The 283,484-nt window shown below is 44.6% G+C and overlaps 3 protein-coding genes across 4 annotated transcripts; 2 read left to right on the top strand and 1 right to left on the bottom strand.

Annotated features, from left to right (window-relative positions):
- Positions 1–32,335: 32,335 nt before the first annotated feature.
- PSMA7 (proteasome 20S subunit alpha 7) lies at positions 32,336–98,551 on the bottom strand. Its single transcript, XM_078651590.1, has 7 exons — positions 98,314–98,551; positions 68,083–68,209; positions 45,036–45,160; positions 44,136–44,258; positions 43,511–43,630; positions 42,180–42,242; positions 32,336–32,555 (listed from the first exon to the last, which is right to left on the bottom strand). The coding sequence occupies exons 1-7, from the start codon at positions 98,407–98,409 to the stop codon at positions 32,463–32,465; spliced, it is 747 nt and encodes a 248-aa protein (XP_078507716.1). The 5' UTR covers positions 98,410–98,551; the 3' UTR covers positions 32,336–32,462.
- A 635-nt stretch (positions 98,552–99,186) lies between these two features.
- SS18L1 (SS18L1 subunit of BAF chromatin remodeling complex) lies at positions 99,187–169,252 on the top strand. The gene is made up of 11 exons (XM_078652949.1): positions 99,187–99,593; positions 113,574–113,650; positions 132,526–132,610; positions 135,972–136,116; positions 139,937–140,134; positions 144,026–144,190; positions 144,899–145,000; positions 147,317–147,409; positions 154,073–154,195; positions 159,108–159,235; positions 168,764–169,252. Exons 1-11 carry the CDS (start codon positions 99,525–99,527, stop codon positions 169,250–169,252), a joined length of 1,674 nt encoding a protein of 557 aa, XP_078509075.1. The 5' UTR covers positions 99,187–99,524.
- A 26,409-nt stretch (positions 169,253–195,661) lies between these two features.
- On the top strand, positions 195,662–247,052 carry MTG2 (mitochondrial ribosome associated GTPase 2). 2 transcript variants are annotated; one of them, XM_078651592.1, is made up of 7 exons: positions 195,662–195,807; positions 201,518–201,734; positions 212,183–212,330; positions 216,733–216,848; positions 216,938–217,156; positions 221,948–222,086; positions 246,224–247,052. In XM_078651592.1, exons 2-7 carry the CDS (start codon positions 201,528–201,530, stop codon positions 246,616–246,618), a joined length of 1,224 nt encoding a protein of 407 aa, XP_078507718.1. In that variant the 5' UTR covers positions 195,662–195,807; positions 201,518–201,527; the 3' UTR covers positions 246,619–247,052. The 2 variants fall into 2 exon arrangements, with proteins under 2 accessions (XP_078507718.1, XP_078507717.1); XM_078651591.1 differs by having other exon boundaries at positions 195,741–195,871.
- Positions 247,053–283,484: the final 36,432 nt, after the last annotated feature.

Below are 283,484 nucleotides of genomic sequence, written 5' to 3' on the forward strand. Positions count from 1 at the left end.
CTAAGTCTGCAGCATGAGGCAGTAGAGTGGGGGATAATGGTGGGGAGGGATTGGCGGGCTGTTTTTAGCATCCCCGGTACAATGGGTACATGGGCAAAGCATGGGTTCAGAGGTGCATCATGGGGCACTGGGACACACACAAAAGCACAGAAAAGAGACACAACAGCCTGAATCTAATGATCCTTACCTGGAATGTCAGTGGGCTTGGCTACACACTGAAGAGAGGGATGGTGGCTAGATATCTCAAGAAACAAGACCAAGACCTGATACTCCTACAAGAGACCCACCCATGAGGCATGCTGAGTGAGTAGGAGCACTGAGGGAAAGGGTAAACAAAAGCATAGCGGAGGAGAAGGCCTGCAGTGCGAACAAGGCATATAAGTGGAGGGAACAGAGAGAAGAGAGCAATAGGTAAATCTAAGGATGCAACAGGGAGTCGGTAGATAAATCGAGACATGAACAGAAAGAGAGGCAGAGTTGTATAGAACCGCAGAACAAGAGAGACAAAGTCAGGTCAATAATGACAGTGAGGTCTACAGATTGCAGTAGAGTGTAGGGAATCACGTCTTCAGTCCCTGTGAGGTGTGACCAGGGAACAGCTGAGGGTGTAGGCGAGCAGACAGAAAGTTGGCAAAGGTGGGCAGAGTACAAGTGAAATAGGACACCTGGTAAAAGGGTGTACGGTCAAAGCACGGGGATGTGAAGGTCTCATGAGAAAGGTAGGTGCATTTGAAAGGATGTCACAAGTAAAAGTAGGCACGCGTGAAAGGAGGACACAAATTCAAGGGGTGCAGGTGTAATGTCTATTGAAATGGGAGCGTATGTAAAATAGGAAGAGGTACACGATGTAGAGCTGGAGGGGAAAAAGTTGAAGGACAGCCCGGGCAAAACAATCATTGTGCACGTGGTCAGATTTCAAAGGGGTGTTGGGGGCAGGCATGCACTGTTGTGGGAGGGGTGAGGGGATGTGAAGAAGGGCACGGGAGATTAAGAGAGGCATGGCTGGCGCCGAAAAATCAAGTGGCCATGAATGTTTCATACGTATTACAAAAAGAGAGACAGGGAGAGTATGGGGACACTCTTGTTCCCCGGTCAGTATTTCATAAACAAAAGAAGAGTGTCCATGTAGAGAGGACTGAGCCAATCACAGGAGCATCAGAACACCCTCACTGGGATGTTAAAGAAGGCCCTCACTCACCACCTAGTGATGACATGCTTCATCATCGGGCCCCACCAAAGAGACCGAATGTCTCTTTGGTGTGCTACAACGCCAGAATTACTGCGGAGCGGGATGGTGAGTAGAGGGCGTGTTGCGTGCAAAATTATACTAGTGAGTGATGGAGGATAAAAAATGTCAGTAGTGTATCAAAGAAAAACTTTATTAAATGATCACTAAAGACAATGAAGTTAAAAATATGTGAGGGACCAGTCCACTTTAATTGAGTGGTGGGTTCCTACAATGTTGTCGACATGTTTCTTGCCATTGAAACGGTGTTAATTTACCCGGCAATTCTTCAGGACTGGGTGTGTGATAAACCCCGGCGGTATGGGCACGCTAAGGCCCACCCTAACCTAGGGACGTGAAAGTGAAAAAAATTTAAATCAAATGGTGTCAAAAAGTGCAAAAAAATTAGGAATAGAGACTTATCCCTACGGGGTCCAGTCTGAGGGCGACGTAGGTGGACCACGGGTGCCGAGCGTCGAGGGCGGTGTGCCGAATACGCTTCCACCCCCCTCCTGAGACCCATGGTGTTTATTCATAACACCCAGAAAGTGCAGAAACGATCAGTAGAAGCCTCCTAAACCAGGAGTAATTAGGGATAAGTCTCTATTCCTAATTTTTTTGCACTTTTTGACACCATTTGATTTAATTTTTTTTCACTTTCACGTCCCTAGGTTAGGGTGGGCCTTAGCGTGCCCATACCGCCGGGGTTTATCACACACCCAGTCCTGAAGAATTGCCGGGTAAATTAACACCGTTTCAATGGCAAGAAACATGTCGACAACATTGTAGGAACCCACCACTCAATTAAAGTGGACTGGTCCCTCACATATTTTTAACTTCATTGTCTTTAGTGATCATTTAATAAAGTTTTTCTTTGATACACTACTGACATTTTTTATCCTCCATCACTCACTAGTATAATTTTGCACGCAACACGCCCTCTACTCACCATCCCGCTCCGCAGTAATTCTGGCGTTGTAGCACACCAAAGAGACATTCGGTCTCTTTGGTGGGGCCCGATGATGAAGCATGTCATTACTAGGTGGTGAGTGAGGGCCTTCTTTAACATCCCAGTGAGGGTGTTCTGATGCTCCTGTGATTGGCTCAGTCCTCTCTACATGGACACTCTTCTTTTGTTCATGAATGTTTCATAGCAAGAACATGAGCAGAGACAGGCCAACCGAAAAAAAAGAGTACACTTGGAGTTTAGAAAATATCATGAAGCGTAAAAGCACATGTAACAGGGGCAGTCCTCATGGGAGGATACAAAGGTCTAAAAAAGGAGGGACTACTAAGCCTATTGACAAATCACAAGCGGCCATTTACAAACAACAGTAAGAGGAAGCCAATTGAAAAGATGGGCAGTTCTTAAAGCCTATATCCAGGACCAGCATGCCTCGCAGAGAAGCGCATGCGCTGCCCAGGCTCGACCTAAAAATAGGACCTTCTAGACATATGGGGTCCCAGAGGACTGCTCCCATTTGAGGAACTCTAATGACAATACAAGCTGACTGAGGTGGTTCCGCTACCTACAGCTTAAACATGCGCTGAATGGATATAGGCCCCTCCTCCCCTCCTAGACTTGATTGAAGACAAATTGCCCTTGAAGAGGCAGTGCTGAGCAATATCCCAAATATATAGGGCACTGATCATCAACACCAATGACACCTTGCTGAACCTTTTTTTTTTTTTTTTTAGATTTCAAAAACGTTTATTGAAAAATTGCAAAGACAGGTTACATACTTGCACCAAATTGAAGGTACCATATACTTGTACACAATAGAAGATGACAAGGTTGACCCAGTATATAAAGCATTTAATGGCGACAGCATGGCACATATTTTGTCAGGAACAACAGGATAGAAAACATTAAGTGATGGGAGGCACCAGAGCAGTGGGGTGAGGAACAGGCCCAAGCGAAGGGAGTGGGGAAAGGGGGAGAGCCGATCACGGATCAGCAACGGCGGCCGCAGCGGGCACAGTGCTGGCAAGGAGCGCAGGAGAGGGCGCAGGGCTCGGGGCAGGGGGTGTGAGCAAGGAGATATGACACCAAGGGTCCCCATATGTCGCGTGGGAGATATCTGACAGGCATAAGGTCCCAGAATTCAGACAATAAAGTCTGGCAGCACGAGGCGTCCTCGAGCCATTGAGCGAACTAGGGTGCAGGTTTGCGACCCCAGCACATGGAAACCCTACATCGCGTGAGGACCAGCAGCATGGTAATCAGGCAACAGGAAGCATCAGGGCAGAATTTAACAATGCCTAAGAGGCAGAGTGGGGGATCAGGCTGAACCAGCAAGGAGGTGATCTCTGAAATAGCAGCACAGACCTCACGCCAATAGTCGGAGACCTTGAAGCATAGCCAGGCGAGGTGGGTGAAGTCCGCCGCAGGAGCAGAGCAGCGCAGGCATCTATCACTGGTGATGAGCTCCAACTTATGCAATTGAACGGGAGTGCGGTAAAGCCTGTGAAATTATTTAAAATGCATAAGATAGTTGGGAGACAAATGCTTAGACTGGTTACAGCAATAAAGCCAGTCGGCTTGGGAGATGTCAATACCAAGGTCCACTCCCCATGCCACACGCGCATGGTCAGTGGAAATGGAGGTAGCCGCCAGCGAGAGGTCATAGAGCACGGGTACTCAAAGTACGGCCCGCGGGCTGCCACCAGTCTGGCAAGCCTTCCTTGGCGGCCCGCGGACCTTGCAGACATCGTACCTGTGTTTTAAAAAAAAAATGTAAACAGTGCTAGCAAACATTGACGGTTAAAGCAGCCCGGACTCTGAGAGACTATGCTCTGTGGGGGCCGGGGGATTCCCGTGATTGTCAGAGTGGAGATGCAGGGGCGCTAAGAAGTGAAATACAAAAAAGGCCTCATTAACATGTAAATGGTCTTTTCAAGACCTGTGAAGTACTAGAGTGCGGACAGACAGACAGACAGACAGACAGACAGACAGACAGACAGACACACACACACACGACAGAGGATGACAGAGGGAAGGAGAGGGAGAGGGAGACAGGGGGAGGGAGGGAGACAGAGGTTGACAGAGGGACGAGACAGAGGGTGACAGAGGGAGGGAGAGGAAGGGAGACAGGGAGGGAGAGAGAGACAGAGAGAAAGGGAGGTAGACAGAGAGAGAGGGGGCGGAGACAGAGAGGCAGTCAGGGGGAGACAGAGGGAGGGAGAGGGTGACAGAGGGTGACAGAGGGAGGGAGAGGAAGGGAGACAGGCAGAGACAGAGTGAGGGAAGCAGAGAGGGAGGGAGAGGGAGGGAGAGGGAGACAGAGAAGGAGGGAGACAGAGGGAGGGAGACAGAGGGAGGGAGACAGAGGGAGGGAGAGAGCGAGGGAGGAGGGTGACAGAGGAGGGAGGGAGACAGAGAAGTTAGGGAGACAGAGGGAGACCGAGAGAGGGAGACCGAGAGAGGGAGACAGAGAGAGGGAGAGAGCGAGGGAGGGAGAGAGGGAGAGAGAGAGAGGGAAGAGGGTGACAGAGGAGGGAGGGAGACAGAGAAGTTAGGGAGACAGAGGGAGACCGAGAGAGGGAGACAGAGAGAGGGAGACAGAGAGAGGGCGACAGAGGGAGGGAGACAGACAGAGGGAGACAGCGAGGGAGAGAGAGCAAAGGAGAGACAGAGAGATGTGTGTTCGCCAGGTCTGGTGGGTCAGTGGACGAAGGCGTCTGCCTCAGGGACCTGTGTTCAACCTCACGGTCACAACTTTTTTTTGCTTTAGTCCCACCCCCTCCCCATCTGACTCCGCCACACGGGTGTGGCCCTCGGCCACAACCCACACTGTAAATTTGGCCCCGAGAGAAAGTTTGTGAGTACCCATGCCATAGAGCCTGGTCACCAACTTCCGAGGAGAAGTGGACGAATACAGGAAATCAAGAGCAGCCATCGAGGGAGGAGGCTGGGGAACAAGGGATGCAGCTCCCTGTAGATCGCCCGAAGCTGATAGAAAAGTAAAGTGTCCATAGGACCGGAATCGTCTCCAAGCGAAAAGAAAGTGTTCCATGGGTAGAGATCTGCTAGCGTGTTCAACCCTGAGCAGGAGGCATGTTTGACCATACCAGAGGGCTGAAGAGAGGGGAACGCCTGATGTCGAAGGATAGGCATCATATTTGCTGAAAGCATGGGAGCACTGGAAAAACGGTAGAGTCCCTCCCAGGCCCAGCGCAGGGTACTCCTTGATGAACCTCAAATACAAACGGGAGTCCGATCTTGGAGCCCTGGAGGATAGAGATTGGGGGAGGCCTGCAGTACCCCATGGAGGCAGCAATTAGAGTGGGCTTCGACTACTACAACTTAAAATATTCCATAGGGACTACTTAACTAGAACCAGTCCGCATAAAATGGGGAGAATAGCCACTGCTACTGCTTTACAGGGATGACAAGTTTGAGGGTCCCTGTTACACACCCACTGGAGTTGCCGAAGATCCAGGGGTTCTGGGCAAGGGTTCAGCAGCAGATATCCAGAGCCCTTGGAGAGTCACTAAAGCTTACTCCACAGTTAATTACTATGGGAATCTGAAGTGATCAAACCCTTTCCAAGCACGCCCTACTATTCTGTTTTCTTGCTTTAATAGTGGAAAATAGAGATGTTATTCGGCTGTGGGGCAGTGGAAATCTTCCGGGGTTGGCCAGCTAGGCACAAAACATGACCTGGTGCATGCATGTCGATCTACTGGGCTCGGGCTGCCCCCAAAAGCACTCCAAAATATCGGGCCCACGTGAAGAATTTGGTGCAACTTTCTGAGGACATATTCAATGCCAGGGGGTGTGCTGTACACCGCATGAGTAGTATAAGACATGGGCAGTCGATGCATCGCTCAGGGCCCGGCCCTGGGCCCCTATGCCCAACAATGAATTGGACTAGTGTGATATAAATGTATACTGTCTTTATATGAATGTGTTAATGTGCGCCCTACATGGAGAATGCCATGTTCTTGTATTATGGATTATCATTATAGTTTGAAAATAAATAAAGAAATAAATAAAGATTTTAAAAATAAATCACTGTAATCTGTCTGTTTTGCTCCAGACTACTCTCATCCATGTGTGCAAGTTTCTTTTGGTTATCACAATCCACACCATCCGAATTTTACACACCACCATGGCTATAGCTGGTCCTGCTCTTAAATGCATGCCATTTTTTTCTTGGGTCATCTGATCCTCCCTCAACCCACTGTTAGTTTCTCCCTAGGATCTTTCTTAAATCCACCCTTTGCCTACAATACTGCATTGCTCAATAACCTTCTCTTTTAGTAGATTTTCTTACAATCTATGTGCTTACATCATTCTTCGCCTTTTCAACAAACACTGAAGCTAAAGTAAAATTCAGACATTGATCCTTCACGATCAATTAATCTAAGACTAGGTTTCTCTGTCCCTAATAAGCTCTGCTCCCTATCCCCTCAAATTCTTCCGATCTTCTCCCCTCCACCTGACTTTATTCCTCACCCATCAGTAAAGAATATTAGCATGCGGTTCACCCCCTCCACGAAACTCTATTCATTCACCCAATCTACTGCCTTGGATCGTACTTCAGAAAGATTTGTCAGCACCCACCTTTACTAGATACCAAATCACTCTTTACCCTTGTAATATGAAAACGAGAGAACTGGAAGTCTAGTAGTGCGACTCTCCCAGTTTTCCTTCCTGCTTAACCAGGTAATAATTTTTGCAAATAAGTTTTACTTCACAGCCTCCACAAACAAATGCATCTACAACTCCATCTCTGGCCCGTCAACCCCTTGGTGTTCAGCTAATTGAGGCCCATTCCAAACAACTTGCTTCTTTTCAATCTCTACTCTGGAAGGGGCTTTTTCCATGCATCTTGCACAGCCTGGTTGTGTGAAACCGGGAGAAAGTCACAAGTTCAGGCTGAACGCGATGGAGCGTGGGTTGGATACAAGGACCAGGTTAGTCCCGCTGAAAAGTTACCTTCTTAGTCCAGTGCAGAGTTCCATTCGTGGTGGAGAGGGCCTCAAGAAGCAGGGAAGTGTTACAGTTATTGATGTAGTGCAAAGAGCATGCCTAGCTTTGTGGACGGTTGTTGCTGTAGCTCGGCGATCCTATTGTCATTGTGAATGGTCAGGCTGGAGCCTCGTGGTGCAGCTCCCTGCAAACAATCGATGCTATAGCACTATAGGTCGGGTTAACTGAACTTTGTATTGGTGGCAGTGTGACCAAACAGGCCCATTTGCAGCTGCGAAGAGCCCAACTTTCATTCAGCTGCACTGTGGCCACACCAAGAGTCCAGGAACTGAGGGGCACCACCTGGGGTCAGGGCAAACTCCAGCTGGATCTGGGTGCCAGTTCAGGTGATTGGGAGCCTGTTCTGTCCTTGTGACTGAGTAGGAGGTGAACTGAAAGGAATGTAGCTTCCAGTGAGAAGTTTGGGATGTTACACCATCCCACCCTCCCAAAATATGGTGAATATTTGGGTACAGGTGCTTTAAGACCAGTGTAGTGAAGTGACTGTTGCATTTCACGTGGGATTTGTACATGCCCACTATGACAAAAACACACACAAACATTCTATCTCTCGTCTCTGTTTTGAAGGCCTTAAAAAATGTTGGTTAGTTTGAAAATTATTGTTTCAAGTACCCCTAACAATTGGCTCTCTCTCTTTTCACTGCTCATTAAACTCTCCTAATGCCCTGCTTCTCATATAATGCATTTTAACAAGATATGCCAGAGTGATTAATGGGAAATGTGAAGCTCCCTCCTCCCCTTAATCTTACTGACCAAGCTACACCCCTGCCAGAAGACTTACCCTTGGAGTCACTCTGGGAGTCCCCAGTTCAGGTCCAATCCCTCTGGCTCAGGCAGGAGGACAGCAGTCCAGCAGAGCAGCAGTCCAGCATAGTGGCAGTCCTTTTAGTAGCACAGCAGCCCTTCCTGGAGTCTCCAGAAGTGTACTGAAGAGTTGGCGTCTGAGGTCAAATATTTATACAAGGTCCCTCCTTTTGAGTGGGAAAAGCTTCTAAAGGTTTCCCTGTGAAGTGCACAGGTTTCCTACCTCTCCTACCCTGGCTCTGAACTAACTATAGGGGAGATGCAGGCCTGTACGTGGAGGCAGGACACCGCCTTTTCAAGTGTAAGTAGAGTTGTGCCCATTCTCCCCCCCCCCCTTCCAGTGATGGTCCATCCAGGCACACCTAAGTTCTCGATTGTGTGTGTGGCTGTCTAGGAGAGATAAACAAAGCCCAACTGTCAACTATTCCCAGCCATGTGACCCAGAGACGTGCTGCAGTCACTAGTTGGCTAAAGAAGAAAATGCCAACTTTCTAAAAGTGCCATTTTCAAAATTGTAATTGAAAACCTGACTTTACCATAAAAGAAGATTTGTCATGAGAATTACAAAGACACCAAACATGTACTGGTTACCTGTTCCGATTTGGAAGCTACAGCTTGTTAACTTACTGTAATAAGGTAACTCCAATGTTTTTGATGGGAGAGGGGGGCCTTGTAGTAGTGAAAAATTAATTTACATGTTTTCCCCTACCAGGACCACATTTGTTCTTCATTCAATTCTTTATGAAAGAATTGATTAAAGAACACATTTATAATTTCAGGAGACTGGATTGACTTCACTTGGGAAAACAACTGAACAACTATGAATTATTTATAATGAGAATGTTGCTAAAAGTGTTGTACATTACTCAACAGTGAGATGAATATATGTGTTGATAGTATTTGAAGGGTGTGGGGCTATTTTGTGTGTGTAATTTCTTGAGATATTAAGGGAATTGCCTCCTTTTTTCTCGTTTAGGGAACATAGGGGATTGTGTTCCAAGCCACTTGCACCTTCACCGTGTTGAGCATTACGTTTTGGGATGTTGGGACTGATGCAGGTACTAAAACTTTGATCCTCATTCCTGTTGTTGTATAAAGAAATACTACCAGGCTTCCCAGCTTAGAATAATTTTCGAATGGTCATCACGCAAGACTCTTCTATCCCTCCACTATCCTTCTTAATCCATATAACAGACTAACGTCTTTCGCTCAAATTACTTTCATATTTTTCTATACTAATTTACCACTAATCCTTTATAGGTTCCTGGAGTAGCGTGCTACTCACTAATAAAAAATACTTTAACACCCTATCAGGGTAGCAAGCACTATATAAATGCAAACCTTTTCCCTCTTCCAACCTTCCACATTTCTTTCTCAATCCAAATAACTGACTAACATATCCACTACTCAAATTACTTTCAGATTTCACTATACTAATTCACCAAAAATCCTTTATGGGTTCCGGAGAAGTGTGCTACTCGTCGAAAAGCGCTTAGACGCTTCGTATGGGATAGTGAGCGCTTTATAAATGCGAATACAATACCCTGGGAACCTAAGCACACTAGGCCTTCAGTTTGTTGCTGCTCTGAGGTCCTCTCACCATCGTTAGAAATTTGGGATCATACCAAGCAACAGTATAGATTGACCACATTTCCCTCCTCTTACTCACCCTTGAAGGGAAATCTGCATTTTACACCAGGGAATGTGAAGGGAAAACACTAGTTGGTTGAGAGGGGGTGCAGGATACAGCAAGACTTATTCCAGGAGGGCCTTATCAAAGCGTTTAATTAGTGTAACCAAGAATATAAGGTACAAAAATCTGAGTGAATGCCAATTTTTCAGATACGCCATTGGGCCTTGTTCCCCAAGAACAAAATGGTGGCGACTCATCCACCAACAAACTGGGAAATCTCTTTATGACCTATTCTGGCCTCAAAGGTCTAACTTCAAATATTTATAGCTTCTTGGCAGATGTAGGCCCCGATATTGAATGGCCATATATGAAACAATAAAAGCTCCTCTTTGGCTCCACGGTAGCGATAACACAATCGCAAACATCTTGATCTGATAGCTCCTCCATTTGTAAAAGTCTACAGGACCTGTATCGATGTACAAATGTATGATGTCCGGATATGTTACTTCAGTCAAATCGAAGCAGATGTTTAATATGAGGGATAGTCTTTGCTGGAATCAATTTCACCACGAGGAATACGCTCTGCATCTTTGGTGGCCATGCCCTAAATTGAAAACCTTCTGGAAGGAGATCCTTAGCCACATCAAGGGCATGGTGAGAGGGAGAGGTGTGGCGCCGCGGCCAGGGCGACTGACGCTGGAATCTGGGGATCAGGGTTCGATCCCCGGCTCCGGCGGCAGGTTAGCCCAGCACCATGCGACTCTGGGCAATAGCTCGCTTAATCTTCCCGACGGCCCCCAGCGCCTAGAGACCCTTACGGGTGATTGTGCGCTTTACAAATGTGGATTATTATGGTGGGTTACCCCTAACAGCCAGACCACAACACTGTTATCCATGACCTACAACCACCAGAAATGACATACATCGAAAACAGACAGGAGATCAATAACTAACATGCTCTTGGCTGCGGAACAACTCTTGGAAGTCTATGGTCATCCTAAAAAATCAAGAAGAGGTGGGTATGCACTGGGAATTGCCGGCCATGGAAATATTGACATGGGGATTTCACAAGAAGAAACAGGATTATAGGACAGCCAGTGGCAGCCTGTGGTGTACTCCTTAACAATCAAGGGTTTCATTTAATACGGCTTGCCAGTGATAATTGTTGTGTTTCAAAAAATCTTTTTTCGCATCCATGATAGCAAACAGGGAAACAAGGATTCATCATCATTTTTTGTACAGATATATGTGTGATGGTTTATATATATTGAATTTTGTGTGTATATATTTTGTGTATGGTCCCCTTTAACAAATATATATATATATATATATATATAACTGTTCTGGTGTTGGTCTTTGAGTAAGAAAAATTGTTTGGACATAAAAATCCATGTGGAGGATTAATTTAATTTTCCTTCAAAATTAAGAGATTCTCAGATCTATTTTGCAGCATCATTTGTTTGTACTTCCAGTGTTTCTTTGCCCAGATGCGGGCGGAGTATTAGGGCAAACCCCCTTTTTTTGCATAGGCCATGGAAACATTGACATGGGGACTTCACAAGAAGAAACATAATTATGAAAGCCAGTGACAGCCTCTGGTGGACTACTTAAATTCTGCAGACTGTACACTTGAAATGCTGACCTGCCTGAGTACTCTTTAGGAAGGGGGCCAAGGTATTTTTTCTTTTAGCTTCTACTTTATTCAAGTAATTCACCATTGAAACTTAAGTATTTAGTTTAAGTAATTTGTTGGTTACATTTATTGAGCTCCTTGAACTCCAAAAATTAATTACATCTTGTTGGAAAACAAAGACACCACTATTAAGAATCTTTTAAAACTGGAACACCAAAGAGGGGAATTACTAGACTGTGCCTATAGGAAAAACTGCAGCAGTATTTTAGGATTTTCAGACCTGTCGTACCTCATACTCTGCGGGGTCAGCAGGGCGAGTCACTTGTGGGAGCTGGCAGAACAAGGATAGACATAAATGAAAGATCTTTATAAAGTTCTGGTCAATGGGAGAAGTGGGTAGGATATACACAGATTAAGAGTGCATATCCTGGATTTTAATCTAGGTACTACAGGTAAGAAGCATTCCCTTCATCCTAGGATAAATTAAAGTATCAAGTTAAATAAAACCACCTTCGGAGAAATGAGATCAGAAACAGTCTGTGAAATTTAAAAAAATTCAAAAAAGATTTTTTTTTTATTGTTCGCAACAACTGGTCATATCTTAACACATGCACAATTATCTGTATTGTGTAGATCCAAGGAGAAAACAATTTATTTTTAACAACAGTTTTGAAAATGTCCTCCAGCCGTTAGATTCTGCACAACTGCACTTTAATTATCGCTGCTAAATATAAGTCTTTGCACAATTGTACTTCAATTATCGATTGGCACATACACTTTTAATCATTGCTGCTAACTTTTCAGTATAAAGTTGTATATGAGTTCTATCGGCAAAAAATAATGCTCTTAATGGATTGTGTTTTATTCTTGACTTTGTCCGGGTATGAATAGCTGCCGGCCAGTAGTATATTGTTTTGTAGGATTTCGTTTTGATAGCATTTCTTATCTGTGACAGGCCTGTGAAACGCTCCGATTCACAGTGCACTGCTGATGCACTTAAGAGTGCGCGTTCAGTAGTGTGTGAACTCGAGTTTCCCTACTTTATTTTTCCTTGCAATATTATGTAGCGCGAAACTCGACAACATGGCATGAGCACAATTTACATTACAGAAGAACACATTCATTTGTGGTAGGCACGGGGAGACAAAGCGATTTGCCTGGAATCACAGGATGTTGAGCTGATGCCAAAATTCGAACGTAGCTTCCCAGCTCTAAAGTTCGCAATTCTAGAACTTGTGGCAGGAGGTGTGTCTAAAAGTGTATGTCGGTGCTGGCCATCAATGAGAGAGACCTGCGCATTTTTCAAATCGGTGGTGAAAAAAATATGAGTATGTTGCTGGAGATGTGGGCCGCCGTGCCACCAATGTACTTACCGGGGAGGGTAAATACCCATTATTCCGCAACTTTCTTTCCGCATACCATCACTCCGCATACTTTCATTACGAAAGTACCATGAAGCCGCAATGCCATTATAACGCATGGCATTACATTTTATATGGTTTACCACGCATACATTTACAACGAAATTCGTTGTAAATGCATGAATGGTAAAAGCATGTTTTTTTTTAATGTTTGGATAAGGTAAGTATGGGTATAGGGATATATGTTTTGGGGTACTGAGGTATATGTTTTGGTATTTTAAGGGTTCAGATATAGTTTTGGTTATGGGGTACAGGGGTAGTTTTAGGGTTTAGGGATAGGTATGGGTTTTGGGGTACAGGAGTATTTTTAGGGTTCAGGGCTAGGTTTGAGTTTTGGGGTATAGGGGTATTTTTAGGGTTCAGGGGTAGGTTTGGGTTTTGGAGTACAGGGGTATTTTAGGATTCAGAGGTTGGTTTGGGTTTTGGGGTACAGGGTTATTTTTATGGTTCAGGGCTAGGTTTGGGTTTTGGGCTACAGGGGTATTTTTAGGGTTCAGGGGTAGGTTTGGGTTTTGGGGTACAGGGGTATTTTAAGGGTTCATGGCTAGGTTTGGGTTTTGGGGCACAGGGGTATTTTGGGGTTCAGGGATAGGTTTGGGTTTTGGGGTGCAGGGGTATTTTTAGGGTTCAGGGCTAGGTTTGGGTTTGGGGGTACAGGGGTATCTTTAGGGTTTAGGGATAGGTTTGGGTTTTGGGGTACAGGGTATATTTATAGGGTTAAGATGGGTTAGTGTTTAAGGGTGTTGGGGTATTTTAAGGAGTACGGGTGGGTTATGATTATGGGGTGCAGGGGTATTTAAAGGGAGCAGGGTGGACACCAGGAGCTGGAATGTACAGAACCTGGGAAGAAAAAACAATGAAATATTGGGCACAACGCTCGCTTTTTTTCCCCGTAATCCCGCGCCCCGCACACGCCCCCAGCACACGCCCACAGCACAAGTTATGAGACATGGTATGAAGGGCGGAACATACCACACGCCGCCAGCGTTTGTCACACCCCAGCACACGCCCACAGCACAACGCAGACACGCCCACAAGGGACTACTTTGCTGGCACGGATCTTTTACCTTTTAAATGTATATGGTGGGCGTCTGCATAGCCTATGTCCTTCTGCTGCAACTGCCCTTTCCAATGCTGTATTGGGTGTTGTGATTGATGCTGTGGTTCCTGAGATTACCCGCCTCAAAGGTTTGGGCTCTCTCTTTATTATATTAGTATAGATTGTAATGATTTTTATTAATCAACAAATAAAGTATTACTTACTCAGTATGTGAAATGGACAATTACCACGCAAACAAGTTAGAGAGGGAAGATCGACCCAACGGGATCTGCTGTAGAGTCAGTCTGTACAATAGTTCTTTGCTAAAGTATGAACTAATGTGTATGTAGCCCTGCAAGCATGTGGGATTGGTTATGACTGCTTGCCCTGTGATGGAAAGGGTATCTGCACGGCTATGGAACTTTCAGCCAAAGTAGCCTGATTTGGGAAGAAGACAAGCAAACAAGACTTTTTATTAAGGAAAACAAAACTGAAATTACTTTTGAACAGGAAGAAAATTTGTTGCCGTAGAAGGGGAAACAGCCGTTACATCGCAACTCTTACAACGCACTTCTATTACAACGCAACTTTTACAACGCTGGATCCATTACATCGCATGCCTTTACAACGCATGACATTACATAGCAGATGCTATTACAACGCATGCCATTACAACGTAAGTATAGGTAAGTATTTAATTTTATTTTATATTTTATTTAACATTATTTAATTAATTTAATTAATATTAAAAATAAATAAATATATTAATTTATGTTTTTTAATTAATTTAGGTTTCAGGGTTGGGTTTGGGTTTTGGGTTACAGGGGTATTTTTAGGTTTCAGGGTTGGGTTTGGGTTTTGGGGTACAGGGGTATTTTTAGGTTTCAGGGTTGGGTTTGGGTTACAGGGGTATTTTTAGGTTTTAGGGTTGGGTTTGGGTTTTGGGGTACAGGGGTATTTTTAGGTTTCAGGGCTGGGTTTGGGTTTTGGGGTACAGGGGTATTTTTAGGTTTCAGGGTTGGGTTTGGGTTTTGGGGTACAGGGGTATTTTTAGGTTTCAGGGTTGGGTTTGGGTTTTGGGGTACAGGGGTATTTTTAGGTTTCAGGGTTGGGTTTGGGTTTTGGGGTACAGGGGTATTTTTAGGTTTCAGGGTTGGGTTTGGGTTTTGGGGTACAGGGGTATTTTTAGGTTTGGGGTACAGGGGTATTTTTAGGTTTCAGGGTTGGGTTTGGGTTTTGGGGTACAGGGGTATTTTTAGGTTTCAGGGTTGGGTTTGGGTTTTGGGGTACAGGGGTATTTTTAGGTTTCAGGGTTGGGTTTGGGTTTTGGGGTACAGGGGTATTTTTAGGTTTCAGGGTTGGGTTTGGGTTTTGGGGTACAGGGGTATTTTTAGGTTTCAGGGCTGGGTTTGGGTTTTGGGGTACAGGGGTATTTTTAGGTTTCAGGGCTGGGTTTGGGTTTGGGGTACAGGGGTATGTTTAGGTTTCAGGGTTGGGTTTTGGGGTACAGGGGTATTTTTAGGTTTCAGGGTTGGGTTTGGGTTTTGGGGTACAGGGGTATTTTTAGGTTTCAGGGTTGGGTTTGGGTTTTGGGGTACAGGGGTATTTTTAGGTTTCAGGGCTGGGTTTGGGTTTTTGGGTACAGGGGTATTTTTAGGTTTCAGGGCTGGGTTTGGGTTTTGGGGTACAGGGGTATTTTTAGGTTTCAGGGTTGGGTTTGGGTTTTGGGGTACAGGGGTATTTTTAGGTTTCAGGGCTGGGTTTGGGTTTTGGGGTACAGGGTTTTTTTTAGGGTTTACTTTTAAAATACAATCTTTTATTTTAATTAAAAAATTAATTTTAATAATTTTATTATTTATTAAAAGTAGTTCTTTATTATTAAAAGTTCTTTTAAAAATAAACTTAAAGTAATATATGTACTAAATAATAATTATTTTTTTTTAATTTATTTATTAAATTAAATCTAAATTACTTACATTTAAAAAAATAATAATATACTTACCTTACATTGTAATGGCATGCGTTGTAATAGCATCTGCTATGTAATGTCATGCGTTGTAAAGGCATGCGATGTAATGGATCCTGTGTTGTAAAAAATGCGTTGTAACGGAATGCGTTGTAATATCTCGCGTTGTAACGTCATACATCCCCGTAGAACATAGTATCTGGTTCTTTGGTGTGTAAAGCTTCAAGGTCATTCACTATCCTAGTCAAAATCATAGGTACCAGGAAAGGAATGCCAGTTTACATAATAATTATTGGATATCTACATCATACATCGGCCTAAACTAGGTACATTTATTTTTATTAACTTGTTTACTACCAGGGAAGGTCTTTTGATTGTAGGAAATAATGTTTACATTCCTTCTAAAAAATCTTCTATCATCAGGATAGTGCAAAAAGAGGTCTTTAGCAAACTAGGGAAAATAAGGTATGTCATCTTGGAAGTTCTCATCTGCTTTGGCAGACAGCAGAGGCTTAGACGTGAAGGCGGGGGGTGGAGATCATGTAGGAACTTTGGCTTCTCTTCATGTTCATTCAATAATCTGGTAGTTTAAGGCGGCTGTATTGTAGGCACTCTGGAGTCCGGCACTGAAGCTCAATGCTGGGTTGGAATCAAGGATCTTGTCTGACATCCTGGAGAGGAGGCCTGGCCTGCACAGAAGCCACCTGTAATGTTTGAATTGGCAGATGGAGCAGGTCCTGGTATCACCACCAAGGAGTTTAGCCGGGAGCAAGGAGGAGTAACTTTGTGGGATAGTAACAGAGTTTGAAAATCACACATTCTGTTAGAGGGATTGGAGGAAAGCTGTGTGTAAATGTCTTCACCTGTCACTCAAAAAGGCATTGCTCGGAGAGGCTCTGGGTACCCAATGCAAAGTTTAGGCATTTGATCTTTATTCTTGGAACACATACATTGAAGTTTGCAGGATTGGAAGTCAGAAGGTATCTCAACATTTAGCCTCCACTTGTACTGTTTGAAGGAGGTGTCTGCGGAGCTTGTCAGCCTTTGAATTCTGTAGGCCTGGAAAGTGAACTGCAGTAATAATCATCTTCACCAGTGAGCAATGCTAGAATGTGTTTACCAGGAGACCCCTTTGCATTTCCTTCCCCCCATCATTTGCCAATGCTATTCATCATAGAGGTGGTCTTTTTACAGAATGGAGTTATGGCAAGAAAGGACCTAAAAGTTAGACAAACCACCCCCAGTTCCTATTTGCATTTAATATTTCTGCAGACTCAAACCACATACCAGTCAAGAGGTAAACCTTGTGGGAACCCCATCTATGTAGCTATGCAGCAATGAAAAATGGTTTGGTTCAAGAGCTTTTCCAGCAAGTGCATCTGAGACCAGGATGCTTAAGCCTGAAAAGAGGTCTTGTTATAGCAGTAGGTTTGTCCCAGTCATTTGATTTTTGGTACCATTGAAATTCCAGGCTTTCCTGAAGGAGCAACACTTTAGGGCCAGGAAAATGTGAAGGCTACGAAGTCTAAAATAGACGAGACTTATCAGACTGTTGGGCGGGGAGATTCCTTGAATGCCTTGGTTAGTTGTGGGATTGATTGGTCTGTATTGACTTGTAGAATTGTTGGAAATATCCTTCCAAGTATGAACAAACAGCTGAAGGGAGGTATTTTGAGGCCAAAGTGATGCACTCTGCTGGTAAACACCTGATTTGATTTAGCATCTCTTAAAGTAACTTTCTTGTACAAATTGTGATATGAAGAAGGTGCCTGGCAATCAATGACACACTCCCAATAATGACAATCTGTGTAGAGACAAAATACTGAATTTCTCGTTTGGCTCATTTATTTGCAGAATGCAACAATATTCCCATTTAGTGCTTTTCTTGGGGCTAGGCAGTTGTAGTAGATGCCCCCTTACCTTCCCCGAGTCAGACCTATCAATTCTGTGAATCTAGCCAAAAGCAGAAGAGTACTGGTACAGTCAAAGGCAAGGATAAAGTCAACAACTGATTGGGTTTGAAGCTTGGTCCGGACGGTTACTTTGTAATGATGTAGTGTTCTTTAATTGGAGTAGGAGTGGAGCAGTTTTGGTGTTGTGTAGTTCCTAGGAATCCCCCACCACCTGCGCGTTTCGGATGACCTAAAATGAGGGCTTGGTGTCTAAACGACTCTGGACACCCCCACAGGATGTCAGCCGTTAGACCCGCTAGCTCTACAGTGCCACTACCACCCTCCTGAATTCTACAGTGCTGTAGGTAGTTTCTGGCAACCACTGAACATGACAACCCTGATCCCTCAGGGATCGTGGAAAACAGTACAGTACTTTATGCTCAGTCACTCATGCTCCCTTATTCTCAGATAATAGAGAGGATGGCAGTTAGGACGTTTCAATCAGTATTTATTGCTCAAGCGCCAGTCTTGTGTAAAACATATGTGCTGCGACAATCAAGAGACAGAAGCATACGAATGATATGGGAAGTACCAATATAGTAAATAGTAGATACATTTCTTCCATAGTGGTAATAAAATGAGCATAAGCAGTTCAGATAAAAATAGCAGCACTTGCATATTCCTAAAATGCACAATCTAAAATAATTTGCCTAAATGTACCTCGCCTAGACCTGTGCATGTAGCATGCATATGTGTAGGTATCTGTAGCCAAGAAATCCCTAGGGATGAACCAGCCCCCTCACCTGATGATTGAGAACGAAGGAGCCTGTCTCGAGGATGACATCCCGCAAGGGATATCAGACCGCTGCTTGTTGAAAATTCAGCTTGCAAGACCTTCGTCTCAGCATAGAAGGAATTATCCTCTCATTTGTCGGGGGAGTCAGGGTCTTTTATACTACAGTGGTCACTATTCATTATTGGGCCAATTTGAGTTTCATTTGTATTTGGAGGTTTTTCATCTTCTGCATGTGTAATTTGTACTCCGTTATTTGATACTACTGCATTTTGCGCAGGGGAGTCTTGAAAAGTTATTAGTCTTTCCATCTGAAATTCCTGTATAGTGGCTTGAGGAGATTGGCGGCTACTCAGGATTCCACATGGCCTGCTGTTGAGAATCGGCCACATAGTGTGGTTTGATCAGATCAATGAAGACAAATCTTTTTTTCTTTTTTGCCAGCAAGAGGCGGAAGATGTACTGTTCCTTGAACCGCCAGGAAAGGTACAGCTGTTTTGTAAGATGGCCCAAACTCCTTCTTGTCCACGATTTGTTCTCTGACCAGGTCCCCAACTTTCGGGACCAAGGCAGGTTTTGCTGGAACCAGTTTCACTTCCCCAGTGGCAGTGCATTTTACTTGGACGTTGCTTTGTAGTGCCCGGAATTCATGGAGTTCCTGTAAAACAGCCAAAAGATCATTCAATTCAAATGGTTTTACATCCGCTACTGTGCTGGCAGAATCGAGATCCGGTACCCACATTCCTGTCCCAAACAGGATCTCATAGGGAGCACGTCCTCCCAAGGACATTCTTGGCATATTATTCAGTGCCCGCTGGAACCCAGATAGGTGATTGACTCAAGTACCGCCCGCACCTAATACCCTTGCTGTTAAGGATTGCTTTAGGTCTCGGTTTTTCCACTCCACCACCAAATTTCCCTCAGGATGGTAGTGCGAGGAGTACCGCAAGGCCCCGCCCATACCTTTCATGGCTTCCTTCCAAGCCTGAGAGCTAAACGCAGGGCCACGGTCAGAATGTAATGTGCCAATTGCATATGTTCCGATGAAGACTCGCAGTTTGAGCATCTGACGAGCACTGAGGCCAGACCCATAGAAATCTAGAGCATGAATTCACTGCCACCAAGATGTACTTTTAATCATGTCTGAATTTAAGGGGCCGCAGTGATCCAAATAGACACATGCGAGAGGTCTGTCTGAAATGAGTAATAGTGTTTGTGGTGGCCGTGCTACGGTGATACCTTTCATCTGCTGGCAGATGTCGCACTTTAAGACAGAAGCCTTCATTTGTTTAGACAAACCTGGCCACCTATATGGTCTCTTCAATAATGACATTGTAGCTGTGACTCCTGCGTGTGCAGAGGCCAGACCTTCATGTGCAGCTAGTATTAAACCTAATCTGCGATCCATGTTTGATATAACTCTATCCCTCCCTCATGGCATTTGAGCATACGCTGTGTTTTGGGCATCAAGTTTATAGGAATATTTGAGTGGAAAGCCCTTCGGATTAGCAGAGCCGGTCTTTGAGGCGTTGACAGCTATCAGTATGTCTCCGTCTAACCTCGTGCTAGAAAGCACTGTCGCCTTGGCGGCTTCATCAGCCAGCAAGGTGTGACTAACTTGAGCCCGTGGCAGGCATGCTTTCAGCTTTGCCACTTGCTCCCATAACAATTTACGTTTAATTGTGCAACCCTTGGAATCTCGAAAACGCTTTCGCGTTTGGAATGCTCGCTTTGGTAACAGCTTCTAAAGTTGGTACCGGGATAATAACAATAATGCGTTTCCCCTGTGCTAGTGCTCTCTCTCTCTCTCTCACTGCAGCAGTTTGTAATGTGGTCAATATTTTTTCTGTTGCCGCAAATTGCATTTCAGCATTTGTGTATAAATATTATTGGTATGTAATTGGGACTGTCTCACCTTCATTGTAAGTGAGGTAGGTATATCCTGATAAACCAGGGACCACTCAGGTCACCTGGTTTGTGGTATTCACACATTTGTGCAAATGTTTAGATGCTATCAGGTCAGCCTGAACTGAACAGAGGGCATCTGTATGTTGTTGTGCCCACTGATGTGGTGTGAAATCAGGTCCGATTAAGTCATAGAAAGGTTTTACTTTTTCTGCGTAATCTAGAATGTATGTTCTGCCAAAAAATGTAAATCCTAAAATGGATTACAAACTTTTTTGATTCTTCAGAGGTTGGAACAGCTCACACTTTTCTAAAATGTTGGCTGCCAGGCACTTGCCTTCACTTGACAGCTTGTATCCCAAAAATAGGACATTGAGATGGGCAATCTCCGATTTCTCAAAATTAAATTTGTAGCCCAAATTGGTGAATCCAACAATTATGTTGTTCACATTTTACAAGTGTTCAAGTAATTCATCGTCCGTCAGATAGATGTCATCTACATAGGACACTGCCTCCTCATCGCATATTTGTAATATTTCTGACACTCTTTCCGTGAATAGCCCCTGGCTGCTCTTATACCCTTGAGGCAAACAACAAAAATTTCGCTGAATGCATAAAATGCTGTCAGATCTGGTTTCTGGAGCTATATTTTGGCAGCAAAATCCATTCGAGATGTCTAATGTAGTTTTGTATTTTTTCCGCACAATGTTATTCATTAATGCAGCACTGTGTGCATTCTGAACTGCAAATGTTCGTGTGCATGTGTTTAAATGTTGGTAATCTAAAACTAGACGATATGTATGGTCAGGTTTCATTACGGGAAACAAAGGATTGTTCATTGGGGCGGTGCAAGTCTCAATCACACCTTGGTATTTAAGTTGGTCTAAAATTTCTTCGACCTGTTTCTTTGCATCGTTCTTAATAGGGTGCTGTCTCTGTGGATTTGGAGTAGATTTTAATGGAATTTCGTGGTGTGTAGATTTCACGTCCCACCCTACATCGTTTTGGTAGAATGCCGGAGCAAGTGCTAGTGCCCACTCCAGCGCGTATGAATGTTTTAAAGATACTGGAACGAGTTCGGAGAAAGCAGGCAAAATGACACTTTCCCCTTTTGGATACCATCACAAACTCAGGCGGCCTATCTCTTTCTGATAATAGTAGGTCATATCCAAATGTCAAATTCTCCCGAAAGAGACCCTTAATTTTTCTTGAGATGTCCCCCTCTATTTGTAGTGTAATTTCGTATGGTCTATGCGGGACACTCACTCTGGTATCAGGTGTTTCCACCATGATTTGTTCATTCAATACTGCAGTCACCAGAAAATCCTTCAGGTTCCGGCAAGCTATTGTTACTTCTGCCGCGCTGTCTAGCATCATCAGAGCCCATTCCCTGTTCAGAAGCAGAGTCCTCAGTAACCTGGGCATGTCTAATTTTTAAGCCAGCTACTTTCTTCTTTTTGAATTGAGGTTTTGCTTTAGGTTGCTCTTCCTGTTTGATAATATAATCTGAAGTACAATGCGTTTCCCTTTTTGTTTTCGGTTGATCTTCCTGTTTTTGTTCTGATTGCCTGTCCCTCTAAATTTTTTGATGAACCCTGAAAGGAACATGTATGAGTGTCCTGATACCTATCAGGTTTCCTAATGTTATCACGATTCTTAATTTTGTACCTCTTTTTAGAGGACTCTTATTGGGGAGACCCACCCTTTGATCGTGAATTCTTTTCTGAATTCTTTTTAGAATTTGTTTTCCATTTCTTTTTAGAAGAAGTCGGCGGCTGCTTTGAGTTGTCTTTGTCAGGACTACCAACCATCTGTGGCTTCCCTGCTTTGGTTCCCAAATTATCTCTACCTAATGTAGCATAGGTTTAATTGATAATTCATGGTAATTCTTGCTTCCTATTGATAGGAGCGGTTTCCCTTATGTGGCTGTGTGTGCCACGGCTGCTCCCTCCCCCTTAATGCTGCTCAGCATGATTGCAGAGACTAGGGCAACATTTCCCATTAGTTTCATCCCAAAGTCCAGGGTAGGTCCTGCCCCGTACTCGTTCTGAATCTGTTTCAATAGATCAGTAACAACCGCTACGGAAGGGGTACCTGTACTCTGACATAAAATGCAGCAAAGATTGTTCCCCAAGTGGTACAATCGTCATTCGCAGGAACCATCCCCCATGAGCAAGCAAATTATTAGCCTTCTGTGTTTTCCTGTGGACCCGTAAAGGGAAATACTGCTTCCAGCTGTGCATTTTTTTGTGCAATCTAGAATGGAATTTGCTCCAGTTTGGAAGGAATTGTCCCCATTACTGATTTCAGTGTCTGTGGGTTAATGGTGGGTGTGGTCTGATGTGGACCAGCTGGAGCATTTCTTGCAGGTTGGATTGTTAATGTTCGCGTGACGAACTGAACAATGTGTCTGTGTAAAATGAGCAGCAAAAGGAGCCTCTGTTTAATAGGGACTGAAGCGCCCCCATGGATTTCACCACGTGTCTTTCTTCATCTTTTCTAAGGCCTCATCTACTTGAGGACCGAAAAGATGTTCCTTGTCAAAAGGAGTATTTAAAATAGACTACTGGCCCTCAGATTTAAAACCTGAAATTCTAAGCCAAGCATGTCGCGTATGAGAATGCTGGTAGGAACTCCTCTTGCTGCAGTGTCAGCAGCATCTAGAGCACATCTAATAGAAGAATTAGATATGAGTTTGCCTTCTCAAACTAACACTTGTGCTTTCATTTTGAGCTCTTCTGGGAGGTATTGAAGTAGGCCTTCCACCTCGTCCAGGGTGCCCCATTATACCTAGCGCATAAGCCCTGCGTGTTGGCAATGCGCCAGTGGTTAGCGGCTTGAGCGCCACCCTTTCACGACATGCGTCAATCAATTTAGAATCTGTCCGGGGGGATGAGCATCTGCAGAGGTCAGTGAGTTTTCTCTTATGAGCATTAGAGACTACCTGTGAGTCTAAGGGTAGCTGTCCTTTAACCGCATGCGTGCGGAATTCCACCCGTACGCTGGGTTTTGCGAAACTGCACTTTACGTGACGAGCTGGGCTCGTCATGAGCGTGCGAGGAGGCTACGCCATGACGAGCCCAGCTCGTCATGAGCGTCGAAGGGGTTAATACAAATAGGATCAGATGGTGGGGTTTGTATTTTTTGTCAACCCTGGGTGTTAAAATGCGGGCACGAACAGGGTCCTTACATTTCTCATCTGCATTTCTCCTCATGCCTTTTAACATGGGTAGACTCTGACTAGTCCTATGCGAGGACCCTAGTGTCTCAAATTAAAAGTCTTCATGTAAAGACTCTTTATACAATGTAACTCCATGGTAAGCTGCTACTCGTGAAATCAACTCTTGATAAGGTACATTATCACCTGGAAGTGATGGCTTTGCAGGGTATAAATCTGGATCATTATCTATGGGTGGATCAATATTATAGTCATCCCATGGATCTACTAGCAAATTACCATTGTCACCGTCATCATCATCCTCCAGTAAATCAGGCTGTGTATGAGGAGTCCCCAGAGGTGTGATGCTTAGTGGATCTGAGTCTGCCAGTTGAGGTAATGGTGAAGATGGTGGAGGTGTAGAGGATGGCAAAGTAGGGTGAATAGGACATACAGCCATGTCCTACTCCTTGAGAGGAATCTTGTAACCAATGTCCTCTGAGCCAACTTTCCTTTTGGAAGGTGTTTTAGCTCAAATGTGTCCAGTTTCTGAACTGATGTATAGCTTCTTCTGTTTTGGGTCTAATCTTTCTTTCATAACGTCCAAAATGGGTACTGAGGGCTTTGGAAGATCTTCTTTCGATTTCAGCGCCAAATGTTACAGTGCCGTACCGGACTGGTCTTTCGAAGAGGAAGGTTTCGGTTCCGAACCAGACTCGTCTTTCAGAGCGGAAGGTTTCGGATCTGAAGACCATCTTTCTCAAGTTGATCCAGAGCCGGAAGGCTCGACTGTTTGTTTTGGTGCCGGGCTCGAGGACGGGATATCAGAAACATCACCTCAGTGCCGACCAAGGCCGGAAGGAGGAGGTGTGCAGAAGCCTTATGTTTGGTGGAAGAGATTTTATGAGGTAAATGGGCTTTAGTACTCACAGCACCTTGTTCCAGTGGAATGTCCTCTGACTCCAATTCGATTTCCTGCTCGGAATTAGATTCTGTGATAGAGAAGGCCCCCTCTTTTTCTGCTCCTGTTGCATCTTCCTGTTCGGATTCTTCTCCGAAGATATCGGAACGACCGACAAGTCTCACATTCTTCTTCCTTGTGCTCTGGTAAGAGGCACAAGTTGCAGACTTTATGTAGGTCAGTGAGAGGGTACTTTGAGTGGAACCGAGGACAGAACTGAAATGGAGTCAGTTCCATCGGCAGAAGGCTGGACCGACGCTGCTAGGCCCGAAGGCCGCCCACGATGTTTTCGACCGAGGATGGATACGCAGAGAATAGGGAAACGTGTACGGGAACAATGCCGTCGAAGATACAGTGGATTGTGCACCGAGGGGAACCTGAAGGACGGTTTTGAACCAGAGCGCAGCAATATGCAAAAAAAAACAACTTGTAAATATCCCAACACTAGATGGGAGGGGTATGCAAAGCATGTGTATCTACAGCACACATGCCTTGAACATATCATTATCCCAAGGCTACTTGACCATCACAATAAAGACGTGTTAAAGACAGCTGTCTTGAGATTAAAAGAGACATTCATTTCAGAAAAATAAGCTAATCACAAAACATATTTCAGTCAAAGAAAATTGCATTGACTGATGCTGCAGACCATGATGGGCAAGGGTGGCTTCTAGAGTGGATAAAACAGCAATTTTCACAATAGTTACAGCCTAGTGTACAATCACCTCCGCATTATTTTTCAGTGTGTTTTAATAAAAATGTACTGTACTACGACTGATTTGGATGAACTGATCGCATTAAAAAAGATTAATAAAGAGCCAGAAAATGTAGGAGGGGATACATAATCAAATCCAGACTGTCTTGATCTGGATGGGAAGCCCCACAATAGCCCTTTACCTAATATTATGGAAAACTGAATCCTAGACACCTCCAAGGCTACACAGACAAGTCTCAGCACAGGGATCTATGGGACGATTCAGCTGCAGGCATGGGATTGAGTCTGCGCTTGTGAATGCTATAGGCTCACTGTTGAAGTGGTAGACACAGAAGACCTATGATTGCTCATGTTTCTGGCTCTGCTGTATTTGATACAACGGATAGCAGGCTTTTAGTCTACATCCACAGATCTACGGCAGGATTAGCAGGATCATGGCTTTTAGTCTTACTTGGAGCTAAAAAGCAGCCTCGAAATCAGGCCCGTTGTCTCTGAATAAATTGACATTGCATGTGGTGTACCCCAGTATGCTCTATTATTGCTACGTATTTTATAGGTCATTATTCAGCCGTTGTCTAATGGAAATCATCTGGTACAGCCTTAAATGTTGATCCAGTCTTAAAGGCACTCAGATTTTAGTCAAGGATTTTAAAGTACTTTTGGACTTACGTTGACAATACTTAATCAGATGCCCAAGAGGTGCTCCAATCTAATTGAGACACAACAGAAGAAATTGTTTTTTTGGTCAACTGTTGAATCAGGATGTTACTACCCATCTCCACACTATTTCTGATCACACTAGCAAGCAACACAAGCAATCTTGACCTGCATAGATAAAAACCATAAAGTAACAGCACAGAACAGCCCGTCAGTCATAACCACAGAGACATTAATACCCAATGCTGTTGGTTTTAGGGCAAACAAATTAATTTAATTTTGGGAAATTATAGACCAAATCCAAATTATCCACAAAACCCCAGTAGCCTCTTCATTTCTTTCAGACTTTATTCTTAATCATTAAAAAGTTATTTTTTTTCTAAATGTAGGATTTACCCACAGTTCAGGTGTTTGCACTGCTTAAGTAAGAATGAGTCAATGGGGATTCAGGGTTAATCTGGGGCCAAAGACATTTTCTTATTTCAAATCCATCTAAGGTCTATTTTTAACATTACTCTACTCGGACTAGAAACTTTCGCACTGAACTACTGCAATGCTTTCGACCCATGCATTTCTAGATTGACTGCTTAAGTAAAGAAAAGCTCAGAACACTGCCGTCCATCTAGCACTGGAAAATTAACCATGTTTTTCTCCGGTGGAGGCTAGGGACTTTAAACTAATATGCATTTATTCACACATTTTGCACTAAATTGCACTCTGCTAACTCCTCCTCCTGGACAAAGTTCTTATCACTTTCTCTGAGAGGAGTTTGGTTCTTACCTGCTTCTCAGAGAGGAGTTTGAAGTCTGCCAATAGCAATCTGGAAGCTTGCACTCTTTACACAATTACCACTATGAGGGTGGCCGAGAGGGGAAGGTGCTTGGAGTCCTGCGGTTATTACCTCCAGAACATTTTACCGGAATCATCGTGGTACAAAGAAAACTTTAGACAATCCAAATTGGACTTCAAAAACAATGTTTCCAGTTGCTCTGGAGACCATTTGATGAACATCATCATCTTCAGACAGCCTAGCCTACCTGCTATAATTATGTGTAACCATTTCTATATTTGGAGTATCAGACATGTGTTGTATCCCTTGTGAACAGTTTTATTCGTAGTAAATTGTTCCCTGAATAGGAAGTGAGTAAATCTCAATAAAGGCTCCTTTACCATATGTTGTCAGTATTCCAGGCAGCAGTACGTTGTTCTTGTGTATTTTCGGCAACAACAACTAATGCTGGGAAGAGGAGACATCAGTCTCTTCCACCATACGTTCATTTTATTCAAACCTGTTCCATCACTCACAGAGGACATAATGACAAGACATTCTTCACTAAGACAAAAGAGATGCCCTTTGTGTATTATCCTAAAAATGACTCGTCAAAATTCAGTTGTCTAAAGCATAGTAAGGTATGGATTTAATTGGTTCGTCTTATTTTTTCTTCCTTCTTTGTTACCCGATAAGCAGAGATTAATATTAGGAGTTTTTCTAATCACACATTATTAATCCTCTTGCCTCAAAAACTGTGCTAGACTAACTACAGTTACTATTTAATTGAGCAGCTGAGTTACATTATAAATATTAAGCATGCAATGATGTTAAAAATGCTAAGACACATGTACAAAAGATAAACACTTCACTCCTATTTTAAGATAAGGATGAGTGAATACTTGACTGTGGGTCTATAACTTGAGATCCTGAACCCCTAAAAATATGTACTACAGTTACTATTTAATTGAGCAGCTGAGTTACATTATAAAAATTAAGCATGCAATGATGTTAAAAATGCTAAGACACAGGTACAAACGATAAACACTTCACTCCTATTTTAAGACAAGGATGAGTGAATACTTGACTGTGGGTCTATAACTTGAGATCCTGAACCCCTAAAAATATGTTTGCAATTTGTTTTTTTTTCTTCTTTTAACTTGATAATTATATGAAAATTATTTTATACAAAGTCCCTGGCAGTTCGGGCTGGACTGTTCCCATGGGGCGCATGGTCAAGACGTGCATATGGCTGGGTCCAAACTGGAATGGCTTAATGAGCAAAAAAACTATGGATTTAGGCCTAGATCTTTGTACTAGGGTGAATGTATGACATTGTTCTGCATTCTGTCCAACAATGTTTAGGTCTTGCCTACACAGCGGGCAAGCGCTGCTTAGGAGGGACCTCTTGAAATCGCTCAAGGCTTTTGTGGAAACTCGTGCATGTTCTGCACTGTTTCCAATGGGCCCTCGTGCATGTGTGGCGTTTGCCTTGCGGGAGCGAGCAGCGGCACCATCTGTAAGCAATTATCGCGCTCGCTCCCGTAAGGTAACCGCTGTAGATGTACTTTCACTTCCGCGGCCGCGCTAGTCTTTCAGTGCTTTTTTTTCTTGTTTTCTAGAGACCATTCCAAGGATCCGGTGTGCTTTTCTGGATGTGTGCAGCGTGCGGGACGATAGGGCATTATTAACTGCATGAAGTTCATGAAAGTAAACAGGCTGTTGTCGTCCACCGTGACACGAAAAAGCCCTCCGCTTCATCCACAAAATGAGATCCGGGACGCGGTGACAAGAAGCTGTGGCGACATTCATCTGCACGGTGAGACACGCAGCTGTAGGTATGTCCGTTCAATTGCAGTTGGCTAATTTTTGCATTTTTTAAGCAAGCACATAAATGTATCGTATCATATTATTGTCAGAGCTGGTGTTAGCAACTTTGTAGCTGTGGTAGAGTTTTGCTTTCCATAGAAAGGGCTGTTTTGCTTTCCTAATAGTAACTTCAATTTGTCAAAGTTTTCGTATGTCAGCATTTGCGCAGATTCATCATGGATAGCAAATATTAAGCTGGGGGGGTGGGGGGGAAGAGTAAAAAAAAAAAAAAAAAAAAAAAAAAAAAAAGAAGCAGCTACCTTATCACCTCACGTAGGAATTTGTGTTCTCCGCTACAGTAAAGAACTGCTGAAATTAATTATATCAAACTTGGTATGGAACTAGAGGTTTTGTGATATTTGCACTTTGAAATTTGGTATTTGCAATTTTTATCAGTCAAATCAGAATAATTTGGAGCGATTTTATTGATACGTTTAAACTATTTTTTCCTCCATCTGAAATGTGCATAATTAGCACAAATTTGGTGCAGAGGAATCCATTTGTGTGGAGAGATGAGACATGAGTCCATTATGGCACCCCGGCAGTTTTTACTTCTACAATAGATGCAGAGCAATGCGGTCCTTGAGGAATGCTCCCCCTTGCTGCACCCCTCACCCTGAGCTGAAAGAGACACCTAACCACCTCCTGATGCTTCAACCGAATATGTTAAAGATGTATGATAAAACACACATTTTTCTAAACCGATCTATTCTCTCAATGCCACAAAATCTCGAAATGCTCAGTACAGGGCCCACTCATTCAGCAGGGCGCGCTTTAGATTTAGAACTTAGCTCGCAGCCTTGTCTACTATCAAACAAGCATTGGCATAGCCAATAAGTCTTGCCTTTGGGACCTTATAAGTGTTTAGCCATGCAACGGTTGTTGTTGCACCAAGGATATTGTGCTGCATAACTAAATACTTATAAGGTCCCAAAAGCGAGACACATTCGCTATGCCAATGCTTGTTCTTTTTGCATTTGTCACCCCGAGTGGGACGGGTCTTCCAAGACGTGTGTCCCGTGCTCTCCATGCCACTGGACTCAAGCTATCCTGGCTGAAGAGGGGCGAAACCCTGAAACTGGTCCTAGGATGCTGGTTTCCAGTCCAGGGAGGGCCTGGCCTGGCAGTTCGGGCTGGACTGTTCCCATTGGGCGCAGGGTCAAGACTGATATGCATATGGCTGGGTCCAAACTGGAATGGCATGGTGAGCAAAAAAAAAAGCGATGGATTTCGGCCCAGATCTCTTTACTAGGGTGAATATATGTCATTGTTATGCATTCTGTCCATTAATTGTTCTTTTTGCAGTTTTCACCCCGAGTGGGACAGGTATGCCCTGATGAGGGTCCCGTGCTCTCAATGCCACTAGAGTAAAGCTATCGTGGTTGAAGAGGGGTAAAACCCCGAAACTGGTCCTAGGATGCTGGTTTCCAGTCCAGGGAGGGCCTGGCCTGGCAGTTCGAGCTGGACTGTTCCCATATACGGGGGTGAATGTATGACATTGTTCTGCATTCTGTCCATCAATTGTTCTTTTTTCACTGGGTACTAGAGGGAGCAGGCCTTCAGGTCAGACAACAGGTCCAGTCCTCTTATAATCTTCCACAGGCCCAAGCAGTGTTCTAAAGTGTGTGCCTGGAGATGCCATATTAATGCCTGGCAGTAGATAGTGGGTGGGAATGACTCAGACACGACCTAAACAATGGGGTAAATGATACCAGGGCCAGAGCAACCCACTTTGAGCATTTTCAAGATGGCGAAAATCTTCTGCTACATACAATGTGGGCTTTGAGTGCTGGGGGTGTGAGTAGTGCATATGGAAATGCTAGTGCCCTCACATCGAAAAGCCAAAATCCAGTTTGAGGCTGCCACTGTACTCACAATCAACCCAGAGACAGAAGTCTGGTAGGACAAACGCATAATCATTCAGAAACCAGGTTGTGGATCCACAAGAACTGTCTTGGCATTCTGTTTTGTCCCCTTTAAAGTTAGCCCCAAGTCTTGTATGTGAACCCAGCTGACTTGTAAAGTAAGATTTAACACTGTAGAGTCCAAAATTATACCCAAAGGCCAAATCCTGCATAGTCAGAGTTGTCGTCTCTGCCCATTCAGGGCATTCTATAGTTTGCTCTTGGGAGGCATTTCACTCCTATTCACAACTAATTGCTGTCTGGGAGCAACGTGAGAGCTAATGCAAATTAGCCTAAAAAACTTCAGCCAGAGAAAAGGTAACTTTCTAAAAGTTACTTTTCCTGAATAGTCATAAAACAAATCTGATTTCAACACCGAATTGTATTTTAAATAACTATTAAGATTGGCTAATTATTTTTTTCTAGCTGGTCCCATACACAAAACACAGTAATAGAATTTTAATCTTAACGCTGGAACAGCGAAGCCAGACAGTGAAAATAGCTTTTGGGTGAAGGGCACTGTAAAGACATGTTAACATTACATTTTACATGACTTAACTTCAATACCATGCACCCTGCTTTGTGGGCTAGAGTTTCGACCCATAGGGGTGATTTATCAATATTTAAAAAGGGAGGATTTTATCGGTCAAAAGGGGTTATTTTGACAGTACAAACTGCAGTTTATACATTGCTACAATGGTAGGCTTTAAGCCAAGTTTGCATTGCCATTGCAGTGCATGGCACAATAGGTGCTGCAGTGCACTAGTGCTATTAAACTTCCAGGCGCTGGGTATATTTTGTACCATATATTAGAGACTTCTATGCAAATTAAATATACCAATTAGGATTATGCCAATTTGACCATGTTAAAAGGGGAAACACAGGCACTTGAGCACTGGTTAGCACATGTAAAGTGCACAGTTTTAAAACTAGCAAAAATGTATGGTTCAGCAAAAGGCAAAAAATATGGGGTGACCACACAGATTTTATTAAATCTTGAAAATATGATTGTCGTGTCTTACGGCTCGAGTGCTCCGATTCATGATGAAAGCAGGTTTGGGGGTTCTACTGGTTTAGTCCATCAGGTTTTTTGCCACAGGTTGGTTTAGACCTTGGTGCCAGAGGGTCTAAAAAACATTTCCAGACTATGTTCTTGAAAGAAATCCATAAAAGTCTTAATAAAAGGCAAAACAACTATTAGAAATCAACAAGAGCCCTGATCTGTCGCTACTGGAACCATGTCCATATTGGTAACCTGTTACTTACATTGTTACCTTGGTTGCAGGGAAGCTGGCGACCGTCTCCTTGGCTGTCCGTCATCAGCATGCCTTTGCTTCGCTAATGCCCACAGTTGAAAGGAGAATTAAAAATGCACACATACATATATATATTCCCCTGGACACGTTGGTTGGATGGGATATCCTAATGACTTTCTAAAATTGTAAGGTCATTGTGGAAATACAGAGAGAGAGTTATATTTCCAAAGGCTTAAAAAGAGGAAATAGTTACTTTCAGGACAGAGTCCTCCTCAATAGAATCAAAGTCAAATCTAAAGCAGAAAGCTCTCAACTAGAAAGACAAGTCATAAAATATATCCTCCGAGATGAAAAACGAGCAATGTTTGAAAAAATGACAGTGTTAATATTTTTCTGATGGAAGTGGAGGAAAAAATGGACATGTGGCACTGGTTGATCCTACAGTTATACAGAAATATAAAGCAATCTGAAGTCACAACATTGTAAACCGGGACCACTGCTCCGATTTTTTTCCTATTCCCAAAGAGGGAGAGGAGACAGTAACTCTCCTAATGTATTTTCCATCATTATATCACATGGAATCAAAGAGGTGAAAGACACGATCATCTCCATACTCCTGCAGAAGAATGTGCACTAATGGAACTGGTGGTACCTGGTCTGTACACTTTATAGAAAGTAATGTAATCAACTGTGCAGCCACAGACAATTGAGCAGTGAATTAGCAGACCATTAGACAACTGAAAAAAAATGCTAGGTTTATTTAGCACAATCAAATTGACAGAATCTTGGTTACGCCCTACACCTGGTATATTCCAATCACACGTGATAATAGACTCCAATAAAAACCACACAGAAAGAAGTTCAATCATGTTCCTTTCTTCTGTTTCTTCTTTTCATTCTCTTCCTTCTCTTTTTCGATTTCAGCAACATACTTCTCAATTTCTTCAGGGTTTAAAATCTAGTGAAGAAAAGTGGCACCCCGTCAAAAGCAGGATTTGCAAGAAATATACAGAATTCGTCCTTTTCCACAATCAAAATACATGCTTACATCAATATCTAATACACATTCATGTACAATTTGTTAAAGTCAAAATTCATGCAGCTCTTCATGATAAAAAGGATATGACAAAAGAAGAGAATCTTTGATAGTATTGGTAAACAGATTTTTGAATCTGAATGATGAGGAGTTATTGTTGATAAGTTTGGTTTATTTCCTTAAGATAAATATATAAGTTGGCTTGTTGTAAGGATTTTTGAGTGGAAATATTTCCCCACACAAGCCGTTTGGCTTCTCCGAGAGTTGAAGTTGTTAATTAAATCATGTGTTAATAAAACTCATTTTCTATGCCATCAGGGCTGGACATTTTACCATTGCTCATGTCCTGGACAGCTAATTGAATTATTTGTAATCTCAACTTGTCCGTGATAACTGCTAGGTAAATTATTATTCCCTAAATACTGCAATTATTTATATAGCAACAAACAAGATATTTATATAACAGTGCAGTATTTATAAAAAACAGTCTTGCATATGGGATTCTCACAAATTAATTTGCATGCCCAGCTCCTCCTTACTGCCCCAAATAAGAGTTTGTCTTTTCATATATAGTGGAAGACTAACATTTACCAACCTTTTGCAATATTTATACATTTGATACTTCACACTACGACTTTATATAATAGAAGGTAGCCTGCTATATGTGCAAAAAAACCTGGTTCCTTATTACAGGAGGCTTGTGACATCTCTAGTCACCTGTAATAAAGAAAGGGCATAGCTGCTCAACTTTATTAATTGGTTACAGTTAACTTCTGATGTTAAAATGCCTGCTGCCAGCAGCCACAGTGAACAGTGAGTAACAGAGCATAATTAAAGTTACAGTTTAAACAAGGAAAACTGGCTTTTCCTTATTCTGTTAAGTTTTTCAAAAAAGGAAAAAATTGATTAGAATAACGAAGATTTTAAAGCAATATGGTAATTTGTTTCCATGCAATAGGTTATTATCTGCATGTTCTAAACAATCTGAGCCACAGCATGTTAACCTGCATTACATTAAACGAATACCAATATCTTTTTCAAAAATTACAAATTGCTTTTTGGTGTGTTTAATTTCACAACACAAATAGGTTTTTCTTCAGATCTGGAATAAATGTGAAACAGACAAGCCACCAAGGATTTAACTGTTTTTTGGGAAGGGTGATGGTGTGACCCATGTATTAAAAAGGTTTTGCAAGTCTCCTCTGAGCTCTATGGTGCTATAAAAGCTCTACCTTCGGCCTTGTTCCTCTATATGGTCATGGAACCCCTTGATGACTTGCAGTATTCTTATAAACTACATTTAGTTAAAGAGATCATATTTTAACCTGTTAATTAGAATGCCTTTGCTTAACATGTTGCTACTGTTACTTCAGGTTGGCTGAATGCCTATTAAATCGAAGATTGATCTTGATATAGCCTGTGAACGTTTTAACTCCTGGATCCATTAATATTGCACACTTACAGTTTTGTGTCTTACATTGATCTTAATGCACAGTTGAAACCAAAACGTATATACATTGTTTTAAAACATCCCATGCAGCAAAGATATCAATTAAGCCTTTATTCACTTCTAAAACATCTTTTTCTTTTATTTGAACTGCGGAAGGAAAAGTTACTTAAATGTAATTCTAGTTCTCCAACATGGTACGGCTTTGAATTCATAAACACTGGAATTTCTGAGCCAGTGTGCAGGTTTGTAAATATGGCTTTGGAGAAAAACAATTCCTCAAAAAATTCCCAAATAGAAGCATGACTTTCTATACTTTTTTTTTAATAATAAAATATTTTGCAACATAGAATACGTGTCACTGAAAAGTACTCAAAGCTTTGCGGTCGCCAAAACGTACAGCAGTGTTGGGCAGGCCAATTATTTTGAACAAGTTCCAAATAAAAAAAATCCAATTAATCAGAGTCCAACTACTATCTTACCTAAAGAGATGATAGACAAAGATGTTTATGGATTCTGAGAGGATACCTACGATTCTGGACTATAAAGCCAAGCATGTTTTCTTTAAATCATGGGATCCACTTTGATATTTATGAACACCAGAGTAGAATAGCAAGGTAATCCCTTTACTTACAATTGGGAAAACCAAAAGAAAGAAAGGAAAAATGAGAATCCTACTTCGCAAGAAGTTGTACAGGGAGGCTTGACTCACTGATGTACTTATTGCAGTGTCGGAGACAATGTGACAATGCTGGACATAGGCATGGACAAACCAAGTCGATTTGCTGCAAATCTTAACTGTGACATTTCACTTTACCTCTTGTGGAACACCACTGGTTTTCCAGAAAGGTTCCGTCAATCTCAAGTTATGCAGGGCACTGTCCACATGCTACCAGTTGAGTTGAAGATGCCAAACGAGTTTGTGATATCATTTGCTAATTACGGTCTTATCATATGGGGCTTTTGACAATCTAGATACGAAGAGACCTCTTTCCTGCGGTTGTCAGATTTGAAAAAATGTTGGTAATGAGATGGTCCAATTAATATGGAAGCTCAAGATGACTTTCAGAGAGAATGAAGGTTAAGTTATTAAGGATCCGTTACTATGCTGTAACCAAAGGGCGCAAAAAGTTTAGATTCCAATATCCCCTCTAGTGGCTGTAATGGCTATTTAAAAGCACAAATTTCCAGGACGTTGCCTGGCCTGGCCAGCCAAGATGGTGGACGTCTCTGTGTAAGCTCCCACTGCCCCCATACCCCAATGGCCTAAATCCTGGTTGCTGGCAAGAAGCTGTGGCCTCAGTTGGAGAGGACACATGGTGAAAGGAGCCAGATCTATACTCTGCTCTCCGAATATGCAGCAGCAGGCTCCGACCTCCCAGCGGCTTTGAGGACTTTGCCGCATGGTGATGGCGGTCTCAGAGTGAAGCCGAGCCACGTGACAGAGCCCCTCAAACAAGCCTGAAAGGGTGAGCTGGGATAATTGGAGGTCCGTTGATGGTAACCCGCCCTGGAACTTTTGCCAACACAAGAGAAGACTCAGGAGAGGACTCAACTGAAGGAACCCATGAAAGGAAGGGCCATTGCTTGGGACCTGGGGGTGCTGTGTGGAGGTGAGGCACAAACTGTCTGCTGGACATGCGGGGGCACCTCGGGAGTGTCCGATGGACTAGCCCTTGCCTCTGCCTGGTGGATATTGCGATTGCAGCTGTGGGGGCCCCGCAAGAGAACTGATCCATCTGGGTGGGGTAACACAGAGGCCTGTTGGTGGATGCTTTTGAAGAGGAAAAATCTGGAACGGGCCACCGCCGCCTTCTCTGGTCTGTGAAGGAGTGGGCCTCACTGGAGTGTGTGCCTCTCCTATATGACCCACCTTCGCTCTGGGGTACCATTTGCCACTGCTACATCCTATGACCCCTTCAAGATCCCAATGGGGATTGCCTCCTGCAGTAGTGGAAGGTACGGGGTGGCAGGGCGGAAGGGGGTGGGTTGGGAGCTGGAAAAAAAATTCACTTACCTGATCTCTCCACGTCTTGTGTCTTCCACAAAGCACCCAGGCGCCCCACAGCCAATCGCAACACTGAAATGCAGCGTTGTGATTGGTTTGGGTGCCATGGTTCGGTGCTCAGACGAGGGCTAGGGGCCTGGCCATTTTCTCCACCTAGTCTGTAATGCAGCTTGTGTGGAGAAGATGCAGTGCGCACATAAAGCTTTGGCCGGCCGTTTGCTGCACTCTAGCGTGCAGCAAACACTCCTCCAAGCTCGCCTCTGACGATACTAAATATAAAAACTTCAGTTATTATCATTTTATTCTTTATTTTACACTGTTCCGTGAGCAGTGGGGGCGATGCTCCTCAGCTTTAGCACAGGAGTCGCCACTGGCCTTCTGGAATCTCCGGCTTACCCAGTCTTCAATTTGGCCAACGCACAGGATTGGGAGCGGTGGCTTCCTTTATTCTGGTGTCTGCTCATGCCCCAAGACTGTATAATCTGGGAAGCAGACTGCACGTGCTGCCAGCTGTGCTCCCTTGGGGCTGTGGTGCGGCAGGTCTGACCACCAACTTTATTCGGTCGCCATGGGGTGAGACAAACCATCCTCCTAGCAGGCACCATCCAAGATAGACAACCTCATGGCCCTGGTATCAGAAGTATGTGGTTCTTCAGCGGATAAAGATTTGATGGCTGAACCCAAAGACACTGGGACAATCCTACAAGCCTTCCAGGTTTCCTGGACAGCCCAGGAGACCAAGATCGGAGAAGTGGGTGTTGAGGTCACTGTGCTCTGCCAACATATTCATTGCGTGGCTGACTGAGTCTCGGAGGTTGATGAGCAAATCTCAGAACTGGAGGACATAATCGGAGATCCTCAATCCATGGTCCTTCACCTGGTAACTACCTCCAAGGCACCACTGGACAGGACAGTAGACACAGAGAACAAGGTCAGAAGGAACAATCACGCTGTGGTGGGTTCCTGGAGGGATTGAAGGGCTCCGACCCGAAGGATTCTTGGAAAAATGGTTGACATCCTGGATGCCTACAGACTAATTCTCTCAACCTACTTCATGGAAGAGAGATCTCACCCATTCCTTGACCCCCAAACCACCTCCGGGTTGCCCACCATGATCCGTGATCGCAATAATGTTCAATTACAAATAGAGACTCCATTCTGAAAGGGGCCCAGGTGAAAGTGGAATTATTGTTTCAATCCACACGCATCATGATTTTCCTGGACGACATGAGCCAGGTTCAGCAATGACAACGCTGCTATGAGACAGTTAAGCAGAAGCTGAGAACCATGAAACTTCAACATATGCCTCTATACCCCACAAAACTTTAAATGATCCAGGACTCCAAATCTTACCTCTACGACTCTCCGGAGACAGCATGGGACTGGGTGACTGAGCACCATGCGTAAGTTGGGCACATGCTCCCCGGATGGGGCTCTGCCTCCTCTCAAAGATACCAGTGGGGTCGCTCACGTCGCATTGAGTGCCCGACGCTGTATTTGAACCCTCCACCCGGCCGCCCCTGTGTCGCTGGTGGTGTATGTTTGTTGCTGCCCTGTGCTTGCTCTAACCCCCAAAGCTTGGCCCATGCAACCGATTTACCTACCTGCAAACAGTGTAGCTTCGAGCACTCTTAATCTCCATTGAAACGAATTGGGTCAAACTTCGATTTTGACCTCTGCACCCGGCCGGCCCTGAGCAGCTGGTGGTGCATTTTAGGCACTCCCCGTGACCCTTGCTGACATTTGGCCCGAAGACTGGAACAGTAAGTTGTGTACTTACCTGTATGACGGCATTATTGAACGCTTTGAAAATTGCAAAATGTACTTGTCTCATTGCGCAGATCTTGGTCTTAAAATAAAACTAAAACAAAGCTTATTTTTTCTAAAATTGGTGTGGGTCTCCTTATTGAGTCGGGTGTCAGTTATTGATCATTTGTGTGCAATACATGTCTTACACTTCTCTGTGTTAGGCCCAAGGCTGCTTGTCCACACGACCACTAAGAGCACTGTAGATTTACATTGAGCCCTGTACACTTCTGGGGGAATCTTTGGCCTCTGTGCAAGGTATAACCACTTGGTGGTACATCATATATAGATCCTGCTTCCTACAGTGAGTCCTGAAATGGCTGCCAGGAATAATTTGCTCATGTTGCTGACAATTAAATTACTCTTGTGGACCCAACAAACCAGATATACTAATATTTATGTAACTTCATTTTTCAAAAACTACTGAACGGATTTACACCAAATCGCTCAACCTGCATGCCAAGGTCAAGCTTCCTGCCAACTTAAGTCTAAATTTGTTCAGCTGTTTTTGCAGTAGTACTTTTTAAAGAAGTCTATGGCAAATACATGGGGAAATATGCTTTTGGGACCCCTCCCCACAATCTACTCTGCGCCTGCTAGACAGATAACCCCAAAACTCCAGGAAGAGGCTGAAGGGAATTTGTTTTTTTTTGGAAAGTTTGGTAAAGATTTGTCAAACGGCACCAAAAAAAACGCCTTGTCTATGGAAAAGCAATCCGAACTATAACTATACAGTGGCGACTGCCACTATGTAACATATATTTTTAAAAGACAAGGTGTTGCAGCCTTTGTTTCTGGAGTTAAAAACGCTTTTTCTGGTTGCTCCAAGAGACCGGATATAAGGTGAAATAACGGCCTAGTTGCAAAGAGAGTGGGTAGAGTCTCTGTAATTACATAAACAGCCCAGTGAGGAGCTTTTAGCGGAATATTGACTTGTGCTCCGCCTCTGGCTAAGAACTCTTGAAACATGGCGATGTTGTCCCAATGATCCACTCTCGCCAGCGTACTCTATTCATTTAAAAAGGAAACTGCTAGCAATAAGTCTTGGGCACTACTGACTGATGCTGATCAACCACTCTGGAAACATGGTGGCCCGACGTTATGCACTTTATGTGGTGCTCCGAAGCAGGACTTTGTTAATCTGATCTGTATATGTCCAGTTTTAAAATTAAATAGTCTTTTACTGTTAAAAAATCCTTTTAATGCCAGGGAAATACACACTTGTAGATCTGCCATAATAAGGTGTCTTGATCCAAATGATCCGCAACTGAATTGTAAATTGGTAAAATTTCTACTTTTAAATGAGAAATTGACTTGAATTGTATTTAAATGGTATTTTATCAAAGAGAGGAATATTCTTGATGCACTGTTTAATACCGTTTTATTTACTGGTAATTGGTTTTTCTGGCGGATCATCAGCATATCTAACATGTATATAACATTACTGACAATACCGTCTTGATATGATTTTATCAAAAGCTATAAACCCTATTAACCCCTTGCGCGCTAGCGGTTTTCCCGCTGTGCGCTGACTTTTGCGGAAATTTTAATATGTATATTATATTATCCTCTACGGATTGTTGAATTGTATCGAAATTGTTATGGTTTTAATTAACTTAAACAATAAAGAATTTCATTCATTCATTTCCTTCTATAACACTCTCGCCAACGAATGATGTTGATGTTTGAGCACAGAAGGATGAGGCAGCTGGGGCCAATCCACTATCTTGAAGGGGAGTGTAAAAGGTGACTTTTCCCATCTAGGTTTCCACAGAGGAGGATAATCCTGTGGAAGAACATCTTGAGTAGATGGTGGTGAACCTGGTGCCAATGGATCTTTCTTTGATCCTCTGGGGCTGGAGTGGGCATTCCAATACTGCCAAAAGGGATGGGACACTTGCAACACTAGAGCAGGGGCTACAGTACTTTTCAAACATCTGGATATTTGCTGTTCCGAGTAAAAAGAACAGTATTTTTTCCATAACTACTTTTAAAACTATTGACAGGGTACACAGCTTAGTTTCTTTAAAAGAATTAATGCACTACTTTAGTGGCCCTCCCTGCAACTGCCCAGCTGACCTGCTGTAACTGGATCAGCCTGAGCCATGCTACTGCCCTCTGCTGGAGTGAGTCCTGATACCCAAGCAGTGCCCCCAGGACCTGGACCCTTGGCTGGTATCAGTGGTAGCTCCTCCTGAAAATAAAGGTGAAAACCCTAAAGTCTGGACTTCTTGCAACCAGGCCGGTTTGCGCCAAGACTCTGATCTGCGACTACCACCAATGCAAATCTCTTGTGAAACCTGCTCTTCGCGACAACAGCACTTGCCTGCACCAACCGGCAATGTGAAACCTGCACCTCGCTCTACAGCAACAACAGCCTGTGACGGTCACCAACATGAAGTTACAGCAACCATAGTGATTCCCTTTTGGGCCCACTTTAGTTCTTCCTTAGTTTTGCGTATTAGATGTTTTAGGCTGCTGCTGCTTTGCACAGCCACACAGTACATTTGTTTTCATAACATTATTTTAGCAATACTCTGTACATGTTTGTTACTCAGTGAGTATTCTTGGGAGTTAGTTTGCACATTTTGTACAAGTTTGCCTGGAATACATAACATGATGTTCTGTTCTCTGTGCTCAAGTCATCAATAGCACCCTAACGTTTTAGACTTAATACAGTAGCACAGCTACAGCTTTCCAGCACAATAGTCCTTATCATATAACCTATGTCTCGTCCCATTGGGCGCAGAGGAGAATTTCGGCAGAAAGACCTGTATTGGAATGACTGCCCACAGAGCCTGACATACAGCTTTGCGTAAACTGAGTTTACTCTCATAATGCAGTGTAATTAACTACATACATCAGGTACGGGTCTGTTGCCAATCCCAGAGATCACTCATATATCCCAGTGCTCACACAGTAAGTATAGGCCTAGGCAGATGGATAATGTGCCATGATTGGTATGTTTATTTTATACAACCTGATAGTAATGCTAATTACTTTGTTTAGTTACATCTGCATAGTGACCGCGGCACTTTTGCATCATAATAAACTTTAATAGTTACAATAAATGTATTGTTATCTTTCTTAGTGTCTCTTTTTTTTCTAAGGGCATGCATGAGTGAGTGTCGAAAGGTGAGGATTGGTTTCCAGGATCCCCTTGGGACTAGAGGGTCATGTTCTAGGTTGCCAAAATCATCTGCTACTCTGCGAAAGTTAGGAATTAAGGTGAGGCACTGTGAGCTAGCTAGGATTTGGGCCAACAGATACTGATGTTGTAGACTCAGTCCCTACTTTCGGACGTCCCGTAACAGATCTGCATTACCAGCAGAATACCGGAGACACGTCCTGGACTCTTTTTTTACGGTTTGTGTGTTGCATAAATACTTTACACATTGCCTCTAAGATAAGCCTGACTGCTTTTCTGCCAACTACCATAGGGTTAAGCATAGGTTATGTTGTGACTTTTGAGGTTCACCCTAACAAGGACTGTGGTTGTTGTGTGACTGAGGCTCCCACCCCGTTCAATCAATAATCCAATTTCTTACAAGGGTGCTTTTTATGTCAGCATATTTTATAGAAGTTTTAGAAAGTTTAAGGAATCCTGAAACCCCATTACTTGAGCAACCTCATTCACGAACACCCGCTCCTCTTACTGCTGAGATCTGTATTTGTCAAGTTTCAGAATTATTTTGAACTGATGTATATTTAGAGAGTTGCATAGCATTTTGAGGCAGCTGTTAAGGGGTCATTCTGGTAATATATAAAATATATACAAACATCTATGTCTATGCTGGCCCTTGCTTTCATATGTCAAACATCGAACATTAAACACGAAAATTACTTTGGCATGATCTAAAAGTGAAAATATATTTAGAACGCAATGGTGCACAGGAGAGAGAGACTGGTTGGTTTGGAGAGCAAAGTGAAGGATTCAAGATTATGCACATGTGCATGGGGAAAGAGAAGAAAATAATTGAATGGTCTTTCTATGATACATCTATGTGGACTAAAGATGTGGGTGGTTCCTTACTAGTGGTTGCTGTCTGTCACATTTTTGGTCACACAAACTTGGGCTAATATGCCACTGCAGAGATGAAACAGGAAATTTAAAAATCAATTTCAAATAATTTAGTAACATTATGTTTGCAGAAGACCATGAGATTAAATTCATGACTAATCTTTAATGCAGCATTAGCGCACCAATTTCATTTTTGCTGCACCTGTATTGAAGACTATGCAGAAGAAATATATAAGCAGGTAATAAAGACAATTCTATTTTTACCTTTAGTGGCCGATTTCGTCTCATAACTGCAAGCTCGATATTTTTGCCTCCAGATTGTACAACCTACAATCAAAGCAAACAAGACTAATTTAGTACAAGGTGCAATGTATCATTGGTATCAATATTAACACTAATTTCAGCAATTAAACCTTTCACCTAGCTCTTGAAGCTCAAGATCTCTAATCATTTGTTATCCTAGGATATCGGTCCTTCCAAAAACCCAAATGCATAGGTTTCACTCAAAAAGTGTACTTTTAGACACCAATGGCAAAAATAATGTTAGACAGCAGCTGGTCAAATACTGAGCACTATACATAGTTCTACTGAAACAACAATAAACCAGCATGACATGTCAACACTAGAGCAGAGCAATTGCCTGCAGCAGCAACACCTCATGTTAAAAGATTTGATAAAATAATACTCAAAACCCGTTTAGGTTATTTATTAGCATTTAAAACAACATACTGAGAAAGCTGTAAACTCCAGAGCCAGATGTCACTTTTAGTAGCTCCCACCAGTGCGTGATGCGCCGTTAGTGGTTCAAATTAAATACAGACAAAACTGAGCTACTACCTTTTGACCAGAAGACAATCTGAAGTGTTCCTTGCCAGCATTTACTATGAAACCACTCACTAAGTCCTCACATTGTCATCAGTAACTTTTACCTTTATTTTTTCGCCTGAAGTGGTAAATCTGTACAGGTCTCATCCAAGAAGGCAGCAGAACAATGTAATATTAAGTATTATGTCAATGCACCTTACTTGTCAAATGCAAATGATGCATTGGATGCCATGGAATAACATACCGAACCCTCTGTAGAATCACCCCTTGAATCAACGTGACCTAGGACATCTTTACACACAAAGCAGTATATAAACAGCTCTGGATAGGACCAGTTTTACAGAACTACTCATTATAAGATCTTGAAGTAAGAGCGGGGATTTGAAGGATTAAAACAATTGTGTGGAATGGAACTTCTATTTTACAAGCCATAATGCTGGTAACTTCTGCTTCAAGCACTTTATGGTGATACATCACTAGCTTCTACTGCTGGTATTGTTCTACCCAGTGTTACGTGTAAAATCAGTCTTTTACCCCTAATTTGTGGCATTGATCTGTATATATAAAATTACTCCATAAGCCACGAAAATATGTCTAAAGTCTGAGTAAACCACATATTATATAAGCAGTTTAATCATCTTTCCCCAAAAAATGTCAGCGTTCATGTTGCCAACTTTTACTACTGAACTGTTTGGAAGTTAATGGTGAATGCTTGGACCACATTTATTCTCGTAACACAAACTGTAACACAAACCACTCAATATACTCACCTCCAGAAGGGCCTTGATAACTAGTTTAATTGTTAGGTCATCTGTTTCATTAGCTTCATCTGTGTAGTTTTTTTCCAAAAATTCACGTACTGACTTGGCTCCTCTGCCAATGGCATTAGCCTGAAATAAATGACAGTGGGGGAAGTAATGTTTACTTTTCGTTTAGTGAAAATACTCCACCTTCTTTTGTTCCAAAACAAGATATGCCTCTCACTCTTGAATGGAAAGCATAATATTCATAGCTAGAAAACAGGAAATACACTCCTCATATGTCACAAGATTGGAATAAGATGCAATAACAGTTGAGATTATCTATGTTCAGTTAGTACTTTGCTACACTGAAATGACCTTGCCTCAGTTTCAAGATTTCATATGTCGTGCACTAAGTACAGGCAACAGCGTATGGTGGAATATTCCAGCCATGATTTTATGCACAATTTATCCCACGATTCTCAGACTGCCTAACTTTAGCAGGCCTAGAAAACAAATAAAACAAAGAGAAGAGAGATACACTGACTGGATTCTCCTGTCCCTGCAATTTGTCTAAAATCTCAACGTTATTTAAAACGAATTAACATGACAATTCAGTTTGAAAATTCAAATACACAAGAGTGACACCACTCACCTTCCAGGCGTGGTAAGTTCCAGATGGATCTGTCTGGTAGAGTCTCGGAGTTCCATCAAAGTCAAAGCCCACAATAAGGGCTGATATGCCAAATGGTCTGCGGCCATTACTCTGGGTGTAGCGCTGACAAACAAAACAAAAAAGGAAACTTAATGCTTGCTGGGCCCACACAGCTATACTAGTTAAACTAGAGGGGCCCAACCTAGGAATCCTTTGCGCAGATGGCACCACAAGGGAGGTTTTTTGCATTAAAGGGGTACACATCTAAATTAGAAGCAAGCAATTAATGATAACATATGAATATATTTAAATGAGTGGCTGGTGCCAGATAGGGGGATAAACAATCACAACTCAAAAACACATAAAAACATTCCTTCATGGCTCATGCACATGGAATATGTAACAACTTCCTGTGTCCCTCATGCACTGAGTTACAGCAAAGGGCAGACTAGCTATAAGCCAATGGCTGCCTACAATCTGTTTACCCCTTCAGATTGCCTGCTCTCCTCTGTGGAACATCTCTGGACAATAGCTTAAATACAAAACCTTTATATGTAATAATATTACCCACTTATTCCATTAATGGAAGAATATAGCAGTAACCCACAAAGGCAGCTTTAGGAATGATTTTACCAACACATAATAACAGAATGATTTTAAACAGCACATTCTCATTTTCAATAGTAAATATTTCTAAATCTAAAGACAGGCTTAAAATGCAGATTTAGACAGATGATGAATTACACATGGTGCCAATGTTTAGCTTAAAGACTAACTACCTTTAATGCTCTCCTTCACACAGGTTTAAAAATGTAATCTCAAGCACTAACCCCATCCCCAGTAGTTTGTCATGCACACAAATCCAACACTGACAGTGGTGGGTTATTGCTCCATTCTTACCTGCTTCAGACTGGCGATGTAACGTGTGATGTACTCCACAGTCACTGGATCTTCTACTGTCAGCCTGTGACTCTGGCACTCAACACGAGCTCGGTTTATCACTATTCTGGCATCAGCGGTGAGTCCTGAAGCAGAAACATAACCATAAGTGCCACAAATATACACATTCGAACAACCATGTACTGAGAATTTCAACGTCTTACTCTATACCCAGAGAGGTCTAGAGGTACCTTTCCTAGACCATACAAATGTGTATTTTAAAAAAAATTCCAAAACCAAATGGCCATCATTATAACCTCCAGAACTGAACTCCAGGTGGGGAGAAGGGGTGGGTTGGGTGAGCGCCACCCCCACCCCGCCATGAGATTGGACCACTATAGGAAAATGCACACCAAGAAAGTATCACACAACCTTACTATAATTATTAACAATGAAGATCAACGCAATAATTCAATTGATCTACCAAATGAGAATTCATCTTTTCCCCCCAATACCAATCACATATTGACATTGTATATACTCTTATGACATCACATGTGACAGAGCATACAGAACTTTTTTCAAATAAAAATAATGTAAGCTGTCACCCATGTGTGCATAACGGTGCAACAAAGAAATATTACTCAATGAATACGTTTTTTTACAGGCTATACATAATGAATTTCTCAGTTCATGGGTTAACACTGGTGTGGACCATTAAATGTCCTTTCATAGTTAAAAGAAACCGGGGGTATACCAGCACTGCCAGACAAAGGGAACCATATGCGGTAAGCCTTTCCCAAGGGCTTAATTGTAGGTCCTCCTTTTACCCCCGTTGACAAGTGTTTATGCGTTTCGACCCCATTAAGAATTGTAGGGCTGCCTCAGGACAGTGGGAGACTGGTGTGGCCTGTCTGAAAAGAAGTAAAGGGGGAAACCAATCAGTAACCACTGCTAGATTGTAGGAGGGTGACCACTCGGTAAGAGCTTAATAAAGGGGTGGTTTATAACTTGTTTGCTTAAGATGTAGACATTTTGCTGGATTGGGTAAATTAAATGGTTAGACATTCTCTGCACCACCCAACCATGAGACCTCGAAATCCCTTAATACGCCTCTGCACCATCATCCCCTAACATTAAAGACCCTTTACTGCACCTATACACTACACATCACTAAATCATATACTACCCATCCCTAAAGTACTTTTCCTTAAAAACGTGTTTTAATTGTAACACGTTTTAAGAGACCTCACTGTATTGGTAAACGCATTGTTAAAACTTTGTTGTAAGGCGTTTTACAACTGGATGAGTTGTAGTGGCAGAATGCCATTTAGTTACGTTCTACTCTTTGGTATGGTTACACAATAGTATAAATATTGTGAAGGCATAAGAACAGCCTTTGGTGTAAGAGCTCCGGATTGCAAAGCTAATCATGACTTGAGGGTTTCATACCTCTCCGCCCCCCCCGCGCGACTCCGCTGACGTCACAGACTCCATAATAGGCCCACGCCGGCGTTATGACATCAGTTCCGCCATTTTATCCATGCCTTCGAGGCACACGGACGGACCGACATCAGTAGATATATACACAGTACACAAATGTCAAGATAACACACAGTGTGAAACCAAGCAGAAAAGCAATTGAAATAAAACTTTTCCTTCTACAATAAAAACATATTAACATCACAGATACTCAGGTATAGAAGAGTGGACAACGGGAAGGCGGGTGGGTCAGTGAGGAATCCACAGCCAGATACTCTATCCACCAGAAAAAGCGTTACCGAAGGTAAGTAACTTGTTCTTCTGATGGATACATCTGCCAGTGGATTTCTCACCTTGTGAATAGATTCCCACAGCAGTCCCCACTCCCGGAGAAGGGTGTCCACTCTCCTGTCCTCCAGGATTTTCTAGTATAGAACGCACAAAGTGGCCTTCCCTCCTCATCGGTATCCAAGCAGTAATGCTTTGCGAAAGTGTGGAGGGAGGCCCAAGTTGCCGCTTTACAATTGTCCTCACCAGGTACACCTCTAGACAAAGCAGATGTTGAAGACTTTGCTCTAGTAGAGTGGGCTCTTATACCCTCTGAAGGTTCCTTACCAGCCAGGGCGTAGCAGATCTTGATGCACAGTATTATCCATCTCGAAAATGTGCGCTTGTGCACAGCTCTTCCTTTTCTGCAACCAGCAAATCCAACAAACAGCTGGTCATCAACTCGATAGTCTTTTGTCCTATCAAGATAAAAGTTCACCGACCTCTTAGGGTCCAGACGGTGAAGCGCTCCTCCTCCTTGGAAGGGTGAGGGGGAGGATAGAAGGTAGGAAGGGTAATAGACTATCCCAGATGGAAAGGAGTAACCACCTTAGGCAGAAAAGCAGCCCTGGTCCTAAGAACCATTCGTTCAGCCTGAATGGTCAAGAATGGGGGCTTTGAACTTAGAGCTTGAAGCTCACTCACCCTCCTTGCCGAGGTAATTGCTACTAGGAAAACCGTCTTAAAGGACAACAACCTCAAGGGACAATTATGTAAAGGTTCAAAAGGGGAACCCATTAGAAAAGTAAGCATCAGATTCAAGTCCCATTGAGGCACAATAAAAGGAGGAGGAGGAAATGTATTTGTAAGGCTCTTCAGAAATCTTAAAACAATAGGAGATTTAAATAAGGACGGCTGATCCGGCAGGCAGAGAAAAGCCGACAAAGCCGAAAGATAACCTTTCACTGTAGCCACAGCAAACCCTTGCTGCGCTAAAGAAAGAGCAAATAGTATATCTGACAAACGAACCCTCAAAGGGTCAATGGAATTCTCCCCACACCAAGCAACAAATCTAGACGATCTATAAGAGTAAATGGACTTGGTGGAATCACGCCTGGCCGATAGAATGACATCCACCACATCATGTGGGAGAGAAAAGAAATTTCTGCCCCGTTAAATCTCCAGGCATGAAGGTGTAAGGTCTGCAGGTGGGGGTGTAGAACCTGCCCCTCCATCTGAGAGAGGAGATCTGCCCTGAAAGGGAGACGGAGCGGCAGGCACGAGGAGAGGTGGAGAAGATCTGTGTACCACACCCTTCTTGGCCAATCCGGGGCGATCAAAATAACTTGGGCCCGGTCTTGGCAAATCTTCCTCAGAACACGAGGAATCAAGGTTATGGGAGGAAACGCGTAAAGGAGATGCGAGCCCCAACCCAACTGAAACGCGTAGCCCAAGGCTCCCTGCATCGGAAACTGGAGGCTGCAGAATGACGGGCAGTGAGCATTCACGCGAGTGGCGAACAGGTCCACCTGAGGAGTCCCCAGGTCCAAAAGACGTGACAAACTACCTCTGGATGAAGCCTCCACTCGTGGTCGGCTGAGAACTGCCGACTGAGACTGAATGCAAGCACGTTCAGTACTCCGGCCAGATGATTTGCCATCAGACAAATCTGATGATCCTGAACCCAGGACCAGATACGCAGAGCCTCTCTGCGGAGACACTGCAACCCTACTCCTCCCTGCTTGTTTACATACCACATCGCGGTGGTGTTGTCCGTCAGGACCTGAACCGACCGCCTGCGAAGGGAAGGGAGGAAGGCCTTGAGCGCCAGACGTATCGCACGCAATTCCAGAAAGTTGATGTGAAGCAACCTTTCCTCTGGAGACCAAAGACCCTTGATCTCCAGATCCCCCAGATGAGCACCCCACCCTAGAGTGGACGCATCCGTTACCACTGTGGCTACCGCTGGAGGAAGTTGGAAAGGCTTTCCTTGAGACAGATTGCTGCAGTTTCTCTGGAGATCCTGATGGACTCCCTGAGATCTCCGTTGTGTTGATACCACTTTCCTGCGGAGGCACCATTGGAGTGCCCTCATATGCCAGCGTGCATGGTTGACCAACAGAATGCAGGAAGCCATCAGACCGAGCAGACGAAGGACCTTCAGGAATGGAACAACCGCTCCACTGTGAAATAAAGGAATCATCTCCTGTATGTCGCAAATCCTTTGAGGTGGAGGGAATGCCGGACATACAGTAGTACTCAGTACGGCACCTATGAACAGGTTGTGCTGGGAGGGCACCAGGTGAGATTTGGGCACATTTATTGAAAAACCCAACCTGTACAACAACGGAGTTGTGATTTGCAGATGATGGAGCACTTTCTCTGGAGATTCCGCCTTGATCAGCCAATCGTCCAGATAAGGGAATACCGGAACCCCTGACCTTCTGAGATGTGCAGCCACCTCTAACACCAAACGGAAGGACCGCAAACTGGTAGTGCTGCGATCCCACAGTAAAACGGAGATACTTCCTGTGCGACTTCAGAATAGGGATGTGGAAATATGCATCCTGCAAGTCGATCGACACCATCCAGTCTTCTTCAAGCAGCGCTTGAAGAACCTGCGCAAGGGTGAGCATCTTGAACTTCTCCTGCTTCAGGCAAAGGTTCAAGATCCTGAGATCCAGGATTGTACGAAGTCTGCCATCCTTTTTGGGGATCAGGAAATACCGGGAGTAGCACCCCTGACCCCTCTCCTGCTCTGGAACCACCTCTATCGCACCCTTTCTGAACAGAGCCAGGACTTCTTCCTGCAAGAGCAGCAGGTGGTCCTCTGCACAAAAACCTTGACAAGGAGGGTAATTGGGGGGAAATTCCCGTAAGGGAAGAGCATACCCATTCTCCACGAGATTGAGAACCCAAAGATCCGATGTAATCAATTCCCAATCTCGTAGAAAATGGGTAAGCCGGTTCCCCAGTGGGCCCACATGATCCGGAATGGCGGATCTAGGGCTGCTTTGCTGTGGAGGCAGGGGGTTTGGAAGACGTAGAGGAGGAGGAGGAGGAGGCCTGACTACCCCTAGGACGAGCTCTTTGCCTGCCTCTGTATGACTTGTACAGCGTATTTTGCTGCTGCTGTTGTGGTTGTCTGTAGGTCCGAAAGGAAGACCTGCCAAAGCCTCTGAACCTCTTCCCCGCAGTACCTCTGGACTGTAGGCCCAAAGATCTCGCTGTCGCTGTGCTGTCCTTGAACCTTTCTAAAGCAGCATCAGCCTTCTTTCCAAACAATCCAGACCCATCAAAGGGAAGATCCATCAAGGCTGCTTGGACATCCGCAGAGAATTCAGAGGATTTAAGCCATGCCTCTCTTCTTGTGGCCACTGAAGAACCCATCACTCTTGCCACCGAGTCAGCAGTGTCCAGACCACTCTGAATGACCTGTCTAGCGGCAGCCTGAGTGTCAGTGATCACCTCTTGAAAATCTTTCCTATCCTCCTCAGGAAGCTTTGGAACAAGCTCTTTGACGGAATCCATCAACGCATGGATATAGCGTCCCATAAGACAAGTAGCATTAGTCAATTTAAGCGCCAAGCTTGCCGAGGAAAAGACTTTAGCAGCCTGGTCCTGCTTCTTTGATTCCTTATCCCCAGGAACCCATAGAAAAGCACCTGCAGATTTTTTCGAGCAGGCCGCCTGCACAACCAAGCTCTCCGGTAAGGGGTGTGTGGATAAAAAGTCCGGGTCACCAGGCGCCACCCTGTACCTTCTTGCAACCGCCCTTGAAACAGCAGGGTCTGTAAGCGGTCTTTTCCAAACCTCATATATAGGCTCCCCCAAAGCATCATTGAAGGGGAGCATAGGCTCGACCACAGAGGTAGGAGAATGAAGGACTTCAGTCAGTATATTAGCTTTATACTCTGCAGTAGGAAGAGTTATATTCAACAAGTCTGCAGCCTTCCTTATAACCACGTGATAAGGTGTCACATCCTTAGAAGGGGCATCAGAAACAGAGGCCAGATCCCAATCAGGAGACAGCTCAAGTCCACTAGCCTCTCTCAGATCATCGAAAAGATCCTCTGAATCCTGCAGCTCACCCTCTTCCATTTCTGCTTCACGGTACCTCTGCTCTTCCAGAAGTCTCTGTGCCTCACGCCTCGACCTCTCCTTCATGAATGAAGTCGACGGATTCGGAATCGACTCCGTCGGAGCCGGCGTCGAGCCCGAAGCCGGAGGACCAGATCGCTGAACACTAGGTCGGATCGGATTCGGCATCGGCGTAGAGGGTGTCGGCATCGAGGGTCTTGGCGTCGAAGGCTTCGGCGGCGCCGAGAAAAGCCAAGGCGGCGTCAGAGCCGGCATGAATGGCATAAAAGGCGCAGGAGCGCAAGTCTGGGGGATACCCAGATTGTATGCCAATGGACCCGTGGGACCAACTGGTGCACCAGAGGGGTACATAGCTCTTGAATACACTCCAGACATAGCATTCAGGAACTGAGTTGGGTCCTGACCTGGAGCAGGAAAAGCTGGATAAGAGCCCACAGGCTGCTCTCGAGGGAGCGGAGTCTTCTCGACTTCGACCTCTACCTCAGGCTGGTGCACCGGGGTCGGCGAACCCGCAGGCAACGGAGCCTCCTCTTCTCCTATCTTCTTCTTCTCCCTCACCCTGCTGGTCAGAAGAATGAGTCAGAGCCGGAGAAGGATTCGATAACGGCTTCGGTGAATGAACAGGCGAATTCACAGGCGAAGCCTCACCTTCGGAGACTTGACCCTCCGGAGTCGGAGTCTCCACATCCTTGTGAAGCAACTTCACCTGCGACTTCGGTCTCGAGCTTGAGTCCTTCCCAGAGTGATGGCGAGACTCATGAGATCTCTTCTTGTGCTTCTTCCTTAACGACTTCGAAGCATGCAATGAAGAAGACCTCGAGCGCGACTTCGAGCGAGACCTAGAGCGACGAGTCCGTGACCTCGATCTCTTCTTGTCCTTCCTGCTCTTTAACTGTGCAACAAGGAGTTTTGCCTCCCTCTCACGGAGAGCCTTGGGATTCATTTTCTTACAGGATGAACATTCCTCGACGTCATGGTCCAAACTCGTCTTGCCGCACTCTCCACAGGGCTTCAATCCAGTCTTCTTCGTGGACATTGACACAAAGAAGCAAAAGGACACCGAAAAGAAACAAACAGTAACAAAGTTACCAACAGCTACAGAGGATCCCTAGAAACCGTTAGCGTCGACGACACGGAAAAAAGGGAACTGATGTCATCACGCCGGCGTGGGCCTATTATGGAGTTGTTGACGTCAGCGGAGTCGCGTGCGGTGTCGTGCCTCTGTGACGTCGTCCACGTCCTCGCGAAGCTACAAAAAGAATTTCCGAATGTTGCTGACGCATGGGGATATTCACAAGGTGAGGAATCCACTGGCAGATGTATCCATCATAATGGATAAGTAGAGAAAAAACTCCCCCCTCTAATCAGATGTATATTTTCGAAATTTAGTCCGTGGGTGGTCCTTGAGGTGGGCTTAGTGGAACATGCGTGGACAAATGGTCCAAATATCTCTACGTTTAACCCTTTCAAGCTATTTTTTCAAAAACTACCTGACAGATTTACACCAAACAAAACAAAAGCACTTCTTCGAGTAAAGTCACTTCTTTCATGTCAAGTGTGGAGTAATTCTGTTTAGTAAGCTTTTCTGTATCAGAGCGCAAACATGCTTAAGGTATTTAAAACAAGAAGCATCACTTTCCCCCACCACCTTTTTTGTCCTCTCCCCGCTTCTTCCACTATAAACTGGATGTGTGGCCAGGGAAGGAACTACAGAGGTTTATGTTTACATTCTCAACACGACTAGATGAACCGTTATAATTTTCTCAGAAGATTAGAAATCAAAAGGCACATTTGATGTGCTTGCTTAGCTCCATGACAACACTAGCATGGCAACACTTTCCAAACCTTCGCCTCCAATTAAGTAATATGTAACAAACATATGTCACTGAAGTCTCGAGCAGCGATTGAAGGAGTTTCTTCCAATAAACGGACAAAAAATAATAATATTCAGAAACACATTTCATCTTGAAAAAAGATATACTCTGTGTTGCTTTTAATCTTACAATACATTCAGCACAGGAGATAAAAAAATTTGTTTTAAAAGAGGTAACCAAAAGTCTATGGGGGTATGGTGGGGTAAAGACCACATATTCAAGTCATCTGTACACAAATTGTTGTCTATTTTACCTTTTATTATCCCATATTAACTCAATTAACATGTTAGCCCAATATTCACTATACATAATCAACCTAACAATTAACTAGATCACGGGTCTGCAACCTTTTCTGTAATGAGAGCTACTTCCAATCAGTGAAAATCGTTGTGAGCTACTGAAAGTCGTAACTCGCGCATTGTTACCAGCCACACCCTCGCCCAGCTTCACTGGACTTTAAAACCTAATGTCTGTGGAGCCCGATACTATGGTTTGAACAAATCACTGTGACTAGGGGTACGATGATAGGGCTGCCATGTGCGTCAGTGAGCACATGGTCTGTAAGGATGAATGAACATGTGCATGAATGAATGGGATTTATGTGTATTGGTGACTAAGAACATGTGTCATGTATACTTGTGGCACAGGACATACCTTTCACCATATGTGGCACCATTACATGTAGCTGCGGGAAATCCTACGGCGAGTAGGAATAACCTGGAGTACACTTAAAGCACGATTGTGCTGTCTCTTGTAATACGTAGTTAATCCAAAATAATATATCAATTTTAGTTCAATCCAGTTTACGTTTATTTGAATCATTTATTTGTTCATCACCATATTCCATTCATATGATTGAATATAATCATCTTCTATTCCATTTTCATTATGGAATCTCAAACGACGTGTTACTGATCCACATAATTTTAAATTCCCCAATGCATTTCGCACTAAAGTGCGCTTCCTCAGGGGGTCTGTAATTAAGTAGAAATGACAACAGTAGGTACACTAGTATTTATCCAGGAGACGAAATGCGTTACTTACCTGTAACAGCAGTTATCCAGTATTGGTGTCTTTCATAGATTCACATGCCTGAATCATTCCCCGTCGTCGAGATGGGAGCCCCGGTAATAGAAAAGTAATGTCCTATAGACATACATAGAGAAAAATAGGCCTAAGGGCCTTGCCTTAGTAGCCTATCTATGTCCTTTTGTAAAAAGGACCAAATTTCCAAAGGTAGCCAATCAGCTACCACCTCCCTCTAGAACCTTCCTGCCAGGAGCCTCAGTCTCTCAGATTTTCGTACGCACCAAGCTAGGTAGACGTAACATATGCTCTGTAGTGAGAGATGAGTCCTTCCTGGGGAGGTGGGAGGGTTGCATGTGAATCTATGAAAGACACCAATACTGGATAACTGCTGTTACAGGTAAGTAACGCATTTCTTATCCAGTATTATGGGTGTCTTTCATAGATTCACATGCCTGAATCAGAATAGCAAGCAATACATTATGCACATATGCGATGGAATATAACAGTCTGAGATAATACAGATCATGTGACTAGATACCATCAGTAATATAAAGAGTAAAGTAAATAAATGTGCATACCATTGCAGGACGGTGGGAAGTAGGAAGGCTCATCTTACTGGAAGAGATGGCGAAGTACAGCTTGGCCCACAGCTGCATCCTGCATCAGTTCCGTGTCCAGGCAGTAGTGTCTGGTAAAGGTGTGCGGCGATTTCCAGGTGGCCGCTCTGCAGATATCCAGAATCGGTACACCAGCGAATAGTGCTGCCGATGTGGACACAGCTCTCGTGGAATGTGCTCGGACTGAGGAATGTAATGGACGTCCGGCTTTGTCATGACAAAATGTAATTGCCGCCGATATCCATCTGGAAATGGATTGTTTGGAGAGTGGCATGCCTTTTCTCGGCCTGCTGAAGGCAACGAAAAGTTGTTTGGTCTTTCTGAAAGCTTTCGTTTTGTCCAGGTAAAACTTTAGACATCTCTTAATGTCCAAAGAGTGAAGAGATCTTTCCGCCACTGTGCCCGGGTTCGGGAAGAATGAGCGAAGCACAAGCGGTTCATTGAGATGGAAGTCCGAGGGGACTTTAGGAATGAAACGGGGGTTGGTTCTTAAGATGACTCTGTCTTCTCTAAATTGTAAGAAAGGATCCTGTATCGAAAGAGCTTGCAACTCACTGACTCTTCTGGCTGATGTTAGAGCTAAGAGAAGTGCAGTTTTCCAGGAAATGTATTTGAGTTCAGCCCTATGGATAGGTTCAAATGGATGTTTCATTAATTGATTGAGTACAATATTCAGATGCCACGTTGGTGGTATTCGTCTTGGTCTAGGGAAAGATCTGTAAAGCCCTTTAAGAAACTGTTTTATCAGTCTGTTGGACCATAGTGAAGGGCCTTTTGAAGACCTGGTGAAGCGAGAGATTGCTGCCAGGTGTACCCTGATGGAAGCATGCGCAAGACCTGTTTGGGCCAGATGCAGGAGATAAGGCAGTATCTGCTCTGGAGTGATCCTGAAAGGGTGTATATTGTTGTCTTTACACCAAATACAAAATCGCTTCCATTTCAAGGAATAAGTTTTGTTCGTGCTAACTGCTCTTGCTTTAGCTAGGACTTCCTTGCACTCCTGCGGGATGCTTAGGTGACAATTCTCGGTACTCAGGAGCCAAGCCGATAATCTGAGAGATGTCAGATTTGGGTGGAGTATCTGGCCTTTGGACATCGAGAGTAGAGAAGGATGTTGAGGCAGTTGGATTGATGGACGGACTGAGAGGCGTCGGAGGTCCGCGAACCAATGTTGTCTCGGCCAGTATGGGGCCATGAGAATCAATGTGCAATGCTCCATTTTCATCTTCCGGATGACTCTGCTGATCAGGGGAAATGGCGGAAATGCGTACGCAAACACGTTGCGCCATGCGATGGAAAATGCATTTCCTAATGACCCCTGTTGGGGATGCCAACTTGCGAAGCTGTGGCATTTTTTGTTCTCCTTGGTGGCGAAGAGGTCTATTTGAGGTGTTCCCCATGCCGAGAAGATGTTGTCTAGAACTTGCTGGTTCAGTTCCCATTCGTGGGACATTGACCTCTGTCTGCTGAGAGCGTCTGCTATGACGTTGTCTTTTCCTGGGACATACTCCGCTGTTAATGCGATGTTGTTGAGCAGTAGCCAGTTCCAAATTTTTTGTGATTCGCGAGACAGCGTCAGCGAGCGTGTCCCTCCCTGCTTGTTCAAGTAGTGCATTGTGGTCGTGTTGTCTGTCCTCACTAGCACTGCAGAATTTTTGATGCGAGGGAGGAATGCCTGTAGAGAGTGAAGGACTGCACGTAGTTCTAGGAGGTTGATATGCAGAGCCTTCTCTTGCTCCGACCATCTGCCGCTGATTTGTAAGTCTTGAAGGACTGCACCCCAGCCTTCGAGAGATGCGTCCGTCGTTATGACGTGTGGAGTTTCTGGTAACAAGAACGTGAGACCTTTGGATAGGTTCTTGTGCTTCATCCACCAGCCCAGCGTCTCGGATATTTGTCGAGTGACGACTATGTGATCCTCGAAGGAATCTGTACATTGGGTCCACTGTTTGGTCAGGGCCTCCTGAAGGGGGCGCATTCTGAGCCGACAGTGAGGGATGAGTAGAATGCAGGAAGACATCATCCCTAGAAGAGATTTGAAAATCCTTACTTTGATGGTTGGTTTTGAAGATATCGCGGTAGCTAGAGTCATCAGTTTGTTTTTTCTTTCCAGAGACGGGAAAGCTTTGGAGGAAATGGTGTTTATAGTGGCCCCCAGAAATGTTATTATCCTGGTGGGTTGTAAAGTAGATTTTTCGAAGTTGAGAGTCAAACCCAGGTTCCGGAAAATGTCGAGACAGGCGTTGGAAGACAGCTGTGCGTCCGTGAGAGACGGTGCTTTCACCAGCCAGTCGTCTAGGTAGGGGAAGACCTGGTGATTTTGTTGTCTCAGGTAAGCTGCCACAGGAGCCAGGCACTTTGTAAAAATGCGAGGTGCTGATTTGAGGCCAAATGGGAGGACACAAAATTGGTAATGGAGACCTGCTACTTCGAATCGTAGGAATTTTTTGTGTCGTTTGTGTATTGGGACATGGTAATATGCATCTTGCAGGTCCAAAGATGTCATAAAGTCTCCTTCCTCCAGGGAGCCTAAGATTTCCTGTATAGTCACCATACGAAACGATTGGCTTTTCAGGAAGGCATTGAGCGCCCTGAGATCTAGAATGGGCCTCCATTTCTTCTTTTTCTGTTGGATTAAAAAGAAGCGGGAATAAAATCCCTTTCCCTTTTGAGCTGATGGGACTCGCTCTATTGCTCCCTTTTTTATCATGGAAGAGATTTCCTGCAGTAACAGACGAAGGTGTTTGTGGTGATGTTTGTGAGGAGGGGTGAATGGTGGGATGGAGTTGAATTCCAAGGTGTGACCGTGTTGAATCAATTGTAGTACCCACCGATCCGTCGTAATCATTTTCCAATTTTGGAGGAAATGTGTCAGCTTGCCACCAATTTTGAGCGGACCGGACGGTGGGGGGACTGGCTGCGGGAATTGGTCATTGTCTTCCGCCAGCCGTTTTCTTTTGCGATTTGCCCCTGAAGTTCGGTCTCCCGTAGGGGGTCTGACGACTTTGTTGTTGCTGCCGCTGTGGATATTGGGAGCGATTTTGATTATATGTGGATTTGCCTTGATAAGATCCTCTGTACGTGGATTGTCCTCGTCCTCTGTGCCCTCGAAAGGCCTGGTTCCTGAATTGTAAAGTCCCGAGAGCCCTTGCAGTATCGGTGTCTTTCTTTATCGTCTGCAAGGCTTCATCTATTTTAGCTCCAAATAGTAGTTGTCCGTCATAGGGCATATCTACAACTTTGGTTTGTACTTCCTGTCTGAAGGACGTCGCTTTGAGCCAACCTTGCCTGCGCAAAACTGCGGCGCCTGCAAGCTGTCTGAAGCCTGTCATGGCGACATCGACAGCTGAATCTATGATTTCTGATGCTGACATTTGACCTTCATGAAGGAGTGCCTGGACCTCATTTTTCAAGTCATCAGGCACGTGCGTGAGATATGGAGCAATATCCTCCCATAGTTGCCTATTGTATCTGCCCAGCAGAGCAATGGCGTTGGCCACTTTGACCGTCATGGCTGACGTTGTGGAGAAGCGTTTGCCTATGCCATCCAATTTCCTGCCCTCCTTGTCTGGTGGTGCTGAGAGTGGCGAGGATGGGTTTCTGGAGTTCTTCTGGGCGGCTTGAGTGACGACCGAATCAGGTTTTGGATGTGAATTAAAACAAGTGGGTGCCGTTGACGGAGCCCTATATTTTTTGTCCAGTCTAGGGACCACTATGGAAACAGATGCAGGTGTTTGCATGAGTTGTAGCCCCTGTTCCCAGATATGTTCTATTATGGGAATGGATCGTGCCTCCTTCCTTATGGGGTCTTTGAAGTCATACAAGAAACAATCCGTTACCTTTGTTTCCATTGCCATGTGAAATCTAGTGGCCGCTCTCTCTATTAAATTGTGGAATCCACCGATATCCACTGGTGGAGAGTCTGATGTGCTGGGTTCCGGTGTGGCCGGAGAATGAGCAACGTAATCCTCATCATCTCTGTTTTGAGAGAGGTCATCTCTAACCTCACCTTCCTCAGGAGGTTCGTCGTCATCATCAGAGGATTGTATGTTGTGAACCTGTTCAGTATCTTGAGGAATAACCAAAGGCGTTGGTCTTGCCCTTGGTGATCTTTGCTGTGTGGAAGATTCTTGAGAATTGCCATGTGATGGTGTCGCTGACGATTCTGGGAACCGCTTTTTATAGTCTGTGATCAGGAATTGAAGATCATGAACTATCTCAGCCGGCAATACGATCATTGGAGTGACTTGAGTATTTACCTGAGCCCGAACAGTTTCTTCCGTAAATATAACATCATCTCCGTCATCGTCAGTACTCTGGCATTTGACATTGAGATCTGACGGGCTAGTAGCTTGTTCGAAGTGGTCATCATCTGATTCGTCAGCTTGTAGTATGTGAGAAGGAAGCAGTGATGGAACCCTACTGGGTGATGTTAATTCGGGCGTGATAGGGAGTTTGGTGACCTTTTTTGATGGAATTAACTCCGCTTTTTTCCATGGCGTCGATGATGTCGTCGTCGACGAGGTCGTCGACGAGGTCGTCGACGGTATCGCCGTCGATCGCTTTTCAAGCGTCGAGTGTCCCTTCGCCGATGAAGCTGTCGTCGACGAGGCGGTCGTCGACGAGGCGGTCGTCGACGGAGCGGCTGTCGCCGGTGCCTTCGCCGTCGTCGATGCGGCTGTCGACGGTGTCTTCGCCGTCGTCGATGCGGTCGTCGACGGTACCTTCGCCGTCGTCGTGGACGTCGACGGCAGTTTTGTCGTCGGCGGCGTAGTAGCCGTCGACGGTGCATTTGTCGTCGGCGGTGCTCCTACCGTCGTCGGTGTCTTCGTCGACGATGCGGTGGACGTCGACTGAATTCTCGTCGACGATGTCGGTGTTTTCTGTTTTGTCGACGTCGACGGAGATGACGACGGAGTTTTGACAAACGATTGCTGTTTTTTAATAATTACAATCGACGATATTGGCTTACCCGTCGTCGACGAGTGGGTGGTCGTCGTCGTTGAAGTCAAGGCTGACGATGCCACCGTCGTCGAGATTGTCGTCGTCGATGTGGAAACATAGTTCGTTTTCCTTGAAGAGAATGTCATGGAAGTAGACGACGAGGACTGCGATGGCTTTCTGAAGGTTGCAGCATCCTTCACAGACGTGTCAGATCTTGCCTCAGAAGACTTTGAAGTAGTCTTTTTGTGAGGGACGTCTGGATGGCCAGGGGAAGCCTCCCTTGGCCTTTTTAAGGACAGTTTCGAGGAAACTGAAGCCATTTCACTGCCCTCCGAGGAGAGCACCTCAACATCTCTGGTTTTTAGTCTGTTTAACCAGAGGAGCAGTCTGCCTTCTCTATCCTTAAGTGTTTTGGTAGAGAATGTTCTACATACCCTGCAGTCCTTTACTGTGTGGTCAGGGTAGAGGCAGTAGAGGCAAGTCTCATGCTTGTCGTCGACGTGCAGTCTCTTCTTGCCACAAGAAGAACAAGCTCTGAATAGTCCTCTTTTTTGTTGTTCAGCCATAGTTGAAGTAGAATCCAAGTTTTTTTGAAGAAAAGTAAGAATTTGAAGAAACCTGAGGAGAGCTCAGGTGGGGACTCCCTAGCACAACGTGCGGTAGAAAATCTGAGAGACTGAGGCTCCTGGCAGGAAGGTTCTAGAGGGAGGTGGTAGCTGATTGGCTACCTTTGGAAATTTGGTCCTTTTTACAAAAGGACATAGATAGGCTACTAAGGCAAGGCCCTTAGGCCTATTTTTCTCTATGTATGTCTATAGGACATTACTTTTCTATTACCGGGGCTCCCATCTCGACGACGGGGAATGATTCAGGCATGTGAATCTATGAAAGACACCCATAATACTGGATAAGGTAAAGTACAGGTGAATGTGCATCATTAAAAGTGACTAGATCAAGTCTAATGGAAAGTGAATAAATCGAAAATGAAAAATAGGGAATGAAAAATAGGGGGGTGTAAATCAGAACCCGAACGGAAGTTGTAAGTGTGCCCAAAGAGAGTGTTCTCAGTGCTTAAAAAGTCTAAAAAGAACTGCAAGAAATAAAGGTCCAGAAAACGGCAGTGACTAGTTTACAAATTGAAGGTGACACGAGTTATGCGACTCGAAAGAGACACGGTGTAAACAAAACCATAAGCGTAGTTAGTAGTGGCACCATAGACTGTGATTCCCCAAGCAATTAAATCAGACCGTCGACGTGTCAAAAGCTCACGTCGTGATGTAGAACCAGACCGACGATGGAATCGACAGTGGCTTACCAGAGTAACATGAAGCTCAAAGGAACAGCGTCGGGTAATCAAGTGTTGGCGAGGACCCGGCTCCGTGATTAGCAGGAACCCGGAAGACGCCACACATGCGCAGTAGCGCATTGAAAAGGAATATCGGGAAGTAAACATAGAAAAAAGACCTACGCGGCATGCGAGTGTATAGAGATAGCCCGATGGGCTTGTGAAATGAGAGTAACATGCATCAATGAAACCAGAATATAAGCAGCCCATAATAGATTGAAAAAAGTAAACGTGAAAGAAATAAGAAAGTGGACATGGAGAAATAAAGATACATAAACGGGGATAACAATAATAATACATTTAGGACGCAGTTAAAAATGAATCAAAAAATGTTATACACGGAAATATACTAGACACAACATAAGCGGGGAACAATGAAACCATGAAAAAATGTAAGCAAACTTATAGGTACACCCCCAGTTGAAAATACTGTTTAAATGCGACTATTTACAAATTACTACCATTACACAGCTAAATGGAGGTCAATATTTACAGTGTATTCAGTTAATGGTATCAAATCCTTATTCATAAATGGCATCCAAATTCAAGGCGCTCATTGAGTCCTTTAGGCTGAACCGCCTGCAGTCTATATATCCAGTGTAGTTCTCGCTGTAGTAATCGTTTGTTGTTGTCGATATGTGGTCGTTTCTCCACTGTTTCCAAAATCAGGAAGCGTATCTGACTCGGGTTGTGTGACTGTTGAATGAAGTGTGCCGCAATATTAGATTTTAGATTTTTTGTTCGGATGTTGCTCCGGTGTTCATTTAACCTGATTTTTATTTTTCGTTCAGTTTTGCCCACATAAGGGAGACCACATGGGCATTTTATCATATAGATAACATTGTTCGTGTCGCATGTAGCATTAACTCGAAGATTAATGGCAGTTCCTTGGGTGGGGTGCGTCATGGTAGATCCAAGAATTATACTGTTGCAATGTCTGCAGTTGTGGCATGGGATAGTTCCTTTAAAAATGTTTTGTCTGATGATTGTGGGTTGCTTGATAAATTGTTGAATGGTCCTGGTGCGTTGGTAGGCAAAAATAGGAGGTGTTTCAAAAATATGATTAAATTCAGTTTCTGATTGCAGTAATGGCCAGTGTTTGCGAATAACCTCTTTTATTTGTCTTGATTTTGTGGAGTATTTGGATACAAAGACATTACGGGTCACTTGCTGTTGGACGTTCAATTTCGGTTTAAGTAACTCATCTCGGTTCTTGTGTTTTACTCTATCTTCAGCAGCCGCTGTGATATGCTCTGGATATCCACGTTGGTGGAATTTTTGAACAATTTTTGAACTGTTAGCTTTGTATAGGTCATCAGTAGAAGCAATACGCTTAGCTCTCAATAATTGTGAGTACGGAAGATGCTTTTTCAAACTTGGTTGGTGAAAACTTTTATGGTGCAAGTAATTGTTGCGATCTGTAACTTTGGTAAAAATGGAAGTGATAAATTGGTTACCGCACAATTTGACAAGTACATCCAGAAAAGCAATTTCGGTATTGTTCAGAGTGTGGGTGAATTGAATCCTGTCGTTAACAGTGTTGAGGTGGTTGATTGCAGCAAGAAATTGAGTCTCTGTGCCTTGCCAAACAAGAAAAATGTCATCAATATATCTGTAGTATGCACACATGTACGGTTGCCAAAGTGCATTATGTAATATGTGTTGCTGTTCAAATGCATACATGAAAAGATTAGCATATGCTGGAGCAGCACAGTTACCCATTGCTACTCCAGATAGTTGCAAATAGTACTGATTGTCACGTGTTTTGAAGTAGCTATGATGTAAAATGAATTGCATCAATTCCATTAAGAATACTTGAAGATCCAATGGTTTGTCCGTTTGTACTAGAGCAGTCTCAAGAGCTTCCAATCCCAAATTGTGGGGGATTGAGGTATATAGTGCGTTGACATCAATCGTACATAGGACAATTGGTCGGTCATCTGGTATTACAATCTGTTGTAATTTGTTTAAGAAATCAGTCGTATCCTGAATGAATGTACTCATACCTTTAACACTCGCTTGCAGGTGTTTGTCAATGTAAGCGCCCGTCGGGGCATGTATGGAGTTGGTTGTGCTCACAATTGGTCTGAATGGTGGTTGACTCAAATTCTTATGGATTTTAGGTACTAAATAAAAGTATGGTACCTGAGGATAATCCTTAATGAGGTATCTTTTATCTCTGTCAGTGATGGTATTGGCAGATACAGCTTTGTTAATGATCTTTGTGAGTACATCTTTGAAAGCCTGCGTAGGGTCTGATCTCAAAAGCATGTATAAATCTGGGTTGTGAAGGTGTTCATGCAGACCTTGTTGGTAATACGTAGAATCCAGAACGACAATGGCGCCGCCCTTGTCAGCTTTGCATATAGTCAGTGTTTGGTTATTGGCTAGTTGTTTGATAGCTTGTCTTTCTTTCAGCATAAGGTTACTTCGGTTGTTTGTAGGAGTATCGAACAGCGAGTGTAGATCTTGTTGTACTGCTTTCTCAAAAACGTCAAGGACCTTATGGCTGATGGGAGCCATAAAGTTACTGGAAGGGCGTAAATCCAGAAGAGTATCTTTATCTGTACTGGTGGAAGGTACACAAATGTTATCAAAAAAGTGCCTGAGTCGTAGTGTTCTCATAAACTTGTAGAATGAGATGGAAATGTCCAATTCATTAGTTTGATATGTGAGAACGAAGTTCAAACCTTTTTGTAAAACTTGTACTTGCGCTTGGTTCAAGGGACATTTAGAAATATTAACAACTAAATTCTGTGACTCCTGGTCGATTTCGCTGGTGGGGGTAGATTGTCTCTGACATTTGGACCTCCTCGATCGTCGGTTGGTTCGGGACCAACATCTAAAAAAGAATCCGCGGTAGCGGTGGCAGTTGGTTCGGTGGTGGTTTTGGAAGTAGTTGGTTGTTCAGATCTTGTCTTCTCAGTTGAAGCTTCTTGTCGTGGTCTGCCTCGTGGAGGCATTCTACGTGTAGAATCCTCTGAAGATGATGTCTCACCATCCGTCGATCTATTCGGTTGATTACGATTTTGTCTCCTGGCCGCATATATTTCGGCCCAATTATAGACCTCCCCTAACTTGTAGTCGACCGTATCATGTTTGAACTTTCTCAATTTCCTTTCGTTGATTTCTTTAATATATGTATCCAGCTTACTGTTGATGTCTTCTAAGGTAGCACTAAACTCTTCTGGAGTAATTTTTTGACTGAGTTCATGTTTAAGTTGCTTTACTTCTTTTTCTAGTTCCTCTAGGAGTTTAGAGAGTTCCTCAACGATCAAAAGAATCAAGTCAAGTGAGCATTTATTAAGTATGCCATACCATTTCTCGGTGAACCTGGGGTTATTCTTACACAAAGTTGACTTAAGAGGGATTCGCAAACCTCTGGGGATGCGCTGTACACGATGGTATCGAATAAGTGTCGAAGCATGGAGACGTTGATTAATCTCGCGTTTAGCTGTGAACAATAGTTGGCGCACATTAGCTTGTGTAGATCCTGTACTCGAAGCAATGTAATCCGGCTCCTGGATTAATGAATATATTCTGTCTGTGTCATTCGTGTCAAATTCAAAAGTATCAGCCTTATTGCTGGTGAGGCCAGCAATGTCTGCGTAAGACATGGTTCGTGGGTGCACAAGCGGTATGAACCAGAGGGAAATGTAGCAAAAACAAATATGAACCGCTGCACTCCAATGTATGTATAGTAATAAAGTTTTCGTTAGTGTTCAAATCTTATAGGTACTCCAGGTGTTCACCTCCTGGGTCGCAAGGTGCTCTGAACAATAGCTGCGGGAAATCCTACGGCGAGTAGGAATAACCTGGAGTACACTTAAAGCACGATTGTGCTGTCTCTTGTAATACGTAGTTAATCCAAAATAATATATCAATTTTAGTTCAATCCAGTTTACGTTTATTTGAATCATTTATTTGTTCATCACCATATTCCATTCATATGATTGAATATAATCATCTTCTATTCCATTTTCATTATGGAATCTCAAACGACGTGTTACTGATCCACATAATTTTAAATTCCCCAATGCATTTCGCACTAAAGTGCGCTTCCTCAGGGGGTCTGTAATTAAGTAGAAATGACAACAGTAGGTACACTAGTATTTATCCAGGAGACGGTAAAGTACAGGTGAATGTGCATCATTAAAAGTGACTAGATCAAGTCTAATGGCAAGTGAATAAATCGAAAATGAAAAATAGGGAATGAAAAATAGGGGGGTGTAAATCAGAACCCGAACGGAAGTTGTAAGTGTGCCCAAAGAGAGTGTTCTCAGTGCTTAAAAAGTCTAAAAAGAACTGCAAGAAATAAAGGTCCAGAAAACGGCAGTGACTAGTTTACAAATTGAAGGTGACACGAGTTATGCGACTCGAAAGAGACACGGTGTAAACAAAACCATAAGCGTAGTTAGTAGTGGCACCATAGACTGCGATTCCCCAAGCAATTAAATCAGACCGTCGACGTGTCAAAAGCTCACGTAGTGATGTAGAACCAGACCGACGATGGAATCGACAGTGGCTTACCAGAGTAACATGAAGCTCAAAGGAACAGCGTCGGGTAATCAAGTGTTGGCGAGGACCCGGCTCCGTGATTAGCAGGAACCCCGAAGACGCCACACATGCGCAGTAGCGCATTGAAAAGGAATATCGGGAAGTAAACATAGAAAACAGACCTACGCGGCATGCGAGTGTATAGAGATAGCCCGATGGGCTTGTGAAATGAGAGTAACATGCATCAATGAAACCAGAATATAAGCAGCCCTTAATAGATTGAAAAAAGTAAACGTGAAAGAAATAAGAAAGTGGACATGGAGAAATAAAGATACATAAACGGGGATAACAATAATAATACATTTAGGACGCAGTTAAAAGTGAATCAAAAAATGTTATACACGGAAATATACTAGACACAACATAAGCGGGGAACAATGAAACCATGAAAAAATGTAAGCAAACTTATAGGTACACCCCCAGTTGAAAATACTGTTTAAATGAGACTATTTACAAATTACTACCATTACACAGCTAAATGGAGGTCAATATTTACAGTGTATTCAGTTAATGGTATCAAATCCTTATTCATAAATGGCATCCAAATTCAAGGCTCTCATTGAGTCCTTTAGGCTGAACCGCCTGCAGTCTATATATCCAGTGTAGTTCTCGCTGTAGTAATCGTTTGTTGTTGTCGATATGTGGTTGTTTCTCCACTGTTTCCAAAATCAGGAAGCGTATCTGACTCGGGTTGTGTGACTGTTGAATGAAGTGTGCCGCAATATTAGATTTTAGATTTTTTGTTCGGATGTTGCTCCGGTGTTCATTTAACCTGATTTTTATTTTTCGTTCAGTTTTGCCCACATAAGGGAGACCACATGGGCATTTTATCATATAGATAACATTGTTCGTGTCGCATGTAGCATTAACTCGAAGATTAATGGCAGTTCCTTGGGTGGGGTGCGTCATGGTAGATCCAAGAATTATACTGTTGCAATGTCTGCAGTTGTGGCACACTTACAACTTCCGTTCGGGTTCTGATTTACACCCCCCTATTTTTCATTCCCTATTTTTCATTTTCGATTTATTCACTTTCCATTAGACTTGATCTAGTCACTTTTAATGATGCACATTCACCTGTACTTTACCGTCTCCTGGATAAATACTAGTGTACCTACTGTTGTCATTTCTACTTAATTACAGACCCCCTGAGGAAGCGCACTTTAGTGCGAAATGCATTGGGGAATTTAAAATTATGTGGATCAGTAACACGTCGTTTGAGATTCCATAATGAAAATGGAATAGAAGATGATTATATTCAATCATATGAATGGAATATGGTGATGAACAAATAAATGATTCAAATAAACGTAAACTGGATTGAACTAAAATTGATATATTATTTTGGATTAACTACGTATTACAAGAGACAGCACAATCGTGCTTTAAGTGTACTCCAGGTTATTCCTACTCGCCGTAGGATTTCCCGCAGCTATTGTTCAGAGCACCTTGCGACCCAGGAGGTGAACACCTGGAGTACCTATAAGATTTGAACACTAACGAAAACTTTGTTACTATACATACATTGGAGTGCAGCGGTTCATATTTGTTTTTACCATTACATGTAGAACACGAACATACAACCATTTTTTTTTTTTTTAAATAGGAGGAATTTAAAGTGCAGAAAATTGTTCTACAGAAATGATCATTACGAGGAACATTTTTCTGTACTTGATTGAACCTTTTTTCTGCACTGAATGGAACCTCTCTACACTGCATGGAACCTTTTTCTGCACTGGATGGAACCTTTATCTGCACTGGATTGAACATTTTTCTGCACATTAAAATTCCCCCATTAAAAAAAAAAAAAGTTGCATTTTTCAGTTATAAACATGGCAGCGTGTTACCAGCCACGGGAGAAGATGGCTGATGTGTGACACTTGGAAATGGGAGAAAATTAAACTGAAGAGTTTACTTTATGTTTATATGCATTATTAAATTCATCATTTCATTTTAATTTTCTCCAATGCCAAAGTGCCATTACAAACAGCAAACATATTACGCTCAGTGGCCTGTAGACATGGTGCCATATTTATAACAGCAAAATACAGTCATTTGTTTAAATGTGAAGAATTTAAAGTGAAGAAACATGCTTCAAAAAACATTAGGACTACATTGGCTTAATTAGAAGTAGAGGAAAACATTAAGACAACTTGTCATTGAAACATTTTTCTTCACTTAAAGCTTCCCATTGAAAAGAAAATGCCTGTATTTATTTTTCAGTTAAAAATATGCCACTGTGCCTTCCAGCCACTGGGAGCAAGATGGCTACTGTTTATAAATGTGACACTTTAAAAAGGGAGAAAATTAAAATGGAGTTAAGTGAATATTTCATTTTAATTGTCTCTCATTTAGAAGCATTCAGAAACATCCTTTTGTTCTCATGCTCCAATATTGAATTGAGAGGGACTTATTTAAGAGTTAAATACTTCAGTTCTGAAGCTCTGTAACCGACATGGGCTACAAATCCGACTGAGCAATGCTCGTTATCAGGCCCTACTGTCTGCTGCCTGATAATATAAATAAACATAGACTTTCCTTAACTTTAAAAGAAAAATGCAACACTTATTTATTGAGGTTCTTAGTTGAAATGAACTCAAGGCTGGGAGCTACTCTGAAGGTTTTGCGAGCTACTGTAGCTTGAGATCAACTGGTTGGAGATTCTTCAACAAGATGATCACAAACGTGTCACTATCACCAAAAAAGGAATTTCAAACATTACTTTAGAGGTAACCCCCAATACTGTAGTATTTACCCTGTGGACCCGAAGAAGCAAACAAACGTTAACAGAATTCAGAAAAGAATCACACCAAATGACACGGCATGGAAATATTTCATGTTCCCCACAATACCTGCAAATGCCATGCAGACGTTTTCATCCAGGGCACATATCTTCCGCACAGTCCTTTCATCCTGAAGTTTGGCCACAGACTTTTTCTCAACTCCGAGGACAACAATATCTTTTCCCCGAACTCCAACCTTAAGATAGAAAAGAAAACTTATTAGAACCACGAACAAACAGATGGACTGTCCAGTCAGAATCAGAGAAGTTTCTAGTTGAAGTAAAATGTGGAAGCACCATAGGCAGGAAACTTGAAAGTGACAAACCAACCTAAAACACTGTATGTTAAAGCACTTTCTGCTACTCTGTTACAGAGTCAACAGTCTGAATTGCACACAAACATTATGGTGAAGTTATATCTGGTTCCCAAGAACGCATTGAGCGGAGTGAGCTAATCAATCTGCTGTTGAGATTCAATCATCAACATAGCCAACTTAGCTTTGAATCTTTGAGGCCTGTAAAATAAGTAAGAGGACTCTGGATAGTAGTTTTAAAAGTATAAACAAGCATTGGCAAAGCCAATAGGTCTCGCTTTTGCGGGAGTTAGAGCTGTTGCTGTTAATGACAATGTCTTTTACTCATGTGTTAAGGAGTGGAGTGGATGCATGTAGTGTGGAATTATGTGGGTTGGATTGGAATTGTGTGGCGTGGAATAGTATGTTGTAGAGTGGGATTGTGTCTCATTGAGTGCAATTAAGTGGAATAGTATTTTGTGTTGTAGAGGGATATGTAGTGGAGTTTAATTATGTTGTGTGCTGTCGAATTTTTTGGCATGATGTGGAATTCTGTGATCTGGATTGGATGTTTGTGGTGTGTTGTCGAATTATGTGGTCTGGCATGGAAGTATGCATAGTTGAAATGAGTGGCTTGGAACTGTGTGGCGTTGAGTGAAATTGTGCGGATAGGAAGTATGTGGCATTGTGTGGAATGTATTTGTGTTGATTGCTGCTATGTGCATAGAGTGGTATTTATGTGGTTCTGAATAGAGTTTAATTATGTGGAGCTGAATCGAGTTGTGTTGAGTGGTATATGGAGTGGAATTATGTTGAGTGGTGTTGAATTCTGGCAAGGTGAGTTGTGTGGACCAGAATTGTGCAGTGTTGTAGGCACCTACATTGTCATGGAGTGGGTGCCATTTTGGCACATTATTTGAAAACTTTTATTTACATTTCCAAGATGGCTGATTGGAACTTCAGAACGATAAATAAAATATAAAAGTTTACACAATGTCATTTAACACCTTGGCTACTATGACTTTTCCCCTCCTGTGCTGATTGATTGATAATCCCATTGTTCATGACAAGCTCAGCTCGTCATAAGCACAGCTCCAGTTTGCCTCATGACGAGCTGAGCTCGTCATAAGCAGCGAAGGGGTTAAAGTGTAGCCTGGCAGTAATGCTGGGCCCTCACTGAAATAAAAACAAGAGGCATGGGGATGGAGTAGCGATAATATGCAGTAGTAGCAGAGAGTGACACTCATAAGAGGGACTGCACCGATAGGTTGACTCCACATACATATGAACCTGCTATAAATAGTGCAGCTGGTTTTAAAGCATAGGCAAAGCCAATATGTCTTGGCAATGCCCATCTGTTGTTTTGCATGGCTCAAAGTTATTAAAAATGACACTATGATGCGGTCAGCGCAGGCCACGTCATAGCTCTTTATTCGTGAGCGGTGGTTTCATCTCTAAAGTAATTAATTGGACGAGGACGAAGAGATAATAGGTAACTGGAAAGAAAATGAACTGTAATAAACCTGGTGTTAATGCCAAACATGTGTCGAGTATATTTATTTGTAAGGAACAAAACATTCTCTTTGAGCATGAAAACATGTACACTGTATCACGCAATAGGTGGCGATATAATCTATGGTAACTTAAAAAAAAAAAGTAATACTGCATAGTTGGAACTATAACATTGTTCTAAAGTGTTAAAACATTTGTAATAAAGTCCTGCGTTAGCAAGACTGATGACTATTTCACACTGAAAATATTACTGTGATCCCCACATAAGATTTACAGCACAACATCTGTCTTCGGACATCGTTTCACTGGATTTAGAAATAAGTATTCATGGAATCACACCCACTCGAATGCAAGGCTTTCATCTGCCCTTCCTTCTCTTGCCGTCCCTTGCTACGACACAGTAACTTTGGAGGACCCATATACAGGAATGCTCTCAGACTTGTCCCTGGGGTGCTCATCACCAGCTTGAGTTGCAAACATGCTCCATTATCTTTTGTATTTCAGGAATGATCAGCGCGGGGACACACTAGTCGGTGTAACCATGTGCTTTACAAGCTGCATATAAATAAATAAATAAATATTCTAGCCCTGGAACTGGAAAGACATCACTGGTATGGTATGCCTTCTTCCACCCTCCCTGACTTTCCCGGGACCATGGAATATACACGTTTATCCTAGCCTGGTCCACTGCCTGAGAACTAATGTTAAATTCCTCTTGTAATCCATTGTTGCCATCCACCTAGCACTGTAAAAGAGCCACAAAGCAATATTGGACCTCTATTGTAGTCCCCTCATTGCATCTCTGCAGCTTAAATTGCTCAATGATAGGGACCAATATCAACACCAAAATATACTTAATTCTACATAGACACATATGGAAAGGCATATACCAAACATGCATCAAAACATATACCAACACATTCTCACACAAACCCAAACACTAAGCAGCTAATAGTAATAAGGGCATTGGCAAATACGGCAGTAAAAGTAATAGCAGTAAGTAGACGTAATAGGAGTAAGCGGAGAAATGAGAGAGCAGGAGGAAATAGGCGTAAAAAGTTGTAAGTGGTAGCAAGAGTATGTCGGAATAATAAAACGTAAGTGTGGGAACAAATATGAGGTGGAAGAGGAAGAAGTAAAATTAAGAGGTTAGGGAGCACAGGAAGTATTAAACATACGAGTAGAAACTAAAATCAGCAGCAGTATCTTTATGAGTAAAAGTAAAGTGAAAGAGACAAAGATGAAGACATCAAATCCTTTCATATTCATCTAAGACTCCAGTGCTAACAAAGCCAGATATGCTTTTCATTTTATGCAGTCATCAGATGAAAAGAAAGGACCTTCCATTAAGCACTATTACAACATGCATCAGTTGGTAACTTGCGTGCAGCAGAAATAGGTACAATTTACGCGTTTTATTGGCAATTTTTGAAAACAAGTTATTACTATGCCACAGGTACAATTTTTCATTTTGTTTGTTTAAATCCATTTACTGTATTTTTTCCATTATACAATCTATTGGCACAATCAACAATACAAAACCAAAGGGGATGATGGACGGAGTGTTGAACATTGCAAGCACTCACCCCCAGTCAACTGATCAGGGTTTAATCCATCATCATTCTTTAGCTCACTCCACCACCTCAATTAAGACATGGCCTTATGCAAATCAGGCTGACCCTGTGCCTCAAGGGAACAGTCCAGCCCGAACTGCCAAGCCATGTCTTCCCTGGACCGGAAACAAGCATTCTGGGACTGGATTGGGAGTAACTGCGAACAACTGAGTGGAGGCATGGGCTAGCGGGGCACCTCTAATCAACTGAAGTGCATATTATTATGCTACAGTGGTGTTGGGGGGTTGGCTTGCGTACATCGCAGGGCATGAAGGTACGCACTCTGACTTGTTTGGTGCATTCCAATACAGGTGCAATGGATGGGTATCGCGCGGGTGACAGGTCATTTCAGGTTATGCATAGGGGACTCCACTGTTGCTCATGTGCTATTGAACCTACTTCGGACTCCGGGGCCTCCCCACTGTACAGAAGCTCCTGCAATATTGCATGCCAGTTTTCTGCAATTGGGATCTTGCGGAGGCCAAATGCGTCCTCCCTGCGCAGCGCTACGTTCTCTGCCGTGGCCCAGCCCTGCAGCAAGCATTCCCAGGCTCGCTCTGCCGGGTGTTCTGTTGAGCGCCATCTTTTTGTGATCAGCCTCTTTGCAGCAATCAACCCTAGCGCTACAAACCGGGAGGGGACTCGCAGATGCTTGTTGCTTGCATACAGGTGCAGGATGCAGGTCTCCCAGTTTAGGAGTATTGCTCGGCCCATATAGTGGCTTAGTGCAGACGTTACCGGCTCCCAATATTCCCCCAGTCTTGGGCAGCTCCACAACATGTGTAGCAGAAGTACATTTTCTTTCATTAATGGGTTGCACACAGACCAGGTCGCTGTGACGTGCTGTGCGACGAAGAAGTGCAAGAAAAGATTTCTCAATTCCACGTGAACAGTACTTCAGAACTGTTTGAATAAAGCTTAGCCGATGCCTAGGAGCCGAACAGTGATTTTTAGGTGTCTCTGGCGACCAGTAGCAGTGTGTTCAGCCCGAGGGCCACATTTAGCATGTTCTGACTTGAACTCACCATTATACTAAGTCACTGAATGTATTGACGCATGCAACAAGGGTTGTCAAAACCTGCCCCCTTTCTCTGCAGTCTCTGGCCTCGGTGGGAGGTGGATACGAAAGAGTCCGCTCTCCATCCAGCACAGCATTACCACAGAACAGCGCCAAGACCAACACAAACGGCTCCCGGTAGCTCATGTGCCCAGGTAGACATGAGGCTGTCACTGATGAGTAAGAGGTTTAGAGGAAGATTGAGGAGCTGGCAGCCTATACAGTGGTGGAGCAACAGTGCAGAGGAGTCTATAGCAACAGAGGACGGGTCTCCTCAGCTATGAAGGGGGAGGTTGGAACGTGGGAGACATGCAGCGTTTGCCAATGCTTGTGAAGCAAGTGATCAAGCACTGGCAAATGGAAAATAAAATCAAGCTAGTGCCAACTAACACGAAGGGTAGGACGGTAGAATTTGGGGGTATACTCCGGTTAAGAAGACTAAGAGGCTGTTCTTTCAGATTAGAGCACCGCAAAATCTTGACTAGATTCAATAAATGTGATAGGTGGGTTCCCTTTTTGGCTTAGCCTCATTATTTGTAAACAACCCAATATTTTAAACTATCATAGGTCTTAAAAAAAACACTTTGTGATTCAAATAATTTTCAAGGTGACCGGTTCATAAAATGCAATGCAATGCAATGTGTATGTCAAAGAATGTTACCATAGCCTGGGATGAAACGAAGAGTCTATCCATTCCTATAATATGATGTGCAAATGTGAGGTCATAATCCCTAAAGTACAGCTCCTGATCAGTACTTCAGTATTAAAGATTAAATTCAGAAACAGCGCTGAATTATTAAGAATAATTCTCTGTATCCAGTTCTGTCTTTCGCTGACTCCAATGTAAAAAAACAAAAAACAAAAAGAAACACCACACACCCACCAACCCCCCGGCAAAACTCTTAACTCTGGCAAGAAGGTCCTGGCTGCAGCAACAATGTATCTCGATTGCATGGTAATGATGCTCTGGACTAGCAGAAACGTATACTCGGACTTCAAAATTTCCCCCGCCATTTGCAAAACTTGACAGTCCCGTGGCCTAATGGGATATGTAGATACCATGAATAAATTAATTTGTCTTGCATAGCTCATCCAGCCTAACTCCAAAGGGTGCAGATAGTCCATGCACACTGCCAGCCCTTCTGGTTTCAGAAAGCCTTCATCTTACTGCAGCCAGAGTACAGGGCTAGTCAAGCGCTAAGAGGTAAGCCCAGGGGCCATGACACTGTAGCTTTGTACTCAACCATAACTTAATGTAATGCTGCATGACCAACTGACCCATCTAATCCAACCCTTATTTGGAGGCTGTGAGATGCTGTACAAATAATTTTCTCATTCCAAGCAAGCTATGTGCTTCCCAAATACGTCTATAGGATCAGATGCCAGAAATACAGACTTCCCATTCCTCGGAGACTTAAAAGTTTTGAGAAGCATGGTATTGTCAACTCAACAGGGATCTTTTGTTCCTAGTTTTTGTAACAACGAATGAGGGATATTCAAATATCAGAGTGCAGTACAATACAAATGTTAAATAAGCCCAAATGCATGTCAGATTTTTACGATATCCACATATTTGAATTTATGTAAACCAAATCGGAGGTTATTTTAAAATTTTTGTATGCATCCAGCTTTCAAAGACCTACACTCCGACAACTATGCTGTACAGAAGCAGTGGCCAATTATGCAGACTGTATTTGTTTTATTTATTTGAGAAGTTTTATATAGCGTGAACATGACCTGGAGGTATACGAGCGATTTACAGAGGACCCACAACCGAACACAAGGAGCATAAAGAGCAAATAAAAATACATAGTAACGATAAAAAATAGAGTAAGCCATATACAGTGGGAAATGTAAACAAATAGTTCTACGAATACTTGGTTTCAACTCTTACATTTTGTTACAAACAGATGCAATATGTTTAGAGCCAAGTATTAAACAAGAAACATGATGTACGTTTAAGATGTTTGAACAAATAATTAGGTAAACATAAGTAACTTAAAGAGTGGGAACCAGCCAGATACCTTTTCAGCACTTCACTGTGTTTTGGTTATGTGTGCTGTATTTGGGACAGAGGCGATACGATGCCTGCCATTCACACTGTCGGTCAGTTTCCTCCGACCAACACTGTGGAGGAAATGGGACCCACCTCTGTTCGGCGGTCCAGACCGCCTAATTATGATGCGACCGCACATGGTGTGGTTGCATTCCCACATTTCCCTATGGGAGCATGTCTTTCGGCTGTAGTACATGCTCTCACAGGGAAATGTGAGGTTGTGTTAATCCCTGCACCCTGTAGCAGGCACCTTAAGAAGCTTGATTCAGAAAAGGGGGTGGTGATGAACAGAGTGTCTGAATTAAGCAGACCACTCTTACCCAGTCCAAAGATCAGGGCTTGATCCATCACCGTTTTTTAGCTCACTGCACCATCCCAGCTCAGAACCTGGCTACAGGCAAATTAGTCTGTTCCTGTCCCAGTGCATGATGGGAACAGGGCAAACCAAACTACCAAGCCAATTCTTATACTGGGAAGGAAACAAGCTTCCGGGGACCGGTTTCTGGCATTTCAGCCGTCGTCGGCCCGGCTTGCTTGAATCCTGATGGTGCAATGAGCAAGGGACTCACATCTGAGTATACCCTTCCACGCTTATGGTGGACAAAATGATTCAGAAAAGGGGGTGGTGATGAACAGAGTGTCTGAATTAAGCAGGCCACTCTTACCCAGTCCAAAGATCAGGGCTTGATCCATCACCATTTTTTTTAGCTCACTGCACCATCCCAGCTCAGAACCTGGCTACATGCAAATTAGTCTGTTCCTGTCCCAGTGCATGATGGGAACAGGGCAAACCAAACTACCAAGCCAATTCTTATACTGGGGAGGAAACAAGCTTCCGGGGACCGGTTTCTGGCATTTCAGCCGTCGTCGGCCCGGCTTGCTTGAATACTGATGGTGCAATGAGCAAGGGACTCACATCTGAGTATACCCTTCCACGCTTATGGTGGACAAAATGATTCAGAAAACGGGGTGGTGATGAACAGAGTGTCTGAATTAAGCAGACCACACTTACCCAGTCCAAAGATCAGGGCTTGATCCATCACCGGTTTTTAGCTCACTGCACCATCCCAGCTCAGAACCTGGCTACATGCAAATTAGTCTGTTCCTGTCCCAGTGCATGATGGGAACAGGGCAAACCAAACTGCCAAGCCCCCAACCCCCCTTTTTTATATGTACCCTTTACCACACATGCCTTTACTACGTACCTCTTAGTAAAAGTATGCGTGGTAAAGGTTGTCGTTGTAACCACGCATGCGTTGTAATGCATGCGTGGTTAAGGTTTTCGTTGAAACGGCCTCGTTGTAGTGGCAGTTTCCCAGAAGAAACAGACAGGGGCAGAAGGTGAAAGGGCAAACCTGCTACACGGATAAGGGAGATGTTTTGAAAGCACAAGGACGCACAAGGACTCCCAAGGAGTGCTCCAAGACATACAAATAGCTCCAAAAACCAGGCAGTGGAAGGAGACATGTACCTGGTCCATGCTCAATGGGAGGGCCAAACGCAAGAAGAGGGCATGACGCCTGCACGCCATGACGAACGGTACCAAAACAAATGAGACACTAAAGCTTACCAATTGTAGGCTATGGACGGGCTTTAAGCCCACAGATAGAACACACCACGTCTCTTCAAGACAGCGCAGCAGAGATCTAAAAAGGCCAGTATGAGGGAAAGCGCAATGGAGGAGGTCGGGAGTAAAGAGCAACACAGCGTAGTATTTGATTGGGAACACAAGGGAGAGAACATGAAAACACATGTAGTGCCAGGACTCGAAAAATCTACTCGCCCACTCACAATTGCTAGTCAAATTTTATCAGGTCGAGCTATTTTTAGCACATACTAATCCAATCTGGTGAGTGAACTTAAGGAGGTAGAGAACAGGTGTTTTGTTCATTCAGAAAGCGAATGAGCAATAAAGATGCCATTAAATCTGGCTTATCTTCATACATTTGCTGTCTGTTCAAGGAAAGATGTCAAATGTCAGTTTGTCTTTTTACTAATTGCCACTTGGAAAATTGAGTTTATTTTTAGGTCTTGCATAGGCAGACCTTGTGCTGTCTCTTCGAGATATGCTGTATTCAGTATAGGTGCACGAAGCTCCACCCACTTTCCGCCCATCTTTTTAACTGGCTCCTGTCACTGTCTTTTGTAAATGGTGGCTTTTCATAGGTCAATAGGTTTAGCAGTCCCTCCTCAGTATTGCCCTTTCTCTTTCTGTACCCTCCCATGAGGACACCCCTTGTCGCGTGTTGTTACTCGGGCAGTCCCTCCAGAGCGGGCAAGTCAGCACACAGACCAGTGCTCAGCTAGGCTCACACAAGGAGGCTGGCTGCACACCTCTGCAGAGTTATTTATTGCCCGTGTATCCAGAGACCAGGTAATTCGATGGCACAGGTCATCTTCACATCAGCTCATGCGCACAGCTCACATGGGCCATTCCTAACACTTTCGACTCACAGGAAGGGATGTGAGCGGCTCTGTGCCGTTCTGACTTCAGCAGCCCTCCCCCCACATACTACTGCTTTATGAAATGTCTCTGAACTCGGAGGTCACAGCTTGAGTCGAGGTAAAGAGCACCCAGACGTGTTGAGAAGGAAGTGCCGCAAACACGGCTTTTACTGCGATAGTTGATTTATTGTTTACCAATCAGCGCAGTGCTCTCTTTCTGAACACTGCTGTGGAGATGGGCAGGTGTTCACCTGTAGTTCAGCTGGATTGGGACAGGCCAGACATAAATGTAAGGCTAAAGGCTTTGGTCCTGCTTTTATGCCTGGTCTGCTCCTGTGTTGCTCTCTCTGTTCTAACCCTTGCAAAACAACCCGTGTTCTGTCTCGTAGTCGTGTCCTTGCTCCGCATCCCACTCTCGGCGTTGCTCTCCCTCATGCTCTTTCTCTCCTGCCAAACACCCCCATCTCCTACTATGCCAGTCATCTTGCCTTTAGGTTGGGATGGAAACTTAAATCCTGCGCAAGCATATTAACAATGAAGATAGCTACGTGGGTTGAGCGCCGGCCAGAGTTGTAGCTATATTCTAGTGATTTGAAAACCTTAGCAGGGGAGAGAGAGTTAAAAACCTCCCAAACTGACACAGCCTTTCATCATTCCTTGATGAGTAGTCTACTAAGAGCTATTCTGTTACTGACATTACCATATTCTAATGACAAATATTTTGCTCCCCTCTGGCCTCCGCGCAAATGAAGGCCAAGTGGAGTTCGGGTTGATTGGAGCCCACTTGCACAGAACACAGCAGTAAAATAGGTCTTGAGAAATTATTGTCTAGACAGGGCTGTGTCACTGAATAAAGCCAAACCTGAAATGATGAGTTAAACAAATACACACCCCCTCTGTGCATCCATATCTAGTGTATACATACACACACACATGCATTAACTGCACAGACAGACACACATAAATAGCCCTACCCAAATGTTGCGCACGCCAACCTCAGCTACACACATCACATGCATAGACAGACAAAACACTTGGGATTTCATACCAAACCTATTGTCTTTTCAGTCATAGTGTAATGTTTGTCTCATTAGCCATGGCAATTTGAGTTCATTCGACCCAGGGCTTTTATATGTGACCACATGTTTTTTTTCCATTGTTCAGGATACTTTTCTTCTAAATCTGCCCACTGTTCATATTAGGTTGCTGCTCCGATCTCACCAGGCAGTTGTGTTTCTGTGAACCCTGAAATCACAAGAGATCCCTTTATTTGTCCACCTTAAAGATTTTTAGGTCGTGCCTAGTGCAGCACGCATGCACTGCTCTAGGAGAGAGTCTCTTTGAATCCCTCCCGACTTTCAGAAAACTCGTGCGTGTGGCTTTAGATTTTACACACATTCTATTGGCCTTGGTGCGTGGCTTTCAAAAATGAAAGCACGCAATTGGCCAAAGGCGGGTGCATGGCCCACCTCTTTGTTTACTGGTTACTCCCATGGCGTTTTGTCTGCGGGAGCGAGCAGTGACTCCTTGTTAATCTTTCTCCTGCCTTCCTTCTTCCCTTCCCACCCTCCTCACAGCTCCACGCACCTCCAGCAGCCCCTCTCGTGTTCTGCCACGCCTGCTCGGGAGGTTAGCTGTGCAAGTATGGGCCCGCCCGCTTGATTAACCTTGCGCTGAATGAAAGGCATACCTGCCCGCCCCTCCCGCAGAGCACAGCCCGAGTCTTACAAGATAAGAGTCCAGAGCGGCTGGAAGCGGATCTGATGGGAAGGGCTGACCTGGCAAGGGCACAGCAGCTCGGGAGCCTCTTCAGGAGTAGGGGCCTGTGAGAACCGACCCCGGGAGAGTTAGCAGACTGAGGGAGGAACTCGCTCCGGGCAGGGACGACGCCGGCCGCTAGGCTCCAGGGCACCCAGAAATGACTGAATGCTTCTCCGTGAGTCTCTTCCCCTAGGGACTGCAGACTCCTCTCCCCCACTTCCTCCTCCTCCCTTCTTTACCCCTGATGCTACTCCCTGCCTACTACTCCTTGAAACCCTGCAATCCTTTTTTCAAAGTTGAATAAAGCAGTGCAGACAGGGTGGGTTCTTTTGTAAGTAAGGCGGGAGAGGGGCTGCTATGATGTCAGCTTTGCTTGGAGTTCAGGACAACACACGCGTTGCTACTGGGGTCCAGATGCGAGTGACTGACTGCCCCACAGCACGTTCAGCCCAGGCTATGTGTGTGGTGAGTGAGTGGTCCCACTCTGCATAGTACTCGGCTTACTTTCACTTGCTTGCTCACTCACCTACCTCCACATAGTTGTTCATGCTCACCCACTCTCAAACACGCATTCACTCGGTCACTAACCCACTCACAGCAGGGCTCAATTACTTCCAAGCCCAATCGCTCATCCACTGGTGCACTCATTCACACGCCCAATTACTCACTAAATCGTGAACTTAACTGACATAAACCCATTACTCCCTCCCTCACTAAGCTGAAGGGTGGTCCCAAAGTCTCTAGGTGACCGACAGGAACTCCCATGTGGCGCAATGGACAGAACTGCCGATTTTGGATCTGGGGAACCAGGTTCCAGTCTCGGCTTAACATCCTGTCATTGTGGGCAAATCACTTAGATCTATCTCCCTGTGCCTACAACTTCCGTACTCTGGTAGATGTAGTGCCCAACCCTTCCTGCTTGGAACTCCTTCGACTGACCGTAACCCGGCGCTGCCTGCCCCCCACAGCCAGGGCGCATGCCCGGGCAGCAGCGAAGAGGCTGAACTGCCACCGGCAGAGGAAGCCTGTCCACAGGATGCTCTCTATCGGTCCGAGATCCGCCCGCACCACTGAGGTTAGAAAGTACAGCGTTGGGCATGCACGTGAGCATGCAGACCACGCAGTTATGTTTCAGACGTGCAGTACAGTATGATTCTGGGTTCCAAAGCCAGGACCCCATCTCACTGTGGGGCTGCAGCTGAGAGGGGTAAGTGCACTCCGTTGGCCACCTGCCATCCCAGCTGCACCGCTGTCCTGCCAAAGCGCAGACATTCCCCTTGTATCTGGAAAGAATTTAGAACAAACTCCCCCGCTAAACCAAACGCCAACAGATATCCGCGGAAAAATGCACATACATCACCACCATATGCCCCTCAAACATGTGCCACACCGCTGGCACATCCTAACCGTCCTTCTCTGCCCACACTCATCACTGCCCTGTGCTTCCCCACTCCTGGATCTCCACTCTCGCAGAAAATACATCCGGCATCTGCAGACTGGCTGAGGACTACCCCGCCCGGGCACTCTCCGGTTCACTGGACACACTTCCCAGGTGAGTCTACCACACATGCCCCCCCGATCCACTGTGCACCCAGTGTAACAGGAATGCCTCCAGTCTGCGTGCTCTTCCCGCACGCCCCCCTCCCTGCTCCGAGCCCACTGCGCTCCCAGATACCACCCTCACCCCTCCCACATCACATCTATCTGCCTGCCACCACCACTACAGGAGACACATACACAAAACAAAGCGCCTGCACCATTTACCAGCGGTCGTGTGTTTATAGAACATACAGTGTGTGTAATGCGGACCATACATACGCACATGGCAGGCTAGAGGGGCGCTCCTCTGCTATCGTCACTGCTTCCCCTATGGAGTGTTTGCTCTGACTGCTATTTTTATCTTCTCAGGGAACCTAGCAGTTCAGACACAGACACACGGGCCTTGTGAGCTGGCGATGGGGCTCTACGACCCCGCCATATCTGCCTCACCCCTCTGCTTTATTTTTACAAAACGTAGGTCAGGCGTGTTAGTCCGGTTGAGTCTGTTTAAGCAGTGGTGTTCAACTTGGGTCCAGACGGCTGGGTCCATGCCAGATTTTACGGATAATCGCTTACTGAAAATGGGTTTCATCTCGGTTTGTTGTATTGAAATGAATCTAATGTGGCTATCCTGGAAACCTGGATGAGTCCAGCCCTCCTGGTCTTTTTTGAACACCCCGAGTCAAAGCAAACAACTCCCTGTTTAGAGCCTACCGTGTCCCATATTAAGTGAGAGTCACACATGCACATCCTCTCATGTTTTCCTTGTTTTAAGCTTGGGGGAGCGTTGGGCAGGAAATCACTGTGATGACAGCATAAATTATATGTTTGATAACATAGTTCTAGTGTTGCAGATTCAAAAGCTGGCATATAGGAAAGTCATGAGATGAACTGAACTGGCCTGCCAGTGCCTCTAAGGAATGTAGTGCTGAGTAAGAGAGAGGCTCTTCCCTATCATCATACCTTTCTGTGTACATCAGCCTATCACTGGCTTTACCACTCTTCCAACTGGCATGATTAATACGGATTACATCTTAATGGCATTTCTTGAGGTGCCCCCAGCCAACTCTATCCACTTGCCCCTACAGTTATGTTTACAGGGCTTCTGTTGGCTGATGCCAGACAGGTACCCGAGCTGTCCAAACAGAGCAGTTTGAAATCAGACTCAACTTTTCATCCACTGCGGGCCCTTTGAATGGGCAATTTCAAAACATGCACTCAGTGTTGCACTAGTCTCATTTTTATTCTTAAATAGTCCCACTGGTTTTCTTGCAAATTTTCACAGTTGCACTGATATCGTGCACTTGGTGCTCCCTTTAAAAGCGGATAGTTACTCCACCACAGCCAGTGTGGATTGTGTTTTACGCAGACTCCCCATTTTCTAGGATACACCAATGCCCAGCTGGTCACAGTCACACTACTTTTTTGTTACGCTCCATCCAGCCTCTGCCCAGCAGAACGGTCACATTTTCAAAACTCCTGGGCTGAAAATGGAGAACTCTTAGGCTCTAATCCCAACTCAAAGACTGGCATTGACCAACCCTGGGCAACTCTACTTGCCACTCCAGTGTCACAAAAAAAAAAAAAGCACACCACAAGTATTGTCAGCACTTTGGTCAGTAAAATAGCAGAGAATTTGCTTAAGGCTTACTGTTGCAGACTGAGTGCTGTAATTAAGCATTTCCAATGCAATAGGTCTCGCATTTGTTAAAGTTTAATCTTTTAGCGTTAAAAATGACTTTTTTTTTTACTTTTGCTTTTTCATACCAATGTAAATGCGAGACCTATTGTTAAAAGCAAAACGACAATCATGAACATTATCTGCGCCATCTTGTCTGATGGAAGTTCCTACCTGCACATAAACTGCAGTCATTCTGACCGATCACAGCACATATTGTAGTCTGTTGGTCACCTTCGCTTCACCCTGTCATTGCTAGCATCCTTCTGACTCTCTGACCAAACCGGATATGTGTGCTGGGGGCTATAAACTATTGTCACGACAAACATCAACACCACTTGCTGCCACAAATTCGTTTTTCCTCATCTCGGTTTACAGGCAAACCCATGGATACTCCTACACAAACAGGTTCCAAATACCAAACAGACTCTTCCAAACATGGTTTATTGCACTGCACACAGCAAGACTTGTTTTTGCCAACAATGGGACCTGTTTTTATCAACAGAACGGACTCTTAGATCTGGCCGGTCTGACATGTTTTAGACCCTGAAGAAAGGTCCAGCTGCAAGATTACATTGTCTGTTTTGACCTGGGTGGGAGGAGAATTAATGTTGGGCTTGTGTAACCATGTTGATGAAACAATGTTGGGCTTGTGTGACAACCTGCCCGGGGCGGAGACTCCAAGCTTGCAACCATGATAAATGATTCAAAAACATGGTGTCAGGAGGAGGAGCTACGCGGGCGTTCAAGATGGTCGCGTGAGCAGAGAGCTCCCGGGACCCGCGCTGCCCTTTCGCAAATATCCTGATTTTCAACATGGGCTTCTGAAGACGAACTCTTGCTGTCCTCGACATCCTTTTGGAAATCGAATTTGGACGTCGGGAGCCGATTTTACACAGACTTCAACTTTCTGGGCCTGCCCCGGGCGAGGCCAGGGGGCTCTACCGATTCGTGGGCCGGAGAGTAGTTTAACAACAGCGGAGTCTCTCCCCAGTCGGCCTCATCCTCACTTTCGGTTTCGATTTCTACTCTGGGCTCCGAGTGACTGTCTTCCTCTCCGATCCACTCCGGAGGCGGCACGACTTTGACCTGCTGCTGAGTCCTGCCCTGTCTGAGCATTTTCACTCATTGCTCTGTTGGCATTACGCCTATTTTTTGCCTGAAATTCGTCTTTGTGGTCCCATCGCCATCGGCCATTTTCACCGGGTCCCGAGGGCCCCTTCGGGGCACAGCTACCAACATGGCCACTAAACCTGAGTTCGAGAAGCGCAAGACGAAGACGCCTGTCCGCGGGGGACCTACCCAGACCAATTTCATGGACCGGTATACGCAACCGAAGGGATGCCCCAGCGGAGCCGGCCGCACTCTCGACGACTCCAGGGCAGACTCGACTGCGCCAACGGAGGTTTCTCTCCAGGACCTCATGAGTGCTATCACTGGGATGGAGGCAGCGATGGGACAGCAGTACGAGGCTCACACATCCAAGATCAACACAGTGGCTGTGGATGTCACACTGATCAGAGCGGACCTGGCCAAAACCAATGAGAGGGTTAAGGCCTTGGATCTAAAGACCTCCAGCCTGATCACTGATGTGGCGGACGCGCAGACGGAGATCGGCAACTTGAGATCGTCGCATGACTCGATGGCCCGTCGACTCGATGAACATGAAAATAGGGCCCGGCGAAATAACATACGCCTTATTGGTGTACCGGAAAATCCCGAGAACTCTGCTGTCGATCTCCTAGTGGAGGACCTGGTTTTAAAATACCTCGCTCCTGCCGGACTCAGCAAATTCTTTGCTATCGAGCGGGCATATCGTTTCCCGGGCGGAAAGATTAAGCCAGGATTAAGCCAGGGCCCCCCCCCCCAGGCCGATCATTGCCAGGCTCTTCCACTTTCGAGATAGAGACGCTATCCTTCAAGCCTCCTGGGATCGTGGCCCCTTGAAGTTCGAAAATGCTACTGTGAACATTTACCCGGACTTTACTCCCCAGGTCCAACGACAGAGAATGGTTTTCCAAGGAGTGAAGAGACGGCTGCGAGACCTGGGCCTCAAGTATGCAATGTTGTTTCCGGCCCGATTGCGCGTCGAATACGAGGAGCGAACTTTCTTCTTCGATCGCCCAGATAGCGTCAGTGACTGGCTTGACTTATTGCCTAAAAGGGACGATCGAACTGGGCACCCTGGTGGCGCCGAGAGGGGCACACCGGATCAGGAGTGACATTGTGGTTCCCGACGTCCGATCTTTCCTAACTGCTTGTCGGCTGAGTTTTGCTCTTTGTTCTTTGTTACTGTATTTGTTGAGCCCGAGGGTGGCTGGGGTGTAGGGGACTCTTCCTCCTCCTGGGTTCTTTGTGTAGTTTAGTTTTGATGAAAGGCGACAGGCACACTGCAAGTTGGGGTGGCTTTTGAGTCGTACGCAGGGGTGCAGGGTGGGGGGTGTTGTAACGGGTTCTTGTTGGGGGGGGGGGGGGGGAGTGTTTGTGTATTTGTTTTTCTCACATGGCATTGTATAGTCTGCACTCATCCTGCTATTGTTGGGTCTCATGGGGGAGGGCAATGGTCCTTTCACGGGATGGGGGTAGTGAGTTGAGACTTCTGTCCTGGAATGTCAATGGATTGGGGGATAGAATTAAACGAGGGGTGGTATTGCAGTATCTTCGACGCCATTCCCCTGATATTGTCTTGCTGCAGGAAACCCACTTTATTGGCAACGCTTGCCGGGCGATGAATAGACGTGGGTATCGGTTAGTTGCTCATGCTGGGTTCACGAGGGGTGGGTATTTTGACCAGGTCCTCTTTACCCCTTGAAATTGACGGGATAACACTAGATGATAGGGGTCGGTATGCTGTGATCTCGGGGAGATGGGAGGGTAAGACGCTCTCCATAATTAACATATATGTCCCCCCAGGCATACATGCCACCACCTATGCTGACCTTGGACGGCTTCTGCTGGGGCTACCTGAAGGTTTTCTTATTCTCGGTGGGGATTTTAACTCCGTGGTTTCTGGTACCTCTGATCGCTACCCCCCAGGGACGTACCTAGATCCCAGAGGTGGCTTAGTGAGTTGCTTGAAACCTTTGGGCTTATAGATAGTTGGAGACTTCTACATCCCACACAACTGCAATACACGTTCCACTCTGGGGCCCATGGTAGTCTCTCCAGACTTGATTATTTCTTAATGCCTTCAGCGCAATCATCCTTCGTGAGGGAGATCCGTCACCTTCCTAGGGGCATCTCTGATCATTCCCCCTTGTGGCTATGTTTTGAGGCCGGAATGGGTAGTGAGGGGAGAGTGGCTCCTATAAATCCATGGTACTTGCGAAACCCCAAGATACGCTCTGAGCTTGTGAAGGCAATTGATTGTTATTTTAACGAGAATGTGGGGTCTGTTTCTTCTTCCATTTCATTGTGGGAGGCCTTTAAGACTGTTCGTGGTTATTCATTGTCCTTAATTGCTGCCGCCAAGCAGGCTAAACATGAACTGACACGCCTTAAATCTGAAATAACTGTACTTGAGAGTGACCTCGGGGGGGGGATGCCACCCGTGCTACTTTGCACTCCCTTAGTCTGAAACAGGCTGACTATCGAGCCCTGGTTACTGATGCTGCTAAAGTTATGAATAGGGAGCAGCAGGGTAGACTGTATGACGTGGGTGATAAAGCGGGTAAGCTAATTGCGTGGCTGGACAAGAAAGAAAGACTGAATCGGGTTGTGCCTGTGATTGAGAGGTCGAATGGTGATCGGGTTTCGGAGCCGATTGGGATTGTTGATTGTTTTGTGGACCATTTTCAGACGGTTTACTCCTCGGTCAGTGATAGAGATGAGTGTGACTCCCGACTGTTGTTGCGTGATATTGCATTGCCCTGCCTCTCTGAAGAGGATAGGGCCTTAATGGATGCGCCGATTTCGGTGGATGAGATTGCTGTCGCCATCCGTGCCCTTCGGTCCGGTAGGGCTATGGGCCCCAATGGTCTGCCCATTGAGCTCTATAAACTGCGACCTGACAAAATGGCGCCTTATCTGAGGGGTATGTTCCTCGAGACATTCGATTCTGGTGTCCTTCCCATTGATCAGCGTTTGGCTATCATCGTTGTAATCCACAAGGAGGGTAAACCACGTGATCGCTGTGCCTCGTATAGGCCCATTTCGCTACTTAATGCCAAACCCAAAATACTCGCTAAATTATTAGCTAATCGATTGATTAAGGTGGTTGGAGACTTGGTCCATCCGGACCAATCTGGTTTTATTCCGCATCGGAACACCGCCCTTAACCTTCGGAGACTCCATGGAGTTCGAGAGAGCCGGCCATTTTGGCCTCCCTTGATGCCACTATGGCTTTTGACACCATAGAATGGCCGTACCTCTGGGCTGCTCTTGCTAAGTTTGGGTTCGGTCCGACATTCATTGCTTGGGTGAAGCTCCTCTATGAAAAACCGCTAGCCCAGGTTGTTGTAAATGGGAGGGTTTCCAGTACTTTCTCGCTCAGGCGGGGCACCCGGCAGGGTTGCCCACTGTCCCCGTTGCTCTTTGCCCTCGCCCTGGAACCATTGGCCGAGTGGCTTCGTTGGGAGCCCTCGATGAAGGGCATTCGGTGGGCTCCCGACTTTGAGGATCGAATCTCGCTATACGCAGACGACATCCTTCTATACCTCACGTCCCCTCGGAAGTACCTCAATGTGCTTTTCGATGTTCTGACCTCCTTCGGGAAGAACTCGGGTCTCGTCATTAATTGGACCAAGTCATGCGTCTACGTTTTGGCTGGAGATCTCTCTCCGTTGCCCCGTAGATTCCCGATTCAGTTGGCTGAGACCGGTTTTAAGTATCTGGGGATTTATGTTTCGCTGGACCCCGCCGTCCGTTATGAACGTAACCTTGGAGCCCCCCTTCAGCGGCTCAAACTCGACGTTCTACGATGGCGCCGGCTGCCTCTATCACCATTGGGGCGGGCGGCTCTCTTCAAGATGTCGTCGCTCCCCAGATTCTTATATGCACTGCAGAACTTCTTTGATCCCATTCCACCTGGATATTTCCGTGAAGTGGAGGGCCTTCAGAGGCGACTAATTTGGGATGGGCATGCTCGTATTTCGTTACCCAAACTCACTCTTCCATGGTACGACGGTGGCATCGCCCTCCCGGACATTAGACGCTATTATTGGGCCTCTCAGCTGAGTGCTGTTAATCACGTGACTTATACCCCCGGTCCTACTCCTGCCTTTGCAATGGATAAACATCTCTTGCCGGGGGGGGGGGGGGGGGGGGGGGAGGGGGGGGGGGAGTTTCAATAGGGCATTATATTCTAAGGAACCATATAAGACCCTGGTTGGACCCACCAAAATTGCTGTGCGAGTATGGCGCGATGAGAGTGCTGCCATGGGATGGTGTGATAGATTATCCCGCGCAACCCCGCTGTATGACTCTGATCATTTGGGAAACTTGTGGAGGACGAAAGGTTTTGATAAATGGGACATGATCGGTATAAGTAAGGTTGATGATCTCTGGTCCAAAGGTACCGTTAAGACTTTTGAGGAGCTTAAGACTGACTATGAGCTTGACAACAAGGAATTCTTTCGGTACGTTCAGTTGCAACATGCCTTATTTTGTGCCTTCCCCACGGGGACGGAGATTCCTGAATCCTCGCCTCTTGAGGACCGTATCCTTGATGGCCACGTACCTGACAGTACCATCTCATTGATTTATAAAAAACTCAATAATAGAGTTGACCTGCTTGTACGCCTCAGGGCTTTATGGACCGCTGATGGATTGGAATTGGTCGAGGACTGGCAAATGGCCGTGTCCTCCCCTAAGGAGGTGGCCATCCCTGCCCGCCTTCGGTTCGTCCAGTTACAGATCCTTCCTCGTGTGTATGTAACTGGTCCGCGTCTGGTGCGAATGGGTCATTCACTGGATGATCTATGTAAGCGTGGCTGTGGTATGAGTGGTACCTTTCTTCATATCCTGTGGGAGTGTCCTGTAGTGGCCGCTTTCTGGTCCAGAGTGCATGCTACTATGGAAAGGGTCACCGGGGTCTCACTTCAACCGGAGGCCAGACGATGCCTTCTCAATGTTTGGGAACCTAATGATTATAACACGGCTCAGATTTTTTGGGCTACTCTTGGTAACATGGTGGCCAAAAGGGATATTGCGCAGCTGTGGGGTTCCCATAGACCGCCTACGATATCGGCTTGGAAGGAAAACATGGACTGGTGCATGTTCAGGGAAAAGACGGTGTACCTGTCCCGGGGCAGACCCAATAAAGGGAGTAGAATATGGTCCCAATGGAATGCGTATCGTGGGAATGTTTGTACTCCCCCACAAGATTTTACCCTTGATATTCCCGTATCTCCCTAGATTGCATTCCAGGCCTACATACTATACTTCTGCATACTGCATGGTCTCCTCGCTGCCCCCTCACCCTGCAACTGATGCTTTGATTATTGTATGCTTAATGTGGAACTCATCCCCCGTGACCTCACATTTCCCGACTCTGGTTTTTCTGCCATGTGAATGTGTTTATATGTTGTTTGTTTTTAATTTTCGACAAAAAACAAAATCGGACCTTCAATGATCTGCCTTCCTAACTGGTATCCCATACACGTGTACTCTATAACGCCGCCGTACCCCCGGGTTGACGGCAAGGGGGTTGTGTTCTTAAAGGAATGGAGCGAATTTGACGTGTTGTTGCGGCCGGCCCTATGGGTTGTAGGCTGGAAGATGTGTAATGTGCACCAATGTAATAAAGGTCTTTAAAAAATAAAAAATAAAACACATGGTGTCAAACCTGTATAAAAGGAAGAGCCAAAGCAGTTGCCAGCAGAACACCTCCCTGAGACAGCCTGGTGTCTGCAGTTGATGTGGTCTCCTCTTGAGAGTAATAAACCTTTTTCTTGCCTTCCAGTTTCCAACGCCTGCATCGTTATTTTGATAGCGAATCCAAAGTGAATTAAAGGTGACCCTGCGCCAGGCAGCATTGGGGGTCTTAGGAGACTCGCTGCTTTTCACACTATTGCATTGCAAATACTTCTTTACCTAGCCATGTTGCAGTGTGCAGTACCATACGTGGCCAAAAGAGGTCCATAGATGCTTCTTTACCTAGCCAAGTTGCAACATGCAGTACCATGGTACTGCACGCTGCAACATGGCTAGGTAAAGAAGCATTCGCAATTCAATTGGTCACGCATTTGTTAAAGTTAGAGCTGTTGGTGTTAAAAAGGACAATGTTTTTTACTTTTTATACCAATGGCAATTGCGCTATGCAAATATAAATACTCAACTGCAAATAAACAAAACTAAAAACATTGTCATTTTCAACACGAACAGCTCAAACTTTAACATATGCGAGACCTATTGGATTGCAAATGCCTTCTTTCTCCTACTACAGTTAGAAGTTTTTGTAAAGTGAGCTGTCTGTAGATGTCAGGTGTTTTTCTTTAACACATAACATTTAAATAAATAGCCTGACAATGAATACTACAAATATTTCGAAATATATCAGGAATTACAAAAACATGTTTTTTTAATTAAGAAGTGAGGTGCAAAGAAAGACTTACATGGGAGCAAAACTTATTTTTTTTAATTCAGAACACTTTACTTGGTGATGTGCAAATGACACATTTGCAGAAACTATTTCCAAACGTTGTTTGTACACTAAATCGTTTTATCAATAAAACTGCATGTAAGCGGGAAATTTTGTGGCCATTTCAATGTAAAATCTGCTGGCTGCAAATTACAGTGTGCTACCATTTCATGCTTTAGCTATGTATTTATTAAAAGAGATAGGTTTTAAACACGATTTGAGAAAAATTCCTGCCCCATCCCTGGTGACAATCCTATTAATTAACTAAGAGGCAAATCTGGGGCCATGTGTATCCTATATGTGGCTACATTTGCATAATATATGGAGCAAAAGTTTAGTCTATTAAATCAGACAAAATAGTTTTTTGTACAGCAGATATGCTGCACTCATATTTGAAGGTGCACTCATATGTTATAATGATGAAAATGGCAGCTCAATAAATTAAAATGTTTGCCCACAATCACATAATTTGAAACCAGTTTATGGGTCAAGAGCATTACAATTAGGTGGAGTAGATTTAAGACACTAGACATGCAGGTCTTGGAACATTTTTAAGATTTATTGAGACCAAAGTGCAAAAAGAAATCGAAAAAAATAGTTACTTAAATGTGAACAGTGGAAAGATGTGAGCCACTTAGTGGTAAGGAGGTTGTGCTCCAGGGGAGAAGTGTGGCTCAAATGGTTAGAGCGGCAGACCCAGATGCAGAGGTCTGGCCCAGGACCAGGGTTCAATACCCGCCTTGGCGGGTCTTGGGCTCAATTTTCTCGGACCTGATAATTCTCGCCTCGGTGCCTATTCTAATCATGGGTCCCACTCTGTGACTCTGGGCAATAGCTTGCTTAATCTCCACAACGGCCCCAAAAGCGCTGGGATGCCTGGTTTCACCCTGGGGGTGCCCAGGAGTGGTCACTCACAGGGAAAACCAGGAAGGGTTCCTAAGCGGTATCCGGACAGCACCGGGACACTGCCTCAGGGAAGTAACTGTGCGCTCTATAAAATACCAGTACATTTACATTTACAAAGAGAGGAAAGAAAGTCATCAGATAAGAAGAAAGCAAAATGGAGTGACAAGAAAGCCAACCAATGGAGGGGCGCTAGGTGGCGCACAACCGTGATGGCAGCACACCGGTGAGGCTCCAGCCCGGCCGAGCTACTACTCATCCTTCACCCTCATCCTGCATGGCAAATATAATTAGCTAACATCACCACAGAAAGCCTAAATCACGCTGCACCTGAAGATACCTTTTTTATGACGCTGGGCCGACGAATACTCTATATATCTAAAGCGGAAATCTGCAACGGCCTGTGCAGCTCGGCGTGGGGGTGAGGCCGCGGCCGCGCTCACTGGGGAAGACCAAGGCTGCTGGAGAGAGGTACAGAAGGGCCCGAGCTGCGGATCGTGGCATTACCGGTGGCGGCCGAACGCCGATGTGGGAGAGGTGAGCGGTGGTGCTGACAGGTGGAGCCCGGCATTTGCGACCGTGCGTAGTCACTGGAGGTGGAAAGAGCCCCATATTAATATTGCGGCTGTGAGCGCCTAATCGGCGGGACTACCTGGGGCATCTCACTTCACGATCTCTTTAGTGTACCCGCTCCGCTTCTCACTACCCACTATTGGACTAGGACTGATTTGCTTCACTCCGGCAGGAAGTTACCATGGCTCCCCTTGACCCTCTGTCATTCATAGACTGGCCTATCATGGTGATGTATAACTTTATGCTCTGTATTGCCACATGATTTGCTCGGTGACTTGCCTCCGTCCTGCCGACACAGCCCGCCTCACGGCCTGGTAGTCGGTGGGTATGAGTAAGGAGGTTGAGGGGCAGGTCATGTACCCCTGGTGTACCCCCGTAAGGGCATACCCCCAATAGTTTTGTTGAAGAGGGACTGAGTAATAGTTGACCTATGAAAGTATTTTGGGTGGGATGGGATTTTGTACCTGGCGAGTTGGGGATGCCAGTGTGGGAGGGGGGGGGGGGGACGAACCTCGAGTGTTAAAGTGCTCATCATTCACCTGCTATTGATTCTTGACGTAAGGCTGAGCGTAAAGAAAGTGTAACAGATGACAGATAATGTAACTAACGTTAAGGTAATGTCGTGGAATGTGTGGGGGCTAAATAATCAGAGGAAAAAAGGCAGGTGCTGGGCTACCTAGATAGGCACCACCTTACTGTTGCGTTATTGCAGGAAACACACTTGGGCCCTGAGCCTGCACCAATATTTGCCTTCAGGTGGGCCTCACACCGCTACTTTGGATCATATTCGTGAGGATCGCTATTTTGCTTAAGAAGTGGCTAGCATTTGTACCCGGCGGAGTGGAGACTGATGCGGGGGGGTCGGGTTTGCCTGCCCTGGGGAAGACTCCCCTCTTATGATGCAACATTTGCAAACTACTATGGACCAAACACTGATGAACCCCAGACTCACCACCGCTTATGGAAAAAGATTCAAGAAATAGGGACTACCTATGTGGTATTGGGAGGGGGGAGGGAGGGGGAAAGAGACTTTAATACAGCATTGCAACCCCGAATGGACAGGTCCCGGACATTACCGTCACACTACACGACCACACGGCAGATATTGCACGATCTCATTGCTGATAATTCTATGACTGACTCCTGGAGGCACGCGCACCCTACATCGATGGAGGGCACACACTATTCAGCTGTTCATAACTCCTGGGCTAGCCTTGACTACGTGTTTTTTTTTTTTTTCTAATCGATGGGAATGCCGAGTTGGCTGGGGAATGCGACACACCTTGCCCGCACATATTCTGACCAATCTCCTGTTGTGGTAGATATGAATATCCCTATTAAGCTGTCCCTGTATATTAACTGGCGCCTTAACGCTCTAAACTTGCAGGAGGCGGTATTCAAGGCAGAGATGGAGCAGGATATATAGGCCTTTTTCGAACGCAATGTGGACTCCGTCCCCAGCATAACCACAGCATGGGAGGCGTTCAAAGTTACAGTGAGGGGGCGGTGCATCTCCAAAGGGGGAGGTATCCTTAAAACATTATGTGCTGACCTTGCAACATTAAAAAAAGAAATTTAAGGCGCTGGAATGCGAGCTTAGCACTAACCCTGACGATCACACACTTCGAGCCAATATACGTACTGCATTGACAGAATACGAAGAGCTAGCTGATAGGGAGTGTAAACTGCGGGGTAAACCACACAAGGCAAGAATATATGGAGATGGGGGCAGACCGGGTAGAGCTCTTGCAACCGCGACTCTGCCTCTTCTAGATTCTCCAATTATGTGACAGAGATACATGACACAGGGTATCATACACTGAAACCTCCCTGAGCAACTCACTATGTTTAGAGATTTTTATAGTGACCTTTACTCTTCCAAGAAGGGCTACCCGCTTGACCTGGCGGGTTACCTGGATGACACTGCATTAGCCTGGTTGGGAGATGTCCAACGGAAATTTCTTAAACTAGATTTAGAATTAGATGACATCACCGAGGCTATTATGCAGATGAAGTCCGGACAGGCTCCCGGGTCTGACTGACTGCTGATAGAGTTTTATAAAACATACGCCTCACTTTTAGCTCCCATCTTGAAGGAAGTATTTTATTCGGCGCTGGAGGAGGGATGCCTGCCTGTAACTATGCGGGAGCATTGATCACCTCCTTGCTAAAACCAGGGACACCCCCAACGCACTGTGACTCGTATCGGCCCCTGTCGCTGCTAAATTGTGATACCAAGATACTCGCTAAGATCCTAACAACCAGACTAAATTTATTGATGCAGCTACTTGCACTGCCAGACCAGGCGGGATTTATTCCGAGCCGATCCATGTCGCACAATCTCAGAACCCTGGCTGCGGTTCTGCAGGATATTGACCTCAATTGTTCAGCAGTGGCGGTGTTCCTGGACGCTACCAAAGCGTTTGACTCCCAGGAGTGGGATTACCTGCTGGGAGTACTGAATCGCATGGGAATGCCTGCTGCCTTTCTCCAGTGGATACAACTATTGTACTCCCGACCAGTGGCATCTGTACTCCTCAATGGCATTGGATCCTGATCTTTTCCCGTTTCCAGGGGGACACGCCAGCGCTGCCCCTTATCCCCAATCTTATTCGCCTTGGCAATAGAGCCGCTGGCGCTAAATTGCGTCAGCATCATATGGATAGGGCACTGGTATACCCCTCCAGGCAACAGCTTATTTCATTATACACAGACGACATGACGCTTTATGTCAAAAAAACGCAAGACAACTCCAACCCGGTACTGCGGGAAATCACTAAATTTGGGGCCATATCAGGAATACAAATTAATTGGGCCAAGACTGCGGTTTTTCCACTTACGGATAATACCTAGCCTCATCGGTTAGATTACCCACTAGTTTGGGAATTGGAAGAGCTCAAGTACCTAGGCATACATGTTGTCAGAGATAGAGACGCATTAATGAGACTTAATTACGGTACCGCTATTGATAAAATTACGGACTCTATTACGAAGTGGCTGCGACTCTCCCTCTCCATGGCGGGAAGAATATCGCTGATCAAGATGGTGCTTTTACCAAAGTTGTTATACCTCTTCATTAATATTCCATACCATCCCGGTCCCTTTTTCCTTACCACACTTAATTCCCAACTCACTAGGCTGATATGGGGAGGAAAGCAGGCACGTCTTAATCTGCCTACTATGATGCTGCCCTACCATCGGAGAGGGTACGATGTACCTGACTTTGAATATTATCACTACTGCACGCAGGCGCACTTTGCGACGTATTGGTTCCACCCGCCGCCCTTTATGCCCCACTTAGCAGTTGAGGACGGCTACAAGGCCCCCCCGCGGCTTATGTTTTCACAGCAGTGAAGGAGCAGGAGAGGGACCCATCCACGGTAGACTGTACCGTTCTTCCGTGGCACAAAATAGCCCGTAAGCTTGAGTCCCAGATGCTGTACTCTCCTAAGATGACCTTGCTGCGCAATCCCCTGTTGTAGGTTACGTATGAGGGCATCTGCCGTAGGATGCTTGAGAAACTTACTTACTCTACTTGGGGAGACCTCTACATAGGAAGGCAATTTCGTACTAAAGAACAATTTTTCACTACTCGTCCACCAACCACAATGGATGCGTTTTTGTACACCCGACTCCGACAGAGTGTGAAAGCTGACACCCCTGCATTTCCCGAAGAACCACCTAAATTGGAGCCTCGACGCGCTTTCTTACAGACAAGCCCCCCAAACAAGCCATCTGTCTTTTGTATAAACATACACAAACTGCAGCCCCATCTCGCCCTATTAGAGCCAGGAAAGAATGGAACAAAGATCTAGACGTCCCACTGACAGATGACCAATGGGAATGCAGCTGCGGTCAGACGGTCGCTATCACTGGGAAGAGCAGATTGCGACTTATTCATTTAAAATTTTTACATAGACTGTACCATACTCCGGCCAGGCTTCACAGATTCCATCTCAGGGATGATGATAGATGCACTGGTTGTGGCGGGGAGGGTGCAGATTTCCTGCATCTGGCGTGGAGTTGCCCCCTAGTGGCCGAGTATTGGGAACAGGTGTTTAGTTGCCTCTCGGGCATGTTGGGGATACAGCTGACGCCATGTATACTGGTAGCACTATTGGGTCTATCCCACGACATCAACACAACCCACAAAAAATTCCTTGCTATGGGGCTCCTCCTGGCGAAACGGCATGTAGCATGCCGATGGGGGAGAGGGCGCGCTCCCAAATTCAAATGCTGGATACACACAATGTCTACTTGGCAGGAAAATATGAACTACTATGCAGAACAATTGCCCACTGCATCACGCCCAAAAAACATTTGGGGCCTGCTCGTCTCCTACTTGCTTGCGCAAGAGGCGGAACGCGAGGGAGAAGAGGAAATTGTAGATTTGGGAGCTTGAGACGAGACCAGGCCGTGAGTGACACATCAGCCACATAGATGGAATTGGCTAGAATAAGAATGGCATTATGTTGATGACAGGAGGGGAAATTGATGTTATTTTCTGGAAGGTGATTTATGCTGCTGTGCTGGTGGGGACGTAATGTGGGGCTGAGGGAGGAATTTAGGAGGTTTATGTGCTTCTGTGACCTGGATTATCTGCCGTTTGTATGGCGCACCGGTGTTAATTGTTTGCACTACACAACGCAATGATTTGTTCTATTACAGAATGGACTGCGATGCTAGAATGCTCGCCAACGTCAAGGACTCTCGAGGGGGGGGGTAAGTTGGTGTTTTGGATAGATTGATGCGGGAAGGTGCCAATCTCTGTAGACTATGCTGTACTTCACGAATTGCTGATTCATGATTGCACTGATGTACCGCACAATTTCTCAATAAAGGTTTTTTGAAACTAAAAAAAAAAGAAAGCCAACCAATGGTATGCAATGTGCTGGCCCTAAGCCCACTGTACGTTTTGGTATGGCCCACAAGAGATCTTTTGAAAAAATATAGCTAAATGCTGCCTTAGGCAAGACCTAGTAAACTAAGATTTTACTTTCTCAGTCTGTGGGTCTACAAAAAACAACCTGAATTTGGTATCATTTAATAAAAGTTTATTATTTTCCTTTAGAACACATTTTAACTCACCAAGAATCTGGAAAGTCTAAGATAATACCGCCAAGGTTGCAAACTTATGTCTTTAACCTTTTGAATGCTATGGGGATTTTTCCCCTGTGCTGGAAACCCATGAACCCCATTATTCATGACGAGCTGGGCTCGTCATCAGCGTAGCAGGAGGCTACTGCATGACGAGCCCAGCTCGTCATGAGCGTGGAAGGGGTTAAGGACCTATGGAACTATGTAACATTAGCGGTCGAAGTGCATTAAAACAAAGTAGGCATAAGGACGGACTAAAAAGATCAAAATATTGTGTTAGTACATATGAAATAACACACCTTAAATGAAAAATAAATGGAAGTTGAAATTACCAGTGAGAGATGCACTTTTATACATTGTGAAACGTCTATTGGTAATGTGATCACTTAAGATACCTGTATGTATAACCAGAGGGCCACAGAACTGGATTCTGGTTGGTGCAGTGGGGAATAGTGTATTTGTTGTGTTACAAGGTCCCAACCTGTGACAGGAAGCACTGTGAATATGAACGGAATTACACACAGCATAAGAAAGGCTGCCACTAAGTGCATAAAAAGATTTAGGTTTAAGATTTTAAAAGTGCTTCAAAAATATGGACCCCAGTAATATGCAGACTGCACCTGCTGCAAACATTTTATTAACTGTACTTTAAAAAGCATACACACCAAGCTCATCAGGTAACCGTACAATACTAAACACAAAGAGATGATGGACGGAGTGCTGAAACTTTTCTGACACTCACCCCTAGTCACAGATCTGGGTTGAATCCATAATCGTTCTTAAGCTCTCTTCGCCACTCCAGTTCAGACCCAGCCATATACAAACAAGTCTTGACCCTGTTCCTCATGGGAACAGTCCAGCCCTAACTGCCAAGCCAGATCTTTCCTGGACAGTAAACAAGCATCCTGGGACCGGTGTTGGGGTAACACCGCTCATCAGACAGGCTAGCTTGAATCCAGTGGCAAAGTGAACAAGGGACCCACGTCTGGGCATACCTTGCTAACTTAGGGCAAACAACGCAAACACAAGGAGATGATGGACGAACCTTACAATACCTCTCAAAATGTAAACTTTTCAAGTGACACCATCAAGTAAAGCCAATACTAGCTTTCAAGCAGTCTTTACATTTGCAAATTAACCAAATGTGCACATTTATGTTTCTTTCGGGCAGTAGACACCCTGGTAAGAAGGCTTGTTTCTTGTTACAGCACTATGAAATATTTCACATGGACTCAAAGGGCACTTTAAACGAGTCTCTACTTTATTGAGGATACTTATGATTTTGGCAGATTAGACCCCTGCTTCTGGTTACTCCTTCCGCATAGTGTTCACAGTGAATAGGCATTACGGAAACAAAACCAGCATAATCAAGACTTATTCGCTATATTCTGAACTTGCAGCCCCTGCAATACTAAAAAAACAATATCCTATTCCAGGGCAACTTACTTTAACATACAAGAGATGCCTGTAAAATAAGAGACACAAACCTATCGCTTTTTCGGTATCAATATTAAGGGGGTAAGAGACTTCTTTCAGTTCATTGGATATGTCAAATGACTAGCAACCAACGGCTTATTGTATATAATGTATACATTGGGCGCCTACTCTGTTAAAGAAAATATTTTTTTCCAGTACCTGAACATCTGTTAATAATTCTGGGATGTGGCCAACCGTACAATAAAATATGATGGTGACTGGCTAACAAGACCATCAAAAAAGTTTGCTTAGTAGGATTTTAACATATTTATTTGCAGAGTTTTATATCGCGCTGGCTAGACCCGGGGGTATCAGAGCGCTTTACATGAGGATTAGTGAGTTGCAGGATTACAAAAGTCACATCAGTTACAAGTAAAGGAATAGGAGAAAAATATGAGTTAACACAATACCATATGAATAAACTACAAAATAAAAGACCGTTAGAGCCTGTCGGATTCGCCAACAAAATGTGTAAGAGCTCTCAGCTGAGACAGGTGCGTGACAAGTAGGAGAACTGTTCAGTAGCAGACGGGGCCAACGCAATCTGTTATCCCTCACATGTCGATACACCGAGAACAGACAGTCACGAGAAGCTGGGAAAAGGGACTACTCAATTCTTGCCTAAATCCCTTTCTGTTGTTGCTAAGGTCTATATCTACAGAATTGAAAGGCGACGCTGGAGTTCCCCTCACTCATAGATCCAATGCGTTCCCACTCACCGCGGTGCTCCCCTTCTTCACGGCCTCCTGTGCGTACTCCACCTGGAACAGATGCCCGTCCGGAGAAAAGACGGTGATGGCGCGGTCATAGCTCATGGTGCCAGAGGGATGGGGTTACTCGGTGTAGGGGGGTTAGGAAGGTGCCGATGCTTCGGGGAACTTCTCGCCTCTCTCACTGTCCCAGCACCACCGCAGATCCGCACAGTCACCGCGCCGCTGAGGCCACTTCCGCCTGCACAAATTGACCCGGCACATTCTGCACATGCGCGCTTCCGCCAGAGGATGACGCAGCCGTCGCCATCTTCAAATGGAGCCTCTTGGCAGGTCTACCTGCTGAAAGGAAGGTTTCAAATCCCAGCCAGCAAAATATTTGGTACAACAAAGTAGTAAAAATGCAAAATAAATGTTAAATTTATGTGGATAAACTATTTTCTGCAAGTACATTTTTGCTTATCGTATATTCGCATATTCTAGTAAAACACAAGCGCACACACAAACACACGTGTTTCTCTCGCTCTCTCTCTATAATATATCTTTATATGTCTTTCTCTCTCTCGCTATATATATATATATATATATATATATAGAGAGAGAGAGAGAGAGAGAGAGAGAGAGAGATCTCTCTCGATATATATATATATATATATATAGAGAGAGAGAGAGAGAGAGTGAGTGTGTGGCTTCTCTTCCAAACAGGAAGTTTAAGATGGCAGTCTTACAATCGCGAACCTCGCAGCCGTCTGTAAAGACTATTCTTTTTGGTCCGTCGTTTGTGTTTACCTGTCTGGCCGCAATTCCTCGACCCGCCTACGCCGCCGCGATACCCTTCTGCCCTCACTTCCAGCGCCTCCTACGTACGCTTATGACGTAACCGTCACCTAGAGTAGGGATGCTTTTCGCTTGCGACAGTAAACCTAAGGCGGGGGTGAGGAGAACGAACCAAGACGCAGAAGGGGGAGAACGAGGCTCATGTTTCCAGCGTACTCGATGTGCTTGGAGGATTTTGTTATTCAGATCTTCCCATCCCGAAATAAATGCAGTTCCGCCTCTGTCCGGGTTTTCGAATGCGAGAACATTATCTAATATGAAATAAATAGGTTATTGCACAGACACAGAACCCCCCGTCCACGAATGGAGCCGCCGGACAGTAATAGCTGGCAGATAATAAAAGAAATCTCCTAAGATTGGAATAAATCGCTGTCTGAGGCAGGATGTCTGTGGCCTTCGCTACGGCTCGGCCCAGGGGGAAGGGTGAAGTGACCCAGCAGACCATTCAGAAGGTAATGCGCGAAACACTGCCGGGATATTATTCTACGGGGCAGGGGTGCAGTGGGTGGGAGCTGTCTGTGTGACACAAAGAATGGTGTGCAAGGAAGAGAGGTGTGCAGCCACATGAATGCAGTGATAGGAGTGCGGAGGCGTGCATAAAAACATTTGTGCAATTAAAGAAGTGTGCAAGAACATGAATGCATAAACTGGTGTACAATAATAGCTCTGAGACGTGTGTAAGAGTATGTGTGCTAATGCATGGAATGTTTTGATGTGGCAGGTGTATACCAATGAGAAAGAGACAAGTGTGCAAGCTGGAGAGTGCATCAGCAGATATGTAAATATTTGAACAGAATGAGTGGCGTGAAAGGGTATGCTGCAGCCTGAAATAGTCAGACTCAGGTGTGCTGGCGTGCGAGCACAATGATTGGTGCTTAACAGTATGAGTGCCAAATCATTTAAACGGATTTATTAACTAAACGGATTTATTAACTTAAGTGGTAAGTGCAAGAACATGAATGTAAAGCCAAGTATACCAAGATAAGTGCAAAAACGTGAGCCTAAAGGCAGTTTTTTGGGATTTGGCGTATAAGGACATGATAGGGAAAATATGTATCTAAAGAGAGGAATTCAAATGCATTATTTCAAAGGCTGGTGTCCTAAAGCATGTTTGCAAAATAACATATGTAGACACAGGTGTGCAAGAGCATCCATGTAGAACAGGCAAGTGTACAAAACGATTGCTAAGAAGTGTGTATGAAAATAGATGAACTTTTTAATGTAGAAGAATATGTACACAGACAGGAATGCACGCACAGGGTTAAAGTGAATACTTGCAAGAGCAAAGTGTAAATACTGGCTTGCAAACACTAGGGTGCAAAACATGAGTGCAAATACAAGTCTTCACAGGATCAGTGTAAGTCGCATGTAAAAACAGTAAGGCAATGGTGAGTTCAGGAAATGGTGCGAACATGGTATCCTATCAGCCTTGTTTAAAATCCATTAGCATATAATGCACGTGTAAAAAGGCGAATGGATATACATCACGTTTGGGATGGAGTACTTTTGAGCCAAACTTTAAATCAGCTCCTTAGTCTCTAGTTGGTATTGTGTTTTTTTTTTTTTTTAGAAACTTGCTGACTTGTAAAGATATAGATCAGTTTGGCCTACCTATATATGTAGATGCTGACCTGCATTTATAACTTAATTACCTAACGTCACATGCCTCACTAGTTCCCAGTGTAGTGTATTTGCTATTTATGTGAATCTCTGTGAAATCCTAGGACCGCTTGAGGTTTGATGTCAAAAAACTAAATGAATCAATAAAAAGGTTGTCTGCTGGATGTGATGAATCTGTAATACACATCAGGACATCTTGTGTCCTGTGCAGCCACCCAAGCCCCTCTCACCGCCCCAATTTATCGGACACAACAGGTTAGACAAAAAGTAAAAGAAAACTTACTTATAGGATGATGTAAAACTAACAGTGACCAAACACGCTGCTATTACAGAGCCCAGAGTTGCTCATACCTCTGATAATGTTTCTCACACTTATTGCAACACAAAAACCTATGCACAGTTCTTCCAGTGCACCTTTGCCCTACACATCTTGCAGACAGAAACAGCTCAGCCGACATACCACAAGTCTGCAGCAACACTTGAATTCACAGTACCCATCTGTGGCTCTGCTGGTGGTCTTGAGTCTTGTTCAGCAGCACCCCTTGACTTCTTCAAGTTTGGTCTCAGTTGCAATGGGACTAATGAATCTTTATTTTGCAACTATGCCTGCTATGGCAATGTTGTCAATTATGTATAACTCTGACGATGCCCCTCAACCCTGAAGCAGCACTTGGTGTTTCAGCGCTAACGCACACACACTGTTAGCTAATCGGTGGCTTATCATTATGACTGCCTCTACTCATGTAATAGCAAATTCAATAACATTGTCTGATATTTACTCAGCTGTCTGACAAATAACATCTTCAGAATATCCACTCCAGATAACATATATTATGCTCACTTTTCATAAACAGTAGTACATCTCATACCATCTGCATTTCTGAATACAGGGACTAGCAAATTACTGCATTATATAGTCTTCCAGATCAAATAAAGCATTGTAGGAATTAAAAAGGAAATCAGCATTCTTTCAAGGGGTGCATGTAACACTATGTAAAATATAAGTAGTTAGGTTGATTCTGGGCAACCCATACTACTATAAAACACGCAGCTGCACAGTGAAGTCAAATGCTAATGGTAGAAAGGGAAGGGAAGGGTGCTGGGACACGAAAAGAGCAATACATTTCTAATGACTGCCCACCTCCTATCTGTAAATTATCTACTCATCTAAGACATTTTAACAGCATTACAGTGCCCTGTACGACCAAGAAACGTCAAGCTCAATCTCATTGTAGATTGATACTTTATGCTTGTTAGTGAGCCTTATTTAGGCAGCCACACTGCTGCTGGCTCAGGCAGCGGGAAAAATAAACAACGTAATCACAGCTGTGTGGAGTGGAAGCACTATTGGTGTGGAGGAACACATCTTCTGCAAAATCAAAACGTGTACTCTTGTCTACCAACATGTGGTCCGAGCTAAACATCTCTGTACTATTAACAAAAACTATATTTTAGCTTGATGACATAAAGTCTGGCGAGTGCTGCACGGTCAAGCAAAACGTTCAAATTTGAGTGCATGATGGGGTGTTAAAAATGTGTGCCAGATGTGAGTATGAGGGCAGGTATCCAAAGGAAAGTGACTAGGAACGAATATATTTTTGTTTTGCATTTTATGGAATCAGCTCCCCGCTGATCTTTACACCATCACAACCTTTATTGGTTTAAAGAAGTACAGAAGAGCTTTTCCTTAAGAGCATAAAAATACAGTTGACTTAATTTGAATATTTTGGTACTGCTAGTTTTATTTGAAGGGGTATTATCATTGAATGATGTGTAATGTTATCGATCATGTTGGATTGTTTATGTGTATACATTTTACAATGGTACCAAGATGCTGAGATTACTCTAGGCATGTTGAATGTGTGATAAGAAATGCATTTCAATTCTGTACATTTCCGTGTGGGTCATGCTGACCAGATGGACCATCATATAACAAAGATTTATGTTAATGATTAGATGGTTGTGAGGGAGTAGCAGAAATATCTATTTACAAGCAACTTTCTGAATTTGGAGTGTTTATTTCCTCAGTATGTCAGGCACTATTCTCAGATGCCTGTGAGTGCCTCCTTTAGAACACTCCAGGGCAGTTCTTAGGTACTAGCAGGCCACATTTAGGAAGTGCCTTTTGTGAATAGACTGGACCTTTCTTCCAGACAGCCTTGTGAATAGTTGAAAGGATTCTAAGTTGAATCTGCTTCTTTTGGGGCGATAGTTCTCTCTATTGTTTGGGAAGCGGTGCTTCATAGTTCCCCTTGTTGCCTTCTCTTTACATTTTTTTCAACGATGTTGCAGCGCAAAAAACACACAAATCATATAAATCGCAATTCATTGTTTCAATAGCAATTAGTCAAAATAAATCATAAGTTCATTGTTGCCTTCTCTATTTTTCTTTACAAGTAAAAATATAAATCTACTGCCCATATTTTAATTTTCAATCAACGTGGCTAAAGTTAATTATCTTTTCCTATGCTAAAATGAAATTCACTGCCCACTTGATGTATTAATGATTGTCATCAAGCAACATAAGTCTTCTATTGGGGTTATGTCTGGCTTTGATCAAGAAAACACACTTTAATAGTCCCAAACTAGTCTAGCCTTGAACTCCCACCTCCAGAAACCAGCAAATAGTGTAAACAGGATGATAAGGTTTTCGCTAATTGGGAGAATACTATTAATTTGAAACAAAGCAGGCCTTTTGCTGGCTCAGATGTTTTGCGCTTGCCTTCAACAGAAGATACATTGTAAAGACTTGAATAAGTCACATGTACAGCATTTCGATTTATAAGAGTCTGGGCATCGGCCCCTAGCAGATGAATGTCTAGGACAGACCTCTGCTGGGCTGCCATTTCCCTGTCCAGCTGAAACATATTCCCCTAAAAACAACTTGATGAAAGGTATGCTCAAGCAATGCTTCCTCATTTAGCTAGCCAGGTACTTACTTGGTTGCCATCCCATGTGCACAGCTTCTATTGGAGAAGGCACAGCTTGATCTGGGTCTTTCAGGTTAGTGTCTGCATCATTTCTATGAACTTGTACTTTCACTGTTGCAGCAACCCTCACATTATCTTCTCTCAGCAAGGCAGCTCCTGAAACTATGAAGTGATCACCAATTACCCCCTTGGAAGTACTAGCATTGGGTAAAAAGAAAGCAGAAAGATAATGAGAACTCATCTGTAATATATAAGCACAGAGCCGAAAGTGTATATGCTGCTACAATTAGATTTTTTTATCATACTGACCACCAGCTGTGAAGCTGATTCGTGTCAGCAGCAGAATCAGACTCACGCAGCCATTTCAACTTATCAAAGATTGGACATATGCATACATTCTTCACCACTTTTCAAGTGGGTTTATAGTAAGTGCTCTGTTTTCTGGAAGCCACTCTGTCTTTCCCAGTGACACCATGGGATATGATGGATAACCTTTGGAAATTAGCCCTAACAACCTCAAACAAAAATTAGTTTTGAGTACTTTGAGGGATTGGTTACATTTGAGTTACCTTTATCACATTTTGAAAGTCAGAAGTAAGGAGCCAATAGAACCAGAGCTTGCTGAATTAAAGCATCAATACTGGGGCCAGTTGGAACTAAACTGACATAACTGGAGCTTGCAGAACTGGAAATAGCACTTAATTCGAATGGGCATAGCTACAAAGGTGAAATTATTGATTTGTATACATCCAGTTGTAACAGAGTACCAGAAGGGAATTCTGGACTGAAAAGTGGGGGAGAAGGGTAGTCACCATCTTGTTGGGCCTCATTGGTGCCTGCCAGTGATACCACTGTTGTCATAAAAGAGAGGCACTAGACCATGGGTACTCACAGACCTTTTCACAGAGGCCAAAAATACAGTCTGGCTCGTGGCAGAGGGCCACATTGATGGGCCGGCGGGGCTACTATAGTAAAAACAAAATCACCAACTTTACAAAACATTACTCGACAAAGATATATTTCAAAAGCAGTTGTAGCTATAAAGCTATAAGGAGGAGCTTTTCAAACAACTGAGTGACCTCTCAGAAAGTATGCTTTTTGACTTGGTGTATATGTGTTTAGTAGTGCTGTTGGGGCTGACCAATGCCTCCAAGGCCAAGTTTGCATTTGCAAAGGAAGGCGATGGGCATCATGACCAGTCTCAGCTGCTGCCAATATACAGCGGCGGTGGGGGGAGAATTAATATTAAAAAAAAAAAAATACGAACCTGAAACAACCGTCCGGCCACCTTGTGCCTCTGTGCTCTTCTGTTCTTCCTGCTCCCAGCATTCCCATCACAGACTCCCCATCCAATTCAGACACTGCTCTCCTTCTATGAGAGCAGTGTGGGGATTGACCCGAGGGAGCTGGATTGACACTTGCTCAGGCACAGGGAGTCTGGGCTTTTTCTCCAACCCGGCTGTAGAACACATCTGGGTTGAAGAAACCTAAATGCACATGTCTGTTTGGCCAGCCTGAGATGGCCAGCCAAAGAGACATGTGAATTTACAAGTGCCCATCACTCCTCCTCCCAGTCCTTGCCCTGTCAACAATGGATTGCCTGGCCCGCCCGCCCTAGACTCGACAGCATCGACTGCCAGTGAAAAATAAAACCATAATAAAATTATTTTATTATCATTTTATTTTTCAATCAGCCCTAAGTGGGGCGTTGCTCTTCCGCCATTACGGAGGAGCCGCCCCTGATCATGACCCACACAATCCTTTGCCTCTCATGAGCCATGGTCCGTCCCCATATTCAACAGTGGTAAGAAATAGCATTTTAGGCTGTGTATATGCTTATATAAGATTACACACTAATGACCGGTTACATTTCACCTTACATTGAAAAGGTGATGTTTGAGTTGCTTATGCCTTTTCCAAATTTACACAACTCTTTCCAACCAAAAAGCATTCAATAGCAGTGGCGGCTGGCATATACTGGGGGGGAGGACAGGGGTGAGGCAGGGCCCCCCCAAAAAATAGACTTACCTTCGTGGCTTGCTGCGCGACATCCTCCTACCTCGGTGCTTTCTTTTTTTTTTTTTTTTTTTTAAAAACCTTTATTGACATCAAAAGGAGAGACAAGTCGAGGCCTACAACCAAGCCGGCCGGCCGCAATGTGCAAAATAATCAGGAGTCACCAGGCAAATATTACATAATCAATCAATACAAAGCAGAGGCCGTACAATCGTAGAAGGGGAGAAGAGATAAGAAACCAAAGGGCTAAAACACAGGAGTAAATAAGGCTTAGTTTTATAATGTGGGGAGAAGGCATATGACAGGCTCACTTGCAATACGGAGGTATCCGGTATCCCAAACCAACCTCAACATTAATAAGGGGGCATGGGGGCAAATTATCGGGGGAACGATACAATGCATTCAAGAAATCAGGATGTGCGAGACACAATCAGCCCCTGAGCATTATCCTCGTAACATGCCCGCCACCCAAGACACTACCAAGCCAGAACAGAGGGAACGGAAAAACAATGCATCAAAACCAGCCCGTCATAGTAACCTCTGGGACACAGGAAGGGAAAAAGGGGGGGGGGGGGGAGGGACGAAGTGGGGAAGGGGAAGAGGAAGGGAAAGGAAAACGGAGAGAAGACTAAATAAACAAGAAAAAAGAATAAAAAAATACGAAAAACGAAAGGAAGAGGACACGCCAACACAGGCCCCCCGTGGCGGGAAGACAGGAGACAAAAGGAGTAGCGGCCCAAGTGGGGGTATGGCGATCAGGGAGAAAGACAGCCGAAACATAACAGGAGGAATAACGACGCCACACCCCCCACCCGAAACACACCATAGGAGGTCGGGACAGACGCGGCCTCACGAAAAAGAGATACAAAAGGGCCATAGAACCAGAAGACAAACAAAAATAGAGCCCAACCCACCCATCCCACCCTGCACCCCTGTAGAAGGCTATGGCCCACCCTTCAAACAGCGTGCCTGTCGCCCTAAACCAGAACCCGAAATATAGCGAGAAGTAAGAAAGAAGAAAGAGACAAAAAGGCAACAAAAGCGGAAAAAAGAAGACAGGAGGGAGGAGCAGAAAAACTATAATCCGAACGGGCGGCCGCAGCCCTCCGCCCAACCAGAGAAGCACAGTCAAAAACAGATCAGGACGACACCCCATCACGTGCCACAAAACATGAGGAAAAGGGGACCTCCCACCTTTCTACGAGTAGAAACAATTATGCTACTAAGTCGTATACCGGGAATCAAACAAAAGTCGTACCCTTCACCCCCAACCTTTTCGAACGATAATCCCCACCCACCACATGGCAATGTAAAACCACATACTAAATACGAAATCAGCATATAATCGAGTGGAATGGTGACTAGCATAGTTACGTGGGGGGTAGATAAATCCACAAGGGAGCAATAGTCCAAACAGAAAGTATAGATGCATCAAAGATCGCAGCACGAACAATGAAAAACAGGAGTTCAGTTGTGCCACTGGAGCGGGCGATGTGGCCCCAATTATAGACACAGGCAAAGTCATCGAAGCAGGCACCGGAAGCAGTCCACCAATAGTTTCAGGCAACAATGTCAAACAGGGTCGCAGTACAGCATCCAGGTCCCCGGGGCCCGAACCTTGAGAAGCAGGGCGCCCCAAAGTCACCGACACACTACACGATCTTCGATCAGTGGCGGAGACACTCAAGTCAATCGAGGGGGGCGAGGCACTGAAGTCTTCGAAACAAGAGGGCGACGAGAAGAAACGGCCGCCCAAAATGGCGGCAGATCGTGGCGGACCCACCGAGACGCCCAGGGCCAGGGAAGCGTGTAGGGATCTCAGGGCTTCCAGGATATCTCTGACCGTCGGCTCACGTCCATCAGATCCGCTCCCCACATCAATAGGCAACACGGGCCCGCCGCCACAGGGTGATTCTCGTTGCAGAGGGTCGGCCGCCATTTCGTGAATCAGCCCAATCGCCACTCACCAAGACCCCCGGGAATAACAGTTCGCAAATGTAGGACTTTACAAGCTCCGGGGGTCCCCGCAAGGGCGGCCTCGATGCCGAAAGGATATCCGCCCCAAATGGGTCTCCGCCAGCACCGGTGCCCCAAACAAGCGGAGTCCGGGCCCCGATGACCAGGGCCGACGGACAAAGCAGCGGAGGGGAGAGACCCCTTCACAGAATCAGGTCCCCAGGCCTCTCATCCACGTCGGCCGCGCGGCCACCAGGGCAGGCCCGGGTCAGGATCGCCGAGATCTTCGCACATCGGTTCCCAACACTGGTTCTCGCTCTCGGCCGGGGCCGAGAGCCGTCGGATCCCACCGGCCAGGTCCCGGTCCAAGTCTCGCAGAGGCCCCGATCTCTCAGAGGCCACAACTCCGGAGCCACTGCACACCGAGACCCCGGGGTCGGATGGTAAGTACAAACAAGCCGTTATGTTACCAATGCCCCAAAAATGTGTCGTCCTCGCACAGGATAAAAGACAGGATAAGCAATCAGGACGGAGGGCTGCGGGAGCCGAGCTAAAGGGCGACCATTACGGCCGCGAGCTAGGCTCCTCCCCTCGGTGCTTTCTTAAAGCTCCAGACCCAGGAAACTGAACTACCTAATCCTGGTGCTGCTCTCACAGCATGAGAGAAGCACCAGGATTGGAGGGAGCTGTAGGAGAGTAGGGTCTGCTATCCTATGGTCACCCCAAATTTTTGCTTTTTGCTTCACTGGTTTATGACTTAATGTGGCTGTGGGCCTGCTAATCAGACCCACAGCCTGCTGTTCTCTCTCTAAATTGTAACCCATGTACTTTAGGTGCATAACAAAATTGGAACTGGTTCACCTTATTGGCCCCTGTAACAGTGTACCCAGGGCATAGGTGCTTCCAAGGCCTACCAGGGGCTGCAGCATGTATTGTGCCACCCCTGGCCTGGCCTCCATATTTGACACAACTGGCTGATCACTCAGCTGGGGTAAGTCGGTGTAACCACCCCTTACTTAGGTGTAGTATGCCTATACCTAACCTAAAATGGACACATATGTTCCTATCAGCCACTCCTATGGAAGGCCTCATCAATCCTGGAGGCAGAGTGCTTGGAAATATGTGAGATGGTGCTCTGGCATGAGCTGAGCCTGTCTGCAGCTTTCGGAACCATGTCCTTTAGCTGTTTCATGATATTGCCATTCCATATACTCTTAAGTGCATTATGAACCTCGCGGTTAAATGCTATCTTAGGTTTGGCTTTATCAAAACATGTCGAGTAAGGTGTCATACGAATTGGAATACTACCCCCTCGCCAGTTCTGGCGACGGGGGTAGCATTCCACCCTTCTAGAGGGACACGACATGTACCTAGCCTGAACCCCGGTTAAAGTTAAACAGAGCCTTAGCATCCCAAAATGGATGCTGCCACCACAGACACAAGTCTGACCTCCTGCTGCTGGGAGTCCTTCCAGCGAGGGCAGCTTGGACAAAGGGTTTCCTGCCTGGGGAGGTGCTAGCCCCTATTGGGTAGGACAGGGCTGAATAGAATCAGACATGCCTGGGGCACACAAGGTGTCCCTGTGCATAGGCCAGTTCAAACCGGTGCTGGGGCTTTCCAGCCCCAGTCCTGGCGCGAAACTGGACAAAGGAAAGGGGGTGTAACCACCCCCCTTCCTGGTTCCACCCAGAGGAGGGACCTAGTAGGTGATCCGGCCCCCCAGATTCGAATAAGAGTGGGAGCTGTGTCCTGAGACTTCAGATCATCCTGAATCAACTTGAAATACAGAAGAAGACTGGACTTCGACATTCTGCTGCACAGAAGACGGAAGAGAATCTCCCTTGTGGACAAGGAGTGACCACCCTGTGAACACAGGCACCAACCAGCAACTCGACGTCTGCTTTGCCGCCGCCTCCCGCCGGAGCCCGAGCCCAGAGCCTGACAAGACCCAGACTCCCAGACTTCTCATCGCCCGATCCACAGTCCCTGCAAAGAAGGGACCCGTGGAGGCACCGAGAGACGTGGGACCGGACATCTTGGAAGACCCCAGAAAAGCTGACTGCGCAGCATCAGAGGCACCCTCGACGCTGTGCTTTGGGGTTTGAGAAGCCCCAACCTCGAGCAGCCCTTGCACCGAAGATCAGCCCCCCAGCATCTCCACGATCTGCGTGGGGCCCTTTTGCACCGTGCCACTCGACGCGCCATCCCGGCCACTTGCCACGTGGCTAGCGGCCATCTTGGCGACGAAACCTACAACTTTCACTGCGGGTCTGGTTGCTCCAGACTTGCCCTTGCTCCTGTAAAAAGGAGTACCTGCTCTGACCTTGCTGGTCCGAGTAACAAGCCTTTTTCGATTCCTGCGTGGCTTGCATTAGCCAAGGCCTGTTTGCTTCAATCAAGTTGCCGACACCGCCAACAGCGAGAAGCCTGCGTGGGACAGCTCGTGACCGACTCCTGGACGTCTTCGACCCCTCGTGTCCACGTGGCTGCAGAGAGAAGCTACACCTCGACGCCTGTTTGCACCCGACATCGCCTGGTTCCACTCTGGTTCCACGGTAGTCACTGGCTAGTGACTTTGAACATTGTCTTCTCTGCTTTCAGGTCTTCACCTCTTCAGATCCACCCTTGGATCCACCGGAACTCTTCACATCGAGCCGCCTGCAGCATCTTCTGCTCCAAGCACCATCGACCTGCGTGACGAAACCCGACACTACTTCGACCCTGTGCACCCGCTTCCTGTGGGTGAGGTAACTCAGCTCCGCCGGTGTTCCCACACTGGTACACACCTCTAGGGTCTGTGTCTAAAGTTTCATCCTTCTAGGTCACTCGGAAGGTTCCTTTTTAACTAACTTTGTAACTTTTACGCACCATTGACATTGCATTGGTAAAGCGTGCACTTTCCGCACTGCACCCGAGTCCCGCGGGCCTTTCCCGACTTCTTCACTGCTAGTCCCGAACAGCTCCAGCGATTCCCCAGGCCCTAGGCCTCTTCACTTTCCCCATAGTGGTTCTTATACCACTATTTTAGTATATGGTTTAAGTGGCCCCTAGGGCTCATCCATAATTGTGCAACTTTTGTGTATTTAAACTGTGTTTTGTTTTAACGCATTTGCTTCTGTGCTCATAAAGAGTATCAGGGTTATTTGTAGAAATAAATCTATATATATTTTCAATATATATCTGTGTGGTGTCCTTTCATTTGGTATTCAAGGGATTGTGTATGGTAAAACAGCTTGCTTCACATGCCTTTACAGGGTTTAGCCTAAGACTGCTTAGTCCATGCTACCCCTAGGATAGCTTGTCTATAAGGTTGACTTTACAACCTGCACCATAAGGGTTGCTTGGCATGGTACAAGGTGATCACTAGAACTAGTGAGCATCATATACCAGGCCAACTTCTCACAGGAGCGACCTCACTCAGCGCTCTAAAGAGCACTGGAGGCCTGTGCTTTCTCTAACCCAGCTGTGTTTGACAGCTGGCCTAGAAAAGTTTAAAATGCGCATGTCTGTCTGGCCATCCCAAGACTATCGGCCAAAGACACATACACATTTTAAAGCGTACAGCTCCCTGCTGCTGCCAGTCGGTAGCACTGGCCCGCCCCATCCTGACACTTAGTTCAGGAAGGGTTGCTGAAAAATAAAATTTAATACCATTTTATTTTTCAGCTCTGGGGCTTGTGGGGCTACACTCCGCCACTCAAATGAAGGTGCCGCCCCTGGTAATATAATATGTGTGACATTTCTAGGGTCTCAGTCTGCTCATGTGTGACATTCCATTGCCTATGTGTGACACTTCAAGGGGCACTTTATTCGCCAGGAAAACCAATCAATGAAATCAATGAAATTAGATAAATATCCAAAAACTACCCTGAACTATGCAGAGAGAAGTTCTTTAAGTTGCATTGAAACAGCTGTGCTGGCCACACCATCCTTTTAAATGACCATTACCATAGGTTTTGGGCTAAACAATTATAGCCTTATGGGGCAGGCAACAGCTCATCATCATAGCAGGCATCCATGTGCTGCCAGCATTTAAAATGGGTAAGTATCCTTTACAACGACTGCGTTACAATGCAGTCCATTACCCCACATTTTTTACTCTGCAAAATCTCTTACAACGCAGGGCTTTACAATGCAAACCATTACAACGCATTCCCCATTACAATGCCCCAGTGGAGTTAAAATGCACTGTAAAGCCCAGCATTGTAAAAGATATTGCAGAGTAAAAAATGCGGAGTAATGGCATGCGTTGTAAACGCGTGCAGAGTGTCATATTCTTTAAAATGCTGTGCAACGCAGATACAAATGTCCAGATCTACCAAAAATTCAAGGAACTTTCAAATGAGTGAGTTCGGGATATGGGTGCTGAACAAAAACCTATTGCATTTGATTTAAGAGTATGATGTTGCGTCATATAAAGAAATTAAGCCATCACATATAGTACACATTACAACTGACCTGAAGAAATACGGAAGACGAGGAAGGTACGCTTGCAAAGAAGCTAGTTTGCTGACAGCGAGCAGGCTGTAGAAGGAGCTGAGCTGCAGGCAGCGAGGGAAAAAGCAGGTTGGCCCAACTGACGCTAGGCCCCCTGCTGCAGTCCTCAATGATGATGGAGAGTGCCCTGTAAAAATCATCAGCTGTGAATGCTCAACAGTTGACTTTTGATGGGCCTTTGCTTCCTGCCAGTGCCAGGCACGTGACGTCATCGAGGCTCTCAGTAAACACAAAAGAGGGCCGATGGAGCATGGGTAGTTTTTTAAATACATAATCCTAGTTGTTGGGATAAATGTAAACTACATGAAGAAGGTTTTAATATGTCTTTTTCCTAGAGTTCTATTAACTTTAGGTCTCACTGAGTCTTCCTTCTATGATCATAATTTTAACTTCAAGCAGTTATTATTTTCATTCCATCTGCAGGAGTTAGGGGCACAAGGGGGATTCTAAGTTTGATTTGCATTTCACTTTATATGTCTGGCTTCATCCTGACTTTAACATTTTATTTTTGTAAATCACTGCCATATTGGTGACCTGGCATTGATAATAGATGTTTATTGATAGCCCATTGAATGGTGCTTTTTTATAGGCCTCAGAAGGATAAAAGCCAAGTGGGTCCTTTGGAATGTAAACCCCTGACTACCTGGTTAAACCTGGCCACTGCGGTGACTGAATTAGCTCTTTAAACTGACAGGGTAGATTGGGATTCCCATTCATGAGGGTTTAGTATTTTAAAATAGACGTTTCAAATCTGTACTCATGTGTTTCTCATTCATGAAACTATGGTTCCACATAGGTGGGTGTTTAAGCTCAACAACGGGTAGGTTTATTAGTCCAAGGTCGATGTTGCTCTTCTCAAGTGTTATTAAGTTAATCAATTAGTCAATCAGGAGGTGTTTGTATAGTGCGGCTTGTCACCCGAGAGGGTTTCCAAGCGCTGTGCTGCAGATATCAGTCAAAGAGTCAGGTCTTGACTCCCTTCCTGAAGTGGTTCAATGAGGGTGAAGTGCAGAGGTGGAGTAGGAGGGCATTCCATGACTTGGAGTGTCCTCTAGAGCGGCAGCGGTGGGTGCGTGGTATCTGAGCGAGGACGTAGTGTGCGGAGGGGAGGTTCTTGGGAGGTCGGTGGAAGAGCATGCGGTTGTTCATGTAGACAGATCCTTGGTCGTGGAGGGCTTTGTAGACTTTGGTCAGAAGCTTGAGTTGGCGTGTCTTCTGAACGGATAGCTAGTGTAGGTCCTTCAGGTGCTGGGTGATGTGGGTCCTCTTTGGCAGGTTGAGGATCATCAATAGGTGATTTGAGCCTAGCTCATATTTGACCGACCAGTGTATTTCTATTCTCAAAGAATGGTTTCTTGTCCGGAGATGTATCTTAAATTAATGTCATTTCTTTTTTTGCTTTTTGCTGTACAGATGCTGGATGAGAACCATCACTTGATACAATGCATCATGGAATACCAAAGCAAAGGCAAAACTGCAGAATGCACTCAGTAAGTAACATAAAGCTTTGAAACCAATTTTTTTTAATGAGTCATTTGTGCTTAGTGCACTTCCAAAGTTGAATAATGTTAGGACAACCTCATTATTTAAGGTAGTGAGATAAAGGATAATGTGATATTTTTTATCAGATGTACTAGCATACTCTTGCAAAAAGTGGTCAGAAATTGCACACCTACTTTTTGCGATCAGTGTTTGATTTTTGTGACGTGACCTATATAAAGTGACCTACGTACTTTTAGGTCTGTTTGCAAAATCATCAGTCTCAAGAGGTCACAGAACAACTTGCCTAATGAATATTAATTAAACCGGTCGAATTTGCAAACCCTTGTGGTTGGCCACAAACACAGGGGTGTTGGCCTGAAACATACAGCAGACCACTGCGTTTCCATTCCCAAATGGCAAATTTTGTTTACTGTTTTTTTAAAGCAGTCCATATATTTTAAAGGAATTGGCACTGCCTTAAAAAAGTAAACGTTTTCCATTAGGGAAAATATCAGTAGAAGAAGTTAGCCCTGTGCTTATTCCTTTGAGGCTGTCCACAATTCCCAAAAGGAAAAGGGTCCCAAAAGAACCCATTTGAACCATTGATACATTGCATACCGAATCACAGTTTGGATGGAACACCCCTTTTAGAAGTGTTCCACATTTTAATTTGGTAGTGGTCGTAAAAAACATTTCTGACTCAGAAGGTGTGTTTTGTACATAAGAAACCGCCTTTTTGTGAGGGAAACCCTGAGATTTGGTGATGTGCTTTGAAAATGATTAAAATGAATACCACTGAGTTTGCTAAGAGTGCTCCAAGGCAGTTCTGTTTTTGCTAGCCACAATGTAGGCTCTGTCTTTAAAAATAAATATATTATATTAAAAGGTGTAATTCTCCGACATAAGCAACTTGAGATAATAGTGAATGACACACGAGAGACCTTTTACTGAGATGCCTGGATGGATATTGCAGAATGTTTTTCTCAAAGCTCCAGACCATGCTTTGAACTTGGAGTATTACTTACTTATGGAATTTCGACCTAAAACTAATGTTTAGGAACTATATAGTAATTCACATTCCAACTGATATATCATTAAGTTAGTTAGTTAACATTTCTTATTTTAAAACATGGGTATTTTTCTTAAAATTCACTTGCATTGTAACTAATGTGTGCTATAAATTAGAAGATGTGATTTTGCCTTATTTATTATTTTATTTATTTTGAGGCTTGTAGAGCGCACAGCTACCCCCAACGGGGGTGTCCCGGCGCTAAAGACAACAGCTAGTGAGGTTCGATAAAGTCCAGGGAGATTAAGTGGGCTAGATCAGGGAGAAGAGCAAGGTCTTAAGTTTCTTTCGAAACAGTTGCTCTGATGTAAGGAATCTAAGTTCCAGTGGCAAATGATTCCAAAGTTGGGAGGTGGCCACTGAGAAGGCCCTCCCTCCCGTGCGCACAAGATGAAATCGGGGACAAAACATTAGGCGAAGATGGTTAGATCTAAGATTGCGTGTTGCTTGTGAGAGCTTCAGTCTGTGTCTCAGGTAGGCAGGGCCGCGTCCAGGGCCTTAATAGCCCTATTCAGATCAGTCAGAGAGTTAATTGAATCTTTGTGACAGCAGGTCTTTAAAGGCATCAATTTGCTCACACCATTGGAGCTGTGCTGGTGGAAGTAGGGGATAAACTGTTGCATAGCCACTACTGTATTTCTTTTTTTGGTAACATTTCATTCATGTTAAGGAGTAAAAGTAGCTACTGCTCTGCCTCATTTTAGAATTTCCTTAGGATGGTACTATAAATACTTAATGTATGATATGCCATGGCTACAATCTTTTGCAGTGACTTTTAACAAGAGACTTCCTCCCCTTTGCAACTTCAGAATAGAAACTCTGATGCTGGATGACACAGGTAGATTACTTCGACAAATCCGTTAGATGTGCTCTGGCCTTTGCAGTGACTTTAACTCATCAAAGCAACTTATTGTACTAGTCATGAGGATCGACATCTAAGGGCATTTTGGTAGTCGTTTGTTTTAGTCGCCAGTCTATCCTATGGGGAAGGAATTTGTTAATATGATGGACTCTTTTACATTACATGAGCTCCGTAGGAGTCAGAGAGTTTTGTAGGGGTGTGAGAAGTTGAACTGCATATATACTGCATATATACTTGTTGTATTCTTTGCGAAGAACTGTGGTAACATTTGTAGCTTTGTAAAGTGTTTCATTTTGCCACTTTCAAGATGTCAGTTTGTTACATATGTTCATTCGTTATAACAAAATGGTTTTACATAAGATACACATCACGAAAATGTTAGGGCCTATTCACAAAGGTTAATATACACGTGTATGTTTATTCTTGTGTATATTTACTATGATGCGTAGGTGTAACTCTATACTTTTTTTTTTGTACTAATCTCCATCTCGAAGTATACTTTTACACATGGTGTAACGTCAATGTCTCCACCCTCTATGATCAGGAGGTTGATCCTCCTAGCAATAGGATTTAGAAGTGTAAAGTTACTGTTAGCAACTACACACATAGGTGGAGATCTCTGTTGATAAAGCATAGACAAATTATTAAAGTTTATTATTCTTTAAAAATTATTAGAAATAGTATAATATAAAATATAATTGTAAATTAACTTGATATATTTATTGTTAACATAGAGCAGTATCGCCAACCAGTCAATCGCGACCTACCAATAGCTCCCAGACACCTTCAACGTCTCTTGCAGTCTTGAGTTTATTTTTAAGTAAGCACCAGTCACATTTTGTTTTCAAAATTAAGAGAAGGCTATGTTTACTTTACATTATTATCATCAGGCTACAGATAGCAGAGCCTGAAAATTAGTATGCTCAGTCAGATTTATGGGCCAGGTTGGGTCACAGAGGTGAAAAACGGAAGTATTAAAAGTATTAAAAGTCCTTGCCAACTCAATATTGGAGCCTGCGAAGAAAATGTTGTTTTCTGAATGTGTTTGAATGGTAGAAAATGATAAGTTACCTTAATGATTAACTCTTCATGTAAATATTTTGCTCCCAGTGGCCAGCAGACACACTGTGCCATATTTATAACTGAAAAATAGTCATATTTTTCAAATGGGAGAAATTTAAAGTGAAGAAAACTATTTCTATGATTTTGTAGTCTTCTTTTTCAGTGCAATTCCTTCGAAGGCGCAGGAACTGTCCAAATGGGAGGTTCTCTTTAAGTTGTCTCGGGTAAAAGCTGTCGTAAATAAGGATACAAAAGGGGATGATGGACGGAGCGTTTGAGCAAATCAAACACTCACCCCCAGTCAACTGATCTGGGTTTAATCCATCACCATTCTTTAGCCCACTCGGCCACCCCAGTTCAGACATGGCAATATGCAAATCAGTCTGACCCTGTGCCTCATGGGAACAGTCCAGCCCGAAATGCCATGCCATGTCTTCCCTGGACCGGAAACAAGCATCCTGGGAACGGTTTCGGATTCATAATCCTCATCAGCCAGGCTATCTTGAATCCAGTGGCCAAGTGAGTAAGGGACTCTTGTCTGAGCATACTCTGCCACACTTAGGGCGAACAAAGCGATACAAAAGGGGATGATGGACGGAGCGTTTGAGCAAATCAAACACTCACCCCCAGTCAACTGATCTGGGTTTAATCCATCACCATTCTTTAGCTCACTCGGCCACCCCAGTTCAGACATGGCAATATGCAAATCAGTCTGACCCTGTGCCTCATGGGAACAGTCCAGCCCGAACTGCCATGCCATGTCTTCCCTGGACCGGAAACGAGCATCCTGTGACCGGTTTCGGATTCATAATCCTCATCAGCCAGGCTATCTTGAATCCAGTGGCCAGGTGAGCAAGGGACTCACGTCTGAGCATACCCTGCCACACTTAGGGCGAACAAAGCGATACAAAAGGGGATGATGGACGGAGCGTTTGAGCAAATCAAACACTCACCCCCAGTCAACTGATCTGGGTTTAATCCATCACCATTCTTTAGTTCACCGGCCACCCCAGTTCTGACATGGCAATATGCAAATCAGTCTGACCCTGTGCCTCATGGGAACAGTCCAGCCCGAACTGCCATGCCATGTCTTCCCTGGACCGGAAACAAGCATCCTGGGACCGGTTTCGGATTCAAAATCCTCATCAGTCAGGCTATCTTGAATCCAGTGGCCAAGTGAGCAAGGGACTCACGTCTGAGCATACCCTGCCACACTTAGGGCGAACAAAGCGATACAAAAGGGGATGATGGACGGAGCGTTTGAGCAAATCAAACACTCACCCCCAGTCAACTGATCTGGGTTTAATCCATCACCATTCTTTAGCTCACTTGGCCACCCCAGTTCAGACATGGCAATATGCAAATCAGTCTGACCCTGTGCCTCATGGGAACAGTCCAGCCCGAACTGCCATGCCATGTCCTCCCTGGACCGGTAATAATACACTTTATTGTACAGTTAATAAAAACCATTACAAAAATATGCAATACTTGAATGTCTGAAAATGTACAATTAACCACAATATGCTGGCGATAAGTCTTAAGATTTGTAAAAAATTATTCTTTTAAAGAATGCCGTGACTAAAATATGGTATACTTCGTGCTATGTCTACGAGTTTGTGTTTTCTATTAAGACTTTATCATAATTCTTCTCTTTTTCTCAAAATTGATTATGAATTGGACTGCACCGCAAATAAGTTGAGGATCCACAGAACTCAGTGTTTGTATGATTGCAGACCGACAGGTGCGTGCTCCAATTTCATTAAACTTTGCCTTTAGTCTACTCCGGCGTTCCGAGTTCATGGCTGGACAGATACAGATCAGGTGAATTAGGTCTTGTTTTCTTGCTCCACATAATTCGCACCCTTTATTTTCTTGCATCCTCCATTTCGGTTGATCAAAGTTTGTCGGGAGGTTACCCAGCCTTAATTTTAGGTATCTATGTTTGATATTCGGTGAGCGGGCAAGTTGTAGATATGCTGCCGGAGCCGGGTTTTTATATGATTGTATTGTCATCTAAGCGTGTTCGCGATGACTTAGGGATGACTTATCGTTGAGTAACGAATGCCTGCTAGCCGCTTTTTTTACTGTTTGTTTGAAAAACGGTACTGGAAGCCTGGTTTCCCAGAGTGGGGCCAATTCTGTTGTTTCTAGAGAAAGTTTTAAAAATTTAGCGTACTGGGAATTCGAGTTGTTGTTAACTGCCTCCCACATGGCGCAATAAATTTCTACTTTCTGGTTCCTCCAGACGTCGTACCAAAATTTGACAAACTCGTATTGTTTTAGCAGAACTTGGGATTGCAGGCCAAATTCTAATCGTACTTGCGCAGGTGATGCATCAATTGGCAAACCAAATACACGTTTATAGATTCTTGTTTGTATTTTTTCTATTAACTGCGCACTCCTCCCGTGATGTAGTACGCTCCCGTAAGATATTGTTGGCAGTTATTTGGCTTTCATTATGTTTAGGAGCGGGTTGAACATGGGACCTCTAAGTTTGATTGCTAAGTTGTTAAAGGCGTGTAACAAGGCAATCCCCTTCTTTTCAATTGCTTTGAAATGTGTTGCAAAGTTAAGGCGTTTGTCTACTTGTATTCCCAGATACTTATAACTGTCAACCACTTCCAATTTGCTGTTCTCTATTGCAAATGCCGATGACACTTTATGGCGACGAGTTATGACCATGATCTTGGTCTTCTTACTGTTTATTACTTGTAAGTTTGATTTTGTGTATCTGGTCAGTGCTTGTAGTAGGCGTTGCAGGCCGATTTTCGTATGGCTCAGTAAAACCACGTCATCTGCGTAGGATAGGTGTGTAACACACAGGTGACCAAGCCGTGGTGGATGAGCGTTGGTCTGATCTAAATTTGATGTTAAGTCGGCCATGAATACATTAAAAAGATGAGGTGCCAACACGCAGCCTTGTTTTAGACCGTCGAAGGTGCAGACCCTTCGGGTTAGCCGCTGTCCGTTGTCGATCTTTACCTGCATCCAGGTGTCGGTGTGTAGATCGATGATTGGCGTTAAGATTGAATCTGGCAGGCCCAGCTGTTTCAGTTTGGTCCAAAGTAAATGCCTGCTGACACGATCAAAGGCCGCCTTGAAGTCCACGAAACAAGCATATAGTGTTTGGTGATGTTGTAAGCTTTTTTCCGCGATTAGACTTAAGGCCATTATGTTTGCCATCGTGCCTGTTCTGCGGCGAAACCCTGTCTGATTTACCGGTATTTTGTTGTTGGTATCAGACCATTTTGCGAGATCCGCTAGTACCAGAGATGCATAATATTTAGCTTCCGCGTCGATGAGGGCAATCAGACGATAATTGGCCGGATTTTTGCGGTCACCGCCTTTGTAAATTGGATTGATGATTGCTCCTCTCCAACTTTCTGGGAGCTGACGTGTGTTATTTACGGATCTAAACAGTTGGTTAAATTTACTGGCCCAGTAATTAGGGTCCTCCTTGTATATTGCTTGCGGAATGCCATTTGGTCCAGGCGCACTGTCTTGCCTACTCTTACTAATTATTTGTGTTATTTGAAGTTCATCGCTAATCTGCAACGATTGTTCTATACTTGCCTGTTGGGTTCTGGACGTGTTTTGCCGATCATGACACTTTCCTTTCGAAGCCGCAGTACTTGAAGTTGTTACTGACAGCTGAAAAGCGGGTCTTATTGAGAAGGTGTCGGCTATGTGTTTGGACCATGCGCTTTCGGTTATGCAGGTCATACTTATGACTTGTGACGGTCTGCTCAGGGAATTTATTTGCTGCCAAAAGGCCTGGCTATTGGATTTTTTTATGTTATACAACATTTTGGTCCAGAAATCGTTCGCTTGATTTTTTTTTCTCCGTCCAGATTAGCTTCTTGTAGAGTTTTCTTATTATTCGAACTTCTTGCCAAGCACTTGAATTGGCAGTATGGCCTTGGGCTCGTCTTGTAAGTTTCCGCAAGCGTTTTCTCAGGGTGAGTGCTGCCTTAGAAAAAGCAGTACTACTTGGTGAATTGGTGTTCTTTTTGATATTGGTATTTTTCCTGGATAACCTGTTTAGATAGTAAGTCCAGGTCTCGGAGCACAGATTTTTATCTTGGATCAAGGATTGAAGTTCGTTCTTGGCACCCGGCGCTATTTGTGGCAGGGTGGAGCTTGTCCACCTCAATCGCTTCAAATTGATTGTAGATACTTCGCCTACCATTGTTCGTGCTTGCTTGTGCCTTGGTAAAGTCAGGTTCATTTCGATGTGCTGCATTGAATGGTCACTATCTAACAAACTGATTATTTGAAAGTTTTTTATCAGTCTTAACAAGGGTAATGTGACTATCGTGTAGTCTAAGATTGTGCTTGTGCCTTGACCTGTGTAGGTTGTAGTTGGTGGTTTATCTTGCTTGCATCTACCATTTATCACCCTTAGCCCAAGATGCTCGAGATCCCACATCAATTGCCTGCCAGCTGAATCGGTCTTCTTTGCAGGTGGGATTTCCTGGGGGTCAACGCCCCACTGCTCATTTGCTATAATGATGTTATCCTCTTCTTCCGGCCAATGCAGGAGATTGGCATTGAAATCGCCTGTCAGTATGATGTCCCATCTTGGGTGTTCGAGCCGAAAGTCAGAAACGACAATATTAATGCGTTTAAAGAAATCTTTTTTAACTGCATATTTCGGGTGGGCATAAACGTTAATCAGGATAGTTGTTCGAGTTTCTCCCTGGGACTTCACATCCAATTTGATGATTTGCATATCCGCCGAGGATATGGGCAATTGAGAGGCCTTTATCTTAAGTGCGGTGGCTACATATACCGAGAGTCCCCCTTTCGCACGCCCGTAGCGTTGAGTTCGCGTCGCGTTGGCGTGGAAACATAGTCTACCAGGTACATCGATTAGCTCCGTTAACCATGTTTCCTGGAGGGCTATAATGTCATACGTGCTCCAAGTGTCTGTTTTTCTAGAGTCATTTAAAATGTCTTTTGCTCCGGCGATGTTCCAGGAGAGAAGTTTAATTGTGTCTCCCTCTAGTCTGCCTGTTACATGACTGGTTCAATCATTGTTGGAGCGCTGTATCAATCTTGGGCTGTCATAGTTGTCATTATCTGCTCCCCATGCGCCATGTAGTACGGTGTACGTGGTTTGACTTGTCCGTGTATGATCTCCTCTTTTGGTCTGCTTCCTTAAAAGGGGAGTTGGATATCCTGGTTTTGCCTCTTCTTTCAGACTGATTCCCCACTCCTCAAATTTAGTATTTTCGGCAAGAATGCTCTTGACGATTCCCTCATTCCTCCATGTAGCCAATGTGCCTTCCTTTGCTGCATTATCTCCAAGGGAGATAAATTCTATTGACAGTAGGTCGGCTGTTGTTATCCGGCTCAGGCTTGTAATTGTAGATATTAGACCTGGACCGGAAACAAGCATCCTGTGACCGGTTTCGGATTCATAATCCTCATCAGCCAGGCTATCTTGAATCCAGTGGCCAAGTGAGCAAGGGACTCACGTCTGAGCATACCCTGCCACACTTAGGGCGAACAAAGCGATACAAAAGGGGATGATGGACGGAGCGTTTGAGCAAATCAAACACTCACCCCCAGTCAACTGATCTGGGTTTAATCCATCACCATTCTTTAGCTCACTCGGCCATCCCAGTTCAGACATGGCAATATGCAAATCAGTCTGACCCTGTGCCTCATGGGAACAGTCCAGCCCGAAATGCCATGCCATGTCTTCCCTGGACCGGAAACCAGCATCCTGGGACCGGTTTCGGATTCATAATCATCATCAGCCAGGCTATCTTGAATCCAGTGGATTCAAGACAGCCTTTTGTACCGCTTTTGGCCGCCATAAGTGTGGCAGGGTATGCTCAGACGTGAGACCCTTGCTCACTTTGCCACTGGATTCAAGCAAGCCGGGCTGAAGACGGCTGGAATGCCAGAAACCGGTCCTCGGAAGCTTGTTTCCGGTCCAGGGAAGACATGGCTTGGCAGTTCGGGCTGGACTGTTCCCATGAGGCACAGGGTCAGACTGATTTGCATATAGCCATGTCTGAACTGGGGTGGCAGAGTGGGCTAAAGAACGGTGATGGATTAAACCCAGATCTTTTGACTGGGTGTGAGTGTTTGATTGATTCAGATGCTCTGTCCATCACCACCCCCTTTTGTACCGCTTTTGGCCGCCATAAGTGTGGCAGGGTATGCTCAGACGTGAGTCCCTTGCTCACTTTGCCACTGGATTCAAGCAAGCTGGGCTGAAGACGGCTGGAATGCCAGAAACCGGTCCTCGGAAGTTTGTTTCCGGTCCAGGGAAGACATGGCTTGGCAGTTCGGGCTGGACTGTTCCCATGAGGCACAGGGTCAGACTGATTTGCATATAGCCATGTCTGAACTGGGGTGGCAGAGTGGGCTAAAGAGCGGCGATGGATTAAACCCAGATCTTTTGCCTGGGTGTGAGTGTTTGATTGATTCAGATGCTTTGTCCATCACCACCCCCTTTTGTACCGTCGTAAATAAGGAGGCAGTTTTTTGCAGTCGGTTTGAAGTGGGTGCTGGTTTTTATACGCCGTTCATTGTGAAGATGTTCAAATCTAGGAAGACAAGTTGTGTCCTACTCATTGTGTATGTAAACTTCAGGAAAGGGTCTTGTAGATTCAGCTAAGTGATGAAATCGGTGGCTTCTGACTCATTTCCTTCCCAAATGAGTAGCATGTCATTATTAGCACATGCATACTAGGTGCAGCGCTTAAATAAGTTATTTATTCACTTTTTTCCATTCACCTTATTTATAGGTCACCTTTGGAGGGGTACATACAGGCGGTCCCTGTGTGGTCCTGAAGAAGAGCTTTGGGGAGGCTTGAAACATGTTGACTTATACTGGGGACTCCTAATTCATTATGGTTAAGTTTCTCTTCCCAGTATTCACCTCTGTTTTTAGATATACCAATTAGGAGCTAGAATAAAGGTACTTCGCCCACTAGTTAGGTAATTTTAATTCACTACTGCCACTCCACATCACCACACTACACATTTTTCTCACTGTGCCCCTATGTAACTCCGCAAGTCGCAGCACGCCTCAGTCCGCAGCAGATTGAGAGGACCCCTATGATGAAGCATGTCACCAAGGGGAAACCCTGGTGAGTGAGGGGACTCAAGAAAGCAACTTTTCTTTCCTGCCTGTAGACTCTCCTACTCTAATTGAGCGGAAGTCTTTCACCCATAGCTAGGATCCTTTTCCGACATTCCGGATTTTGTGCATCTATTACTGTGATAGGAGGGTGGACCTAGCTGATACCTCTACCGCCCCCTGTTTTCTTATTATGTTGCAATGGTCTTACACATTTGTCGGTGCTTGTTCTGTATTATCATGTCCCTCACTAAACACCGCCTTAAGTTTCTCTAACCCCTCCCATTTATTAGTCAGTAGCCCCCATTTATCACCCACTCCCCATTTTCCCTCCCATTTACTACTAAAACATATATCTGTGTGTGCAGAGATCTTTGCCACCACAGCAACAATCTCCACATAGAAAAGATAGGAGAGGCAGCAACAGAGGCCTCCTGACATAGATTTGTGACTTGCATTTGGTATTATGTGAGTAGTACTACTGTGGTACGGATGTATGACGTTACAACGCATACTTTTACAACGCCTACCTTTACATCGCAAGTTTTACAACACATACCATTACAACGCGTAGTGCTTTTGGGCACTGGATAGTGAATAGTTTAATTTACTATTCCAACTCCAGTCCCCGTGGATAGTAGGGAAGGTGTTGGATAGTACATTAAACCTATTCCCTATCCTAGAGCGCCCCCCAGCGCAATGCGTTGTAATGGTTTGCGTTGTAAAAGTTGCGTCGTAAAGGCACTGCGTGGTAAAAGTTGTGTTGTAAAGGATGTTTACCCTGTGGTACTAATTTACACAACACATAATGCAGTTTGTTAACCAGGCGTTAAGAGTTGTCTTCCACCACAATGCCAAAATGCTTGTAATCAGTCTGGAAAGCGTAAACTTAAAAGAGAAAATTTCAGCAAGCATTTGCCATTGTGCATGGAGTAGCTCCACAAAAGGTAAACTCATATACAAATGTTCTTCTTAGAATTTTCCGCCTGGCCGGTTTCAGTGAAAGTTATGTGACACTGCAGGAAACAAAACTTTGTCCAGGAGAAAGTGAACATGACATTGAAAACTTGAAAACCTCTCTAAAGGGGGACACTCATGAACTTTGCTGGCAATTCTTTTTCCGCATAATCCAATCCCTGTCTGCTTGCGAATATTCCAGCATGCAGATGTGCATAACCCCTTTTCTGATCTTTATTAAAGAGGTGCATTCCCCACTAGGGCCAAATGTGATACTTCCCTCAACATTCTAATGCAAATGAGCAAGAAGATGGATGATTTGTGGGTTAGCGCACTCCGTTAATAGCATATTCCACAACTTTGACCTGACTACATTGTCAAAGGCCAAGTAAAGACAACCTTCTTTGACAAGGACATATTTGGGTCGAGGTTCAGGCACTGGCTGGCAGTACTCAGTCCAGGCCTGAATCCGTATTGAACTGGAGTGAAGATGTTCTTCTCGAGAGCTCAACATTCTAGCTTGCCCAAAAGTACCCTACCCAGCCCAGAACCTTAGCCGTGGCAGCTATTAAAGATATAGGCCTGGTCCTATATCCGGCTGGAGAAGTGTGGCTCAGGGGTTAGAGGCAGCAGACCCGGAAGCTGAGATCGGTCCTGGACCAGGGTTCAATTCCCCGCCTCGGCGGGGTCTTGGGCTAAAAATTCCACGGACTCGATAATTCTCGCCCCGGTGCCTCCTCGACTCACGGGTTCACACTCTGCGACTCTGGGCAATAGCTTGCTTAATCTCCACAATGGCCCCTCGCGGCGGGATGCCTGACTTTCACCTTGTGGATACCCTGCTATCTCACAGGGGAATACCAGGAAGGGTTCCCCAAGCAAGCGCCGGGAAACCCACTGCGGGTAGCTGTGCGCTATATAAGCTCAACTACATTTACACATTACATTTATACACCGACCTGACGGCCTCGGTGAGGGTGGCAGGGGAGGTGTCGGCAGCCTTCCAGATAGGGCGTGGCACTCGGCAGGGGTGCCCCCTCTCGCCTTACCTATTCGCCTTAGCTATGGAACCGCTGGCTGCATGGGTCCGGATAGATGCACAACTGAGGGGGTTTGAGTGGCAGGCGGGACCGCCAGACATTATCGCACTGTATGCGGATGACGTTCTGTTCTTCCTCACGAACCTGAATCGGTCTGGGCCGCGGGTCCTAGACATGATGAGAATATTCAGAGAAGTTTCGGGCCTTTGCCTGAAACCGCAGAAGTCCACCCTCTGGACACAGGGTGACCACTTTGAGGTCGGGCCGTGGGCCTCGACACTACAAAGGGCGGCGGGGGGGGTCTTAAATACCTGGGAGTGTTTCTAACGACCACGCCGGCAATTGCCTGGGAGCGCAATGTGGTCCCCGTGTGGGACAAGGTGCAGCAGGAGATGAAATGCTGGTCCCGTATGCCCCTTAATATATATGGTAGATCCGCCATTTTCAAGATGGTCGCCCTTCCCCGAATGCTGTATCAACTGCAGAATCACCCATACCCAATACCACCGCAATGGTTCCGACTAGTCAACTCTGCTCTAGGCCAAATTTTGTGGGCCGGTGGGGCGTCGCGGGTAGCTCTGCGGACCTGCTTTCTGTCCACATACTGCGGGGGACTGGCGACCTCGGATATTTTATCATATTACCAAGCATCACACCTGGTAGTCCTGAACGATTGGTGGTACAGTGACAGGAAGGACCCGGCATATGCCCTAGAAAGGTACCTAATGGAACCAGACACCCTACACACGGTCTTATACTCGGCGCGGCTGCGAAAGAGATTGCCTAGGGCGACACAAGTAGTATTTCAGATATGGCGACAATCACTGCGTCGTATGGGATGGTGGGGAAAACTAACGGGGCAGACCCCACTCTGGCATAATGGGCAGCTACCGGCCCTGATGTCCCTTTGGGGATTCGGAGGCTGGGACTCGATAGGAATCTCAGCATTGGGCCATGTTCTGAAGGGCACCACACTTAAATCCTTTCAGGAACTCAGCGCGGAATTTGACATGCTCCGCACGCAATTCTTTCGATACTTACAGCTTAGGCACGCCCTTGCACCCGCGCTTGTGGGATTAGACACTCTACCCGAATTTAGCCCGATAGAGGCAAAGGTATTTATGGGGGATCTGGAAGACAAAAAGATATCCAAACTATACCAGACATTGGTGACACACTGTTCCTCAGACCTCCAGCCCCTGAGAGACCGCTGGGAGCGAGATGTGGGTGAGTTGGGGGAAGAGGACTGGCGGGAGGCGGCGAGTCCCCCAGGGGGGCAGCAATAGCTGTCCGCTTACGCCTAATACAATTCAAATACCTACACCGTGCTTATTATACCAGAGAGAGATTGTGGAGAGCTGGTCTGATTGAGTCCCCGGCGTGCTTGCGGTGTGGCCATGAACTAGGCACCCTCTTACATACAGTGTGGGAATGCAGTGGCCTGGCGAGATTTTGGACTGGTGTGTGGGACTGTCTGTCTGAAGTGCTGGGATGGGACCTTCCCCGTACGGCAAAATTGGGCCTGCTCCATGTGCTAGAAGGGGTGGGAAGCAACGCCTACAAACGGCACTTGCTGCTGCTGGGTCTTACACTAGCCAAACGAGATATGGCACAGGCCTGGAAAGATCCCAGGGCCCCCAAGGTGATTGGGTGGAAGAAAGGACTAGACTTTTGCATGGGACTGGAACGACCGGTGTTTGAGGCCAGAGGCTGCCCCACAAAACACTATAAAATATGGAAAAGATGGGCAGACTACAGGGGACTGTGCTAGAGCCACCACCACCGCCGGGAGGCGAAGAAGGGCAGTTGTAATGGGCATGTCGAGACAAGGATGCATATACGAATTTTTGTATGATTACCCAAAACAGTATCGAAGAGACATTGTGCAACAGGAGGGAGGGGAGGGTTGGGTAGTTGGGGTGTGGGGTGGAGGGTGGAAGGAATGATCCTTTTACAGTTAAATGAATCGCACACTATGATGCATTATTGTTGTCACAGCCCCTCCGGGGTTCGGAGCGCTGTGTATGTTTATCTCTGCGATCTTAATAAAAAAAAGAGTTTTGGAAAAAGAAAAAAAAAGTTATAGGCCTGTAACAGTGAGAATCACTCCTGCCCCCTTTTAGAAAATCGGGATGAGAATCGCCCTGGACCAGGATTTAGGAGGGCTGGCTAGCAACACACTTGTGAACAATCTCATCAGTAAGGGGGCCCAGAATGTCAGATTGCCCTTGAACAGATCGATGGAGATACCGTCTGGCCCAGACACCATGTTACATTGGCACCTATTTATCGCCACAGTTACAGTAAAAGTGAAATCTTCTGTACTGCCCAAACTGGTTGTTGCACTTGCACTCTCGAGAGAGGTTGGGTCATGAAAGTCATGTAGCTTGGTGGAATGACTAACCCACACTTGATTGAGGATGTTTGTATCAATTCTCGAAGAAGTACTAGTGGGAAAAAAGGTGTGTTGACTGTCCTCCAGAAAAGATCAGAGTCATAGCCAGCAAGTGCAGCTGTAAGCTGCTAATAGGCCTCCCTCCTAATCACAACTTTCCTTCCTTTATCACCTCTTTATAAAGTTTTCTACACCTTCTGAATTCACCCAAGTTTCTCAGGGAGGTTTTTTATTGCTTTGATGACACTGCTATGGGCCTGTGTGCAGGATTTATCAAACCACTTATTTAATTCTGGAACTTGACGACACTTAGGAGCCATTAAATAAACAGATACCTGCTTATAAATTTCAGCGAATGCTCCTAAAACTGAGTTAGGGACAGATTCCTGGTTCAGGCATATATCAAACTCATTCTATGTTTCCAGACGTTGGCTAAAGAGAGCATTTAGCTCCACGTCCTGCAACTTCCTCCAAGTACCCCCATTTGTGGTATAATTAAGCTGTCCGAATATTTTGTATTCTGTTGCTGACAAACCTACACTAAGGCTTATGGCCAGGGGGTTTTGATCGATCAGCAGAGTGGGCGAAACCTAAAGTCCACCCACCTTCCTCGCCCAGCTCTTTGAGAGTGCAGTAAAATCGATCACCGACCCAGTACCTCTCCCCGTATACGTTACGCGGCTGCGAGCTTCATTGTCAGCCAAATCAACAGTGAGAATCAGGTCATGAGTTTTCAACAACATGTTTAGTCTAGCATCACAGAGATTATAAGTACATTGAGAAAGATCACAAAAACCAGTGTTGTCCCCACCACTAGCCTTATCCACCGGAATGGGACACTGACTCATATTAAAGTAGATGACGAGTTGGGTGCCAGGGGGAACACTGAATAGAAAGCATTGAGATGTATATCAGTCCGGGACCACGTTTCCTTGAGACGAATAATCTGTTGGCTGTTAATTAGTGATAGCCAGGTCTTATTCACACTTTTGCCCCCAAGACCCGCAATGTTCCAGAAAAGTATATTCAGATCCAGAGTTGCCTACAGGTGGAATGACCAAGTCTTTTGAAGACCGAATGGTACCAGAAGAACTTCCAGAATGCAAGGTGGTAGCAAGAGGGTTGATCTTGGTCAGAAGTGGTTGAGAAATGATGACCGTGTTTACATTACTTCGTTCACAGCCTTATGTAGCCATAGAAGAATTATAAAAGCTCACTGATGTATCAGGCACAGCTATGGTGGTTGTTAACGTGGCATGCATGAAGGAATCTAAGCGAGCCCCTGTGAGAGGGCTAACCTCTGAATCGCATAGCAGTCAGTCAACCTCAAAGGCATCCAATCGATTAAACGTAGGTAGGGACTAAGTCCTGCTACTACCTGGCCAGGACCATGTCTAGGAGGAAAGTCTGTGAGATTGGGCTGGTAGAAGAAACCCAAAGGGACCAGCAGTATACCTTGTGGAAGACCTTGGCAGTTCGCAAGTCTATTGAAGATAAACTCCACCAATTTAAAGTTGCGAAGATTAATTATAATACAGTCGCCAATGTCATTCTTTACATTGTTCCACATCCATTGCACCCTGCGATTGACAATTATGTTTTTTAACAAAACTGGTAATGCACCCATGAATGGAACTAAGGCAATACGTTGCTTTGTTCGTTAGCTGATCGACTGTTTCAATGTGGCCTGGGCGTAGAGGGGGTAAATTTTTTTAATACAATGACTTATGGAGCACATTCCGCGGCTAGGTGTAAATATCTGAGATGGCTTGTTGCTGTTGCCACTCGATCCCACTAAAACAGAATTAACAAGCAGGGCTGTCGGGGCAGCAGGTTGTCTGCTGACGGGGTTCCGCGCTGGAGCAGCCCCTGCGGGACAGGGACCACGAGTAGTGTGGCTCACCTCAGATGGCTCCTTAGACGTGTCCTTATCCGCCCGTAGAGGTGGACACCGTATGCATAAATTAGAGTGACAGCAGCACTGGGCTGGCAAGCAGTCGGGGTTGGTCCTGGTCAGCAGATCTTTCAGGAAACTGTCAATGCTCTACAAGTTGTGAATATAAAAATGTTAATTGCACAGGGGGGACTGCAGCACTGGCTAGCAAATAATTGATCCGTAGAGTAGGCGCGCCCTCCAAGATCACATAGTCCTTTTGATAGGATGTGTGATATTTGGGGTATGCATTTTGAGAAATGCAAGATGGTGCAGCTGCAAGTGTTTGTTAAAAAAGGTAATACCACAAGCTAGTGTCTCTTTCAGAGTGTATGTCTGTATACTCCAATTGCATCTTATTTATTTTGCAATTTTCTTTAGTGCGGACAAGGGCACATTCAAGAAGTTTGATCAGTTTACTGAGGTTTCCACATTGTACTATGCGTTGTGATAAGACTGACTGCCAGAGATCTCAAAAGACGGTTTCTCTGTTAGGTGTGTGCTTAAAAAAACAATTTCTGATGGCGAAGGAGTTCCTGACTTTAGCTGCACATCATTGGAAAGTTTGGAAGAGTGTTTACTACTTTTTTGTTAGGAGAATCTCTGAAGTTTTTTTAGGCAATCCATTGGCACAGGTTCATGCCGCAAAGTAACTAATGTGAACAGGAATCTAGTGGAAAGGAGTTATAATAATGTTTTGGGTTGTGTGCAGCCCTGGAATGGACTTGCACCTTCTAGATATATTTTAGTTTTAACTGGTGTATTTTATCTGTTAATAAAGTCCTTTTGGATTTGACTGTTGTTCTGGCGTTTGGAACATGCTCTGTACCATGGCGGGGACATGCTACGGCAAAGTAAAAGGGCCGCAGCACGTGCCTGCGCCGTGCTGCACCCCCTGCATGTCCATTCATTGTGTGCCATGCACCATGTTGTGCATGGCACACGGTGCTCGGAGGTCAGTGGAGGCACTATATGTGTCCATAGGGACTCTTTCCCTAGGCCTCCAGGGGCCCAGTTTGTGGCCTCAAATACCTTTCCGACAATCTTTTTCTGTCTGTTTTCCCACCATGAAAAGGCTGTCAGAAAGGGATATTGTGATCTTGATGGCGGGGCCTGCCTTGGCACAGATGCCTTTCGTGGACGCTGCTCCGACCGCTGCCGCGTTAATAATAATAATAATCCACATTTGTAAAGCGCACAATCCCCCGTAAGGGTCTCTAGGCGCTGGGGGCAATCTCTGATCCTGGCGGAGGCGGCAGTCTGGCGTCCGAGAGCTGTGGATCCTGACGGCGGTTCCATTGCCTCTATCGTAGTCAGGCCCTTAGTTTCTAACCCACTTCATCTTTGGAGTAAGGCTTAACAGCTTGTCCTCTCTACACTACACCACTCATACACTGGTAAATGACATTATCCAAACAGGATAACCACTGACTGCTCCAGCACCCCATGTAAATACCTCACAGAGGGGCTTATGTAGGTAATTTTCATTTTGCGTTTCTCAAATTGCGATTTTTAGGGAATCGCAATTAGAGAATCGCAAAACGAAATGGAGGTAGGATTAGCGCATTTTATTGCGAATCCCACTTATTCCTTATTTAAGGAATACCTTCTCATTCAGTCCTATGGGCTAGAATTAGAGAATGGCAAATTGAGAATGCAATTTCAGGGTTGTAAGGGTGTCAATAGGACAACCTTTTGCACCCCTGAAAATTGACATGTGTGCACACGTGGCACACATACATGCCCTAAGGGCATGTATGTGACCCACATGGCCCTTTGAAAAATGCCAAAAAGTGCATTTTTCAAAATCGCAAAATACCACCAACCTGAAGTTGGTGGTATTTTGCGATTCCTTTAGCCAAAAGTCGCACAACTTGGGTGCTTCCTACATTGCATTTAAAGAATCGCAATTTGCGATTCCTTAAATGCAATAGCAAAATAAGGAATTGCAAATTTTGAGATTCCTTATTTTGCATGTTGGTTTTTGTCTGCTACGTAGTACACTGCCCTAATTGCGCTCGCAAATGCTGAAATTCTGCGAATTTCAGCATTTGCGAGCGCAATTAGGCTTCCTACATATAGCCCAGAGTATGTGTTTATGAATGCAGTAATGTGGATTGATAAGGAAACCCATTCATTTAGCATGGAGAGCCACTGTTAGCAAAAAAACTGTTTTCTATAGATAGTGTAACACAATTCTGAACCAGGAGTGGACAACATTTAACGGAAGAGCTGTGGTCTGCAGTGTTTTACGGGTAGCTGTGTGCATCCGGGGCTCATCTCATTCTAGGGAGATTTCAGCTTGTTAATCTTCATCTCAATGTAACCTTCAAATACAGATGTAAAATGATTAGTTGAGAAAGTAGTTCAGTTCCATGCCAATGCAGCAGTGATTATAAATGGACATGTTTTCTTCTTGGCCTGGTTGCCCCCAAAATTCTGTACTTAATCCTCCTTCCCCCACAGATACCAGCAACTTCTGCATCGGAACCTTGTCTATTTGGCCACCATCGCAGATTCCAACCAGAACATGCAAAGTCTGCTTCCTGCGGTGAGTACTGAGCCTCATCCAGGATTAGAGAGACCTCAGGCAGGACGGGTTCTCATCAGTGGGAAGACAAGTGGACAGGAAGGGGAAAGGGTTCCTCTGGTGCAGGAGGGGAGGCAGAGGACCAGAAATAAGGAGACATCTCATTTGAGTGAGGACAGGGGTCAAGGAGGTTGAATGTCTCACCCATGGGATGACAGTGCTTGGGAGAAGATGGGTTTGCACCTGAGAAGGACAAGGGTCCTGGGTGAATGTTCCTTCTCTTGGGAATGACAGGCTGCAGTTGGGTAGGGCTAATCATGAGCTCAAGTGGGGACTACGAAGAGAGAGGACATGCCGGTCAATCAAGAATTGGGGATAGTAAGGTGGGTAATGCTGACTAGTGGCTCCTGAACCCCTTTCAGAGGCTCTGCACCGAGGATTATTTCGCTGGTTGCATCTGTACTCAAAAAAACCTTAAATAATCCACACAGGCCCTTAGTCCACCTCTTCTTGAAATCTTGATTCAAACACAAACCTGGATTTTTATAATGTTCAATTAGTGCACATTTGACATTTTCTCCTTCACATTACTTAACAAATACCCCCACAACATGAAAGGAAAAAACGGCTTGGAAAATTGCACACCCAGTAAATACTATAACCCACTGTAATAATTTGTACGATTAGGTAGTCAGCACCTGAGATTGATTGCACATGTACTGGAATGAGCTGCCCAGTGCCTTAGCATGCTATGTGTCCTCCATTCCTTTCCAAGTTTCAATCGGTTTATTTAAGTTTTTCTATAGTGCTCGCACGCTGGAATTCATTTGCTTTTAGGTGCTTAGTCACACTAAGCATTCAATGTTGCTGCACATAATAGGGGAATTCTGGAGATGAAGACGGGTGCAATACGTAAATTGTGCAACCCATTTGTTAGCCATGAGCTGTCGAAAAGGGTTACTTTAAGTTGAGATTTACTTCTGATTTATCTACATTTTACCCTGCTGCAGAAGAGGATGTGGCCTAACGACTAGAGCGGTCGACCTCTAAGCTGGGGAACCGTGTTTGAGTCTCAGCAAGGACGGTCAACATCCTCTGATTCTGCGCAAATCACTAAATATCCCCATGCCTAACAAAATGAATGTGTCTGTCTGTAACACAATTTGTGCTCATGTAAAGCGCCCTGATACCTTCGAGTCGAGTTAGCGCTATATAAACCTACCCAAATAATAAGAAAAAACAACACCACCAGTTTCACTGGCCTCCAGCTTCTCTGTTGTGATTCCTAGATACACCATTACCCCTTTTACTTGGATTTTTGTAGTGCTTTGAAAGTTGGAGTCTCTTGAACATAACCTTCCATTGATAATCATCACATTTACATGAAGTGCTGCAAGCTTCCAGACTTTCTCTTCACTTACCTTGCCAAGGAGAGTCCTAAGTTGTGTATGTATTTCTGCTGTAACACACCTTTGCCCCTCCTTAACACTTCAGATGCACACCAGCTGGCCTAGACCCTACTGGGTGTCAGTTTTCAGTACCATGGCCTGGCTATGCTGTTGACCCACTCATCTACGGCTGAGCCTAGAGGCTTGGGGCAGGGTCAGGCTCAGACATTTGAGGTCTTCTAGTCCAAAAATCATCACCCTAGAAACCACTTCCCCATCTTACAGGAGTGAATGCTATCTCTTGCATACTCTCCCACATTTTCATATACTTCCTTACTCAGACTAAGTATCTGTATGTTTAGTGAGATGGTAGTTATGGTTAAAATAACAGTTTTTTTGCTGAAGACGAGCAGTGGAGTGAGACACACTTGCTGCCATTAATTGTATTTATTTCAATCAGTCTTTCTTAAAATAGTTTGACTTCTGTAGATCCACACTTAACTATTATTGGAATCCAGGGACCCTCACTAAATCATTACTGCAATCTGAGGACCACCACTGAGTCATTACTGGAATCCGTAGACCCCACTGAGTCATTATCGGAATCTGGGAATTCCGGCTTAAGGAATGTGGATGATTTGAACCTCAAAACAATACACAGAAATAAGCATTCATCAAACAAGTATGCAAAAATGAAATATTTAATTTAATTGACAAACAAATATAAAAAACGAAATTTTTATTTTAATGGGAAGGTTGAGGCTCTTCTAAATTCAATTGAAGCCAACAGTCTTCCATTCTATATTCAGTGAAAATTCCTACACATTTACTTAACGTTGTACAATTTTTAACCCGTGTCATGCGCCTGCAATATTGCGGAAGTGCAGCACTACCGCAAAATGGGCGGGGCCGTGTCGGCCATTGGCCGACGGCAGCACTGGGCAGGTAGTGCGGAAGGGGTTAATTTTGCTTCTTTATTTACATACACTTTGATATTCTTGTTATATTATTACATTTTCTAAACAGTTATGGATCCCCTGAATAGCCATCCGGCACCCCGAGGGGTCCCCAGAGAGCAGGTTAAGAACTACTGATTTAAATGATAATAGTGCTGACCGGGTTCCAAGGTGCGGCAAGGCGCTTTACAGAGAACATTGTAATTGCATAAATATCCCAAACATAAGGCTGTATTTTTAAAATCAGCTTACAGGCCAGTCTAGACTAAATTACACAAACTGAGATGTGATGAGAGAGTGGAAAGTTTTAACAGGTAACAAAGCCAGGCCTAAACTACACATAAAACATTTGTTTTTATTTTTAACATCACAAAAATATTTACACAACTCAGTAGTAGTAGACCTATTTATATGTCAGCCACATGGTATTGAAAGGAATCTTATGATTTTTGGTGATTGGAATCTGGGACTGTGTGCATGTAGTCAGGAACTTAGGAAATACACCTCACCTTCCTCTTGCTTTAGAGTGGACAGAACCCAGGTATGAAGTTGTAGAAAGTTTTCTTTGAATGTGTGAAATGGTGACATGAGTAACCAACTTGTTTTGATGCAGCACAGGTACAGATGGCAAACTTCATCTGCTGACTCCATGCTTTTCCATCCCCAAACTCTCCAATCCACACAAGAGCAGCTAATGGTGGTTCTAGAAGTGCTGTGCCCTGCCAGCAACCCCACAGAAAAATGCCTTGTATACAACCTCAAGAATATTTAGTGCACCACTAATGGTGAGACAGAGAATGTAAGAATCCTTGTTTGCATCATGGTTGCACTGCTGGGCAGCAAGGGGATTCAATGTAAAGAAATATCTGTCCTTCTTTTATTGTTACTGACCAGCAAACCCCTGACACTGAGCATAACGTGGGATCCATTGCAATAAAATGCCATTATTGGTTTTTTTATATAAGAGGGGAATAGAAGAGAAAACTCAATGGTGGGTTACATATTCTAATATTTTTTTTCTTCTATCGCTCTTTGTAGCCGCCAACACAAAATATGAATCTTGGACCTGGCGCGATGAACCCTAGCTCTTCGAACCAGTCCCTGAATGCACAGAGCACGCTGAGTGACGCCATTGGGACAGGCCTACCCCCCTCCGCCCTCATCCAGGGCCAGATCTCCAATGGTGAGTACTCGGGAGCATCCCTTCTCTTTGGAGCTTCCCAGCTTTCACGTTGTCCGGTCACAGAGAACAGTTACTCTTTTTACTTTGATGAATAACTCACAAACCAACACATTGTGGACCAGCTGAGTTGTGTTTAGCATTCAGGTTTAACAAGTTCTATTGACTTTTATGGGCCCATACTTTATATCCCCCTTCCAAGTTAACTCCCACAAAAGGTGGGCCTGTTCATAACATTCTGTGATCCTGTTCAAGCTTACATCATAGATCTCTGAATTTGGTGTGAGGTACTCTAGAAAATAAGAAGGAAAAGGGAAAATTATTAAAAACCAAGTGGTGTCTTGATAATTATTTGATGTCCCGCAGCCCCACTGCCATAAGGCGATTTGAGCATGATTTGACTTTATTTTTCTCAATGATTATTGCAGAAATGGCTGCTGTAGTCTAACCAAAAGATTACTCTTATCCTGTGTTGCACATAACACTTTTATTACTATCCAAAATGCTCTATTCTGTAACCAACTAATTGTTTATATCTGGCATCTGCAATGTTTTGCAAAATGCAGGCATTGTCTGTCTTGCACCCGTAGCAACCGTGATAGCAAGTCTCTGCCACACTTGGACACAATGGATACACAGCACCCAAATTAAGCCTTAGTAGAATGACCTTACACACCCAGTAAGTTGGAATCGGAAATTAGGCGTAATCACAGTTTTTCTCCCAAATTTGACGTAGGGCAAAGACCCAAAATCTGCAGTACCTGTGCCTTTGAATTGCCTTCAGCTGAACCCGATTAATCTTTTTAGCTAGGGCAGAGGGGTTAGGCTTTCTGCCATATCTTTCCTCAACTTTTTTCAAACATTCGTCTCACCAGCTCCTCACACATACCTCCCATGCAATTCAAGCCTCCCTTAACTTTCTAATTACAAATGCCCCTTTATCGTTGCCATTGAGGCAAAACTCAGTGATTTGCAGATAATTCCAGCATGGACTCTTAACATTACCTATGGAAGCTTCAGATCCCCCTTAAGCAAAATAGAGGAAAGTCAATAGAAGCTGACCTCAAAGTTCTGCAGACAAAACGCAACCAACTATATGCTATGGCAGAACTGGTGCTGCAACAATATTTAAGGATACCTATGTCTTACGGATTCAGACTTCAATTTGTAAGACTTCGTTTGGTACTGTTTCAGCAGTGGCGGCTCCTCCGCTAAGGTGGAGGAGCGTTGCCCCACTGCCAGGAGCAGCTAAGAAAGGAAAATTAAATGATAATAATGGAATGTTATTATCTTTTTATTTTTTCCTCCTGCTGCGGCAGTGCGTGAGGGGGTGGAGCTGCAGGGGAGGAGTGGTAGCCACTCCTGTGCTCAATGACTGTTTGATGAGCCCTCTCAGGCCGCCCAAAAGAGTCATGCGCACTCCCCTGTTCTCCATACAGGCTGCATTACAGCCTGCATGGAGAACATACCCATTTCTACAGCTACGACCAATCACAACGCTTCATTGGAGCGTTGTGATTGGCTTAGGGGTGGGAGCCTGGCTGCCTGCTTGAGAGAAGACGCGAAACCTGGCAGCGGAAAGTTTTTTTTTTCCCAAGCTATCCCTTAAGCCTCATCCCCCCTCCCCCCCACCAACCGCTAGCCATGCCGGCAGCCAGTGGCTGACATGGGTGAAATAGCCTAAAGGTGGAAACGCCCAGAACTGATAGTCTTGCCGCCTTTGCACCTATCACAAAGAATCACTGGCACATATTCTTTACTTTGTGTTTGTTCAGCCCTTTACCTCTGAAAAAAGATTAAGCAAACCACGTTTCCATGAAATAAACACACAAACATGCAAGGAAGCGATTGGGCATTGGTTTTAGTGAACCTTCCTGTAGATTTGCAGCTAGATTTGCCAAATTTATGGGATAAATTTGCTGAACTGACACCTAACCAGCAATATGGGAACCAGACTGCCAATGTGGCAGTAGTCCTGTGTCAGGAGCTCTCTGCCGCATCGATTAATTTACTGATCAAGCAATGCAACTGATCGAGTACTTGCACTTCTGCGATGTATCAACTGTTGCTAAGACTGTCTCCATTTGAAACATTCATGAGCGTAAGGCGCCTATGATAATACCCCTTGACTAACCAATGCAACCATTGGAAAACTATCACTTTGTGATGTATTGCCCAATTTTAACAACTACTGTACTTTACTTTTATATTAGCTGTAATAAGTTTTTTAGCAACTATAAAATGTGAATGGTTTTAATTCCCTATCAAATAAAGATTATATGTAATATATATACTTTATAAATCAGACCATTCGATTTCTGAGCTAACATGAAAAATCTCTGTACATGAATTTCCCCAAATGATCCCATGTTGTGTAATTCTGCTGATGTTCGTGGAAAGTTTCAGCCCAGTAGTGTGGAGACAATACAAAAACAAATAGAAAACTAGGCTGCTTTCGCAAACGGTGTTTTTTGCAAAATGTGTCCTTTCATCAAAAATTGACTTGAGGATTCATTTAGCAGTAAAATACAGTGCTAAAAGACAGATTTGCGTATTTTGATCTTTTTTGCAGTCTTGCTGCTTTTCTTTCTTCAGCTCAGGTAGTTTATACTGCAACACTCCACCTTTCATCTAAATTGGTTGTGAAATCAAACATTTGCAGCTACTAACTTGCCTCACCCTGGCATCTCTTGTTTGGGCAGCACTACTCAGTTCTATACGTGCACTACTCATTCCATGCATGTATAGGAACACGCTCCCTCCTATATTATTGGCTGCATGCAAAGTAATGGTGCATTGATCCACCAGAAAATGTTGAATTTCAACACTGGAAAGAAGAGTCAGAATTTGAGTACAGAAACGTTGCCACCAAGTGTGAGCTGGAGCATCCGTTCTGCCAGTGAAGTAGCGATGCATTTTACCCAGCAGCACTTATCCTGCTTCCTGGAGTTCATCTTATTGTCCTTAAACAAGTAAACCCTGGAAGGGTACAATACCAGACCGCACAGTGGTCCTTCATCCTGTAACAAATCATCCGTTTTGCTTGAATCCAGTTATCAAGTTTCAAGTAGGGAACACCAAGTGTTTGAGAGCAAAGAGCACTTATGAGACCAAACCCTGTTCTTCCTTTGAGATTCTGTTGCCCAATCGAGTGGAGCCTGGGTGCACCGGCCCCCAAGCCACCCAGGAAATGTAGGATTCAGTCAGACTCTACTTCTGCATGGCCTCTTGCTATAGTTAGATCATTTCAGAAACGCCTGGAACAGGCAACCCTGAGTTACAACCCAGAAATAAGAGGGTAGAACTGTAGAACAAACATCCCATGTGTTATGACAGTATTAATACCCAGACTTGTATGCTTAGTGCCTAGTATCTGCTGATGTTGACTGTGAGTAAGAGGTAACATAGAATTTTGCTGTGCAGGGGATTCCACCAGTCAGCTGAAAGAGCTCACAAGGGCTGGACCTGTTCCTGTGTCAATACACGCTGTCTAACAAACTTAATTACATTTACTTAAACCTATATCAGCGCGTAGACCTCATTGCATACTACGGAAAGTTGACAAGGATGTTGGGGGAGTGTTGTTCTCCATCCATAAGTGTTTGAAGGCTCTAGCAGTCACTATCTTAGGTGAATACAAGGAGCGTGGGGCCACTGCCATGCTGAAGGGTTTAGTGGTCAGTGGCAGGGTGAAGGCCTAGCAGTCATGCTCAATTTGCAGTGCTCTAGGGCTGTTCTTGGCAAGTAGCTTCCACGTTTTGTGCCTATGACAACACCTTTGCACCAATTCTTTGACTAAAGTGAGACCTCTTATTTTTTGTAGGCCCTAACCATGTCTCGATGCAGCAGTCTGGCCAGAGCACTATGCCCACAACATCCATGACTATGACAGCAGGAAGCCATGGGTCGGGTCCTGGGTACAGCCATGCGGTGCCCAGCTCACAGAACCTCTCCATGCAGGGCAGCGGCACCATCAGCAACTACGTGTCGAGGACCAATATGAACATGCCGTCCAATCCAGGTACATTTATTTATTTATAAAGTTTTATATAGCGCGAACAAGATCCCGAATGATATCAGAGCGCTTTACAATAAATTGGTAGAGGACAAAATGAAATAAACATAGTAATTGAGAAAAGGAGAAAAAAACCAATGCTAAACAGTAAACAATGGTACAATTATAAGCTATAATATTATGCAGAGGATGCAATCCTTGACTGTTAGTTGTGCCATGGAGCTAGGAACAACGAGATAGACGCCTTATAGGTGCTTCATCCCCTTACGGCAAGAATTTGCTCATTAAGAATCTTTTGGCTTCCAATTATAAGGTATAATATTATGCAGATGATCATCCACCCTAGATCTACAGTCCGGAAGGAATGGAGACGGTGTTTGGGCAGGGTGGTGGTAACATGAGCAGTGAGCCTAGAATTTGCTTTATGTAAAGAGGCCTGTATCTGTTAGGCCTCTGTGCGGGCTCACAGGATGGATGGGTTACAGTTTGTTACTGCGTTTTCACTCAGAGTTGGAGCTCCTCAGCTTCTGCTGGAGTAAGACAAAAGGTATATGTGAGCTCAATCGTATCCAACAATCCTCGTATGTTTCACAGATAGATGTAGATGTGAGAAGCAGATGAGGCAGGACATATTTCATGGTGCGTTTCTAAGGTACATGCAGTGATGCCTGGACTCCACTGCTGACAACCTCTGTATGGGATGTATGATGGTACAACGCGGTACATAACACCGCAGTACCATCACAATGCAGCTTTTACAACGCAAGTCGTTACCATGACTTGCGCTGTAGGGTGCTGGACTTAGGAATAGTATGATTTACTATTCCAACTCCAGCCTACCTACAGTAGGGAAGGTGTTGGAATAGTAAATCACACTATTCCTTAGTCTAGAGCGCCCTCCAGCGCAAGTCGTGGTAACGACTTGCGCTGTAAAATCCGCGTTGTAATGGTACTGCGGTGTTATGACCGCATCGTAATGGTTGTTTACCTCTGTATGTGGTGTAGTAAGCTCAAGTTGGATGTATTTTTGCTTGATTTTGATGTCTGGGAAAAAAATCATTGCTGAGGTGCAACGTGATAGGTTTTATATTAAAACATTGGAAAGCTGAGAGCTCCGTTGAAGACAAAGGAATTGCTTCAGGCTTATACCGGCTGGTATAAGCCAGGATCTCCAGCTTTCCAATGTTTGTCTTCATGTTTTTTCCTTTTTAATTTAGAAAAGTCTACCTTTAGTGGGTGAAATGTTCTAATAGCCTTATAGTCCTTTCGCTTAGGCCATATACCTGTCGTTAAAGACCCTACGCTTGCGACTCAGGCCTATTGGGTTCAGGGCCGTTAACAACCGGTATAGCCCTCAGCAGCAGGCTATAAGGGGATAGTATAACATGCTTTGGTGATTGTTTTGTATATTAGTAATGCTCTGTTTTTAAAATATATTTTAAGGTTATTTAACATGTATTGGAAAATGTGTATTTATAAAACAAGTAGTGCCTAATAAATAGATTCCTGAGAGTGAAAATACATGCAAGATTAATATTCTGTTCCATGAGAGGCATAGCATAAGTTTTGTTTATTCTGTTTTTGTCCAGTGTAGAGTGTGCTGCCAGAAGCTCTTGACTTTTTCGAAAGACCTTTTAGCTTGGGTACAATGTACTAAAGGAATAGCAGAGTTTAAACTATACTAAAACCACAGCAGGATTTACAACAGCCTACCAACCACCAGGGTAACTGAGAGTTTACCTAACAGCACAGAAGTGCTTACTATTTACTAACTCACCAACAGTGCACTAAACTCAAACATGATTTACAATGCACTAAACACAAATCGTGATCTACGAGGCACTAACACTACAGTACGGTTGCCAGTACACTGACACCATCACAGGGCCTACAATGGAAAAACCACAGCAGGACTTACTGTATACAAACAGCACCTTAGGCTTTCCATTATTAACATCATAGCAGTTTTTACAATATGCAGACACCCATGACAGGCTTTTACAGTTTAATCAAATCAGACTTTACAGTATTTAACACCATAGCAGAGTTTACAGTACACTAACACCATAGCAGAGTTTACAGTACACTAACACCATAGCAGAGTTTACAGAACACTAACACCATAGCAGAGTTTACAATACAATAAGACCATAGCAGAGTTTGCAGTATAATAGCACCACAGGAGGATTTACAATAAACTAACACTTACAGCAGGGTTTCCAATTGAATAACACAACAGCTGGGTTTACAGCGTACTAGAGCACATGAGTGCTTACGGTGTACCAACACCACAGCTGGGGTTTACGATAATAAAGAAACACCACATCAGGTTTTACAGTATACAATCTCCACAGCAGGGTTTACAATATACTAACACCATAACAGGGTGGACAATGCTCTTACACCACTTTAAGCATTACAATATACTAATATCATACTAGGATTACAATATAGGAAAAAAACAATGCGTTTTTTAATCTACGCCACCATAGTAAGTTTACACCAAAGTAGCTTCCACAGCAGGCTTTACAATGCACTGTCAGAATAGCAAAACCTACAGGGTACTAACTCCACAGCAAGGTTTACAATATAATAACACACCACGGGGCTTACAAGAGTCTTACACCACAGCTGGATGTGCAGTATAGCTACACCATAGTGGGATTTACACTATGCTAATGCCTTACATACTAGATAAAGCGCATGAAGCGGTTAAGCCTGGTGTTAGTTGGTGAAGATATTTTCCCAATCCCTCCATGTGCGAGAACCCAGTGCAGACTTGAGGAATGCTTAGAGGAGTGGAAATAGTCTCTCCTTTTTAACTATTTTTGCTGTTTGTGTGTTTTCTATTTCATTGCTTCCTTTTGATTGACTTTTAGTAAATAAATTCTCCCCACAACACAGTCAGTGAGCAGTCTTCAGTATGTTCTTTGTGGAATATTCCTTCTTGTCACAGTGCTATGTTGATTTAACCTATGATGGAAAAGGTTTTTTTTTTTTTAAGGTAGTGGCGACTGGCATCTATGGGAAGTGGTGGGCGGGCAAATGGGTGGTGGGTAAAAAAATAAAAACACTTCCTCGCTGCACATCTTCCTGCTATTTTTTTATTAAATGTACAGATATATTTGTTGTATGCATGTGTTGATATATAAATATTTGTGTCATGAGTGAAAGGCTTTTGTGTACCCCGAAGCTGATATTGACAAACCAACAAACTGTAAAATTCAGTTAGATTTTCATGACACCAGCAGTTATTTTGTATGAAGATATCTGACATACAATGAAATTTCGTGGGAATTATTTGCATATTTTTACTCCTTCTAAAAAACCAAAGTGATTTTGGTATTCAGTAGGTTGACAATCCAGGCTCGCTCTTGTGCTCAGAATGCTATATGCATTGGTATATACAAGGATCTGTGATTTTGAATCATTGGATTTGTACTGAACAGTATTTGTTCACCTCTGGTGATATGTTGCTTGTTAATATGTATTCACATTATCATATCTGTGTGTCACTCCTTACTTTCAAGCTAGGGACTATATATGTTTGTCTCTGCCTCTTGGTGTGTATGTTTTTTGCATGTATGTTGGCATTAGTGTGCCTTCGGGGCGAATGGGGTAGTCTGCAAATGAAACGTGTGGGCAGAGGTCTGTGTGGGTGGGTGTTGGAAGGCAACATCCGTTTATGTCCTTGTCAGTCTGTGCATGTGAAGCGTGTGCCTGGATCTGTGCTTGTACATCTACACAGTTGTGTCTGTGTAGCAGTGTGTACATGATTCTATGTACGGGTGTCAATGCCCATGCATCTGATTCAACGCAAGGGGTCTATGCATATTCACTGGAGCCTGGGTCTGCAGGATGTCCTCTATTTCAAACCTGTTATTTATCTCCACTTAGTTTCCATGATGCACCAGCCATCTTCTGCCTCTCACTACAGTGCAGCACAAGGGGGGAGCCAGCATTACCAGGGTCAGCCTGCAATCGCCATGATGAGCCAGGGCGCCCAAGGCAACAGCATGATGGGCCAGCGACCGGTGGGCCCTTACAGACCATCACAGCAAGGTATGGGCTCATTGTTGTTCTTCAAGAAACAGCACACACATAACCTGGTGAACCCTCCCCGCCCCACCCTGGTGTATGATAAAGGCAGAATAATGTTCTCCCTATTCCCCAATATTGCAAGCGGGTGTATGATGTTGCAACGCATACATTTACATTGCGGTTTTTACAACACAAGTCGTTACAACGACTTTCTTTGGAGGGTGCAGGACTTAGGAGCAGTATAATTTACTATTCCAACTGCAGTCTACGTACAGTAGGGAAGGTGTTGGATAGTAAATAATACTATTCCTTGTCCTAGAGCGCCATCCAGCGCAAGTCGTTATAACGACTTGCGTTGTAAAAACCGCGATGTAATGGCATCGCGATATAATCCCTGCATTGTAAACGATGTTTCCCATTGCAAGCATGGTCTTGTGGGCCCTTAACAATCCCTTGCAGCATAAGACTACCCTACTAGATAGAGAAACACTACTCATAGCAACCCTCCCTTCAGCACAAGAGAGAAGAAGTCCATGTGTTATCTTCAGCAAGAGACGGACCGGAGCACTTCGCTCTGTGAAGACTACACTCTTAGAGAATAAGTTGTCGCCTCTCGTCCATTCTACAGAGCAGATTCTCCGGCGTTAAGAGCCTGACTCTTGCAAAGGTGAGGCCTAATCTGTATCTTCTCAGAACTCATTACTCTGCAATTCTCTTTTCTCTTCTAAGGATCCTCACAGCAGTACATGGGGCAGGAGGAATACTACAGTGAGCAGTATGGCCATGGGCAGGGCTCCTCTGAAACCATGAACCAGCAGTACTACCCTGATGGTAATCTCTCCTCTATGCACTCTTTCATTATAGTGTCTGCCACCGGTGTTCTTAGCAGCACTGCAGTTTCCTATACAACTGTCTATGTTTTACTGTTGTAAAAATGGGGCATGAGTGTTACAAAGGATAAATCCTGTCTGGACAAAAGAGTAACTGAAGTGGAGTAGCATCAGAAAAGTTAGGACATCATCCAAAACGCAGGTCGAGAGAGCCTCAGAACAGTCTGTCAAACTCACCTACAAGTTTGATGGAGCAGGGCTAGCGTTGATGGCATGCCAGTTTAAAGTCTGCTAGGCTACTAGCCCTGTCTAACCACTGTGATCTTTCGAAAGCCCTAGCATGTCAAAAAGATTCCTGACAGTTTGCCTCAGTACTTTAGTAGCTTACGATGAGAAAAAGGGTTGCAGGTTTGATCCTTCTTACCCTGGATTTAAGGGAGCAGATAGCCAAGCAAATCAGAATCGCGTCTTGACGCAGAAGCTTCTATTTAGAATGAAAACATTGCACGAAAATTAATTTGTTTTTTAACTTCTGGTGTCTTAAGATATATACCTTTCTTCCTTTGAGTGGTGTATGATGTTAGAGTCTCAAATTTGTGCTCGCAAACTAATGCACTAAGCCTTCATTCTCCACACCAGACACGGCCCTCACGGTGCTTCCTATTGCTGCCCATCGGACTAAACACCAGCACCAGCTTGTTAGGTTGGCCTCCGGTGTGCTTCGGATATTCAGAGATGCATGAAAATGCATCTCATACGCAACAACCATGCATGCATTAAGGCGAAGGAGGCAGATACAATGTAGAGGAGGAGAAAGGGCAGGTGCGTGGTGAAGGCAACATTTGTAGTACTAAGCAGTCAGAGTCAACTGCCAGTCAGGAAGGGTGCATTCAAAACTTAAGATGAGTATCTCAAATTTCAAAAGCGTATTGATGACAGCTTTGCATTTTGAGATTTGCATTTTGAGAGATGGCGTGCCATCTCCAGCCGTACCTTGGTACATTAAAGATCTTTAACTCAGACACTGGAGTTTAATGATTCTTTTAGAAGACTTCCTTTGCATTTTCTAATGCCGGATGTTGGTCGCATTGCAGAATCTTAAAAAGTATTTTTACAATACAGTACATATGTGCTGCAGCCCTAGCCCAAATGGTGATATTTGAAGCCTTTCCTTGCACACATTTCCCAAAAATATGCTTCTGGGATTACTGTTGTAAATGGCTAGTGATTGAGATGCAGCACATTTTGGTTTCTGTCTGAAACAACATAAATCATAGTCAGCAAAAAGGTATGTTTTCTGCATATTGAGCACATATATGCAGAACTCTCCAGTTGATTGACAACACAGATCAATGAGTAGCCCTTTGTAAACCTATACTTTACTTATTGTGAGTACTTGAGTACTAAATTCAGTATGACATGACCCAAAAGCCAGGATTGGATGAAAATCTCACATCTGACACAGGATGACAAGTGATTTCGGTAGGGTACTGCTAACCAATATGTTCCAGAGTAGATTAAAATAACTCTATTGGGGTTTAAAAGGTACTAGGTTTGCACCTCAAATTGAATTTTTTGTTGCTGTCTTTTGACTTGCATGTATGGTAGATGGCACAAAGTGACATTGTGTGCGAACTGTGGGGGGCTCTGCAGAATTTTGGTCTATCTAAGAGAGTATATGTTTCTGTTTTTCTTGGATGGGAACATATTGCAAGTTTGTAACATTACATGTTGTACCTCCATATCAAGAAAAGAGTGGAGACACGCCTTGTCATTTTCCCTCAGCTGCTTTTCAGGCGATACAAAAGGGGGTGGTGATGGACGGAGCATCAGAACCAATCAAACACTCACACCCAGTCAACAGATCTGGGTTTGATTCATCACCGTTCTTTAGCCCACTCTGCCACCCCAGTTCAGACATGGCTATATACAAATTAGTCTGACCCTGTGCCTGAGTCCCTTGCTCACTTTGCCACTGGATTCAAGCAAGCCGGGCTGAAGATGGCTGTAATGCCAGAAACCGGTCCTCGGAAGCTTGTTTCCGGTCCAGGGAAGGCATGGCTTGGCAGTTCGGGCAGGACTGTTCCCATGAGGCACAGGGTCAGACTGATTTGCATATAGCCACGTTGGAACTGGGGTGGCAGAGTGGGCTAAAGACCGGTGATGGATTAAACCCAGATCTTTTGACTGGGTGTGAGTGTTTGATTGGTTCAGATGCTCCGTCCATTACCACCCCCTTTTGTACCGCTTTTCAGGCGATGGCACTGTGACCATCCTGAAGAAAGCCCTACCAATCCATTCTGCCTCCTTCTTGCAGGTCACGGAGATTACTCGTATCAGCAGTCATCCTACACAGAGCAAGGCTATGACAGGACCTTCGATGATTCCTCGCAGCATTACTATGAAGGAGGTGAGCTTGGAAGCGTTTCATCCAATTTGCCTTTGCTCTCAAACTAAAGAATCCATACTTTAAACATGATGTAAATCGTAATTTGAAACTCTTTGATGGTGGTCCTGTGGCCATAGGTTTTGATTGCCACCCATCTTGCATCGGTTCCATCTTTCTCAGAATCCTTAATTTGGATTTGTTCTGATGCTGACCTAGAAAAAAGACAGAAATTGTTAACACTATTATCAAGGCAGAGGAATGTTCATATCTGCTTGCCTCAGAGCATGGCTTGTTTTGGTGTTGAGATGTGACCTGTTCTATAGATTATCATGGGGTTCTCCCCCATGGAATCCTCATTCAACTTCATTCAGACACTCTCGGTAATGAAAGTATCAGTAACAATCTACCATAGATATAGGTTGGTTTCTGTCAATCAGTCAAATGTTTGTATTGCAGGATTTGCCCAATTCTAGGCCATCTTTGATGGAGCCATTGGCACACACCAATACCTGAGCATAAAGTTACAAAATGCCTCTTTAGCATATTTCTTAATTTGTCACATAGGAGGTTCATGAAACTCATTCATGTTATGAATTATCAGTAAGAGCTCAATGTAATAATATTTGTGCGCACTTCATTGGGATCTGAAATGTTCAATTCATTCATGAGTTTAGGGCAAACAAAAACAGTTTGAAGTAAGATTAGCAATTCTTAAAACAAAGATTTTAAAGAATATTAGATGCTAGTACATGAATATAACATAGTGATACTAACTGTAATTTCACTTTACCTTGATACTCAAATGTAATCGAACATAAGATTGTTGAAAACGAGTATAGAGCACTCAAATTGTTTTGGTGCATCATTCCTCGGAGCCAGCTCAAGTAAGTGTTCTTCAGAGTGTTGTTTCATACGTAGTGGACCTGGTGTGTCAAGAAAATAGCAAAGTTTAGGGACTTGCAAACTCACTGTATTTGCGACCTATGATCATTAGCAAAGTCGCTAAAATGTGTTGTTGGGCTTAGCCAATCGTTACGGTGCGATTTGTGAAAGTTCAACATTTGATAGATTTGTATTTATCATGAGAGTATAGTGCACTCAAAGCTTGCACACTCTTCTTTTGTTTCTTAAGGAGGGACTAGGACACCAGTGCAGATAGAGTCATATGTGGACTGGGGAATAATGTTGATATTTTCAGTGATGCATCCGTCCCTTTGAGTGGGCTGGAGTAAAAGCTCAACGCAAGCAATGGCCAAGGGTCACTTGCTCTTCCACTTTAACAGTGTACCAGCAAGATAAGCCTTCGGTCACTGTGCTCTAGGTGCTTTGGATCATGGGAGGCCTGGAGACATTTTCTAGACCTGATAGCCAGGCACGAATACAAACATCATTTGTATCCCTCTGAAGCCATGTGAGTGTCACTAAATGAGGCCCCCATTGGTGGATGCCTGTTAGAGGCAAAAAGGTTTTTCACTTAATCTAAAGCTGATTTTTATGCACACACCAGTTGTATTGCTTCTCCACCAGGTCGTAACAGTCGCTAACTCTCGGGTAGTCCCATGACAAGGAGGGGCTCTGACAGCTCTGTTCTATACAGCCAACATCACTATGCATGCAGGGACTTGCAGGGTTGCTAGGGGACAATCTAGTTATGTTGGCTGAAAAACAAGAGCTGAATGAAGGCCACCTTTGTGCCATAATTCCCTCCCCTCAGGCATCATGTTTTTTCTCCTGTTCCGTCCACTCCAGTCTCATCAGAAAGCTTAGACGCTCAAGCCACACATTTTTTTCCTTTTCTTTGAAAATGCATGCTTCCTTTTTCTGTGAGAGACACTTTGGAACCAACTGATTCCTATTTTTCATAACAGGCAGAATTAGAAGAGTTACTGCTCTTGTATCATAGCAATTCAGAATTACTTTGTTTCGGACTAATTGTATGAGACAATGGAGAGAATGGCATTTGTTCTTACCATCATTTGCAAGAAGCAAAGTATAACATTATTAAGCATATACATTAAACTTATACTAACATAAAGTGTTAACAGCATGTTGGAATGGGAAAGTCTCCTGCATGATATTCAGGTGTGTACCCCTGCTCAGATTGACCCAACTAAAGAAGAAACTAATATCCTGACTTTTGTTGGCCATGCCAACGCGTTAACCTAGTGTGTATGCTGTGGCCTACGCCTGTCCATGATAGTGTTAAAGTCCAAAACGTATTCTATGACCTGGAGGCTGCACCAGACATACTGTCATGACTGACATTAGACCACTATTCATGTTCTGGTTGATCACATTGTACCAAGTTTTGTTATTTATTAGTCCTGGCCAGACCTTTTTCCTGTGTCAGAGAGGAGTACAGTCTACTGACCCGCTTGTGAAAAGTTCCGCTTTAGTGTCTCTCCCCGGCCCTTGCACTGACATTCCATGTGCAGGCTGAATGGGTGTATGTAGGGTGAATGCTTACACATGCATGATAACCAGATTGTAGGTATAATGTAAGTATTTGGACTGCATTCTTGTGGCTGGAGGGTAGAGTCCCAGACTCTGGAGTGAGAGAGGATGGAGACAGGGCTACCCTTAGAAATGTAACTGGAGCTATTCAGCCGGGAGTGGAGAATTGTTCTTCCTGAGCAATGCAACTTGGTGGATGATAGGGGTTCAAGGTGGTTCGATATTTTCTGTTTTAAACGTGAGGACATTTGTAGGGCTTGCCTTCCTTTTTTATAATTTCTTGATAGCTGCTCTAGGAAGGCTGATGACACCCAGGTGCAGAGAGTTCACACTTCATTGTTTTGGCTACTCCTGCTTGGGTTCAGCCTCATCACTACTTGCTGTGACTCCACAACAGTTAGAAAATGACATTTGAAAGGAAATCACGCTAAACCAGTTCTTGGACCGTAGACAGTGGACAAACATTCCCCATCCTGAGAATAAGTATGAAACTGGGACTGAAATCAGCCCCCTTTGGTCCAGCCCGAAGTACATCTTGACCAAGGAAGGATGTGCTTGCTTAGTACTCTCACGGCTTTAGACATTGAAGAGTTTGCAGCATCACACACTTCTTCTACTCGCGTACTTTGTGACTTGCAAACAAATATTCCTCGTTGCCTCCTGAATTTCTTCCGGCTGGTTCACCATACTACTGGTCAGCTTCTCCCTTTCATCCATACTGTCGCATTGTGCACCCTTTTTCAGCATTTCCTGCACGAATATTTATTATGCAAAACAATTTGGTTTACTTGAACCATGCAATCCGCTATCACCTACATTTACTTTCGTCTCACATTTTCCTTGACCCCCTCACACCTTTCTTAGATTTATAGCCTTCGTTATTTTCAGGTTCTTTCACTGTTGCTCTCTGCAACTCCCATATCCTTGTTTCTCATCTACTTCACCCAACCCGAGAAGTGGACCATTCATTTAGTGAATAATATGGCTACTTTAAATTGGGTTTATTGGTGAAGAGTTTTTCTTGAGCTTGAGGATTATTTGTACAACATATGAGTTGATCCCTAATTAAGGTCTGTCAGATCCCTAAATTCATAAGCTCTCACCATGGTGCTTAGACTGGCCACCACATTTCCAACTCTTGTGTTTTCCTTTTTATTGTGCAAAGAATTTGTGTGTTTCAAGTACCACATTGATGTGAGCCCAAAGTGTTGTTCTAATATTCTCACTGAGATCATACTCATCCCTAGGTTGATATGATAACGGGTATTTCTAGAGCGCTCGTTCACCAACGGTTTCTTGGCGCTGATTGGGAAATGCGTGGACAGGTGCAGTGGGTGAGCTATTGATCGTAGGCCTGAGAGAATAGCCAAGTTTTAAGAGATTTTCTAAACATGGGATATGAATCAGTTTGACATAGCTTTAAGGTTTAGAATCGTGCACCGCTGGTAATCTTGTTTTTACTGCTTTTTACGTGCCTCCAGGGTTCGTCCCCCGTCTGGGGCGATAAGGCTATAATCCACTATGTCACAGTTTGACATAGTTCAGGAGGAAGTGAGTTCCAGAACTGAGGTGCCAAAAACGTAAATCGAAATCCGCCCAGTTTCTTCAGATTAAAAGAGTGAGGGGTCAACAGATTGGAACAGATAGGTTCCCCTTACCTGTTGCCTCAAGTCCTCTGTTCCGGACTTTCATAAATGCTTCTGCCTCCTAGCTTAAGATTAAGCAGCAAACACCCTGTTTCTTCGCTTTCCGAAAAATTCTTGCTTCCGGTGGCAACGAGATACAAGTCAAAAAGTTTCTTCCGTCGCTTCCAGGGCAATAATGGCTCACCACCGTCTGACAAAAATAAAGGTGCTATGCCATGCTAGCTGCAGCCATTGTAAATATCAGGTGTTCAGCAGGTAATTGATAATTCAAATACAACATACTAAAACAAACAAACACAATATCAAATTCAAACATTGATCTAGAATAAAAAGTTAAACAAATAGCTTTATAACACACTGCACCAACACGTCATTCCTTTTTCGCATTAAGAATCGCAGTATTGAACTACTGGGAATTATTATACCTACTTCTTTCAGTTTTGCTTTTCCTTTAAGTTGATCTTTATTTCTGGTCTTGTTAGTGTTGCCAGTATGAGCACTGACTTCTGATCTCTTCCTATATAAATGTTTCCTTATCCCCTAAGTTTCTACGCATCCAGTGCTAACCTGGATCCATCTTGACAACAGTGCTTCCCCCATATGCACAACTGATTGCTTCTAGTGTGCATAAAATGTAAAAAATGTAAATGTCTTAATTTGTAAAGCGCACAGCTACCTCCACCGGAGGTGTCCCGGCGCTGTCCGTATACCGCTTAGGAACCCTTCCTGGCTTTCCTGGGAAATGTCCACTCCTGGGCACCCCCAGGTGCAGCCAGGCATCCCAGCGCTTTTGGGGCCGTTGTGGAGACTAAGCAAGCTATTGCCCAGAGTTGCAGCGTGGGACCCATGATCAGAACAGGCACTGAGGCGAGAATATCCAGTCAGGGGAATTAATGAGCCGGAGACCCGCCGAGGCGGTAATCGAACCCTGGTCCCTGGCCAGAGCTCTGCATCAAGGTCTGCCTGCTCTAACCATTGAGCCACACTTCTCAACTCCATGAGGCCATAACTCTGTGTTGCCATTGCAAGCTAAGATGGTCAACACTATGTGATCTTGCATCCAAGTGTCATGCTGCCATGACCAAGAGAAGTCCTTTGTTTATGATATCGCCCGTTTGTTGGATGCCTGCTCATTTGCTACCCATGCACAACAGTAGCACTTGATATGTCGCAGATCGAGGGATTCTATGAAATTCATTATATGTACGCCCTCGCACAACTCTAGAACTGGTGCACATTTTACCCACTACATGAAGCACTAGTTCAAATGGGTACCTTACTATTCTGCAAGGCTTGCGGAACTATAAATTGTTGGTAATTCCAAATACTTCAAAGCATACTGGTTCATGTGTTTATGTGTGGGCGCTCATCCACTTCTGTTTGGCCTTGACAACATAAAGAGTTGGTGGTGATAAAACCTACTGTTTGTACTGGCCACTCATCACTATGTGCTGTTGCTATTGCAAATGGTTAGAGTCCAGTCGTCCTCAGGTCCAAGAATCAGTCCAAAGTCAAAAGTATTACATCAACAAAAGGTAGATACAGATGGGTTGCTTAACCAACTGTTTCCAAAGATTTTCATCTCCTTCAGCTTATATTTTAGAAGATGTGCAGGAGACAAACACATCGTACTTGGTTAAGCCTCAGGCGCTAACCTACAACATACATCATGTAGCATACTGTACAGTTTGACATTGCAAGATTTGTTTAGTTACTAAATTATTTTCAGTGTCAAGGTAAACGAAATTAGGGTACTATGTAGGAATTAATTTATTTCCTCTTCCTAACAGGTATGCATTATAAGTTAACTATACATTAAGTGGCTTTCTGGTGAATGATGTCATAATATGTCTCAACCTAAGCTGACATCATCAAACAAATCAACATTATTTTTAAAAACTTTATTTAAACTTTTATTTCCAGGGAGTTAAGAGTATCGATCCATATTAATCAATAAGACATAGAATGCGCATTTCGAAGGTGACGGAAAGCGACAGCTGGGTCCTGCAGATGATGCAAAACAAACTTTGGGGGAACAATATGGTATAAAACAAAATTGACCCCTTTCTTGCTTTACTCACTGGAGCAGGACATCTAAAGAGTGCATTTAAAGTTATTCAGGCAACAATGAACAAGTCTAGTGTGCTCTGTAGCAGCACACCTACAATATGTCTTTTGAAATACGTGCGAAAAGGCGTCCGCATCCTGTACAATTTTAACATTTTGTCTCCAGGTATGACTGTTAACCTTTCCATCACATATGGGTACAGACTTTGGACCACCAAACAAACAAATATTCTGAAATGTAATGCACTTGTTGTTGATAGTTAGGGATGCAGGACTTGGTAAAGAGAACTTTCTTTTCTTGTCACTAGATGACCCCTTTAATAATATAACTTAAAACTACTGAATGTAAATGTGTTAATAAATGCGATTATTTTATACTCTGCTTATCTGTCCCTATGTTAGGTGACTGTATTGTTAGGCCATAACTCTGCTTGTGCTTCATTGGTTGTTTATTAGCTTTTGTTTTCTGGGTGTGTCTAATGATGTTACATAACTGTTATCCATCCATCTGTTTTAGGGAATGCCCAGTACAACCAGCAACAGGCTGGATACCAGCAGGGAGGAACGGCACAGCAGCCTGCGTATTCACAGCAGCAGTACCCCAACCAGCAGAGCTACCCGGGCCAGCAGCAAGGATATGGTGAGAACACATTATTCAGCTTTGCTGATGTCTGGCCATCAGATTCTGAATCATATCAACATCACTGTGTCCAAGCAAATCCCAGGGCCCTTGTCATATAAAGATGAACCAGGGGATTCAGGAACTGAGTTCTGCTTAATCGGATATGGGAGGTTGGGAGAAGTCCACGATGTTAACAAAAAATCTTATCACACTCCCCGTTGGACTCTGCTTACGGTTGCTATCTTCCCTAAAATATTCCCCAGATTATGAGATTTGCAGCCTAGATCTTCTCAAATGTTTTGGAGACAGAAACCTATGTTATATTAATGAGAAAGGGAATGGTTGGAGGAGGGTGTCTTCATGGACTTGCAGCAGTTCTTGTTCCCATCAGTGGACAGAGGTTCTACATCTAGCTACCATCATGTGAGGGAGGTGTGCCAAGATGCAGGTTAAAACCTTTCCCATTTCTAATCGGAGGCTCCCAAATTGTAAGGCTAAATTCCTTTCAGCTTATGCTTGATGAAGAATGAGAATTTAGATACATGGTTTAGTGTGAAGAAGATCGAGTTTAAAAACTCTCTACCTTGGAACCTGAGGGTTTTAATCCAGGCGTCCCCACTTAATCAAATTGCGTTATCGTTGGCAAACCAATTTTCTCCTGCACCTTTGTCATTTTTCCGTCTACATTGTGTGTGCATAAAACCAGACTGTCCTATGTACTAAGCACCAACATAACTTGTGGTAATGTGTGGGCTCTGTGCATCTTGGGTCAGAAGTTGTGTTTCTAGATGATGTTTAGTGGTAACTTGTTTATAGATCATCTACTTGCATTTATTAAATGTATTTCCTCAAAGCCTTGTACAATATATGGTTGGTATCAATGATCAAAAAAGAAACATTTAAATGAACAACACTGTTATGCCATATAGGGATTTGCCAGTAGTTTTTCATATGCTTCTTCTAAAATCAAGTAGTGAGGGAGATATCCGTTCATTAGTCAATAACCTGTTGGAGATTTTGGTTGACAGCACACGCGTGGAAAGAAGGAAAATGGATGACCCATGAGCTAGGAGAGGGATGGACAAACGAACAAAAGAGCTGAGTAGAGCTTAAAATATAGGACAACAGAGAAATACAAAAACACAAACATGGATGAGCATGAGCATTTAAAAAAAAAAATAGAAGAAAAGTAATTGGAACCAATAGAGGCTGGGCAGTCATTGAAGCTGTTGAAGGTAGGAGAATGTACAAGATGAGTATGGGATGACGAATTGAAGAAGAACATATGTTCTGTTAGATTTAAACAAAATAAGAAAGCATTTTGGTAGTACAACAATGAGAGTTTGAAGAAGTCATTTTGAAGCTGAAAAGGTAATACAATTTTAGATCTTAGGGATGTTTTGGAAATTACAGCAGCAAGCATTAGCAACATCGCTTATTTATTCAGCATTGCCCATTGCAAACGTCAAAAAGAATTTCTGGTTCCAAACCAAACAAGTGTAAGGTAAATTAATAAGAGGGGCGAAAAATGACTCAGGACAAATAAAACTGAGACACTAATTCTAAAACAATTAGGTATTGATAAGCCATAACTATCACAGAGGAGACAATGTGACATTCTGGCTTAAAGACCATTGGTAGAAAATGTCTTAGCACCGGAAAAGGATTTGTATATTGCGCAACATGGACAAATCAATTGGTCAGAGCTGGTCTAAGGAGTTCATTTATCATTTGGTTGCCAGCTCACAAGGCCTCTTCTGTCCTGGTGAAGGACCACCCACCATATGTTGAGATCCCCAGCTGTCTTGGTTCGATCAGAATTTCTAGATGATGCACAGCCACCACATAGGCGAATAGAAATTTCTCAAAAGCGTAAATCAGCTTATGTGGCTTAAATACATATTTATGGGCAGATATAGTATTTGATGCACTGGGGCTTCTGAGGTAAAGACTCTGCTGCCCGAAACACAGCCCATCTACCAGATTTAAGGTTTCCTACTAGAGCGTCATCCCTTTTTTGCTAAAAAGGCTTACACCGACACGGTGAGGTCATTTTCAGCAAACTGTTCAGTCATTTAACTCTTCAGTAACATCTAGGGCTACTAAAGAACTACTTGAGCTGCCAAATTGTAAAAGAATGGTTTTCCAGAACACTGGGTTTGTCTAAACAACGTACTTTATTTCTGCAGCCCTGGCACAGTTACACTTCATCCAACAGAGAGTAACTGGCCACATGCACTGTTATCCCTTAGCTCCAAGGGAGAAGATTTAACATTCTACAAAGGCAACAAATGATCTCTCTCTCTCTCTCTCTCTCTCTCTCAGCAAATTCGCATTCGCAAACGCCGAAATTCTGCGAATTTCGGCGTTTGCGAATTTGCAAAATGTTATGTATTAAGGAAAACTGTTGCAAAATAAGGAATCGCAAAATTGCTATTCCTTATTTTGCAATTGCATTTAAGGAATCGCAAATTTTGCGATTCCTTAAATGCAATGTATGAAGCAAAAAAAATGCAAATTGTCATTAAGGAATCGCAAATTACCACCAACTTCAAGTTTGTGGTAATTTGCGAATTCCTTGAAAAATGCACATTTTAGCATTTTTCAAAGTGCCATGTGATGCACATACATGCCCTTAGGGCATGTATGTGTGCCACATGTGCACCCATGCTTATTTCAGGGGTGCAACAGGGTGTCCTTTGGACACCCCTGCACCCTTGAAATTATTCTCAATTTGCGATTCTCAAATTGCGAATCGCAAATTGAGAATAACTTCCCATTCATTCCTATGGGCCTCCTGGCCCATAGAAATGATTTGGAAAGTATTCCTTAATTGCGATTCACAATTTGCTAATCGCAATTAAGGAATACTAAGAATTCGCAAAAAAAAAATCGAATTTGTACATACATCACAATTTGTGATTCTGAAATAGCGATTTCTAGAAAATCTCTATTTCAGAATCGCAAATGTGTACCTTGATACATATGGCCCAATATGCCTTTATTTACAATAATCCACTCAGAAGAAAGAAAGACTACTTAGGCTCTACAGGGTTTCCAGTCTACCGCCTGCAAGCCTTCAACCTCCTGCGTGTAGATCACATTCAGATCTAAGTGGTGAGGGCTTGATTGACTAATCTACTGGCGAGAGCTGTGATATCTCACCTAGAAGATAAATATAACGTGTCTCTTACTGACCCAGTTTGTAAAGGGATGCCCAAGACTGATTCACCTATTAAGACTGTTACCTGAGGATGCTTTTTGAACCCAAGATCACTTGCTACAGACCTACCTGAAAAGGAGAGAAGATGCACATACAAGAATGTATGTACTTTAGGGCTAAGTGGCAAACATAAACTGCACTTAGAGAAAGGTTTGAAATGAGACTGTGGGTGAAAAGTAGAAAAGCACTATGGCAAATGAGCAACCTTGCCCCATGTCTTCAGGAACTTGGCAAAAAAGTGTTTATGGAAACAATCATAGTTCGCGTTGAATAATACAGTTCAGGCTCCTATTCATTTGGTAATATTCCTCTAATGGCACAACCGTGTTTATCCAAGAAATTGATGATGCCATGAAAAGAGCAAGATCGAGATGGCGAGTGCCCACAACACAGTCATAAGCCGTGGGATAATATGTTTGTGCGTGTGTATGTGGTATTTGTATAGTGCCAACCTAGCCAAAAGCAGAGTGCTGCACATGTTGCAAGATAGTCAACTACTGATTGGAGGGGTAGCTCGGTTCTGGGAGTGGATGTGGATTGTTACTTCATTGTGATGTAATGATTTTTAAAGCTGTGTCTCTTCAGCTTTTTCCTAAAATGCACCAGGCTGCAGACCTGATGAGTACGTGGACCAGCCACATCCTGGCTGCATCAAGGACTTGTTTTTTTCTTTTCTGCTCTTTGTCGTCTTGAGTTTGATTTTGTCTGGTTGTGGGTGTGCTGAGAGCTCTCAGATATGGTGAGAATGTCACCCAGCTAGGCAAAGGTGTCAGTTGTAAGGGGCTTATAGATGCTGCAGCTGATTTGATGATGGTATGGAATGGCAAGGAAAGCAGGTGGAGTTTCATCGCATTGTGGGTGATGTGCTCATATATCTTCAAGCCATAGTTGTGGTGTGCTGGTGGTAACATTCCTTATCATTCTTATCTTGTGCACCCCACTCCTCTACAGCAATGACCTCATCCTCACTTACTGTAACAGGACACACATGTGATTTTATAGATCCACATTTTTAGTACTGAACAAAATGTAATAAATGATCTTCATATATTGATATGAGGTAGTGTACGCGCCTCACTTATTACAGTTGTTTTCGAGTATTTACTTGTTTTTTTAAGGACAAGTATGTGTGTTAGGATTTAGATTCACATCCAGGTTCATTCAGTGAATAATGAGGTAATTTCACTATAAAACTATTCCATTGAGAGCACTAGTGTTGATATAGGCTGAGCAGGAACCTGTATGAGACTTTGAGATGTGGACATAGTAGCACTATTAATCAGGATTATGTATGATGTGTGGGTGGCGCGTGAGATACACAGCCTTGCGGTGCAGAAGGGCATGCAGAATAATAATTGGGAGAGAGCACACATGCACTTGTCAGGAGGACCCAAGTATGAGATAGATATAGTATACATATACCTGTGAGTGGTCAGGTGCAAATAGATAAGACCATGCACACAAGGATCCAAGGCATATGTTGGCAAAAGGGCAGCTGCTCGGGTGGTATTGTGGTGATGAGTGAGACTCTTAAGCGGTTGGAATGATGACTGAGCAATCAGGATAGTTGAGATTAGTGTGCATGCATCGTGCTCTGGAAGTGCATGCTGTCCAGCATGTGCGCACGTTTTGTAGAGTATACGAGTTGAGAAGCATGCACAAACGTGAGTGGTAAATCATTCGATTTCTGCACTGTTCTGTCTTCAGTTCCAGCACAGGGGGCTTCGTCCCAGTATTCCACCTACCAGCAGGGACAGGGACAGCAGTATGGAACCTATCGAGCTTCACAGACGGGGGCCGCAACCCAGCAACAGAGGCCGTATGGATATGAGCAGGCAAGTCTTCACAGTCCTCTGGCTGCAAATGGGATCAGGCAAGTCTTCCATGTGCTCCAAGAGCAGGTGGCACTAGGCACATTTTTATTTGTTATGAGTTCACTTGGGATCAAGCAGTGTGTGCTAATTGCACAAGTGGGTTCCAACACTTTGTGCAGTGGGAGCAGGTGGGGTTAGGCATAAGTATGTGCTCTGAGCAAAAGTCTGATTGTCTTTCTTCGGTGAGAATGAAAAAGCTTGGTGTAGATAGTCATTTCAGAAAGGCACCTGCCTGCAGTGTCAGATAACACCATCGCCTGCTCCATTAGCATAGTCAAATGCTGGAGGAAATGATCCTCAACAGGTAGGGGGAGGATACCAAACTATCTGACAGTGCCATGTGTGTCGATGCCACAAGCTGCAGGTTGGGACTATGCTCACATTGTAGTGTTACAAGTGACAGAGAGTGAGGATGGTAGTTCTCTCTCACTAGTTGTAGCACTACTGATTAATAGGTGAATTATGGTAAAACAAATAATTTCAATTAATGGGTTGTTTAATCACAAATGTTAATTATGTGATATTTGAAGTAATATGTGTTGGTATGAACAGTACATTGGTGGACTGTAGGAAAGACGTAACTGTGTTCCCAATTCTTTTTATTTTTCTGAGAAAACTGACATCAGAAATCAAGGTACTGGTATAGTTGTATCTGTATCGTCCTCCCCAGCTCGGTAGCATGTAAATTAATTACGCCACACACAGAGCTCATCATTACACAACTCATCATTGCATAACCGAGCATTTGATAGGGGCTCTAGATGAGGGTCGCACATCGGCACTGATTTTGTTAGATCTCAGTGCCGCGTTTGACACGGTCTCCCACCAGATCCTGCTGCAGAGGTTGGAGGGGCGGGTATAGCAGATTCTGCCCTGTTGTGGTTCGCCTCTTTTTTAGCAGAAAGGGCCTTCCAGGTTGCAGCCCCCCCTTTTGCCTCCAAGATCCATACCATCAAATATGGGGCACCGCAGGGCTCAGCCTTGAGCCCAACACTGTTTAACCTATATGTTCAACCGTTAGCAGTGGTGGCCAAGAGCAGAGGTCTCACAGCAGTGTCATATGCAGACAACACACAATTGGTAGGAGGACTACGTGCAGGATGCATGTAAGTTTCGGAGAATTCTTGAGGTCATCTCTGAGTGGATGACTGCCAACTGTCTACAGCTCATTGCTAACAAGTCCGAGGTACTGCTGGTCGGGCAAGACTCTGAGCTGTGGAGCGAGCGCTGGTGGCCTGCTGTGCACCCATCCCCAAACAGGTGGTGAAAAATCTGAGTGTGTGGGTGGACTCTGCCTTTAGCTTTCAGACGGAAACAAAGAAAGTAGCAGGAAAATGCTTTGGCATCCTACGGGGGCTCAAACCGTTGCTAGGGTTTTTCGACCCATCTATCAGGCAGGTTATTGTCCAGGCTTCCATCCTGTCTAGACTGGATTATGCCAATTCGCTCTACTTGGGATCCAACAAGGTGGAAATTGCAAGACTGCAAAGGGTCCAAAACGCTGTGGCGAGAACATTACTGGGACTGCCGAGGACATGCCCTAACACTAGTGCAGTTCGTCGGTTACATTGGCTGCCTGTGGTCAAACTTATAGAGTTGAAGGTCCTCTGTATGTCTTTTAAAAATTTTAAATCTCTCCTCTCCAGGCATCTTGGCCAATCATCTTACACTCTATACTTTCTCCCGTCAACTCCGGTCAATTGGTCAGCATCTGGCGATTGTTCCGTGGGAAGGAGGGTTTGTGCTGGTGGACGTTCCTTCTGTGTATTGGCAGTCAAACTTTGAAACGCACTCCCCATCGGCATTCGCAGCCTGAAAAACTACCCGGCATTCCGTAAGGCAATCAATGAGTCGTCAAGGTGCTCAAATCACTCTTCCAGATCTCATAGTGTGAGGCTGAGGAAACACAGAAGAAACCACCGCAGCAGGCACCAGTGATCTAGACGCTGATGCAGTTCTGGTGCTCTCCTGGCCCTCTGAAGTCAAGGTCTCACTCCGGATGTCTAGAGCCAACAAACCCGAGGCAGGTGCTTGAAATGTGAGGAATACCTTGTAATGGACTTTCCAGGACGGTGCGAGTTACGATGTATCCCTTACTAGGTACAACTTGCAATGAATCGGCATCGAATGGAGCATCAGATTTGCATTTCTGCCTGTGTTTGACTAGGACATGGTCTCCTGTCTGAAACGTAATGTCCTGAGCACATCAATGCTTGTCTACATAAATCTTCATTCTGGACTTGTGGGACTAAGCGGTGTGTCAAACTTTCAGAGCGTCAATTAATCTTTCAGTGGTCCACTGGGGCAGCTTGGTGCCCATGGTTCTCCTGAACATCAGGGTGGCTGGGCTTTTGCAGGTTGTAGAATGAGGGGTAGATCTGTAAGCACGAAGAGTAGAATGGCTCACTGGTTAGAGGCGGCAGACCCGAGAGCAGAGGACGGCCCGGGACCAGGGTTCGATTCCCGACGCGGCAGGTTTCTGGACCAGGGTCAGCGGACTCGATAATTCTCTCGCCTCGGTGCCCACTCTGATCAGCGATCACACTCGGCAACTCTGGGCACTAGCTTGCCTCATCTTCACTAACGGCCCCACCAGACCGCCGGGGATGCCTGGTCTCACCCTGGAGATACCCATTAAGGGACCATCTCTCAGGGAAGCCAGGAAGGGTTTCGCAGCGGTCGAAGCGCGGAGATACCCCTTCGGGAGTGATTCCAGCGCTATATAAGCACATCATTAATTAATTAATTAATTAATTAATGAAGAACTAACTCGAGCGTAAGCTCTTTTAGCGCAGCGTACTGGACAGCCTTCTTAAGAGTGCTCATAAAACATTCAACAATGCCATTAGCATGTGGCAATAGAGGTGTACTTTTCTAATGCTTGATATTCAAGTGAGTAAGAAAGTCTTTGAATTCCTGACCATTGAATGGTGGGCCATTATCGGATTTTAGAATGGACGGAACTACCTCAGGTTGCAAATATGCCTTCTAATCTTTCAATCACTCAATCATGAGTGATTGACGAGAGGTCTTCCACCAGAGGAAACCAGGAGTACTCTGCTCCAATTACCATGCAATAATGGCCATTTTCATGGGTACCAAAGAAGTTAATTGCTATTTTCTCCCAGACGTGTTTCGGAAGATCCGACATGTTTAAAGTATGTTGCGTTGTTCTGGGGGATAAACAGTTACACAAATGACAAGCCTGGAGGTCTCTCTCAACTCACTCATCAAGATGAGGGAACAAAACATGGTTTCAGAGGGGCTCGCTTTGTGGCGACAATTCCAAGACGTCCCTCATGTGCCACTTCAATGACTTGCTATTGTAGACGTTCAGGATTGCAAATTCCCGACCCTCGCAAGATAATCCCTTCTTGTATAATGGACAGTTCATCATGCACATTCTTGAATTTCTGATATTCACTGTCATTATCAAGAGGTTGAGCATGTGTTCTCCAGGATTGATGCATAATAATATCTTTGAGGATGAGCATATTCCGGTCTGCATTGGAGGCAGTAGGTATTTGCTCCAAGGACACAGCTGCAGGAGTGCTAGATCGCACAATAAACGGAGGCCACTGCCAATTTGGAAGGGGTATCCTGGCACTGCATAGACACTTCAGAGAAGTAGTTGGCAGGGTTTTGATCTTTTCCCGGTCTGTGAACAATGGGGTAGTCATACTCTTGCAGTCTCAGCCCCCACCTCTCATTGCGAGGGGACATGTTGTCCTTTGGATGGTAAGCAATGTTTAGTGATCATTAACAAGCGTAAAATATAACCCACACAGAAACACATTAAAGTGTTTGCAAGCCCACACTATAGCTGGACTTTCTTTCTCAGGTTTCTAGTTAGCTTGTGCAGTCTGTGACAAACTTTGGCTAGCATAAGCTAGCCTTCGTGCCTTTGCATGCCCACCATGTTGGGTAAGAATCGCGTCCAAGTCCACTGGGCTAGCATCCACAACAATCTCTGTATGCAATTGCGGATCAGTAGCATTTTCAAATGCATGCTTAATATTCTGGAAACTTTGATCACACTCCTGTGACCACTGAAATGAAACATACCGGTTTGTTAACTCACTCAATGGGGTGCTCCCAGTGGCAGAGTCACGGATGTACCTTGAACAGTAGCTGGCCATACCAAGAAAAGAACGCAGCATGGTTACATCTTGTGATACCTTGGTTGGACCTGAAGTAATTTCCCCTCCTGAGAAAATGTGCCCAAAGCAGATTTGTTTTGTGAAATTTGCATTTTTCAACATTCAACTTAAGACCTGCATCAGCAAGTACATGGCACACTTGTGTAAGGGCTCTACAATGTTCCTTTCGTATGGCCCCAAATACTAGTATATCAACTCAGTAAAGAAAGCATGTGTGACGGGCTGTATAAGGCAATGAATGACATCTAGGAAAAGTTCAGCAGCTGAAGACACTCGAAACTCAATATGTTGTTGTAGGAAGCTGGCTCTGTATATACTATACCAAAATGAGGTATAGTGTGCACAGCGTCCAGTGGAACCCCAAAGGCGAGCAGAGGTAAAAGTAGATAGCTCCATACTCTCTATTTGAGGTAGTGTGGGTAAACAATAAGTCTTTAGTAGAGGGTTGTGTTAAGCTTTTGTTGTACACACTCAATCAGCAAATGATGTCACGCACTAAGACTGAACTCAGACCAATTTGATTTGTGTAAAAATATTACTTAGTTATATTTTTTTTCTAGAACAAAGCAAGCCTCGCACAGGTAAGTGTACATTTTATTTTTCAAGGCAGGTTGAACCATACAAGCAAGCTGAATGAAAATGTTTTTGTTACAGGATTGTAAATCTTTTAAATACAGTGGAAATTATTGTTCGATTACTTTTGATTACTTTACAGAATACTTTATAGATGACTTTTTGTACTCAGTGTGATATGCCTAGATATCACACTAGGACATTTCCTAGCGAAAAGGTAAGTAAAGCAGTTTTTAGTTATGTACAGTTTTCAAGTTTTCATACAAGACCAACTCAACACTTAAAACAATTGTCAAGAAAAGCAGTAAATGCAATCCTATGGAAGGAAATGGAGTTATCGGTTTGAAGGTAAGTACAAAATTGTGGGAGTTGATATTCTTGGGTTAGCACCAGGGTTCCCCAGGGTCAAGGATGTACTCTTGAAATACACTCAGCTGCACTAGAGCGGTCAAGTGCAGAATGCTCAGGCCCAGTAGTATCCAATGGGCGATAGGGGGCCTCCGGTTGGTGGCTGCTCACAAGCAGGCCACTGGGTTGTGGGAGCAAAGCTCCTGGTGTTGGGTTCAGGGCAAAGGGCGATCTGAGTTAGCTCCCAAAGTACACCCGCAGTGGCGCCGGGGCGGCCGGGTGCAGGGTGCTGTTTTGGTGTCGGATGCCGTGTTGTTTTCAATGGGGATTTTTCTGGTTGCAACAAAGTCTGCAGGCTCGGGACGAAGATCTTCTGGAGGTGACCACCGGTTGGAGAGGTAATTTTGGATGCTGGGACACCGTTGGTTGAGCCACCCAAGGCCGTGGTAAGTTGGGTGCAGGGGTGTCTTTAGGCGTTGGGTTTTCTTACCAGCTTCAGTCGCGGTCGTGGGAGTCCTCCAGAAACCGATTGCAGGCGTCGTTTGGAGTGTCAAGGCAGGTCAGACATCACCAGATCTCAGGTCAGGATCGCTGGGGAGACCTCCTCGTGGTGTTGAGCCACTCAAACTCGGGTCGTAGGCGTTGGGTGTAGAGTGGTGCAGACTCAGGGTTTTTGCTGGGGTCAGAGTCTGTTTGGTGAGCAAATCTGGTGCTCACAGGAGACAAAGTCTTTTGGTTGGAAGGCAGGGTAGATCCTTCGGGTACTTGAGGCTGCTGGCTGCAGGACACACCGGGATTTGCTGGAGCAGGTTCGAGGTGGGAGGCCTGTAGGGCTGGGGCCTAGTCAGTGGGCGTCCTCCTCTTAGCTTCGGTACGGCTTCTTCCATCCTTCTACTTTTCTTCTTGGTCGGTTCTTGTCTGAGGAGGCAAGGTTCAGGGATGCCCATAAATACTAGATTTAGTGGTGTTACAGGTAAGTAAAAGGTTGGAACCAATGGGTCCCTTCCTTGGGGTGGGTACACCTCCTATTATGCCACCCTCCAGTAGGGGGGGCATATGCCTCACTCTGGTTGGCTGGGTCCCCCCATCTGCAAGGTGGCGGGGTCTGCGAGCTGTGCTTCACCTCGCCTCCCTCACCTGAGGAGTGGGGTTGGCAGAGGTAGGCGCACCTCCCTTCCTCACTTGGATTTCCTGCTGATTCTCCAGCCCAGAATCGTTTGGGACCCGTTGTTGGAAGCAGCAAAAGGCCTGGCAGCTCACAAAGATGGCAAGCCTTTGAAGCATCCCCTTCGTGGACCCTGCCCATCCTTGAAGAGTAGACTTGGCACCTCGTCCCAGGATGTGCATTGTTTCAGATCCCCGAGAGCAGCAGGCTGTCGACCTAGGGGTCCACAAACCTGTCTGGTGGTGGCATCTGGCGAGCAGCCACTCAGCCTGGACACTAGTGTTAGATCGTTTTTCAGGGGCATCTCTAAGATGCCCTCTGTGTGCATTTTTCATTAAATCCCACACTGGCATCAGTGTGGGTTTAATGTGCTGAGAAGTTTGATACCAAACTTCCCAGTTTTCAGTAATGCCATTATGATGCTGTGGAGGTCGAAATGACAAACTCCCAGCACCATATACTCTTTATAGCATTACTGTACTTACAGTGTCTAAGAATTGGCTTAGTCACTGCAGGGGTACACAGCTCATGCACCTGTACTCTCACCACTGGTATGGTGCACCCAGCTAGAGGGGTGGCTGACCTACGCCAGGGCAGTGGGTTGTAAGCATGGCGCACAGGGATGTGTGCCATGTTGACTCTTTACTTTGTTCTTCACCAAAACACACAGCCTGCAATGGCAGTGTGTGTGTGTATGTAAAGGTACAGGGCCTCTATGGGTGGCACAATAAGTGCTGCAGCCCTCAGAGGCCTTCCCTGGCCACAGTGCCCTTGGTACCTGTGATACCATTTACAAGGGACTGACCTGTGGCCAAAGCGTGCCAAGGGTTTTTTTATTTTTAATGCAGTTTGGCAGGAACCCAGGGAACACTCAGTCAAAGTACATCAGCAGTTTAGCAAAAAGTGGGGGCAGCCATGCAAAAAGAGGGTTCTTTCTTACATTTGTATCTAAACGAACAACAAGAATTAAAAAGGTAGGGATTTAACTCAATTTTCTTCCAGTTCAAGCTGCAGATATCTTTTATTCAGATCAAGGCGCGAAAAGACTTTGGCACCTTTCAACTGGGTAATCATATTGGCAATGTGCGGACCTGGGTATCGTTCTTTTTCGGTTGCTTTGTTTGCTTGATGCATGTCAACACAGGTGCGCTTAGACCCTCCACTGTTGTTTTTAGGTACCACCACTATCGGCGACACCCATTGTAGTGTAGTTCCTAAATCCCTGATAGGCTCTGTGCATTGGAATAATATGCACTATAGATTTGACATAGTACTGAGGTCAGTATGTCTCTATCGAGTACATTAAACTTAATTACCTGTGTGTGCCAGCTAACTCAGAGGTCACTAGAAACTTCTCGAATAAACAAGAAGGGATTAGTTTCTGACAACCGCGTAAACATGACAACTTTGTTTCCCTTAGAATTGGAACAATATCTTCAGAGTCGTGGAAACAATAGATTACAGTTTCACTCAGTCAATCGTGCATGCTTTGTTTCTACAGAGTTGCACAGAAATAGAGAGACGGGCGTTTCAATAAAAAGGTTTATTTAACAGTCTTATTTCTCATGCAAGAGATATGAACTGCTACAATTGTAAGACAGAATGCGAAGTATAATACGTACAGTGTTAGCAGTAATATAAAATAATTCTGCAAAAGCATGGTCTGTAGCTATGAGATATATAAAAATACATACATAAATAACACAGGCTAAAATACTCAACTGATGCTTCTAAAATAATCGTACCCCAGTGTACCTAACCTAAGTGTAGTACGAGGGAAGAAGTAGGTGCTGTTTTAGCTATAGTCTAGTTTAGTTTAGTTTTGCCAAGAGTTGCCAAAGTTTCTCTAGGTTCTAGTCTGCTCCATACCTTAGAATGAGAGAGGATGGTATCACTTTCCCGGGACTCGATCTCTAACACGCCGCAAGGGTAGTCAGAAACACTGGAGCTGGATTCTCGACAAGTATGTCAGTTGGGGACTTGACTTCCTTCGGGACTTGCTGTGCGAGCCGCATCGTGCATCGTGCAAGTAGGTAGTTGAACCGCACTGAGCCTTGCCATAGCAAGTGAAGGTATATTTATACCTTGAAGGTGTTTAGGAATGCAAGTATTGATGTACAAGTCGGGCATAAGAACGTCATGAATGAACCCCTAAGGAATAGATGTTCGTGCATAATAAATGAGTCCTTGGAGAAATCAATATTCATGCAAGGGGAAGTCCTAAAGGCTTAAGAGTCTGGTTTTCCAAGAACTCGTTGTGACAAAGAGGAACGGATGTAGTTGACCATGCCTGTATTTGGTTAGCATGAGCAATGCCTAAATAAGGGCTGGATTTCTATGCCTAAATAAGGGCAATGTGAATTGTACCTATATAAGGGCATAAATCGGGAAATCTATATAGGGAATCTAAATTGACACACAACATCATGGCATTGGATCAGTTGAGCGCTCAATTATATCATGTCTTAGTAAAGTCTCAGTTTCGTTTTCAACAGCCTTCTGTAGTTGAAATGCAATTCAACACTGTTGTTCAGCAACAGGCCGAATGTCCTCATTAATGTGGAGCTGCACTTTCATTATCGAGCTTTCCTAATCCATGGAACAATGAGGAAAACCGATTCATTATGTTGTGATGAGCATTGATTTTGTAATTCACTGAACTTAGTCCCTTGTTCGTAGCAGTGCTGAAGCTGAGCAAACATGCACTCAATGAAGTGCCTTGAAGAACATGAATTGAGGCTTGTACCTTCGTCTTTTTTTTAATTTATAGTCGTCACAAGTGAACCATGATTTTGCAATGGTGTTAAGGTTGCCCACATGTATACTTTGGTTTTCGATGGTGTGAGACGGGGCACCGAAGACAGTTCACAGTACTTTTCAGCGGGAATAATATTTATCGACGCACCACTATTTATGATACATGTTATACAGCAGCCAATTCTTTTCCGACTTGTATTCTTTCTTGCAAGATATTAGACCTACTTTTGCCCATCTTTGAGTAGTCGGCATTGACATCGCACACCCGTCTTCTTCACTGTTGCTCAACAGTGACGTCGAAGAACCTTTCAATGAGGAATTAGATGACAATCGGTCTCTTTCAGTTTCTACTTGCTTCAACTGAAGTTGCCGTTTACTCTGGTGGGCGTGACTAGAATGTTTCTGGAACCATCTGGCAGCCATCTTCTATTCACGACAAGACGCATTTTTTTCTCGCTTTGTGAACTGTTACATGGGTCTCTTTAGCACAGTGTTTACATATCTGCCCAACGGCAGGACATTTACCTTCATGTGGAAAGGGAAATCCACATCGAAGCACAGTTTCCTCTTCATCAGAGACATCACGTTGCGGCCTTCTGCCTTCTGTTTTTTCTTGCTTTTCATACTCCATGCCGATTCACTCTGGGTTCCTCCAGCCTCCATGTCAGCGACTTGATTGTCGGCAAGTTCTTCAGCTCTGCCCACCATGACCACACAATACAGACTGAGTGTTTCTCTCAGCATTTGGCATCTGAAGGAATCGGACAGGCAACCGTCTATGACTCTGAGAAGAATGGCTTCTTTGTCATTGAATTAGTTGAACTTGCATTGTTTGATGAGCATCTCAAGTCTTGCAACATATTCATTCATTGTTTCACCATCTCTCTTTCTCTCCTGACTGAAGATGTACCTTTCATAGTCAACGTTCGCATCGGATTGAACTTAACGTTCAATGCCACCTTGAAATCTTGGTAAGATAGTCTGTCCACCTTTGCTATCATTTTTTATCTCTTCTTTACTCCTTCTCCTGTTAAGTTCATAAGATATTTGATGATCTTTTTTTCATCAGTTATTTTTAGCATATCAATGAAATTATCAAAGGTTTCGCTCCAAGCAGTCCATCGAGCGCCAAGACTGCTTTTTAGCAGTAACAATTGAAGATGGTGATTTTAAGAAAATGGCAGCATCATACTTTGTGCTGTTTCCTGCAGATGCTGACAGGATTTTATGCTGTTCGAGCAGCACTTGGCCTACAGCAACTTCTGGCCCAGTGTCACTGCTGCAAGCATCAGCCCTCTGACTAGTGCTTGAACTATCATGCCCAACGAGAGGTAGTGAGGCACCCTCTTATTCTTTGACAGTGTGTAGTGGTTTGGTCTCTTGCTCTTTTTCTTCACCACTCTGTCTTCTGCATTGTACCTGTTTTTCTCCGCCTTTAGTCTTTCTTTGTGTTTATCTGCATCCCCTCACATCATTCTCGTGCATCTGGCTGTCGCCGCTTGTTGGGCTTTCTGTTCCCGGCGTTCACTGCCTTTATTATTACTGTACTATATGACTGATGACTCTGTTAAATTGTGGCGTCATGCATCTTATCTTGGTCATATTAGCAGTTTCCGACCTACAATAAATTAAACTTTCCATTGGGCCATCACTTTCTTCGAAGGTCTCGTACTGGCTTGAGTTAGTGCTTTGAGTCCACATACTCCAACTGTCGCTTCTTCACTTCAACTGAGGCGCATGTGGCACGCACAAGCAGTTTGGACCACAGTAAACTCTCTGAAAGAGGATTCTCAACTCTATCGGTTGCGGGGTTTACTTATCCCCTATTTCATGGCCAGTTGTTGCGTCCTCCCCAGCCCAGTAGCATGCAAATAAATTACGCCACACACGGAGCTCGGTATTACATTTCTTTACTCTCGAGAGTGAATTGACACGTACTGCATCATGAATTGTATTAACCACGCCCAATCACTTACGTCACTAGTCTACGGAGTCTGTTAGGGACCAGAGGGGTCCCTCAATCTATTATTTACAAGTCACTACAGTATCCATCACCCACCCACACTAAATTTAGTGTCTGAGGTGTGTGTAGAAGATAGACTTAGGACCCCAAGGGAAGTGGGTACACCGGCTTGGGCTCTAACTTTGCAGTTCTCCCCATGTTATTTGATCACATGTTGGTGGCCTTGTGATTAGTGTCATTTAAAACCTGTAAACAGTATCCTGCCCTTTATATTTTTCCTCTTCTGTCGTTGTTTTTTCCTTCGACAGGCTAAGTACTCCGGAAGTGCTCCACATTTTTTCTGTGCTGTTTATTAGCCGCGCCTAGATATACTGACAGGCGACTCACCCTAAGTGAACTCCCCAATCTCTTCTGCTAGAGGTTGGCATAGCCACTCCCCCCTACTCTTGCTTCAGAGTAATTTTACCCTGTTCTTTTGTAACTGGCCCTTCTCTCTATGTTTTGATGGCTGCCTCCTAGCAACAATAGCCTTCTGTTGGACTCTAAATTAAATCCACATCCACACCTTGGCCAGTCTGATATCTTCTAACCTTGCCAGAATGTGACTGAAGTGACTGCATTTTGGCTCACTCTTCATGCTTTTCCCTAAAGTGCCATAAACACTAGGCCTAAGGGGGCAGTGAACTATACATCATTTGAACATCCTGAGGGCACCAGCCCAAAGTAAAAACAGTGCCATGAAAATTACCCTATGCTGGGTTTGAATTCTCCTGCACAAGTTGTAGACCAAGCTTGGCACAAGCCATACTGATGCTACTTCTGAAGAAATGAGGAGTTGACCTGACTGCAAGAGGAGAGCAGTATTGCTCCTGCAAGGAAAAGCCTGCACAAGGACCAGCTGAAAAGAGAATCTGAGGCATAAACAGTCCAGAATTGCTGAGAAGCCTTTCAGGCCCTCTCAGACTACCCAAGCATCATCTGGATGATAAAACTTCAAAGAAGTCTCACAAGTGGACTGATGAGCCAGCATCATCCCCTGCTTGCCCCATACGTTTTAGGACCCGATAACACCCAGGAGGACTTACCTTCATGCCCCTAGCATAGTTCTGCTAAAAAACCCTAAACATATGTGCCTTCTTCTAATCAAACTATGCCTAGTTGGATAAAGTCCTGCACCTCCTGATGTTATGAAGCGGCTGTCAGACCGCTACCTGAGAAACTCAGGATCCACTCAATGCAGAGCAAGATCTGCCACTGCAGCTTTATCAAGACACAACTCCATTTCTGAGATGTTTAATGATGCAACCTTGAGATTCTTCCACACAAGATGGATTGTACATTGCATACAAACATTGTACGCACATGCCATTTATCTGTTTCCCACTCAGCTGCTTACAGATTCAATGCAGAGAGAAGGTGCCCCTATGGTTTTCTTGGAACAGTCCTACTTCTAACATTTGCAAGATGGTTGCATAATCCTTTGTTCATACATTCACAAAACACTACTGTTAAAATGTTCATGCTAGGACAGAAGCTCTAGATAATTTTTCTTTTAATTTTGCTTACATGACAGCGCAAATCTTACTTGCTTCTATCAATCAATCAATCAATCAGATCATTTGTATAGCGCACTACTCACCCGGAGGGTCTCAAGGCGCTGGGGTGGGGGGGGTGGGGGGGGGGGGGGGGTCCGCTACTGCTCGAACAGCCAGGTCTTGAGCTGCTTCCTGAAGGCGAGGTGGTCCTGGTCCTGAAGGCGAGGTGGTCCTGCGCAGATGCATATAGACAAAATAGAAGCATCATGGCAATGGATTACTGAGGAAAATGGACTATTAGAAGGCAAATGAGAGGGATACTGAGGGTATTATTTGAAGGGCTTATAAGGGCTTATAATCATGTTTACATGATCATGGCTTGCATGTACACCAGCCTAATGAGGCATACATATAAATGATACAACGCACAAAACAATACAGGGGAGGCCTAGTCTTGCCTGCTAAAGACAAGTTGTGTGTTGCAGTGCATGTTATGGCTTATTTCTTGCATGTATTTTGGGGGTTGGGCGTTTGAGACATTTGTACGGGAAACACAGAATCTTAAATATGATTCTGTCATTTACTGGAAACCGGTGTAGACTTTTGAGAAGTTTTTTTTCAGGCCAACATATAGTAAACTGGCTGCATTTTGAATATTCTCTTGCTAAAGTTAACCCTTCTACAGAGCCCTGATAGCCTAGGTTTGAGCTGATCAGTGACCCCACTATATTGGGGTGTTAATATGACAGCAGAAGGGAGGGTTTGTCTCAGTAGTACGATTTGGTGAAAGGAGGTTTTGCTACTACTGCTTCCACTTTATGTAGTCAGTCTCCCACAGATTTTATGCTTTTGTTTAATGAAAGTTTACCCCAAAAAAATTGAGCGGACGGGTCTAGTCTGTTCGAGTGTGTTGTGAGCTTTAGGGCCAGGTGGTCCCAAAACATTTTATTCATGCCTGAATCCAATCCAAAAGACATGTAATAATTAGTACCAACGCTAGCTTGCTGGAATGTGCAAAACACATGAGTCTACAGCAAAAAAAGGTATGAAATCGATTGTTACAGGTAAGTAACATTTTTATTATTTAGGGTGCTGCAAAAGACCACAAAACAGATGTGTTTTGGCTTGGAAAATGAATGGACTGTCCATGCTGAGAGAAACCGATAAGTCAGTGTATATTGGCTCCCATTGTCTGATACATATAGCCGGTGTCACAAGAGTGTGCAGCTTCCATTTAGTTTGTGATGCAGAGAGAGCATGTTTAGGGAGGTTAAAACAATAGTTTCAACACCAGCCAACACAAAAAAATGGCCAGCCTGGCCAGATGTCAAATTGTTTGTAATTGTTTGTTTGGAGTCACCTGATGTCACTTTGGTCCTAATGCCATTGTGTCACGCGTCATATGATGTCACTTCCTGTGGTGTAATTGATTATGATTCCTAATTATGATGCACTGAGATAACACTCCCGGGGTGATTTGTGCACGTCATAAGTTAAATTAACATAACATAGCATATGCTAATTAACATACCATGTCAATTGGCAACACTTCCTGTTTTTACTTCTGAGCAAGGTTTGGGACAATGCCAGTCCATGACGACCCTAGGGCTCAAGGAAGTATATGTATGTTAACTGTGACATCAGTACAGCCTGACCAATCTTCTGGTTCTGAGGCTGGCATAGCTGTTGGTCCATGCTCGCTGTAACACGATCAGAGCACATCTTTGGGCATTACACACCTTTCAATCATGCATACATGCAGGCTGGTGTTCTTCAGACAAGACAACAGTGGCACAAAGACATGCCTGTTTCACCAATACACTCAGCAATGTTCTTTGCCTGAATGAAGTGACACAAGATCACCGACACCCGCCTCCGTTCTCAGTGACATCCAAGTGCCTACTGTAAGTGTCGGGCGAGAGAGAAACTGCAGGCACTTCATGTTTGAATTTTTCTAAATAATGCATTAATTTCCGCAATTTTTCTAAAGGCTCTATATTACAGAAACTTGTCATTGCCCCTAAATTTTAACTATTCGGTGCAGCTGTTTCTGAGGCAATGACAACCTAAAGTTAGCAAACCTTTTCTATTAGTATTCACCTTTTAATGTAAATTTTCCCCATCCACCTTTCAAAATTTCCGAATTCCTGTGCAAATAATATACCTTTCAGCAATTTAGTCTGCTAATCATTTTATTTAGAAAGTCTGGTGAGCTTTGGCACAATTATTTATGTTTGTCCAAACGTGCCTGTGCAAAACAGTGCAAGTGTTGACTGGCATTGCACGCATCAGACAGGTCTTGCGGCTCACCATGCGTTGAACCGTCTCCACGATACCTAAGCAGCTACATTTGTACGCCAGGTTCCCTTTATACAAGCTCCTCGTCAAGGCTACTCTAGTGATGTGTTATGGTGCATGCGTTCTAGATATTGATTGTAAGCAGCCGTGCTGAGAAACGTATAGGCTTTCTGTGGTCCGAAGAAGAGAGGTTTGTAGATGGACTTTGTGCAGGATTCGTACGTTGATCTGTTCTCCTTCAAAGCGGTCTTCTGTATCTTAGTAGTTCCCCTAATGTCGTATCTTCTACTGGTGGTCACATACTGTTATAACATTCTAGTCTCTCTCTTTCTGTCTCCCTCTCCTTTGTTTTCTTGCAGGGCCAGTATGGAAACTACCAGCAATAGGGCCTCTGGGGCCACTGCCAGAATGCTGTCAATGGCAAATGTGTAGATACGTCTGTCTACAGACCCGGCTGCCTGGATTGGTCTGATTCACACTGATGTTTCGGTTACCTCTCCCTTTAGCACAATGCAGGTTCTGTACGTGAAATTCCTTCGTTTCATGCTGGATTTGGAGCCTGCCGCTTCTGGTAACCAGACAAAGCTTTAGACGGTGGATATATTTGGTGCTGTGTATAGTAGTACTGTCTGTTGATAGAAGAAGTGTGTCCCTTCCCTCACTCGCTTTTACGTCCATATGTGGTGTTGCTGTATAGCTGTTCATGGTCACTGCTGCACACGTAAGGCACGCCAGGATCTCCTTGGAAGCGGAAGACCTAGGATAGGCTTGGACTGCTCCAGACTCATAGCATGCTCTTACGGTCTTCATTCTCAGTAAAGGCACCCAGCAGGCCCCCACTCTGGTGCCTGCCAGAGTTCAGGTGGATGTACCCACCTTCTTGTGAGCAGATTCTCAGCTTGTATACTTAACAAGAAACAACGACGGAGCCAAGAAACAGCATGATCTTTTTTCTACTAACGACATATAGTCCACCTCCTTGGAAAGTACTTTTTTCGTGCGGAGTTCCCAGCAATGCTGTTTATGCACTTCAGAAAGACCTGTTCAGCCGAATGCGACTCTATATCACGAAGAGCAAGCTTCCTTTCAATCACATTGTGAAAGCATTTCTGTGTTGGTAAAGACTGTGTACATAGGGATTCTCCTTCTTCTGAGTGGTTGTGTAGAGGAAGCTTCAAGAGGGATGGGGCTGGGGACTCTGATAAGTCATGCGGACTCCAGGACATTCGCTTTCAGCTGCGGCTTTTTAGACTCTCAGATAAGTAACCAGGGATGAGCCCTGCCGGTCTCAATGAGTCACGGATTGACCAATGTTGCTTATTCGAACCCAGGCAGACTGTACTCCTAAGGTGTTCACTCTTTAGCTGGAAACCTTCTGAGTGTTGTGTGGAAAGTGGGGGATCAGCCTAAGCAAATGGTAATTGTTTGAAAGCTTTTGTTTTACTTCACCTGCAGCGTTAACTCCACCGTGATAGAGAAGTGAAGCTTTCGAAAGGTGCTGAAGGAGTTCATCGAGGAAGGGCAAGAACAACTGCTGTACATAATCGGCACAGTAAAGATAATTCCCTGCCGCTGAGGCAGCCAGGCGATCACATGCCATACATGGCTCTGAAGCTAAGGATTGTGCCTCCCTCTAACTTAGTCAGTTGTGCAGTGACTAAACTACACCAGCTGCACTCACCCAGTTATCGAGTGCCACCCCTGTGTGCAGTTGTGTGCTCATACTCCTTCGCAGTCTCCTGATCAGACCAAACCCCCATTGGCTGAGCCATTAGCCAGTTTGACTTCCACGCCTAGTGACTTTCTCTGACTCTCCTTTCATTCCATCCCCACCGCCGGCCACACAGGCTTGATGACTAGACCACACCTCTTACAAGAGGTGTGGTCTAATCCTCAACTGATCAGGTCACACCTCCTAAGCTTTGGGGTTTGGCTACACCCACTCCTTGAAATGAGTAAGGAACCGATTGGCTCAATTCACATTCCTTCAGGGAGATGAGGATTGCTTTACAGTCCCTAAAGTTCCTAAAATTGACCATGTCTTCGTCTCAAAATATTAATATCACTGCGGCTATACTTTTACCTTGGCAGAGCCTTCTCGGCTCCCAGCTCTTGTGAATCAATGGTCTTTGTGATCCAAAGCTGAGGTATTGCGTCCTATGTAGTCCTTGGTAGTCCATCAGTCTAGGTTACCCAGGCAGGTGTCACGAGGTCGCTGCATGTGGACATCGCTATAGTCATGTACTATATCGATGTCATGCAAGCTCACTTTGGCAAATTTCTATGCTGGTATTGCCTGTCTCAAGTACTATGGAGTCTGTGCTTCTCACCACCTCCATTGTCTTCTGTTATTTTGTGTTATCTTCCATTGTCCAACAATTTCCATGCTTCATTGAATTTGTGCGTGTGTGTCATTTTTCTAGTCTATCTCCCTTTCGTTTATCCTGTGTGTACACTTTTTGCTGATTTTTTATCTGTGGCGTTTGGTCTTTTTCCTGTACTTTTTATTTTTATCTCTGAGAACTTATGTGTGTTTTTATGTCTTCTGTCTATTCCTCCACCTTTCACTCTTTTATTTTGTCTTTCTGACATTCTACACCTCTTGTTTTATTTTCCTCCCTACTACCTTGTATCCTATTACTCCTCACTTTCTTTGAACAATGTTATAGACAAGACTTTATTTGTTTGGAAGAACTGTCCCTACAGTTAGCACAACTCTCAATCACTATCTGATTTTCAACCTTTATTTCTGGTTTCCACAGAGTGAAGGTTGAACCCAAAATTAACTCCTTTGAGAGGCATAAGTGAACAATAGGAGTTGATGGGATACTTGGAGTGGAGGCAGGGTGGCCCCTCTTAGGGTCTGATGTGAAGACACCAAAGCTTCCTACAGATAAGAGGTGAGGGTGGTGGTGCTGCTTCTCTTGATTGGATCAATGGTGAACATCCTGGTGTAAAGCTGAAGGCCCAGCATGGAAGGTCAGGTGAGATCACAGGAGTTCCTGTCACTCTCAGTAGTGTTATCTGGCGATTCTTTTTGTTCTGTTGGTCTGTTCGCCATTGCAACTCTATCCTTTTCAAAACCTGCAAAGGTGGCACACCTCGGAATAGATGGCAGAAAATTGATGGTACACCACCAGTGCTGCGCACGACGCGTGCACCAGCATGTTCTGTGAGACACACACATATGGAGTGCTAAATGAAGCTGGTGTTCCATCTTTGCTTTGCAAGACACTGTAGCTTCAGCATGCGGCTGTAGGACATTTGCACCACTATTGGTCTGTGAGATATATGACGTTTTTATCTGAATATTTTTTAAAGTTTATATTAAGTTATCATTTTTTATCTTGGAATGGAACGTGCGTGAAAAAAATGCTGCCTATTAGAATTTTTTTTTTTAAACGTGAATGTTGCACATCTGGTGCACTGTCACCTGTCCTGTTTGTGTGCTTGGTGGATGTCTCGTGCTGTCCCATGGGAGCACTCTGAGGCTCTGTCACTTGTCACTGTTATGTGTCAATTTTGTCCTGCTGATCGTTGTCACTATTTCCAGTCTCCATCAACCCCTTTTTTTGCTTTTAGCTCTGTTATTAATCCGGTACTAGTTTCTATGACTGTCATTCGACCAGAGTACAGTTCTTTATTTTTCAATGACATAATCCATCACAGTTTTCTCTGAGCAATGTCTGGTGTTTTTCATCTTGTATTTCCCCTTCTGTTATAGCAATGGAAGAATTAGGAAAACACCAATACACGTCATAACATACGTCATTTCTTATCTGCTGCTTACCCTCCTATATCTGTTCCTTCCTTTGCTGCTGAGCTGTCCAGTTAGTTGTGCTTTCTGGGCACAGTTGCTGCCCACAAAGAGATCACAGATAGTGTAAACCTGTGCCCATTTGACCCATCCAAGCAGGGAATGCAGGGTTAATCCATCCAACCACTGGTCAATAAAGTCCCCTGTGGATCATTTGTCAGGGGTGACCTCCACATATTCTGGGACAAAGTTTGAACCACGCCATATTTTCTCGGAATTTTCAGTGTCTGTCGATAGTCCAGTTTTGGCTCTTTAAAGGGCCGTGGATTCATCATTTACATCACTGGACTGAAAGATATAAAGTCTTTCCTCATTACATTGGAAAATCATATTTTGCGGATGACGTAAGCGTACCTGTTTGTTTCATAGATCTTACTTTCATAACCACTAACATAATAAACGCCCAGCAGGAAATATACCAACATATTTATTTCACTCCTTCTTAAGAGAGGGGCTGCCCTATGTATTCCTTGCTCAAAAACCTTGCCCCTTCTTCTAAATAATTGAAAAATAAAAGGAACTACTTTTTTTCTTCGAACATGGCTGACAGAGCCAGAATTTGGCACAGCTTTTGCGCGCGATGCCTGTCAAAGCTCTGTGTGGCCTCCCTTTGAAAACTTGACAGTTCCTTCCACTATCCTGCCTGTCATACCCTGACATGACCTATGAACAGCCTTTCCATCACAGCTCGGCTCAGCCGCTCAGCAGCCTGCCTGTCAAACCTTGGCACGACCTATGAACAACCTCTCTGTAAAAGCTCAGCAGAGCCTACCAGGGGCACGTCTCTCAAATCATGGTACGAACTATGAGCAGCCTGCCTGTCAAACCTTGGCACGACCTATGAACAACCTCTCTGTAAAAGCTCAGCAGAGCCTTCCAGTGGCACGTCTGTCAAATCATGGTATGAACTATGAGCGACTTGTCCGTAAAAGCTCAGCAGAGCCTCCCAGCTGCATGTCAAATCATGGTACGAACTATAAGCAACCTTGGCACGACCTCTGAGCGACCTGTCTGTAAAGTCTCAGAAGAGCCACCCAGGGACACGACTGTCAAATCGCAGTACGAACTATGAGCAGCCTGCCTGTCAAACCTTGGTATGGCCTATGAGCGACCTGTCCATAAAGTCTTAGAAGAGCCTCCCAGAGGCACGCCTGTCGAATAGCAGTATGAACAATGAGCAGCCTGTCGGTCAAACCTTGGTATGGCCTATAAACGACCTGTTTGTAAAAGCTCAGAGGCACGCCTGTCAGACCGCGGTACGAACTATGAGCAGCCTTGCCTGTCAAACCTTGGCAAAACCTATGAGCGACCTGTCCGTAAAGGCTCAGAAGAGCCTCACAGGGGCACGCCTGTCAAATTGCGGTACAACTATGAGCAGCCTTGCCTGTCAAACCTTGGCATGGCCTATGAGCGACCTGTCCGTAAAAGCTCAGCAGTCTCCCAGGAGCACGCCTGTCAAACCGTGGTACAAACTATGAGCAACCTGCCTGTCAAACCTTGGCACGACCCATGAACGACATGTTCGTAAAAGCTCAGCAGACTCGACCAGGGGCATGCCTGTCAAACCGTGGTATGACTTATGAGCGATCTCTCCGTAAAAGCTCAGCAGAGCCTCCCAGCGGCACGCCTGTCAGACCGTGGTACGAACTATGAGCAGCCTTGCCTGTCAAACCATGGCAAAACCTATGAGCGACCTGTCCGTAAAGGCTTCGAAGAACCTCCCAGGGGCACGCCTGTCAAACCGTGGTACAAACTATGAGCAACCTGCCAGTCAAACCTTGGCACGACCCATGAACGACCAGTTTGTAAAAGCTCAGCAGACTCGACCAACGGCACACGTGTCGATCCGCGGTACGAACTATGAGCAGCCTGCCTGTCAAACCTTGGGATGACTTATGAGCGACCTGTCCGTAAAAGCTCAGCAGAGCCTCCCAGCGGCACGCCTGTCAGACCGTGGTATGAACTATGAGCAACCTGCCTATCAACTCTCAGCAAAGCTGCTCTGCAGACTGCTTGCCAAATTATGTCAGACTGTGAGCGTCCCTGTCAAAGCTCCTCACAGCCGTGTAGCACTCGGCACGTCAAATGTTGGCAAAGCCTCTGAGCGTCCTGCCTGTCAACGTTTCTTGTCTGAATTATCGAATGGCCAACATTCTCTGTCTTTGTTTCATCTGACCCTTCCTCATCTCTCCCTTTTATGCAGGAAGGCACCAGCCTGCTTGTTGTTTGTTTTTCGTGAAATGTGATACCTGCCTCTTTGAAAGTACATCAATATTGAGTTTTATTTAATATTTATTAATGTGTGCACTTTTTAAAAGTATATGTACAGCGTACATCTTGCAAGGATGCCTGCACCTCAGTCTGTGTGATCTCTCCAAGAGATCAGAGGAGTTGCAGTTGGGTAAATAATCTTTTTAAGAGCTTTATTTGTTATTTTATTAAGTGTTGCAATTCCAGAATTCTGGCAATGTTAAGGTTACGTTGTTTCTACTTGGTGGGCCGGATCCTACCAACAACTGAATTGCATTATGAGAACATTCCCTCTCTTTTCACAGGCAGCGATTGGCTGGGAGAGAAGGTAGTTACCATTTAGCACTCCAAGGGCACCACAGAGTCTCAGCTAAATCAAGTGCAAACTCTACCCTGCAAATAATATTTGCACCAGTTTGCAGTCGAGTTTTTCGTGCACGGTTTTGCACAATTACTGGCATCATATGTGTCAGTGAGTTTAGTGCTCTGTTTTACCGCCTGTTTGTGACAGTGGTAAAGCACAGCAAAAACCCAAGTGGATCAATACTGTTGGGGCATAGCCCTTAATCTGTGCTATTGGTTAAAGGAGAGCAAAAATGAATTCACCTTCTCTAATGTTTGTATTGACTTTTAAATTATGCCCTAAATGTTGCTTGAAGGTAACATCTAATGAGATTAGACTTGTCACTTGGAGGGGCCTGTGAATTAAATGTGAATAGATTTACTCATTGTAAATTAGTGGTTTCCTGGACTAATTTTGATGTGTGCTTTTTATTATGTGGTCATGAGGGACAGAGCTTTTCCCCTGGAATGTTTTGTTTTGGAAAAAATACTGTAGATAATGTTGCAAGTGCAACAAAAAGGTGAAGGTCGAAGTGTTGTGAGTGTGTGAAGCCATGCTTAAGAAGCAGAGTGCGATTTTTCATTTGTATTGTATATTGTGATTAGAAATCTTACATTCAGTATGCCCTGAATGTTTTTTTGCAAAATGAAGACTGCTAAAAAAACCCTAATGATGAAACATACAGGTTCATATGCTTTTGCCCTTGGAACACATATTGTGGGTTCATCATTGGAACGTGTTTTGGTACCATAGACGAGGGGTGCTCTCTCAAATGTTACTCCATGTCATTGAAAGACCTGAAGGACCAATCCCTCTGGGCCTCATTCATAGGGTGAGGATCAAACCATGCACCCGCGTGTGGAGTGCAGCAATGAGGAGAAGACTGAGAAGGTGCCCCAAAATCTTGAGGGCTTCGAGAGGCCCAATGCAAAGTCTGCAAGGGGCTTTTTGTGCGACAGTGGGATTGGATCATTGAATTAAAGCTGTTTTATCTCTACTGTTTGATTGTGATTTTTGTTTATAACATGAAAAGTTGCACTGCAGTGTGTATGCAGCGTTCAAAGGGTCAGCGAACCAGACCATTCTACAACTCGTGTTTCTGGTGAAAGTAATATCTTCCTCTTTTACGTGCTTTGGTTTTTGCTGCAGGCGCCCTGGCTGCATAATACAGGGGGTAGAAGAGCTTCACCGCTGTGATGACCAGTTTTTGTTCTATGTCACTTGCATGTGTACTTTAAAGACCCTACCACTGTTGTCTCGTGAAAACGCCTTCTGCCACTTTTGTTACAGCTGACCCAACCCAGCCTTATCATCAACTCAGGAAGCTGTCAGGAAGACAACAATGTGTGAAATATCTACCTACTTAGGTGTTCTTTGACATGAGTACCATCAACCATCCAGCCCTGGGAAAACTGACAGCACACAAAAAAGAAAACTCCACACACTCCTTAAGCTGACCAAGCGCACCCTACCCAATGGCAGAATACACTAAAGAACCCAAGTGATCAATGAAGGCGCAGTGGCAGAGCTGCTCCGGAGGGCCCAACTTTGCATTGTGATTGATCTGGAAGGAAGGCCATGGTGAGGGGATGCAACCTAACTGATCCTGTTCTCTCCAGTGGGCCTGCATTGTCCCCAGCACAGCTTCACCCTCCAATATTAGCCACCATGGGGCTACTTCAAAGTTTAAATGATAGCAAATTGGACGAAACCTTTTCTCTACCCATCAGGGCGGGTACCTTACTGAGGGTGATCCCATTAACTAATTAGAGTAAGACAACCGAATGCAATGATTTGTAATTTAAATGCCCAGGAGTTGAAAAAGTGTCTGTGATGACATGGAATGCAATTGGCACACAACTCCCTAAGCCGGTACGTCCTTGGGCAATGCTCCGTAACAGAAGCTTGTCATCGGATTGGGTGGAGCTAATTTCATATCAGGCTTCATTCTGTGGAAGGAGATACGAGGGCTACACTTGGTCTTACAATGTGTGGGTTCCAGATTGTATCTTGTAGCTCTTTCTGAAATATGTGCGCTTGTGCAAGGGTCCTCACTTACAGAGTGACTGACAGAATGAATGGTCGCCGTGATAGGGTGACCGGTCTGATGAAGAGGGCGCAAGGGTCCCATTTGCCTGACTTGTATTGGGCCACATTGGTTGTGGTGCAATGATATGACTTAGAAGCAGTGGTTTAACATGAAGAGTCCCCATAGCAGGAGTGAACAAGTAGTACTGCCTCAGCATGCCTTGGAGTGAGTAAACTGCAGGAACAAGTATGACTGAGTATGACACAGAATAGTAGTGCAAGAGGTCTGCCTGATGAGCGTTCTTGGATGATTACGCTAGTGTGAAAAGAAATTGCTTGAGCAGAGCAACAGCACTCCCTTACCTGGGGATCCTGTCTGACAGGTGTGGGAGGGGAGTTATGGTGATGCATCCTGTTGAAATCCTAGACGGGGGTGGTCACCCTCTTCATCAGAAACACTGGAGGATGGGCCTCTGGTCTAACCAGCATCATGTGTAGCACGCGCGGAGTATAAATGGACCTACCATCCAAGGTGCCACCCGTGAATAACTCATCCCAAACACCAAGCTTCGCAGCCACCCAAACACCCGTCATGTCTCAGAATGTTGACTTCAAGACTTTGCTAATGGCATGCTGGGTGAATCCCAGAATCCTCTCTGGCTCCCTTTAAGGCAGGTATTTGATTCTGCAATTCACCTTCTATCCACCACCTGAAAAACCGACCACATCACACTCATTCTTCGAGAACTCTATTGGCTCTTCATCAAGGAAAATATACAATTTTAAATCTGATGCCGGTCATGGAAAGCCATCTAGCTCCTCCACCTGCCTTGCCTTTTCAGGCTTCCAAAGATTAAAAAGGCCTGAGAAGTCGAAAGACAAGGCCCCATCCCTGTGAAGCACTCCAGTTGGAGTCTGTTGCAAATTTTGACCTGCCTCATGAATACTACTGAATTCGTTTGATTTGCAAACAACTTCTAGTCTGCATTTTCTGAACCAAATCAATTTGCACCCGGTTGGTTTGTTATATTATTTACTGGCCACACAAATACTGGTCACACAATGCAACCGGGATTTTATGAGCAGTTAATATTACATCTGCCACCAAATGTTGACTACACAATAAAATCATATAATTAACTGAAGGGTCCTCAGTGACAAACATGAGGAGCAGAAAATACATGAAGGGAGAGACCACTATCGGTTTCAGAAGCATCCTAGATAAAAGGAAGCTTGCACTGCAGATCTTGGGCCTAAGGTCAAGCTTTATTCTTTCCAGCTCATGAGTCAAAACAAGACTTGAAACAAGAGTTGATGTCTTGAAAAAGCACTACGGTCCTCACAAACGCTAAGAACAAGATCTTAATATAGTGTATTGGTGTAGTATTGATATAACGTTTTCTACCCCGGTGACTATCTTGATGGTGGTGTTCTGGGTGCACCGAGAAACCTATTGCCTTATGTAGAGTTTGGCGTATGGGATATCTACCAAAAAGTGACAGCTGTTTTGTCGCCGCATCAGGCATCCCTGATATCACTGGTACTCTAAATAATGCAGACGCACATCCAACCCCTTTTGGCGGATGTCACGCTCCATCAAACACTAAAGAAGGGACATCTTCACGAGGCACGAAGTGTGTGCCTAACGGAAGGCACACAAAGTGCATTGTTGGTCAGACAATCCAATTATGTAAAGAATGGACCTCGTATAGGGACATACGTGAGTGACATGTTCACAGGTCTTTGTCGAAGATCACTTAAGGAATATGACTAACATGGGAGCACAAGCACAGCAAGACCAAAGTTGTGATTTAAAAAAGACTGTGCATTTCGTGCCCAACAGAGGAAAGTGCAGCACATCAAGAGGAAAATGCATGGTAGGTGACTTCAAAGCAGTAAGCTGCATACCCATGGCCACTGGAATTATGTGGCAATGGAGGAAAACATTATGTGGCAGGGTTTGCTACATTATGCAATGAGAAAGTACAAATAATGCAGCATAATGTGTCAGTCAGTCAGTCAAAGATACTTTATTCGGCAGCCAAGAGCCATAAAAGTAAACATTTTAAAAATGTTTCACATTTTGTTGTAGTATTATTTCATATTTTGTCATTTTAACTCACGTTCATACTTTTTGGGCAAAAAAGTTTAGCTTCATTGAAACAATTGTACTAGCTATATACAGTATTTTTACCAAATAGCTGCTCACCACAGCAGTTGCATACTTACTGTAGTACTGCAGGAAGCATGCAGCCATCACCTTGAGACTGCCACCTTAGCTCACCACTGCCAGAACCACATGTTGCTAGCGAGGGCTACAACATTTTTTGTGACTTTTATTCTCCTACGTTCTTCTTCGATGTTGAACAATTGAACTTACCAGCTCCCTGTTCAAGTCTCCATTCATATCTTTAAATTTAACTTGCTGCAATTTTTTATTTGTGTTGATGCAGGATGTAAATCCTAAGGAAGTTTATTCCAAAGTACATATATACGTAGAAGTCTGGTTGAATTCATACTAACTATAGGAGAAACACCCTGAAAGAGGTAGAAATACCTCACATACTCAAGAAAATCTGATATAGAGGCTAACATGAACCGATGACTGCTCTATTCTGACTGTGCTATACTTATACACCTCGACAATGGAGAAAGGCAGCATAAAGCTTCAGGTTCGCAACCTGCACTGGATACACAGCCCTGCCCTGGACATCTCTAAAAGGTACTTGACAATAACAAGTCCTGCATGGGTGGCTTCTCTTCACATTTCAAAAACAAAGGGTGATTGGTCTCCTCAACATACCAGATTTTTCAATGTGAAAACAATCGAGGGAAGCCAAGAAATCTTCCCAGAGCCCACATTTGACTGAAGCTGAAAGTGTATTTAAAAAAAGGAAAAACAAGGATCAGGAAGCAGAGAATGTGTGTACTGGTGTTTAGAACATTGCAATGTTGGGTGCTTTGTGAAAACAATGCAGTGAATGGCTCAGGGCAAATGATGACTGGTATAAGTCTTCGCATTCAACATTCCAGTGTTTCGCTTTCTGTTTCTCTCTTTTTAATTTAGAACATTTTGCTCTCATCGGGGGGCGTAACGAAAATTGGACTCTATCAGGAGCTCTCCGGCCGAAGTGCTGTGCTTTGGGGGACCCCTGGAGCTAGGGTGCCCCGCCGCACAGCGGGGGACTGTGTTACACCCCTGGCCCTCAATTGGGGAGTGCTCTTAGAACCCTTCTGCCTCTGGCTATGCAGGCTGTTAAAGACCCTCCTCCTAGTTATAGGAACATGCCTTGGGCTCGGACCTGTAACTCGGGTATAGCTATCAGCAGCAGGCTTTGAGGCTATATTATATAGTATAGTATAAAACTATCTGTGAAACAACAGAGGGTTGTACATTACATGAGAGATTGGGAGACACCCTACAAAATTGGGTACGTCAAGTGGGGACTACACAAATACATTTTACACACACTGTCATCAGTCACACTTCCTCTTTATTGCCACTATTTCTCCATCCTAATTGCTTGTTTACTTCTGGATCCCTCTCTTTTGTTTCCCACCCTTTCTTCCCTCACCTTTTTAAAACTATGTTCATAGGCAGGGACAGCTCCTCCAACTTAGCGTAGCCCCACAGCCTTTCAGCACTGCAAGAAAGGAAAAATATAATAATAATAATGTGAGGTTATTTTTCCGTGCTGAAGCAGTTTTGGGGAGGCAGGGCTGGGCAGCGCAGGGGCAGAGGGGTGCTGGCACTCTCTGAGTGCTCATGGCTGTGTGACCAGCTGTCTTGGGCAGGCCAAACAGGGATGCGCACTTTGCATGTTCTCCACCCAGGCTGCATTACAGCCTCGGTGGAGAACATGCCCAGGCTCCCATTACCTGTTTGAGCGTCAAACCAAAGCTCTCAGACCATTTCCAATGCTACATTGCAGCTTTGTGATTGGCTTAGGGGAATCTGGGTGCTTCCTGCTCGCACAGAAGCCAGGGCTTGGACGGAGAAGAGGCGCCGGCCGGCCAGCAGGTAAATGATCTTTTTGTTTTTCAAACCCACCGGTCCCCGCCACACTACTGCTTCCCTGGAGCAGTCGCCTCTGTACTTCTCTGATTGGACTGTTCCGATGAGGAACAGGGTCAAGCTGATTTGCATATGGCTGGGTCTTAACTGGGGTAGCGAAGTGAGCCAAGGAAAGATGATCGATTCAACCCAGATCTGTGACTATGGATGAGTGTCTGAAATGTTTCAGCGCTCCGTTCAATCGGCTCCTTGTGTTTGATAATAAAAATCAGCCAATGCCGTGGTACATGCAAGAACAAAGGTTGCAAGTCAGCCAACGCAGTGGTACATGCAAGAACAACCCACAAAAGGAAGAAAATCCTTATTTGGATGTGATTTTTGGCAGAAGAGAAGTGATTATAGACTTTCAAAATAAATGCTTCAACATCAACAGAAATACCATCAGTAATCTGCTTAGCAGAGTTATGCAAGATATGGATAGGACAGTTTGCTGGAAGAAAATCATTGACTTCTTTCAATCGCTGAAACAAAATTTGGTGTTGTCCATAATTTGCATTTGCTTTGTCACCACAGTGCAGACTTTATTCTTAAATGTTAAACCGTGTGTCAATAATTTAGTTCTAATATGCTCTGCATCTGCAGAAGCAGTCTTTGCAGCATCATCGCAGAATTCCATCAAAGTGTAGATCACTCCAGAAGTGAAACTAAGTTATATCCACTTTTGTTGAAATGCTTTAATGTTAACCTTGTTGGCAGCTTCACTGATAACTGGGAAATATCCATCTTGTATCTCCATCTGCAAGAATAGAGGTGCAGTCACATTTTTGGTGATATCCAAGGCACAGGAGGCGTTTACTACAATTGATACGCCAGTATTAATGATTTTGGATAGCATGAACCCACAGTACAAAGTGCAATGGGATATGTGATTTTAAACAGCATATCACCTCTGGAGTTTGGACTAAGCTGCAAAAGAAACCCACAGAATGTCATGATCTTGGGTGCAATGGAAAATGGAAGTCATAACAAACACGTATGATATATTATCATACATGCCAGGGTACAGGCAACATAGTAGCAGGGTGCAAATCCAATCAGTGTAACATACAAATGTATTGGCCAGTTTTCATAAATGCGAGAATCTGACATTTGCCTTAGATATTTATGGTGACGTATCCAACAGCGCCGCATGGCTTTCAAGTCCATCCTTAGCCCAAAAACAGAACAAAAGGCGTGCCAGGCTGTCAATCGTGAACATATGAATTCTGTGGGATGGTGTAGCGTTACAGCCAGAGCTGCCATTTTGGAAATGGAGAACCAGGTATGAGTCTCAGCGACGGTTCATCATCCTGTGATTCGGGGCCAATCACTTAATCTCCACGTGCCTAAAATAAAAACAAGTATGATATTCTGTACTATAACTAGTACTTAAGAAGAGCGCTACCTTTGCACTATATCTGGTGTCTCCAACCAGTCGATTGCAAGCTACCAATAGCTCGGAAAAACCTTCAGAGTAGCTCCCAACCGTGAGTTCATGTTTAACTAAGAACTGCAATAAATACGTTAGTAAATAAATTGTGTTTTTCTGTTATGTTATGTTAGTAGTGTTTTGTAAAGCGCTCGTTCACTGGATTGGTTTCTTGGGATCTAGGAAATGCCATAGAAATGGATAATCTAATTATAAGCCTGACGGTACAACCAAGTTTTAAGCAGTTTTCTGAATTTCAGTAGGTCAGTAGTGGACCTGATTTCCAGAGGGAAATAATTCCATAGTTTAGGGGCCAGGGTGGCAAACCTGGCTCCTCCTTGTTGCTTTAGTTTGAAAGTGGGGATTGATAGTAACTGAAGATGAGCCGAGCGAAGATTTCGCGAGGGGATGTATCTTGAAATGAGACTATCTATAAATCCACGACCCTGACCATGCAGAGACTTAAGTGCCAAGCAACCCATCTTAAAAGCACAGCGTTGGGGCATAGGGAGCCAGTGCAATTCCCTCAGAAGGGTGGAAACGTGATGCACCTAGGCTGCCGGTAGATCAGTTCAGCCGCCTGGTTGTGGACTATCTGCAGTCGTTTCATAAGACCAGCTGGTACTCCAAGGTATATTGCATTAGAGTAATCGAGCTGTGATAAAACCATGGCCATTACAACCTGTACTAGCGCGGCTTGGGTCAGCAATCTACTTATCTTTCTGATTTTACGCAGCTGGTAAGCACAAGAAGATGCAACAGATCCCACATGCCTTTTTAGGGACAGTTCATTGGATATTATAACTCCAAGGCTCTTGGCAGATGAGATGGGGATGGGAGAAGGACCCAGTTCTCCTGGCCAGTAGTGGGAGCCCCAGAATTTCTGGCTACCGCCTGTCAAGATTAATTCAGTCTTTCCTGGGTTTAATTTTAACTGATTTCTGTCCATCCAATGACTGATGAATCGCATGGTTGACTGAAAATCCGATATTGAGAGGGGAGAATTATCAACGGTAAAAAGTAGCTGCAGGTCATCAGCATAATTGAAAGTAACCATTTTTCTTTCCTTTAATGACCTGATCAATGGGAGGAGATATAGGTTAAATAAATAAAAGTGGAGAGAGCGAAGAACCTTGTGGCACACTGCACATGGCATTTTGCTCGGGCGCCATAAACTGAGCCAGGCGAACAGCCTGGGAGCGATCCTCCAAGAAGGAGCAAATCCAGCTTAAAGCTGGCCCCTGGATTCCTGCTTCCTTGACATGGTCCACCAGAATACCATGGTCAACCGTGTCAAAAGCCGCAGATAAATCCAGCAGCACTAGGGCCTGAGGAGTACTCTTATCAGCTTTTTCCCGTAGGGCGTCCATTACTGCAGTAATGACTGTCTCCGTCGAATGGCCGGGCGGAAACCCACATGGGCCTCCAATATCTTGGCCAGGTATGGAAGCAAGGAGATAGGTCGATAATTGGACAGTGTCGGCTCCCAGTTTCTTCAAGAGAGGGGTCACAGTGGCTCTTTTAAGAGATTTAGGTACATAGCACTGAGATAAAGAATCATTTAGCAGGGCAAAGGCTGGGCCTGGTAGGGCAGTAAAAACCTCCTTTAGGACATGTGGAGGGCAGTAGTCCCTGAACACCTGCAGGAAGACCCTCAAGACCTGGCTCTTCGGCTAATCAAATCTGCGGATCCCCCATCCACCCTCAGCGCCTTGAGACCCTCATGGGTGAGTAGCACTCTTACAATTCCCTGATTGATTGATTATAGAAGTAGTGCAGTATTAAGTTTATGCAATCCCTTCAACTTAAAGTACAGAAAAGCAATTAATTTTCGCTTGTATGCTTTGGAGAGGCCAAGAAGTCCTCTCAGTATAGGTTAGTTTTTTTTTTTATTGAAATGTAGTTCTTCCTGAGTCAAAGGTTAGTGGTTCCTGCAGTGGTGTTTTTTTGTTTATTTGTGCCTCTGCAGCTTGTTGGTGGGGTGCACGATCCAACGTACTGGCCCACCACAGATTATAGTGAGCAATGCCATCACTGCTGCAGAAGTAGACTAATGGACTGAGGAAGAAAAGATGTAGGAGGTAGCAACGTAGAGGGGAGAGAACAGAACTACAAAAGAAAACGTGAGAGAAAGAAAAGGAGTCTAGAAAGGAGAGTGAGGATGGAGGACAGAGAGAAAGTGTGGGACAAAAGAAAGAAGTGAAAGTAAGAAGGCGAACTCATAAAAAGAGTACATTGAGAGAAAAAGGTCCATATAGGAGGAAAAGTAGATGGAGGGGAGATAGATGAATGGAGAATACAGGGGAGAGAATAAAAGTTAAGGAGGGAAAGGGGGCAGAGAGGACAGTGAGGACAGAGCGAGAAAGGAGAAGAAGAATAGATGAAAGCGCAAGAATGGAGAATGCAGGGGAGAGAAAGGAAAAGAGGAAAAGCAAACAGTAAGAGAAGTTCGAGAAAGGAAGAGTGGACGAAAGAGCAAGGAAAGGGAACGCAAGTGAGAGAATGGGATGAGGGAAATCGGACAGAATGAGTGGGGAGAACTAAACCAGCTTCAGTGCACCTAGTTGGTTCTGGTAAGCAAGTATGCCAATCTCACACGGTGGTATTTTTTTTGATTACAAGAAGTTGCACTATGTAAAGCACTGCTCCTGTACATAGGTTTGACCGATCACCTTGCAATGCTATGGCAGAATTAATGGGCAAGATTAGCACATACTTGGTGATTGGGCTGGCCTGAAAGAGAACTGCACTGTTTTTCTCTTGCCTGCTGCCCAATGCACCCCTCTCGTTTTGTCACCATACGTCATAAATTATGTTAACATTTTAAACGGACAGGGGACACAAACTCAAGCTGCCTCTAACCAACACCATTCTGTTTTTGCTTCAGAACTCCTCTTTTAAAAATTTAGGCTTATCTTATTGGAAGAAAGATTTAAGATAGTGCACTTAAATGAATGAGCAATTAAAAAATGTTGGTCTCTGTTATGGCCATTTCTAGACCATTACATAGCACAAAAAGGAGTCATTTCTGTAAGTTATATCAATGCACGTGAAATATTGCTTGCGTTCTTCTTGCAATGAAGTCTTCATCATAGTGTGACATATGGCATTAGAATGTCACTCAAGAGGACACCGAAAACATTTAAATGTTGCTCATGAGCCAGCAGAAACCTTGGCAGCTATGACTGAGACCTGAATTGTACGAAATTCCCAGTTTATGCCCCAGGTTCCCAAAAAAGAGACTAAAGGCACTATTCTCAGCAAAGCTAGCCTATGAAAGGAAGGAATCCCAGAAAACAAAAACAACTGTAAAATGTTATTACTTGATTCAACTTTTGGTTGAGGGCGAATACTTGTATTTGGATGCAGTAAGGAACCTCCATCATAGGTTTATCCTTTTAAGGTTCCGTTTAAACCTAATTCCTCTGATGTTGGGCTTCCCCTTTGAAAAAGTAAGATCGTAGTGACCTGACTAAGTGCCCGTGTGATAACCTATCCACCCAGTCTGATCTCCGCCTCTTTTTCTTTTGTCATTTTTATAAGGAACAGAGACAAATATATTGTACCGCTTTTAAACCGTACAATTTTACGCAATGTTGTGTTGCCCTGTTTTTTATGACGAAGCTCCATGGCCCTTTTGTGTGCTTCTGTGTAGCTTCATTTGTCTGGGCTGGTAAACGAAGGAGACATTCATTAGAATGTTTAAAGTCTTGTTAATCCTTTGCTCTACATTACTAAAACTATTTTAATCAGGTTTGATGCGACACAGGTCCTGTACAATGTATTTATTATTCTTAATGGTTTTATAACTCCCAAAGGATGTCTTTTTAATTGAAATCAACTCTTTGGATTATCTATTTACGACTTAATTTGGTAACCGGGATTAGACCTCACTTTATTCGACCCCTTACAGCGTTCATTGCACTAACTATAGAAATTGAATTACGCATTTTTGCACAGTCTAACTCTATACTCTCATTGTCTGGAGAGTTGTGATTTGAATTCTGCTATTTTTAATTGGCAATTCTTATTAATTTTTATTGTATTGAGAAGAATGATATCATTATTTTAACTTGTATACTTTGATGATGTTTTCCAAATTAGATCGAATAAAGTTTATAATGGAATTGACTGAGAGCTCTACATTGCAGCAATCATATTGGGGCACATGCATCAATGTAGGCTTTTGCGATTCCTTAATTGCGATTATTAAGGAATTTCAAAAGCCTATGCATGTAGGAATCGCTATCAAATTAGCGATTCCCAAACATTCCCTAATTGCGACTCACAAATTGCGAGTCGCAATTAAGGAATACCTTCCCATTCATTCCTACGGGCCTACAGGCCCATAGGTATGAATGGGAAATTGCATGCGCAATTTGCGAATACCCAATAGGTACTTGCAAATTGCGCATGCAATTTCAAGGGTGTCAAAAGGACACCCTGTTGAACCCCTGAAATTGATCTGTGCGCACACACATGCCCCAAGGGCATGTGTGTGTGTAACCTACAACTTTGAAAAATACACTTTAGTGCATTTTTTAAAGTTTTTGCAAATTATCATCAAGTTCAAATTGATGGTAATTTGAAACCCCTATTAGCGAAATTGCTATTTGCTATTTCATCATGCATTGCATTTAAGGAATCGCAATTTGCGATTCCTTAACCCCTTCCGTGCGTCATGAGTCACGGTGGGCGTGTGCGCACGACAGCCGGGGGCCGTTCGAACCACGCCCATTGATTAGAATCTTAGCACTGCGGCGGAATTTGCGCCGCAGCCAAGGTGTTATGCAATTGCAATTTAAGAAATCGCAATAAATTGCGATTTCTTAAATTGCAAGTGCCTTACAGTTTGATGCATCGCAGAAGCCCTTTATGCACACGCAAACGGGCGATTTTTGCGAATCGCACCGTTTGTGCTTGCAAAAAAGGTTGATGCATGTGCCTGAATTAGGGTGACCAACCGTCCGTAAATTTCACGGACAGTCCGTAATTTCGGTCGTCTGTCCGTTGTCCGTGAAGAATCTTTTAACGGACGCCATTTGTCCGTCATTTTAACCGGTGGCATGATCGGTAGCAACTCCCTGAAGCCGGCGCAGCTTCCACCCACCTCCCTTCTGGACTCCGATGCTGAGGTCGGGTGTAAGACTCTGAGGCAGAACAAAAGCTCACATACCCAGCAGCATTGGAGAGGCACAGCGGGGTTGCAACCCTCACACCTTCAGCCCTTGATGAGGTGTTAAGAGGTGCTCGAAGGTGACTGAGGGGGGGGCGGTAGCTTCAGGAGCAGGGGCATGCATTCAGATGCAAACAGCCCTGAATGCGCCATGTCTCCGCAATTTAGAGGGGGGCTCACACATTCCATTTCTGCCCAGGGCCCCAAACATCCTAGAACCGGCCCTGATTACACAGAGGCAATACGTGGTTCTCTTCACAGAGCGTAATTACTGTCACTAGATTGTAAGCAAACATGGGTTCTTCAAACAAGCAGTCTATAATGTAAGAAAATAAAGAAATGGCACAATCGCACCCACACTGATTAACAAACTATGGAGGACAATCCGTTCTCTTGGAGTATCTCCTTTAAGTACTGTACATCAGTGTGTGGGTGTGGGGGGGGAGGGGGGCAGCAAAACTAACATTTTGGATAGAGAGCCTGTCTTCTCGTTGTCTTGTCCAGGAGGGGGTGAGGAGCCCTACCCACCCTGGAAGAGACCAACATGATACTAGAATAATGCATGCCCACCCCTGTGCCCACCCTGGTGGATCCTGTTCCCCCTCCTGTGATGCTCCTCCCCCCCCCCAGTGGTGGCTCCTATCCTCCCCCACCCCCACCTGTGATGGCTCTTGTCCCCTCCCTGTGGTGGATCCTGTCTCCGCCCTGGGTGGCTTCTGTCCCAGTCCTGGAATGGCTCCTGCAGCGAGGGTGAAGTTCTCGATGCGCCTCTTCTCAAAAAGGCTCAGCTCAAAATTAATATGAAAAGGTGCCGAGTGAGCAAGTGAAGGGATGGCTGGATGTATTAGTGAAAGGGTGAATGGATGAATGAAAGATTGAATGCATGGATAATGAGAGGATGGGAGGATAGATGAGTGAGTGGAAGAAAGGAAGAGAGAAAAGGTAAATAGCTGGATGTATGGGTGGAAGGGTAGCTGTATGGGTAAAAGGGTGGATGGATGAGTGAAAAGATGGGTGAGTGAAAAGGTGGATGATGAATGAGTGAGTGGGTGGATGCATGAGTGAAATGATGGATGGATGGATTGATGAACTGATAAGTGCAAGGGTGAATGGATGGACAGATGAGCGAAAGGGTGGATGTAAGGATGGATGAGTGAGTGAGAAAGAAGGTAGATGGCCAAAAGGATGAATAGATGAGTGAAGGAGTGAAAGGATAAATGGATGAGAGAAAGGATGGATGAGTGATAGGGTCAATGGATGGATTCATGAGTGGATGAGTAGATGGGTGGGTGGGTGGATGGATGGAAGGAAGGATTGCTAAGTGAAAGGGTCGATGGAGAGAAAGGGAGGATGGATGACTGAAAGGGTGGAAGGATGAGTGACTGGGTGGATGGATAGTAAGTGAAAGGATGGCTGGATGGGTGAAAGGGTAAATAGCTGAATGGATGAGTGAATGAATGAATGGATGGGTAGAAGAGTGGATGCATGAGTGTACAGATGGATAGGGTGGATGGATGGATAATGGATGGATGAGTGAAAGGATGAATGAAGGGATGGATGAGTGAAATGATAGTTGGAAGGATACATGATGGATAGGTTTGCAAATGGTTGAATATGTTTGGAAATGGCTGGGCTTACTTATATACTATTGCGCGACCTCTGATGTGTCTGTAAAACTTATCCAATTGTCATGAAGTTTTGTCCTGAATTTTGACCTCCTGTCCTGAATTTGTGTCCTGAATTTTGACCCTTTGTCCTGAATTTTTACACTCACCGTCCTGAATTTGCACCAATGCCAGTTGGTCACCCTAGCCTGAATGTCTTAGCCTGCACAAAGTTGAGTTAAGCTGCGTGAGTAAAGTTAGTTCCGCTGAGAGCTCTGCATTGCAGAGAGTCGCTGTCTGCAGTGCGATCAGGTGTTTTGCAGCCGTTTTAAGATCTTTCGAGTTTCTTATTGCCCTAATGGGTATAGTTTCTGTTATTTGTTTCCCTCATCTACAGTCCTTAATGTTGCTCGCGAAAAAGTGTCACTCATAGTCGTTTAATGTCCCTCATAATTACACTGAAATTATGAAAATGTAACACATATGCAGTCTGAAGGAAATCTTGGGAGCTATGCCATGACGGCCTGCCAACGCGAGCTCTCGCCACCCGTGACCCAGGGAACTGACAGCTGCTTCTCGTCCGTCCCTGCTCCGTTTCCTTTCCAGAATAGCCTGTCAGAAGCCTGGCCTGCCAAGTCCATGTGAATAACTCACTGCAGGAAGAAAACGAAACCAAACACTGTCACTCTACTAGCAGGTGACCGCCAGCACCGTCTACTCAGGGGGAGGGATATAACAAAACCACGTGCAGACTTCCCAGCCAATCAGCACCTTGGAATTCTGAATTGGGCACTACGATTGGTACTTCAATTCTAGTTGACTTTGGTAGTCCCGCCCACACCCATATGACTCCCAGAATAAGAACGGCAGTGGGTTGGTTGACGTGCGACCCGGAAGTGCTAAAATGACGAATAAGCGACATCCCTCCCTGGAACTGAAGATCAGTAATAGACATGAGGCTGTGTACATGGAAGGGCCGTGTATGTCACGGACAGTTGGGCTCTTTAGAGAAGTAATCACATCCGACAGATAGGTTACGGTTTTGCCTCTTGAACTATTCAAGAAACGTCTCAATCGTTTCCAAGGATTTTAGGAGAGTAAGTGTGTCCCGAATGTCTTCTATACAATACATAGCCGGAAAATGTGTATTTTCTCCCACGTCACGTGGTTAACAGATATGAGTGTATGTGGGTTCTACGTTGATTTGTACTGGGCAGTGTCCATTGTCATTCTTTGACCAGTTGGTCTCTTTCTGATGCCTGTCTGTCCTTGAGTCGCAGTTGGAACTGTCGTCAGGTATTCTACAAGTTTCAAATGTTGTGCAGTAACCTTTCAGTTTGTCGTCTTGGCCAATGGGTTGTGTAATTGTGTTTTATTACCTCTTTTCTATTTCTGAGATCCATTCTCCTGTATGTGGGTGCCCATAATGTTATGCTGGCAAGTGGTAATGCTTAGGTATTCCAGTTCATGTAATTCTATCAAATCTTTGTTTGGATTGATTATTCGGACCTGTGGTGCCTGGCAGCAAAGGACGTTTGTTCCATTCTTCCTAATGAGACTCAGAATTTCGAGATGTGCTTTTGAACACCATTTAAGTGGATAATCTACCAATTTGTGTTGTGTATCCATTTTTGGGACAGTTTCTGTGCAAATGTCTCGTCGTAGTTTCAAATCAGAGTGTAAAGAATTTCCTTGAGCGTTTTGCACACTACTGTAATGTGTGCTTCACACATTCCGCGTCCAAACACCCTTACCTTTAAAACCAAGGTTAACTTGGGCTTTAATTGGATGAAAAAACTGGGGGGGGTCTCTCAAAGGGGCGTGGTAAATGTAATTAAGGGCGTGGCTTAAAAACACGTAAGCTAAAAATCTGTGTTTAGCACAGTGTGCCGCCTGACTTGTATTTTGCTGTTCCTGTCATTGCGTCCAGATATATGATATAAGTCACATCATACCTACAAGTCAGGACTATTGGCTTTGTCAATGGTTGCTAGTTGCATAAGATAAATAAGCAGCAACTATCGCTTGTATATAATATTGAAAACACTTCCACTTAAAGCCCTGGTGGTGACACCACGACAATGTTGCTGCTCCTGAGTTTCAAAAAGAGAAGGGAAATCCAGAGAGAAAATGACTCTTTAAATGATTTCCCTTCCCCTCCGTGGTGCCTGCTGTCACTGCAGTCCAGAAAAAAAACACGGACCGCCTGTGCCAGGGCATAAAACGGAGCCCGATAGAGACCCGTTTCGAGGCCCCCCTTAAAAAAACTGCTGGTGCTCAGACCAGGTGAGACCCGGCCCACCTAAAGGCCGGAGGTTAACTATTACTAATCCTCATTACCTCTATCTCCATGCTTTCTTGTTCTTGTTTAGTGAAGTGGAATTAATCTCCTGTGGGGGATGTCTGGCAGCTGTGAATGCGTCGTATTGTTTATTATTATCTGGTGGCGCTTCAAAGATATGGAACTCTCTTCCACCGGAAATACACAGAATCTCCTCAACGATTGCTTTCAAACTGTAACTCAAAAGTTTCTTAATGAACAAATTCCTACCTTAATTGGGCTAGGTTCACCTGCTCAAGATCATTGATCCTACAACCATTGGACCTTCATTGGATGCTGCTCTTCTTAGTGTGCCCCCGTTTAGTATGCTATGTACCTGCATATTGTATTACTTTCCAATGCCTAATGCTCATATACAATTATTCATTAAAACATTTCTTCATAAAGACATTTATGAAGAAACCTCTGGTTTTTAATAATTTGTGTGATACTTAAATGCAGAATATATCGTGTGTTAATACTGTGGGATAGAATTACAATAATGATAAATGTCTTTATGAAGAAATGTTTTTATGAATAATTGTATATGAGCATTAGGCATTGTATTAATAACCCTTTAATTGGTGGGAAGAGGAAACAATAGAGAATGTATGCTTGTTATCCCGAGGGAGAATAAAGTAATAGATGTATTTGTGAAAACGATTTTAAACTCATTTGGTTTTTAATATAATAAAATAAAATACAGTGACTTTTTTCAAAACTTTCAGTGCCTTTGTGGTTCTACTTACAAAACAACAACATTGTGTTTATCAGATGAAGTCCAAAATTTAACAAAAAATACCAATAGGAAACCTGTTTGTTACGCTAAGTAAAGTAATGCAGTGCTGCCCAAGAAGCTATTCTACAAGTGTTGCAAATCACAGGAACTAGATAGGTATGAGTATTATGTAGCAGTTTGACCGACCACTGCTGTGTAATAGCATCCATGAGTTTAATCTTTACAGACAAGCGTGAGTATACATGGGATTCTCTTTATTTGTTCTTATTCAAAGATATTAATTTTTCTGGGGACACCTGAACTCAGCCTGATGATCTACCAGAAGCATCAATTTGTCTATATCAAAGAGAGAAACCAGGAGCGCTTAAATGTCCAGCATACATGCTCCTAACTAGAACATGAGAGAAAGGTGTATACAGTTACTTGTGAAAACTAGTAAAGAACTAAATTACAGGTCCGTGTTGTCCTGGGGAGTCAGCAAGGATTGTGACTAGCGCAACTCCTCCGGAGCACTTGCCCTCACACACCCAGATAGGTTCCATGCTTCATCATTGGGTGTGCTTCGTGTCAGGTAGGCACTGCAGTGCCCGACGGGCACCCACATGGGGGCTCTTTGCCGGAGATCTTTTCGTTGTGCTGTTTGTGAAGCCTGGGTGTAGGGCAAGTGTAGGCAAGTTCTTTCAAGGCACCTGGAATATGAAGCACCACTCCTCTGAGTAGAACAGTTATGACACATGGGAATTCTTGAATGTCCCATGTGATTCCTGATGGACAACCTAATCGGTTTTCCCAGTCGTGTGACAGCAAATCACCTGGACAGGAGTCATCTCTGTGCATTTGATCAAGAAGAGGTGTGTTGCTGTTAGGGTAGACTTTGCATTGCTGCAGCTGTTTCTCTATCCTGTGATTTTTCCATTTGTGGAATTACCATCTGACTTCATCAAAGAGCTCTGTTAATGTTTGCTGATGTTCACCTCAGAATGCTGGAAAGAGGGTACACTCAAAGGGTACCTGATAATAGTCTAGAGTCATAGCTACATCTCCTAACAGGTTCTTGATTGGTTGATTGCCTGTGTAATGCAGTTAAGGTTTTAGCCCCAGCTGCTGCTCTATAGTAACTTCTTTATATTTTACAGCTAGTCTTGGTTGAGTATTTAAGGAAAAACTGCTCAGTTGTTTCAAGTTTCCTGACTTTTTTTTATTGGTGAGCTCTTCGTTTGCTATTTCTTCTTCGTCTTAAGCAATCATTTTGTTGTTTCTTCTTTAATGGGTTACACTGTCCAGCGTCTTAGAAATATTACTTTACAGTGTTTCAAGGCTACTCTTAAAATGTTTTGTTTGTTGGCCCTCTTTGGACAGTGTAGGACGTTTTGACTTCAAACTTTCTTGTAACTAACTCATTGTCACGTTGTCTTATCCAGGCGACGATATGTTACGGCAAGATGCCGGGCCATGGGTGTTCTTTTATTTGACAAGTAAAAATGTATCAGCGAGTGGTCTTACTAGATGTGAGGTTCTAGGTCTAGGGTGGGCTTCAGTCTTGTATGAATATTGAATCCCTGCATGCCTTGATATGTTAGATGTTAAATGAAGTCCTTGTTTAAAACCTCCATGTGTTCCACTAGGCAAGTTCCCTTTTGTGCCCTATGCGGATACACTTTGCACCAAAACATGTCCCAAATTGATTTTATAAAGTAGCACCACTTCACCCCCTGTATGTCACGACCTTACAAGACTGGCACAGTGCCAATCTCTTAAAGAGGAGCAAGGAGTCCCTGCTGCACTCCACCTTCCCTTCTCTCTGCCAATGCTTTTACCATTTGAGTGACATGTGCCAAATCACCCTTGAAGCATGGCAGTATTAACCAAAAGTACTATCATAATAGCTCTAGGGCGTGCTTGATTTCTTCATTCCATCCTGAGAAGGTTTGATGTGCACACTGGTGCCACAGTCTACACCCTCTATTACTCTCAATCAACATCGAATCTCATACCTGAACACAAATCCAGTTTACGCTGTGCGAAAAGTATACATCACTAAAGAGTACAGTCAGAAAACAGTAGGAGATGGATTACTGAACTCTACAAACGGTTTTGGCTGGTTTAATTATAGGGTCACCAGTCGCATGTAAACTCTTGATGTGTGAACAAGTGCTTGCCTGCTTTGTGAGGGTGTATTCTCTCACTATATCAAATGGCTAATGGGAGGGCTGACACACAAGCTGCTTACTATGCATGAGGAAAGGACTAGCAGTTACTTCACACATCACTTAAATATGGGTGGGTGGACACAGTATTTCTAACTCGGAGTTATAAACTAAATAGCCACTCAGAATTGCAGTTTTAGCAGCACATTATTTTGTTTCCCTTTGGAATCTTCACTATATTTTTCACCTTGACTTTTTTTAACCGTGGCACATTTATGTTATGTAGTTAATTTATAAAGTGCAATTTACACCTGAAGGAACCTTTATGCTGAATGCATTAGGGGTGACTGGTATTGAATTAGTCCCAAATTATGATGATCTTTGATACAAAATGTATGTCTTTACTTTTCTTTCAAAATTTTTTTTTTCCCGTTGTATTTTTTCAATTTGAAACTAACATCGATAAAAATATATATAAAAAAGAGAATGCATTAGGAGAATAGAAAGGTTTACTGGTAATAAAGGAAAGTTTAAACCTTTTTCCGGAAGAGCAAATAAGACGTAATTGCTTTCAGTTCAGGTCCACAATAGGGAAGAGAAATTGGACAGTAGTTAGTCACATCAGTGGGATCATGGATGACTTTATTTAAGAGGTTTGACCATCGCTCGTTCTGGGGGGCAAAAATAGAGTGAAGGGCTATAGTAACTTTCTGATAAATGACCTTATTGAGGTCTTGAATATTTTTATTTAGATTTTTTTAATTGGAATATCGTTGACCTTGAAATTAATCCTAGGGAGAATTGTAAAAATGATCGGAAGGGCTTTCACATTTACTGTGTTGGAAAAATCTTCATTATAAGAGGGAATGGAGATGTCCTGTGCTTCATAAATCTTTGAGTATGGATATTTATGTTTGGTGTTAGGAAAATATGCAATATTAGCAATAAAAAAGTGAAACATTTCATTAAAGAAGATTGCATACAAAGGAATGGCGGGCATACTCTTTGGCAGTTTATTGATAATCTTAAATCTCTTCTTGTTTATTTGTAACAACTGTTAAACGATTAGGGGTAATGTTATTTACATGTAGATATACTGGTCTTTTTATCCAATGGCAGCCTCTTTTATAAACCGTTCTCTGGTTGAGGGACTAGTTGAGGTGCTATAAGCACTCAACTTGTCTAACCTGTAGTTTAAGTTTTAAAGAGTTCTTCTGTAAACCAAGGGAAGTCCTTTGATTCGCTGAGCCTTTCCGAAGTGAGTGAGAGCAAGAATGAGAGAGCGAGATCATATGAGAATGTTATCTGCAGTTGACTAGGGGAATTTTAATGCCAGTCCTTGGGAATCAAAAAAGCACTCTACAAATGGATCCTATTTGGAATGTTGAAGAGCTCTTTTAATGGTTTGTTGAAAATACCATCTGCTAGGATCCAATGTCAAATCTTTACAAATAAATAAATAGTTCGACCACTGAGCTGAAAACAAGTTCCCTCATATTCAATTGTAAATTGCAGTGTCTTTTTTGCACCTGTGCAGGTAGTTGAGCATGCTGAGGTCAAAGGTCCTGTCCAGGAGAGCTTGGAGTCTGGTGGATTGTCTGTTGTTAGGAAGACAGGATGCCTGCTCATCAATAAAACCAAGAACATCGTTCCAAGATCATTGGATTTCCCTGAAAAATATCTCTACGAGCTGTGCGCATTGTGCAAAGAGACATGGGCTAGGGAAGAACAGAGACCTGTCTGAGAAGAAACTGGTATGTTGTCTGTGACTAAATATACCGTCCTATAAACAAAATGGCATTTTTGGCTGTTTGTGTGTACTACTAATAATCTTTTGCTACCTTGAGTTTCATGGAGGCCTACCATTTCAACTTAGAGGCTCCTTGTTCTAAGCAAGTGGCATGTCTTCGTAGCTGCACATGCGTGATCATTCCTCGCACTGTGAGCAGCTGCACTTAAACCACGTTTTGCATGTGTCCATCCAGGAAAGATTCTCCAGTGACTAGTACAAATTTGCATCACTTTAACCATCGCAAGGCAATGCTTTTCATCCACTACCTGCATACAGTGTCAAAGCAGCAATGTGCCGCTACCCTTTAGCAAACTCTTTCAGTTTGTTACACAAACCCTGATGTACGGATACATCTCTTTTTGATTGATATTGTCTGACTCTTCTCTCCTACTTGACAAATATTTTTTTCCAGTGTAATTTGTGCATATGTGCTGCCGGCCTTTCAGGATGTAAGTATGCATGATCGTGACTGCCAGCGGTGCACAACAAGATGCCATTGCTGCTTCAGAGGCTGCCTCTGCGCTTGTATTTGTGCACATCCATTTCCTACCAGGTGACAAGCTCTCTTTAATTTCAAATCGAGAAGTTGCTGCGGCATTCTTGCCTTTACCGTTTACAGAAGAAAAAACTGTTTTTACAAATACATACACACCTTTAGAAACCTCTGTATACATTTCAAAAACGTTTTTACCTTTTTTTTTTTGTTTGCCTACCCAAAATAAACCCCTTTAAACATCTGTCCGCTACAAAAATCTGAGTTTTCATCCGAACACTAGTTAAATAGTTCACTAAAATGCTTCTACATAGTAGCAACAGTTTATAAGTAGCACTAGTTTGTCTAAGAATTTCCTGTATCTTTAAAGAAAGAAGTGGATACAATCTAAAAGAAAGATAAATATCAGTAAAAAAATCCATATTTTATATTGGTTGACATCTTTAAACAATCAACCAATCAATCATGATTTGTAGATCGCAGCTAATTACCGGTGAGGGTATCCAGGCCCTGGGTACCTGCTGCGATCAGTCGACGAGCCATGTCTTGAGCCCCTTTCTGAATTCTGTGAGAGAGGGTGCTGTTCAGAGGTGGATGGAAAGGTCATTCCAAGACTTAGAAGCGAGGTAGGAGAAGAAGCGGCCTCTGCCGTGGCTTCGACTGATGTGAGAGTGCACGAGGGCGGTGGAGCACAGGTGTCTGGAAGGTTGGTGGAGGGTTAGGCGATGATTGATGTATGCTAGTTCTTGGCCGTAGATGGCCTTATAGGTATTAGTCAGCATCCTGAATTGGCATCTTTTCTGGACAGGGAGCCAGTGTAGGTTCCTGAGGTGGGAGGTGATGTGGATCCTTTTGGGGAGGTTCAGGATCAGTCTGACCGTTGAGTTCTGAATGGCCTGGAGTCTCTTCAGTAGTTGGGTGTAGATTTATGCTTAGATTGCTTTGCCATAGTCAATAAAATGACATTGGATTTGTTTCTTTTAATTATTCGATTTTCCAATATTATCTAGTACGATACATAAGGCAAAGATAGGTCAATGCATTTGAGGGGTTAGAAATTCAGTGACACTGTGGTAATATATATACTCTTGTGGGCAGTAAAACAAGTTGGTGGTCCTCATAGATTATACCACGTCTAAGCCTACACTAGTGTGAAGAGCGTGGTACATACTCCCACAGGGCAGACAATATGACCCAACAATAGTACAACCCTAGTACTTTCGCAAGGTTGGTAGGGATTGGTAATAGTTGTACATCTCTTACCCATCTGCTCCCTGTTTGTTTAATACAATAGTAACTTGAACGTTTTTTTTAGTGTTGTGAACTACCCTGTGTATTGACCAGGGTATTGGACTGCACAGACTATCCACTAGCTTCCCAGTTTCCAAATGCACTCAACCCTTCTTTTTGCATTGCAGAAGTTGAGGATGTAGGATAAGCAGTGGCAGCTCCTCCGCTAAGGCGTAGGAGCGTCGCTCCAATGAGAATATCCAAAAGGTAAAAATAAAATGATAATAACTCCTTGTTAAAAAAGTAGATGTATGCGCACAACCTTGTGTTCGGTATACATGTTTTCAAATGAACGTAGAAGATTTATAAGCTTTAGAAGTGCTCCCGGGGTATCGCTCTCCGGTCTAGAGCGTGAATTGAACTGATATCTGCTGTGGCGCACCAGACATGGGGTGAGTCCCCCTGGGCACAATCAAAACCTTGTGAAGGATTGTCACTTCAAATGATTAAAAATGAACAAAATAATCCAAATTTTGTAGTTGAATATTCCTTTTATTTTTTCAATCTTTTTCAATATTGTGTGAACATAAATTTCAGTCCGTAGCAAAAAATTGGCAACAAAATCTCTAAATCATGATTGTCCTCCATTGTTTTATAAATCCCAATGCATTTCGGGTTCTTGGCCCTTCCTCAGGGGTCAAATTCGTACGCTGTGTGGTATCTCTCATGTGTATGCATATTTTGCACTACTGTTATACTCGAACACTTCCAATACCGTTTTTAGGTCGAGCTAGACGTAAGCAATGCAAAGCATTGCTTAGTCTGCGAAGACATCTATTGTCACCCGTTTCTGGGAATGTGGACAAGAGAGGGTGCACGAGCGCAGATTGCACCTCGTGGGCGCGCACGGCGCCGTGCCCCTCTCCTGCCTCGGAAGCACCAACACGCATGCGCATACCCAGAGACACACACACACAAGCACCCATGCACGCACCCATACATACAGAGAACCCACCCCCGCCGTCGCATACACACACACTGCATACACACACTGCATACACACACGCTCCCCCCTTACCTCACCAGAGACACACACGAGCGCACATACACACACGCACGCATACAGAGAACCCACCCCCGCCGTCGCATACACACACACACTGCATACACACACGCTCCCCCCCCCCCTACCTCACCTCACCAGGCTCTTTTCTTGTCCTGTTTCCATGTGGGCTCCTTCTGCCCGGCTCCCGATGGATGGGCGGGCGGGTGCCGGAGAAGCGACCAAGAACACTCTGCGCCTGCGCGGAAGTGCACGCGCCCGCCTGACGTCACTTGTTTTGCTTGTTTGCTATTGGTAAGGTTCCTGCGCCCCGCCCGGCACGAGTGCTTGCTCAAAGCAAGAAACTACATTTCCCTGTTTTTTTTTTTTAGTGGTTGCATTGTATAAGTATTTGTTTTATCCGCCCTGTTATTTCCGACTACTATAAATAAAAATAGCGCTGACGGTGATACATGTTGCTGAATTTTTCAATGCGGCAATGGTTCGGTCGCGCATTATTCAGAGGCTACTTAATTCAGAGATAATTGTATTTAGATTAGAAAATAATGTACTGCCAGCTCGCACCCTGGAAAGGTCACACTCACTGTGTTGTCTCTGGCAGGTGTGAAACGAGCCGGAATTGCTAAAAATGTCTGCGTCAGGCAGTTTCCGGGAAAGGAAGAGTTAAAGGCTTCACCGGAATACGCAGGAATATTTCTGTAGGCCGCGAAGGCCCAGTGACAGTCGGCATTATTCACTGTCACGGGGGCCCCGGGAAACACTTTATTAAGTTGCCGTCTGCGACTCGCTAATGGGGTTAATTATTTAGGCGCCTTTATTTACGATACATCTCTGTCTCTTGTCTGCAGCGCGGCTACAGCCCGCAGCCGCTGGAAAGGGCTTCAGAGAGGCCGGCGGTGGGCGGATACTCATTAATAACCCCCTGAGCTTCAGACCGAGACCGCGGTGCGCCCGGTTTCCGCCACTGCGCAGTCCGTATAGCTGCCTAGTAGTCCACTGTCATTTGTAACACACCTGTTTTTATTCCTTGAGCCAAGATAACCACTTGCATGCTGGGGCTTTTAAATCCGTGCCTCGAATTATAAAGCGGAAGTAAAGTCTAACCGGGATCCCAGCCAAGGTTATCCATGTGCAGCAGGTGCAGTGGCACCGGAGCCCAGGGCCCATAGGATGAAGGACCCTCTGGACCTCAATTGGGGCATTATTCACCACATAAGTATGTAGGGACATGGGGGCCCCACTGTTGTTTATATTTGTGTCATGGTCTACTTTAATATAGAGCTTGGTGCAAAAGGTGTATGTCCCTTACTTATTTATGTACAGCAGGTGCAGTGGCACCGGAACCCAGGGCCCATAGGGTGAAGGACCCTCTGGACCTCAATTGGGGCATTATTCACCACACAAGTATGTAGGGACATGGGGGCCCCACTGTTGTTTAAATTTGTGTCATTGTCTACTTTGATATAGAGATTGGAGCAAAAGGTGTACCTCCCTTGCAGCTAAGCTCTCCGGTTTCCAGTAAATGGCGCGAATGCCGAAGGCGTGAGCCTGTCCAAGGTCACGCTGTTACAGAGAGGTTTCTCAGGGTTCAGTTTAAAAGCTCCCTTTATTGTTCTATAACATTCCCTACCACGACCTTCTTCCTCCTTCCATCCATTTGTGAATGAAGAGCATGAATTTGAAGGCAAATAAATCTAGTGTATTCTTTTCTAGGCTTCACGTAGGCGGTGATTGCAAACCCATATGTGACACCATGTGTGATCTATGACATGAGAGGAAATGGATATATAATTGAAGATGATTGGACATGTGCTGAGGGTCAAGGTTCAAGAGCTGATGAGGGACTGGCTGGATCTATTCATAGCCATCAAGTGATTCCAGAGAATCAACGAGCATGATAGCTTTGTTGGTCCTGCTTCTTACCCTCCTCATCGTCTCAGCTCTTTGTAATTGAGATTCTGAAGGCATACTCAGAATGTTAAAAGATAAAATAATATTTTATTTTGCTTCATTAGTTAAAATCTTTGCAAATACATAACAAAAAAGAATGTTAAAAGGAAAATTGCTAATTTCGAGACTGCAACATTTTCTTGAGTCAGAACTGGATTTATCGATGTTGGCACCTGGTGCGACAGTCTTTGTTGGCAAGTCCCAATGACCTCCTTCTTCACCCTCCAACTGTGTCCCTCCTATCCACATAGCCCCTTTTTCACATGTATTTCTTTTCTTTTATACCGCTGTTCCCTCCAATGTTGGGTGTCAGATAACTTTACACTTCACACACACTTTGTACAGAGACAATCATATGGGTGTATATCAATCAATAAATCATTCAGGTGGCTTGAGGCCCTTCCTGAATTGGGGCAGTGACGGTGATTGCCTGAGGTGGAGAGGCAGGGTGTTCCAGGTCTTTGCTTCGAGGTAGGAAGAGGATCTTCCTCCAGCCATGATCTTGCGGATACGAGCGACTGTAGCCAGGGCCAGTTGGGCAGAGCGATGGTCTCTGGTGGGTGCGTGGAATGGGGAGGTGGTGGTTAACGATGCAGGTCCGCGTCGTGTAGGGCTTTGTTGGTCTGTTTCAGGAGCTTGAACGTGATTCTTTTGCTGACTGGGTACCAGTGGAGAACTCTCAGGTGTCCGGTGATGTGGCGGCGGCAGGGGATGTTGAAGATAAGTCTGGAGCAGACATTCTGAATGCTCTGCAGTTTCTTGAGGAGTTTCTGGGTGATGCTGGCATAGAGTGTGTTGCCATATTCAATTCTCCTGCTGATGAGTGCGTGGGTGAAAGACTTTCTGAACTCAGTGGGGATCCACTTGTAGAACTTTCAGAGCAGGCACTGCGTGTGGAAGTAAGATTATTAGACAGCGTCGATTTGACGGCTCATGGTGAGCAAGGAGCCTAGGATGTTGCTGAGGTTTCGTGCATGGCCTGTGGGTGTGGAAGGGGGGGGTCTGAGTGCTAAGCGCCACCAGGAGTAGTCCCAGGCAGAGGGTGTGGAGCCCATGATGAGGACATCGGTCTACCCTGAGTTGAGTTTGAGGGTACGTATAGAAATGTTACAAAGGAGAACTACAAGGTGTATGACTCACAACTCATACATACTGGTAGGCATAACTTGAGACTCCTTGGTCTTGAGAATCGCAAACCCAGGATTTTAAAACGTACACAGTTGTTTGGGTTGGCTTTACTAATAATTTCTTTCTACCGAAAAGAACAATTGTTAGCATCCTTAGGATAATGAAAGACTAAAATGTAAGTTTCTCACCTATGCCATGCAGTTTACATGTAGCGCCTTAATGCCAGTTCATAGCTCAATGTGCTACATTATGATTATTATTTATTAATTGCAAGTAACAAAAGGATCTTTTTAACAAAAGCACAGCAGTAACCTGCTGAGCTATCTACACAAAATACCGTTCTGTGATCTGCATGTTACAGATCAGTCAGTTTGATTTATTGTATCAGCATAAAAAGCCTTACAAACATTTTCCAATTAAAAACAGTCCTTCATAATAGAAGCTATATAAAAAAACTTTTCATATTTGGGCTCAAGAAGGTGATATGCATAGAAAACAACGTATGTCGGTGTGATTAAAATCACACAATCTTGCAATTAAATGTGTGATTAAAATATGCATCATTCAACGTTAAAACAGGCAGAAAATGATAATTGCACAGATGTTGTTAATAGTAAGCAAAGACAGTAATAAAGTGCAAATCATAGTAAACCAGTTAAACTGGATACTGGCGCCAGAAGACGTAAAGTGCTAGCACTAGCAGTTATAAAGTGCCCAGATTAGTAAACTACACACTGGTATAGGGCGAAGTTCGTTCTGTTAAACAGGGATGGAGGCGATTATGCAAAATTACGCACACAGAGCATTTTATTATAATGGAAGTTTCGATATTGATACTAAGCCGGTTTATCAAATCCCTACAGAGATACCCGCATGTTTCGTAACTGGCTGCGCTACATACAGCTGCACATCAAACTGTGAGCATTTTCTGATATAAGGGATTTGTTAAATACTTCTGTTGATTGTTTAACAGCCTGCCACATCCCTCAAAGGAAGGCTGATGCCTTGTTATAAATATCCTCCCTGTCTATCCTATTGCATAACTCAAGCGCGCCCACAGTGTTGCAAGTACAACGCAAAGAAAGGCTGCAGCCATCTGGGTCGGAGTTAAATATATTTCAAAACAAAGAAGAGCAGGTGGATTTTAGTATCATCTCCGCCTACAGGGCAATGAAGATGGAATCCTACTCTCATGGCCGTTTTGTTTTCACGAAGTAGGGTTTAGATGGGAATACCCCTAATCTGAACATGTTATATACCCGCCTTCTTTGATTAAGCTATATTTTATCCAGATAATCTTGTTACCTCTTACACATGCTTTGCAGCAGACACTTTTAACCCTTTGCGCTACTTTATGATGAGTCAAAACTGCTATTTGACAACACTCTGATCTCTCTCCAGCAGGTACATTATTCACCAGAGTTATCTTGACATTTTTATTGTTGCCCGAAAATTGAAGGGCACACAAGGAGCTCTGCAGAAGGTTCTTTTTACCCCATAAAATATATCAAAATCTAGCATCGTCCGCTCCCTTCGGAAAAAGCAAGCACAAGCGAAGGTGTCAAACAAGATACGGGGAACCGTGTGGCAGAGAGTTCACCTAATAAACTCACTGTCATTCAGAAAACATAGCATAATATTACTGGTGGTAACATTCTATTTGGACTGTCCTATGAACAAGCAGGAGCCTTTCTCTTTTTTTCCTATATTAGGAAACGCTCATTCATGGATGAGATTGTCATGTGATTGTCTTTGCTTACGAGATGCAAGGCTGCCATTAAAAAAGGAGCTGTTATCTCCAGCCTTGCTTCTCGTAAGTACAAAGTGCTTGTTTACACACCACTTGCAGGTTTTTAAAACATATAATTAAAAAGCATTGTCATTTAAAATGCCAACAGCTCTAACTCACGCAAATGCGAGACCTATTGCATTGCAAATGCTTGTTTGGTATGACGTGGTTTTACATTTGTCACTTATGTTTTTGCTGATTTTTGCCTTACAGAATTTGTGGTCGGCCATTTTGCAAAATAGAGATAAAGATAGAGAGGGACCCCTTAAACTAGGCAAGGGAAATGAGGTACTTAGAACCGACAGAAAATGAATTCCCTTGACACACTATTACACAGTGCTGGCATGTGATAAACAACTTTGAAACAACATAAACTTTACTGTATTGAAATTGTTAAAAAAACACTATATTATCACAAAAATCATTGGAGCTCACATTCCATTGTACACGTCATCAAATCATTAAAATTGAACAATGCTATTTAAAAGATAAAATATTTCACATGTAACATATACCATACATCTAAATCACTAAGGGGACTTTGTTCTCCCTGACCAACAAAAGGCAATTATGACCAGCATAATCAAGACATCACCTCATGTAAGACACAATTTTTGTCATATACAGATGCACATCTCATCGGGCCCATGGACACGTCAATTAATACATTGCCTTCATCAGTATTTAAATATTATCGTGTCTGTCCTTCGATTGTGCAATAAATCAGCGTCAACGCATTTCGATGGTTCATATAACTGTCTCCATCTTTATCAAGACTTAAAAATTGGTTGTCTCAATAATTAAAACGATTATTATGTAGATTTTCCCCCAAACAGAACAAATTACAGCATTATTGACCACAGTGACTTTTTTTTCTTGATCTTAAACACATCACATGCGTACATTCTAATCAATTGGCTAAGATCTATTTATTAGTGGAGCGTCTTGGGTAAGATATTCCATAATCCCCTGCTCAAGGTATTCTGGGTGGTATTCCCATAATTCAACCACTACTATACTCCTCCGTTCTCTTAGTATCCTATTGTGTGAGAATCTTCATGACACATGAATTCACAAATTTCCCTATAAAGTGCGATATTCTGATCATATAATCAATACAGTTACTATCTTTATCTAGCGAACTATTTTAAATCCCCCTTCCCCCTAGGTCTGGCTTTATACATATGTCTCCTCCCCCGCTATCTGGTGGGACTCTCGCGTCTCGACATAGTGGTGGTAAATGATGTGAAAGATGGTAGATTTGCTTGCACCCATTGTTCTATCTATGGCTAGGCAATTAAAAGGCCAGATTGGTTCATTGTTGGAGGAATGCATTAGGACGGTGGACGATCTGTGGATAAGTGTGTGCACTACACCTTTCTTTCCAGCAAAGTTCAGGCACATTGTGGAGTATCCTGCAGGTAATATGAGGTCCAAGATGGTCTATGAGGAATCAGTAAGCCATGTTTCTGTTAAGAATGGAGGGTCAAGGCCAAGAAAGGAAATCTCATCTAAAAATGCAGTATGGTGTTTGGATGCCGATATACAATTGTGGGGAAGGTATTTGATGCAGGAGTAGTCTTCTTCCAAGAAGGGGGAGGAGACCGTTGAGATTTGAACATGGTTACTAGGGTTTGATTTGGTCCTATTAAGGAGAAGCTAGTGGATTCTGCTGATCGTCCTGACTGTAGTCTTTTGAAGAAGGGATGGAAGGCAATTCGAATTTCAGCTGGAGGATCATGCGATTGTATGTACTTCTCTGATGGGGAGTGTGAGGATATACACAGCCATGGTTCTTTCTTACTGCGTGGAGTAGATTTTGGATGCGTTTCAGCTGAAGTGAGTAATCGGAGTGAAGATGCATTTGTGAAGATGCATTTGTATCACATTTTTGGGGGATTGGAGGTGAGATCATATTCAGCTTTCCAGGGGGTGCAGGGATTTGGCACTATGCCGGAGTTCGGTTGGCTTCGGTCTGTGTTGAAGTCAAGCCACTGAGTTTGTTGTAGCTGAGGGTGAGGGACTATAAACTGAAATACTACTACCTGCTATACCAAATGGGTTAAGAACTTGAGCAAACAAATGAACAAAGTATCCATTTGACCTGTGGGGCACATATAGTCTTCAGCTGAGCCTTATTCATGCGTTTTCCAAAATTACTGGGGATTAAGTTTGTGAAGGCTAACCAGGGTAGGAGATAGCACAGAGGGGGATAAAGTGTGTAGCTCCACACACATTTGTGATCAAGAGAACTCCCCTGTATGTCAATTTAACTGTGTTGTATTAAGTAATGTGACAGTAGTTTTTATTTTATTTTAAAGACGAGCACTGGGCTGAACATTAAAATAGTTGTCTGTTGGTTGATTGAGTTCTCACCGCGGGTCCACCCACATGATAAATCTATGAATGTGCGCCTTCGCTACCCTGAGAATCAAGAGCAGAAAGAGGGATAGTTGGCCCACTTTGTAGTGGCATACTGTAGTGGGACAGACCCATCACTCCAGGGGAAAACCACTTCAAACTCCATGATCGGGCCCTAGTAACCCCCTGTCTGCTGTGTTGGCCTCCAAATTGGGTCCGAAGGGCTACCTGCTTGTTTTGCTTACTGCTTTTTTTGTTACTGTTGAGACGTGATTGATGAGACCACGTTTCCAGGTTTGAACAGATGTGCTGTCTGGTGCAGAGTCTGCCAGTTTGTTGTGCCCTTAAGTCTGGCTGCAAATTAAGAGATCTCATTACCCAATGCTTGTTTCTTAGACACGCCACTTTGTAGACCACCGCAGAATCCGTGTTTGTGGGGGACAAGGAGGCAAAGGCAACAGCTGTTTCCACAGTGAACCCCGGAAAGAATATGGGGGGCCAGATGGTGGGGATGGAGGAGACGGCGGTGATGTTATCCTCAAAGGTAAAAACATTGGTTATTTGTACTGTAGAAGACGGCAACTCTCACCTGCCTCCTGTGAGGGTACTTTTTCCCCTTTTCTCTCTTAAAAGTGATTTCTGTTTAGACGGATCCCGAAGCGTTTTAAATCTTCTTATTACAAATATTCTTTTCTTCAGCTTCTTATGCATAGATTAACTCCGCAACCTCCTTCCCTCTTCAGAACCCTCTGTGATCAACGACTAGGGCTAGTCCTTCTTTAAGGCGAGGATAGACAGCCGTATTGGGAGCCACACTGTGAAGCGAAAATGGACATTTCTGAGTGTATAAGGAGCACTCCAGGGGGCACAATTCAAGATGCATGGAATGCTGAAAATCTTAACACTGCTCCTTTCAGCCACCACCAGGTTGCGTATGTAAACCTTTCACAAGTCTGTGACTTGGTGCACTGCTGACAGCTGCTGATTACCAACACCCAGATGTAGAGGGTTTTATTTAATTTATTTATTTTAGAGGTTTTATATAGCGCTGGCTAGACCCAGAGGTATCGGAGCACTTTACATGAGTTTGAAGATAGTAACAGTAAAAAACAATATTACAACAGCATGGAATAACAACAAGTTAACAAAAGAGAAACCGCTTGAAATTATACATAACAAATAAACCGATAGATAGTGCAATAGCTATATACATATATAACATGGAAATGGGAGATCGAATTCAGGGCGCAATTTAAAACCCCCAATATTTATTGAGGAGGAGCATTTTGAGGTCTTTTTTTAAAGCTCATATAGGAAGGGTTGCATCGCATGTCTTTGGGGAGGGCATTCCAGATGTTTGGGGCATTTTCGGATAAGGAGCGTGATTGTGTGGATTTCTTTTTTAGCGGGTTGTGGGACTAGGAGAGCGTTGGTGCTTCTCATAGGTCGTGTGCTGCCCGCTTTGCAGAGTTTATTGGCGAGGTATGGCGGTGTATTTTGATGGAGGACTTTGTGGGTAATGCAAGCAGTGTTGTAGGCGGATCTGCCTTCGATGGGGAGCCATTTAAGAGCTTTGAGGACTGGGGAGATGTGGTCGAAACATTTGCAATCTGTGATGAGCCTGGCTGCAAGGTTGAGCACAGATTTGAGTGGAGCTAGGTGGACCTTGGAGATTCCGGTGAGGATGGCGTTGCCGTAATCAATTCGCGAAAGGACAAGTGACTGGACTACTAATTTAAAGTCACCAGTTGGAGTAAAGGATTTAATTTTCTTGAGATGACGGAGAGTGAAGAGGGTGCCTTTAGCCGCATGTATGATGTGAACATTGAGAGGCTATTATTGACGGAGATACCAAGAGATTTTACTGAGTTGGAGAAGGGGAGTGAACAGTTGAAGGCATTTAGGTCGGACATCCAGGTTTGAAAGGGGAGAGGGTTATTTGTAGGGGAGAAGAGAATGATTTCAGTTTATTTAGGGTTGAGTTTGAGATGATTTAATTGGAACCAGAATTGGATCTTAGTGAGGGTGTTGTTAAGGTGTATGATGTCCGCGTGGTTTTTGATCTTATAGTAGAGTTGGGTATCGTCGGCATAGAGGTGGTAGTTGATTCCAGCTTGTTTTTAGAATGAGTGTGAGGGGTTTCATAAAGAGCTTAAAGAGAGCGGGAGAGAGAATAGATCCCTGGGCGACTCCTAGGGGGACCGGAGTGGGGTTAGATAGACTGTCGTGAATTTTGATTTGCTGTGTTCGGTGTTGTTGATAGGAGATGAACCATTTGTAGGCAGTACCATTGAGGCCGAAACGATCTCTGAGCCCATTAAGTAGGACGGAGTAGTTGACTGTATCAAACGCTGCAGAGAGATCAAGGAGGATAAGTAGGCAGGTCTCGCCATTATCGAGGGAGTGGTGGATGTCATCAACAATGTTAAGCATGGTAGTGTCAGTGCTGCAGCCTTTACTGAAGCCTGATTGTAGGGGGTCCAGTAAGTAGAAATTTTCGATGTGTTTGTCTAATTGGAGCAGGACACATTTTTCAAGGGCTTTGGAAAGAAGGGGGAGGTTAGAGATGGGGCGGATATTGTTTAGGTCATTGGGGTCAGCATTAGGTTTTTTAATAATTGGAGTCATTTGTCCAAGTTGAAGGGAGATAGGGACACATCCTGTGGCAAGGGAGGTGTTGGTGATTGTGGTCCAAGATGGGGCAATGATGTGCTTTAGGTCTTGGACAAGGTTAGATGGGAGGGGGTCTTTAGTATGGGAGGACGGTTTAAGGTTAACAATGATGTTAAAAACTTCGTGCTCAGTTACAGGAGGAAGTTATGCCAGTAGGCATTGTTTTTTAGTTGTGAGTTAGGGTGGTTGGTTTCAAGAGGTGTAGTTGTGGCTAAGCGTGGGGAGTAGTTTAGGGGAGGTGTAGTAGTAGTTATGTGTGAGGAGTAGTTAGGGTGAGGTGCAGTAGTGGGCAAGTGTGAGGAGGGATCAGGGGGTTTGGGGAATGTGGTATGAGCTTTTGAGGTGAAGTCAGGTGTATGTTGGGAGTTGGTTGGGATCTGTGTTAAAAGGAAGGATTGATCTATTTTGACAATTTTTCCCAGAAGAAGTGGGCAATTTCTTCACATCTAGCAGTCGAGGCCATCGGATTTGGTGGTGCGGATGATGTTTGGTAAGAACGATGTTGAACAGTTCTCTAGGACTATTTTTGGCCCGATCGAGTTGTGTACGGAAGAAGGATTCCTTTTAGTTAAAAATGTGTTTCTTGTATGTAGATCTAGCTAATATGAGGAGTGCCAGATGTGAGGGACAGGAATGCTGTCTCCATGTTGTTTCCATCAGTCTTAATGAGCGTCTTTCGTTGTTGAGCACTGAGTTAAACCATGATTTGGAAGGGATATTTCTTTGATTTTTAGGTTTAGGCGGGGCGGATTAGTCAAGGACATTAGGGACAGCTTTAATATAGTGTTCAGAAAGCTCATTTGCGTTTTGTGAGGGAGGAGTAAGGAGAAGTTGAGCTTGGAGTTTAGACTCCAGTTCACGGGAGATACGTTTTTGATTTCTGGTCCATTTCCTAGGTTTGATGATTTGGGGGGGGGGGGGGGGGGAAGAGGGGAGGGGGGTGCAGTGGTAGCAATGGTGAACAGTATGAGATGGTGGTAAGACCAGTCGATGGGAATGATATTGGTCAGGATGCCAAATCCTTATTGGTAATAATGGCGTCCAGGATGGCTCCTTTAGTGTGGGTTGGGGACTGGCATAGTTGTTTGAGGTCATTAATCTCAAGAAGATTAGTGAGGAGGGTGGTTGTGGGATCATCAGTATCGTTCCAGTGGAGGTTGAGATCCACAAGGAAGAGAATTTTTGAGTTGTAGCTTCAAGGTATTCGAGGGTGGAGTGGACAGAATTGTTAACAAGAGAGAGCTGAAGTTCGTTTTGAAGATTATGGCAAAACCACCCCTATTCTGTTGGGTCTGTCTTTTCTAAGGATAGAGTATCTGGGGGTGGTGGGGGGTGGAGTAGGTCAAGTATGCTCGTTGAGTGGTCATTGTGCCAAGTTTCCGTGAGGAACGCGATGTGAATAGATTCGCTTAGGATAGTTTCAGAAATGTCAGTGTCATGTCGTTCGGCAGATCGACAGTTCACAAGCATGCAGGCGAGAGGTTTGGGGTTGCTTGTGGGGGTGGGCAGGAGTGGATAGCGGTGAGTTGAAGAGTCTGTGTGAGACGGGAGAGGAGGGGATTCTGTTAGTCCCCAGAATAAAGGGGATATTAGAGTAGGGGAGTGAAGGATTGTTGATTGATGAACTAGGATGGTAAGAGTTGCATAGGTCGGACGGGGAGAGATGTCTCAAGGTGCGGCAAGGCCTATGAATACGGCAGCGGAGAGGGGTGGTTCTCCACTCCAATAATTTTAGTTAGTGGGATTTTTTCAGCTGGAGTAGGGGGAATTTGCACGGGTGAGGAAGGTTCTGGAGCTGAGGGAAATAAAATCTTCTCTAAGTCGAGAGAGTTCAATCGTCAACTTAGAGAGATCGCGTTATATGTTGCGTAGAGTCTGGGTTATTAGAGTAAGGGGGAACACTGTTGGGGAGTAGGAGGGCGATAGGGAATGGTCTTTGTTTGCTGCGGAGGGAGGACAGTTGTGTGTAAGGTGTGAGAGGTCAGTGGGGATGGCATGAGGAGTGTTGAGGCTGTTGGGCGTGAGGGGGTGGCGTGATGAGGGACTGGAGATTTAAGATCTCCGGGAATGAGGTCAGAGAAGTTATAAGGGCGTGAAGAGTGTGGAGAGAGACGGCGTCCGGGTTTAGGTGTGGTGTGTAATTTGGGGAGGTGGGATAATGGATTCCGAGATGGAGAGGGTTGAAAACAGAATCTCTTGTAGTAATGTAGCTGATTTGACAGTACCCCTTGACCATTAGACGATAGTTTCTTCTTTTGTTTTCTTTTCTTTAGTGGACAAGCAAGTTAAATCCTTAGCATCGGTTCTGACAATCTATCGGGGACATGAAGGTTCTAGCGGCGGGAACAAAAACTGTTTTGGAGCCAATGGTGCAAACATGTACATTTCGGTAAGGCCCACCTTTCCATCAAAGCGAGATATGTCTTTTTGAAATGATTTGATGTACATTTTTGGAAACTTTTGTATTTGTTGTTTCAGGTCCCCCCTGGTACTTTGGTAATGGAAGATGGGAAAATAGTCGCTGACCTGTCTCAGCCAGGGGAAGAGTATGTGGCAGCCTTCGGAGGAGCTGGAGGAAAAGGCAACCGTTTTTTCCTGAGCAATGAAAACCGAGCGCCTATGACGGCCACACCGGGGGAGCCAGGGCAAGAGCGAGTGCTGCAGCTGGAATTAAAAACCATGGCTCATGCAGGGCTGGTAAGCTGTTTGTTCGGTTGTCCATTTGGACTTACTGTCTCATGTCTTAAAATTCTAGGCATTTGGCCTTTTACTGCTGCCTGTTCCTTACATATGTGTAGATGCTTTGTAAGAATAAGAAGTTTTTTTCGAGTTTACCCAAAGGATTCATTAAAATACTGCAACTTTGAGTCAATTTACTAATCTACACACAGAAATTGGATTGGAGTGGGGGTGATTGTTTTGGATTGAGGTGTGGTGGATTGGAGTGGGATCAATTGGGATGAATGGGAGTGAGGCGGACTGTTTTGGATTGGAGTGGGGCGGACTGTTTTGGTTTGGAGAGAGGCTGATTAGAGTGGATTTGGGTGAGGTGAATTGGATTGGAATGGATGAATGGATGTATGGAAGTGGTGCGGACGGGAGTGGGACGAAGTGTTTTGGATTGTAGTGGGATGAAGTGTTTTGGAGTGGAGCAGACCATTTTGGTTTGGAGTTGGGCAGATTGAAGTGGATTGGGGTGGGCGGACTGTTTTGGATTGGAGTGGATTGATTTGGGTGAGCGGTTTGGAGTGTGGTGGATTGGTCTAAGTTGGATTGGATGGAGTTGGGCGGATTGGTGTGGGGTGAGGTGGGGTAGATTGGAGTGGGGCAAATTGGGGTGTGCGAATGTGTTAAAACATCATTTCTGAAATTACTCCTAAAAAAGAAACCATGTTGCTTTGCAAGAAGATAATCCTCATCTTTTGAGAACAGCATCCACGGGCAAGTGAGAAAAGAAGGCTTGGCAAAATAAAAGAAAGTTAACTATAGAAAAGAAATCTTTGGAATTTTGTTTATCCTTTTGGACAAGTTTTTGTCAGTCACACATTTTCTGCTTAAGGGCACTAAAAGTTAAACAGAACAAAATAGTACCTCAGTCACAAGTGGAGCAGCGGACGGGTACTGATTAAGGTGAATCAATCAGTGCATTGTCCCTTGTCCACAGAGAGGAACGGAAATTATATTAGGCCCTCCTAGATGAATTACAAGGCTGTAAAGAAGAGTGCCATGCAAGCCAATAAATGGTAAGAAACGGGCAGGCTGCAAGCCATTTTTGTTAGCAATAGTGTGTCGCAAGAAAGACGCATGCCTTTTCAGGCTTAACCATAAAAATGACAAAATAATGAAGTAATACATCACCAAATGTGCCGCATTACGCCTAATTTGGCCCTTCCCTGCCGGATAATTTCAGTGGCACTGTATATGGTATAAAATAAAACCAGGGTATGAAAGTTAAATGATATTAGCGGACGCAGTACCTATCGTGCCATCCACAATAGTGGCAATGTAAATGTGGTTTCAGGCTTACACTGTCGAAGTGTCAAAACTGCAGTTTGATCTTTCAAAATAAACTCTCTTGCCAGGTCAAAACTCCCTTTTAAATATTAATAAGACACCCCAATGCATGCCTTATAGCCCACAAGGCCCGGGCATGGTAATTCAACGTAGGAAATGTAGACATTTAATGTTAACACGTTCGTACAGTGTCTAGCACCCAAAAGCAATTTTTTACTGTGGCAGGCCTAACATTCCTATCTAGAAAACCAGAGTACAGATTAACATTCTAATACCATTGCACAGAAATGGGACTAGCTATAAAAATAATTAAACAACAATTTTTAATAATTATTAAAAAAAATCATTACATTTTAAAGGCCCATTTTTTATAAATATTAAGGAAAAGTCACTTTTAGAAAGTTGCCTTTAATGTGCTTAAGTTGCTGGAGGCTAATTTGCATTTGCTCTCCAATTTCTCCCAGCCAGGGATTAGTATTTGAATAGTTGTGAATGAGTTGTGAAATTCTTCCTATGAGCTCACTGTGACTGGCAGGTCGACCTGAATAGGCAGGGATGACTCCTTGAGTTCAGCAGAATGATGGGCAGTGTAAGCATCTTTTTTGAATGACATTACAGTGTTGAATCCTGCTTGGCAGGTATGCTGGGTTTACATATAACCCTTAGGGCACACTTAAAGGAAGAAAACTGGATGCCACAACAATTCTTGTGTATCTACTGGTTGCTGGAAAACCCTGCTTTTGTCCTGCCATGCTTCGGTCTCGGAGTTTATTTGGGTGCAACTATTGCTTCAAACTGGATTTTGTTGTTAGATGTGGGAGGACACTATGACTACCATAGTACTCTCTCTACACACACCTGATCCCTCAAAGCCCAAGTTTAGTGAGCCCAGAGGCTTTCGCGTATTTAAAATGACCAAAGTGAGTAGGGTTGGACCCATGCGCTTTTTTTTACCCCTATTGATGAGGCAGTACCCAAGAGTGATTTATACTCACTAGCTCGTGCCAGACATAAATGTGGCCCTCCAGGCACCCACCTCAGAACACTCCACTTGGGTAGAACAGGAGAGCACTGGAACTGCTGTCTGTGACCTGAGAGGACCCCTGAAGGACTATAGCTGCTCCTTCTTGTACAAAGGACAAAGAAGTGCACTCAAAGGGCCATAAAGCTGACTTACAGTTTTAAAGTACAGGAATACAACAAACCACAAGATGCCTTTTGTGCAAGTTCTCAGCTGACCAGTGGCAACTAGCTCTGAACTGGACCAGACCCTGCTTTTTGCCTCTGTCTGACACCCTGTGAGTCTCTAAGTGCCTCCTTTGAGGTCTTGGCGGGGGGGGGAGTGCTTTAGAAGTGTACTCCTGTTGTGCATTGGGACTTAAAGGACTGAGGGCCTTATTACGAGTTTGGCGGTCCATAGTACCGCGGAACGCATGGTGGCGGACTGACCACCTCAACACTGCGAGCCAGCCCGCAGTATTATGAGTGTGGTGGTTGGACTGCCACAGGACCGCTGCGACGGCCGGAGATCAAGGATCCCGCGGTGCACTCGCAGTGTTCAGGAGCACTAATATGCTGGCGATGCGGCTGCAGCACCGCCAAGCATATCAGGAGTTGCCTGTCCACCGCCCTTTTCAGGGTGATGAGCTTTTCAGGGTGATGAGCCTGCCCTGAAAAGGGTGGCAGAGAGACAACAAAGGGGGCCCTAACTGCCTCTCCTGAGGTGCATGTTGGTTGTGCACCCCCAGTTCCTGCACAGTGTGGCATGTATGCCACACTGTGCAGGAAGGTGCAGTCGGAGCTCTGAGAGCCGTGGTCTGGTTGTTAGGCTGTTTTGTGAGCCTAACAGACGGCCGCAGGACCGTAAAATGTTTTACTAAGATGAACCTGGTTGGTGTAGCCGACTCGTTTTCCATTGTGGTCAGCGTCCAATTGCGCCTAGGTTCCAGTCTGCTGCGACCATTGACTATCAACAGCACTGAGTGCTTCTTGGTGCTATTCCAAATTCAAATTAAAAAAAAATGTCTCTTTTTCCCCTCAATGGAATTTTGTAATTTTGTTTATTACTCTATTTTTACAATTCAATTAGTTTTTTTTAAAATTGTTTTGTATTTGGACTTTATTACTGTTTTGGTACTCAATAGCTACTTTAAATTATGCCCTAAGTTGACCTCTGCCATAGCTACCAAGTGGATTGTGCTCAGGCTAATTCATTGACTTTGAGGGTTCACCCTGAGAAGGATTGTGATTATTCCATGAGGTGGGTAATCACCCACCTCTAATAATAATCCAATGTTTTACACCTGCTATCAATATTTTTATGATAATACCTCTTAGGCTATTTCTTTGATGATCATCATGTGTACTCCCTCTGCTTCCAAGGGGTTTCATTTAGACAAATATACCTTTCTGCTGCCTCTGCGAAGCTCTCCTTTAAAAAATAAAGCAATCTACACTTAACATGCATGTTCAAATCAAGCAATGAACAATACTGTAAAAAAGTGAAAAACTGAGTTATTTGAAATGTACACTGTAAAATCAAAATAGATTTTTTTTCTAGCAATACAAAACTACACTAAAAATAAAAATATATAATTTGAATAGAATAATTCCAGAATACTTGGAGACACGAGTATGTGATGGGAAATTATATCCGTGAATAACCCACTCTATAAACATTTCTCTCTATTCACAAGTGGAAGGTTAATGGTGTCTGTTTTGAGCTGCTGAAAAGTGCAGAATTGAAGTGGAATTGTCAAATACTGTCCACCAACCCCCATAAAACTCATTCATGATGGTCAGGGGGAGCTCAGACTCCTACCTCCCTCCTGCGACTTATAACAGGAGGTGACTGAATAGCATTGAAAATTAGTTGTTTTGGGAGGGAAGCATGCAACTCTCAAAAGATGATCGGTACAGCAACAGAGAACAATATTGTTGCCCATCTGCGTGTATTTGTGAATAATAAATTGTTTATTCAAATTTTATTAGATTAGCATTATTTCATTCATGAATTCATTTTGGAAGTAAAAGCTGCCTAAGGGATTCGAGGTTATAGAGAACCACTGTAGTTTTTTTTTGCATTTTACTATGTCGGGTAGTACTTGCGTTATGCGATCAGAATATAGAAGTTTGTGAACTTGCCAACCAACAAAATCATAAATAGTAATACATGAAAATTAATTTGTATGAGCTGCTACCTTTAGAACCTCCCTGACCCGACTACTGTTTTTTTTTTAATTCACAAATTTCAGAATGAACTGCTCTTAGTGTTGAAAAACTTTATCTGCACTGTTTAAGCTATCACAAAAGATACAGACTTCCAAAAGGTCCTCCGAGATGGGATGTGCCATGCACATTTAATAACTGAGGAGTGGCAATAAAAGACCAATCCATTGTAGGTGCTTGAGTATGCAATATCCTGGTCTCTGCTTTGACTTTCCTGAGTTCTCTCTTTTCTTTCCCAAATTTCAGGTTGGCTTTCCTAATGCTGGAAAGTCGTCCCTTTTGCGAGCCATCTCGAACGCGACACCTGCGGTGGCTGCTTATCCTTTTACCACCTTGAATCCACACGTAGGCATTGTCCGCTACCAGGACCATGAGCAAGTCGCTGGTAAGTTCATCATTTGTCAGATTCTTCTGAGTGAAATTGAGATTTCAATGATGGAAGTAGGACTCTCTTGCCACCATAGCACATACATATTCATTTTAATTTGTTGAAATTGCCTTCTCTTCTAAAGTTAAACTTTCTTAATCAATCTCTACACTTAACGCCAGTGTTTGCTCATTTTCCAACTTCCCAGGCAGCTCGTAATCACAGTGTTGATAATCAGTAGAAAGGCGGTGGGACCAGTCATTAGATTTCTGTGTGCTAGAATATAGCTTCTCCTGGATCACTTTCTGTAATGTAACTTTCACCGCCTCCTACTTTACACTTTACTGCAGCTGACCATATAAGTATTAGTTGCAAAACAACCTGAGTCCTGTGAACTTTTCAGGCTACTTTGTCTACAGACGTGCTTTAGTGGAATGTAACTTAAAAAACAAGCATTTACAATGCAATTGTCTCGGCATTATTAAAGGTAGAGCTATTGCCATTGCTCATGATTTTTGTTTTTTTTAATAATAAATAAATGGCATTGTCATTTACATTGCCAATAGCTTAATCGTTAAATAAATGGCATTGTCATTGACAATGCCAATAGCTTAATCGCTCGCAAATGCATGACCTATTGCATTTACGCCCACACAGAGCCACACACAGACACCCCCCCCCCACACACACACACACAGAGCCACCCACACAGTCATTCATATAGAGCCACCTACACAGAGCCACTCTCACACACAGAGCCACCCACACATAGTCACCGACAAAAAAAGCTATCCACACAGAGCTACACACACACAGAGCGCTACACACAGAGCGCTACGCGCCACACACACACAGGCAGAGCGCCACACACACACACACACAGAGCGCCACACACACACACACAGAGCGCCACACACACACAGGCAGAGCGCCACACACACACAGGCAGAGCGCCACACACACACACAGGCAGAGCGCCACACACACACAGGCAGAGCGCCACACACACACACAGGCAGAGCGCCACACACACACAGGCAGAGCGCCACACACACACAGGCAGAGCGCCACACACACACAGGCAGAGCGCCACACACACACAGGCAGAGCGCCACACACACACACAGGCAGAGCGCCACACACACACACACAGGCAGAGCGCCACACACACACACACACACAGGCAGAGCGCCACACACACACACACAGGCAGAGCGCCACACACACACACACACACAGGCAGAGCGCCACACACACACACACAGGCAGAGCGCCACACACACACACACACACAGGCAGAGCGCCACACACACACACACACACACACACAGGCAGAGCGCCACACACACACAGGCAGAGCGCCACACACACACAGGCAGAGCGCCACACACACACAGGGAGAGCACCACACACAGGCAGAGCGCCACACACACACACACAGGCAGAGCGCCACACACACACACACAGGCAGAGCGCCACACACACACACACACAGGCAGAGCGCCACACACACACACACACAGGCAGAGCGCCACACACACACACACAGGCAGAGCGCCACACACACACACACACAGGCAGAGCGCCACACACACACACACACACAGGCAGAGCGCCCCACACACACACAGGCAGAGCGCCACACACACACAGGCAGAGCGCCACACACACACAGGCAGAGCGCCACACACACACAGGCAGAGCGCCACACACACACAGGCAGAGCGCCACACACACACAGGCAGAGCGCCACACACACACAGACAGAGTGCCACACACACACAGACAGAGCGCCACACACAGACAGATCCACACACAGACAGAGCCACACACAGACACACATCTTCTCACCTGCACAAAGGAAAGGACAAAAATGCACACAGGCTTCGATCAAACACCTTCCAGATTAACTGCCCAGACTGCAGCAGCACGCACAGCTTCAGACCCAGCACTTACCCACCAAATACACTTGCGCCACAGAAGCAGCACTGGCTGGTGAGACTAGCCAGCCACCAGGGTAAAACCAGACAGAGCAGATGTTCTGAAGTGGCCGCTACCCACAAGACAAGGAAGCCACCAATTTCCAGGACATGGGTCACCAAGACTAACTATTAGTCAGTCAAAGCTCTAGCCTGTAGAAGGGGCAATCCAAAAAACACTTGTAACCCAACCGTGTCCCCGTCCTCCCTCGCCCCAAAAGAATGTACAGTCAAATGAGATTGATAGGACACTTTGTAAGGCTGAAACAGGGCACACTAACTGTAATATCCAGACGCGGGTAGAAATCGAAGCTCGGAATCAGAAAGGGGGGCCCTGAACACTGCAGGGGGGCTGGGGAGTTCAGCAGTCAATTATACTCTGCCTTGAAAATAGTACTGTGCCAAAATGGCCTCTTACCCAGAGTGACTAGTACATGTCGCAGCTCAGCGCCCATCACAGAGCCATTGGCTTCTTTGTCGAAGACCCTCAGCCCTGGTCCTTCTTCTTCGCAATTGTCTGCAGCATGGGCAAGAACTCGTCAAAGCCAAGCATCTTGGTGTTAAGCTCTGGGGAGGAGAGAAGAGTTCAGAGGAGCAGTCACCGGCTGCAGCAGCGTGCCAGGCTGGCGAGTACACATTAACAGTGACAAACTTTAAACAACGTGATCGTCCAAGTTCCCCAAAACGCCCCTACCACCTCCAGTCAGGTTTTTGTCCCATCCCAGACTGTCAATGAATATTACTGATATGGTCCATCTAGCAACTGTGAACGAGGCAGAGATCTCCAATTCAATGTGTGAAAAGCCACCTAACAGATCAGATTACATAGAAGCCCAGGACACTGCAAATTCCTCCCTGACTAAAGTGGGTCAGAGCCATCACAAACACACCCACACAAGTAAAATCTGAACTCAAAGGCATTACAACCTAAAAAACAGTGACTGTGTTCTGCAAACACTCACACTGTGATTTGGGGTTTCCCAGCACCTTAAGGACCTCTGCATTTGTGGAATTCTGGCCCAAGGCCCGCATGACAGCACCACACTGGCTGTACTGGATCCGGCCATCGCCGCTGCGGTAAAAGAGGAGGAAAGCGTCCTTGTACTCTGCAGAGGAAAGCAAGCGGAAAGTCAACACGCCTCATGGGACCGCAGTTACAATGCGAGAACGAAAGGAGTATAGGGAGTGGGTCGTTAGGCGCAGAAAGAAACTAGGCAGCAAAGCGCTGAAAGAAAATATGGAAAACATTAGGAGAAATGTTGTATCAAGTGTCATCTCACTAAGATATTTAAGTGATTGTCCATTATGATGAGTCCCTCACCAAATCCAGTCTTCTGCGGCAAACAGACAGCCCACACAGCTCACAGAGCTCTCACAGCCCACAGAGCTCTCACGGCCCACAGAGCTCTCACAGCCCACAGAGCTCTCACGGCCCACAGAGCTCTCACGGCCCACAGAGCTCTCACGGCCCACAGAGCTCTCACGGCCCACAGAGCTCTCACGGCCCACAGAGCTCTCACGGCCCACAGAGCTCACAGAGCTCTCACAGCCCACAGAGCTCTCACATCTCTCACAGCCCACAGAGCTCTCACAGCCCACACAGCTCAGCTCTCACAGCGCACACAGCTCTCACAGCCCACACCCCACGCAGCTCTCACAGCCCACACCCCACGCAGCTCTCACAGCCCACACCCCACGCAGCTCTCACAGCCCACACCCCACGCAGCTCTCACAGCCCACACAGCTCTCACAGCTCTCACAGCCCACACAGCTCTCACAGCCCACACAGCTCTCACAGACTACACAACAGGGGGCAGGAATGCAAGCACACCGGAACAGGGGGCAGCAAGCACAACGAGGGAACTGGGGGCAGGAAAGCAAGCACATCGAGGAAACACGCACAAACAGGGGGCAGAGGCAAGAAAAAGCGAGTACAAACAGGGGGCAGGAATGCAAGTACACCGGAACAGCTACAGTTGTCTTCTATTGACTTGCAGGTTGAAGTGAAAGATTAAAAGATTTTTAAGTGTGCAGTGCTCTTGACGTGACCTGAGCACTGGTGATGCTTGGCACCTACAGCTGACCCGGGCGGGCCCACTTGGTCCCTGTATCGCCTGTGCCTGCCTCCCAAAACCAAGCTCAGGAACCGAAGTGTGAGCAGGGCAGTATGGAGCCATGCAGCTGGGAAGTGAAAAAACGCCATTTGGCGAGGAGCAGATGGCAGGCCAGGGGGGCTGATGGCGTCTAAAGGCGTGTCTTCGCCCCCATCCTCCACCCCTAGCCTCAGCTCCCGGAGGGCCGCCCTTGTCTCCGCAATCAATGAAAATTAAAGTGCAGAGAAAGGATGAATGGCTGAGGCTCGAGTCCCCCATTTGTTCCTCCCAGCTACTGGTGGGCAAGAGTTAAACTACTGCAGCCTCCGCGAGCAGCACTTAAATTAAACAGTCTCTGCGTCAAGACGGTCTGTGAAGGAGAGAAAGGGGCGAGGGGTGTAGGGGCGGTAAAGGCAAAAGGGGGAGGAGGACACAAAAAAGGAGCTTTCCGCTTGATTTCACCAGCACAGAATCGCGTGGCATAAATTAAGCCAAGGAAGAATACGTGCACTGGGCAGGACTCCGATGGATTCCACCATGCTTTTCAGCTACGCTTTGCAGCAGTAATCGGGAAATCTGTGCCATGTCATCTTAACAAATGCGGGACAAAGGAGAGCTGCGGGCGGAGGGAAGGGGTGCACAAACAGGGAGTTAGAGGCAAGAAACAACGGCACAAACAGGGGAGGCAGGAAAAACGGCACGAAGAACGCCACAAACAGGGGGGCAGAGGCTTACCTCATGCTCTCGGTAGACGCTGCTCGAACAGCAAAATGGCGGCCGGCAACTCCGAAAATTTTCGGATTCGGGGGGCGTGTTTAGGCGTGCTGAGTGACTGGTGACGTCACAGGGCGAAAGAACGCCAAAAACACGCCCCCGAATCCGAAAGAGACGGGGCTTGTTTGGAGTGACTCCCTTCTCCTCCAATGGCTGGCCTCCGTTTAGGAAGCCAGCCAATGGACGAGAGGTGGAGGAGAGAGGCGGGTTCCAAGCCCCGTCTAAAAATCATTATATCTCCGACCAAAGACTGCGCAAGCGCAGCCTTTAGGTCCTCGACCTAAAAAAAGTATAAGAACAAAACAAATTTGGTTTTAACAGTCCCTGGGGAAAAAAGCTCAAACTGATCTATTTCAGTATTTGTATCAAAGTAGAATTTTAGCACAAAGTCTTGTTCTTTCACAGAAGCACTGTTATCTATTTTCCAATTGCCAGAAGTCCTCCGAAATGGACCCCTCAGAGAATCCTGGACAACTTAATAAAAGTGTTTTTTTTAACACATGCTTTATAAAAGGCGCATTTAAAAAAAAATGAAAGCATTATAAAGTGTACAGATAGACAGCACAGCATTACACATATAAAAAAAACAGCAGTATTAGACTGACCTTTGATTCCAAGGGGACACTGTTTTGACAGCCGACATATTTTTTCTGATGTGTACAATTAGAAACCCTCAACATTTGGATATTTTTAGAGCTTGCGAGACTATTGGGGCTTAACCACTCTTTAACTAACTTGCAAGGAATCGTGGCGATTCCTTGCAGTGCCCGTGACTTTTAAGCTCAATGCGCATGTGCATTGAGCTTAAAAGCTCGTGCACATCAGTTCCCTCAGCCGGCTGCTTTAACACCCTCTCCCCGCTCCGCCCCCTCCCCTGCCCGCCGTGTCTCATTTCTCCTCCCCCCTCCCCTTCTCTCCCTCCGTCTTGTTTAATCCCTCCGTCTTGTTTAATGTAGCGTTCTTCCATATCCGCTTTTATCGCATTCATACACCATCTGCTACTCTATACACGAGCGCTTGCACTCTCAGTGTATGTCGGGATGAAGGCACATGTCACACACTGTGGCCGGTGAATTGCTTTGCCGACTTCCTTCGTCGTAAAGGGTACTTGTCCTCATCGCAGGGTTATGGTCATTATTTTCGGTCCCCATCACATTATTTCTCAGCGTGTGCTCTGCCTCAGGACGGCATTTCTCCTCCCCTCGGGCAAGCAGATAGCCGCAATAACACCCTCCCTGCTCAGCTTTCTTCTCAATTTCTCCCCGTCTCCACTTCCCATTAGGAGCCCTTCCTCTCCCCACTTCGTATGCTAGCCTTCACTCTAGCAATGGCAGTGCTTTCACTTGTTACAAAATCAACCACTTTAATGGTAGTCAGTGGACTAATTCAATTCCGAATATTTGTTTCGAAATCTAAACTTTGAGAAAGCCATACGTGATTACACAAAATGCAGATCTTTTATTTTGTGCTTTATTTTATTGCATAATGCATCCCGGTGTCAATTCTGGCGAAAGAACACATTTTGCACAAAAAAGATGAAAAAATAAATTTGGTGCGAACAGCTGCTTGCGTTCTGTTTGTTCATGTTGTTCCTGTGATATAATTTTGTAGCGAACTGCTGCATAATTACTCAACATGGTATAGTTTTACAATTTTTTCCAAATTACACCGGCGTAATTTTACTTTTGCTCAGCCCCTGGTCTTTTTAGAGCAAGTACATAGAGACGCAAAAGTGAACTCCGCTGACTTTAAAGCATCCTGCTTCAAATGCTTGAGACTGCTCTAATCGCCTGTAGTTTTATATTCCCATAGCTGCCGCTTGATTTAACGACACCTGGAATAGCGCCGTAAACAGCACTCGAAGTGTAGTGGAAATGCTGTATTGATGTCGGCGTAAAAGCAGTTTTTGACTTTAGGTTACTTGATGAAAAGAAGACATTGAAGAATTATAAGAATATGTGACTTTTTGGGGACCTTTTATATAGCGTGAAACTGACTCGAAGGTATTGGGGCGCTTTACCTGAGCACCAGTTACATTACAGAAAGACGAGTTTATTTTTTTTCTCTCTCCGGAGATTGAGTGATTTGCCCATAATCACAGCTTGTTGAGCCAACGCCGCTCCCCCCGCCCCCTGCTTCACACGTCTCACGGCCAGCAGGCCGTCTCGTATTTCTCCTCCCTCCCTCGCCTCCCTCCCTCATCACTGACGACGCGAAAGATTTACCTCCATAAATCTTAGCTTGGTCGGGTCCGTTTTATTTTTTGCTTTATTTGTTCTTTGCCATTCTTGTTATTGTGTTCAGGTCCTCCGAAAACCCTCATCTCCTTCCTCTCAGCTGTCAGAAAACAGTGGTCAACGCACTTAGTTTATCACGTGGCCTGGACTATGGCAACTCTTTACTTGGGTGCTCTTCCTTATGTTGTAAAACAGTTTCAAATTGCGCAGAGCACAACAGCCTTTCTGCTTAAACTTCCTTGTTATTCTCCAGCATCTGCACGTCTTTTCTTGCTTACATTGGCTTCCGCTTTAGCTGCTGTTTGTATTTAAAGGCCTCTGATTCTCTCATCGAGCTTTCTATGGCACTAGACCGAATTACATTCCAGACAAACTTCAGATCTACTCTTCTGTGTGCATTATTACGCTTACCTGCTCCGAATTTTCATCTATTCCTTGAAATTCTCAGGACTAGACTAAGAGGTCGTGACTTATTCTTCTTGGACCCCCAAATTATGGAATGAACTCCCTTCTGTTCTTCACGAGGAAAGTAGTTTATCAGTGTTCTGATGCAACCTGAAAGCCCATCTGTTTCCATAGGGCAGCTAACTATGATTTCTGTTCTCTCTTCTCCATTTTTGTTTTCACATTAAACTACTGAAAATATATTATTGCAGTTTCCTTTGCAAATATGCGAACAAACTCCCCGACCCTACTTATTTCTCCCACTCCCGCTTGCTACCCTGCTCCCCCGCCTCGCACCAGACTACCATTTGTCGCATTTAGACTACCTTCTCCCCCACCCGACTTGAAAGGCAGCCTCACACACCAACATTTGTCTCTCACACCACAGACTCCTGCTCCCCCGCCCACCCAGCAATGCCGAGAGCTATTCCCTCCCACTTGTTTTTTTACCCGCTCCGCCCCCTCCCCTGCCCGCCGTGTCGCATTTCTTTTCTCCTCTTTGCTCCTCCAGCAGTTCTGTCACATTTCCTTCTCTCCTCCCTTGTCCACCTTTTCATTGTTTTTGCCCACCTCTCCTCCAGTTGAACTCTGTCACTAGCTCCTTTCAGCCCCTTCTCATTCCAGTGTTTTCGGGTCCCATCTCATGCTTGTTATAAAGGGGCTGCCAAAATGCGGACACTCCTCAACCCTCTGCTTCACATGAGACTCTGCGGCTCTCCTGGGACAATAAACCACTCCAGAACAAACATGGAGTTGTCATACGCGGCCATCTATCTCAATTAAAGGCCACATAGCTTCTCTAACCTCTAGGAAAATCTAGCCCTGCTATTTAATTTTGGTGCGTGATTACTGTGTAAAGAAGGTTTGCATAACGTCTCATCTGACTAACTAGTGCTTTAGTTTAGCATTGTATGTGTTTTCATAGGCTTGTGTGTATGTCCTTTAATGCATGTGCATGCTTGTCTTTTTCTGTTCAGTTCCCGTGTCAGTGTGTGCTTACCTGGATTTCCGTTTGTCTAATTTATGTGGCCTTTGTCAACGAGGCAATCCGCTACTCTGTCCAACGTTTATGAAGACGAGACACTCAACCACGCAATGCCACTCACACACACAACGCCACTCACACACGCAACGCCACTCACACACGCAACGCCACTCACCCACGCAACGCCACTCACCCACGCAACGCCACTCACCCATGCAACGCCACTCACCCATGCAACGCCACTCACCCATGCAACGCCACTCACCCATGCAACGCCACTCACCCATGCAACGCCACTCACCCATGCAACGCCACTCACCCATGCAACGCCACTCACCCATGCAACGCCACTCACCCATGCAACGCCACTCACCCACGCAACGCCACTCACCCACGCAACGCCACTCACCCACGCAACGCCACTCACCCACGCAACGCCACTCACCCACGCAACGCCACTCACCCACGCAACGCCACTCACCCACGCAACGCCACTCACCCACGCAACGCCACTCACCCACGCAACGCCACTCACCCACGCAACGCCACTCACCCACGCAACGCCACTCACCCACGCAACGCCACTCACCCACGCAACGCCACTCACCCACGCAACGCCACTCAGCCACGCAACGCCACTCAGCCACGCAACGCCACTCAGCCACGCAACGCCACTCAGCCACGCAACGCCACTCAGCCACGCAACGCCACTCAGCCACGCAACGCCACTCAGCCACGCAACGCCACTCAGCCACGCAACGCCACTCACACATGCAACGCCACTCACACACGCAACGCCACTGAAACAACAGCGCCACTCAAACAGCGCCACTCACACACGCAACGCCACTCACACACGCAACGCCACTCACCCACGCAACGCCACTCACCCACGCAACGCCACTCACCCACGCAACGCCACTCATCCACGCAACGCCACTCATCCACGCAACGCCACTCATCCACGCAACGCCACTCATCCACGCAACGCCACTCATCCACGCAACGCCACTCATCCATTTGCAAAACGAAAAATGTTAAACTCTTCTATTGCGAGACCTATTGCATTTTCAATGCTTGTTTTTTAAGTCATCCTACAAAAAAACAGTAAACAGGATATTTGTATGCTGACAATGTCATAAAGCGAAACAAAAGGGGATGATGGACGGAGCGTTTGAGCAAATCAAACACTCGCCCCCAGTCAACTGATCTGGGTTTAATCCATCACCATTCTTTAGCCCACTCAGCCACCCCAGTTCAGACATGGCTATATGCAAATCAGTTTGACCCTGTGGCTCATGGGATCAGTCCAGCCCGAACTGCCAAGCCATGTCTTCCCTGGACCGGAAACAAGCATCCTGGGACCGGTTTCGGATTCATAATCCTCATCAGCCAGGCTATCTTGAATCCAGTGGCCAAGTGAGCAAGGGACTTGCGTCTGAGCATACCCTGCCAACTTGGGGCGAACAAAGCGAAACAAAAGGGGATGATGGACGGAGCGTTTGAGCAAATCAAACACTCACCCCCAGTCAACTGATCTGGGTTTAATCCATCTCCATTCTTTAGCCCACTCAGCCACCCCAGTTCAGACATGGCTATATGCAAATCAGTCTGACCCTGTGCCTTATGGGAACAGTCCAGCCCGAACTGCCAAACCATGTCTTCCCTGGACCGGAAACAGGCATCCTGGGACCGGTTTCGGATTCATAATCCTCATCAGCCAGGCTATCTTGAATCCAGTGGCCAAGTGAGCAAGGGACTCACGTCTGAGCATACCCTGCCAACTTAGGGCGAACAAAGCGAAACAATGTCATAAGGCAGACTGCATTCACTCGGTCTTGATGTCTTCAATTAACAAATTTAAAATCGAAAAAACAAGTAGTAATTCAGACTTCAACCGCTAGATGTCAGAATTATACATTGCTTGTGAATCCACACCGCAAAACAGGTAGTTACAGCTCAGCAATGTTTTTCATGTATTCGTTTGATGGCTGTTGTAGTTTGTAGGTTTAAGTTAACAGCATAACTTTTTCCAGACATTATGTGATCAACACAAAGAGGTTTCGAGCCCATATTTTGTTTGGTCACAAGTTGTTTGCTTCCACAGAAAAGAAGTGCTTCCCCCCACACAGCTGTGGTTATTGTGTTTATTTATCCAGCTGCCTGAGCCAACAGCAGTATGGCTGCTTGAGCACTAACTTTTAGGGGAACACACTCATGACCCTGTAATGCTGTTAACGTGACTTGGATAACTAGATATTTTACGTTTTTGTTTCCTCTGGCAGCAGCGCAGATGGTAAGAGGGCAGCCATGAGAATTGTATTGCAGCCCCAGAACCCTCACCTTCCATCATTAACTCTAGACTTCAGAGAGAAGTTTTGTGTTTGAGAGTTGTATGCGATTCCAGAGGATGCACTAACTTAAATGGATTTTTGGGTCTCACTGGACAGTGCAACTGTTGTGTGACTTTTTATGATCAACAAACAGCTTTCAGAGTACTACTGCGAGAGGGGCTTGGGTTCCGTACAAATGTTGGTTCCCCTAAGTACAGGATTTGAGTGGGCTATACTTGTGCTTCCACTAAAAATACCTCTTTGTTATTCTCGATAGAGCAGGACTGAGTTTATGACGGCAAGGCAATTCTTCTTTTTTTTATTTTTTTTTTTAAATTAAATGTATTTGTTTGTTCCACAATTACTTAAAATCATTACAATCTAAAAACCCTTGTATGTTAAAAACAACTACAATAGAGATAACACAGCACGCGTAAATAAATGAATAATTAAGAGCGATAATGAAGCGAGTGATATATTAAAATCAAATGTCTGAGGGGGTTAGTAGCAGACGTGCCGATTCCCCCCCAACCTCCAGAATTCTCCATTTCAGCCCGTCTGTCCCTGTTTTAGTCTGAGTTTGGTAAAGGGGAGTTACATAGTCAGTTTTCTCTAATTGTGATTGACTAAGCGTTCAGAGTTATGAAAGGTTCTGCCCGTGAACAGTCTCTTGTAATTGTTCAGAAGGGTGCAGTGCTACTGCAGCCTTCATAAATTTCACAAAGCAGGCAGACAATTGTACAGATTCCCCTCTCAAACACACCTCTGTGGTTCCTTGACCGGTTCGGACATTCAAGATGTGCCAAAGTGGTCGAAGCTAAAACTTCCTTATCGGGGTAACACCTCACAGATACAAAGCACATTGGTCAGTGATTCCACTCTTAGCACAGAGGCAGCCTCGCCTGTCCTTCTCCTCTAGATTTCTCCGCCCGTACCAACAGGACTTCAGTGGGACTAGACGAAAGCGCAAGCCCATTAGCTGTTGTTTCATGGTGAGATTAAGGGGCAGGAAAAGGTAGGGTGGAAGGGATCCTGGCTCATTAAACATCAAGGCCAGACTACCTTACCTCTGTTTTTTCACAGCTTTTGTTGTACATTTTGGTAGCAAAGCTTATATTCAATAGAGCAGGACTGAGTTGGTTATGAAAGCAAGCCAATGAATGTGGCTGCAGACCTATCTCTTTATTATGAAATGTTCTGAAAAAGGCAGTAGGCCTGATCTATTGATTGTGAAAAGCATATGTTGAAGTCAATAGATATTTATGGGCGGATTGTTATTACTCTACATTAGAACATTTGAATGTTGGGAGCTCCATTGAAAACAATGGAGTGCTCCGGGCTTATAATGGCTGGTATAAGCCTGGAGCACCAAGATTCCAATGTTTCTTGGTTCACAGCTTTGGCTGTGAACAAAGGCTTCAGGGAGCCTGAAGGGATTTCAATCCCTATCCGCTCCCTGAAGGCTTTGTTTTATTTGTTAGAACATTCTACCCTCTAGTGGCAGAATGTTCTAATAGCCTTATAGCCCTCCGTAGCAGGGCTATACCGGCAATTAAAGTCCCGCTGCTTTGTTAAAGTCCTTTGCCTACGGTTCGGGCCTTTAATGCTGCAGGTGGTGTAAGTGCAGGACAATCAGTAGGCTGATGATCCCTTTCAACATTGAGAAAATACATCTTGAAGCAATAGAGGCATAGTTGGGTGAGTTTATTATCAAATTTTCCTTTATCTTCAGATGTGTTATCATACACATATCGACTCTGCACATGGTTTTTATTTTAGGATGAGGTATTTGTAAACCTCTATCCCCCCTCGCCCCACCCCCCCTCCCCCCTTGCCGTATTTTAGGTCTCGCGCCTGCTGTCGCAAAGCGAGACCTATTGTGATCATTTCTGCTTTCAAGGAGCCAAGGGAGACAGGAGACAAGTGATGTGCACGCGCGCGTAAAAGGATCAGGTCGCGCGCACTTCCTGTCTCCCATGGCTCCTTGAAAGCAAACACACAATCACGCATGCACACACAGATACAGAACCCCCCACCGCGCGCATATACACACACATAGAGAACGATCCCCACCTCTCTCCACCGCGCATACACACACACACGAGCACATATAGAGAACACCCCCACTCCCCCCCTACACATACACACGAGCGCACCAAGACGCACCCCCTCCCCCTGCAACTAAACCCCACTCACCGGCACTCCTAACGTCTGCCGGGCTCTCTCCTCTGGCCAGGCACTCCGTGGGCACGGGCTTCACAAGACGGAAGTCCCGCCCCATGATAAGTATCGTTTTGGTGAGTGCGCGCGCACGTCTTGTTCTGTGCGCTGCATTCAGTCGTCACTCTCCCGATCACTACTAGGACAGGAGATGTGCATGCGCGCGGCCTCCGGCGTCTCGCGTCTCTTCGTCTTGTTACAGCGCGCGCATGACGCGCTTTCATTTTCCCTCCCTCCCCCCCGTCAGCTCCAGATCATCTAGCTAGGAGATGCAGAGGCTGGGAGCTGGCAGGCAGCGTCTGGTGCGGAGGTAGGCTGGGTGCCAAGCTGGGGTAGTCATTATGCAGCACTTGTTACATTATTGTGGCGGCCATGCGCCTAACGTTTATGTGCACGGCCGCCCGCCATACTTTGTTTAAGCAGTGAGATGTGCCACACATTTTAAACATGGTAGAAGCTGAGTTTCTTTTCAGCAGAAGCCCGTGCACTCCCTGAACCAAGTTGTACTGGTTCTCGAACTGGTTATATTTGCATTGTTAATCCATCTTAGTCATGAAGACCATGCAAGAAGCTTCAGCTTACTATACCCATATACAACCTGGCATGCTTTCCAATCCTGGCAAACCCACCCTGATGTTTTGCTAGTGAGATGCGCAACATAACCTGTTAGGTTTTTCCTATCACTGCACAATCCAAGCCCTGATGTGCGCACACAATCTACATATAGGTTATGCATGCCGCCGTTCCATTGGCATCCCATTGCCAATATGGACCAGTAATGCCTGCAAGTAGAATGGCAGAGTAGGGGCACCAGCGGTAATATTTGTTGTCCTGGGTTTGGCACATAAAAGGAAACGTGCATTACTAGAAGCGCAATGGCGTAAGAAGCGGTATTGCAATAGCTTGTAATACTAATGTTAACAATTTTACAACTGAGCATACATCGCATTGCCAGTAGCACCAGTAACCTTTCTTCCCGCCCCCTCCTGTTGTTTGTGTGATCTTTGTTCCCGCACCTTCTGTTGTTCGCGTTGTCTTTCTTCCCACCCCCTTCCGTTGTCCATGTTGTTTTCTTTATGTCCGTGTTTTCTCTGTTCCCAGCCTCTCCCACCATACTTTGTGTTGCCTTTCTTCCCACCCACCCCCCTCCTATGCTTACCTGTGACCCACACAGCCATAACTGTGGGAGAAGCGTCGCCAAAGAAATAAATCCAAAACAAGTCCAAGCTATTGCGGTGATGGGAGATGTGCATTTTAAAGCACATCACACCTGTATCATTAGTAGGAACTTGATACAATTTAAAGAAATGATTAAAAAGAGCTTTTATAGTTTATGATAAGGAAACTTTAACGGGTCTCCGGATGGAGGTATTCCTCATTCCAAAACCCCAATCGGGGCAGCTTTGGTATCTGACGTTTGAACACTGGAGCGGCACCCCCAGGTGCGGGAGCATGTGAAGCGACTTCTTGGCTCGTGGGATGGACAGCAATACTGCCAATGTGGACGGACTGACCTTCCTCCTCCAGGTGAGAGTACTTGACTGCTGGAAAGTGCATCGCCGCTGCTCTTAGAGGTTTTGCACGCTAAACAGGCACCTGAGTGAGAAGGATTCACAAGCTGAAAAGGCATAGCCGCTGCTCTTAGAGGTTTTGCACGCTAAACAGGCACCTGAGTGAGAAGGATTCACAAGCTGAAAAGGCATCGCCGCTGCTCTTAGAGGTTTTGCACGCTAAACAGGCACCTGAGTGAGAAGGATTCACAAGCTGAAAAGGCATAGCCGCTGCTCTTAGAGGTTTTGCACGCTAAACAGGCACCTGAGTGAGAAGGATTCACAAGCTGAAAAGGCATAGCCGCTGCTCTTAGAGGTTTTGCACGCTAAACAGGCACCTGAGTGAGAAGGATTCACAAGCTGAAAAGGCATCGCCGCTGCTCTTAGAGGTTTTGCACGCTAAACAGGCACCTGAGTGAGAAGGATTCACAAGCTGAAAAGGCATCGCCGCTGCTCTTAGAGGTTTTGCACGCTAAACAGGCACCTGAGTGAGAAGGATTCACAAGCTGAAAAGGCATAGCCGCTGCTCTTAGAGGTTTTGCACGCTAAACAGGCACCTGAGTGAGAAGGATTCACAAGCTGAAAAGGCATCGCCGCTGCTCTTAGAGGTTTTGCACGCTAAACAGGCACCTGAGTGAGAAGGATTCACAAGCTGAAAAGGCATAGCCGCTGCTCTTAGAGGTTTTGCACGCTAAACAGGCACCTGAGTGAGAAGGATTCACAAGCTGAAAAGGCATAGCCGCTGCTCTTAGAGGTTTTGCACGCTAAACAGGCACCTGAGTGAGAAGGATTCACAAGCTGAAAAGGCATAGCCGCTGCTCTTAGAGGTTTTGCACGCTAAACAGGCACCTGAGTGAGAAGGATTCACAAGCTGAAAAGGCATAGCCGCTGCTCTTAGAGGTTTTGCACGCTAAACAGGCACCCGAGTGAGAAGGATTCACAAGCTGAAAAGGCATATAGATGTCTTCCATATCTCAGCCTTTGCTTCTGGTGTGTGTGGTGGTAGCATACCCCACATCAGGTGAAGCGGTAGTCTGCTCTCATATGGGTGGTGTTATCTTTTAATTTAGAGCTGTGTTTGCTAGGAAGGTGAATATCAGTATCTAAAAGTAACTTTAAAGAGCCTATGTAGTAAATTCCGATACCAGCTAAGCATCCTCATTTCTTGGTTCTTTAGCCTAATAGTGCTTTGCACCCGGAGTTTTTTTAACCATACTTTGTGTTAAATGTGTAACTACAAGTCTCAGAATGCAGTTTCTGTGGGTTAAGAAGCCAGGCTGACTCACCATATGAGGCCACGTGCCAGCTGTGCCCCTCTCCCAGCCACTGTTTTATCTAGGTGGGCCTTCTAAGGCATTTGGAGAAAGGTGGCAGTTGTGGGTGTTGTAAAGAAAATATATAGTAAAAACAAGCAGTATTACTGCATTTTGTGGTGCACATATTGTTTGTATTTATGTTCTTTATCAGTATTTAAAATTTTCCCGTTTTTAGAAAGTATAGTGTGTCTCAAGGTACAGACGGTACTCACAGTATATACCTTTCAGTGACCCGCACGCAGTGGACAAGCTCCCATATTTCTTTTAGACAACCTCTGGCTCTCTCGGGCTCTGATGGAAACGTTTATGGTGGCCCAAGGCATTGTGACACATGCATCCTTATATGAACAAACAACGTGGTGTTGCAATCTAGCTGCTCGGTGCAGTTTCCACAATGGAGGGACTTAAGGGGGGAGATACACACTACATACATGTACATACATGGGCAGAATGTTAACCGTTCTAAAGTGCCTCGCAGTTTGCTGGTGTTGGGGGACAGGTAGGTGCTTGAGCACAAAGAAGCGTGTAAAAAGTGACAAGCTGTTATAAAACCACATTTGTTTTCACAGAGGTCGTCACGTGCCTTTCCTTTCTGCTGTTACTCACGCCGCACACTTTTTTTCCCACAGGGAAACTTTGTTTTCGAATCTCAAAACAAGGATTTGCAATGCAATAGGTCGCGCATTTGCAAGAGTTTGAGCTATTGGCAGTGTAAATGAAAACGCCATTCATTTGTGTGTTTTCAAAACCTGCAAGCTGTGTGTAAACACGCACTTTGTTCTTATAGTCCTTGCTTAAAGAAGCAAGACTGGCAGTAAAAAAGGCGCAGTTACTGCCAGCCTTGCTTCTTGTAAGCAACGACTATAAGTAGAAAGTGTGGGTTTTTTGCACAGCGCACAGGTTTTCAAAACACATAAATAAAAGGCATTATCATTTACAGTGCCAATCGCTCAAACTCTTGTAAATGCGAGACCTATTGCATTGCAAATGCTTGTTCTTAAAACATCCAATGGGAGATATGTCTGTTGCATTAACTGCACAGATACAGAGCATGTCCAAAGTTTTTGACAAGCCTTGACACAGATTTGATACTTGGATCTGAAAACACTATTGAGGCCCTTGTTAAGAACCTCTCTACAGATACAATCAGATTTGCTAAATAAAATCATGATGTCGGAAAAAACAGTGCTCTGTAAATGCTAGAAGACCTCAACTTCCAGAAGGGGGTGATTTAGTTGTCATACAACTCCTTTTTATTCTCCTGTAAGCCACTGAGGATCAGTCATTTCTGTGCAGGGTGGATGAGTGACTTTCTGAGCTCGGACTGGGCATATATAACTTTTTTGCCACAAGTAAAGGTCATGTGAGTAGACCGAGCAAGGAAAGAACCTTGTGTGAAATCTGAATGACGTCCAAGCCAGACAGCAGACTGTATTATGTTACGTAAATTGTTCAAAGAATGGAAGATTTAGCCTCAGTATATTTGATTTTACTTATAGTACATATATTTTGGTAATAAATGGAATTGTATGACTGCCTTCGAAATATATATGCAAAATCAGTACAAGGCAGCCGCGGTGCGTCCATTGGGGCGTAGGGGCGTAGCCCCACTAAGCCACTTGGACGCACCGTCACATTTTTGGCAATAATTACCTCTCTGTTATTATTAGCGCAGTGCTACCGGCCGGGAATCCGCCGGGAGTGGGACACACCCGACTCAATCGGGAGTGCGCAGGGGGTGGGGCTGGCTGGGCTGCTGCAGCTTGAGTGACAGTCCACACTCAGCTGCAGCAGTACTGCGCATGACAAGTTGAGGTGCCACCTTGCCCGAGCATGCGCGCTAGACTTTCCCCATAGAGAGGGGACCAAGGGGGTGCTGCTTCTTACAGCAGCGCCGCCGCTGAAAACAGGTTGAAAACGGGCGAGTAGTAAATGTGCCCCCCTAGCCAATCCTGGCGCTGCATGCAGCGCCAGGATTGGCTGGTCCACTGCACAGAAGGGCAGGCAATCCATTATTGGATGCCGCGCGTGTGTGGTGGAACACTCCCTCGGCACCACTTTAAATGGCCAATCACTGTATGACTTCATGTGAAGCCATGCAGTGATTGGCCATTTCAGGACGAATCTCTTCTCTCTCTCTAGGCTCGGCTCGTGTGGGCAGCAGACCGACTCCCTGCCTGCCTGCCGCCTCATCACCTCAGCCACACGCTGTCACGCTGTCACGCTATCTGTATCCTGCTCCTGTGAAATTATTATATGAAGTAAGATTAAGAATTAAAAAAGGATTAAGGGAAATCTGTGTAATTCTGTACAGTATGCCTGTTCCTTGCGCTGATTTGCACCGGTGCAGCGTCTCAGGCGGTAATAATCACAGAGGGACGGACGGTCCGAGTAGTATATGCCCCTAAAGTGCTCTTACTGTCCAGTACTTCGGTTGTCGGCAGGGCTACTAAGCGCTATATCAACAGAGATTGGACCCTGTGGCCTGGGTGCGCATGCTGATGCTGGCAATAGATCATGATGCGCCGCTAGCCCTGCCCACTCAGCTATCACAGCGCTATACAGGCCGCAGGAGTAACATTAAATGGGCCTTTGGGCTGGGCTTTGCAAATTGTAAGGGGTGCGCGGTGCGCCCCGTGCGTATTTTAGATGGATGGATGGATGGGGTGGGTGGTGGGGGGTAGCCTTGTGATTGTATGCGTTTATCGCAGGAACCCTGAAAAAGTTGTGTCGTCATCATGATCAGTATAAGGCCACTCGAGCTTGCCTTATCTTCTAACCAAATGCTGTTGTCTACGGTTTTTCTCGAGTTTTAAAACGGCCGCACCGGAGGACTGGGCTGTTACACCACTTTGTACTAGTAGACTCCTATATGTATACTGCACAATGACACCATTTTTATTCAATGTTACATGCATTGCACAGTTTGCACAGTACTAACTAATGCAACTGGTACGTGAAAAAGTAAATTCCAGTTACAGGCGCGACAAATGTTCCTGTTTTTGTGTTATAAAAACTTTATTAGCAGTCAGCAGTGTGCTTGGGAGTGTGTCTCATAGTGTACGGTCAGCGTATGGTTATACTAGTATTTATTACAATATTTACCTAACAGCATACTGACATCACCTCTTAAGTCTATCACAGTAGCAACCTAATATTTATACATTGCTTAGAAAAACTAGAAGCGCTTTCTACAGCGCAACATGAAATGGTTTAAAATTATTATTAACAAAGACATGACCGACGGTGACCAATAGTCAGAGATGCAGCCTACATCTGCATGGAGGCTGCCATATTTAGTGGGGCAAATGGTGGCAAGCTCCTAAAGAGAGGAGGATTTAACTAGCACTTAAAATATTTTACATTTCTCATTAATTATAGCTAAATAATTCTTCAAAGTGGGCACAACTTACTACACATATTGCAATTTGTATAAATGGAACCTCATCCATAGCACACTGAAGGAAATGAGGGGGATCCAGCCAAACCCAGAATCCTTCAGCTCGTTCTAAGCTAGAACCGGGATACAGCTGGCACCAGTGAAATATACTGAAGTTGTACAGGTGTAATTTGTTTGCACCGGGACACATTAAAAAAGTTCCTTCATATTGTTTTCTTTGAGTTACGAGCCAAAAATGCCTTGGGTGAGGGTTTTGTTCTTTCAATTTCTTACAGGGAAGGCCCGATTTAAAGGACCAAAAGTCTTCCGTTGTTCTTGTATCATTCTGGCTGGGAGCTGTGTGGATGCCAATGCAATGAAGGGAAACAAAGGCACACAGACTGTTATCACGTTACACATACTCAAGATCAATTATGATCTGGATGGAGTTTTTTTTCACTTTGTTTAGCCTCTTTATGGAAGAGATAAGCATGCACGGTACAGATGTCAGAGCATCTGTCTGCATGAGTAATTACACAAATAACGATTTACATTTCACCTACTAATTCATTTTTTTATTTAAGACTTTCATAGCACTACTAATCCCAATGTAAGGTTTCATGGCACTTTGATCACACATGTAATACAGGGAGAAATCAGTCTACAGGAAATGTTACATAAGGCATCAAGGGATAGAAAGTGTAGGAATAACATATCATATGGTGTCAGAGCCGAGCTGTCCCTCTTTAACTGTCTTAATAAACACGTAGGTGCTCCTGAAACCGGGCACTATTTACACACGACATCTGTTTTCCAGCTATGGTCAAGCACCACATTTACAATAGTACCTTATTTTAGGTCATGACTGCATTACCTCTCACTTTCTCCGAGGTGCCATCCCGGGCAGTTTGCCCTGTACTCCCCATTTACAGACGTCCAAATGTGTACACGAGGCCCTCTTTTCATGGTTGTTCTGTGCCAGGCTACCTTTATACAAAACTACTTCGTGCGACACGGGTCTGCTGCTGTACTGCACGCATTTTCTGACGCCACAGACTAGATAACATAGTATATGTGAAGAAATAGCTACAGGCTGTAAGCAGAAATCTCCATGTACATTAGAAACGTATGGTTAATTTCTGATTATTATCTGGATGGCTGATCCTAGAAGGGAAAGGTTCGGGCAACTTCAAAATAATCTCTCAACTTGTCGATGGTTTTATTACCTGCATGGTAGCCTATGCTTTTACATATTTTTAAATACATCAGCCGTTACGATGTACAATTGTTGCATGAGCGACTTTAATTGGAAGAGGCTGCGCTGAGAAGAACATAAGTTTTCCAGGGCTGAGTTAGGGAGAAGTGACATAAACTTGCCATCACCTAAAACGGATTGAAATAACCACTGTGTAGAAAATCGGCAATTATCCCAGCCATTACGTTGATTTATTTCACAACTTTAACGCATTGGACAATTTCGTACATGATGTAACTTAAATCACACACGTACCGTGTTCTTGTCTGTTTTAGAAACGTGTCTTTATAAAGGAAGCAAAAGAGCCCCTTACTGGAGCGGCACTAAAAGATCATATTAATTGGCTGACATATGTTTATTGTTTTTAATTCATTTCTGCTGCGGATTTTTGTATTGCCCGTCTCAGCCTGAGCCTCTAATAATAATAATACGGGCGGGGCGCCAACGTATTAACGCTCTTTCACAACCAGTATCAGCAAATTGCTCACAAACTGGTTTCTAGATGTGGATATGCAATTTGCGATGGGACCAACTTACCATTTTTAAATCTAGAAAAATAATTAGGCAGGTCGCAATTTGTTATTCCCCTTTGGTTGGCTGCAAATGCACAGATGGTGGCCTACAACAGGCAAATGACCTCTGTTCCTGCATTTTCATTCCCAATTGCAGTAAAAACCAATGATATATCACTGTGATCGAAATCAAAAGTGGAGGTTTCTGTCATCATAACCCCTTCTAATTACCACTCAGAATGAGGCGTAGAACCCATTTTGTGAGGGGAAAAGGTTTCGGGACTCACAAACGGAATTTTATACATTATATGAAGGCATTTTTGAAGTTACCCCACCCAGTGATTTTGCAAACTGCAGACTTCTTGACTGTAAAAATCCTTTCATATTTCGGGCCCCTGGATCCCTAGTGGGTTCAGGAAGAGGTACCCAAAAAGGGAGAATAATTGCTCTTCTTGGCCATTCTGAGATGCATCATTCAGCATCTAACAACTTCAAGATGTGCATCCAGCCCCTGTTTTCGAATTCCTTTAAGGTAAAAACGTGGTCGGCGAAATAGTGGGATCAGATTGTACTCAGAAATGGCGGGCATCCTGTAACAATTGAGGGGGTATTGGTTAATTTTCATTTTGGTATTGTATTGCTTTTAAAATATTATTACATTCTGCAGCAGTTTTCTTCCTCGTTTAATTGTGGCCTGCCTTTGAGCATGCTTTTGGAAATGAGCACAATTCGGTTTTATTTTACCTAAAACTAGTCAGCTGTCTATTTGGGCATTTAAAATGTGTGCATTCTATGTACGTGCTTCTAATGCTCATCAACAACATCTGACTTGTAGTTTATTTTTTTTTGCAGATGGTTAAATTTGCCTATTGTATCTCTTACGTTTGGGCTTCAATTCCTTCGGGTGATGTTCTGCTCCATAAAACTGAAAAAAAAATACCTTCGTCGTATCAGAGACTTCTGGTTTCTGATTGCAGGAGGGTATGTTTTTCAGTCTATAATAGGACTAGGGTAGGTTTTTTCAGTTTTATGGATCAGAACTTGACCTGAAGGGATTGGAGCGCTTTTACAAGGGCATCCATTATATTATTACACTTGGTCACATTCGCTTTTCCTTTAGTCACAGGGAGCTTATGTGAATAGCCGAGAATCACAGTATCTTGAGTGAACGCCGAACTTCGATCCTGGTGTCTCAGCCGCGGTGCGTCCATTGGGGCATAGCCCCACCAGCCACATGGACCCGCATCGCGGCCGCAATCCATTCTGCCGTCACTTGCCTTCGGGGCTGTCCACACACCAAGAGCAGAGCCACAAAAGCATTTTATGTGTGACCAGTCTGCAGATTTCTAAGCTTGGGACATAGGGACAGAGTCCAATTCATAGAACAGGGGGCGGGGGATGAAGAGTCAGTTAAGAACCTGTGAGTAAATAGAGTCTCTACCAGAAAGAGCATTACCGAAGGCTAAGTACCTTGTTCTTCTGACAGAGACCAATAACCGAAGATTGCTCACCTTTTGAAGAGATACCAAAGCAGTACCTATTTGGAGGAGGGTGTCTAAATGGAACCAAACCAGAAAGTCCTGCAGGACCGAGCCGGCAAAATACCCCTTCAGTGAACCTGACTGTCCAAGCAATAGTGCTTTGTGAATGTATGGAGGGATGCCCACTTAGTCGCCTGACAGATGTCTAGGACAAGAACTCCACGTGCTCACACAGTGGTAGCAGCTTTGGACCTAGTAGAGTGAGCACGCAGTCCTTCCGTAGACTACCTTTTAGCCAATGTATAGCAGATGTTAATGCAGAGCACGACCCAGCGGGGGAGGGTTCTCTTCTGCATGGCCTTGTATATTTTCACTCCATTGAACCCCACAAAGAGCTGATTGTCTACCCAGTGTTCTTTGGGTGCCATCTATGTAGAAGCTCAGTGTTCTATTGGGGTCCAAGCAATAAAGTCTTCCCTCCTCCATAGAAGGGTGAGGCAAAGCACAAAACACCAGCAAGGTGATGTTACCGAGGCTCCTGCAAACGCAAGTCCTGGCCGGCTGCAACTGCTCTCTTGATAGTGTGACCAGACCAGGCCAGCGCAACACATTTTCTAGTAAATCGAAACTCCTCGCAGTAGCGGCCTGTCTTTCTCTGTATTGCTCTGATCACGATGTCTAGAGCAGTTGGTCATTTCTCCCAAACCCAGTGGCGATTTTAGTGGGTGTTGATAAGCATTAAGATGTGTGTTAGAAGTCCATCTTTACTCTTTTCCCCAACTCGCCGTGGCTATGGTGAGTCCCGATAGTCTTCAGGATCGTTCTTGAGTGCTAGTGGTTGGCCTCTTAAAGGCAAATCCTTTACTTTGTGGGGTGCTGAAAATTCTCGAGGTGGGCAAAGTTGTTTAATTAATAGTTCTCACACATACATTGCTGTAAATGTTGCAAGTTGAGTTGACTGTCTTTAGGGCGAGTGCTGGTGGTTTTATTTGTCTTCCGATGCATCATGGTTGCTATCTTGGGTCCCTGGCATGGGTGTAATAACTGCACTTTCACAATTGCTTTATTAACCTTCCTGCTTTCTCAAATTTGCTTGAAAATGCACGATTTTTCTTCTTTTTTTCCAAACTTTTTGTGGGGAGGGTAATCCCCCCAATTTGGGGTTCGGGCTCGCTGCGCTCGCTCGCTAAGGTGCACTATGCTAATCACTTTGCGCCTCACCACTTTCAAATGTCACCCACCGCCCCTGGTACAAGGACGAGTGTAAACTAAGCTGAGCTTATCCTATGCCATAGGTGTATCTGGTGTCTAAACAGTTTATAAGATTTCTTCCTCTTTTAAGATACACTTTTGATTCCTGGTACTAGTAACTTGGATTGTGTTTGTTATGTGAGTAACTTTAGTATTTGGTTTTTGTCAGATTGCCATTGTTTGTGTTAGCCTGACAGCTCTGTTTTCTTTTTAAAATGAGCATGTACTCTTACCTTGCATACAGACTGTGGTTTTTCAGCTCAGTATTTGTCTTTCATTGCATACAGATTAAGATTGCTTGTATTAGACTAAGAACTCTGTGTTTATTTTCATATTCTTGTTGCAGTGGCTGACATTCCTGGTATTATCAGTGGAGCCCACCAGAACAGAGGGCTGGGATTTGCGTTCCTGAGGCACATTGAGCGTTGTCGCTTCCTCCTGTATGTGCTGGACATGTCGGCAGCTCAGCCATGGGCCCAGCTGCAGGAGCTGAAATATGAGCTTGAGCAGTATGAAGAAGGCTTATCAACGAGACCACATGCCATTGTGGGCAACAAAATGGACCTTCACGAGTCCCAGGAAAACCTGCCGCTCCTTCGACAGAGGGTAAAAGAAAAGGTGATCCCTCTGTCTGCAATAACTGGACAGAATGTGGAGGAGCTGCTATTGCATCTCAGGGAACTCTATGACAGCTATATAGAGAAAGAAAGTGTACAGATGAAGCAGCCTCTCCAGTGGTAGGAGGTATTCTGAGAGGAGGAAAGGGGAATGCCTCCACCTCTATGCTTGATGAGATATGTGTATCCTTCTCAATCTCCTTTATATCTGCTACACTACGGATACGTGCCACACGACAGTGTTCTGGAGTCCTCCTTGTGATTACACAAATTGGGCAACCTTGTTTTGGTTATTAGACCGCCCTGCTACATTCTCCTCACCAGGCATGAAGAAAGTAGAAGGTATGGCAGATAGAGGACCTCAACATAATGGTGGGCTTTGGAGGAGCTTCACTGCTGTAGAGTACACGTCCATACCGTGGTGGCCAAGAGACTTGCGTGTTGGGCTACGGTACCTCTTGAAAATGCATAGTTCTTAACTAGACCGAAGATAAACACGGGGCAGAATAAATGCTGTATTTTTGGATATGTAGATAAGATAAATAATTATGCAATGAATCTTCTTGGAACTCATTTAAATAATCACTGGTTATTTTTTGCAAATCTAGCATGGCGGGACTCCCATGGACACTCCTGGAATAACACTATGACCGATGATCCCTCCAAGGCACAGGCACTGAGAATATTCCAGGGTAGGCCACAGGCTATGAAAAAAGATGATCCTCACGTGGTCATCTTGTGGATGGGTGACTTTTGCTCTGAAGAGTAGATAATGAGGGCACTGTCTCCAGAGCCAACAGAATTGGATTGAGAGATTTTGAGAATTGGAGAGAAATGTGGAGTGTACTGATTTACTCTCCAAAAAGTATATGGTCCTCTCAGTACAGAGCACCAAATCAGTTACCACTGACGAGGAGATAAGGGAAGAAAACCTATGTCAGTTTTTATAGTTTTCTATTTGAATATTTAATAAAGGCACAGAAAGTAACCAAAGGAAAAGAGCACGAACGTTGATTCACCAAACTCCCAGGGATAGCGGAAGTGACATCACCTGCCCTCTGACATCACAGGATATTACATCTTCCCAGGAATCAATGTTGCATGAACTTTTACCCTGATGGTTCAGGAATGGCATCGGTAAACTTCAGAATAAGTGCAAGGGTAATGCATTACCATAATTGCTACTGCAAGAGCCACATACCTATTTTAGTGACCAAATATATTTTAACTAGGCTGCTGGCATGTTATACCACACACTTTCTCCCTTTAATGTTAACTTATTATAGGCCAAATAAGGACCTATGCAAGTACAGGCTGAGAATTGTATTAGGTGCCACAGGCTCCTCAGAGCTGCTTCTAACTTTGACTGAATAATGAAAGCTAATAATGCATAGACTTCTGATATGATCCCATCTCTTTCTTTTACCATCTCTACCCCTCTCCTTCATGCTAATACTTTCCTCGTTCTTACTTCACTCGCCCTGCTCCTTCTGTCTCCCATTCCTCTTAACCACATGGATTTAATCGATTTACATCAAACGGAATCTGTTTTTAGTTCACTTTAAAATGCACCTCTCATATCCTCACACCTACTGCCTGTTCCTTTCCCCTCATTCACTCACTCCCTTCACTTTCCCAACGTATCCACCTGCCATTCTCTTCAATATCTATTTCTTTTGGGTTTCCTTGCACCGAAGCCACTACTATCGTTTATTCCCATTATCCTCATGTTAGCCTCTTACCTCCAATTCTTTCATTGTTCTCACTAATCAGCGCAATGGTGCCGTTCGTGCTTATTGTCCAGCGCGGGACAAATACCCGGCACTAAAAATCAGCGCGAACGGTGCAACCTAATGCACTCCGCCACATGCGGAACCCTGCGTAGCGTGGCAGAGTTTTTTTGTCACTTCGCAGAACTCCGCCCAGGCCTAAAATTCAAATTAAGTTCAATTGCGATTTTCAAAGTGCACACTTTGAACCCAGCAGCAGAGCTCTAAGAAATTTATTATACAGACCTCATGTTTAGTCTGAATGTGTATTTCAAAGACCATTTGTGCATTGTTTCTGTTATTGTAATCCACACATTTAGAGACAGAGAGATAACCCATATTGAATACTAAGTAAGAAATTAAAACCGTACAGTTAGAAGCCAGTGTTTTTTGGGGTAGAGGGGTCAGTTAAAGACCTCTTGGCACAAGGGACATAATGGTAGGACCTGGACTTAGTGGGACTCTGACAGCCCAACCCTTGTCCCTGGAAAGCCACACTGTCTTTTGTCCTGGCAGAGAGGGCCTGCACTGGTGCAAACGAATTTCAGCAGTAACTGAATGTGAAACTGAGTAAAACCCTGAAATGAGAGGGAGGATTTGGGGAGTGAAATGGTCTGGTAGGAAAGCAACATTTAAATTAATTTTAGGGTGTGTGCCTGACACCACTTCAGATCACATCTATTTGCCATAATTAAAACATTCTATAGTGTCCTGCATGCTGAAATGAATTAATGTCCCAGTTCTTGTGGGCAACAGAAAGTAATCAGGGCTCATTAGTGACCATTTTGCTTCTGTTCCTGGCACCGTCTTTGTGATCTCTGAGGTTATGGGGTCGCAAGGACAGTGTCAGGGTTCCAGCTCAAGCCATTAAATGATTTCCATGAGGAAGAGATTTGGGATTTTCACCTGGGCACTTGTTTTAATTTCTATAGAATACTGTAGGTGCTCATGTGCCGCAACGTATTGCGCAACCAGCAGTTATTCGTAACTGAGACTGTTTCCGTAGCATTCCTGTTCTATAGAGCGGCTCTGATCATGTCGTGTTCCATCAGATAGGACATACAGCTTTCTTCACAAGAGCATCATAATTGGTTCTGCCCACCTGCATTACAGACCGCACATATGTACTAAAGACCTCTTTGTATGTTGCATGGTGACAGTGGCGTAGCGTGCGGGGGCCTCAGGGGTGATTGCCCCAGTTGCGAAGTACTTAGGGACGTTTTAAGGGTGCAAAATTTTAATATGGGTGCAAACATTTTAAAGACAATTGGAAGGATACTTGCCCTGCCCCAGGCGCTGGCAACCCACGCTATGCCGCTGCATGGTGGTTCTTAGTATCGTGATGCATTCTGGTACTTTGCTCTCACCAGAGATGCACTGACTGTAAGCTGCTTCAATCAGTTAAAGTTCTCATCATTTGTGGTTCGCAGATAGCGTGGCGAGTTGTTAATCAGATTTGATTTGCCAATTCAACCAAGAAAATTGAGACTCCTTTCCGCTTCAGTGATGTTGCAGAGTCAGAATGTCGAATATACTTCCCTGATAACCTTCAGTTCCAGCCTGTGATGGATACATCAAGGCCTGTGGAGCTGGCCTATTGTACTATATTCACTGATTTTCAAAGCTTTTATTGGCTTCTGACCCTAATGACCCTTAGCTGCTGAGTGGTGAAAGCAGCAGAAGCTATTGATACAGCCGCTAAAAATCCCTGTTAAAGCTTTTTGAATGCACTGCAGCCTGCCCCCTGTGTTGGGAACGGTCCACAGTTCGGGATCACAGAAAAACAAAGGTGGTGCTACCTTTGGCGCAGAGCATCAAACGGCAAGAGTGGCTTCAGAACAGAGTCTAATGGCAGGTAGGGGATTTCTTGTACCTAATTTCCGGATTTTGTGTTCACAGAAATCTGTAACTTTTGAGCAAAGTGGGTATTGTGGAAGGTACCTGGGGTTTCGAGAAATGTGCTTACAGAGAAGCTGCTTTTTTCTCCATAAGGTTTGTGTTTGTAGGTTTGGTTGATGGGCCCATCTAACTTGGGTTGGTTGACATATCCACTTTGGCATAATTTGTGGCCTGTTCTGTGCCTCAGTTTGGTCCTCCTTGACTGTACTGCCTACCATCCATGGCCTGGAGTGCCAGGCTGCCTGGCACTGGTTGCTGTGTCAATCTTGGGCATTTTGCCTCTTTTTAGTATGCCTCTCTGGCTTGATTTAATGAGATTCATCTCCTGGGGCTATTAAGCCTGTCCTCACTGCACCAGTCGGCATGTCCTCCAGACTGTCAGCCTCCAGATTGAAGTCTTGTTCACTTTTTGCTGCTAGTGTTTACTTTTGTAATGCCTGCTCATGGGCCATTGTGGTAGCGTCCCTTCAGCTGAATTCTCCCTTGGGCTCTGAGACAGACGAACAACTCCAGCTGGCCTATCTCCAAAAGACGCCCAGTGTGAGTACGGTATCCCAGCCTGTTGCCCATCCATTCATTTGCCGCATCCAGGGGATAATGACCCTGATTTGTACACTGCCAAGCCATCCCCGCCCGATGACACCACCTCTCATTTTGAGGTTATTTACAGGATGGCCACATTATTTCTGAGAAGGAGATTACTATGTTGAAGGGCTCTCTAATACCCAGCATTCTGTCCAATAACGCCCCATGCTCAAGAACATATTACAAGCCAAGCCATGTGAAGGCCAGAGTGGTTACTCTGAGAGCAGATAACAAAATATAACCCCAACCCCCTGTGGACACAGCTTAGATACAGGGCCAACTTCCACTGGACACTCTGGTTGTGCATACTGCGCATAAGCAAGCTACTGCCTGGGGTACTGGTGACACCCTGCCGTCACACAAGGAGAGTAAGAAGATTGACGTGTCAGGCAAAATGATGGCTGCCCACTTTGCCAACCACTAGCTCATTGTCAATTTAGTTGGCTTGCTCTCCAGATATGACAGGGCCCACTGGAATGAGATGGGGACCTGATCCAACACCTCCCCTACCAGTATAAGTAGTGGGCAGAAGAATTAATTACGGAGGGCAAGACTATCTCTAATGCCACCATTAGGTGTGCCTTAGATGCTGCAGACACCGCTGCAAGAAGAATAAACACCACTGTCCTCATCCAGCGCCACTTGTGGCTCGAGCTTTAAGCCAGACGTCCAGAAGCACATGATCTACTTGCCCTTTGATGGGGAACACCTCTTTGGACCACAAGTGGATCAGATGCTGGAGAAGATCTAAAAGGGTTCGGACACCGCCAAGGCAGTGGGGGCTCTCCAGTCCCCATCGCCCCCGTGGGCCTTTCGTAGGACACAGTTTCATGGCAGTACCAAATCCACCCCGCTCCCCCAAACCCTGCCACCCCCTTTCAGAGGCAGAAGCAACATAAGCAGCCTACATGTGGAGCCGTGCTTCCCAAATGTTTTAGAACCATGACCCGATTGGTAAATGAGCAGGATTTGTAACCCACCTAGCTTTAATGGACATGAGGTGGGTAATTTTTTATGTAACTAAAGCATTTTGTGCTAGCGCAGTAATTTACAAACAGTGCATTTTCTATTGAAATGGCCACTAAATTTTCACAGACCTACAGTTTTACTGATAGAACTATATTACACACAAATGATGATGGGTGAGAGTCGGGTTTCCATGAATATTTATCATTTGTGCATCAGCAAGTAGTGGCTTGATTTTTTTTTTTTGATTCTATTAAATCTTGGTTTCCTCTCACACTTCAGAAATACCAAATAAGTGCTTCATTTTTGCTTTCCTAACTGCTGAATGTGTACAGTTCATTTACAGGTATGTACATGTTCTCATGTGTTGCTTTTCTTTCTCTGACAGCAAAGTGGGAGGGTTTGTAAACAACACCCTGCTTGTTGAAAAAAAAACCACAAAAAAAACAGCAATTGGTCAGAAGACCTACTATGATGTTTGACCTCTGTCTTTGAAGCGAAGCAAATGTGACAAGATAAATGCAGAATTTAAAGACATCTTTATTTATTGCTTGGACTTTTGTGACCCACCAGCCAGTTTGGGAAACGCTGCTCTAGACGGGCCTAAAGGGGTTACAACTCCAGAGACAGGGGCAAAGGGGGAGCCTCTAAGCAGTGACTCTCTCTTCCTTCCCCCTGACCACACAACACCTATTGAGTGATGATTGCAGGGGCTCCTCCCACATGGCAAAGGATCACTTCAGATCAATGGGTCCTTTCCATTGTAGTACCTGGAACTGACAGTTCAAACACCAAACATCCCCCACCACAAGCACTCCACCTCTCCAGAACACCAGCGTCTCTTCTGAGACGAAGTACAGGCGCTCATACTCCAAGGCCCCATAGGTGGTCCTAGTCACAACAGACAATATGTCTGCAATGTATTACCTCTGGAAACAAGAAGGCGTCTACTCTCCAGTCTGCGTGAGCAGGGGCGTAACACAGGCCCCCGCAGCCCCCGCGTTGCGGGGGAGCCCAGCGCGCTAGGGGCCCCCTTGTGTCTTCACCATGAATGCACGCCCGGCCCCAGCCTTTTAAGAAATTAAATTATGTGCAAGGCATGCATTGCACGCCTGGGCCCCTGCCGATCATCGGAGGCTCATCATCAATGACCAATCATTAATTAAATGGTTACGGTAAAATGGTGCGTGTGCACGGCACACTCGGACGGGCTCGCTCTTCCTTAATGAAGTGGTACGCATTATGCAACAACTTCTGCGTACGCGGGCCCCCCAGCTGGGTCTCTGAGCCTCGTAATTAAATTGTGCACGGACCCGGCTGGGGGCCTCTGTCCTCGTAGGCTTTTATAAATCAAATGGTGGGTCAGGGTGGGTACGTGCGTGCGCAGTTTATGCGACGCGTCTGCGCGTTCTCCAGGGTTGGGGCAGGGCTACTGACCCTGATTGAATTTCTCATGAGATGTGCATTGAGCACACGCAATTGAAAGTGCGCGGCACACGCAATTGAAAGTGCGCGTGAGACCGACAAAGGTGTGGCATTCCTGTGCAGGACTGTCCGAAGTCTGTCACAGGCCATAATTTTTATTCATTTTTATTTATTACTAGCACCCCGATTCCCCCCCCTGCCTGCCCAGCCCGCCTCACGCATACCTCTGAAGCTGCATGCAGGCCAGATGAGGCCCAGCCCCAGGCCTCCGGTTACGGCGGTCAGGTTAGTCTATATTTTGTTTTAAACGCTGTACAACGTTTTTGAAAACCGTTTTGAAAACAAAAAGTGCAACCATCTGCATTTCTCCCGAGTGGCCCACATTTTTATGAGTATGAAAGGTATATCATGGCAAATTTGGATATCGGACTAACACGGCAGAGGACATAAGAGCCTAAAGAGCAAACATGATTTCAATAACGCAATTTAGGTTGGGCTAGATACAAGCACATTTTCCATCAGAAGGGCACAACAAACACAGGGAATTGAGAATCTATGGTTTATCAGTATATACTGTTATTTTACATAAGCAGAATTACTAAAAATCTATATTTTTCTGGTATTTTTTCATTTTCCTATTACAGAATTTTAAAATGAATCCGCCATACTCTAGGGAGATGCAGGAGGCTCTCAGTGGAATAGCCTTACCATGGCAGTTCCGTAAGTACTCCAAATTTAGAAGTGCATCTCCATTTGAAGGTAATATATATTTAAGTTTGCTTGAATAGTAGATGACAACTTGCACAAATATGTTGGACTGCAGTTTTTCGGTACTAGACGCAAAGATCTAGGCCATACATGAAAATTGTCATCTACTACCTCATATCAAACATGACTGGACATTGGAGCCTTTCAGCTAGCAGAAAGAAAAACCGGCCTTCCACAAATCTTCTGAAATGAATCCGAAACTGTGCTTTTATTATCATTTTTTCGCACCCTGGACAGCCAGTTTGTTTACATACACCTCTTGCATTATAAAGTATGAATCACCCTAAAAGCGGAGTCGCTGTGGGCGTTTCCATCTGTTTATGCAAAACTACTCCACAAAGTCTTAAGGGATCCCAGGCACTCACTAAGGAATGGCTAATAGGCCGGCACACCTTTAGAAAACAAAAGCTTCCAACACTATTAAAGGCCCTTTTCTGGCTTGGCAATTCATCAAGTGACGTTTCCATTTAAACTGCATCACTTCATTCTCACGCAGAGATTCCCAAAAGAAATAATGGAAAACTGCTGTTTCCACACATGAAACTGGCACGTGGAAGGATAGGTCAAAACGCGGCTGTCAGAAACTTAAACCCCAAAAAGCATATATAGGTATCTGCCAACTACTTTTGATTTGTGTATAGCTTCAACTCTTATTTTGAGTCATGGATACGAATCCAAACCTAGGCACGTGGAAGAGACGCCAGCACTTCACTTCCGTGCGAAAAATGTGCGCACACCATCTGTTCAATAAAGTTTTTTTGGTGTATACATTCACAGTAGTGGTGTAGCCTGTGTGTCATGGCCCTTTGGGCAAGGAAGGAAATTGGTTTGCATATAAGCCTCTTCATTAATTAGTGTGCGCACACCAGGGCCCCAGAGAGGCTCTTCATTATAGATGAGAGAAAATACATCTCCACTCTGTTTTCCTTTTCTTTCCCCATTGGGTCTTCCTATTATACCCTATGTTATGTTATGTTATTCTTCTAAAGCGCTTTATCACCCAGAGGTATCAAAGCGCTATCCTTACTGGTGCTCCTCATCATCTTCTTTCTCCCCACTACCTGCACTGCTCACTTGTCATTGTTGTTACCTTCTCACCCCTTTCCTCCTTTTCATCTTCTAGGCCCTCCCATCATTTCAGTCAATTCACAACCACTCTTCAAGATCCCCTCATCTGGTTCTTCTTTTCTCCTCCAAGTTCTCATTCTTTCTCTCCCTAGTGATTCCCCTTCATCTCTTAAAAATCGTTTTTTGTATGTAGTGTTTACGACTGCAGATGCGTCTTTTGATATCAACATCAACAACAGATTTAACAATGCACATTTTGAGTATAATAAAGGGCTACGCAGTGACCACAAGATGACGTGTTGTGCAATAGAAAACTTGTCCACTGATTACATACTAACTGAAAGTTACTATAAGTAATGAGTCACAGTGTTTTGATACCAGAAAGATGAGAGGCCAAGTAGGCCTTGTTAAGATTTTAGTTGGTAACTTGTTTGCTGAGGAGCACAGAATGCACAGGATGAAATATTTAACTTATAAACAGCACCGACTTCTCATTATGTATACCTTTGTAAACTGGTTAAAGGTGTAGTTTTTTCTGGTTCCAGGCAGTACCACCTGGGCCTATTCCGTACACTTGAAATTTACATTGAAATTTACATTTACTGCTGTAGTGTGAGAAGGCATTGAAATGTATATTTACTGCTGTTGTGTGAGAAGGCATTTCATGAAAAGGAATATAAAGTAGGGTTTCCAAAAGAAGAATGCCAGCCATGTGTTGTTTAAAGACACTAAAAGACCTCATCTTGACCCTAAATGGGATTATAAATAAAAATGTATGTATTCATTTGTAATGTGACTTTTCCTCTCTTTGTCCCCCTTAATTATCAGTCATGGATCATCCAGGCAGCCCTAAAACACAATTAAAACTGTTTTCTATTTATAATTGCTGTTCGAAGTATGCACAGAGAAGTGCTGAATATATGGCTTTATGTGATGCTTATTTTTGTCCTGCAGGGGGTAAATACTAGATTTCTGGGTGGTAGGGCAAAGTGGTAGGTGGTGGGCCGAGCTGCCGGGGGCCCCCTCCATGTGCTTTGCAGGGGGGTCCCCTCAAGTTTCGTTACGCTACTGTGCGTGAGGACAGAGCATTTAGTGTTGAGTGATTCACCACAAAGTAAATCTGGTGGTGGAGTATCTTCTGGGAGCATACAACGATTTTGCAGGCCTTCTAATCAGGATGCAGCAACAAGTCTACCCACAAGTCCTACTCCTGTATTCCCGCTGTTTGGGATTCCCTTAATTAAATCTGTTCCCAACCACTGAAATACCAAATTCCCAAACTTTGCCTACAGGTTTCCACTCCCACAGTCGATGGGCAATGCACTATGGATGATTTGGTCAGGGATATTTCCCTATGCTTTTCCTCCTCTTCCACTACTTCCGCCCATGGCTTACAGTCTGTGGCAAACATCTCAACCTCATCCGGGTGGCTCCCATGTGAGCCAGACAACCCTGGTTCACGACCCTCCTTGAGTTCTATGTAGTTTCTCTTGAGAAGCTGCCCAACCCACCAGACCTCACTCAACACAAGGGCACAGACAGATACCGCAACTCTAAGAAGTTCCACCTTGCAATATGGCTCCTGAAGTCCTAGAATTTGGTTACCTCAACTTACCTTTAGAATGTATGTCCATACGCAAAGAGGCTCGTCGCCCCGCTACATGTGCTTGATGTTTGGTAAAATGGAAATGATTTGTACATTACTGCCTACCTAACCACATTGACCCTCTGAAACCAGTGGGTAAAGGTATTGTTTACTACCTGCTCCACTTACAATATAAAGGCCTAGTTTGTACCACCATTCACCTTCACTTGGCTGCTGTCACAGCTTACCTACAAAACAGGTAACGCTCTTCCCTATTCAGGGTTCCTCTCATTACAGCCTTCTTGCAAGGACTTAAAAGGGTTATCCCACCCAGGATACCCCCAGCACTCAAGGACTCTCCTTTTCAGTCCCTTGACTCCCGTTCTCTCCCGTTTCTATCTTGGAAAGTTGCTTTTATGGTTGCAATAATTTCCCCTCAGGCGCGTAAGTGAGCTCCAAGGACTTACTCTGAAAGAACCATACACCAACAAGAAAAAATATCAGTCAATGATACCTTGCACATTTCCCTTCACATTCAGGAACTGTGAATCTTTGAGGCCCTAGAATGCTCCCCGAAGGCAGGCAGTTATTTTTTTCTATCTGCACAAGGATAACCAAACGCAACTTGGCAATTTTAGGCTTATTTTTCTTAAAAGAAATAGTTTTCTTGGACATATTTTGTTGCAGTCGATTTCTTTAAGGCATCCATTAATCTCAACCATATTTTTTGGAGCTAGGATGTTTTTTTCTCTTATTCCTAGAGGGAACTTGTTGTATGCCTTTTCCACTACTATGCATCCCATTTTTGACAAATGACCCTTCTGTGTTCCAAAGAAGTCTTGCAAGGAAAAGCATGCAGTTTCTAATGTGTGCCTTAGCATGCGCTTTGTAACTTGTGCCCTGCAGTTTCTCATGCCATTGATTGGAACGGCATGTTAAAAGGTAGAGAGGGAGTTCACCCGACGGCTTAGGATTTATGGAAGAGAAAGGAACAGATTTCTTCTGCCACTCAGTCCAGAAAAAAAGCCAAGATGGCACTAACGCAGCAATCTGTGGTACTGGCTCAGACAATGTACAGGGCTTCTCAATGAATAAGGACACCTCTGATGTTTAGGGCCTGGACGATTTAGAAGAATGAGCTTCTGCAAGCTCTGCAAGGCCCTTTTGATGTTGGGGGGATATAATTCTTGGTTATTGGGGAGGAGTAGAGTTAAATCTCAACCAGTCAGAGTGCATCAGAAATCTTGCAAAAAGTGGGGGGTGCCACTGCAGCAGAACCCCAGTTTCTACAAACATGCAGTGTCGATAAAAGTGAGGGTAGTGTCAGGATTGAGAATTTAAAAACTCAACTTAGTCAGTATGCCGTAGTCATGAGGAAAATTAAGGGAATAACGATGGGAATCCTAGGATCTAGGGAAGAAATGTATTTATAAGGAGTTCTGTGACTTCTTTCTTTAAGGATACAGTTGAGGGATTCATCCTGATTTCAGGTGGCAAGGAGTTCCAAATTCTTGGAGCAATCCCAGAACAGAACCTAATGTGTCATCGAGCATCACTGTAAGGCCTATGCCCATGGCAACCTGCACATAAAGGGAGACATGGAGAAGGACAGTAATTGTTTGGCCCTTCATCACTGCCCATGATATCATCTGGATTAAGAATTAAATACATTGGAACAGAAAACCAAAGCAGTTTCATTGCAGTGGATCTTCACTTATCGACTGAAAACTAACGAGATATTGTGGGAAGATGCACCTTTCATAGAGGGGTACAGGGATTGTGTTTAATGGCGCAGAAGGTAGCAATGCGGCTATCTATTGAAGCAGAGCACCCTCGCTGACCCTCAAGAACTATGACTAAGAAGAGGTGCATAGTGATAACAAATGAGGAACCCTGCATAAAGAACTGTTGATTTTTTTTTATCCAATTCTGTTATTTCTCTTCCTCGTATATACACTAAGAAAAGAATAGTACAGTCCAAGTCTTCCTTTGAGTAAGTAGGAAAATTCACAGCATGTCGAACATAAGAGCAAGTTCAAGGCACATACACAGTTACGCTCAGAGGAGCGCATTGACTGGGAATTAAGAGTAAAGGGTTTGGGGATGTTTGTGTGTGAGTATATATATATGTGTGTATGTATATATATATATATATATATATATATAGTAAGTTACTCAATCAATCATAGCATTTATAAAGCGCACTACACGCCCGTGAGGGTCTCCAGGTGCTAGGGGGAAGGGGGGAACCTGCTACTGTTCGAAGAGCCAGGTCTTGAGAAATCTCCTGAAGGTTAGAAGGTCTCCGGTTTGCCGCAGGTGGATGGGGTGGATGTTCCATTCTTGGCGGCGAGGTGGGAGAGCCGGCGGTCACTCTTTGGATGCAGTGGACGGTGGCGAGGTTGCGGTCTGTGGAGCGGAGCTGGCGGGTGGGGGTGTAGAGGCTGAGTCGGCTGTTGAGGTATGCTGGTCCGGTGTGGAGTGCCTTGTGTGCATGGGTGAGGAGTTTGAAGGTAATCCTCTTGTCGATGGGGAGCCAGTTCAGGTACCTCAAGTGGGGTGTGATGTGGCTGCAGCGAGGGATGTCGAGGATCAGGCGTTTCAATGTTGAAACTCCAGTTTCAACATTGTCATTGTAGATTTCGTGCAGCTCATCAACTGATCAACTCCCACGTCATAGTCTTGTATACTCTATATTACCTTGTCATTTACTGTTGATATACTTGACTTTACTACTTGGTACTTAGGGCCTGATTATGAGTTGGGCGGTCCATCAGACTGCCAAACCCATGGTGGTGGGGTGGTGGCAATAGGGAACCACCGCAGCAGCGGTCCGACCACTGTATTACGAGTACGGCAGTTGGATCGCTTTGGGACCGCTGCAACCACCAGGGATCCACGATCCCTGGCGGTGATGCGGTGTCTGAGGAAGCAATATGCATAGCGGTATCATGCATATTACGAGTATTCTAACCACCATGAAAAGGCTGGCGATGGGTAAACAAAAGGGGCCCTGCAGGGCCCCCTGTAGCCCCTGTGCACGTGGATGCATGCAGGTGCTCCCATTGTGGTACCTTTTCTATAGGCACTGCAATGGGACCGCTGCGCCGCCCGCCTGCCAAACAGCAAAGAGGCTCATAATCTGGCAGGTAGGCAACAGTCGACTTTGGTGGTCTGGGAGTGGAGCAATGGCGGGGCGGCCCGCTAGCAGGCCACCAAAGTTGTAATCAGGCCCTTAGTGTGTTCTGAAGTCTGGAATCTCGTGATCGCATACCTTCCCCAACAATGTGAAGAGTTTTCTTGTGGAGAAGTGTGGCTCAGTGGTTAGAGGCGGCAGACCCGGAATCTGAGATCGACCGTGGACCAGGGTTCGATTCCCCGCCTCGGCGGGTCTCGGGCTCATAAATTCCACGGTCTCGACAATTCTCGCTCCGGTGCCTACTCGACTCACGGGGTCACACACTGCGACTCTGGGCAATAGCTTGCTTAATCTCCACATCGGCCCCTCGCGGCGGGATGCCTGGCTTTCACCTTGTGGATACCCTGCCGGGGTTTCTCACAGGGGAATACCAGGACGGGTTCCCTAAGCAAGCGCGGAGATGCCCCAGGGTAAGTCCTGCGCTATATAAGTTTCATACATTTACATTCTTAGGGTCCAGACATGCTGCAAGAACGACCCGTGGAGTTACCAGAGCACGAAATAGGGCAAGGATGCTACTCATTGTACTTACTTGTCCCAAAGAACTGTGGACCTGGAACTCAGGGGCTTGAACATTTTCCTTCCAAAAGTGTCATTCAAGATGCTGTTGCTAACCCTGGCTGGTTGTGCAATTTGGACCCTGAATGCAGTCACTCAACTTCCAGGACATAAATTTCCACTGAAGTCCCACAGGAAGTACTTGTGGTTTGTGGTGGGTGCGACTCACAATCAATTTGAGGGTATTCATTTTGTCATGATGTCAACAACACAGGTCTTCGCGAGGTGATGGTAGTGTTAGCAGCCCAACTCAGGAGGTTGTGGATTCCTGTTTTTCCCTACCTGGATGATTGACTCCTGAAAACAAGGGCTCCACATATGGTGCTGTCCCACCCACAGTCAGCAGCTTCTCTACTATAGCATCTAGGCGCTTCCATTAACCCCTTGGCCGTGGCGGTAATTCCGCCGCGGCACTAGGGGGCAGGGGGGGCCGCGTGGCGCCACCATGCTCGTGACGGAACCACTCCGTCACGAGCCACGGTGGCGCTGTGCTTGTGCCGGAATGGTTCCGTCACGGCCCCACCCGCTCAATAGAACGCACCACGCAGGCGCGGCGGCCGGGCAGTGACGGAACCATTCCGTCACCAGCACAGCCCCTCCGTGGCTCGTGATGGAATGGTGCCGTCACGATCGCGCAAGGGGTTAATGTGCCCAAATCTTACCTGGAGCCATACCAGTACCACCTGTTTATTGGGACCGTAAAAGCCACTATCTATTTGAGAGCATTTCCACCTGCACATAAGATATTATATATATTATATAAGACATCCATGCTATGCTCCCGTGCTTTTAGGAAGATGGTTGTGTTCATGTCCAGCTCCTGCTCAGTCTGTTGGTTTCTTGTATGTTCACACCTGTGGTGCCGCCACAGGCAGTTGTTCCAACACATGGGAAGTCAGTTGGACTTCATAGTGGTCTCCAGGGATACTGCAGTGGAGCTTGCCTGGTGCAGTGTGGGTGTATCAAAACATATGGATTCTATCAATGTGTGGAGGTGCAAGATATTTATAAGGATTTTTACGAAAAATTTTAATTGAAGTGAAGTGATAGGCTCTCTCTTAAAGATGGAAAGATGAGAGCACATGTGCTTGTTTAAAATACCCCTCACACACTAAAAAAATCCGTTCGTGTCATGCTTCATCATAGGGGTCTTCCCGTCCCTATAACGGGGCGGGGCGTGCTGCGACCAGACGGACTACGCGGGAGCACTATAAATGTGACAGAGCTATGTGTAGGTGTAGTGATGAAAAGTGGAGTGTAGGGATCTAACTAGTGAGTGCAAAAAATACAAAAATTAAAAATTCCCTGGCTAGTAGAACAAATACACTTTATTGGAGTCTCTGGCTGGGAATGTTAAAACAGGGGATGTAGGTAGAGCGATTACTGACTACCAAGTCGACATGTTTCATAGGCAGTCCCCTACTGCCTACTCATCAGGACCAAATCGTGATCCCTACTGTAAATAGCTCAGTTCTAAAATAATAGGCCTACTGTCCTACAAATATACCGGCAAAAATAAGCTGGATATTTGTGCCTCAGGGCATGAGCTGGCCCGAGTGAGGCAAGGCATCAAAAAATAAATGCCAAAAAACGATGACCATTGGTCTCTGTAAAGGAAAAGGAGGAAAACGAGGGAGAAAGCACAGACATATTCATGTCATTACTGCTGGTCATGAAATGTGCATCGTTGATACGCTTTGATATTCACAACCATAGCCTGTTTGATAAAATTCATAATGCTAGGTACAATCACCTTCACCGCAGGTTTGAATATATTAGTAAAAAAGCACCTCTTGTTATTGGACAGAGTGTACGTCATGGAACCATCCAAATGGACGTGGTTCATTCATAACCCATCATACATACATTAGTGGCTCAACACATTCATACATACGATCCCAAAAGCATCAAGAAGGACATAAATATTTCGTATTTCTTCAAGATCGATATTCTAGACACAGTATATCGTATTTCAGCATAGCTATTCTGGAAATCATGCCAGTGTAGGTGGTCATAAATTACACTCGTTATATACATACTTTTCGGTGGTTTTCTCAGTGCCCCATGAGCTGGCAGGAGGAGGGTGGTTAGCGCGGTCTACTGAAAAATAAATGTGACCGCCCCCACTGTTAGACGTGGTTCGTTCGTTTCCTGACAGTGAAATGGCCCAGTAACCCGTTTATTAAAGACTCGGGGTCTGAGTCTATCACTTACGTTACCGGCTCGAGCGAATAGCCTGTCATTCCTCCCGTCCGAGCTCCGTGGATGGGTCGCCGCTCGTCTGCCGGTAGGCTTATATTGTGCCTTCCATCAAGCGCATTGTTACACGGAGAAACGCCCAAGGCAAACACTAGAATGGGCAAATCCAAGATGGCCGCCGCAGAACGGCTCAATGTGAGGATTTTGACCGGTAGTCTTTTCTTGTTTTCTATCGCCAGCGTGAGGGTCCCGGATTCACTCAATGCTGCTAACTACAAATTATATATTCGTGCTCTGCCTCATTATTCAATTCTAACCCTCCCAATTAAATGTTTTTTGGTGTTCTCAGGTCAGGCAGAGAAAATAATAAGAAATAAATAAAAAGCTTAATGTAATGTATCATCACCTTCAAAGGACACCCCATTTTTTGTACTTGATGCTTGGTGTTCCTAGATCAAAAAATTTAATGAAATATAAATTCAAAATGTAGTGAATATTCTCAATTTCAGGAAACAAAATGTTGTCACTCTAATTATCATGGGTCACATTCGTCGTTCTGCTGGTGGGTTTTTTTGCGCCCGGTCCAGTGTTACTGCATTCCTGCTAGATTGGTATAGCCCAAGGGTCATAGGAATCAGCTCGCAGATTACCCAAAAAGACAGATAGGTTCATTATGTATCTATTGCATGGGGATAGACGGATGAGGTTCACACCTAACCCCAAGGAATGGCATTGTTCCAGAGTTCATGTTTGTTGATTACATCAGGTGGGGATACTGGCTTCAGAAAGGCCAGCGGATCACAGCTGTCCCCAGGGTATGTCATCGTTCAGTCCCTTTTTATGGGACTGAATACGAAACACCCATCTCTGTTCTTTTTCCAGGAGGTACCTCTCGTTGTTCACAAGCTCAACTACAGTCCAAGATATTTCGCCAGGTTTATGGTTCATCTCTAGGTAGTGATTCGTGAGTTTCGTGCTGGTCTTTTTGCATTTGATGGTGCTCTTGTGTTCACCTATCCTGACTTTCACTGCCCTGCTCGTCATACCTATATACTCCAATCCGCAGGGGCATACGATTAGATAGACCACATTGGTACTATTGCAGTTGCTGAAACCCCTCTGCTCCCAGGTTGTTCCATCACTGAAGGTCAGATTATTGCTTTTCTTTGTGAGACAACATACTTTACAGTTTCCGCATGGATGATGGCCATGTACAAAGTCGGGATTCTTCTGCACAGGATTGCTGTTTGCTTTCGGTCTGGTGTGGACTAAAGCATCCCTTATGCTCTGTGCTTTTCTGTGAGAGAACAACGGTTTCGGTATTTGCAACCCACCGCTATTCAGAATTTTCCAATTCCTGTTGATAATCTTGGTCACCTGATTCGAACAGGTATTATAGGTGGTGACACAGATTGGTCTCTTCTCCTCCTCTTTTTGTATTTTTTCTTCCAATAGGCTCTCCCGGCAATTGTTTTTTGCCCGTTTGTATGCCTGGTCGATGATCTTATCAGGATACATTCTGGCTTCCAGCTTCTTCTTCAGATCCTTAGACTGCAGTTTGAAGTCTCCAATTTCTGTGCAGTTCCTGCGAAGACGCAGGAACTGACCATACGGGAGATTATCCCGCAGATGTCTCGGGTGAAAGCTATTGTACAAAAGCAAACAGTTCTTCGAGGTGTCCTTGAAATGAGTTGTCGTCCTCAGTCTGCCTTCTTTGGGGAAGATGTTCAAATCTAAAAATACCAAGTTGGTATTGGAGGTGGTACTGGTGAACTTTAAGTAGTTGTCCTGCAAGTTCAACCAGCTCAAGAATTGTTTGGAGGTCCTCTCATCTCCATCCCAGATGATCAGGATGTCGTCGATGTATCGTTTCCATACTTTGATATTGTCTCGGAAAGGGTTATTTGGATGAAGTATTTTAGTCACTTCTAAGTGGTGCACATATAAACCAGCTATGCTGGGAGCAAATGTGCTTCCCATACTACAGCCGTGTTTTTGTAGATAGAGGGTACCTTTGTGCTCAAAGAAGTTCTCTCTAAGGGCTAGGGAACAGCATTCCATCACCACGTTGCGTGGTGTTTGGTATTCCCAGAAGTCCTCAAAAAGGACGTCTTCCACAATCTCTAGGGTAGCATGATGTGGCAGGCTGGTGTAGAGACTCTCTACGTCACAGCTGATCAGTAATTGGTTGTTGGGATCAAAGGTGATGTTTTCTAATAAATTCAGGACATCCTTTGTGTCCCTGAGATAAGTTGACGTTTTTTGGACAATAGGTCTGAGGAAAGCATCTGCAAACCTCGACAGAGGTTCCAACACTGACCCAATGCCAGATACGATAGGTCGTCCTGGGGGGTTCTGTAAGTTCTTGTGTATCTTGGGGAGTGTGTACAGGTACGGGGTCCTGGGGTTCTTCTGGCACAAGAAATCTCCCTCCTTCTTGGTGATCCAGCCGTGTGTCACAGCTTCCTCTACCATTGTGCTGATTTTTGTTACTATCCTCTGTGTTGGATCCGTGTGGAGAATTTCATAATTTCTTTTATCTTCCAACAGTCTCAAGCATTCTGCATCGTATTGGCTTGCATTTTGTATGACGGTGGCGCCGCCCTTGTCAGCCGGTTTGATCACTATACGTTTGTTGTTGCTCAACTCCCGTAGTGCCTGTCTTTCTGCATTTGTCGTGTTTTGGAAGGTACTCCTTTCCCGTGGGTTGATGTCCTCAAGTTCTCTCATTACCGATTTTTCGAAAGTTAATAGTTCGATTGGTAGAGTGTTATTCATCGGTGTGAATGTAGACTTTGGTCTAAGTTTGGTATCACCAGGTTCACTCTCATCTTTTTTATCTTTGAAGAAGACTTGCAACTTTAAACGTCGCATGAACTCCTGGACTTCCTTGCATAGATGGAATTTGTCCATGTTGGAAGTGGGTACGTACCCCAAGCCTTTCTCCAGTACTGCTTTCTGTGCTTCCGTGAGTTCACAGTCAGAGAGGTTTACCACCAGACTTACTTCTGACTCTTTTTGGCGCCTGTCATGCTTCTCGTGGCTACCCGTGGGGTTTCTTCCTCTCCTGTGTTCCAGTGTACGGAAGTGCCCCTCCGGTTTCTTCCTCTCGTCTGTCCCTGGCGCCCCCCTAAAAAAGGCGCCGGTTGGTCGAAGTAGCCATAATCCTGTTGTTGATACCCCCATACGGGAAAAGGGCCTTGTGGATGTTGAAAAGGGGGTTGTGGACCGAATTGTGGTTGTGGCGGATATACCATATGGGGTTGAAAATTATTCCACCCTCTGGGGCCCCGGTAATTGGATCTACGGAAGTTCCTCCTTCCTCCTTGAAATCTTGGGCTCTTATTGCGACTTGAGTTCGATCCGCTGGAACCCGAGTCTGATGATTCATCATCTGTGATTTCATTTGTTGATTTATAATCATCCTTTATGTAGGGGTAGACCCTCTCTTTGGACCACCGGCTATTGTCTTTTTTTAGTTTCTCATATTTGCTATTCTTCAGGGTGGTTTCGAAATCATTGAGGGATTTATTCATCTCTTCAAGAAATTTCTTCAAATCTGCTGGAGATTCGTAACTTTTTAGGCGAACTTCAATGGCCTGTATTTCTACTTTCAGTTCGATTGCCAACCTACTAGCAGTTTTTATGATTAGCACAATCCAATCACGGGTGCATCTCCATGAGATCTTGGACCAGTCAACTTTAAACGTCTTATCGTGCAAGAAAATAAAGGGTTCGTTGCGAACTACAAGGCCTGCTGGGGCTGTGTTAGCCTGGAGATACTGGGTCATCAGCAGGCCATGAATGGCGGTCTTTATTTGTGTCCTTCTGAGTTCTTCTAGTTCATCCCAGTCATTATTCTTTGTGGATGCGCCATCTGTACTCAGACCTTCAAAAGTTCCCAAAGTAGCCATGAGGTTAGAGATCTCATCCTCAGTGAAAGCCAGACCTAGATCAGCCATGGTTGTTTGTCAATAATCAAAGTGAAGAAAAAGTCCCAGAATCAGCCCAGGGATCGGACGCTGGATGCGGAATCACTGTCGTTATGTAGTGAGAGCGACAATGTCAGTTTCTATTCTTAGAGGCTCCCGCAGCTGTGCGCTGCCGAAAATCACAAAAAATCAAAAGAGGGAAGCGTAGAGGTTGAGATAGAATCACCCTCCTGGACAGTTCATCAAAACATATGGATTCTATCAATGTGTGGAGGTGCAAGATATTTATAAGGATTTTTACGAAAATTTTTAATTGAAGTGAAGTGATAGGCTCTCTCTTAAAGATGGAAAGATGAGAGCACATGTGCTTGTTTAAAATACCCCTCACACACTAAAAAAATCCGTTAGTGTCATGCTTCATCATAGGGGTCTTCCCGTCCCTATAACGGGGCGGGGCGTGCTGCGACCAGACGGACTACGCGGGAGCACTATAAATGTGACAGAGCTATGTGTAGGTGTAGTGATGAAAAGTGGAGTGTAGGGATCTAACTAGTGAGTGCAAAAAATACAAAAATTAAAAATTCCCTGGCTAGTAGAACAAATACACTTTATTGGAGTCTCTGGCTGGGAATGTTAAAACAGGGGATGTAGGTAGAGCGATTACTGACTACCAAGTCGACATGTTTCATAGGCAGTCCCCTACTGCCTACTCATCAGGACCAAATCGTGATCCCTACTGTAAATAGCTCAGTTCTAAAATAATAGGCCTACTGTCCTACAAATATACCGGCAAAAATAAGCTGGATATTTGTGCCTCAGGGCATGAGCTGGCCCGAGTGAGGCAAGGCATCAAAAAATAAATGCCAAAAAACGATGACCATTGGTCTCTGTAAAGGAAAAGGAGGAAAACGAGGGAGAAAGCACAGACATATTCATGTCATTACTGCTGGTCATGAAATGTGCATCGTTGATACGCTTTGATATTCACAACCATAGCCTGTTTGATAAAATTCATAATGCTAGGTACAATCACCTTCACCGCAGGTTTGAATATATTAGTAAAAAAGCACCTCTTGTTATTGGACAGAGTGTACGTCATGGAACCATCCAAATGGACGTGGTTCATTCATAACCCATCATACATACATTAGTGGCTCAACACATTCATACATACGATCCCAAAAGCATCAAGAAGGACATAAATATTTCGTATTTCTTCAAGATCGATATTCTAGACACAGTATATCGTATTTCAGCATAGCTATTCTGGAAATCATGCCAGTGTAGGTGGTCATAAATTACACTCGTTATATACATACTTTTCGGTGGTTTTCTCAGTGCCCCATGAGCTGGCAGGAGGAGGGTGGTTAGCGCGGTCTACTGAAAAATAAATGTGACCGCCCCCACTGTTAGACGTGGTTCGTTCGTTTCCTGACAGTGAAATGGCCCAGTAACCCGTTTATTAAAGACTCGGGGTCTGAGTCTATCACTTACGTTACCGGCTCGAGCGAATAGCCTGTCATTCCTCCCGTCCGAGCTCCGTGGATGGGTCGCCGCTCGTCTGCCGGTAGGCTTATATTGTGCCTTCCATCAAGCGCATTGTTACACGGAGAAACGCCCAAGGCAAACACTAGAATGGGCAAATCCAAGATGGCCGCCGCAGAACGGCTCAATGTGAGGATTTTGACCGGTAGTCTTTTCTTGTTTTCTATCGCCAGCGTGAGGGGCCCGGATTCACTCAATGCTGCTAACTACAAATTATATATTCGTGCTCTGCCTCATTATTCAATTCTAACCCTCCCAATTAAATGTTTTTTGGTGTTCTCAGGTCAGGCAGAGAAAATAATAAGAAATAAATAAAAAGCTTAATGTAATGTATCATCACCTTCAAAGGACACCCCATTTTTTGTACTTGATGCTTGGTGTTCCTAGATCAAAAAATTTAATGAAATATAAATTCAAAATGTAGTGAATATTCTCAATTTCAGGAAACAAAATGTTGTCACTCTAATTATCATGGGTCACATTCGTCGTTCTGCTGGTGGGTTTTTTTGCGCCCGGTCCAGTGTTACTGCATTCCTGCTAGATTGGTATAGCCCAAGGGTCATAGGAATCAGCTCGCAGATTACCCAAAAAGACAGATAGGTTCATTATGTATCTATTGCATGGGGATAGACGGATGAGGTTCACACCTAACCCCAAGGAATGGCATTGTTCCAGAGTTCATGTTTGTTGATTACATCAGGTGGGGATACTGGCTTCAGAAAGGCCAGCGGATCACAGCTGTCCCCAGGGTATGTCATCGTTCAGTCCCTTTTTATGGGACTGAATACGAAACACCCATCTCTGTTCTTTTTCCAGGAGGTACCTCTCGTTGTTCACAAGCTCAACTACAGTCCAAGATATTTCGCCAGGTTTATGGTTCATCTCTAGGTAGTGATTCGTGAGTTTCGTGCTGGTCTTTTTGCATTTGATGGTGCTCTTGTGTTCACCTATCCTGACTTTCACTGCCCTGCTCGTCATACCTATATACTCCAATCCGCAGGGGCATACGATTAGATAGACCACATTGGTACTATTGCAGTTGCTGAAACCCCTCTGCTCCCAGGTTGTTCCATCACTGAAGGTCAGATTATTGCTTTTCTTTGTGAGACAACATACTTTACAGTTTCCGCATGGATGATGGCCATGTACAAAGTCGGGATTCTTCTGCACAGGATTGCTGTTTGCTTTCGGTCTGGTGTGGACTAAAGCATCCCTTATGCTCTGTGCTTTTCTGTGAGAGAACAACGGTTTCGGTATTTGCAACCCACCGCTATTCAGAATTTTCCAATTCCTGTTGATAATCTTGGTCACCTGATTCGAACAGGTATTATAGGTGGTGACACAGATTGGTCTCTTCTCCTCCTCTTTTTGTATTTTTTCTTCCAATAGGCTCTCCCGGCAATTGTTTTTTGCCCGTTTGTATGCCTGGTCGATGATCTTATCAGGATACATTCTGGCTTCCAGCTTCTTCTTCAGATCCTTAGACTGCAGTTTGAAGTCTCCAATTTCTGTGCAGTTCCTGCGAAGACGCAGGAACTGACCATACGGGAGATTATCCCGCAGATGTCTCGGGTGAAAGCTATTGTACAAAAGCAAACAGTTCTTCGAGGTGTCCTTGAAATGAGTTGTCGTCCTCAGTCTGCCTTCTTTGGGGAAGATGTTCAAATCTAAAAATACCAAGTTGGTATTGGAGGTGGTACTGGTGAACTTTAAGTAGTTGTCCTGCAAGTTCAACCAGCTCAAGAATTGTTTGGAGGTCCTCTCATCTCCATCCCAGATGATCAGGATGTCGTCGATGTATCGTTTCCATACTTTGATATTGTCTCGGAAAGGGTTATTTGGATGAAGTATTTTAGTCACTTCTAAGTGGTGCACATATAAACCAGCTATGCTGGGAGCAAATGTGCTTCCCATACTACAGCCGTGTTTTTGTAGATAGAGGGTACCTTTGTGCTCAAAGAAGTTCTCTCTAAGGGCTAGGGAACAGCATTCCATCACCACGTTGCGTGGTGTTTGGTATTCCCAGAAGTCCTCAAAAAGGACGTCTTCCACAATCTCTAGGGTAGCATGATGTGGCAGGCTGGTGTAGAGACTCTCTACGTCACAGCTGATCAGTAATTGGTTGTTGGGATCAAAGGTGATGTTTTCTAATAAATTCAGGACATCCTTTGTGTCCCTGAGATAAGTTGACGTTTTTTGGACAATAGGTCTGAGGAAAGCATCTGCAAACCTCGACAGAGGTTCCAACACTGACCCAATGCCAGATACGATAGGTCGTCCTGGGGGGTTCTGTAAGTTCTTGTGTATCTTGGGGAGTGTGTACAGGTACGGGGTCCTGGGGTTCTTCTGGCACAAGAAATCTCCCTCCTTCTTGGTGATCCAGCCGTGTGTCACAGCTTCCTCTACCATTGTGCTGATTTTTGTTACTATCCTCTGTGTTGGATCCGTGTGGAGAATTTCATAATTTCTTTTATCTTCCAACAGTCTCAAGCATTCTGCATCGTATTGGCTTGCATTTTGTATGACGGTGGCGCCGCCCTTGTCAGCCGGTTTGATCACTATACGTTTGTTGTTGCTCAACTCCCGTAGTGCCTGTCTTTCTGCATTTGTCGTGTTTTGGAAGGTACTCCTTTCCCGTGGGTTGATGTCCTCAAGTTCTCTCATTACCGATTTTTCGAAAGTTAATAGTTCGATTGGTAGAGTGTTATTCATCGGTGTGAATGTAGACTTTGGTCTAAGTTTGGTATCACCAGGTTCACTCTCATCTTTTTTATCTTTGAAGAAGACTTGCAACTTTAAACGTCGCATGAACTCCTGGACTTCCTTGCATAGATGGAATTTGTCCATGTTGGAAGTGGGTACGTACCCCAAGCCTTTCTCCAGTACTGCTTTCTGTGCTTCCGTGAGTTCACAGTCAGAGAGGTTTACCACCAGACTTACTTCTGACTCTTTTTGGCGCCTGTCATGCTTCTCGTGGCTACCCGTGGGGTTTCTTCCTCTCCTGTGTTCCAGTGTACGGAAGTGCCCCTCCGGTTTCTTCCTCTCGTCTGTCCCTGGCGCCCCCCTAAAAAAGGCGCCGGTTGGTCGAAGTAGCCATAATCCTGTTGTTGATACCCCCATACGGGAAAAGGGCCTTGTGGATGTTGAAAAGGGGGTTGTGGACCGAATTGTGGTTGTGGCGGATATACCATATGGGGTTGAAAATTATTCCACCCTCTGGGGCCCCGGTAATTGGATCTACGGAAGTTCCTCCTTCCTCCTTGAAATCTTGGGCTCTTATTGCGACTTGAGTTCGATCCGCTGGAACCCGAGTCTGATGATTCATCATCTGGGATTTCATTTGTTGATTTATAATCATCCTTTATGTAGGGGTAGACCCTCTCTTTGGACCACCGGCTATTGTCTTTTTTTAGTTTCTCATATTTGCTATTCTTCAGGGTGGTTTCGAAATCATTGAGGGATTTATTCATCTCTTCAAGAAATTTCTTCAAATCTGCTGGAGATTCGTAACTTTTTAGGCGAACTTCAATGGCCTGTATTTCTACTTTCAGTTCGATTGCCAACCTACTAGCAGTTTTTATGATTAGCACAATCCAATCACGGGTGCATCTCCATGAGATCTTGGACCAGTCAACTTTAAACGTCTTATCGTGCAAGAAAATAAAGGGTTCGTTGCGAACTACAAGGCCTGCTGGGGCTGTGTTAGCCTGGAGATACTGGGTCATCAGCAGGCCATGAATGGCGGTCTTTATTTGTGTCCTTCTGAGTTCTTCTAGTTCATCCCAGTCATTATTCTTTGTGGATGCGCCATCTGTACTCAGACCTTCAAAAGTTCCCAAAGTAGCCATGAGGTTAGAGATCTCATCCTCAGTGAAAGCCAGACCTAGATCAGCCATGGTTGTTTGTCAATAATCAAAGTGAAGAAAAAGTCCCAGAATCAGCCCAGGGATCGGACGCTGGATGCGGAATCACTGTCGTTATGTAGTGAGAGCGACAATGTCAGTTTCTATTCTTAGAGGCTCCCGCAGCTGTGCGCTGCCGAAAATCACAAAAAATCAAAAGAGGGAAGCGTAGAGGTTGAGATAGAATCACCCTCCTGGACAGTTCATCAAAACATATGGATTCTATCAATGTGTGGAGGTGCAAGATATTTATAAGGATTTTTACGAAAATTTTTAATTGAAGTGAAGTGATAGGCTCTCTCTTAAAGATGGAAAGATGAGAGCACATGTGCTTGTTTAAAATACCCCTCACACACTAAAAAAATCCGTTAGTGTCATGCTTCATCATAGGGGTCTTCCCGTCCCTATAACGGGGCGGGGCGTGCTGCGACCAGACGGACTACGCGGGAGCACTATAAATGTGACAGAGCTATGTGTAGGTGTAGTGATGAAAAGTGGAGTGTAGGGATCTAACTAGTGAGTGCAAAAAATACAAAAATTAAAAATTCCCTGGCTAGTAGAACAAATACACTTTATTGGAGTCTCTGGCTGGGAATGTTAAAACAGGGGATGTAGGTAGAGCGATTACTGACTACCAAGTCGACATGTTTCATAGGCAGTCCCCTACTGCCTACTCATCAGGACCAAATCGTGATCCCTACTGTAAATAGCTCAGTTCTAAAATAATAGGCCTACTGTCCTACAAATATACCGGCAAAAATAAGCTGGATATTTGTGCCTCAGGGCATGAGCTGGCCCGAGTGAGGCAAGGCATCAAAAAATAAATGCCAAAAAACGATGACCATTGGTCTCTGTAAAGGAAAAGGAGGAAAACGAGGGAGAAAGCACAGACATATTCATGTCATTACTGCTGGTCATGAAATGTGCATCGTTGATACGCTTTGATATTCACAACCATAGCCTGTTTGATAAAATTCATAATGCTAGGTACAATCACCTTCACCGCAGGTTTGAATATATTAGTAAAAAAGCACCTCTTGTTATTGGACAGAGTGTACGTCATGGAACCATCCAAATGGACGTGGTTCATTCATAACCCATCATACATACATTAGTGGCTCAACACATTCATACATACGATCCCAAAAGCATCAAGAAGGACATAAATATTTCGTATTTCTTCAAGATCGATATTCTAGACACAGTATATCGTATTTCAGCATAGCTATTCTGGAAATCATGCCAGTGTAGGTGGTCATAAATTACACTCGTTATATACATACTTTTCGGTGGTTTTCTCAGTGCCCCATGAGCTGGCAGGAGGAGGGTGGTTAGCGCGGTCTACTGAAAAATAAATGTGACCGCCCCCACTGTTAGACGTGGTTCGTTCGTTTCCTGACAGTGAAATGGCCCAGTAACCCGTTTATTAAAGACTCGGGGTCTGAGTCTATCACTTACGTTACCGGCTCGAGCGAATAGCCTGTCATTCCTCCCGTCCGAGCTCCGTGGATGGGTCGCCGCTCGTCTGCCGGTAGGCTTATATTGTGCCTTCCATCAAGCGCATTGTTACACGGAGAAACGCCCAAGGCAAACACTAGAATGGGCAAATCCAAGATGGCCGCCGCAGAACGGCTCAATGTGAGGATTTTGACCGGTAGTCTTTTCTTGTTTTCTATCGCCAGCGTGAGGGGCCCGGATTCACTCAATGCTGCTAACTACAAATTATATATTCGTGCTCTGCCTCTGCCTTTGCGCCCGGTCCAGTGTTACTGCATTCCTGCTAGATTGGTATAGCCCAAGGGTCATAGGAATCAACCCACCAGCAGAACGACGAATGTGACCCATGATAATTAGAGTGACAACATTTTGTTTCCTGAAATTGAGAATATTCACTACATTTTGAATTTATATTTCATTAAATTTTTTGATCTAGGAACACCAAGCATCAAGTACAAAAAATGGGGTGTCCTTTGAAGGTGATGATACATTACATTAAGCTTTTTATTTATTTCTTATTATTTTCTCTGCCTGACCTGAGAACACCAAAAAACATTTAATTGGGAGGGTTAGAATTGAATAATGAGGCAGAGCACGAATATATAATTTGTAGTTAGCAGCATTGAGTGAATCCGGGCCCCTCACGCTGGCGATAGAAAACAAGAAAAGACTACCGGTCAAAATCCTCACATTGAGCCGTTCTGCGGCGGCCATCTTGGATTTGCCCATTCTAGTGTTTGCCTTGGGCGTTTCTCCGTGTAACAATGCGCTTGATGGAAGGCACAATATAAGCCTACCGGCAGACGAGCGGCGACCCATCCACGGAGCTCGGACGGGAGGAATGACAGGCTATTCGCTCGAGCCGGTAACGTAAGTGATAGACTCAGACCCCGAGTCTTTAATAAACGGGTTACTGGGCCATTTCACTGTCAGGAAACGAACGAACCACGTCTAACAGTGGGGGCGGTCACATTTATTTTTCAGTAGACCGCGCTAACCACCCTCCTCCTGCCAGCTCATGGGGCACTGAGAAAACCACCGAAAAGTATGTATATAACGAGTGTAATTTATGACCACCTACACTGGCATGATTTCCAGAATAGCTATGCTGAAATACGATATACTGTGTCTAGAATATCGATCTTGAAGAAATACGAAATATTTATGTCCTTCTTGATGCTTTTGGGATCGTATGTATGAATGTGTTGAGCCACTAATGTATGTATGATGGGTTATGAATGAACCACGTCCATTTGGATGGTTCCATGACGTACACTCTGTCCAATAACAAGAGGTGCTTTTTTACTAATATATTCAAACCTGCGGTGAAGGTGATTGTACCTAGCATTATGAATTTTATCAAACAGGCTATGGTTGTGAATATCAAAGCGTATCAACGATGCACATTTCATGACCAGCAGTAATGACATGAATATGTCTGTGCTTTCTCCCTCGTTTTCCTCCTTTTCCTTTACAGAGACCAATGGTCATCGTTTTTTGGCATTTATTTTTTGATGCCTTGCCTCACTCGGGCCAGCTCATGCCCTGAGGCACAAATATCCAGCTTATTTTTGCCGGTATATTTGTAGGACAGTAGGCCTATTATTTTAGAACTGAGCTATTTACAGTAGGGATCACGATTTGGTCCTGATGAGTAGGCAGTAGGGGACTGCCTATGAAACATGTCGACTTGGTAGTCAGTAATCGCTCTACCTACATCCCCTGTTTTAACATTCCCAGCCAGAGACTCCAATAAAGTGTATTTGTTCTACTAGCCAGGGAATTTTTAATTTTTGTATTTTTTGCACTCACTAGTTAGATCCCTACACTCCACTTTTCATCACTACACCTACACATAGCTCTGTCACATTTATAGTGCTCCCGCGTAGTCCGTCTGGTCGCAGCACGCCCCGCCCCGTTATAGGGACGGGAAGACCCCTATGATGAAGCATGACACTAACGGATTTTTTTAGTGTGTGAGGGGTATTTTAAACAAGCACATGTGCTCTCATCTTTCCATCTTTAAGAGAGAGCCTATCACTTCACTTCAATTAAAAATTTTCGTAAAAATCCTTATAAATATCTTGCACCTCCACACATTGATAGAATCCATATGTTTTGATGAACTGTCCAGGAGGGTGATTCTATCTCAACCTCTACGCTTCCCTCTTTTGATTTTTTGTGATTTTCGGCAGCGCACAGCTGCGGGAGCCTCTAAGAATAGAAACTGACATTGTCGCTCTCACTACATAACGACAGTGATTCCGCATCCAGCGTCCGATCCCTGGGCTGATTCTGGGACTTTTTCTTCACTTTGATTATTGACAAACAACCATGGCTGATCTAGGTCTGGCTTTCACTGAGGATGAGATCTCTAACCTCATGGCTACTTTGGGAACTTTTGAAGGTCTGAGTACAGATGGCGCATCCACAAAGAATAATGACTGGGATGAACTAGAAGAACTCAGAAGGACACAAATAAAGACCGCCATTCATGGCCTGCTGATGACCCAGTATCTCCAGGCTAACACAGCCCCAGCAGGCCTTGTAGTTCGCAACGAACCCTTTATTTTCTTGCACGATAAGACGTTTAAAGTTGACTGGTCCAAGATCTCATGGAGATGCACCCGTGATTGGATTGTGCTAATCATAAAAACTGCTAGTAGGTTGGCAATCGAACTGAAAGTAGAAATACAGGCCATTGAAGTTCGCCTAAAAAGTTACGAATCTCCAGCAGATTTGAAGAAATTTCTTGAAGAGATGAATAAATCCCTCAATGATTTCGAAACCACCCTGAAGAATAGCAAATATGAGAAACTAAAAAAAGACAATAGCCGGTGGTCCAAAGAGAGGGTCTACCCCTACATAAAGGATGATTATAAATCAACAAATGAAATCACAGATGATGAATCATCAGACTCGGGTTCCAGCGGATCGAACTCAAGTCGCAATAAGAGCCCAAGATTTCAAGGAGGAAGGAGGAACTTCCGTAGATCCAATTACCGGGGCCCCAGAGGGTGGAATAATTTTCAACCCCATATGGTATATCCGCCACAACCACAATTCGGTCCACAACCCCCTTTTCAACATCCACAAGGCCCTTTTCCCGTATGGGGGTATCAACAACAGGATTATGGCTACTTCGACCAACCGGCGCCTTTTTTAGGGGGGCGCCAGGGACAGACGAGAGGAAGAAACCGGAGGGGCACTTCCGTACACTGGAACACAGGAGAGGAAGAAACCCCACGGGTAGCCACGAGAAGCATGACAGGCGCCAAAAAGAGTCAGAAGTAAGTCTGGTGGTAAACCTCTCTGACTGTGAACTCACGGAAGCACAGAAAGCAGTACTGGAGAAAGGCTTGGGGTACGTACCCACTTCCAACATGGACAAATTCCATCTATGCAAGGAAGTCCAGGAGTTCATGCGACGTTTAAAGTTGCAAGTCTTCTTCAAAGATAAAAAAGATGAGAGTGAACCTGGTGATACCAAACTTAGACCAAAGTCTACATTCACACCGATGAATAACACTCTACCAATCGAACTATTAACTTTCGAAAAATCGGTAATGAGAGAACTTGAGGACATCAACCCACGGGAAAGGAGTACCTTCCAAAACACGACAAATGCAGAAAGACAGGCACTACGGGAGTTGAGCAACAACAAACGTATAGTGATCAAACCGGCTGACAAGGGCGGCGCCACCGTCATACAAAATGCAAGCCAATACGATGCAGAATGCTTGAGACTGTTGGAAGATAAAAGAAATTATGAAATTCTCCACACGGATCCAACACAGAGGATAGTAACAAAAATCAGCACAATGGTAGAGGAAGCTGTGACACACGGCTGGATCACCAAGAAGGAGGGAGATTTCTTGTGCCAGAAGAACCCCAGGACCCCGTACCTGTACACACTCCCCAAGATACACAAGAACTTACAGAACCCCCCAGGACGACCTATCGTATCTGGCATTGGGTCAGTGTTGGAACCTCTGTCGAGGTTTGCAGATGCTTTCCTCAGACCTATTGTCCAAAAAACGTCAACTTATCTCAGGGACACAAAGGATGTCCTGAATTTATTAGAAAACATCACCTTTGATCCCAACAACCAATTACTGATCAGCTGTGACGTAGAGAGTCTCTACACCAGCCTGCCACATCATGCTACCCTAGAGATTGTGGAAGACGTCCTTTTTGAGGACTTCTGGGAATACCAAACACCACGCAACGTGGTGATGGAATGCTGTTCCCTAGCCCTTAGAGAGAACTTCTTTGAGCACAAAGGTACCCTCTATCTACAAAAACACGGCTGTAGTATGGGAAGCACATTTGCTCCCAGCATAGCTGGTTTATATGTGCACCACTTAGAAGTGACTAAAATACTTCATCCAAATAACCCTTTCCGAGACAATATCAAAGTATGGAAACGATACATCGACGACATCCTGATCATCTGGGATGGAGATGAGAGGACCTCCAAACAATTCTTGAGCTGGTTGAACTTGCAGGACAACTACTTAAAGTTCACCAGTACCACCTCCAATACCAACTTGGTATTTTTAGATTTGAACATCTTCCCCAAAGAAGGCAGACTGAGGACGACAACTCATTTCAAGGACACCTCGAAGAACTGTTTGCTTTTGTACAATAGCTTTCACCCGAGACATCTGCGGGATAATCTCCCGTATGGTCAGTTCCTGCGTCTTCGCAGGAACTGCACAGAAATTGGAGACTTCAAACTGCAGTCTAAGGATCTGAAGAAGAAGCTGGAAGCCAGAATGTATCCTGATAAGAGCATCGACCAGGCATACAAACGGGCAAAAAACAATTGCCGGGAGAGCCTATTGGAAGAAAAAATACAAAAAGAGGAGGAGAAGAGACCAATCTGTGTCACCACCTATAATACCTGTTCGAATCAGGTGACCAAGATTATCAACAGGAATTGGAAAATTCTGAATAGCGGTGGGTTGCAAATACCGAAACCGTTGTTCTCTCACAGAAAAGCACAGAGCATAAGGGATGCTTTAGTCCACACCAGACCGAAAGCAAACAGCAATCCTGTGCAGAAGAATCCCGACTTTGTACATGGCCATCATCCATGCGGAAACTGTAAAGTATGTTGTCTCACAAAGAAAAGCAATAATCTGACCTTCAGTGATGGAACAACCTGGGAGCAGAGGGGTTTCAGCAACTGCAATAGTACCAATGTGGTCTATCTAATCGTATGCCCCTGCGGATTGGAGTATATAGGTATGACGAGCAGGGCAGTGAAAGTCAGGATAGGTGAACACAAGAGCACCATCAAATGCAAAAAGACCAGCACGAAACTCACGAATCACTACCTAGAGATGAACCATAAACCTGGCGAAATATCTTGGACTGTAGTTGAGCTTGTGAACAACGAGAGGTACCTCCTGGAAAAAGAACAGAGATGGGTGTTTCGTATTCAGTCCCATAAAAAGGGACTGAACGATGACATACCCTGGGGACAGCTGTGATCCGCTGGCCTTTCTGAAGCCAGTATCCCCACCTGATGTAATCAACAAACATGAACTCTGGAACAATGCCATTCCTTGGGGTTAGGTGTGAACCTCATCCGTCTATCCCCATGCAATAGATACATAATGAACCTATCTGTCTTTTTGGGTAATCTGCGAGCTGATTCCTATGACCCTTGGGCTATACCAATCTAGCAGGAATGCAGTAACACTGGACCGGGCGCAAAAAAACCCACCAGCAGAACGACGAATGTGACCCATGATAATTAGAGTGACAACATTTTGTTTCCTGAAATTGAGAATATTCACTACATTTTGAATTTATATTTCATTAAATTTTTTGATCTAGGAACACCAAGCATCAAGTACAAAAAATGGGGTGTCCTTTGAAGGTGATGATACATTACATTAAGCTTTTTATTTATTTCTTATTATTTTCTCTGCCTGACCTGAGAACACCAAAAAACATTTAATTGGGAGGGTTAGAATTGAATAATGAGGCAGAGCACGAATATATAATTTGTAGTTAGCAGCATTGAGTGAATCCGGGACCCTCACGCTGGCGATAGAAAACAAGAAAAGACTACCGGTCAAAATCCTCACATTGAGCCGTTCTGCGGCGGCCATCTTGGATTTGCCCATTCTAGTGTTTGCCTTGGGCGTTTCTCCGTGTAACAATGCGCTTGATGGAAGGCACAATATAAGCCTACCGGCAGACGAGCGGCGACCCATCCACGGAGCTCGGACGGGAGGAATGACAGGCTATTCGCTCGAGCCGGTAACGTAAGTGATAGACTCAGACCCCGAGTCTTTAATAAACGGGTTACTGGGCCATTTCACTGTCAGGAAACGAACGAACCACGTCTAACAGTGGGGGCGGTCACATTTATTTTTCAGTAGACCGCGCTAACCACCCTCCTCCTGCCAGCTCATGGGGCACTGAGAAAACCACCGAAAAGTATGTATATAACGAGTGTAATTTATGACCACCTACACTGGCATGATTTCCAGAATAGCTATGCTGAAATACGATATACTGTGTCTAGAATATCGATCTTGAAGAAATACGAAATATTTATGTCCTTCTTGATGCTTTTGGGATCGTATGTATGAATGTGTTGAGCCACTAATGTATGTATGATGGGTTATGAATGAACCACGTCCATTTGGATGGTTCCATGACGTACACTCTGTCCAATAACAAGAGGTGCTTTTTTACTAATATATTCAAACCTGCGGTGAAGGTGATTGTACCTAGCATTATGAATTTTATCAAACAGGCTATGGTTGTGAATATCAAAGCGTATCAACGATGCACATTTCATGACCAGCAGTAATGACATGAATATGTCTGTGCTTTCTCCCTCGTTTTCCTCCTTTTCCTTTACAGAGACCAATGGTCATCGTTTTTTGGCATTTATTTTTTGATGCCTTGCCTCACTCGGGCCAGCTCATGCCCTGAGGCACAAATATCCAGCTTATTTTTGCCGGTATATTTGTAGGACAGTAGGCCTATTATTTTAGAACTGAGCTATTTACAGTAGGGATCACGATTTGGTCCTGATGAGTAGGCAGTAGGGGACTGCCTATGAAACATGTCGACTTGGTAGTCAGTAATCGCTCTACCTACATCCCCTGTTTTAACATTCCCAGCCAGAGACTCCAATAAAGTGTATTTGTTCTACTAGCCAGGGAATTTTTAATTTTTGTATTTTTTGCACTCACTAGTTAGATCCCTACACTCCACTTTTCATCACTACACCTACACATAGCTCTGTCACATTTATAGTGCTCCCGCGTAGTCCGTCTGGTCGCAGCACGCCCCGCCCCGTTATAGGGACGGGAAGACCCCTATGATGAAGCATGACACTAACGGATTTTTTTAGTGTGTGAGGGGTATTTTAAACAAGCACATGTGCTCTCATCTTTCCATCTTTAAGAGAGAGCCTATCACTTCACTTCAATTAAAAATTTTCGTAAAAATCCTTATAAATATCTTGCACCTCCACACATTGATAGAATCCATATGTTTTGATGAACTGTCCAGGAGGGTGATTCTATCTCAACCTCTACGCTTCCCTCTTTTGATTTTTTGCAGTGTGGGTGTAACCAGTCGAGTGGGATGTCCTTTCAAATCCTTCCAGCCATGAGCACGGTAGTGATGGAGTCTTCCATGCTAGGGTGGGGAGCTCATCTGGAGAAACTAGAGGTCTCCTGCAGAGTAGAACTTGCCCATCAGTTTGCTTGAACTGAGCGATTTGCCAAGCGCTGAAGACATTCCTCCCTTCCCATTGCAGCCAGTCTGCCCATATCGTAACAGACAATACGATCACTATGTGGTATATCAAAAAGCAAGGGGGAGTAGGGAGTCTCTACATCTCTGTCGGGAGCCGGTGAACCTGTGGTCTTTGAGGCATCAACTAGGAATCTGTATGGTGGTGACTATCTCACTGGCTCTAGGAACACCTGAGCCAATGATCTGAGTCTGCGTCATCTTGCTGACCACGAGCAGCCGCTCCATCCACATCTTGTGAAGAGCATCTTTAATCAGTAGGGTGTGCCACACATGAATCTGTTTGCCCCTCGTTCAAATTCTCACTACCCGAAGGTCTCTGCCATTCAATATGCACCACAAGGGGCTTTTGGGGCCGTGTCTCATTGGAAGTGGAATTTACCTCTTCATTACACACTTACTCCCATACCCTTAATTCCTTGGGTCCTGAGGAAGATCAGCCAAGACTTAGCCTAAATCATCTTGCTAGCGCGAGAAAGGGAGTTATATGTAGACCCTCTGCACCGCTTCCTTTGTTTCCCCCATTCAGTCTTCCTCTCAGGATGGACCTTCTTTCCCAGTCTTGAGGTCAAGTGCTCCATCCGAATCTCCAGAGCCTATTCCTTCATGCTTAGAGAGTGAACGGGATATTTATTTCAGCTGCCTTAAGATGTGGTATCCTATCTGCCTGTCAATCTTCTACCAAATCTGTCTACTCCAGGAGGTAGCGAACTTTGTCACTTGGTGTGCAGAACACCTGACTGACCCATTGAACGTGCGATTATCTGGCATTCTGAAGTTTGGGATTTTGTTGGTCCAAGAAGGTTTTGCTGTGACTATAGTAAAGGGATATCTGGCAGCCTTGTCGACCTTCTGAATCGAGCACCCATACTTAAACTTTTGTGTAAGATACCCATATTCCACGTTTATACCATACCTTTATCATATATTGGCTAACGAATGTGCGGACGTTTCCCTATTAGGGAACACTACTACCCATTTTTGTGATGTGACCTTCTTCTACCTGCCGGACCAGCTGTCCTTTTTCAAATCCCCTAATATGTTAAGTTTTTTAAAGGTCTGCCCACTTCTTTTATTATGCCCCAGTGAGACCAAAATTTGGTGCTAGCTTTTCTAATGGGATCTCCGTTTCAGCCCGTATGTCGTTTCTTAAGTCTCTTCACTCTTAAGGTTGTTTTCTTGTTGCCATTTTGTCTGCCAGGCGGATCAGTGAGTTACAAGAGCTGAACATCAGTTCCCACTTATGCTTCCTTCTTCCCCAACAAGCTTGTGCTCAGAACCAGGGCTCTTTTCCTTTGCTAAGGTTGTCAACTCTTTATATCTGGGTCAGCCAGTCATACTCCCTATCACCCCCCCCCCCCCTCATTCTACACAGGAGGAGGAGGAGGCTGCAGAGGCCAGATCTGAAAAGTCAGTTTTAAATATTGTTAGCAAAGGTGAATTTCGGGTTGACGTCCAGCTGTTTGTTGCAGATGTTGGCATCAGAAAGAGGAAAGCGGTGCAGAAAAGGACCTTACTCAAATGGATTATCCTTTGTATTAAGATCTGCTATTCAGTGGCCCAGCAGGAGCCCCCAGAGGGCCTTAGGTCTCACTCCATGAGGGCTAAGTCTTTCCCGGGTAGGGATTGCATGAGAATCCATTCAAGATGCAAGGAATCTGCAGGTAGAAGTTTCCACTGGGAGAAAGTTCCCTTCAATAACGATGATTCTGTTGGATAGTCTACCTGCAGATTCCTCACTGATCCCATCCACCTGCCCATTTTCTGCTGGATGATTATGGGCCACTTAACCCGTTGGCCGCGGGGGTAATTCCCCTGCTGTGCTGGGGGGTGGGGGGCGCGCCCAGCGCCCCGGTGCTCGTGACGAGCTCAGCCCGTCATGAGCCACGGTGGCCGTGTGCTCATGATGAGCTGAGCTCGTCACGGCCACACCCGTTTCTTCAAAACATTCAGCACAGCGGATGTATTAGCCCTGCGTGTGAGCGTTCTGACTGTTATGACGAGCTGAGCTCGTCATGAGCACATGGCCACCGTGGCTCATGACGAGCTGAGCTCGTCATGAGCGTCCAACGGGTTAATATGATTAAATTCTTTATGCAGTTGCGTTATGTCTCACAACCTGATGCCACTCCCGTCCTGCTGCTTCAGTCGCGCCCCAAAAATTGAATGGAAAACTGTTGTCCCGACAGTGAGGCGCTGTATAGCTTCTTTGAAGTCACATGGTCTCTCTTCTGGCGCTGATATGAGGCCAGCGCCTCCTGCTGTTGGGGGAGTGATATGGAAGATTTTTCGGACCAGTTTA

Source organism: Lissotriton helveticus, chromosome 7 (assembly GCF_964261635.1).
Source record: "Lissotriton helveticus chromosome 7, aLisHel1.1, whole genome shotgun sequence".
In the NCBI taxonomy this organism is placed as follows: Eukaryota; Metazoa; Chordata; class Amphibia; order Caudata; family Salamandridae; genus Lissotriton; species Lissotriton helveticus.

Coding starts and splice junctions, on each gene's coding strand:
- PSMA7 (XM_078651590.1), bottom strand. CDS start 98,409: ATGAGCTATGACCGCGCCATCACCGTCTTTTCTCCGGACGGGCATCTG. Junction 43,631..44,135: donor GAACTTACCACGCCTGGAAG/GTGAGTGGTGTC, acceptor CATTTATTTCAG/GCTAATGCCATTGGCAGAGG. Junction 42,243..43,510: donor TTATCAAGGCCCTTCTGGAG/GTGAGTATATTG, acceptor CTTTGATTGTAG/GTTGTACAATCTGGAGGCAA.
- SS18L1 (XM_078652949.1), top strand. CDS start 99,525: ATGTCTGTGGCCTTCGCTACGGCTCGGCCCAGGGGGAAGGGTGAAGTG. Junction 132,611..135,971: donor TGCAAAGTCTGCTTCCTGCG/GTGAGTACTGAG, acceptor CGCTCTTTGTAG/CCGCCAACACAAAATATGAA. Junction 140,135..144,025: donor GAACATGCCGTCCAATCCAG/GTACATTTATTT, acceptor ATCTCCACTTAG/TTTCCATGATGCACCAGCCA.
- MTG2 (XM_078651592.1), top strand. CDS start 201,528: ATGCTGAGGTCAAAGGTCCTGTCCAGGAGAGCTTGGAGTCTGGTGGAT. Junction 201,735..212,182: donor ACCTGTCTGAGAAGAAACTG/GTATGTTGTCTG, acceptor CTTGTTTCTTAG/ACACGCCACTTTGTAGACCA. Junction 222,087..246,223: donor GGACCATGAGCAAGTCGCTG/GTAAGTTCATCA, acceptor TTCTTGTTGCAG/TGGCTGACATTCCTGGTATT.